The 288,358-nt window shown below is 36.8% G+C and overlaps 9 protein-coding genes and 1 long non-coding RNA gene across 29 annotated transcripts in view; 6 read left to right on the top strand and 4 right to left on the bottom strand.

Moving 5' to 3' along the window:
• Nucleotides 1–15,415, top strand: part of ZNF292 (zinc finger protein 292) — an 84,865-nt gene extending 69,450 nt beyond the window's left edge. For all 5 annotated transcript variants that reach the window (XM_081037495.1, XM_081037496.1, XM_081037497.1 and 2 more), the window contains one exon: nt 1–15,415. This exon is cut by the window's left edge and continues 3,173 nt beyond it. In XM_081037495.1, the coding sequence (XP_080893621.1) occupies nt 1–3,979 (3,979 nt within the window). In that variant the 3' untranslated portion in view covers nt 3,980–15,415.
• Nucleotides 15,416–18,929: 3,514 nt separating this feature from the next.
• Nucleotides 18,930–23,222, bottom strand: GJB7 (gap junction protein beta 7; the record flags this gene model as incomplete). The annotated part of the gene is made up of 1 exon (XM_081037566.1): nt 18,930–23,222. One exon carries the CDS (start codon nt 23,220–23,222, stop codon nt 22,416–22,418), a length of 807 nt encoding a protein of 268 aa, XP_080893692.1. The 3' UTR covers nt 18,930–22,415.
• An 11,918-nt stretch (nt 23,223–35,140) lies between these two features.
• SMIM8 (small integral membrane protein 8) lies at nt 35,141–43,402 on the top strand. Of its 2 annotated transcripts, none has more exons than XM_081044501.1 (3): nt 35,141–35,222; nt 41,128–41,285; nt 42,127–43,402. In XM_081044501.1, exons 2-3 carry the CDS (start codon nt 41,151–41,153, stop codon nt 42,283–42,285), a joined length of 294 nt encoding a protein of 97 aa, XP_080900627.1. In that variant the 5' UTR covers nt 35,141–35,222; nt 41,128–41,150; the 3' UTR covers nt 42,286–43,402. The 2 variants fall into 2 exon arrangements, with proteins under 2 accessions (XP_080900627.1, XP_080900628.1); XM_081044502.1 differs by having other exon boundaries at nt 35,158–35,256.
• A 1,963-nt stretch (nt 43,403–45,365) lies between these two features.
• Nucleotides 45,366–61,186, top strand: LOC308495970 (uncharacterized protein C6orf163 homolog; the record flags this gene model as incomplete). The annotated part of the gene is made up of 5 exons (XM_081044500.1): nt 45,366–45,513; nt 48,932–49,026; nt 50,433–50,540; nt 52,578–52,780; nt 58,932–61,186. 5 exons carry the CDS (start codon nt 45,366–45,368, stop codon nt 59,362–59,364), a joined length of 987 nt encoding a protein of 328 aa, XP_080900626.1. The 3' UTR covers nt 59,365–61,186.
• A 29,343-nt stretch (nt 61,187–90,529) lies between these two features.
• Nucleotides 90,530–119,861, top strand: CFAP206 (cilia and flagella associated protein 206). The gene is made up of 13 exons (XM_081044292.1): nt 90,530–90,804; nt 92,012–92,120; nt 92,786–92,869; nt 94,598–94,688; nt 96,060–96,248; nt 97,050–97,208; nt 98,343–98,551; nt 105,197–105,316; nt 106,498–106,696; nt 108,301–108,441; nt 111,273–111,466; nt 116,056–116,196; nt 119,089–119,861. The coding sequence occupies exons 2-13, from the start codon at nt 92,013–92,015 to the stop codon at nt 119,317–119,319; spliced, it is 1,866 nt and encodes a 621-aa protein (XP_080900418.1). The 5' UTR covers nt 90,530–90,804; nt 92,012; the 3' UTR covers nt 119,320–119,861.
• LOC308495830 lies at nt 111,241–125,275 on the bottom strand. Its single transcript, XR_013993064.1, has 3 exons — nt 125,034–125,275; nt 113,931–114,060; nt 111,241–113,455 (listed from the first exon to the last, which is right to left on the bottom strand). It is a non-coding gene; the product is annotated as an uncharacterized lncRNA (long non-coding RNA).
• SLC35A1 (solute carrier family 35 member A1) lies at nt 125,179–151,483 on the top strand. Of its 3 annotated transcripts, none has more exons than XM_081044295.1 (9): nt 125,393–125,427; nt 129,441–129,618; nt 138,687–138,785; nt 140,281–140,440; nt 140,622–140,774; nt 145,512–145,578; nt 147,606–147,782; nt 148,230–148,364; nt 150,424–151,483. In XM_081044295.1, the coding sequence occupies exons 4-9, from the start codon at nt 140,351–140,353 to the stop codon at nt 150,549–150,551; spliced, it is 750 nt and encodes a 249-aa protein (XP_080900421.1). In that variant the 5' UTR covers nt 125,393–125,427; nt 129,441–129,618; nt 138,687–138,785; nt 140,281–140,350; the 3' UTR covers nt 150,552–151,483. The 3 variants fall into 3 exon arrangements, with proteins under 3 accessions (XP_080900419.1, XP_080900421.1, XP_080900420.1); XM_081044294.1 differs by lacking the exon at nt 138,687–138,785 and adding an exon at nt 132,917–133,042 and having other exon boundaries at nt 125,395–125,427; XM_081044293.1 differs by lacking the exon at nt 138,687–138,785 and having other exon boundaries at nt 125,179–125,427.
• An 817-nt stretch (nt 151,484–152,300) lies between these two features.
• Nucleotides 152,301–209,019, bottom strand: RARS2 (arginyl-tRNA synthetase 2, mitochondrial). Of its 6 annotated transcripts, XM_081044286.1 has the most exons (21): nt 208,938–209,019; nt 189,785–189,826; nt 188,739–188,812; nt 184,492–184,594; nt 182,993–183,076; nt 176,799–176,896; nt 173,405–173,460; nt 170,896–170,979; nt 168,077–168,153; nt 163,869–164,027; nt 162,749–162,855; nt 161,476–161,571; nt 159,916–159,976; nt 158,663–158,739; nt 158,045–158,169; nt 157,395–157,462; nt 157,203–157,312; nt 155,783–155,878; nt 154,769–154,843; nt 153,318–153,381; nt 152,301–152,847 (listed from the first exon to the last, which is right to left on the bottom strand). In XM_081044286.1, the coding sequence occupies exons 1-21, from the start codon at nt 208,971–208,973 to the stop codon at nt 152,761–152,763; spliced, it is 1,779 nt and encodes a 592-aa protein (XP_080900412.1). In that variant the 5' UTR covers nt 208,974–209,019; the 3' UTR covers nt 152,301–152,760. The 6 variants fall into 6 exon arrangements, with proteins under 6 accessions (XP_080900412.1, XP_080900413.1, XP_080900415.1 ...); XM_081044287.1 differs by lacking the exon at nt 189,785–189,826; XM_081044289.1 differs by lacking the exon at nt 189,785–189,826 and having other exon boundaries at nt 157,203–157,255.
• Nucleotides 209,020–209,098: 79 nt separating this feature from the next.
• ORC3 (origin recognition complex subunit 3) lies at nt 209,099–257,266 on the top strand. Of its 8 annotated transcripts, none has more exons than XM_081044907.1 (20): nt 209,099–209,181; nt 210,907–210,961; nt 215,159–215,256; nt 216,710–216,854; nt 219,129–219,233; nt 220,199–220,350; nt 221,665–221,798; nt 223,429–223,588; nt 224,698–224,811; nt 228,404–228,537; nt 229,039–229,102; nt 234,432–234,548; nt 235,385–235,464; nt 246,795–246,925; nt 249,554–249,633; nt 250,586–250,686; nt 254,298–254,439; nt 255,047–255,163; nt 256,071–256,150; nt 256,671–257,266. In XM_081044907.1, exons 1-20 carry the CDS (start codon nt 209,158–209,160, stop codon nt 256,774–256,776), a joined length of 2,139 nt encoding a protein of 712 aa, XP_080901033.1. In that variant the 5' UTR covers nt 209,099–209,157; the 3' UTR covers nt 256,777–257,266. The 8 variants fall into 8 exon arrangements, with proteins under 8 accessions (XP_080901033.1, XP_080901036.1, XP_080901037.1 ...); XM_081044910.1 differs by having other exon boundaries at nt 209,107–209,181; nt 246,852–246,925; nt 256,671–257,044; XM_081044908.1 differs by having other exon boundaries at nt 209,144–209,707.
• Nucleotides 257,267–259,892: 2,626 nt separating this feature from the next.
• Nucleotides 259,893–280,114, bottom strand: AKIRIN2 (akirin 2). Its single transcript, XM_081044915.1, has 5 exons — nt 279,289–280,114; nt 264,318–264,461; nt 261,976–262,125; nt 260,910–260,981; nt 259,893–260,673 (listed from the first exon to the last, which is right to left on the bottom strand). The coding sequence occupies exons 1-5, from the start codon at nt 279,521–279,523 to the stop codon at nt 260,663–260,665; spliced, it is 612 nt and encodes a 203-aa protein (XP_080901041.1). The 5' UTR covers nt 279,524–280,114; the 3' UTR covers nt 259,893–260,662.
• Between the last annotated feature and the right edge of the window lie 8,244 nt (nt 280,115–288,358).

Raw genomic sequence — 288,358 nt, 5'->3', positions numbered from 1 at the left:
ATCTTATTGTAAACCACTGGATGGAGCAGAAATTGCTCAAGAGCTTCTGCAGAGTAATGGACAGCCTTCTCTTCTTGCCAGCATGATTCTTTCCACAAATGCAGTCAATTTACAGCAGCCACAACAGTCTACCTTCAATCCAGAAGCATGTTTTAAAGACCCATCATTCCTGCAACTTCTTGCTGCTGAAAATCGCTCATCACCGTTTTTACCAAATACATTTCCTCGAACTGGTGTGACTAACTATAATACAGGTGTTAGTCAAGAAGGCAGTGAAATTATTAAACAGGCTTTGGAAACTGCTGGCATTCCCAGTACATTTGAGGGTGCCGAAATGCTTTCTCACGTTCCAACAGGTTGTGTCTCAGATGCAGCACCAGTAAATGAAACAGTGATACCAAATCCTACAGTGCCACCCTTGTTGCAGACTGTGTGTCACCCAAACCCCCTGCTGACAAACCAGAATCGAACACCAAATTCCAAAACTTCCTCCATTGAGGAATGCAGCAGTTTGCCTGTTTTTCCAACAAATGACTTACTACTGAAGACTGTTGAAAATAGTCTGTGCTCTAGTTCGTTCCCTAATTCTGGTGGGCCATCACAGAATTTTACTAGTAATAGTTCGCGTGTTTCAGTTATAAGTGGTCCTCAAAACACAAGGTCCAGTCACTTAAATAAAAAGGGAAACAGTGCTTCTAAGAGAAGAAAGAAAGTTGCTCCTCCATTAATTGCACCTAATGCTTCCCAAAACTTGGTAACAAATGACTTAACAGCAATGGGACTTATATCAAAGAGTATTGAGATACCAACTACTAACCTTCATTCAAACGTAATTCCAAATTGTGAACCTCAGGGTTTGGTGGAAAATGTAACACAGAAATTAAATAAGGTTGACAATCAGTTATTTATGACTGATGTGAAAGAAAACTTCAAAACCAATCTTGAGTCCCATACAGTGTTAACTCCTTTAACATTAAAAACTGAAAATGGTGATTCCCAAATGATGGCTTTGAATTCATGCACAACTTCAATAAATTCTGATTTGCAGATTTCTGAAGACAATGTTATGCAAAACTTTGAAAAGACTCTTGAAATTATTAAAAGTGCTATGAATTCTCAAATACTCGATGTAAAAAGTGGATCTCAGGGTGCTGGTGAAACATCACAAGATGCTCAAATAAACTATAACATTCAGCTTCCTTCAGTAAACACTGTACAAAATAACAAATTACCTGATTCTTCTCAGTTTTCCTCTTTCATAGGTATCATGCCAACAAAAAGTAACATTCCTCATTGTGAAGTATTACATAAGGAGGATCAAGTACAGGAAATTTTAGAAGGCTTACAGAAATTAAAATTAGAAAATGACCTATCCACTCCAGTATCCCAGTGTGTACTAATAAATACATCAGTGACACTGACTCCCACTCCTGTTAAATCAATTCCAAACGTTACAGTTGTTCAGCCAGTTTCTGAAATGATAAATAATATCCAGTTTAGTGACAAAGTTAATAAACCCTTTGTGTGTCAAAACCAAGGCTGTAACTACAGTGCTATGACAAAGGATGCACTATTTAAGCACTATGGTAAAATTCATCAGTACACTCCAGAGATGATTCTTGAAATTAAGAAGAATCAGTTAAAATTTGCTCCATTTAAATGTGTAGTACCTACATGTACAAAAACATTTACAAGAAATTCTAATCTCCGGGCACACTGTCAGTTGGTACATCATTTTACAACAGAAGAGATGGTAAAGTTAAAAATAAAAAGGCCTTATGGAAGAAAATCTCAGAGTGAAAATTTGTCAGCCCCACGAATTACGCAAGTAAAAAGACAGCTAGCTGTGACAGAGGAAAATAAAAGGGAATTCCAGTCTGCTTTAGAATTGGGAACGATAAAGGAAAATGTCCTCAGTAATATATCAATGGTTCCAGAAAAACAACTTATAGAAAAAAAAAGTCCTGAAAAAACAGAAAGTTCTGCACAAGTGATTACAGTTACTTCAGAACAATGTAATACAAATTCTCTAACAAACATACAAACAAAAGGACGGAAAATTAGGAAACATAAAAAAGAAAAGGAGGAGAAAAAACGCAAGAAGCCAGTTTCTCAATCCCCTGAGTTTCCAACAAGATATAGTCCCTACAGGCCTTATCGATGTGTTCATCAGGGTTGCTTTGCCGCCTTTACGATACAGCAAAACTTAATTCTGCATTACCAGGCTGTACACAAATCAGATCTACCTGCATTTTCTGCAGAGGTTGAAGAGGAAAGCGAAGCTGTTAAAGAAAGTGAAGAAATTGAAACTAAACAAACTGTGAAAGAATTTCGATGTCAGGTGAGTGACTGTTCTCGAATTTTCCAAGCAATTACTGGCCTAATACAACACTACATGAAACTTCATGAAATGACTCCTGAGGAAATTGAAAGCATGACTGCTTCTGTGGATGTTGGGAAATTTCCATGTGACCAGTTAGAGTGTAAATCTTCATTTACCACATATTTGAACTATGTTGTTCATCTTGAGGCAGATCATGGAATTGGGATAAGGGGAAGTAAAACTGAAGAAGATGGCATATACAAGTGTGACTGTGAAGGCTGTGACCGTATGTATGCAACTCGGTCGAATCTCCTCCGACACATTTTTAATAAGCATAATGACAAACATAAAGCTCATTTGATTCGGCCAAGAAGATTAACACCTGGTCAGGAAAATATATCAAGCAAAGCGAACCAAGAAAAGACAAAGCCTAAACATCGGGGGTCGAAACACAGATCTGTAAAGGAAGGAACCAAAATGCCTAAGACCAAACGAAAGAAAAAAAATAATTTAGAAAATAAGAATGCAAAGATTGTACAGATTGAAGAAAATAAGCCTTATTCTCTGAAACGTGGAAAGCATGTATATTCTATAAAGGCTAGAAATGATGCCTTATCTGAGTGTACAAGCAGATTTGTAACCCAGTATCCATGTATGATAAAGGGATGTACATCAGTTGTTACAAGTGAAAGCAATATAATTAGACATTATAAATGCCATAAATTATCTAAGGCATTTACATCACAACACCGCAATCTTCTTATTGTCTTTAAACGATGTTGTAACTCACAATTAAAGGAAACTTCTCAGCAAGAAGTTAAGAGTGATGTGAAAGAATCTGACACATGTGTATCAGAGAGCAATGATGACTCAAGAACAGCTACAGTTCCACAAAAGGAAGTTGAAAAAAATGAAAAAGATGAAATGGATGAGCTAACAGAATTATTTATTACCAAATTAATAAATGAAGACAACACAAGTGTGGAGACCCAACCTCATACCTCATCAAATGTAAGTAATGATTTTCAGGAAAATAACCCCTGCCAGCCAGAAAAACAAAAAGCAAATAATTTGAAGAGAGTTAATAAAGAAAAAAATGTCTCCCAAAATAAAAAGAGGAAAGTTGAAAAAGCTGAACCAGCATCAGCAGCTGAGTTAAGTAGTATGCATAAAGAAGAAGAAACTGCTGTTGCAATTCAAACCACTGAGGAGCATCCTGCGTCTTTTGACTGGAGCTCATTTAAACCAATGGGATTTGAAGTATCATTTCTGAAGTTTCTTGAGGAGTCTGCAGTGAAGCAGAAGAAAAATACTGACAAAGACCATCCAAATAGTGGAAATAAAAAAGGATCCCATTCAAATTCAAGAAAAAATATCGACAAGACTGCCGTGACTAGTGGAAATCATATATGTTCTTGTAAAGAAAGTGAAACCTTTGTACAGTTTGCCAATCCATCACAGCTTCAGTGCAGTGATAATGTAAAAATTGTTTTAGACAAGACTCTGAAAGATTGCACTGAGCTTGTCTTGAAGCAACTTCAGGAAATGAAACCTACCGTCAGTCTGAAAAAACTTGAAGTACCTTCAAATGATCCAGATGTGTCTGTCATGAAAGAAATCAGTACGGGTAAAGCCACAGGGAGAGGGCAGTACTGATAACTAATGTACTATAAATACATCATTGATAATTTTATTTTAAATAGGACGCCATCAAGCATGCTAGAATTGTGAAACTTTTTCATTATTTTTTGTTGTTGACATGAATTAACTTGGCCAAAAAAAGGAAAAAAAAAAATCCATGACATTTGTCATGTAAAACTTTTTTTTTATCCCTATGGGACTTCGAAGAACAGTATCAAAACTTCAGTTATTGTAAATAGATGAGCTAAACCTTAAATTTCTATCAACCGATTGCCCTTTTCATGAACTAAAATGAATTATCTGTGTGATTGATATGTTTCACCAGGTCACTGCTCATGTATAACAGTACTCTTTGTTTGTAGATACCTTTTTGTATATATTTATTATTGTAAATCATTTGCTGCCACCAGCAGTAAGTCTAAACTATTAAATGACACATTTATATTTGGAATTTTAATTTTTAACTAAGTGATCAAGTTTTTAAAACTTTTATTGTTTTAAATTAAGAATTTTTTGAACTAAAACTAGAAACTGCCACAGTTCATTGATTTTTTACATCCAGCATTTATTTACAAGATGATCTCAAAATTACTTTTCACAAAGTAGGCATGTTATATTAACACCTTGCTCTGCTTTGTAAATTTACCATCCAGGATTTTTGGGTGGTATTTATGTGAAATTAAAGCAGATTCTTTAGCAGTTTCCTGTAGCTACAGTTTTCCCCCCAGTACTTCTAATTGGATATAGTTAGTATGATTCCATGAAATATAATGGAAATGTGAATAAAGAATTTACTACATCAAAGATTTTAAACATTTGGTATTTAAAAAAAGATTCTTTGTGAATGTGATAGAAACTAGTAGTGTGGAGCAGTGTAAATATTTGAGGTGGTGATTTGTGAAGTAGCCCAGTATTGCCTTAAATAAAATCACATTTCATTTCTTGTTTTATACATGTGATCTTATAAAGGTTTTTTTTTTTTTTTCCCATTTTCTGAGATTTATAGATTGGTGTATAGCTTTAAACTGTATAAACTTTTGTGGAAGAAATTTTTTTAAACATTTTTATAAATCTTAAAATTGGTATCATCAAAGTGAGCCCATCTTGTGTTTATAAAATGCAAGAGTCCTTAACATTTATAATTACATAGATGAAACACTTTCTATAAGGAAGTTGGATGTGTTGATTTTACTGTTTATAGATGTTAGATTGTACAGATTTGTCTGTATTTTCCCACCATATCTAATGATACTTTTTTCATTAGAGTGGTCTTCCAGAGCAGTATTAGTTGTTATAATTGATTATTTTGGTTATTCAGTATATAGTTAGCTCTTATAGTTTAGCTTTATTCACCATATTTATACTGTGGGTTCACAGCCAGAGATAGAGGTTATTTCAGGAGAGTTTATGACCTTCATTTTAAGTCTAAAATCAGTACTGGAAACAAAAGAAAACATCCTTTCACATTGACTTTTGTTTCTATTTGCCATAAATAGTAGCATTGATTTTTGACTTTGTGTTTGTTCTAAACCAGTTGCATTCACAATATTATTGGCCTGACATATTGATGATATTGAGATATGAAAATGTGTATATTCCCTGTGCAACACCAGATTTGCAGGAAAAATGAAGCACTTAACATTAACTGAAATTGCTGGTACTCTGAATAAATAAGCATGGTCAAGGAGTGAATTATTTTCTTTTGGAAAATATTTTTTTTTAGTTTTATGATTAAAGTATTACAGTTTTATTTTTAGGGTCTCATGGGTTGTATTGAATAGTTGGTTTTACCTCCTTAAGGTTTATTGCCAATATACATAAACTTGACACATTAAAATCCCTACCCTTTGGTAAGTCCACTGTTATTTATTAAAATAAAAGTTTGTATGGGTGATTAATACATGTTTTTTTCCTAAGTTAACAATAACTGAATAATTTTAATATTAAATTTTTGTTAACAATTTGTTTCCATACAGTTTTCTTAGAAGTTGACTTAGCTCTTAAAGGTAGGTAGTTGGCAAAACTACCCTACATAGTACAGTAGCAAGTAGGTTTATATCTGATGAATTTAGTGATGCGCCCCACTATTAAGTGAAAGTGCCAGTGTTTTGGGCCTTTTCTTTTGCTCATAAAGAAAATTGACCACTAGACGTTTCTGTAATTGTTACACATGTCAGAGGAAAGAGTTTGCCAACATCGAGTTAAATTTTTTATATTCCAGGTTCTGTATGCTAAAAGTTATCATGGAAGAGTTGGGTTTTTAGCATGAAACAGAAAAAAATTTTATGGTATAAAATAAATATGAATTTATAGAATAGCATGTTGGTAAAATTTGATATGCAATGCAATGGCCTAAGTATTAAAAAGTAATCATAAAATATATATTTTCATGGTATACTTTTCCTCAGTCTGTTGTCTTGAGATATTTTCTTCCTACAGCCTAAATTTGCCTGAAGTTTCATCATTAAAAAATTGATATTTTTTTCTAAAGCCAAAGAATTTGAATCTCACAGATCAGAAACGTTATTTATTCAAAATATATCATTGTTTTAAGGAAATATAACAGTTTGGGAAATTTTCAGCAATGTTAAATTCAGCATAATCAAATTATTTTAAAGCGCTAGACAGATATCTTTAACAAGGCAAATTTTGATGATTAGGTATAAAGTAGTTGCTTTAGATTGGTGCAAAAGTAATTGTGGTTTAAAAGGTTAAAAATAATTGCAAAAACCGCAGTTTTGCACCAATCTAATATTAAGATAAAAGTACATAAATACTACAGCTAGAGACATCAAAGAAGGAATGTTCTTATTTTTCAGGGAAAAAGAGATTGGTAGTTATGAAAGTCTTTGTTAAGTGGTTACAGAATGCATTTAAGTTGAACAATTTGATCAGGTACCAGTTTTAGAAAGCTAATTGGCACTATAGAGAGAATAAGTTGAGTAGGTTGGAGAATAAAACCAGGGATACTTAAAATAGTCCAGACAAAAATTGATGGGATTCATAAGAAAAAAATGGAGTTGAGAAAGAGGCTAAATGGATATGAGAGATGTTAAAAAATAGAGCAGTAAGGTAGCCTTTTTCAAAATGTTTATTGTAGTGAGACACCAAAGGGTTGGAAGGCGAGGTCTGTGTCCAAGTTCTTTTAATGTTACTATTTAGGTATGTACCACTGAATTAGCGTCCTAAGGAACAAACTTTGGGAAACTGATGTAAAATGGCATTTTTTCAGCCAGGACTGATAATCAGCGGGTGTGCACCAATGCAGCTGCATCAGCAGTTTACAAATGGTGATTATACTGATTGGTCAGTTTATCCATTCTAATTGATTGACCGTATTAGATATCATCCGGCATTCAAATATTTATTGAATGTCAACTAAGTGCCCTTTGATTAAATCTAGTCTCCTTACTCAAAGTCCCTGCCAATTTCTCCAAATACTCATACCTACTTCCTATCTTCCTGTTTCTGTCTCTTTGGATACATACTAAGCTTCTTCTCCCACTGCAAGGCCTTTACACATATTGTCTCCTCTGTCTGGAATGCTTATTACTGTATTTGTATGGCTGACTGCTTATACATCACTTCTCAGCTTAAATGTCACTTCATCAGAGAGATACCCAGATCACTCTATAATGTCACACTTTCATTCTCTGTAACTTTAATTTTTATATTTTTTATCTATGCCTCTTAACACTACCAGTCAGTGAACAAAATGATAGTATCTTTTATTTCCCAATGACTTTGCTCATTCGAAGTGTCTCTCATTTCAGTGATCTGCTTCCCATAAATGGGAGCTCTGTACTTGCTGTAATCAAAACATCTATTACTTTTAAGTCTTGGATTCAAGATTCCCCTTCTCCCGCCACAAACTTCTTCCAGCTCACCTTGAGCTCTCTACTAAAAAGTACATTATCATAACTAATCCGTTAATCCTACTCGATTCATCAGCTCACTCCTATCCTCAGCTTGTTTGGCTTAAGACACACCTTTGCAGATACCCTGAGACCAAGCCATTCTGTGTCATGATCTAGAAAAATCTTCTGAAACTTCTGTCTACTCTTGAGCAGTTGAACGGGAGAAGATTTTTACACCAGGCAGGTTTATCTAAAACTGCCTGGCAGTATTTCCGTAGTTTTATTGTAATTTGCTTCCACAAGTTTAAGTGATTTGTATACTTTTTTGCTCAGTTTTCCCATTCTTCTCATCTGATGATATTTTAATCACATTTTGCTGAGGAAAATACAAAAATTTGACAGGAACTTTCTCAACTGTTTCGCCAAATTTTCAAATCCATCTATATCTACACTGTCTTAAACTTAATAAAATCCTATCCCTCCTCAAGCAGTCTAGATTCTATGCCCCCTCACCTCAAAAACTTTACTTTTGTTTCATCAGCCTTTTTCTAGATCCTTTCCAACAGTTTATAGATAAGCTCTAGTAGCTACTATTCTTGAAAGAAGTGGGCGGGACCCTTTATTTTTTTGGTCCCCATTATAGGTAATCTGAGTTGCCTACTCAAACACCCCATTTCTTCCCTTCTGGTTTACTACCACTTTATATGTCCTTTCAACTCTCCTGAAATTGCTCTTTTCAGGATCACCAGTCTCTTTCATGCTGCCATATCTGTTGGTTCTTTTTTCTGCCCTCCTTCACTGCCCCGGGAGCGTTCAATAGGGTTGATGACTTCCTCTTTGAAATGTTCTGTTTTCTTGACATTTTCTCTTGGTTTTCTCCTTACCCTTCTGGCTGCTCCATCACTTACTCCAATCCTATTTCCTCTCCCTGTACCTGACATTTGGCTCATTGTGTACATCTCGGCAATCTCTTTGGATGATTTGGTCTGTTCTTTGGAGTTTAGTATTACCAATGTATCTGTCACCCAGATTTATATCTCAAAGACCGAACTTTTCATGGTTTGGCCTTGTTTGTATTCAGCTGCCTATCTCAGTCAAGCATATCACATCTAAATCATTATTTCGTTCCCCACTCCACCTTCAGTCTTTTCCTCTCAATATTCTTTATCTGGACAAGTGAAGTAACTAAGTTTCTCAAGCTAGGTCCTTAACGTCATCATAGTAACCCATGCTGTTTCCCTATGTTTGGTCACAATTACAGTTATTTCTACCTCCTAAGTAGAAAGGAGCCCTTTCACTTCATATCACCATTACGTCTTTCCTAGGCCACTGTAAATTCTCCTTAGGGCTTTATTCCAGAATATTCCCCACCAGGCAGCTAGGTTAATTTTTTTTTCCAGTAGTATTTTTGGGGCTGGGAGGTGGGGCAGGAGGACTCATGCATTATTTTCACACTGCCCTTTGAAGAATTTCTTTTTTTACTATGATTCCTGCCTCTCGAAGCACATTCTATTACTCTCTTTTCTCCACCCATGTTCTAGCCACATTGGTTTCTTTTGATTTCCTCAAAATGACCAAGCTCTTTCACATTTCAGTGCCCTTGCAGTAGCTGTTCTGCTTGGAACGCTATTTTCTACCGTGTTTGAACTTATTCTTCAGTTGTTAGGCTGCTATCCCCACAACTGATTACTCGGTTACAGCACTCAATTGACTCGATAGTGTTCATCACAAGTTGTAATTATTTTTTTTTCTGCTTTGTCTTTACCCACCCCAATCTCTGAACCAAAGGCTGCATAAGGGCAGAATGCTTTCTGGTTAGGTGACCTCCCACTCTATACCAAGTGCCTAGTCCAGCAACTGGAACATAGTATCAGCAGTAAAACTTCATTGAGTTCTTAAATGGGAGTTGAAGTGAACATGATTCTGACGTGTGAGAATGGGCACTCAGAGTCTGCACCATCACTGTGTTTTATAATCATCTGTAATCGGGTGAGAATATGATACTGTGTAGTCTGGTGAGGGAACACACAAATACTTCGCTGAAGAGAGAGATGTCAGCGGAGGGAAGGCAGAAACTGGACTAAGGTAAGCTCTGATAGGAATACCTTTTGAGAAAATGGTTAAAAACTGGTAAAGATGGAGTTTCAAGTGAACAAGGAAAGAAGCAAAGGTCTATACCGTCTTAGACCTACTTGTATTGGACTTGATCCTAAGCAGTGGGTTCATTTGGGTTGTAAGCAAAAGAATGAGTTTCTTAACGTGCAGTTTTAAAAGTTCACTGTGGTAAGGAGGCATTCTAGTGAGAAATTCAATCAAGATCAGTTAAGAAGGCTGTTCAGGTCATCCAGGCAAGAGTGGATACCATCTTGGTGTAGAGTGGTGATGGCTGACAGTAAAGTGGACAGACTTGTGAGATCTATAGTATTTGGCAAGACTTGATCATTATGGATTATGGGAAAAGAGGAAAAGGGTAAAAGTTGAGAAAGTTTCCAGGGTTTTGGTTTAAATAACTGGTTGAAGAAATACCATTTATTCAGGTAGGTGAAGTTAGGAGAGGAGCAGTTTTGTGAGTGGATGGTTGTCTAGGGAAAGAGTGTGTAGAAAACGGCCCCGAGCTTACCTGAGTAACTCAACATTTAAAACTAGAAGAGAAATAGGAAAAGGTTATGAGACTAGTAGGACAGAAATATTTTAAGGAGGTATGTTCGGTTCTGTCACATTCTGCTGAGGTAAGAAGGATTGTAAAGTAAGAAAGTGATCAGTGACCCCTGCAATTGCTTAATTTGAGGAAGCCAGTTTTAGGAATGTAGAAAACAAGTGTAAACACCTATTGGAACATTTGGTTGTGACAGAGAAGATAGGATGGTAGCTGGAAGGTGTCATAACCAGTTTTTAAAATTTACAAATAGAGCATATTCAAGTTTCAATGAGAAGAATTTGGTAGAGAGTGATTAAGATGAGAGAAATAGCATATATACAGCATTCTAAAGTTTCTGGCTTGGGTAATTTTGATTGGCGATACTGTTTACCAAGATCATGCAGAAGGAATAGGGTTAAAGGAAAGATGAATGTTGAGTTTGAGGTTCTTGTAGGTCATTAAGGCAGAGAGGTGCAGTGATCAGTCCTTGTTAGGGGTGTGAAACTACAGTTCTGGAATTGAAACCCCTGGAAGATAAGCATTTTGTCTTCTGTCTCCTGAGCGTTTAGCCCAGAATCCGAGATACAGTAAGTATTTAATACATTTTGCTGGAATTGAAAGAAGAAGCAAGCACGTAGGAAAAGATTGCAGGGAGAGAACCCTGAGGAACACCAAAGTGTTTAGTGGGCAGAAGAAAAGAAATTAGCAAAGAAGAAGGAAGGTTTAGGTGAGAAGCAGGAAAGGAGGTAAGGGTAGGGAGCGTTATGGAAGCCAGCGGAGAAAATGTTGAAAGATAGATGGTCATACCAAATCTATTGGGAGATCAAGTTACAGTAAGAATAAAGCCAGCTACTAGAATTAACTGTTGCTGGCCATTGATCTTCAGAGAAGTTTTAGTGGGTGCTAAATAATAAATGTTTATTGTCCAGTTATGTTCTGTTGAATGGTGAATGAGCTAACTAAGAAATCAAAGGCAATGGATTAAGTATCTTGTTCTAAAGAAACGGAAATTGGTCAGTACCTGACTTTATTTGAAGGCTCTTAAGATGAGTCTTGAATATTTGTGGATTCTGGGGAGGTACCCTTAAGGAGCTTGAAGTTGAAGTAGAGGAGTAAATAGAACCTGGTCCCAAGAACATGAGTGGGTGGAAGTATTAGCATTACAAAATAGGACATTTCTACCACTAACAAGTCTGTTAATTAGAAATGTTGAGCCCCTTGTGATGAAAAAAGGAAACAACATTCCTGCCCATCAGGATATCAAAGTGTAAATGGTGAAGGCTTGAGATGAATGGGAGAAGGAGCTAAGTGGGACATATACAAGAATTATTGATCAGCATTCAAGGCTCAGCTGAGCTTAGAACAATCTTGTGGCACTGCATGATTGTGTGATACCTATTTCCAGTAGTGTTCCTCGGCCTGAATGGAGGAGGAAGAGAGGAGGTTACATGGTCCTGGTATGGGTAATACATCAATGAATTGAATCTGGTTAGGGTTAGGAAACAAAGTCAAGAAGACAAGGGAGAGGTCAAGGGACTGGAGGTCTTAATGGTGTCAAAGGGAGGGCATAAGGGAAATATGGCCAAGAAATTAGAATGAAGACTAGGGCATTGAATTGAAGATTTTAGGAGTAATGTAGCTTGCAGTATTTGGAAATGGCCATTAAGGTAGATTACTTAATGAGGATGTAAATAAAGGCTGGAGTTGAGAAATTTAAAGAGCTTTTGGTCTAATTTATTGGCTAGTACACAGAAGTTGCATGTAGTACAAAGTGATTTAAAAAGACGAGTCAAGTGCTGAATTTCTATTATAAATTAAGAGGTTTGGCGGGGAGATTTCCAGTCTATGTGATGTATGTGAGGAGTATGGGAAAGTATCTTGGGAGTATCTGCTTGCTCCCACTCTTGGGAGATACAGGTCCAGTTAAGATAAAATTGCAGAATATAAATTTGTGAAGCAGCAAAGAACAACAGTTCTAGAGGAAACCCTTGTAAGTAGCACAATGAACAGGATTGGGAGGTTAACGCAGGGAAAGTCAGGGAGAGGAATTAGAATAGTAAGAATGCTAAATATAGATAGTAGAGGGCATCTTTAGTGGCCAAGAGGAAAGGTAAGCTTTGAATAATCCTTCAAGACCAAGGCTACAGTCTAACAGGAATCTGCTGTATCCAGCTTTCCCTGACCTAGGTCCCAACTATCTAATACTGCTATCTAATGATAGCAGTATTTATTGGCAGCTGCTATGTGGCAGGCACTGTGGTAAGACCTTTTCTTGTATCCCCATTTATTCTTAAACCAACTCATAAGAGTTTGCTGCTCTCATCCTCATTTTAGGATGAGGAAAGGCAAGGTGTCTTGCCTAAGGGTTACACAGCATGTGGCAGTGCTGAGAGTTAAAACCGCGCAAACCGACTCTAGAGCTTGTACATGCCTGATTTGGAGAACTTAGGCAGCCAAATGAGGTCTTGAGGGCTCAATGTCTAGCTAAAATGGTGCTTTACAAATTGTTTTGGTAGCTGAAGATAATTCTCTCCAGGTGATTAGGAAACTATTAGGAGATAATCTGTAAATGATTCTTTCAAGACCCATATTTATTTTATATATATTTTTTGTTTACAGTTTAATATTAATTACAAAGGAAAAAATGGAACTTCTGGAGCCATGAAGGAAATGACTGTTGATGAAGGTAGGGGAACACAGAACAAAGGGCTCACTACTAGAGGTCTTCACTGCAGCTGTGTACTCTTAGACCAAAGAAGCGAAGAGAAAAGGGAATGAGAAGCGATTGTGAAGAGGTTGGATGGATTCTGACTAGCTCTCGACGCATTCTAGTCAGTGTATTGGGAGCCCTGTGATTGAAACCTGTAGTCAGAGGTTTCTTTGCTGCCACTTTAGTTACCAGGTTCTGTGTTCCCCAAATAGCTATAGGCATGGCAAAACATGTTCACTATGAAGCTGCATTTCCACAGGCTTTAGCGCTACCAAACCTGGATCCCAAAGTGCACCTGTCTCCCAGGGCAGGTTGGAGAAGAAGGGGGTATTGGTGATCATAGCCCTCCTGTGCGAAGTCATCCTTTTGCTGTGAGGTGTTCAAGAAGTCCCTGGGCTTTTGAGGACACAGGTGGGTTCAGACTATTCAGGAGCAGATCGCACCAGGAAATTCTTCATTGAAAACAGGTACCTAGGAATCATCCTCACAAGAGGGGGTGCCACCCCTTTTGCCAAGCCAAAGTAGCCCCTTTCATACGGAGGCTTCGAGATGTCAGCCGACACCTAAGGATGGGAAGGGGGTTGGAATATACCAAGAATCAATCTCTTACGTATTTCCAGTGCACTTCTGCAATCAGTATAATCCAAATGTTCAAACAACTAAGTCATTTTGGTAGTCCTATTTGCTACCTCTAACCCTAAAACTACTTCGTTAGATAAACTCATCACATTTACTTATTTGAAAATTTCAAAACCATCCTTAATTTACTCAGTCTGCTTACGGCTACTTAAAACTGTAGCACTACAAAGTTTTCTCTCCGGTATATATGCCCTCAAGGGAAATTTTATAATCCCGTGATGGTAGTAGAGTGTTCTTCTAACCTTATTTATGCAGCTTAATTCTCAACCCCTACCCCATGAGAAGAAGAGGAAAATTAACCCCATTTTATAGATGAGTACTGACAGGTAAATGTAATGATTTGCAACAGCAAAACAAAACAGGTCTGAACCCTGGTTCAAAATGCTTTCTCTACTGTCCTGCTGGTTGAAGATACTGCCACTTGAAAGAAGGATGAAGGTGGAGAATGTCAGGATTATACGGGGAAACTGCAAATATGGGAAGCAGTGAGATATACTTATTTCAATAAATAAGGTAAAGTACTGTTACATGTCATGGCGTACATGTTACATTGATGTCTTAAAAAAAAATTTTTTTTAATCTACCTGTTAACCAGTATAAAACAAAAAACTGAAGCAATTCTAGTTGCAACAAAATCGATCCCATACCAGCTCCCTAGCCAAAGTAGATGAGCCTGAAGTACAAAAGGCAACAGCTGCTCTGCCAGAAGTGAAACATTCGGAATATTCAATGTGATAATGGCCTGGGCCTTTCCAACACAAAATCATATTTGGTTGTGTGTAATCATTGGCCTTTCAGCTGTATCCCCCCACTGCACCCTCCCATATCACTGACAGTGAGAGAAATCTGAGTTTTTATTTTAAAACTACGTTGGAACCCAGTATTCCTATGGCCCCAGGGCCTGGCTATGTTTTTGGGGTTTTTTTTCGTTTCTCTTTTTCACCAACTAAGCTATAATGTGTAGGTAGCTTTCCTCTGAAGTACAACACAAGTGAAGGGCAGAGGTGACCCAGCAGAACCTTCAATTCTGATAGGTTGAATTGGGAACTCCGTGGAGCAGCAATTACAAAGTGCTCAGCTCAGAGGTCCCAGAAGGGAGGCTGGGGAAGCCCAAAACTGAAGTCTGGCTCTAGGAAGAACAATGTATAATATTTCGTAAGTAATCACATGCCAGACACTGCTCTGGGCTCCTCATATGTCAACTCATTCAATCAAAACCACAGAAAGGAAATAGTTGGCATTGGAGTTTATTGTCACAGAGGTTTATTCATGTGTTTGACTCATCTACTCCAAGAAGTCCATGTGTTCTTAGAGTCAGGTTTGAAGGAAATTTTTATAGTCGTCAAAATACCATATGTGTGTATATGTATACCTTCAGCAGAGAGAGCAGACATTGTTCTAAATTTTATAATCTTGTCACGGTCGGAAGAAAGATCATGTCACCATTTAGATTTGATAAAAATCTTCATTTAAATCCTGTTATTACCTTGCTTTCCCATCTTTATTAGAGTCCGTGTTCATATCAGCTTCACCAAAAAAGTTGCATACACTCCTTTTCAGCAAACCTATGCATGTTCTGTATTCAATAAATATTCAGATTTTTTTGAGTACTTGTCTCTCAGAACATATTTTTTTAATTAGATGATTCACTTTACTTGTAGCTGCCAGCATCTGTCTTTCTGACTTAGGGTTTATCAGCCTTTGCTGGAAGTTGGTCTGGGAGTGAAATTGGAGGTGTGATTAACTTACATGCTGCATATAAAAGAAGTTTAAAAGTGGATATGTGTGTATAGAGTTCGTCGATTTCATAGGCCTTATATGGAGCTCAGATATTGAGCTGCATAGGAGTAAGAGGCCACAAGATGGCAAGCTAACACTGGAAATGTGTGTGTATAACTAAGGTCTGGAAATTGAACGAAAAATTACCTTTCTATTTTTTATAGCGGATGGGGGCTAAAATGTGGTGGTCACTTATATTTTTGTATACTTATGGTAAGCTAGCTTGCCAGGTATTGAAGTACAGTTTTAAAAATTGGGAGAGGACATGGTAGGATGACTAGGCCACTCTTTATCATGGAAACGGGCTAGAGCCACTTTATATGGATTATACATATTTTTAACTTTCCCCAAAGCACCAGTCCAAAAATCTTGTTTTAACAAGAAAATAGTCACACTGCTGCCTCTACACGCAAAGGAGACTTGCAAATGTGCTTGTTTTAGCTGGGCACATTGCCACCCCCAACAAAATCAGTTGTCTAATACTTAGTTGTCTAATACATTTTAAAAAATATAACTAGGTGTCACACAATTGGTCATTACAGGAATACTAATATTCCAGAAATCTTTGAAACAATTTTGTACAGGAAATTTCTGGAAGACTAGATTTGGAGTTTTTAAAAAAAACTCCAAATTCTTGCTCTGTCATGTAACATTAGGCGAGTCACTTCATCATTCAGAATTGTAGTCTTCTCATTTGTAAGTATTTTTAAGATTTCTTCCAATTCCAGAATACTATGATTTTTTTTAGTTTATTCAACATAGTTATGCTATAAAGTTCATGAATACATTAATTGTTGCTGAGCAACTACTGTGGATTAAGCCCTGAAGGTATGACAATGAAGGAGGTGTCTCTTGTCTTCATTCAAGATGCTCATAATTTAGAGGGGGAGACAAATGTATAAGCAAACAATGTAGTGATAAGTGGTATAATAAAGTGCATATTGTTATAATATCTAACATTTTTATAATAACCTCTGTGTGCCAGTGCTTTGCATGGGTCATCTCATTTAATCTCTTTAACAACCCTAGGAGATGGGTATTGTTTATCCCCATTTTACATAAAAAATTTGGTCTCTGGTAGAAATATTTGAGCCAAGCCTTGAAATGAAATTAGAATTTCTCAAGGTGGAGAAAAGAAGAATGACATCTTTTTTTCAAAAATACAGCAAGATACAAAATAAGTATTTTACATATCACTTTAATATCATGATTTTAAAGAAGATAAATCTTGTTGTTCTTTGCTATTGTACATGAAATTTGTTTTTTAAAGGTGGTTCTCTATTAATCCGATGTTTCTGTGGTATCAAGTTTATATAGTAATATAGCCAATACAAACTCTCATTTTGCCATTACCCAATATATGTTCTAGATATGAAAACCATAGGATCTTGAAGAGTTAAAAGGAAATTTGGAGGTCATCTAGCTATACCCCCTATAATCCAAGAATATATTTTTTTAAGATTTTATTGGGGAAAGGGAACAGGAATTTTTTGGGGAACAGTGTATACTTCCAGGACTTTTTTCCAAGTTAAGTTGTTGTCGTTTCAGTGTTAGTTGTGGAGAGTGCCGTTCAGCTCCAGGTCCAGTTGCCATTGCTAGTTGCAGGGGGCACAGCCCACCACCCCTTGCAGGACTCGAGGAGTTGAACCCGCAACCTTGTGGTTGAGAGCCCACTGGCCCATGTGGAAATCGAACCGGCAGCCTTCGGAGTTAGGAGCACGGAGCTCTAACCGCCTGAGCCACCGGGCCGGCCCTCCAGGAATATTCTTGGTTATCTCTTTCAGTGTTAGTGAATCTCACTACTTTATCAGGTGATCGTTTCACCAATGAGGCAGTTCTGATTAATAGAACATTTCTATATTAGGTAAAAATCTTTATCTCTTTGATTCTTTAGCCATTGGTCCTGCTTCTAAAACCTTGGAAAATGAAATGAGCTATTTGTCTTTCAAGTGTTGGGAAAACCATTCCCTGTATTCTGCATGCAAACGTCCACTAACACAGGATTAAATGAACTCTTTTTTTAACAGTCTCATACTGTTCATGTTAAGGTGATGGACAGCTGAAAGTCCAAGGACTTTATGTCATGAACTAATATCAATCCTGGTTTCATGTTAAGATTTTAAATTTTGATGCAGAATGATTACTTGTTCCGTTTCTCCTGACTGAACAAAATTCTACTGAGTTTTTAAATCCAGTTTGGTTTCTGCCATTCAACATACTGGTCATTTCTTTTGTCTTTAGTATTCTGTCTTCCAAATCACTAATATGAATGTAGTCAGGACTTGGTTTTGGCTACAAGTAAAAGAGACTGACAAGGAGATGACTTCCATCAGGTAAGAGTTAAGTTGTCTGTCACGTAATGACAAAAACAAAAGCACAGGGGATAGGTGGGTCAGCGCTGACAGAGCAATTTCATAATAGCATCAGTGCCCAGGATCTCTCTGCTCCTTCATCCATCAGGTCTTGCTTCCATTCTCAAAGTCACCTCGTGGTAGAAAGGTTTTCACTGCAGCTCGAGCTATGATGTGTCAGGCAGAAAGGAGTGAGGGAGCAAAAAGATGCACACAAGCTAGGTCAGCCCCACTTTTTAACTCCCTGAAAACATCAATCAGTCTGGTGGTTTTGGATACAAAGGTAATTTTGCATGTTACTTCTAAGTGCAACGGAGACTAGGAAGTGAGCTTTTTTAGCTGGCCACATTGCCATCCCCAACAAAATCAGAATTCTATTAGGAGAGAGGAGTAAATATAGGATTTAAAAAAAGACAGAAGAAGCAAGCGGAACGCAAGATTTTTTCCAAGAAAGATTGAGCTTCTAAATACAAGGAGCTAAGCTGTGGCGATACAAGGATGTGCAGCGACAAGTAAGACAAGATCTTTGACCTTGGCCACTGTCATAGTTTTTATTTTATTTTTTTTCTGTCATAGTTTTTAATGTCATCATCAAATTAATGTCACTAGAAGCAATCTTCTCTTAAGACTGGTTTCTCAGGTTTGCTAATCTTTCACAGAAAGTCAAATCTCAAGTTACTGCACTTTTTTTCCTTCGAGATAAATGCTTTATAAATAAAAGCACTTGGTAACCTAGTGATTAATATTCCTTTAGTAATGGGATTAGTGATAATGAATTTAATGACATTTTTATAGCAAAAGTGGAAATTATATTGTTTAATATTTGTCTCCTCTGACCCCACTATACTGCACAGAGTTTAACAATTTTTTTTTTAAGGCTAGGAATCCGGAGTCCACTTCTTCAATTTCCCATTCTGTACAGACAAGTAGGTTCATCCCCAATTCTATACCGTAGCCATTCTGTCTATCTCTACTCTGAGAGGCGGCATTAATGTCTGAAAAAAAATTTTAAGATAAAAAATTTAACAAGTTACATATTACTTTTCTCTGAACAACATTTTCCTTTTCCATTTTAACAGAAAATTAAATCTCCATAGCTGGGAAAGAATCTGATACTTCACCTTTAATTACATGGGAATGTTGACCAATTTGGGTAACATCCAGAACTCATTTCACTTTGCTTTACAGAATGTATGGGTACATTATCGTATTTTAAAAGATAATTTTCATCTTAGATTAGGAACATTGTTTAGTAGACACTCTGACATAGTGAAAACATGATAGGTTTGTGGGAAAATCTCAGAACTTTCCACATTGCCAATGTCTTTTAACAACTGGAGGAAGATTTGCTTTGTGAGGAAAGACCTGATTTCCTATAAAAGAGCTTCTGGTTGGTCTCAATCAGAATACCTCCCTTGGGCTTTCGTCATAAAAATTCAGTTGAAGGCTGACATTTGCTTCCATGTGCTCTACCACTGCTGCTTTCCTCAACATTTTTTTATGGAGTTGTGAAATGCTCTCTCTTTTGTGCTCTATACAGTACTAAATATACAAACAGAATGAAATGTAAACTAGGAATAAGTTGGCTTCACTATTTAAGGAAAGTGTTACATGCATGTGATGGGATGTGAGGTAGAAAAGGGAGAGGAGACATTATGGGCTTTTTAATTGCTTTATTTTCTTTAAAATCATAAGAGCAAAAGTAACGTGAAACAGTGAACAGATTTATAAGGAAAAAGTTCACCTCTCCCTCATACTGTGACCAGAGTTGAGATCCTTCCACATCTTTCCCAAAATTTGCACAAACATTATGTGCACACATGTAAAAGTTAGGGTGCTTGATGCCTAAAAAAGGAAAAGTTCAGTACTACAAGACCTTTTTACTATTATACAAGAAAGAAACTTACGGACTTTTTCCTACCTCTTTTTTCTATCATACAGGAAACAAACTTAGGGACATAGTTTCATTAGGACTCTCAGTTGGAAGACACAAAACCCTGATTTAAACCAGCTGAAGCAAGAAAGGAATTTATCTTTCATGTAACTGAACTGCAGAAAGGGTTGGGGTGGAGCCAGTGTCGGACAGCAGGACTGAAAAATTCAAACATTCTTAGGTCTTTGCATTTTCCCCTTCCCCTCTCATCTTTGAAGTCTGTCTGTCTGAAGGAAACTGTCTTTATTTCTTTGGGAAGCTGGAACCATAGATAGTTGCAGCCCTGGGTGTTCTCTCTCGCACAAGCACTTGAAGAACATTTTCCTCCAACTCCAGTTAGAGGAAACCCTGTGGCCATGGGCCAAGAGTAACCAGAAAGTTTTCTGGGACAAGTGCTAGGGAGCCAAAACAAGTGCAAATCAGGAATGGCGTGAATGAAATTAGGAAGACATCTATTTAGTGATCAGGGAAGTCTAATGTGACAAAGTAGTTTAAAAAAAGACTTATGGTCGAGTAACTCCACTTTTGCTAGATGTATGTCCATGAAAAAAGCTGACTGCCTTTTTGGGTCTGACTTTCTTCATGTCTAAGGTGACTGTCTGCTTTCTGAGCACCAGAAGTTTATAGGGAGGTCAAGTGAGGTGATGCTATAAATACAGGATACAGGAATCAGATACTCCACCTCATTTTCATTTCTGTGCTCCTTAACGAAAGTGGAAATTTTCTTGAGATACAGCTTACATATTATGCCTCTGAAGGTACATCCCAATGTCTGGCTTCCATTAATCATTGCTCAATAATAATTTCCTGATAAGAGAAACAGAATAAAGATGGCAAAATTGAACTACAGGTTTCTCTCAGTCAAATACTTTGGGTCTTCACTGACACAAAGACAGCCTCCAGAATGTCTTACAGGAAACACAGTTTGTAAATTAAACTTAAAGGGGAAAATATTCCCCTTCTACTTAAACAACTTCGTGCACAGCCCTCGCTTCAATTACCTGTCAGTCTCCTCTCTCCACAAAGTGGAAAAGCAAGGAATGTCCATATCCAACCAACCATTACTTGAGCAGAGCTTGTCCTAACTGACATGAAGAGGCTCGGCTCCCCAGAAACATTTTGGTAGCAAACTCATCTTCAGACTGAAAAATGTCCTTGTCTCCATTCCAGTTCTGTGCCTTAAAAACCCTGTTTTCTAGATTTCATGCCATGATCAGGGCTTCAGAAATCTTAAACCTCATTAACCTCCTATCATTGTCAAAAAAAAATTATTCCTTTAAGTCCTTTAATGGTTACCTGCATTTGTGAAGTCTAGATGTTTTCATGTCAAATGGTACAGAGTACATGGATGTAAGCTCGTGAGTTCAGCAGTGATCTGTGGTATAAACTGAAGGAAGGGGAAAACCACATCGTCTACCTTCCTGTCTTGTCTAGGACACAGACTTTCAGACAGATTTGTGACCACTATTGGTGACATGGTCTGTAGACCACATAATGGCGCACATAACCTTCATTATGCATGAATTGTAATAAGACATTTTATGCTAAGGAGGGCAGGCCATGGAACACATGACATAATGGGTTTTAGTTACATTTTTAATATACTGTTTATTTACAAATTACCAGTGGAGGAGAATGATTTCTGAGCTATCTTTACTAAACAGGGTTGCAAATTCTCTTCTAAAATTGTCAGAACAAGTTTATTTCACAGAATATCATACTCAGTGCAGCCGAGTAAAGATATCAATGACAGCCAAATACCACCGCAAAACCATTTTTATTCTGGAGAAATGCAAATGTTAGAATATTAAATCTAAAGAAAATATAGAATACCTGTGATGTTTTTTCTTTTAAAAAAGGAAAGTAACAGCATAGTACACAATTACCTAGTCTAGAGGGAGGGGAGATGTACTAGTAAATTGTAGGCAAACTGTGACAAGATACATTGTGAATTTCTGATTATAAAAAAGTCCAATAATATGGAAATGTATAAAGTACTTCAAAGTTCCGTGGTTAAAGAGAAGTGTTAAGTAATTGTCAAGTGCACATATTCTTTCTCTAGGTCCTTCCCCCTCCCTGTCAATGTGCTGCTTTCCATGGACCTGCCTTCCGTCGTGACTCTGGAGGGATGCTTTTTCAGACGTGTGTTAGCTCAGGCTTATGTGGGCTATTCCCCAGTGATATTTAGTTGGGCTGAGTGAGTGGAGTCTTGGGTGCTTCTTTAGAAAGATTACCAGTGCCTGGATTGCAGCTTGGAGGCCATCATATTTGTCAGGAGTGTCACTTTATATTTCCCACTTGACAGATCTAAGCACTTACAAAAATGGTGTTGGATTCCTTCAGACTAATTTGCAATGAACTATTCAAACACAATTCCTGCGCCCACATGAACCCTGCAACAACACAGTGAGGCCTCTGACTTGTGGGCACAACTGAGCACATCCTGGAAAACGGTTAAATTCTTCCCCAATTACATGAAGGCTAACACCCTTTGTTTTCCAACCCAGCCTCGGTCTTGCTTAGGAGGGGTGCAGGTTGCTTTGTTTAACCCTCGTGTGTGTCACATAGCAGCTTCGTTTCACCTCGCTGGGGTTTGCTGGTGGCCGAGCCTGAAGGGCAATGCTGGAGACGTGCGGGGGCTGCGCGCGCACCACATTCAGCATGTCTGAGGTTGTGGCACTCACACACTGAGGACGTGGCTCTGGTAGAATATTTTTGGAGACAGCACTTAACAAAGCATTTGAGAACCAAAAAGCTCAGTTCAATGAAATTCAACACAATGCACAGGCATGAGGTGGTCACCACGAAGAGTATGAAGATGGTTTTCTCAGTGGGTTTGGAAATGAAACAGTCTACAGTGTTGGGACAAGGCTTCAAATCACACTTCATAAGGTGGGGAACACTAAAGCCACCATACAGCTTGTAAAATAAGACCAGGAAGCCAATTTCAAAACCGGTTTTAACAATGAGGCTGATAAGGTAAGTATACCACAGGCCCCCATCCATCGTACCTAGGTTGACATAGAGTTTCTTTCTGTGCCTTTTCTCTCTGTCCTCACGATAGGCCACATGAAGGACCACCAGAAGTGAAGGTGTGGAGACCATGATCAGTTGTAAGGCCCAAAGTCTAACCTGGGAGATGGGAAAGAAGTAGTCAAAACACACATTTTCACAACCCGGTTGTCTAATGTTGCACTCAAACTCTTTCTGCTCATCTTTCCACACATGCTCTGCTGCCACCACGTAGACCAGCAAACGGAAGATGAACACAACAGCTAGCCATATCCTCCCAATCCCAGTTGAGTATTTGTTTACTCCACTCAGGAGGTCTCTGAGGAACATCCAGCTCATGGCTTAGGCTCAAAAGAAGGCAAGATTCTGCAAAAGAAAACAATTTCATCATAATTCATTTCTTTCCATTCCTTTGATCATTTATTTCTACTGTCTTGATTATGGGTTTATGGAAGATAAACTCAAATTTCTGCATTGTTACAACTCTGGATGTTGAGGGGTCCCTAAGAATCCCATTGACTACGCTTACTTTCGTACAAGGACATGAGACAACTGGTCCACAGATGATGTTGATCCTATGCCCAGTTTAGAAGGTTGGTCATCCCCCACACATTTCACCATTTTCAAACAAATCCTTCTAGGTTATTGCTTCTCTCTAAGGATGGATGGGTTCTGTTGCTGATCTGGAAAGAATTAGTTATGAGTCCCAATGTGACCTTGGTACCTTGAGATATCCCTCACATGCCAGCTTGAAGTTGTAATCTCTAATTTATCAATGTCCCTCCCCAATATTCCCTGCACCTTATGTTCTGTATCCCATAATAGCAGCTGAGCTTCCCTGCATTTTAATAGTAAAAAATGAGGTTCTACAATACGAATTTCCACAAACTCATGCTCCTTCATCCCTTCAAGCTCCATCCATGCCCAGGTGACCTTTTTTACCAAGTTTGGAGGGAGAGGTTGGTCTCTTGCCTCCAGATTCCAGCTCTACATCTCATTCTTGATCTGCCTATTTCCCCTACCCTTTGATTTCCTTACCTAGTTGAATGTCATCACCAACATGTAAGCACTCAAGTCAGAAATCTCATATTCATCCTAGACTCCTCTCTTACGCCCCTTTTTTAATTGCATACCAAGTTCTGATTCCTCCTAAATGTCTCTCAAATGTATCTTCACATCACAACTGAAATCTCTCTCACTTGTATAAGCCCTCCCACTGCTTCCTATTTTCAGTTTCATCTCTTTCCTTACCCTCCTCTATGCTGCTTAATTCTCTTGCACCTCTCTCCATCTCTTTTGCTGTGTTTCCTATAAAAGCTGATAGGAAGCAACGTTAATCTTCTTTTCAATTTCAGTGACATTGTCTTTCTGGTGCTCTCTGCTGCCATCTTGTTTATTATTGAACTCTGGTCTGGACCCTGGTTTTTGTTTGGTGGGCCTATAATATGCTCCGCACTCTGTTCAGTGCTTTTGATTTGGTCTCTCACAACCACACCTAGAAAGTGGTGTTTTGTTTGTTTATAATGGCAGTTCTTTTTTTTTCTTCAGATAAGAAAGCAGAATCTGAAAGATGATGCCACTTTCCCAGAGACATAAAGTAACATGCAGAGCAGGGTTCAATTCCAATTTCCATTACTCTAAAACAGTTTCTCAGCAGTGGCAGCATTGACATTTTGGGCTGGATAATTCTGTGTTGCAGCATCTGTCCTATGCATTGTAGGGTATTTAGCAGCATTCCTGGCCTTTACCAGCTAGATGCTTTGCACCACCTCCCACCCGCATTTGTGACAACCAAAAATGTCTCCAGATATTTCCAAATGTAGCATAGAGAAATAAGGCAAAACCTCTCCAGTTGAAAATCATTGCTCTTAACTCTCTGCTATAAGCAGAAGATGTGGGCCGGCGCTCCAGGTCTGCCATTAAAATACTTCATGATTCCTCAGGTGAAAACCTGGCCATTTCAGATCCTGTTTCCTATTACAAAAATTAATTCTCACTTTCTTCATAGACTTAGCGAAACCAGGAAGTTTAGAAAATTGGGATATTGTTATAACAACACAGCTGTTGGAGTACCTCACATTATCTCTCACAGAGGGAACAATAAGCAGCAAGCCCACGTGCTAGAGCCCTGCGGAGATGTATGAACGTTAAAAGGTGTTTTCAGGGAAAACAAAGATACATGCACACACAGTATCTATTCAGCAGAGAATAAATATTTCAATGGCCTTGGTTTCAGGACAAACAAAATTGTATTAAATAGAAAGGATTCTCAAATCTACCTGAAAGGTTAATGTCTCCATGAATTATTAAAACAAAGCCCCAAAGATTAAAAAGGAAAAAAAAAGGTATTATGTTTCCCCATGACATGTGTCATTGGGTATTTGTCCATGTTACTCAAGAGGATATTTGTGTAATGTTCCAAAACATTTGAAATATTCTCTCGGGCATTTTAGAGAAGGGAGGAAGGTAAGAATGGACACAGACTGTTTTGCTAACAGGAAAGAGCCAAGAAAGGGACTGGTGTTTGAATAAAATCAGAAGATTAATGTCATCAAATGTGTCAGGATTATGAATTTCATTTGATAAATGTCCATCCTATTTTGAAATTTCCTGCTGATAGACAGTGGTTTTTCTCAGGAGGGAGGGGTGTTCTAATGTTGGTTCCCTTTTAACAGAGGTGGCTTAGCCTAGTGGATAAGAGCCTGGGCCCAGTGTTGGACTCCTTGGGTTCAATCAAGTCCAAGTTTGTCTGTGATGATAATAGTCCTACCTCCTGAGGTTCAAAACAGAGTGACACATGGTGGCTACTCAATAAGTATTATTTTCTTATTTTGTCATTAAAAACCATTTCTTGATTTCAAAGTGAAGTCTTTCCAGTTGCAAGTTAGGTATATTTTTTTCTCTAGCTCTGTTCCTGTGAAGGTAGAAAATAGGAATCTCCATGTAATAGCCTTTTAAGCATTTGAAAACTGACATTATTAGCTCAAGAGTTTTATCTCAATAATCAGATTGTCTCTTATTTTTAATAAGGGTCTTTATCCATTTTCTTAAATCATCAAGGATTACTCCCAATTTTTAAAGAGTTTCCACTTACCAATTTGTCTATGGTTTTCTCCTTTCTCTTAAAAGTAGCAGTTAACTGCACAGGAATTCAATTTGAAAAATGCAGTTAAACATTTTCAGAAAGTAAATACTCAATATTCTTAATATCAGGAATAATTTTTGAAAGTTGTAAATATCCCTCTCCAAAAAAATATTTGATCTAAATTAAAAGTGGGGATAAGGAAAAGGTGCTGGGACAACCAGATTTTCACATGCAAAAGAATAAAGTTGGATCCCTACCTGACACCATTTTTAAAAATTAAAATGGATCAATGACCTAAATATAAGAGCTACAACCATAAAACTCTTAGATGAACACATAGGGGTAAATCTTCATGACCTTGGATTTGGTCATGTATTCTTAGATATGACACCAAAAGCATAAGCAATAAAATAAAAAAATAGATAAATTGGACTTCATCAAAATTAAAAACTTTTGTTCATTAAAGAACATTATCAAGAAAGTATAAAAGACAATCTACAAAATAAAAAATTTGTAAGTCATATATCTGGTAAGGGCTTAATAGCCAGAATATACGTTTTAAAAATCCTAAAACTCAACAACAAAAGACAGTTTTTAAAAATGGGCAAAACAAACATTTCGCCAAAGAAGGTGTACAAGTGGCCAATCCACACATAAAAGGATCATAACATCATTAGTCATTAGGGAAATGCAAATCAAAACAATGAAATATCACTTCACACTAGGATGAGTATAATTTTTTTTTAAGTAAAATAAATATGGGCAAGGATGTGGAGAAATTGGAACCCTTGCACAAAGCTGGTGGGAATGTAAAGTGGTGCAGCCACTGTAGAAAACAGTTTGGCAGTTCCTCAAAAAGCTAAACATAAAATTACCATATGACCCAGCAATTCCCCTTCTTGATATATATACCCCCCAAAAGTTGAAAAGAGGGATTCGAAGAAATATTTGTATGCCAATGTTCATTACAGTATTATTCTCAATCGCCAACAGGTGAAAAGAACTCAAGTTACATCAACAGATGAATGAGTAAGGAATGAAGTTCTGATACATGGTACAGCGAGAATGAACCTTGAAGACATGGTAAGTGAAATAAGTCAGACACAAATGGATAAATATTGTGTGCTTCCATTTATATGAAGTATCTAGCAAATTCATAGAGATAGAAAGTAGATTAGACATTACCAGGGACTGGAAGGAAGGAAAAATGGGGAGTTATTGCTTAATGGTTAGAGTTTCTGTTTGGGGTTGAAAAAGTTTTGGAACTAGATAGTGGTGATGTTGGCACAATATTGATAATGTAATTAATGCTACTGAATTGTACACTTAAAAATGATTAAAATGGCAAGTTTCATGTTATATATATATATATTTTACAACAATAAAATTTTTCCAAAAAAATGTGGGTGGAAGGAAGCCTATTTCGAATATAAGGGAACGATACTGACTCGAATAACCTGAACATTTAAGGAGAACTGTTTATATAGGGAATAAAAATAGGGACAAAAGGAAGAATAATAAGATATTAATAATGCTTATCAATGAAAAAATTCTTAAGATTTTATTTGTTCATGATTTTCTGTGTTGCCCATATTTTTTACAATAAAAACTTACAAAATTAGATCCGAAGGAAGTAAACCTAATTAAAAAATAAAGCACTAACAAATCAGACCTATCACTGTTACATGTGTGTATGTTTTTGTAACAGTTGGACAAAGCTGTTTATAGAATAAATGTTTACAAATCAAGCCTATCAATATATATGTGGAGGGTTACCATGTAGGAAAATCACGTGAATGCTTTTCAGTCTTTCTTGCCTCTACATACATGTCAGTGATTCCCCAAATTATATATTTGTAGTCCACATCTCTCATCTCTGAGCTCCAGCTGCCTCCTTGTTGTCTCTACTAGAATATCATCTCATAAACTTAAAATGTCCAAAAGTGAATTCTTGCTATTGTTTATTCCACTCTCTGCCTCCCCTCCACCCCACAGAAAACACTGTTCTTTTCAGTAAATCACACCACTATTCCACCCAAGTGTTGAAGCCAGGAACATGGACGTTGTTTTTCTCTTCTCTGCACAAAACCCCATATCCAGTCTACAAGTCCAAAGTTTCTAACTTTGAACTGTACCCTAAAACTTTTCATTCTTTTCATCTATACTGCCACCACCCTAATCCAAGCGATCATTGTCTCCTGCCCGGTACACCGTCATAGCTTCTTATCTGTCTTCCCTTTTCTCATTCTTGGCCTCCTCCAACCCATTCTCCATTCTGTAACCACATTAACATTTAAAAATGGAGGTAATATTGTCTCACTTCTCTGCTTAAACCCTAACATTGCTTCCCATCGCATTTAGGGCCAAATACTTACCTGGACGACAAAGCCCTGCATAGTGGTGCCTTTGCCTGTCTGTCCAGCATCATCTTACACATCTCCAAGGCACACTAAATTCCAGGCATGCACGTCTCCTTTTGCTTCCTCCATCAGACACCACATTGATTTTGTTCCTCCCACCTTTGATGCCCTTGTCCCCTTCACCTGAGTCAGAAGGCTTTCCCTGACTCCACCAAACTAAGTTTGGTGTTCCTTGGAATTCTTGATTCTCCTGGCCTCTTTTCCTTCATGCCACTTACAACTTATAATCACATATTATTTATATCGTCAATATCTGTATAGACTGTGTGTCCTATGAGAGAAGGGACTGGGGTTGCCAGATTGAGCAAATAAAAATGTAGGATATCCAGTTAAATTTGAATTTCAGACAAACAGTGGATCATTTTCTAGTATAAGTGTGCCGTCCAATATTTGGGATTACTTATACTAAAAAAAGTATTTATTGTTTGTCTGAAATTAAAATTAAACTGGATAATTGTATATATTTTGTCTGGCAACCTAAGCAGGTACCTTGATTTTCCTCTGTTACACACCCAGTGCCTAAATAACAGTGCAAAATTCTGTGATGAATGGGAACACAGCCTCTCTAATCTCAGAAACTTCTCCAGAAACACTTGGGAACCTCAATCATTCTTCTCTTTGGACCCAGCCTCTCTTTCTTTCTCTGAATTAAGTGTCACTCCATTCTCCATTAAGTTCAGCATTCCTATTTTGAAGTCCCTGCTTCCTCTAACTCCTGGCTGGACCTGTGATACAAACCATCCTGCTTCATCTCTGCAAGAAATGCACATAGAAGATGTCCCCAACATCTTGTCTACCAATATTCACCAACACCCACTGTGGTCAGATGGTTCATCCTCCCCTGCCTCCCTATGTCTCCCGTCTCAGGCAGCCCACATCGTTACCATCCCTAAGCACTTGCTTGCGCCGCTCCTCCTTACTCTCTGCCCTGCCTCCTCCTCATAGCTTTCCAAACTGTGATTTTTCTCTCTTCAGATTCTGTAGCCCTAAGCCTTAGCACATATTAGCGCGTAAGATGATACAGCATCTTAATTAGTCATATAGATTGTTTCTCCCCAATGAACCTTATATGTTGCTTGGAGTCAAAGACCATGTTTTCTATTTGTTTTGTATCTGCCAAAGGGCTTAGCATAAAGTAGCTATGTAGCAAATATTTATTAGCTACATTGAGCTAAAAAAAAAAAGCAAAGCTGAATCTCAGGAGAAATATTCGGTCTCAAACTTTTTTGCTCTTTGCTATAGAATAAATCACTCATACAGTCTTCAAGGGCCTTAACTCTTCTCACTGACCACACTAAGAAAATTCAGCTAAAAGATGAGAAATTAATTTTCATATCTCTTTGCAGTCATATCTCATGTAAATAGTGATAGGAAACACCCATTCACTTCTATTTACTCAAATAATTCAAATATTGAACTTATTGCAACAGTACTTTTCATTATTGGCATCAATGTTGATTCAACTATTTAATAATTTTATTAAAAATCCCAAATGGATTTGGCAAACTACACAGCCTTCAGGCCAAATTCAGTCCACTACCTGTTTTGTAAATAAAGTGTTTTTTGGGAAAAACAGCCATGCCTCTTTGTTTCTTATTGTCTACTCCTGCTTTCTTGTTAAAAAAGCAGAGTTAAGCAGTTGCAACAGAACGGGTACAGCCCGCAAAGCCAAAATATTTACTATCTGGCCTTTTGCAGAAAACGTTTGCTGATCTCTGATATTTACATAATATTTAAAATTGTATTGGAACCACGTTGCAGAACTTTAACTGGTCTAATGAGAAATAACACATGACAGATTTGTGCTCAAAAGAAAGCCAAAGGAAGCTATGTTGAGAGTGCAGCACGAATGAAGCCTGCGGGTGGTTTGAGTGGAGAGAGGTGCTGGCAGAACAAGCCACCTGCTGACCCACAGTGGGACAGGCAGGACCAGGGTCTAAGAACCTGGCCTTCTGCAGTCTGTGCCTTATTCTCTTAATGAGTAGTGGTTTGATTTCAGCAAAACAACATCTTTGTCCACTAAATTTTAATTACTGTTACTGGTTTTGTGACATTTGATTTGTCTTTTGTAAATATAGTTGCGTAAGAACTATAAATCTAAGGATTAGCCTGTAGGTGTAAAACAATTTTAGGTCTAATTTTAGGTTTTATGTGTGTAAATAAAAGTATGCTAAAAAAGTAATTTGTCAACACTGAGGGTCCACACAGGCTGTCACATGTACAGATACATCACTCGCCTGGTATTTTAACTTCTTGTATGAATAAAGGCATTGCCATTTTGAGAAGATCCCCTCTTAGGGACAATGAAAAGGTTGTCCTTAGGCCACACAGAAAGGGCCCCGGAAGGTCCTGGGCTGTTCCTCTGTGTCCCCAGTGTCCCACTCATTCACATCAGCCCACACTCTGTGTTCAGGCCAGACTTTCTGACTTGGCCACAGCCTCCAAAAGTCCTCTCAATAGCATATTCCAAATGGGCAACATTACTTAGAGGCAGCTTATCCATAAAGGGCATCTGTGATGCGATACAAAACTGAAGAGTACTATGTGTGGGCTTATAATAATCAGGGTTACTTCTTTCACCGAAACATTTTGGAAAGAAGTAATGACTACCCAATTACAAGAAGTGCTATTTTCCCATTAAATAAACAGATCTTATCATAAGAGAAATAAGCTTAACTTACCTCTTGACACAGATGTTGAGATTAAGAAGAGATCCAGGTGGTTGCTCGTTCCATTAGAAAAATCATGAGTTGATTATATTGTTTCCCGGAGAGGGAACTAATTCTTTACACTCAGGGAAATGGAGTCTAGTGGTTTCCAAGGTAGTATAAGCCAAACAGGTGTAACCTGATCATTTGTTTTGGCTCATAACTTAGATGAAAATTCTTGTGTGTCTGCTGTTTACAATATACGTTATAAGAGAACTGAAACTGGGAAAACAAATTCAAAGCCACTCACGTACACGCAGTTCATTGAACAGCCCTTTTTATAAAACCTTGTCATCTACACAAAGAAGCCAGAACAATGAGAGTGTTTCATCTCTTTAAATGACTTTCCAAGGTTATTAATCAAAGCTTATCTATAAAAAAACAACAGTCCAAAGAACAATTTAAGTCGGTTTTGATTAGCTTATTTTAACTTCACTATGTCCTATGCTTAGAAACCCAGAAAGTAAAAAGGCATAGTAAAAATCACTTTCCCAAACCTAAGAAACATTGATAAGAGACATTTTCTCTGTAAATAACGGGGAGAGAGGGAATGTGTCGTTTTTATGAAGCCACGTCTAGGTGTGAGTTTGGCTAAAATTAAAGAAGCATAGAAATGAAGAATGAAATCCTGTCTCTCTTGGAATATAAATAGCTTAGAAACAGATTTTTACATTTGGAAATCATATTAGATGTCATGAAATTTAATGCCTTCCTTTTAAAGATAAGGAAACAGAACCACAGAGAGCAGCCTGCCTCAGGTCTCAGAGCCAGTATAGAAAGTGTAGAAAAGAACTGGGGCTAAACCCGTCTCACAGCTCCTTCCTTGGCACTGTGATAGCCACCTCTGAAGACCACGTGAACTTCAGTGCAGGTTCTCTCATACTTCTCTTAATATTCGTGACCTTTAAAATTCTTCCATGTATTCATATATTCAGCCCAAAACTCAAAGAAGAATGCCGTTTATTTTGAAAAATGTCAATTTACATTATTAGTTATATTACTGAATGAACCTTCTCCATATCCAGTAAAGCAAACCTTGTTTGGTTTGGTTTTTAGAGAGATCCCAGGATCCCAGAATGATGACCCAGTTTCCAAACGGTTACTCTCCTGATAAAATCCCAAAGCCTTGTCTCTGGAGTTGATCAACCCTTCGACATTCCACTCCTTTGTTTATAATTAGCACTTAGCAAATTTTACGCATGGTCTTAAAACATTACCTGTTTATACTGACACCGTCTGCAGGGACAGTGGGACTGAGCTAGCTTGTTGTTAAGGTGACCCTCAGGGTGGCCTTCCTAAATCCCCGAGGGTCCCAGCTTTCCTCTAATGTTGGCAAGAACCCAAACAAAGGCAGCATTCAATGACCCAGTGTGGCAGAGGCATGCTTTTCTAGACAAAAGTCCAAGTCCTCCGGGATCTTGCAGCACCTTGCTGCTAGGGGAGAGAGAAATTGCCAGGGGCGGGGTGGTCAGGAGAGGCTCTGTAGAAAAGGTGGGATATGGTTTGGATGTTTGCGGACGAGAGGCAGCAGCATGGGTGTGTTCTGGACAAAGTGCCTCTGCTCAACCCTACACTTTCTCAATTACATGTATGACTCTGTGCTTTTGACAAAGATATAATTATTCCACTTCCATTTTGTTGTTTGGAATAAACAAAGACTGCAAAAAGACTACTACTGTATTGTAGAGATAACATCTTTAAGTCAGAAAGCTAGGGGTGGCAACAGAGCAGACCAAGTCAGTATAAGCCAGAGCCTCCAAACGTCCAGTGTGTCCCCCTGGATAAACTGCACAAGGCTGGGGGGTGCAGGGAGACCTGTCTTGGCGATCACTCTGGTAAGAGAGACCACAGAGTGGTGACGAATGCAGACGCCATACGAGGACATGACTAAGGTTGTACGGGCTAACATCGTAGCTGGCTGTGGTGATGGAAGTATTAGCATTGCTATGTGCTGGGAGCCATTGCCCCACACCACTGTGCTCTGAAGTTCGCCTTTATAGTTTCACAGCATGATGTCTCTGCCAAGAGAGGTCAGGTGTCTTTTCTGCTCAGCTGAGACACAGCTGGAGCACTGGGTTTTGTTCTGGCCTCAGTAGGACCTTTGACAAACAAATATAGGTCTAGAAGGCAGTGATCACGGTGGAAAGGGTGTCTCTGAACATATATAAAGAAGAATTGGAGCAACTGGGAGTGTTTGGTCTGGTGAGGCAAGGTCCAAGGAGGGAGTTATCAGAATTTGGTGTCAATTCTATTTCAAGATTTTTTTTTTCTCAAACAGTAGAGATCCAATAGACTCTGAATTCAGACAGGCCAGAGTTAGAATCCTGAACCTATTTCTTACTTAACTTTGTGGCCTTGCTCAAGATGCTCAAGTCCCCTATAGCCTCCATTTTCTTGTTTGTGAAATGGGAAAGGCACTCCTTACTTCAGTGTTTTTATAATGTTCTTAAATGAAATACTAACTTCTCAATAAATGGTAGTTGTCACTGTCTTTGTCTATTAAAAGCAACACTGACCATGAGTGGTGAGATTTGAAGTAAAAAAAAAAAAATGACACCTGAAATGAGAGATACATGCATAGGCTTGAAAAACAAACAAAAAATTGTCTTTTGTGCTGGGCAGCAAAGCCCATATGAGAAGCACTTACCTCCACATCTCAGAACAATTGCTTTTCAATATAATTGGTGAACATAAGGTGCCTGCATGAAGAAGGAAGTACCTGTCTCCTAACAGCAATTCTCGGTTACACCAGGAACCTGTAGGAGATTTCTACCATCTAGAATAATTCCAAAAACACAATCAATATTACTTAATAATGACTGACGTTTGTAATATCGAGTACTTCTGAGGTTTCGCGTTTTGGTAAGAACATGTTGAAGGACTCTGTGCCGTAACGTGCTGCTGCTTATTCTGGTGCCATGGGTGATGCATCCCTCTTCCGACTAATACAGGGAAGGACTGAGGGAAAACGCTCCCTGGGTACAAAATATCCGAAGGGTGCAGGAAAGGTCACATTTTAACACCATTTCTATACCTACCATGAGTTTTCAACATTTTTCAAATGAAAATATAAGCATTGTGTCCTTGATTTTAATCACTTTTTAAAATTAAATTTATTGAGGTAACATTGGTCAATGACATTATATACATTTCGGGTGTACAACATTATAATTCTATTTGGGTACCACTGCGTGCTCACCACCCAAAGTCTAACTTCCTTTTGTTACCATGTGTTTGACTTCCTTCACCCAATTGCCTTTAACCTTTAACCACTGTTTGAATCGCCCTTTCTGGACCCAGTGGTGTGACGGAGCCCTACAGAGTCTTAGCTCCTGGCCCCATCCAGATGCCACATCTCCTCCCAGGTCATTGAAATAAATGTAAAACAAATTACTATAACTTTTAGAAGAGAACATAGGAGAAACTCTTCACAAACTAGGGATAGGCAAAGATTCTTAGAAATGATACCAAAAGCACAAGCCAAAAAAATTTAAAACAAAAAACACGGATAATTTGGACTTCATCAAAATTCAACACTTTCGCTTTGCAAAGGCCCTGTCTTTTTGATAGATGGCTCTTCTATGTAGGTGTGGGAGGTGATATCTCGTGCACTTTGATATGCATTTCCCAGATGATTAGTGACGTGGAACACCTCATGTCACAAACAGCTTTTTCATTAAAGTCTAACTTATTCTGTCAGAAGATTGCCTACTAATACCAGATAATTTTAAAAAATGAAAACTCAAATATTAAGTTAATTTGGCTTGAGAGAACAACTTTTAAATTCAAAATCCATTTGCCAAAGGTTTACATAAATCCATGCCAAGATCTGGGCACCAGCTACTGTAACTATTTTGTTTGTTCTAATATAACGTGTATGCCAGCAAACCAACAGCAGGGCAACCCCCTCCCCCGCCACCCCCAGCCCAGCCACCCCGGGGCAGCACCGGGGCCTGAGAGGTCCTGGATGGAACGGCGTCCCATCAACCCCCGCCTCCCTGCGTCTCAGCCTCCGGGCTGTAGAGGCCGCTGCGGCGCAGACAGACGGTGAGCCCGGCCGCTCTCGCCCGCAGGCGGAGACGAGGCGGAGCGTCGCCGGCGCGGCGAGTAGGCGACCCCGCGGCAGGTGAGCGGCGGACGGTGCCGGGGAGCGGGGGCAGGTTGGTGGTCCCATCGCGCGCCCGTCCCTGGTCTCAGCGGGCCTGGCCGCCCCGCGGGCCTCACTCCCAGGGGCGTGGGACTTGGCGACATTGTGTGGAGCACCCCGCGTCCTCGCCACGTCGGGGGCGCCCTGAGCCCCGTCCCGGAGATCTGACCCCACAGCGCTCCTCGTCCGCCCCGCGAGGACGCTCCAGGAGCCCCGACTCTGGTCGGGGCCCCCATTCAAGGACACCTCCACCCTAGGAGCCCTCCTGGTCCTGACAGCGTGTTGGTGTCACTAAACTCTCCTATGTAGGGAAATTGTTTTCACCTGTGGCGCCGCTTTTTTCTTTGTCTTTTTTTGTGACTTAAGAATCAAGGGTTGCCCCTGCAGCTCAACGGCTGGGACGCGATAGGATGCAGTTTCCTTTTCTAGAGGCTCCGAACGCGTCTGAGTACTTGCCAGCGGTGGTTGTCGCTACCACAGTACGGGGAGGGGACGGGACCCGAATAACGCCTGACTGCCCTCCGATTGTCCGCCACAGCCATCGTGAAAGCCTGTCTCCTTTTTTCAGGGACCGTCAATTCAAGAGATGGAAAGACACCTTTTTAGAAGTGTGTTGTTTTACATGAAAAACAATACAGAATCCATGGTTTAAACTTTAAGTGATGACAATGTTTGTTTATTAAATCTTGTGATAACTTGTCAATGCAGAGTCACCGGTTTAGGAGTAAGGTGGGAGTGAAGTGGTGGAATAGGAGGGGCTAGGTATCCAGAGACCTGGGTCATCGCTCTCTCCCTTTGGCAAAGACACAGTCTCTTTGGGTCGAGGTTTCTCTTTGTTTAGAAAGGGGATTGGACTAGATGGTGAGGATGACAGTAGCTACCGTTTATTGAGCATCTATTATATCCTTTAAAAAATGTTATCTCATTTAATGCACGTAGTAATTCTATGCAATAGATATTGCCCCTTTTATAACAGTGGAAACAGGCCCAGAGAGGTCATTTACTCAAAGACATACAGTTTATAATTACCAAAGTTGGAATTTGATGATGTGCTAGATTCCCTCAAGACAGAAAGGCCCCTAATTCTATCCCAAACTTGTTTTAAAATTATTTTTAAGGTGTTCTGCCCCAGACTTAAAGTTATTTTCTTCAATATTAAGATACTGTAGTATGTGAAACTAAAAAAGTGTATTTATATCTTACTAAAATATTTTGTCCGTGTTTTAATTCCCTAAAGTCTTTTAAAAGAAAGGTTTTGATTATTGCTAAGGTTCCTTCTCACTAACTTTCTGTGATTCTGATAATTTTGATTTATCGTCTATTGAGATGCTGATTTCAAAAGTAAATATCTGAAGATTAAATTTTTCCCCAAAGTAACTCATATTCTTTATATCTTGGTCTGATTTTCATGTACAGTGTAAGATGGATAGTCATGCCAATTTTAGGCCAGTGAATCGTTTAATGTTAGTTGCCAAATATATCTGGATCATTCCGCTAAGCAAAAATTTTAGTAAAGGGGGGAAAACCATTCACAAATGACCGGTCCTGGTATTATCTCTGACCATCTTGGACAACCTTGCAACCTGTGCATTATCAGTTCCAAGGAGGTACCATTCTCACTCATACTTTGAGGCATGTGACTCTCAGAGTTGTGCAGAGGTAGTCCTTTCTCTGTGCTACCTCCTTTTCCCATCGCATAGTTCCTTCACAAAAGGATGGGCAGAGGAAAACAGTAAACCACTTTCTACTAGTGAGGGACATGTGAAGCACTGTGTTTCCCCGAAAATAAGACCTAACTGGAAAATAAGCCCTAGCATGATTTTTCAAGATGACATCCCCTGAACATAAGCCCTAATGTGTCTTTTGGAGCAAAACGTAATATAAGGCCCCGTCTTATTTGGGGGGAAACACAGTAAATGCAGCTTAGTTTAGATCTTTTTTTATAGGTAGGCATGACAAATTCTATTTAAAAAAGATTACAAACAGCAGTTTATTTTCATAAGTTGACAAGGGAACAGAAATGGGTGATGGAAATATCACTTGGCCTCAGTAGTCTGTATTTTGTATTGAAAGTATAGAAGGTTAAAATTGATTAGTTCGATAGATGGTATAAATAAGCTCATGCAATTTTGGGAGTAATGTTAAAATCTTCAGTGACTGGCTCACAAAAGGAGCAGCAGCAATAAAACAGCTGTCTTATACCACATCTAATAACAGAATGGTATATAATGGAAAATGTTACTTTATACTTTTCCAAAATATCACAAGCAATGAAAATTGTGGTATATTAAATCTTTTAAAATATAGTGTAATAGGTAATCCCTTAATTTGTAAAATGTCCTTTCAGTAAACATTTGCAGTGGTTTCCAGCCCAAGTATTCTTTAATTGTCATTTGTAGTAAAGAGTTGAACCTATACAGTGCATTATTAAGGTGAATGTGGGTGTCTGGGGGTTGCAATATAATAACTACTACCTTGATTGCTTATTTCCTTGATTCATTACAAAGGAAATGTAGATTTTACTAAGGAAAAGAGGAGACCAAATACTTCTACAATTAAAATTAAGCCATTACAATTCATGTTAAACACTCTTAATACATGGTTTTTACAGAAATTTCATTAAAATTGAGTTTCATAACATTCAACATGACTACATCCCTTTAGGATGTTAAAATAGTGAAATTTCTGTTAGCTGTAACTAGTCTCGTTATATATATGTATATAGTTTGTATATACACACACATACATAATCATATGTATGTATATACATATATGTATAATTTTGGACTTCAAGTGAGGCTTGAGGCAGTCAGTTAATCCTCAGTTCTTGACACACTGTCATCAACACATAATGTACATGGTAACCGTGGTCAGAGGACCCTTCTGTGCTCTATAATATGTGCTGTATACACCCACCTTCCCCATTACTTTGTTTTTCTTCCCAATAAACAATTTTAAATTATATTCTACCAGGTAGCTTTATTTTAATTACATGCAGCTGTTTCTCAATAATTAAAGGAAAATGCTGTTATTGGTTTCTGGTGTGCATGAATTTTACCTTTGCATATTTGCTTTTTTGGCCTGCCTTGTATTTTATCTAATGGTCCAGTTTCGATTAGTGGTATACTCTGAGGCTGTTATTCAGTCCTAACAACATGCCTATTGTGTTAACTATTTCCTGCTTCACATTTTTGTTTTTATAGGCATGGCCTATTTGCAGAGTGTAATACTACTTCCACTTTAATGATTGCTTTTTTCTGAATTTTGTCTTTCCCCACATTATAGTCAAACACGTTATTAGCATAAGGAGAAAAAAATCACTGGCAACCAGCCTAAGCCATCTGGTGTCCAACATTTGTTACTTAAATTCTAAATACATTCACACATGCCATTTATCCTACTCTCGTGGCTAAGAGGGAAAGATGAAATGCCAGCAGTTTTCATAAAAGAAAATGAAGACAATAGAAGCAGTGGGTTGTTGCCACAAAAAAGGAGAAATAAAGAAATTTAGGTAGCATCGGTCTCCCTACATTGTTGACATTTTTGAAAGATTGAGCCAAAATTGACATGGAAGTTAAAGGGACTCTGGGATTAAAGCAGAAGTGAATGTAAAATCTGTTTTATAGCTTTTTTTGCATGGTATTAAGAAGTTTGTGCTAGAAATGGGCACGGAGTAAGTGGAAAGCATTGGATTTTTTGCCAACCTTGGGCCTGATGAGTTTAAAGCAGGTGTGTTCTGGCTGAACAAATTTCAGACATGTCATGGAATTTTTTATAAGTTGTATATAATGAAAAACACACATCCTGTTCCAATAGAGAAAATTAGTAACTTGCATGCAGAAGAAATTTTTTAAAAAATGCTAGTTACAGCTTGAATAACAGTTTTAAATTCTGATGAAGTGTTTTACGAGTTGTTGCCTCATGTACTTCGCGCCCTAGGTGGATTTCGCAAAGGAGATAAACAGAGATTGATGATTGCTCTATTTTGATGTAATGCATCCTGGATGGAAAAGATGAGACCACTTGGCATTGGCAAGTTCAGGGCTTCAGAAATGATCATTTACTCCCCTGTGATTACCACACCCATACACATGCCCAAAGGATGAGAGATTTATTTAATAGATGGCTGAGAAAGTTTGGCAAGAGAATGAAGGGAGCAAAATGCAATATCCTCTTGCTGATAGACATTTGCTCTGCCCACAACACTCTCCTGTCCTTGGGTTATGCACATATTGACTTTCCCGTTGAACTACACAGCCACTCTGCAGCCACCCAATTAGGGTGTAATCTGCACAGTAAAGCTCACTGCGGAAACAACTCTCTAAATTTAGATAATGAAGGAAAAACGGAGAAAATAGAGGGAAGCAAGCCATTGGCATGATTGCTGAGATCTGGGGGTCTGTAGAGCCGTCCATAGTAATGAAATGTTGGCAGAAAACAGCGTGATTCCTGTGGAATACATTGAGGTCCACGGGTGTTGGAACTAGTCTGCTACCTAATTGCTCCTGTCACTGGTCTCCAAACCAGTTTGCCTTTGATGACTTTTGGCTACAGAGACAATTTATTTAATAAGTTCCCGAGATTTGGAAATCCTAAACTTGCTGCCGGAGTGCTAATTTACGTCAGTGGGACCGGAAAGTGATGACGATGACGAGGACAATGACAGTCATAGCATCCGAGGGGAACAAGGGTTGTGGCAGCCAACAGTGACCAACTCAGAAGTCGTCGCAAGTATACAAAGTGTGGAGAATCCTTCCCCTTCAAGCAGATGTTCCTGGTGAGGTGTTTACCCAATTAAGTGGTATAAATTAATATTTAGTGACCACTGCAACAAAGACTGTTTTGAAAACACTGAACTCATTGTCTCCATAACAGATGAAGTTGCAATATCGCTTATAAAAAAGTATATAAAATGAAAGACAATGCTTGTATAAACAAAGACTCAATAATTGTTTAAATGTGAATGTTTGACTCTTAAAACATTTCCTGCATGGTAGGATTGTAGAATTATGCCCTGCCCGCCAATTTTTGTTTTTATTGTGACTAATTTCAGCCTTTCTTTGGAAGATTTCTTTCCCTACCACCTCCCTTCCAACACCTTCCCCCACCCCTCCACCCCCAGTATTAGGTGGCAGGAATGATAACAGTAAGCTTTTGCCTGATAGTACTTAGAATAGAAAAATATTCACAAAATGTAATTATTCGGGCTGGGAGAAATGGAAGCCAAAAGACACACTTAGATTTAATAGGATAGATTTAGAGTAAGAGGAAAAAGGATGTTCAGATTAAGAAGATAGGAGAGCAGTTCTGAGAGTCACCCATAGGCAAAGGGGGAGTGAAGACCACTAGTACCCTCACTGCTTGGTTACCAGTTTTTGGGGCCTGTGGAGACATGGGAGGAGCATGAAGGGAAAGTGGGACAGGGTGAAGCTGTAGGAGAAACAACAAAGGAATGCTAGTACTTCTCTCAGATTGGTGTCCTGAAAGGGCGGTAGGAAGGTGAGAAAGAGAAAATGGAAGGAAATAGAGAAGGGTGTGGATAACCCACTGGCCACTCCTAGCCTAGCACCCGCTGCATATAAGACACAATGTGACTGATAACAAACAATTCTCCAGGCATCTGTAAAAGTAGGAAAACAACTTAGGCCCACCACACTGATTTGTTCTAAGAAACGAAAAACAAAATAACCATTTTGCCAAACAAAAAGCACCATTTACAAAGTATGTCTTATACAAAATAATAAAATAATTGACAATCACTTTTGGTATATATCTGCACTGGAATTCAGAAAAAAATTGAGTATAGAATGTTTTTTAAAAGACCACTATCAAAAAAAAAACACAACCATTACAAAGGACAAAAATGTTTCTTATTTTATTTTAGGTAATAAATCATCATTAGTCAAGATGTCTTCAGCCCCTGAGCCTCCAGCCTTTAAAAAGGAACCACCCAAAGAGAAAGACTTTGGAAACCCAGGGCTCAGGGGAGTCCGCACGACAACCTTGTTTCGAGCTGTCAATCCAGAGCTCTTCATTAAACCTGTAAGAAATACACCCAGGATAAGAGTTTATGTATAATTTAACTAGGCTGTCAGAAATAGAAAGTTTTATTTTCCTGTGACATTTGATTTTATCATGGAAATTTTATGTTGACTATTAAAAATGTCTGAATAAATGCAGATGGAAGGAAAATCTTAAATGCTGTTTCACCAAATATACATATAAAATGAATTATTTTTGAGGGCATTTGAGAATCTTCATGGAAAATAGTTATACTTTCATGGGTCAACTTCTCAAGTTCCTATTTAAAATTTTAAGTTGTATTAATTTGAAGGAAATTTTTATTGTTTGATCAGGTACTGTTAAGTAAGTTAGATCTTCCATTCAAACAAACATGAAAATATAGTCATTGTTATCAATTACAGTCCCAGCCCTTATTAATTCTAGCAGGTATGATGACAGAAGCAGAGAATGCAAGTTGAAACTTGTATTGCAACTCTGCACTCACATTGACCTAAGAAAAGCCCATTTGATGAGTGTGAACATGTAGAAAGGAGGGCCTGAGTTACGGTAATAAACATTTCTGTGGAATTGTGAACATCTTTCCTATATTTAAAAACTTTTAAAATTCTGAGATGTCTAGGCCATAGACAAAAGTAAAACTGGAGAGGAAAAGCAAGAGTCTTCTATGACCTCTAAATTATCGGGAGTTGAGTTAATTGAATATAGAACTGGGTAGATTATTACAATTAAAAGTATTACTGTAAGAATGCTAGTGTAGTAATAAAGACTTGGTTTGTCAAGAGAAAAGTGCAAAAGATACTTGGGTCTTCTCAAATTATTAGTCTTAATGAAGATTTGTGATTTTTTTTTTCTTTGACAGAACAAACCTGTAATGGCTTTCGGATTGATAACCCTTTCACTTTGCGTGGCTTATATTGGTTATCTACATGCAACACAAGAGAATAAAAAGGACCTCTACGAAGCTATTGATAGTGAGGGACACAGTTACATGAGGAGGAAGACATCTAAATGGGATTAATAGTGCTGGTTACTATGGCTGGAGCTATATTAAGACTCTGAAATTGCCGAATTATAGACTATAAATGTACACCATGTTTCTTGTTTTAGAATATGGTAATGAGAAAAGAAGATAGCAGTTGCAACCATACCAGTATAGTAAATTTTGTCCTTTCAGTGCTGCAGCCATTATCTCATTCTTTTTCTATAAAAAGCTTCTTAATATATTTCTTAAGTCCTCTTACAAAAGTACCTTGAAAATGGAAATCATTTTTGTTAATTATTAAGTTCCATATAATGAAAGTACCCAATGCTGTTAAATTTGCACAGTGTTTTTAATACTTTAAGGTGAATTGTTCGTTTGCAACTGTTGTGAGGGTTAATTTTGTTTGCTATTTGCAAAAGCAGTATTTATTTTCTACCTGGTATAAAACCTATATTTGTGAAGACAAAGAAATAATTGTAAATTATTGTAAAGGCGGCAGTCAACATTAAAGACAAATAATGTTAAGAGTGACAGATGGTTCATATATTTTAGTTTTCCATTTCGTCTAATTTTGGACCAGAATTTTATTTTAATTGAAAAGATACTCCGATTTAGCCACTAAAACAAAGATTAAATGAGAGAATAACCCGAAGTAACTGCAGTTTTTCTTTAAAAAAAAAAAAGTTATACTAAGGTATGATGTTTTCATTTGACCAACTGTTAACTATTTCATTTTTTGTGAATAAAGGTTACAATGATATGATAAACATAAGACCAAATGTTCTAATAGTTATTTAAAAACTAGAACTCAATCAATATATAGGAAGGTCTCCTTACTGTTTTGGGTTTACCTTATATAATTTAACTCTTTCTGACAGTGGTTCTGGATTTGTTTCATATCTGGGTATTTAACCCATTTGAATCATTGTAATTGGGGCTCATTAAATCTTATCTCTCCAATTTGTTACACTTATTATTACCAAGTAATAATAACTGCATAGGCAGTTTATCATCATAATGTTGTTTTTAATTTCCAGTACTTTATTGTGGTTTTGCAAGATACATGCAAATGCATTTATGTCTGATTTGTAGATATTAAAGAGCTTAGCTAATTGAGTTACCTACATGCACCAAAATTAAATCTTTACTACTGAGCCCTAAATATTTTTTTGCTATGCCTCTCTACATAGTATACTTCCTTTAGTTTAAAATATACTTAGGTGGTATAAAATGCCTCTTAATTTAAAGTATTATCTTTTACTTTAGGTTTCCCGGTAGATTTTGATTGTTAAAGAACTAGAATTCTTCTATTTTCAGCTTACACATTTAGTATCACGTGGTCATCATTTAGAATTCTAGTATTCAACAAAGTAAGTTGCTACTTGGAGGGGGAGATGTCTATCCAGAGATTGTCGCCCACAGGAGGGCAGCAGGAAGTGTGCAGTGCATCCTTAGACCAAGTGACTGCTCCCTGAGTGAGCCAGGGTAGCAGCAGATTTAGTGAGGGGCAGGCTGTGAAACACAGCGGGAGGGAAGACTCACATTGAATTTTAGGAACAAGTACCGAACTATGCTGCTTCTTACAGGATGGTCACACGTTATAGAAAGCACAGCCCTTGTGTGTGGAGAATGTCCAAGACTGCCTGCCTGGCTGTGTGTTGCTGTTTTCATTCATTCTCTAAGGGAAAATGCCACTTTACAAAGTCAGTTGTGTCTAATAAGGGCATGGTCAGGGCAAGACATTGCAGTGTGGGTTCAAGTCATTAAAGGAAGGTCTTTTAATGCAGGAATCTGGCCCATGACGGGCAAAACTCAGTAATCATGGATTAGGCTGTTGATAAGTGGCAAGTGAGCTTTTCCCCCAGGGAATTCATCTGTTCTGATAGAAGAGCTATTTGCCCAGAGGAGCAAGCTGTTCAATTGATAATTGGTTTGCAGGAAGCAAGCAGTGAAATTATTTGTTGGTTTATAGTTTTATCTTTCATAGGGTGACCAGTCTGTCCCAGTTTGTCAAGTACCAGGGGCGTTCTTGGGATACAGCACTTTCCATCTTAAATCAAGGACAACAAATTATATGATTTTAAAAACCAGGCTTAGTAATGTTGAGTGCTGACTTAGAGTAGTTTTTCGTTTAAAATATTGTGACATTTCCCAGTTTAATAGCCAAACCACATTTATAGATAACCTGGAAAAAAAACTCCCTCCTTTGTTGGTCTAAAAGAAATCAATTCCGTAAAGAAACCATTTAAAAGAAAGTGTGGTGGGCTGAATAATGTTCCCCATTCCCGACCTCACCTCTGAAGATGTTCTGATCCTAATTCTTGGAGCCTGTGAATCTGTTACCTTACATGGCGAAAAGAACTTCGCAAATGTGATTAAGCTGAGGGTTTTCAGATGGGGAAATTATCCTTTATTATCTGGATGGGCCTGATATAATCACAAAGGTCTTTCTGAGAGACACAGAAGAGCAGAGGAAGAAGCTATGTCACCAGGCAAGTCTGTGGAGTAAAGGCTGTATGATGCAAGGTCATGGGCAAGGGACATGGGTGGCCTAATAGAAGTTGGAAAAGGCAAGGAAACAGATTCTCCCCTCAAGCCTCCAGAGGGAACCAGCCCTGCTGACACCTTAATTTTAGCCCCAGAAGACTCATTTTGGACTTCTGAGCTCCAGAACCGCAAGAGAATAAATTTGTGTTGTTTTTTACCCACTAACTGTGTGATAAGTTGTTACAGCGCAGTAGGAAACTAATACAGAAAGTATATGGGAAATGAACTGGCTGGGCCTTACTCCCTTTTATTTCTAGTTGCTTTTATGAGCAAAGCTTCTCTTACCTAGCAACAGTTGCTAAGTAAGTTAACAACTTAATGCTAGCTTCTAGGAGGGAGCAACTGCTTAAATCTTCCCAAATCCAGTGCTCATGCCTTACATGGCAGAGGCTTTCAGTAACATTCTTTCATATTAGGCACACAATCATGCTGAAGCATTTAATCTTTACCAGCCTCTAGCATTGTCCTCTCTTCCAGCTTTCTTAAAGTTCTAGCTTTTAAAAAAACTGCTTTTAATGATCTTAAAGGTATTTTAACTGTACGTAGTAAAAGACATCTTAAATTTAATTATGATCAAAAATCCGAATTACACAAACTTTGTTTGCTGTGCTGTTTGTAATAAAATAATTCCACCAGCCCCTTTAGGGGAAACCTTCAAACGGATCCATGAATACAAGCCATTTAAGACACGCTTTTACACTCACAAAGATATACTGGGTAAGTGACTTGACTGTTTTCCTTTTTTCGAATGTTTCATAGTGTGTCATTCTTCCTGTTACATAGGCTTTTTTCAGCTTTCCTGATCAAAAAGTTGCTTGTCTTACAGGGGTGTGTTTGTCGTGAGAAGAACATAGGTTGAAATCCAGTTTCTCCACTTACCAGTTATGTGCTGTAACTGGATACTAAGCCTCTCAGTCTGTTACTTTATATGTAAATGAGGATGTTAATACCTATTTTGCAGGTTTGTTATGAGGCTTTGAAGAAATACTTGAGCTTGTTATAAAGCCTGGCACATAATAGTAAATGGGAGTTCTTTTTATCCTTGCTCACACTCGTGCACCTTCCATACACATAGGAGAGAAAGTATCTCTAATTAACACCTTAATAAATGGGGGAAAAGAAACTGTAACCCTTGTTGGTAGACATAAAAATAGATATATATAGATAAACAGAATATTTTCTATCTAGACTTATAATCAAAATCTAGTTGTCCTCATCAGAGTTTTCAGTCTTGACTTTGAAGCTTAGAAGAATTTTCCTAAGGACTCTCAAAATACTTCTATGATCTGCTCTTCCTTTAACATGGTAAACTAGTGGTGATTTAATTTCACTCCTGATCTTTGAAAATATAAAAGCTAGAGAATGGATGGTATTTTGAAAAAACTAAAATTTAGGGGGAGATCAAATTGGAATCATCCTCTAAAAATATCAGTATCAGAACTGATTTTAACTTTTAGAAAATGTTTAATATGATTTATCAATTATAGTCTCTAAAGTGATTTGACTTTTTGCACCCAGGATAGTGGGTATCTATCCTTAGGTAAACTTTCATTGATTGACTCCTTATACCTCTTAGTATACCTGCATACAAAGATTAAGCAGATAAAATTAAATCTAACTAGTTAGAAATTAATCTTTTATATTAATTTCAGTGGCCTATATTTGTCATTGATTATTTTAAGTCAAGAGGCAGAATTCTCTGTTCTTTAGAAGTAAATTAAAAGGCATGTTGAAATATCTGTATAAATGCTTATGAGTATTACATAAGGCAATTCAGTAGTTCTCAAACCTCGCAGTGTGCTACAGAACTTTAAAATAACTTGTGTTTACTACTAATATCCAAACAGAGACTCACTGAATTTAATAGTAATCCAACACAGACCCAATAAATCAAAACCTTCAGAATCAGGCCTTTGCATGTGTTTTTATTTATTTTTTTTTTGTATTTTTACATATTGTAATAGCTTTTTATTTAGAAATAGTTTGACTCACAAGTTTAAAACTAGAACAGAGAATCCCCATGTGCCGCCCCCCAATCCAGCTTCTCTTATTGATACCTTACATAACAATAGGACATTGTCAAAACCAGGAAATTGGTATTGAACCAATGCTATTAACTCAGGTACAGACCTTGTATGCACTTTTTTTTCTTGGTCTATAGTTTCGTGAAATTCATGTAACTGTCGCCACAATCAGGACATAGAACTGTTCCATCACCCCAGAGAAACTGCCTTGTGTTACTTCTTAACATCCCCTAATCCAAACACCTGGCAACTGCACATCTGTTCTCCCTATAATTTCATCGCATTGAGAATGTTCTACAAATGGAGTCATACACTATGTAATTCTTTGAAATTGGCTTTCTCCCCCCCACTCAGCATAATGCCCTTGAGATCCATCCAAATTCTTTGTATTAATAGTTTCTTTTTTATCATGTGCGTTTTCTAAAAGCTATGCAAAAATCCTGTTGTACAATCAGGGTTGAGAATAACTAATATAAAGTATGGGATTTAAGCATAAAAAAGAGTAATAGCAGCCCACACTTGCATCACGTTTTTCTGAAATTCAGCACATTGATGGTCCATGCTTAGTCACGTTTCTTCCCAGACCTTTCATAATGATATCTACAGAACCCTGAGCCTGTGCAGTGTATGTCCGTTTCTACTATAGTATTCACTGCCCTTTGTTTTTACACTCACTAATAATCTAGTAGCAAAGACTTAAATCAATGCCACCAAACGTGTTTTCAGTTGCAGGTGCAAGAAACACAACTCAGACTAGAGAAATCCAGGGGGGATGTGGCACCTGGGCTTTCAGTCCATCCATTCTTGCTCTCTTAGTGAGTTGGCCTAACTGTTTACTACTGCAGCCAGGCCTTATTCCAGCAGCTGGGAAAGGAGTACACGTGCTCCCAAATATCTCAAAACCTCTGTTAACTTCAGCTTAGAAACCTCAGAGAAAAAAAAGCTGTGTTCTCCTTACCTCCTTATATAAATAAGATCCTAGAGAAGACCCTGTTTGGCCAGGCTTGAGCACACGCCTAAACCTGGGTCAATTATCGTGGCCTGTAGGATTGGGGATAATACATAATTGCCAAGCAGATAGGTAGGCTGCTGTGATTGGCCGCCCTAGCAGAACAATCTGAAGTGAAAGGAAAGTTTTTAAGAGAAATGGGTCCTGTTACCAGAAGGAGAGAAGAGTTGTTGGGCAGACAAACGTGTCCACACTAAGCTAAGCACCACGAGAAATACACTGCAGTATAAGATGTGCTTTGTAATTTCAGGAAGCTGATCGTCAAGACCTAATCACATGAGGAGTTAATAATGCAACAAATTTTAGATGTGAGAAATGAATGGAACAAATAATAAGTACTATAAGAGTTTGGATTAGAGAGAAAGATCACTGTGTGATTTCAGCCCTCAAAGGGCTCGTCATCCCCATGCGGGTCATGGGCCACCTCTGACAATGCACTCTGGTAGGAGAAGATGGAGAAAACCCTGTGCCCAGCTCAGTGAGCTCAGGGCTTGGCTCACGTCTAACCCTGTTCCTAGCTATCTGGTATTATGGGGTCCCTTACCCTCTTTAGGCTTTTATTTTCTTTTTGGAGTAAGGAGGGTATTATTATGGGAATATCATTATTTGGAAATTAAATGAGGTCACTGATGGACAAGTACTAAACTAGTGTCCCTTAACACATTCCACAACGAAGCAGCTAAACCCATGAAGACTGCACACTAAAGAGAGGCACGTAATGTATTCAAGAAGGCATTCTGCTACCACTTTGTGGGTGGAGATAATACTAGTACCCAGATAGGAGCTGTGAGAGCGAAGCTCAATAATGTGCCAATATCTTGAGTATTCCCTCACCGTTCTACTTCGGAAGGACAAAATGTGCTCTTTTCTGCCACTTCCCTTCCCCAGGGACCCACCATGTGGACTGGCTGTGACGAAGGGAACTGACTCCATCCAGGCCTAATAGCGCTGTGTGTTCCCTCCTAATCAGTTAGGAAGAAACTTACCCCTTTCATTGGTATCTTTAAAGAGAAGATTGACATCTCCTAACTAACTCATAGTGAACAGGGAAGCCAAGAAACAGTCTGTGGATACTTGTTATTGTTTCTCTTCAAATATACAGATATTGGGGCAGATCTTCTGAATAAAGAAGAGCAATTTCAAGAGGCCGTACTCAAGGAACATATTGCAAAAGCAGAAGCTAACGTGTGGGCTCAGGTAAAAGAATTTGGAAATCGGTCTAAATGCATCTTTACAGTTCTTTCAGGTTTTGGATGTATTCGAAGCAATATAGTCAGGCAGAACGGACCTTGAATCCTGGCTGCCTGTGGACCTTGGGCAAGTTCTTCAGCTCTGTAGTCTTGGCTTCTTCTAATGTAAAAGAGGAACAACAATACCCACTCTGTAAGATGATCAAGGGAGTTCATTGAAATAGTGTGTCTGGCATACAGTAGGTACGTAGTGAGAGGCAGACATCATCAGGAGTCTCCTTCCTTCTAAATTGCCTGTGTGTGGATGACTCCTGTTCTCTTTATTCTTGTTGGAACTTAAAAAAAAAAAAAGACATCTTTGTTGATAATTGTTTATTATTGCGTAACATCTAATATGTAGATATTAGATATCTACATATATCTATGTATAACACCTCTTAGTGCCTGTTTTTTCCAAATATTTCATTACGGCTGCTCTCCTTTTTACCCGTCTCCGTGCTGCCCTTCTCTCTAAAGGCCTTGATACCTGTCCTAATGACTGAGGGTCACAGGGGCCATTAGAATGTGTTGTGCTCACAATCAGATCCCAGACACTTAACTGAAGCAAAATCTCAATCCTCCAGCCCCCACTTCTTCCAGTCGTCGGCAAAATGACATAAATGACTTCCTAAAGAGAATTAATTCTCCTTGAGATCAAAACAAGCCACAGTGCTTAGAATGTTATTTCTCCATTTCTTTATAAAAATAGACGTCATAACAAAGAATGTTGGAATTGTCCAGTATTAGTGCCAGCAAAAGCTTGGTGTGAAAGTACTTTGAAAGTCCAAAATGCTCCAGTGCTATGGGTAATATACATATACAATATATTATATATATATATATTTCAGATCAATTGTGAATCATTAATTGTACACCATAATACAAGGGAATGCTTTAGAGAGTAACCTACAATTTGAATATAAATAATCTAATATTCTGGGATTCTCATCAAAATAATAAACTGTTTCTGAAGACCCGATGGGGGGGGCAGGAACGGGGGGGGGGGGCCCTGGGGTGATCCTCAGCCTCCCTTATCAGTAATTTCTAGCTTTGTGCATCTTTCCACTTCTCTGTATTTCCACACTTTCTTTTATGGGCACACATTACTTTGATAGTCGGTCAAGCAAGAAATAAAGTGACAAAGAAAAAGACAGCCTGACATCCTGCAGTAAAGCTCTCCTGAACAATTTCTAAAACAGCGGTGTTAGCCACGGGTTGGCGTGTGTTAGGGCCTCTGGCTGAGACCACCAATTTGCTCAAGGAGGTTTGAGATGGGGATGGAGCAAGTAGTGAGAAGCCCTGTAGTGTTTGCTGACTTTCAGTAAACATGAAAACCTGATACATTAATAAATAAATGGACTCTTTCTTTCAAAGGCTGATGAACGCCAAAAACACGCTGTGGAGAAAGCACTTGAAGAAGCAAATGACATGCACAAAATTAAAATTCAGATCCTGGAAGAAGAACATCAGAAACATTTACAGGTTTTTATAGTAGCTTGTTTATTGCTTTTATTAAAAAAGTTCTTAAGTTTGTAAAAAGCTCCAGGGAATAAGAAGAAAAACAGCAACATGTAAAATCTAGATGGGTGTGTCTGGAGTTTGGTTGGGAGGTTCAGGGTTGTCGCAGAGGAGTGGTTGAGCACTATGGCAGCAATGATGGCAGCAGTGCTGAATGGGCGCAGGAGAATCCCATGGCCTCCGACGCAATGAACCCACGCCTTCATTAGGCGTCAAAGCCCGAAGCAGCCACTCCTGCCTGCCTGACCCACCACGTCTCTTGCCACTTGCTCTCTTTCCTCCTCTGACTGCCCTTTGGCTTCTCGAACCTGAATGTACCATGTGCCTTCCCACCTCGGTGTCTGTCAGAATGTTCGTCCTGCACTTCATCAGAGTTAGCTCATCCATTATTACTGTAGAGAAGCGTTACCTGACCAGCTCTGCCACCCATACACTGTCCTTGACATCCCGTCCTCTTTTACAGCGGTCACCACCCATCACTGTTGGAGTTAAATAGACGGTGTGATCACTTGTTGGCTGTCTGATCCCCACGTGACGGCAGCCTCCGTAAGGGCATGCCTGTCACCTTACCACTCTGGCCCCCCTGCCCAGCACAAGCCCTGACTTAGTAAGTGCTCCCGTAGGGCTTACACGAGGGAAGTGGGCTGTTCTCTCTTCTCCTGGGCCCTCTGACTGCATCCTTTTCCCTAAATTTGCATTGCTGCAGTGCCAAGAGGGTCCCCTGAGCCATTCTCCAGTATTTCCTGTAAGACCAGGGCTTATGCAATGAGGGAGGATCTCTTTCTAACCTGTAACCTGTTTAAGCCCAGGACTCTAGGTAATTAGGAAATGTTCCAAGCAGAGGCCCAGGGACTCATGATTTAGTTCCGTACCTCAGCGACAAAGTCCACTCAAGGGAAAACGATGCAGAACGATTTGTCCATGTGGTCACAGGAGGGACAGGACAGGACACAGTATAGATGTGATAATTCATGGGAAGAGGCTGGAGGGAAGTGGCAGAGGTTGGCCCCAGGTTTAATAAGAACATAACTAACAAACAATATGGGACAATGGGCCCGTTTATTCGTTGTTTCGACCATATATCAGCTTTGTACTAGATGAGATTAAATGGACTGCCTTGTGCTCAGAACACTTGCTGGCAGGAGAGGGAGTTCGGCTCCATAGTTCCTAAAGGATACTGGGACCCTCCCCATTCAGTTCCAGGGACCAGAGTCCCTGAGAGGATGGCTGCGGTGGCCCACAGCCATCCCCCATTTCAGTTCAAAGCGTAACGAGCATTTATAGCCTGTGTAGGCAGGACTGCTGTTCAGCTGGCAGGTGCCAGATACACATTTTGAAGGTCACTCCTGGCATTAGGTTGTGAAGATGCCAAGATAACTCAGATGTGATGCCTGTTTCGAGGAGCTCATCTAGTCTTTCTTTAATTTGGTTGTATCCCACAGAGCCTTCGGGTAGAGCTGATGCACTGAACACTAAAACAGAAGTCCTAAGAAAATTTGAAAGGAAAAGTTAGAGAGAGGTTGACCTTTCTAAAATATTTGTCTAAGATTGGGGAATTTACATTTATACTGCTGTCTCAGGGACATTTTAAATATAATGAAGGAGTGGTTTGTCTAAGATGGAAGCGAGGGGTTATTTCAACCAACCTAGACATCAGTGCTGCTTCTCACGGGGATCCACGACCCACCCTGCCTTAGAATCTACTCACCTGGGAACCTAACATGCAGATTCAACTATTTTCCCTTTCTGCATATTTCCTTCCAAAATCATGTAAGTATTTATGGTGTATTGTGTGCATGTCTCTTGTTTCACTTAGCATCATATAAATGGAAGTTTTCTATATACCCACAATTTTTTTTTTAAACAATCAGTGTTCTAAGTACACATTCAGTGTTCAAAAGTACTCATTTCATTAGTTTGGTGAACTAATTTCTATAACCGCTTAGTGTGCCTTTTAAAATAAAGCTGTATCATCTAAACTTAGTTTTACTGTTGCTTAAGGAAATGGCAGCTAAAACCAAGCTTGAGGTTCATCTAAACATGGAAGATGAACTGAAGAGAGAAAACTTGGCTGCAGAACAACGCATGGTCCATAGAATCCAAAGGATCGTGATAGAGTGCCACAAGGAGAAGATCCAGGCCGTGGAAAAAGCCAGGGCTGAAGAGAGACGCATAGCCCAGGAAGCAATCCAGGCCCAGAGAAGGTATTCCAGAGAACACATTTTCAAATCAGTATCTTCCTCTGTCAAAATCAACTTGGAGAAAGGGATAAGGTTGAGGCACATAGATGGATATTTCCCGGTTTTTGTGTTTTTACATTTCTGTTATAGAATATATCAAACATAGAGAACAATATATAATATATTGTAGTGTGTGTGTATGGTTAAAGAAAAATAATAACATGAATACTCAAGAACCCACCACCCATCTAACGGGATTGAAGCTCCCATGTATTCTTCCTCAATCACGTTTCCTTCCTCTCTTCCCTCTCAAGAGATAATTACTATCCCCTGTATTGTTTTTCATTCTGTATCTCCTGTTTTAAGAGGGTAAAGAGAGGAATCAAGAAATATTTTTCCACAACACATAAAAGTCAATATTCACATTTTTTAGTCTATATCAGATACCACTGTGGATGTGTTAGTTTTTGGTCTTTTTCTTATCACACAAGTAAGACATGCTATAAATGGAATTGACATTATGAAAATATATAGAGCAAAAGTTGCTAAGTCCTGACCCACTGCTTTCCTACCCCCTCCCTGTCTCTCAGAGACAATCATTTTAAATAATGGGGTCTGTATCCTGTGCCCTATTGATATATTTGTAGCCTTATATATGTGCACAATCACAAATAATTGTTACATAAACCATATATACATATGAATACCAAAGTACCCATTTTTGTGTATGTAATGAACACTTGATGGAAATGGTTAATTTTAACAAGACAGCAGTCAGGAGCCCTAGTGATGATCAGGACCCAGGGAAAACCACAGTTTCCACATGTTAAGTGAGCTAGCTACCCAAGATCATGTAACTGTAGCAGCAGAACAAGACTAAAACCTCTATATTTGATCTCTTGGTCTAGGACTTATCTCTTTTGCTTAGCTCCTTGACTTAACAAACAAATCTATTTGTATATAATTATCAGGTAAAATCTTTCTCATTAGAACTGTTTAGAATAGGGCCACAGGTAAAATCCTTTGGCCCTAAAGAGTTGTCAGATTCTTATTTTGCAGATAAATAAGAATGAGGGCTGTAGCTGTGGTGATTGGTACCTCCCTTCTTGCATAGGTGATAAATCATGTTGATATAGAAGAGGAAGGTGAAAGGAAATTGTTACATGGAAACAATTTCCATGTAAGTTAGAGAAGGTGGTAACTCAGAAATGAGTGTGATCCAGTGCAGTGGAATGTGGTGTCCTCTTCTTCCTGCCCCTCTCCACCCTCCTGCAAGAGTTCTGTCTGCCCTGTAGGAGCCTCTGGGGCCCACTGCTCATACACTTGCAGCTGCTGCTCTTTTCCTCACTCCATTGCTTTTGCTCCTCTTCCAGCCCTTTCTCTGTGAGGTTTGAATGAATGATTTTCAATGGCCACCTTTAATTGAATCAGTTGACTGGAATTAGGGAACTGCCATGCCTGTTGTTTAACTATATCCAACTAGAATGTCCATTTTGTTCACTGATGTGTTCCACATGCCTGGAACAGAGCTTGGCACCTGATAGGCATTCTTTAAATATTTGTTAAGCAACGGTTCAGGGCTGTTCCAGTCAGCTGAGCCCACTCTGCTGCACACCAGTTCTTACTTCTGAACGTTGCTGGATCCCAATGTTCTTTAGCGCATTTGCAGAAAATAATATATAGAGAAGGACCACTTTTTAGAATTCCACTGTAGACCTTTTATTTGGCTGTAAACTTTCTCTCAAGACTTAAGGATTCAGAACTCTTACATATTATGACAAATTTGTTAAATGCGCAGAAAACTTTTTTGTGGATTGACGCGATTAGATTCTAAACAGATTATCTAGGAGACACTGCACTCTTTCAGAAGTAAAAAAAAAAGAAAAAAGAAAAATCTTTGCTTGGAAAGGTTCTAAGTGTTTTCTGGTCCAAGGCAAAGGCGTGATTGAAGTGTCTGCTCAGGAATCTTTATGGTCCTGATTAATTCCTAACAAAAGCCACCTTTATTCAACCCCAGCATATGCGAGGCCTTTTATATGTGTCACTGATTCCTCAGATCCCTTCCGGGGCATTCTATCATCCTCCATATCCTCAGGTGAAGACCTTGAGTCTTAGAGACCAAGCAACCTACCAAAGGTCATATGGAGAGGAGGTGACAGGGCCCCGTGTGAATCCTGGTCCCTATGAGGCCAAAGCTTGTGACCGTCCATTACGCTATCCCGCTCACTTCACCAGAGCTTGTAAAGTGCCTTCTGTGAATGTGGTCCTGAGCCTTGGCACAAAGAAATAAGGGTATTTCCTCAACATTAAGCACGGCTGCCCCATAAAAGCAGGGCTAGATGGACTGGTATGAAGAACACATAGGTGCTGGAAGTGTTCAAGGTCCTGGAAAGATCAAGCAAAGAGACAGTGTGGGCTGTGGGGTGAGGTAGGTTTCTTAAAGGGAGTCAATCTTGGGTTGGGCCTTAGAGAGAAAGGAGGAGGTCCCATTTGTGAAAGGCTGAAAAGAGTGAGAACAGAATGAGCAAACACACAGAGGGGGAAGGTGGGTGGTATAATTAGGCAGAGCCAAGGGAAGGTTGCGAGTATTAATAACCCTGAGAAACAAATGTGCTGCCAACGGTTGGCCTCTGGAGGTGCCCCCCACCAACCTGTATAATGCCTGCAGGCCCAGCTTGGGGGTGTCACTGATTATCCTGCCAGACCAGGAGTCAATAGGTTACCTGGGTCTCAGGTAGAAAATCAGAATGTGTTTTCCTGATAAACACATGGTTGTAACTGATTAAAATAGTACTAACAGTCCTTTAGTTCAAATGAAAATGGATGAATAGCTGACTGTGGGCTCAATAGCCAAACGGTCTATATTCAGCGTTGCTCTAAACACTTAATGTACAAATGAATTTTGGAAACAAATCCCTTCATAATTTAAGAACCACCTATGGATAAATGAAGTGTAGGTTCTTACTGTCTTAAGATCCAGGATTGTAACTGATGGACATAGAAAGGAGGTTGAAAAGGGTGCTCTTAGCATACATGAGAAAACCGAAAAGTTCATTTAATAGGTAGAAGGGAAGGAACAGCATTGATATTTTTCTTTAAACCTGTGAGCACTATATCTTACACATTTCAACAGCCTCCTTAAAATAGTGAGAAAGAGAGTTAAGAGAGGCCCTAAAGGGAGCAAAGGACAAAGCAATTCTAGTATAGTTTTTCCATGCTTTGTTCCTCTACCCCCCAGAGCTTAGTGAGGTTGGATTATTATGTATTAGATATTTTTGTTTAGTAATCTATTTTTATTCTCTGACAATCCATTTTATAAAATATCAGACTGAACCCTATAGATGTATGTACAGACTAAAATTATTTTGAAAATAGTCCAATTTATGTCCAGCCCTGCTCTTAAACATGGTATGTATTTCAAAATTCCAAGATTATAGCTAGTTTAGCTTTTTAAAATTTGGTGCTATTTGGCACAAAAAAAATGTATTGGGGGGAAGTACATCTGTATCACTCATTTATTCATTCACACATCTGGTTGCCTGTTTTATACACACTGGGCACCATGCCAAGCAGGGGAGACACTGAGATGAAGGGGCACTCCAGGCTATCTGCCACCACACTCTTCATGCTCTGCCCACCACCCTTCTGGCTTCAATTCCACAGCTCTAAAGAAATCATCGGAATAAAAGTCAGAGATGCCCTGACCTTAAACCAAAAGAAGCAAATCCCAAAGGGTCAAAAATTCAGGCTTTAAGGCAGGCTGGAAAGGACATTTCCAAAAAAATACCAGATCCTTTTAGCAAGAACAGATTTTGATAGTAAAGAGTTTAAAGGGGCTATATGATATAGGGTGGGAGCTGGAGTCATCTAAGATGCACTTTATTTGAGCAGTTTTACTGCGATCACCTCTGCTGGAGTCTTCTAGTTGGCCCCATAGTTGAACACCTCCTCTGTGTGGGCCACGAGACACCCAGGCCAACCTGGCAGCCAGCTCACGCCTGCTTGTGACAGAGCCGTGGTTCTGGAGAAGGAACTCAACTTCCTCCTTGGGGATTTGGGGCTGGCTCAAGGAAGCGTCCTTCCAGTTCCTTCTATCTAAGCCCCAGGGGCCCTGGGCATCACCTCCACAATCTTATCATCACCCTGAAGGTTTTATAAAACAACAGACTAAATCCTAAGGATGTGTGTAGATGTTCACACCCAACTCTGTCCATGACATCACTTCTGTTAATGCCTCCTCCATTCTCCTGTGACCCGAGCTGAGAATCGGGAAGTTGGTTTTGATTTCTCTTCTTTCTGCCTCTGCTATCTCCTAGCAGTCACAAGTTCTGGCGCTATGACTTTGTAATATTTGTTGGATTTATCCCTTTCTCTCACTCTTCCTATTTCTTTCTCTTTCATTGTTATTTCAGACCCTAATCATTGCACACCCAGGATATTACAGAATAGTATAAATTGGTCTCTCTGCTTTACCCCACTAAGATTCAGTTTACCCAATATCACCAGAAAAACAATTCTAAAACATTATTTTTGTTGTATTACCCTCCTGATAAAAAATTTATAGTGACCTCTTTCAGGATTGAAGCAGGTAATGGTTAAGGGTAAGAACTGTCCCACTCTCTCAAATGTGTGACACTGAACAATAACTAAATCTCTCTAAGCTTCAATCTCTTCACCTGTTACATGGGAATAATAAGAGGTAATAAATAAAAATTGTACCTGCTTCAATGGGCTATTGTTAAAATTAAATGAGATGTAATGCATGTAAAATGCTTAGCACAGTCCCTGGGACACAATAAATGTTACTCCTTGTTGTTAATAATGGGTCTAGTCTCATTGGTGGAAAAAGGAAGGAGAGAAAAAGCAGAGCAGCTAGAGAAGCTAAGGCCAAATGGTGTTTACCTCAAGAATGGGGAAGGCTATCAGGTTTGAAAGTCAAGTTGAAAGAGTGGAGACAATGAGAGAGTTGCATCTTGGAGGAATTTAGAAGAAAGGCCAGGTGGTAAGTCTGGGAAAGACTATTAGACGAGGAGGCAAGGACGTGGGGGAGGGGGGAGGTTATTAACAACCATAAATATTTGAATCTAGCATTTTTAAATTCTCAGATCTTTAAAGGTTCTGTCTGTCTAGGTCAATCAGAGACATCCATCAGAAGTGTGTCATACTAAGAGCTATTGCCCTGGCCTCAGACTGCCTGGGTTGGAGCACTCATTTGGCCACTGTCACTAATTAAGTGAAATTGGGCAAATTACTTGACCTCTCAGAGCCTGTTTCCTGATCAGTAAAGTAAACATAATAATAGACCCACCTCATAGGGTTGATTTGAAGAATCATTGAGTTAATATATGCATGGATACTCATCAACCTACCTGGCATATGGTGATAATTCAATACAGTTGGCCACTATAAATTATATATAATTACATACATTATAACCAGAGATGTGTGAACTCATTCAGCAGCGGTTCTCTGTGGTCCCAGGACCCCTGAGAGTCCCTGAGACCATTTCAGGGGGTCATGAGTTCCAAGCTATTTTCTTAATACTACTAAGATGTTGTTTGCCCTTTTTACTCTCATTATCGCAGGAGTATATAGTGGCTTTTTCTAGGGTTTTATGATGTGTGACATCACAACAGATTGAAACAATATGAAAATCCAGTTTTTTCCTAATTAAGCCAGACAGTAAAGAGTTGTGCAAAAGATAAAAAATTATGCCACTTTTCTTACCAAAAGTTGTTACGAAAAGTATATTTTTCATAAAAGTTGTCACATTAACATTTAATGGACTTATTGACACTTTACACATTAACATTTAATGGACTTATTGATACGAATATTGATATGAATGTATAAACTATTTCTTCATCTTTACCACACTGCGTTCATATTTTTCCGGCCAAGATGGACTCAGGTTCCTAAAGTCACTGTCAGACACTGGACTAGTGGCCTCTCCCTAGTCCACAGCAGGGACGTAGATGGGTGACCCTGATCTGAAAAACAGTTTTTGATTGTTAATGACTAATGCAATCGGAAAGCTCACATCTATCAGCCTGTCTCAGCCTGGTGGCTCATCTAAACAATACAATAAATTCTCGTACATCTGGGTGAAAGATAAAATCTTTTTGGATCTAGTGACTAATCCATTTAACTTATAAACCCATATTATCTTTTGTAGCAAGGCCATAGAGGAACTTGTGAGTGCTGGCATGACATTTATTAAGGACCAGAAGAAGAGTGTGAGCCAAATGGTAAAGAAAAAAGAACATGAAATGAACAGCTACTATTGCATGGCTGAGAGACAGAAGCAGGAAGCAGTTCAGGAAGTCCTTCAAGAAGCAGAGAAAACTCATCAGGTCACTCTGGGGAATGTGAGGGATAAACTAGCCAACACTCAGGGGGAGCTGCTGTCCGCAGAGAAACAACTGGGAAATATGACAAATTGGAAAGATTTCCTGGAGGAAGAATTACAAGAAACGAGAGTGGCATTTCAAAAATACATCAACTATACGTTTCCTAAGCTTTCGCCAGGACATGCAGATTTCATTCTGCCAGAAAGAAAGAAAGTACCTTCCCATCTCATTATTCAGGAGAACCTAAACGACTCTTGATCAGAAGAGTCTTTAGCTGAAATTTCACTACAAAAGACGCTGTTTGAAAGACTAAATAAATTCACTCAAAAACCATTTATTGGTTATGTGCATGGTACTATTGGGCTGTGTGCTTTTTGATGGGAAACTGAAATATTCAAAAGCACATTCCAGGCTACAGTGAGTTCTAAGTCTAACTCAGGAGACGTAGTGAGAGGATCAAAACTAATTAGGAGGGGAAAAAAAAACTGATTAGGAGGGAAAAACGTTTCTTGGAAGAAGTCTAAACGAACTTCTGTGTTTGGTTTTATTCATGTTTACATTGGACCTATAACTATGTTAGTATTTGTTGTAGTTGAAAACAAGTAAAGGGACATGTTTTTAGATTGTTCCCATTGTGGAGAGGTGTGCTGACTTCCAGTACAGAGATTATTATTTTATGAACTGCAATAGGACTATAGGAAGAAAAGCAATTTCCCTCAAATTCAATTTAAATTCTGGAAACCCATATAAAATAATTCAGACAGGACTCACTTATATTTGCCAGTTGTGAAAGAAAAATATGTCTTTAGAAAGAAAAGCAATTTCCCTCAAATTCAATTTAAATTCTGGAAACCCATATAAAATAATTCAGACAGGACTCACTTATATTTGCCAGTTGTGAAAGAAAAATATGTCTTTAGAGGACAGGCTCCCTGCCTCAGGGATGGGGAGTCCTCTTGTGTTTGTCCCCAAGCCCAAACATGCTTTGAACTCATCTCCTTTGCATCAAAATGCAGAAAACTGTTAAGTACCACAGTGGTCAGGACCAACATGTGTTATCATCCACTACATTAAAATGGAGGAAAACCCAAGCCAGAAAGACATCTCCCAACATCTATCCACACTAATGTAGCATCCTTAAATTATTCATCACCAGTCTATATTGGTGGCTTTAAAACTAATAACTTGGAAAGCAGTTTCCAGTAAATTAAAAAGGGCTATTCTCAAGAAAGACTTAGGTGAATTTGTTTCCATTGACCAGTCTGGGATTTTTTAATGGGAAAAGCAGCAATTTGTTTCCAGTTGCATAATGGACTACACTCTCCTCCATCTTTAGCTCTCCTCCACGTAGCGCAGGACGACTGCTGTCCATACGAACCGAGTGCCCAGGGGCTTGGGCATAATAACATTCATACTACTTTTACACTACTTTTTCTTGTCCATTCTTCTCACAACAATCTATGAGATAGGCAGGGTGGTTGTTATCCCATGTTTACAGATGATAAAATAAAAATGACTCCATACTAAGGTATTTACATGTGTAAAACACATGAAAAGCAGAATACTTAGTCCTCACAACTTTTGAAAGTAATTATTATTGTCCCCAATTTATAGGGAGAGAAGCCAAGGCTCAGGGATGTTTAATAACTTTTCCCCAGGGCACACAGCTGGTGACAGAGCCAGTGTTCAAAATACTACAAGGCCCAGGCAGACAGACGCACGAGAGACCTAAGGTTTTTCGGAAATGAATACATAATAGCAGCGGCCAACCATGGGGAGTGCTAGCATGTGCCAGGAAGGTGTACAAAGGGGACTCTATTCGTTTTCACAGCCATCTGTGAAATTAAACAGGCACAGACAGCTTACTTTCTCAAAGTCATACAGCCCATAAGGGGCAGAGCCGGTTTCAAATCCAGAGAGTGAGTCTTCAGCCTATATACTTCGTCATTATTTTTTTCAGCCTGATCATGAAGGTCTTGGTGGCTGGTTTGTTGACTCTGCAAGTGATGAGGGCTGGAAGAATGTGCTCTGTCCTCTATGTCATGCACTGTTTTTGTCCCTTCTAGAAATAAAAGGAAGTTGTACCTAGGATCGTGGTGTCTGAGTTACTGGAGTCATCCATCAGACTAATCTGAGCACATACCACAGGGGAACAGAAGGAACTGTCTTCTGAAGGGGTCACTTCCTGGCCACGGTTAAGCGTGTTTCCTGTGGCATCAGTGACACGCTTAGTAACATGAAAAGAAAGCAGGCAACTTATTTTTGGTTTGGAAAAAGGGAGCTAGCTTCTCAGTTTTCAGCCAGATTGGAAGAAATTACATGATCCATATTTTCAGTATTTTCTTTGTTCATACTTCAGCCTTGGCTCCCACCTCCATCACAACCAACAGTGACCGTCCTCAGGGTTTTAAAGGTAGTTTGGATGCTTCTGAGAAGGGCAGAGTTAGAGCTCTTATTACTGTCCTGATCCCATCTTGACCCCCCAGAAGGCTTGCTGCCCACCAGAATACTCTCTCACCCACTCCCCCAGAGTGTTAATCACCCCTCATGTCAAAGTGCTGACCACAGTGGACCCTATGAAGACAGATTGACCTGATCCCAGACCCCCATTTGCCTCTCACTTTGTAGCCTGGAGTCAGCACTCGCCATGCAGGGTCTTTCTTTTGGTTCTACTGTTCTCACCCAGCTTTCTCTCTCCCAAGGCCAAATTGAAGAAACATCAGCTTTGTTCTTACCCAAATTCTTCACCTTGATCAGTGCAACCCACATTCTTTCTAGCTTGAACGTCTCCCCGATAATATACCCTGAGGATTAAAGTGAATGCATAATTTGCCCTAAGGAGCAGAAAAAGCTAATAGACTAAAAATGAGACCTCATTAGTCTTTCCAGTATCCCATACTATGGGACCTCAGCAATATCTTGTTTCTTTGGCCCTGATCAGGATGACCCTGATGGATAAAAATGAAACAGCGGAAAATACAGCAATGACCTTTTATTGAGCATCTGTGACATATCAGATACTGGACTGGGTTCCATACTGAACCTTGTCATATTGAAATCTCACAACAACCCTGTAAGTGACCTACAATTACCCTGATTTTGAAAATGAGGAAACAGACGCAGAGAAATAAAATCACTTGCTGAAGATCACACATGTTTGAGAGAAGCCCATGCGTTTTCCACAACTACAGCCCATCAGCCTAATTTAGTCCCTCTACAAACACTGAGTAGCTGTCAAGGATGCACTGCTTCCAAAATATATTGAAATTATAGCAGGGCAGTTCTGAGTTATTGTGAAGATTCCTAACTCTTCCAGTGGTCATGGGCTGGGAGCTAAGCGTGAGGGGAACAGAACCAGATAACCTTCTCTGAAGGTGCCTGAAGAGCTCTCCGATTGCCAAGCCCAGGGATGAATTGAAGGAGGGGCATACCTTGTAGCTCTTTCCCACCATTCTAAAGAAAGACAGGGTCCCCCTCAGGGTTCTGGAAAACCTTAGTTGCCTGTAGCTCAAAAGCGAGAATTCCAAAGACAAGTGAAAATTCGAAAGTGAGGTATGTTTCTGAAATCTCAATGGGATCCTTATTCCACGGTTTTCTCTGGAAACTTGATTGAGACTAAATCAGGCTAATTTCAAAAAGAAAGATTCCCTGAGTGAACCAAATTTTAGCATAAAATTAGCATAGACTTGAAAATATTTAATTCTGGTCCCGTTTACTTTGAGTACAATATCGAGAGGCCATTATAGACCTTAGATAGTAAACTCCATATATAAATTATTATTATTGTAAGCATTTTGGAGATGTACTTTAAAGAGAACTCAAAGAATGTGTTTTTCTTAGTTGTGTTAGATGCTACCTGTACCGTAGGAGTGCATGTAGTTCCCATGATTTCTGATAGATATTTAGAAAGCTATGTTAATTCCTGGAGGCCATCTGGGAAATTAATCTGAAGGCCCTAAGAGATTACTGCAGCTTAATTTTCTGTAAATCATTCCACCAAGAAAGGAACCTTGTTTTTAGAGAAAATAAACCTGTGCACTGGGAAATAGATGCATAATATCATTAAGAGAGATCAAGAAGGACCCTCACCCCGCTCCCCGCCCTACTTCCCACCCACCATCCTAGTTATAAAGCACAGGGTTAGGCTACTCAGCAATCCTTGGATCTTTATTATACAGAAGTCACTCTGATGTTTTCTTTCTCTAACTTTGATTCCTTTTGACCTATTTAAAGCTGTGCATTTTAGCTTTGGGGGGCCTTATTTACGAGGTTTGACAATTAAGTTCACAAACTCATCCTAGAAAAAGTGCTACACACCTCATTGCTGAATATCACTACGGTCACCTTCGAAGTATTCCCCTTGGGAAGCTATGCACTGACTCTAGGGCCTTGTCCACCCTTCAAAGCAATTTTGGAACTCTTTTTCTGCAATGACCATCAGAGCTGTCATCGTATTACCCTTGATGTCCTGAATGTCATCAAAATGTCTTCCTTTCAATATTTCCTTTATCTGCGGGTAAAGAAAGAAGTCATTGGGGGCCAGATCAGGTGAGTAGGGAGGGTGTTCCAATACAGTTATTTGTTTGCTGGCTAAAAACTCCCTCACAGACAGTGCCGTGTGAGCTGGTGCATTGTCGTGATGCAAGAGCCATGAATTGTTGGCGAAAAGTTCAGGTCGTTTTCATCTAACTTTTTCACGCAGCCTTTTCAGCACTTCCAAATAGTAAACTTGGTTAACTGTTTGTCCAGTTGGTACAAATTCATAATGAATAATCCCTCTGATATCAAAGAAAGTTAGCAACATCATCATAACAAAGTTCATGAATTGAATTGTCAGACCTTGTACATCAAGAAGCAAACTAGTGTATTTCAGGTGCTGTGGTAGATGCTCAGGTTCTTGGCACATGAACTAGATGGTTGTCCTTACTCTTACAGAAGTCAGCTAAGTGGATAGAAAGTCCAAGTGTTATAATACTGTCGAGGGCAGGAGAAGTAGTAATAATGGACTCACAGCTCCCATTTCCTAATTCACGTTACGCTGTATTGGCAAGCATTAATATTTACCATCAGTTGCCTCCTAGCCTCACTGATATTATTGCTTAGTGCTAAGTCTTGTCCATATTAGTGAAGGAAAGGCTTGATTTATATTGTGTTTTCAGCAAAATGGATTCTACAATTTCAAGGATAAATTGTCCTAATCCTCACATGGTTTTATTCTTCTCAAGGTTGTCAGATGGCCAAGAGTAGATAGTTGTTTTTCCTGTTGGTTCGGGCCAACAAACTCCTGCCTGACAAAATTCCACTTCTGGGTTCTTTGGAATACAAGGAGAATTCCAGCCTCCTTGGGAAAGGCCTCAGGAAGATATAAAGTGCAATGCTACAACTGCAGTCGTCCATTCTAGGGAACTGAAGAGGGTCATGGTCATACTCTCTGGTTACACAGATACACTCAGTAGACTTTGGCCAGGGAGCCAAACAATAATGGAAGAGCTGTAAGAATAAACCCCACTGTTTTATTGCTGAGGAATTTATGCGAGCTGCCCAGGGAGAATGCCACTCTCAAAAGGGTTTGTTCAAGATATGTTAAATAAGACTTAAATTAATAGACATACTTCATGGATCAGAAGACTCGATATTGTTAAAATGTTCATTCTCCCCAAACCAATCTATAGATTCAACATATCCCAATCAAATTTTTATTATTTGAACAAATAGACAAGCTATTTCTAATTTTTTTATGGAAATTCAAAGGAACTGGAAAGCTAAAACAATTGAAAAAGAACAAAGTTGGATAATACCTTATTTCAATACTTACTAATCAGTTAAAGTAATTGAATGTATTGGGGTGAAGATAGCCATATGGATCACAGAAGAGAATAAAGAGTCTCGACATTGACCCACATATGTAAGGCCAATTAATTTTTTACAAAGGTGCCAAGGTAATTCAATAAAAAAATATAGTCTTTATAGGAAGTCATGTTGGAAAAGTATCAATGCAAAAAATGAACCATGATCTTCATTTCATGTCATATATAAAAGAACTATAACTATGAGCACTTTAGAAAAAAATATAGAAAAATATAGATTTCTTCAACAGGATAAAAAAGCATGAATAATAACAGAAAATTTTATAAATTAAACATCATCAAAATTTAAAAAAATTTCTCTCCAAAAGACTATTACAAAAATGAAAAGGCACACCACAAACTAAGAGAAAATATTTCAAAAAATATATCTGATTAAGGACATTAGTGCAGAATACACAAAGAACATTCACAGTTCAATAAGACAAACAACGCTCTCTTCCAAAAAAAAACTTTGAACCCTTCAACGAAGATATACAAATGGCAATTAAGTACATGAAAAGCTATTTAAAATTAGGAATGGGGAAATGCAAATTAAAACCTCAATGAGATCTCAACACACACACACACACAAGCACGCACACACTAGAATGCCTAAAATTTAAATAGTGACAGTACCAAATGCTGATAAGGATCTAGAGTAATTAGAGCACACACACTGCTGGGGAAAAAACAAAATGGATAACTCACTTAAAAAAGGTTTTTGGCAGTTTTTTAATAAAGAAACCATCAACAAAACAAAGAGGCAACCAACCAAATGAGAGAAGATATTTGCAAACAACACCTCTGATAAGGGACTAATATCCAAAATATATAAAGAACTCATACAACTCAACAGCAAAAAAACAAACAATCCAGTTAAAATTGGGCAGAGGGCCTGAACAGACACTTCTCCCAAGAAGACATGCAAATGGGAAACAGATATATGAGAAAATGCTCAACTTCACCAGCTATTAGGGAAATACAAATCAAAACCACAATGAGATACCATCTCATACCTGTTAGAATGACTATTAACAAGACAACTAACAACAAGTTTTGGAGAGATTGTGGAGAAAAAGGAACCCTCATACATTGCTTGTGGGAATGTAAATTGGTTCAGCCACTATGGAAAACAGTACAGAGATTCCTTAAAAAATTAAGAATAGAATTACCATATGACCCAGCAATCCCTCTGTGGGGTATCTGCCCCCAAAATCTGAAAACATTTATCCATAAAGATATATGTACCCCTGTGTTCTTTGCAACATTATTCACAGTGGTCAAGACATGGAACCAACCGAACTGTCCTTCCATAGATGATTATATAAAGCAGATGTGGTACATGTATACAATGGAATATTACTCAGCTGTAAGAAAAGATGAAATACTGCCATCTGTGAAAACATGGATGAATCTTGAAAATATCATGCGAAGCACAATAAGTCAGATGGAAAAAGTCAAGAACCATATCATTTCACTCATATGTAGGATATAAAACTGAAAGCAACAAACAAACAAGACAAAAACTCATAGACACAGACAACAGTATAGTGGTTACTAGAGGGAAAGGAGGGAGGGGATAGGTAGGAAAGGGCAAAGGGGGTCAAAAATATGGTGGCAGAAGGAGAGTTGACTTTCAGTGTGAACCCACAATGCAATATACAGATGATATATTACAGAATTGTACACTTGATACCTATATAATTTTATTAACCAATGTCACCCCATAAATAAATAATTAAATTAAGATAAATATACACTTCTCATGTGACTATGTGACTCAGAAGTCGTATTCCTACTACTTACTAAGGGAAATTAAAACACATATCATACAAGGACTTGTATTCAAATGCTCATAGCAGCTTTATGTGTAATTGCTCCAAACTGAAAATAATGTCCATCAATTAGTGAATAAGTCAACAAATTGTGGCATGCCCATGAAATGAAATATTATTCAACAACAGAAAGTAATGCCTTACTGATACATGCAACAACATAATGAATCTCAAATACATCATGATACATTTAAAAATTCATCCTCAAAAGACTACTACTGTATGACTCAATTTATATGAAATTTTAGAAGAGGTAAAAGTCTCACGCCAGAAAGGAGATCAGTGGTTATGAAGAGCCAGGGAGCCCGGGGGTAAAAGGAGACATGGGGGGATGATGGAAATGTTCTATATTATAATTTTTATAATTATTACACATACTACACTTTTACACCAAATACATTTTTTTCAAGATGCATCTAATTGTGCACAAAATTAGTGAATTTAATTATTTATATTAGACTTCTATAAAACTGATTTTTAAAAAATCATTTATAATTACTCAATGTAGGAAGAAACCCTACAGATGCTCCCATTCTAGCTTCTCACTTGCACGTGGTAGCAGCGTAGTGGTCTGGGGTCTGGCTTCCTACTAGGTGTGAATCCTGGTCTACCTGCAGGTAACTAACTGGCTGGCTTTAGACAAATTGCTCATTAAGCCTCAGGTTTTTTCATCTACAAATAGAGATAATAATTGTACCTGGAACATGGGGTCTTGGTGAAGATTCAATAGAATGCTTAGATTAAGCATTCTGAGCTTAATTTACTTTCGCACCTGAGACAAAGTACTCCCAATGTTAGTTATTATTTTTCATCCCTACAAAGAGTGTGAGACCACAAGACATACATGGTTCTGCATTTCTCATGCAGATCCTACAGCCATTTATTCTAAAATTTAGAATGTACCGATTTCATATTTTATTCATTCAGTCTTTTTACGTGTTTATATTTATTTATTTATATTTACATCTGTGTGTGTGAATTATGGTTTATCTACTGCTTGTAGATTTTTAAATAGATTTAGTAAATCGTGGGTAGAACTTGTTTTTTAATTTTAGCTTTTAAAAATTTAATCTTATGAAATGCCTGTTGACATTATGTAAAAATTCTTTTACTCAGTTTCCTTTTTCTCCTGTACCCTGTGGAGTGTGTTTATTGACTACAGATGTTAAGCACTTCACTAAGCAATGGAAAGCTGCAAGATGGACTATGTATTTCACCTGAGTGGTTGCGTAGAAACCAGTTGTGTGCGTGAATCTTTAACTCATACGGAAAGTATGTTACAAATTGGAAGAGCAGAATCCCAACATATAGTTTGAATTAGAATGATGGCAAGATTGTTTCAGGATTATAAGACTTCCGTCTAAAAGAAATTAATAAAAGTCGTATTATGGTAAGTCTCCTATAATGATGATTTTGAACAAACCACTTTAAATTATGCCGTAGCATGAACTGATAAGAAACAAAGTGAATAGAGTGACATCAGGATTGCTGAGGCTCAGAGCCGGAACAACAGCCCAGGCAATCACGGAGAAGAAGAAACTATGCTTGCCCATGCAACCAGAAGTCCAGAAAGAATTATTAGCTCAGAGACAAAACAGGAAAAGGCTGTTTTTTAGTGATTTCAGTATGCTACAGGCAGTAGCTAAGAGTGGAGCTGGAGACTACGAATGTAATAGGAACCCACAGAAATACCCCATGGTTACTGCGGTGGTGGTTGTCGGTCTTGGTCTTGGCATTATTAGCGAGGTAATGGGCAAGCTGATTCTAAATTCCAGGTGGAAAAATAAGCAGCAGGAATATTTAGGGAAATTCTGCCAATCAGTGCAGTAATGGGCACTAGCCTTTTTTCACTATATGCCTTTAGAAACTGAAACAGGAGTTTTGGGGCATAAACAACAGCACAGAATAGAATTTCAGAATAAAATGTAAAGATAAACAGGGAAAGCTTAGGGATGCTTTCCCAAACTGTGGAATATTCTATTTTGAACCTCCTTAATGTCACTTATTAATTTAGCATATGGCAAAGATGGCATTTTGAAGTAGTGAAAAAGGGATGACTTATTCAATTAATAGTTTGGGGCAAGTGGGTAGTCATGGAGGACAGAAATCATTGAATCCTGTCTCACAGTACTTCAAAATATACTCCAGGTGGATTAAAGGTTTAAAAATAAAAATGAAACTGCAAAAGTATTAGAAGCCATTGGAGAATGTTTAAATAAATTCAGATTGAGGAAGGCCTTTTATGTGTGACACAAAACCCAGAAGAAAAGGTATTAATAAAAATGATGAATTCAACTTCATAATTTTTTTTTTATTCTGCTAGGCTGGAAATCATAAGCAAGGCCAAAAGACAAACCACAAACCAGAGAAAAATATTTGCATTTCCTATCACAGACAAAGGGGTAATTTCTCTACTATATAAAGAACTTCTAGGAATCGGTCCTATATAAAAATAGATAAAAAATATAACTAGGAAAAGAATCAAACATCATTTAAAGTTATGAAAAATGTTCCAATCACTCAAAATAAGAGGCATGCAAATTAAATTACATTGAGAATTCATTTTGTACCTATCAGACTAGCAAAGATAATAAAATTATAAAACATAATAAAATTATATTATAAAAACAAATGACTAGAAACAATCTAAATAGAACTGATTATATAAATTATGATACATCTTTCCAATGATGTAATTCCAATGAAATAATAAGCTTCTATTAAAAATGAGGGGAAAAATGTATGTGCTGATAAAATATTTCCACGCTTTCCAAGATACATCTGTTGAATGAATTAATATACTGTTAAGTGAAAAGTCAAGGTGTAAATAATATGCATAGTACAACCTATTTATTCATTCACATACTCAGCAAATACCTTTAAGCACCTGCTAAAAGTGTCCGCCATCACTCTAGACACAGGTTGGGCCTTTTAAGGTGAGATTTCAAAAGACTTGAAGCCAAGAGTATCTGAGAGAGAGAGTTCCGGGCGAGGGAATTACAATAAAGGCCCTAAGGCAGGAACACATCTGCTGAGTGCTGGGAACATCAGAGAGGCTGCAAAGAGTGAGCTGGAAAGGCTAGCAGGAAGGGGTAAGGAAGACAATGGGATCAATGAAGGGCCTTGTAAAGATGGACTTTGATTCTGAGGGAACAGGGAACCATTGTAGGGTTTGGAGGCACGGAGTGGCGTTTTGTGACTTAAAATTGAAAGGGATACCTCTAATGCTCTGTGGAGAATAGTCCGTGGGAGACAAGGGTGGAAGCAGAGAAAGCACTGGGAGGCCATGGCTGGCAGTGATCCACATGACAGTCTGGTGGCTGTGACTGGGTGACAGCAGAGAAGGTGGTGGGGCCATAATCAGGTTCTGGAAACATCTTCAAAGTACTCAACAGGCGTTCCTGACAGACTGGACGTGGAGTGTGGAAGAGAGGAGTCAAGGATGTGTGAGCAACCTGGAGAATGGGTTGCTGTGGACAGGGGGAGGCTGCTTGTGGAGCTTGTGGGAATGGGAAGGTCAAGAATTCTTTGAACATGTTGAATTTCAAACATGTATTAGACATCCAAATGGCTGTCTAACCAATGTCGTCTGTAGCTGGTATTTAGAGCCATGAGTATAAATATGTTACTATTTATATAAACAAAGAGAATATATATATATGTACATATTTATATATAAATATGTATAAAGTACCTTTTTCCAGACATATACACAAAAACTAGTCATTTTTAGTTGCCTCTTTTGGAGAGAACTGAACGGCTGGGGATCAAGTGTTGGGCATTCGTTTTCATTGTATATCAGGTTAAATCTTTTAATTTTGAACCACATGAACATATTACATTTTTAAATTGATATGTTTTAAAAATAATAGAAAAAACCCTGCAAGCCACATTGTAAAATTGCTACTTAACTGTGACTGAAAGGTTGTTTTAATTGCTAAAATTTTGTTAAATGCCAAGAAAAAGATAAATTATTATAGTCTCACTGATTCCAAAGACATTAGTTGAACCTCAACCTTCTATAGGATACCGAAAACTTTTAAAAATTAACAAGATGTGATATCTTCTTCAACACAATAATGTGTTAAATTTGAGTGTAAATCTAACTCTGTTTTCCAGAACTAATTCGTAGCAAAAGTTGCATAATCCTTACTAGGATTAGCAAGCAGCTGATTTTATACAGCACAGCGGCTGGGAGTTTTGAGCACAACAGGGTCAGTAGGTAGGTATCGTATGACTATGACCCTCAGAAAAGAGTCAAAGTTGTTTCAGGAATCAAAACTAAATTAAATAGCTAAAGTTGAAAGTTATTTATGTGTACAAAGGGAAAACAGTACTTGATTTACCTCTTAATTATTGCTCAACACTTTTTGGGTTTTGTGTGTTGTTTTGTTTTTTAATATAGAAAAGTACAGAGAATAATATAAGAAACACCTATACGCCCACTACCCAGAATTAACCCAGGTCAACATTTGGTCACTGTCTTCATCAGCTCAAGGTGCTATAACAAATTGCCACAGACTGGTTGTTTTAAACAACAAACATTGCTTTCTCACGGTTCTGGAGGCAGGGAAGTCCAAGATCAAGGCACCAGATGATTCAATGTCTGGTGAGAGGCTGCTTCCTGGCTTGTAGATAGCTAGTAGACTTCTTACTAGATCATCACGTGGTGGAGAGCAGAGAGAATAAGCAAATCTCACGTTTCTTCTTTTAAGAGCACTAATCCCATTCATGAGGCTCCATCCTTATGACCTAATTACATCCCAAAGACCCCACCTCCTAAGACTATCACATTAGGGATTAGGATTTAAACATATGAATTTGGGGGGGGCGTTTAGTCCATAGCATTGTCAAGTTTGATTTATATATTTTAATAACATAAAACATTACAGATAAAATTGGGTCTTATTCATTCTCCTTTCAGTCCCATTCCCTTTCGGCTTTAGAGATAACCACTCCCCTAAAGTAAGAGTACATCCTTTCAGCCCCTGTTACACTACACATTTATGTTTATAAATAAGATATAAAGTTTAAATAGATGCTATTATTTTGTATACATTTTTCTGCAGCTTGCCTATTTTTCATCGACCATTAAATTTGTGAGATCTATGTTGATACATGTCACTTTTATTATCTAGAGAGAAGTGAAATCATAATAATTTTTATTTACTTGTTTTTCCTAAGGAAACCATATAGAATGGGAATTGGATTATTTGCTACACACTCTAAAACACTGAGGTCATATTCCCAAACTGTCTGTCAAGTTGCCCCAGCGCACTGTAGCAAACTCTCGAGTGAAGCAGGATAGTTTTAAATTTCCAGGGAAACACAGTGACATTTATCAGAGACCATACAGCTACTACTATCAAGTTGTTTAGACCTGTTAGGTACTTGTTTTGGCCTAGGTACTTCTTTTGACCTAAGAATGCCGTGAAAGTTATTGATACACTAAAGTTGCCAAGAACTGAGAAAATTTGAGAATCTCTGCATTAAGAATAAGAATCCTATTTACCTGTGTCCTCGTCAGTCTCCACTACCTGGTGTGCAACTACAGCAATTACAGGCAGAGTGCCTCAGAGAAACTGACCAGCCTTGTCAACCTACAGCGACGTCACTGATAAAAACAGTAAGTGATGATATGGAGCACCTAGAAGGAATAGTTGAGGGCTTTAAATCTCTGGTAGTCTGCCTACAATGAGTTTCTAAATTGCCTCAAATATATAGTTTTCACCAAAAAATGCCCTTCAGACTATGATAAAATGTAAATGCGCCCTTAGCGTTTACTTGTGCCAGGGGCAGGGCAAGAGTTGAGAGGGGTCAGGGAGGGCTATGGGTACTGAAAGGCTACAACTGAAGAGGAGAAGAAGGCCCTCAGGCATGGTTTTAATGAATAACAAATCAGCCAGCTTTTGCTCCCAAGCTGTATTTTATCTAGGATTCATCCTCTTCCTAGAGACCAGGAACTCAGCTTGAGGAATGTTATTGAATACTTACCTCTGTTTCATGTCAGAGGCTAGCATCAGGGGCCCTGTCTTAGGGATGCTTACATTAGTGTGTAGATGTCGCTAGGGCTGCTATTAGGGACACCGGGGTTTTCAGCAGAGGGAAAGGATGCTTGAGGAGACAGCAAAGGTGACGATGCCATTCTCCTCCATCATGGACATGTCTGCACAGGTTTCCCTCCATAATCCCAGGGCAGAGGCCACCAGCTTAACTTCGTTGGTCTCTATTTTATATCATCTCAGCTTAGTATTTCTTGCACCATAATATTTATTTCTATTTGAACATAAAGAGTCCTAGAAGAGCATAAAAGGATTGTCATTTTAGCAAAGGTCTTAAGGATAGGTTATATAAATCTTTGAAAGGAAATATGAGAAAGTTTGGGTTTGGGGGAAAATTGCTGAATTTGAAAAGGAAAAAAACACAGTAGCTTTGAAAGGAAATGGCTTTTGAATTTAACAAAAGTAATTTCTTATGTTGCCAAGAAATCTGAGCCAAAATATACTGCTTTTTCTTCCTGAGTAAGTGATATCTGTCTCTTAAAGGACCATCTGTGTCCATTGTGATGTTGCCTTGGCAGAAACTTGAAGACATGAGTGGATCAGATGTCTGGAATCTTAATAAAGCACCAATTACATTTTAAAATAAACGATTATATAACTTACTTCTACTTTCTTTGCAGAGAGGGGCACTTCCAAAAAGTATCATCAACCATATTATTTTTCAATTATAAATGGATTCAAATGTAATTTATTCCAGGATGTTAATGTCACATTGTGTGACCCATTGCAGAGAAACAAATAATTTGGAGTATTCTGAATTACTGGAATTTGAAAGTAAAGCCAGCCTGGAGGTCATGTAATAGTTTTGCAAAACCTAAAGCCATCTTTTTTTTTTTTTTAATTAATTTTATTGAGGTGACAATTGTTAGTAAATTTACATAGATTTCAGGTGTACAATTCTGTATTACATCGTCTATAAATCCCATTGTGTGTTCACCACCCAGAGTCAGTTCTCCTTCCATCACCATATATTTGATCCCCTTTACCCACACCCACCTCCCACCCCCTTACCCTCTGGTAACCACTAAATTATTGTCTGTGTCTATGAGTTTTTGTTTCTCATTTGTTTGTCTTGTTCTTTTTGGTTTATATACCACATATCAGTGAAATCATAGGGTTCTCTGCTTTTTCTGTCTGACTTATTTCACTTAGCATTATTCTCTCGAGATCCATCCATGTTGTCACAAATGCTCCTATATCATCTTTCCTTAACGCCGAATAGTATTCCATTGTGTATATGTACCACAACTTCTTTATCCATTCATCTATCGAAGGAAATTTTGGTTGTTTCCATGTCTTGGCCACCGTAAACAAAGCTGCAATGAACATTGGAGTACACGTGTATCTATAGAGAAATGCTTTTATATTTTTGGGGTAGATACCCAGGAGAGCGATTGCTGGGTCATATGGTAATTCTATTCGTAATTTCTTGAGGAACCTCCACACTGCCTTCCATAGCGGCTGCACCAGTCTGCATTCCCACCAACAGTGTATGAGAGTTCCTTTTTCTCCACAGCCTCTCCAACACTTGTTACTATTTGTTTTGTTGATGAAAGCCATTCTGACTGGGGTGAGGTGATATCTCATTGTGGTTTTCATTTGCATTTCTCTGATGATTAGCGATGTTGAGCATTTTTTCATATGTCTATTTGCCATTTGTATATCCTCTTTGGAGAAATGTCTCTTCAGGTCCTCTGTCCATTTTTTTTTTTTTTTTTTGTTTAATTAATTTTATTGGGGTGACAATTGTTAGTAAATTTACATAGATTTCAGGTGTACAATTCTGTATTACATCGTCTATAAATCCCATTGTGTGTTCACCACCCAGAGTCAGTTCTCCTTCCATCACCATATATTTGATCCCCTTTACCCTCATCACCCACCCCCCACCCCCTTACCCTCTGGTAACCACTAAATTATTGTCTGTGTCTATGAGTTTTTGTTTATCATTTGTTTGTCTTGTTCTTTTTGGTTTATATACCACATATCAGTGAAATCATAGGGTTCTCTGCTTTTTCTGTCTGACTTGTTTCACTTAGCATTATTCTCTCGAGATCCATCCATGTTGTCACAAATGTTCCTATATCATCTTTCCTTAACGCCGAATAGTATTCCATTGTGTATATGTACCACAACTTCTTTATCCATTCATCTATCGAAGGACATTTTGGTTGTTTCCATGTCTTGGCCACCGTAAACAAAGCTGCAATGAACATTGGCGTACACGTGTCTCTATAGAGAAATGCTTTTATATTTTTGGGGTAGATACCCAGGAGAGCGATTGCTGGGTCATATGGTAATTCTATTCGTAATTTCTTGAGGAACCTCCACACTGCCTTCCATAGCGGCTGCACCAGTCTGCATTCCCACCAACAGTGTATGAGAGTTCCTTTTTCTCCACAGCCTCTCCAACACTTGTTACTATTTGTTTTGTTGATGAAAGCCATTCTGACTGGGGTGAGGTGATATCTCATTGTGGTTTTCATTTGCATTTCTCTGATGATTAGCGATGTTGAGCATTTTTTCATATGTCTATTTGCCATTTGTATATCCTCTTTGGAGAAATGTCTCTTCAGGTCCTCTGTCCATTTTTCAATTGGGTTGTTTGTCTTTTTGTTGTTGAGTTTCATGAGTTCCTTGTATATTTTGGATATTAGCCCCTTATCAGAGGAACTGTTTGCGAAAATCTTCTCCCATTCAGTTGGTTGCCTCATTATTTTGTCAATAGTTTCTTTTGCTGTGCAGAAGCTTTTCAGTTTCATATAATCCCATTCGTTTATTTTAGTTTTTACTTCCATTGCCTTTGGAGTCAAATTCATAAAATGCTCTTTGAACCCAAGGTCCATAAGTTTAGTACCTATGTTTTCTTCAATGCAGTTTATTGTGTCAGGTCTTATGCTTAAGTCTTTGATCCATTTTGAATTAATTTTGATACATGGTGACAGATAGCAGTCCAGTTTCATTCTTTTGCACGTAGCTATCCAATTCTGCCAGCACCATTTATTGAAGAGGCTGTCTTTCCTCCATTGTATGTTTTTAGCTTCTTTGTCAAAAATTATCTGTCCATATTTATGTGGTTTTATTTCTGGGTTCTCAATTCTATTCCATTGGTCTATGTGTCTGTTTTTCCGCCAATACCATGCTGTTTTGATTATTGTAGCCCTGTAGTACAAGGAAAAATCAGGGAGTGTGATACCTCCAGTATTGTTCTTTTTTTTTAATATTGCTTTGGCTATTCGGGGTCTTTTGTGGTTCCAAACAAATCTGATGATTTTTTGTTCTATTTCTTTAAAAAATGCCATTGGGATTTTAATGGGGATTGCATTAAATCTGTATATGGCTTTGGGTAATATGGCCATTTTAACTATGTTGATTCTTCCAATCCATGAGCACGGAATGTCTTTCCATTTCTTTGTGTCTTCTTCAATTTCTTTCAAAAATGTCTTATAGTTTTCAGCATATAAATCCTTCACATCCTTGGTTAAGTTTATTCCTAGGTATTTTATTCTTTAAAGCCATCTTAAAGGTCAGTGTCAGATTCAGTCTTGTTTGCCTTGTCCTCATGTGATTACTGTGCCTATGGCAGATATTTCCCAATTTTCCCAGAATTATGATTTTAGGCAGGGAAACACCGCACAGTGGCATATCGATCATCATGTCGTAAATGCTAAATTAAACCTGGTACTAAATAAGGAAAGTGATTTGACTCCTAAATGGAACAAAAATATAAATGAAAACATTTTAAAATTGATTTTACTTCTTCAGATCTTGAATAGGGAATTTAGGCTGGACACGGTAGGCTTGGTCATGGAAAGCCTATGGTTTGCAGTCACTGTGCTAGGTTCATGGGGACTAGAGAGATATATCAGACAGCGGAGGGAGATACCGGATTCCTAAACAATAATAGAAACCCAATGCTAAACCTGGGGATACCCTAACGGAAGCAGTAAGAAAGCGGTGTGGGAGTTCAGAGAAATGTAATGGCTGGTTTTGATCCGGGCCTTGAAGGACCAGTCCAATCCTATCGGCAGATTTGGTAACAAGAAGGTAGTGTAATTTCAACAGAGAGAACTTTATATGAGAAAAGGTACAGTCAGAAAAATTTAATTTAGTATGGTACATAAAGGGGGATTGTAAGAAATAAGGCTGTTAAGAGAAGTCAGAGTTAATCATGGAGGCCCTCCAACACCATGCTGGAGAATTAGGAGTTTATTTGCTAGGCAATAATATGATCAGGAGCATTTTCAAAATGAATCAGAGAAATGTGTCTTCAGGAAAATCAGAAACTTAAGAACTAAGTCAACCTAGTAATGCTCCAAATTCAGGATGCAGGGAGCTCTTTTCAGTCAGAAGACAGTTGCCTATTCAGAAAAATGAAATAGGGTGACAGCTTTTGCTTTCATTATCCATTTTTGTAATTTGGAATACTGTTTTTTTTTGAGAGGACCTAAGGATTAACAAAATGACGCTTGCGAAAGAGCTTTGTGAACAATAAAGTCCTATTTATTTAATTTTTTATTCTCAAGTAACATAGAACAACAACTTACATGAATGGAAGAATGATATCACATTAAAGACATGGACTAGAAGTGTTTTATCCATATAAAAACTGATAATAAATAACATCAGTAGGGACAAAGCGAGACAGAAGACATGCGATGGAGTGGGGAAAGGGAGAAGGAAGAAGGAAACAAGGGACGATAAGAGGAGAAAGGATGATGGAGAAAGGAAGGTAGGTTGAGGGGGGCAGAAGGGGTCAATAAGAGAGACCCACGGGGGGTAAAGCTTAGGTATTCAGCTAGCAGGAAGCTTCAGAAGATTGCCTCATTTGTTCACTTCCCTCTGCTGACAACTTTCTTCTTCCATTACTGGCACTGTCTGCAAAGTTTTGAGCTGGGTACTTCTTGCTCCTCTCCAAATCGAGGAATAAAGAGAACCTAAGGGTTATATTTAGGTCATGGTTCACAAGACAAGACTCTCAATGGCCTATGAATAAATAACCATCTTAGGAATTTCCTACTTTTGCAAAATGCTTATTTACAGATATGTAATCTACTGCAAAGACATTTCACTTTTCAAAGTGCCTTCATGTCTATTACCTCCTTTGGTTATCAATCTGCCTTCTCTTCACCTTCCTTTCTCCTCTGGTCATTCCTGTTTCCTTCTTTCATCTCCCTTTGATCTTCTACTTATGTAGGACAAGCATTCTTATTCTCATTTTACAGATCAGATGAGGGAAAATGGTTGTAGGCTCTTCCTGAGTAAGTGATATCCATCTCCCAAAAGACCATCTATGGCCATTATGATGTCACCTTGGTAGAAACTTGAGGACGTGAGTGGATCAGATGTCTGTAACTGTGGAAACTATCTTAAGTCATGATAAAGCACCAATAATATTTTTAAATCAATGATTATATAACCGATTCATGTTTTTTCTTTGGGAGGAGTACAGTTTATTGTGAAAAAAATACTAGGCTGAATCAAAAGATCTGAGTTTTAATAGTAATAATGATATTAGCTAATAATATAGCTAATAATTATAACAATTATAGCTAATAATTTGGCAAGTATATATGCCAGACCCTGCTCTAAACCCCTTACATGTATTATTTCCTTTCACCCCCACAGCTGGATAAAGTCAACACTGTTTTCTGATCAGTAATGTAACTAAGGTTTAGAGAGAGTAAGTAATTTGGCCAAAGGTTTTAGTTTAGACTCTGTATCATTCAAATTATTTACAACCCCTTTGGGTCTCTTATTTCTTCATCTGTAAAATAAGGCCACTAAGATGATTTGAAAAAGAATGAAGATACAGTTTATGCATCCAAGTAAGAGAGTCTGTTATATTATGTCAGGGGTTTCTACACTTTTTCTGGAAGGGACCAGATGCGATATTTTCGGCTTGGTAGGCCATATCGTCTCTCAAAACTATTCTATCATTGTAAAGCAAAAGCAGTCTCCGACAGTACGTACATGAATGAGCATGGCCGTGTTTCTAGTCAAACTTTATGATGGACACTGACATGTGAATTTCATATAATTTTCACATGTCACAAAACTATTTTTGTCCTTTGTTTTTGTTTCAATGATTTAAAATATAAAAATCATTCTTAGCTTGCAAGCCGTACAAAAACAGGCCAGGGGATGGTTTTGGCCTACAGTCTGTAATTTGATGACCCTTGCTGTATGTGAAGATGTCGTAGATACATATCTATGTCTACAGATTATTTCAGAAAACACTTGCATCTATAAAATAGACATGATTGATACATTATTTCTAAATGATCAGGAAGGAAATACTTTTCAAGTAGATGAAGCTGGTTCATCTATTTTCACCAATACCTACTGACCTTGCAGTGCCTTGTACTTTTAGTGTGTACCATGTTAGAACAACTTGCTGGTACACGTAAGAATCTGTCTATCTGGGGACTGGATGGGGTGGATTCAGCAGAGGCAAAGACCAAATTTATCCCAAAGGGAAACTTCAGGAAAGAAACTTCTAGGTAAAGCATTGTTGCCAGATTCAGAAATAGTTGGATTTTAAATAGTTTCTTTTAAAAAGAAAGAGAACAACACCAGTCATTTAGTAATATTAATGATGAACTTTTTGAGCATCAACAATTACGGGGCCAGTTCTCCTTGAGATAGTCTCCTGGTAGCAGGGGACAAGCAGGTTTGGAGGTGGCATCAAGTAGAAGTGATCACGAGTGTCCTCGATGATGTCTCCACATGCAGTCTTCTCGGTGATCTCCCCATCATTAGCACCTTACATTTCAGTCTCTGGAAACAAAGATGCACGTCACTGCCACATAGGTTCTGCTTGTAGGCCCATGTACACATGCATATGGTATCGTCAGGATGTGCTCCTAGCTGCAGTCCATTCATCTCGTTGGCCTTTCTAATCTCTCAGGTATGGTGAGATAAGAATTCCTTTCATCTCTTGATACCCCAACCAAAAGAGTTGTTTGTGGCCACCTACTACTGTACATGTACTGTACATGTACCTTATGTAGCCGTTAGACTTATTTTGTTGTCCTGTTGGAGCGTAAGAGCAGGTCTCATTCCCGGAGGGAGTGGCTATAGGGGAGGCAACTCCAATGGCCATCACCATCATCTGTGGTGGAGGCAGACGCTCATTAAGAAACAGAATTCTGAATTGTGTCTCATCCCATGCAATTCCTTGTGTTGATGTCCCACCCCCTCCTCCACCCAGCCCTCTACGGGCCTGGTTTTTAAGGGGAAAGGGGCCAGGCTAGTGCTCTGGTGTGGGAAAAAGAATGGAACCTTTGCTGGAAGGAGGGTCAAGAGTCTCCATTTTGTTCCAGGTTTGGAGAGCTGGCCACATCTTGTAGCCAGACTGTGGGGCTCTTTGTTTTGCTCTTTATTTGTTTGATTACCTTGGACTTTGACAAATTCTGACTTAAATATTCCAGCCTTGCTTCAGGATCACTGTGTTTTCAAAGGTGTTAAAAGGGGAGCTCAGGGCTGGCAGCAGTAACTAGTGGAGTCCCCCAAGAGACTATGCAATGCTGAGGACATTCTCCTCCTTGCATCCCTACAAGATTAGGAGTTGGTGTTCTGTGGGGAAAGCCGTCTTCCTCACTATATATTTCCCCAAGATTTCTATATCGCTTTGAAGATAAGCATTCTTATGCAGTAAGTGTGAGACGATAGCATGTAGGTTAGGCATAGGCTGGAGTCTGTGTGACTTGAAGCAACTTACTTCATCTTTCTGTACTTTAATCTCCTCATTGATAAAATATGTATAATAGTAACTCTCTGAAATGACTTTTTAAAGGGATTAAATAAGTTACTATATTAAAATACTTAGCACAGTGCCAGGCTCGTAGTTATCTTCTCAGGACAGGTTCCCTGTTATGATTATAGTATCTTGCCAGACTATCAGCCTAATTAATGGGAAACAGCTCTCTTCCCTGGGTCTTCTGACTTCATGGAATGTTAGTAAACTACATTCATAGGGAAACTACTAATATCAGCCCCTAAAATCCCAGCGCTAGTCTAGGCACTGTGAAAACTTCAAAAGAATTTACAACATAGTTCTTGTCTTCTGGGTACTTGCAAACAAGTAAGAAAGGCAGATGCAGGGGTTTAATCATGGCTCCACTGCTTATTAACCTTGGTGATTTTGGCAAGTTTTATTTAACCTCTTTAGGCCTCAGTTTCCTCTTTTGCAAAGTGGAGATTATAATAGTAATTACCTCACAGGGCAAACATGAGAACTAAAGAAGTTAATGATTTAAGTCTACCATTTTATTATTTGTTTTCTCTATTTCTTATTCCTCTCTTCCTCCTTTCCTCAATTTTAGGGATTCTTTGAACTTTTTTATTTTTACATTTTAATTTATCTTTTGTGTTTTTCTCTATTAATTTGTATAGTTTTTGTTTGGTTGGTTTTAATGGTTGTACAAGGAATTAAAATAAATATACTGAATTTTCTAAAAAAAAAAAAAAAAAGTAAAGTCCTTACAAAAGCGCTGGCACATGGTCAATGCTAGCTCTTCGTATACATCCCCAGGAAGCGTGCATGCATCATTAAATGCCAACAGGAGTGGTGGTCCAAGCTGGGAGGCCAGTATGAGCTGGAGTAGTGACAGAGTCTTCATGAAGGGGTAAGACGAGCTGAGGTTGCAGGTTGGGTAGGTTTGGGATAGGCAAAGTAAGTCCAGGAAAGAATAGAATTACCAAAAACATTACGAAGGAAATTGGCAGGAACATTTGTTATTACAGACTGCCTGTTAATCCCAGCATGCCTGAACCCTCTTTGAGAATTGTAGTGTGCAATAAACAGCTATAAGTACTTAATGAATATTTCCTGACTTGCAAAAGAGACAGGGTATTGTGAGTTACTTCTCCCTAAAACTGATTTTATGTCAGCTTCTTGAATTCTACAAAATTCTTGGTCTAGATTATTGGTGCTTAGCTCATGCAGTTATGTAGTTGGAAAAAAAAAAAGCAAAATTTGTAGCTGTAGGATTATATTTTGACAGCAGGTGGCTCCCTGACACATAAGAAAGAAAAGTGGCACTGTTGTCTACATAGGAATCGTTTAAGACATTTGATTAGTTGTGACATATTGTATGTCACTGAGGCTGAATTTGGAAACAATTCCTTGCATTGATCTTTGTATGAAAGATTATGTTAATGCAGGAGAAGGGAATTTCTTCCTTCTTAGGAGCTATGCTTGCCTTTAGGATAACAATCAGATTATTGTTCTTTCTGGGAATGAAAGTCCGACACTTGGCAGTACATGTTCCCACTACTTCTCTCACAGTGATTGCTATTCAGCTTTAACACTACTTCACTCACATATGCTGTAGACATCACAAATTCCAACTTCTAACCATTCCAACATTAGAGTACAATTTTAGTAACAGCACTTATGGCCCACCAGGAACCTTTCCTTTCACCATTTCTCGAGGTTTAGACTCCACAGACCTCAGCTTCATCTCACTCAGTATAAGAAGTAATAAGACTAGTCTCTCTAGCTCTTGGTGGAAAACCAAGTGGACTCCCTGAAATCCACGGTTGGTAAACTCAGCTCCATCCTGCTCAGCGTGGCCCGTTGTCCCATACCATTTCTTCACTTAACTTGAGCTGTGCTGGAGCCCTCCATTGTGGATTACTGCTGGAGAAAGTTCACAAATGGAGCTAATTAAATTTAAATAGCCTCATGTGGCTGTAGACTACCATATTGGACATATAAGTCTGGCGATATAAAGGCCAGATCAGGGAAGAACTTACATTTCATTTGAGGGGGACTGAATTTTCTCCTGTAGGTAGTAAGAAGTCTTCAAGGGACTGTACTTAGGGAATTATATGATCAGTGTTGCATCTGGGCATGGGCAGAATGGAAGCAGATAAAACATTTTACAGATTCTGATAACAGGCCTCAGTCAGAGCATAGTAATTAGGGAAGGGAATGGCTATGAGACTTGCAAAGAAGGTAAACTGCGCAGGCTTAGTGACATCCTTAGTATGAAGGGTGAGGGACAGAGAGAGGCAAGATTACCTGAAGCAGGATTGGGACTGCTTAAATCATTGGGCCCACTACTAAATCAATGACAATTCATTCCAATAAAGAATGCAGAGGGTGGGAGAGGTTTGGAGGGAAGATTAGTGTTAGAGATAACGAGCTTGAAGTGGAGTGAGAAATTCAGGTCATATATTACTATCTTTCTACTTACAGTGCCTCCCTGTTAGAGGGACAACTGAATTGAAATAACCTAATGGAATCTTTGGCCTTAATTCGATCATAAGAAAACCATTGAAAATGCTAAAAGTGGAATGGAGCTCTTTTATGATTTCAGCAAAACTGGAATAAAATCAGAAAAATTGCTCTTCAGAAAAAGGAAAACTTATGGACTATAGAGCAAGGTGGGTTCCTTGATAATTGAGAAAGTATTCTTCCTTTAACAAGGGTTTAGACTGTACCAAATGAAAGTTTGTCCTTGGGAACCTTGCCATAATGTCCCCCGCAGTGGGAAGAAGTCACGAAGATGGAATTCATTCTGGAGCCCAATCTCCACCCCCCATGCCCACCTGCTCTCCTAAGAAGCCTTGTAAGCCTAGGGGTCTCTTAGCTCAGCACCTACCTTCTGAAGCCCAGGCACCATTGGAAACGGCCCAACTCTAGTTTGAGGCATGGAGGGAAGGAAAGAAGAGAGAAATCTCTCTTCCTGAGGATGCCTAAAGGGGTGCGTGGGAGTAGGTAGGAGAGCCAAAGGTATAATTAGAGAAAGATCTTCTGAAGACCTGTCATTTAAATGCCTCCTCCTTTCCCTCCAAAATTAGCTTTCTAAAACCACCCTAACCTTTCAGGAAAAACATGAAAAACATCTAAAATTTCTCCTTTTTTCATTCACCCACGTCTATGCTCACCTCCCTAAACCAAATAGTCTGGCATGACTATCATATCCCAGGCTCTATTCATAAGTGCTGGGGATTCCACAAATTACATTCCCTGCTTTCAAGAAGCTTATGGTCTATTGGGGGGATAGACAAGAAAAGAGACTTCCCTAGAGTACTGAGAGCTCTGCCAGATGTAAATACGATGGGGAGCAGGAATGGGAGTGACTGCTGAATGAGTAAGGGGCTTCCCTTTGGGATGGTGAAAATGTTTTGGAATCAGAGAGAGGTGGAGGTTTAGGACCCTAAACCCAATATTGACATGTCAGAGAGAATTTCACAGGAGATAATGGCTTTTAAAAAAATGGAGGAATTAACCAGGTAAAGAGGGAAAAGCAACATTCAGATAGAGGGACTAACCTAGTATATGCAAAGGCTTGGAGTAATTCAACACATGGAAAGAGTGTGGCCTGGGAGGAGGCTAAACATAGTTGTGAGAGCTGAAGTTGGATGGGTGAGCTGAGATCGGACCACAAAGGGCCTTATGCCATGCCCATGAGTTGGGACTGTACCCCAAGGCCACTGAGAAGCCATCACAAGGTTTTAAACAGGGGAATGACACGATCAGATTTACATTTTTGAAGTTTCAGTTTAGTATAGGCAAAGATTTGGCAGGATACAAGACTGGAGGCAGGGAGATCAATTAGTTGGCTGCTGCAGTAGTAATCCAGGCAAGAAAAGGTAGTTGCTTTAATTAATTCCCAAGAAGTGGGGATGGAGAGAATTGAATTAATTCAAGAGACATTAACGAATACTTCGAATACTTCGTTGTTAGTTAAGGATTGGGAGGATGGCTGTGGGAGTGGGTGGGTAAGAAACAGGGAGTCACCTTTTTAAAAAGCTACACCGTAACATTTCTTCATATACAAAATACATAAGTAGGCCATTTCAGTGTTTATCCTGGAGGACTCCCAAGATATTTCTGATATGCTGTCCCTCCCTCTGCAGAGGTAAGAATCACTGTCACAGATGCTATAATAGCAAATGTTTTTTATGCTTTACATTATGTTTTTCTGATTAGGACTATGTGTTTGAAATTGTACCTGGTTTGAGGGAAAAATAATTTTTAGGAAGAACCACTTTGCCTCCACATTTTTTTTTTTAGAGGTTTGGAAATTATAATAGAATTCACTGATATAGTTTTTTTTTTCATTTCGTATTCTTATAATTTTGAGTTCTTTTATAATACATGAAAGAGCAGGACTCCATGCTTAGGTATTTTCAGTAAATGTTTCAATTTCTTCCCTAATTTAGGTTGTGAAAATCTGATCCTAAGGTCTTTTGTTTCTCTATACTGATTCATGTGGTGGAGAAAGAGATGGAAAACAAAGAATTGATGCTTCTGTTCATCAGTCACCTTACCTTTAAAGATAGATGACAATCTAAAGAAAAGTAGATTTTTAAGGGTTAGACAAATAACCTTATGAAGCTATGCTATTTTTGTGTAAGAAAACTCAACCATCTGCTTTAGCCTGTCTTTTCATATCTGTGCCCATGAAACTAATCTCTCAAATGGAATCTCTTTAAGGAAGATGATTAAGAAATGATCTTGTGATCTTGACTGAAAGGATGTGGGAAATTAGACTTAAAATAGTTCATGTTTATTCTCAGAGAAACTGGAATAAGGGCGACTTGCATTGTCTTGCTTGTCCACAGTTTCTTTCTCACTTCACCCTGAAAATTCAGCGTTCCTCTTCATTATTAAGGATTTTTGTAGAGAAGGAAAGTTAAACTGGAAAAAGATTGTCAACTAATTCTAAGGCTCTATGACATCTATAGTGTGGAAATTGATATGTACTGCTCATATTACATACATAGAATAACACAATGACTGTGTTAAAAGAAAAAAAAGCTAACTGTTGTATAACATATAGAAAACAAGAATGAGATAGGCTGAAAAGCACAAGATCTGTATTTTTTTTTACTTTTGAGAATTTTTTGAAAACCAGAATGCAGCTCTATTTAATGATCTGTAGCCAAAAAGCATAACTAAAAGTAGAGAAGTTCTGCATTATTGTGCCTTTTATTTACTTTTTATTACGAAGTATAACATATACAGAAAAGGTTAATGTAACATATGCACCATTGAATAAATAATTGTAAAGTGAACATTTGTATAACCACTGTACAGGCACATTAGAGATTTTGAATCAAGAGTCCACTAATATTTGCTTGAGCTTCAGGGAATCTGTGAATCTGAAATTGTATGCAAAATTAGGGACTTTATGCATTTTTCTGGGGGGAAAAACCTAGAACTTTCTCAGATGCTTAAAAGAGTTTTCTTCAAATTTTAAATACCAATTACAGCAATAAGACTAAGATGGCTCTGTGACTGAGCTGTGTAGTCTTAGGCTGGTCTCTGATGCTGTCTGAATCTTGAATCTGTAGAATAAAATGACAATAGTTCCCTCTCTTGTGAGGCTGTTATAAGGAAGAGCCATTTGTTATTATTGGTGTAATAACTGTAAACTCTACTCTTCCAGATGTTAATTATATATCTCTAATGGAAACTTTCTTAGTAAGGTTGTTATAATATCTAAAGAACTGCTAAATCGCTTTCCTGGATCAAAGCTGGTTTAAAAGCCCCAGTCTATCATAACAACTGGTCTGACAACACCCTAATTCCAGACTAAGCCAACCTGCTCTTCTCACCTGCTCCTGAGCTATACTGAACAATTTCTAACGAAAGTCACTTAGCTTGGCAGATTGTTTTTACTTTATATTCATGATTGTAACAGTCAGGTGAGCATTCATACTTGTCAGTTATGAACTGAAAATTTCTATTAAGCATACTTTTCTGCTCTCCTAGAAGACTACTTCCTATTATTTTCTCTCCAAGATTACCCACAGTTCTACTCCTGAGCATGATGAAATAGCAAGGACTGGACTTAACTGCCTGCCACAAACAACTAGAAAAGTGGACAAAATATAGTATAAAACAACTATTTCCAGAAATTGGGAAAATAGCACAGGACTGAAATAAAGGTCAATGACAGAAAAGGCTGATTGCTCCAATTTTCTGCCTGGAGGCAATTTCCAGGTAACAGGAAAGTAAACCCAAATAGAGTTCAGAGACCTAGCCTAGTTGAGGAGACAGAGATTACCATTCCCAGAGGCTGAGGGAGCTGGAATTTGAAGGGCAGTGTTTTGGAAAGCAGAGAGCAATGCAGAAAAAGATTCCCATAAATCTGAGTCTTCGCTAAGTACTTGGCTGTGCATGCGTAGACTGAAATTACACACAAACCAGCAAAGAACCAGCAGGGAGTTATATGCTAAACAATTCCCAGAACTCACAGAGATGGGCAGACACTTGAGCTCTGACCAGCCAGAATGGCTTCCACTGGTTTTCCAGTGAAAAGCTCTGAGCAATCATTAGTTAGTGTAGGGCCAAATTATCCCTGGAGTGAAGACTACTCTAGACTCATCTTAGTAAAGTTTAAAAACAGCCCTCAATGGAATAATTTAAGTGCCTGAAAAAAACCCAAAATTCAACACTCATTAAAGGGAGACAAAGAATTTATTCACTCAACAAGAATAACATTCACACTGCCCAACATTCAACAAAAAATTGTAAACATGTTAAAATGCTCAACTCATTTGTTCTTAAGACATCAGGGAATAGAAACATATGTACCCCCCCCCCCTTTAGAAATGTGATAGTCCCTGACATCTTTAAGTCGCTTAGTCATAGAAATTAAGTCTACAACATTCTTGAAGATAATCCTTTAGCTTTTAGATGAAAACATTCAATAAAATGGTGCTTATGTCCTCTAGTATGACTTCTATCACAATTGGTCAGCTCTATTTATTTATTTTATGTTAAGTTTAACCCATTACTGTATGTAGATTTATAATCTGGTGTTCTGAAGCAATATAAAGTTTGCTTTCTAACAAAACTGAGAATAATTCTCTCATGCTGCCTTTTCTCAAGGTCAGCATACCCAATTCCTTCCCCGCCTTTTTTTTTTTCTGACGAGGTTGTTCTAATCATTCTCTGGAGATACTTTAGTTTCTACATGTTTCTTTTTAAATTTCTGCCATGTTACAACAAGGAAAATTAGTTCTACAAAGACTGGAAGTTCAATTAAGTCATGTGAATATGAAATATATTTTCATACTTGATTTTGTCAATAATAGTAATAAAGGTAATAATAATATACAAAATTTATCAATCCCTGTAACTATGCCAGACAGTACGCTAAGTGCTTTATAAGTATTACCTCATTTTATTCTTATAACTCTATTAGATGCTTTTATCTCTTTTACAAATGAGAAATTTGGACCATTGAAAGGTTTACAGATGAACTAGAACCATAATAATAGTGTATAATAAGCTACCCCAAAACTCAGTGGTTTAAACAATGTTCATTTATTACCACACATCTAGAGGTTGTCTGGAGGTAGGCTGATGGAGGTCAGGCCCAGTTGGACAGCTCTGCATCTCACTAAAAAATTGGTTCAGGCAATTCTGCTCTATTTGACTTTCATTCTTCTCCCGGGACCAAAGACCTAGTCAGGTGTGTACTTCTCATGCCAATGACACATCCTCAAGAGGGGAAGCACAAATGTGGTGGGGTCTCTTAACACCTTAGCTCTGAACTTGGCATAATGTCACTTCCACATATCCCATTGGCCAAAGCAAGTTATATAGATAAATTCAAAGTCAAAGGATGAGGAAGGATACTCAACATAAGTCCATGGCAAGGGAATGTATGCAAGGGAAGAATTAGGGCCAATAATTCAGTGTAGCACAAAAGGCTAAATAATATTTCCAAAGTCATACCTATTGTAATTAGCAGTTAGGGATTGAATTTGGCTGAATGTAGCAGAAAACCTAAATAATAATGGCTTAATAAGATAGAGATTTATTTTCTCTGATGTTAGGGGAAATTCGGAAGTAACCAGTCAAGAAGACTGATATGGTTGCTCTGTGATATCATCAGGAACTGAGGCTCCTTTTTAGATATTTGTTCTCCCATCCTTATCTTCATGTTCACAATAAGGCTGCTGGGACTTCGGGCAGTACATTTTTATTTTAAGTACACAGAAAAGGGAAGGAGATATAAAATGAAAGGGATCTTTTTCTGACACCCCATCCAGTGATTCCACTTACATCTCATTGGTTGGTACCATGTCATAGGCCATCCCTAGCTGAAAGAGGAGTTGAGATACCTTTTCTTTTTCTTTTTCCCCCAGCAGATAATTTTGTCATTCACAACATAATCAGGATTAGTGAGGAAGAAGAGAATTAATTTTAGGTATGAAATTAGTATCAGACACACCCAGGAAGTATTTGTGCCAGGATTTGCCCATTAGTTAAAATTATACTTAACAGGATGGCATTACTCTTACCATCTTAAAAATATTTGATATTCTAATTTATAAGTAATATACACCCATGAAAGAATTTTGCTAGATATTTTAAAGCATAAATAAGAAAACAGCCATGAACTCATTGCCCAGATATAACCATTGTTAAAATTTTGCTATATCACTTTCTTTTTGGTTATTTGGTCTTGTATATTTACATTTTCCAAATTGGGCTCATTCTCTACGTGTAGCTAGCCCTCTCTCTCCATTATTTTTTCTTTATTTTGTTTTATAGATAAGACAGTATATACTCATTATAGAAAATACCAGAAAAGCATAAAAATTCATAACTTAACCACAGTCAAATATGTAATAAACAAATAAACAAAATAAATAACTTACCCTTACTTAGATCCCAACACTACAAATGATATTGATAAATTGACTTATGCACTTTTAATATATATGTGTGTATATGAATATGGTTGAGGTCATACTGTCTATAAAATTTGCATTTGGCTTTTTAAAAATACAAGACAAAAATTTAAGATTTTTGTTCACATTATTTGTAATGCCTGCCTAATATCTCAGTTTAATCAACATTCTTTATATATCAGGTGTGTAGAATTCTAATGTTTTACTATTACATATCTTGCTACTCTAAAAATCTATTTTTGCACAAGCTTCATCCACATTCCAGGAAAATTTTCTAGAAGGGGAAAATAAATAAAATCATTTTATACTATGACTTGCGTATTTTTGTGTAAATTTATTTTCTAGTAATCTGGGAATATCCTGAAGCAAAGTATATTCAGTATATTTTTTGCAATTTGAGAAAAGTTACTGGCAGTGGCCTGTTTAAAAATAAAACTTTGTTTGATGCTCTGCTTCTAATATCAGTTTAATCCTATTATATACTTTCATGTCAGTCGCGGGCCTAACGAACATTAATGCTAAAGTACAAAACCTCAATATGCCAACACCTGACTAGTATGTGTCATTATCATGTGCTCCTTGAGTCTTCTCTTCTGGCATCTTGGACCATCCAGTTACGGACTTCCTTTGACAACAGCACATAAAATTAAACTGCGGTCCTTTTCACTTTTGTTTTTAAATACTAGACACTTTCATATGAACTCCATTTCTCAACGATACAACCTCTCCGAACTGGCTCCTGCCTCTCCAAGACCCTCCTTTTTTCAAACGCCTATAGGTTCCCACGCTAGCAAGCTAATACTCTTGTTTAAGAAATCTTGTGTTTGTCACTCTTAACCTTGAGGTGTAGTGAACCTGTTCTTCTCTGCCTGGGGGTTAGGCCTTTGTGTTTTTGTTTGGTTTTTAAAGTTCTTCCCGCGCATCCTTCGGGGAGAAACTCACAAGGTTGGCCCCGCCCACACCGTGGCCCCACCCCCTTCGGTCTCTAGCGTTCGATCTCTATGGTTACGCGTCCGCCGCGGACATCGCCCAGCTGCCCGGAAGGCCGGAGCAAAGACCCCGGAGTAGGTCGGAGAAACACAACTCTTCTTCTCCATTCCGGCCAATGTCAGCCCATCCGGGGCTCCACGCCCTTGAACCGGAGGTGCACCCCACGAAAAGTCGAGCGTGGGGCGCTCCGGTCTAGCCTGGTCGAGTCTTAACTGTCAGTCAGGACTCCTCCCGCCGCGCGGCCGCCGAGCCGGAACACGTGTCACTTGGGTTTGGAGGCGCCCATCTTCGCAGGTCAGACCTCTAGTTCGCCTTCCTGACACTGCTCCGCGGCGCTCGCACCCCCTCGGGCCAGAATTCCGGAGATTTAGTGCTTCAGAGAGTGGGGAAGGGAAGGTGCTGAGGGGCGTCCGTAACCACCCGGTGCGAGGAGCCGGACAGCGCTTGCGCACGCGCGCACAAAGGCACGGACATGCGCACAAACGCGCGGCCAACAGTACTTGTCACAAGCTGCTATTTTAAGAACTGTCTTTATGCCGTGTAGTATTTTAACCACTAAATATAAAACTCAGTCCTCGCAACGACTCAGAGAAGGGAGTAGTAATCGTATCTGTGTTTTCAGATGAGGAAACCGCCTCACAGAGAAGCGAAGCACAGGCCCAAGGTCGCAGCTAGAAAATGGTGGGGTCACAATGGGTGCCAGGCAGTCTGGTTCCGATGGACAAAATGGCAAGTGCTTACCTTGCCTGAACCCTGGTAATGCTGAGAGTTAGCGTTATCTACCTGGAATTGCCTTTGTTGTTCTCTACACGCTACGTTCCCCTGTGCTCAGCTACTGAGACTCAGGAAAATCAGGCAACTCCATAAGCATTACAACCTGTCACCTTATCTTGGTTTATAGTTAAATGGAATTAATAACCAGGAGTTCGTGGTGTTTTTTTTCCATGACGCATAACTCTCATAATATGTTTTTGTTTTTGTTATGTTTTTAATGAAGAGCCCAAACTCCAACTTGGATATGCAGGAAAGAGCATTTAGATGATCTGAGCAAGAATTCTTTTCCAAGACTCGTATAATAGGAAAGGTCATTTAGTAAATGTGGAATAGCATTTCCTCTTTCAAGCTGTTCTCTGCCACCTATGCAGATGGGGTCGGGTTTCTTGTTAATTCTATTACCACACCCCGCCCCATCCCGGTTAGCCTTTTTTTTTAATTAAACAAAATATCATGATTTAATGTACTTTTGGTAATCGCCATTATTTAAATAAAGAGGAAATGTTTCAATCATTTGTAGTCCCACTTGCTGTCTCTACATCAATAAAGTCCTTAATATTGATAAATATAAAACTAACCAATGAAAACCTGAGGGGCCTCAATGCTAAGTACTAAAGTTAGTAAATGATATTACGACTTTACAAATGAAATAGTGGAGAAATCTAAAGAAGAAAAAATAATATGTAAATACAGTTTGAAAAAAACAATCATTGTTTTATTTTGTTAGAATGCCTCCCACTCAGGCAGAAAGTGTTATAAAGAATATCATTCGAGAAATAGGACAAGAATGTGCAGCCCATGGACAAATTGTTTCTGAAACTCTGGTTGCTTTTATGGTAAGAATGAATATTTTTGTGAATTACTGCTTTATTAAAATATGTTAAGCGGTGCCCATTTTCCTCTTAAAATTCTTTAATGCTTTCATAAATGTTATTCAGTTGAAAACATTGATATCTTTGGACCAGTTAGCAAAAAAAATATTTTTAAAAAGTCTATAAAGCATGTCAGTTCTAGATTTATAGAGGGTGATTTACAAGATCTTGATGAGTTTTAGAAACATCAGTAATGTCCTGTATTGGAGTTTTTACATCTATTTTAACATCTATGTTAAAATAGATGTTTTACATCTATTTTTACAACTATGTTAAACATCTGTTTTGTTTACTGTTGTAAAAATTACTCATTGCCTTGGTATCTCGATTTTGGCTTTTGATTTAACAATACACAATAATATTAAAATAGTTTACCAATCTAAAATCTAGCCATTGCTTTCAACATATTTTTCCATATAATTTTTCTAGCACATATTCAAATTTGATGTTTACTGCTTCCTTTCTTCAACCTCTAATGAAGGTGCTGATGAGCTGGGTAATAAGAAAGTCAGCTGAATCGTCAACCCCTGAGTAATCAAGAGACAGTTACTTAAAAAATGAAAACATATTAAACTAATTTCATAATAATATGAAATAAAATTATTTAATGGACTCTTTCCTACTCTCAGGTGAAAGCTGTTGTACTGGATCCAAGTAATGGCTTTAACATGGATAGAACCCTTGTAAAAAGTGATGTGCAGAAACTTGTTAAGGTGATTATCCAACAATTCTCAAATTTTGAAACACTTATTTGCAATTCTAAATACAGCATGTGTGTTAGCCATTATTCCCTTCAGCTCCATGAAACAAAAACCCACCAAATGGTGGTGCAAACAAATAAGGGATTGATTTTTTTCTCATAAAACAAAGTCCAGAGGTACATAGGCTGTTTCCCCTGTCTTCCTGGGTTGCATATGGATTTCATCCTATGGTAGCATGATAGCATTTCACCTTGAGGCAGGTATGGGGAGGGAGATCAGCTGGGTCTCTCACTTTCTATCCCTCCCATCTGCTTACGTTTAGTGACCAGAATGATATTGCAAGTGAGCCTGGGACATTGATTTTTTTTTCTTCTTTTTTTAATTGAACACACTTTTGCCCTAATCCAAAATGGGGCTTTGCTAGTAAGGAAGAAGGGGTGTGATACTGGCTGGTAGCAGTGTTGGCCACAGTATTTTAGAGACATCTTGTTATTAAACTAATGTTACATTGTGAACATTTTTAACTGACTTGTCATATACTCTAAAGTTACATAGTACTACATTAAAATTCATATAATTATTGCTTCAGGGTAATTTCTACTTTTCAATTCTAAAGGAAAAATTGAAGCCGAAGTAAAATAATTCATAGTTAGAAATCAAGTAGATGTGCCTGAAAACCAGTTTGAAGAACTAGAGAAGGCAGGGCAGGAACTTTAGACATCATTAATTTTTTCATATGCTTTAAGTTTGACTCATGGGATTAAGGTGCTTAAATATTTGTTTTCTAAATATTCCTAAATATATATCCTAAAAATTCAACATTATTTTTATTTCTCCCTAGCTTAATGATTTTAATTCCCTCCTTTACACAAAAGACATGAAGCAAGTTTCCCCAAACTTGTAAATGGTTATTTTCTGGGCTCAAATAAATGGTAGAGAAAATTTTTACCATCCCCATCTTCTGTCATAGTCAACAATTCGCATGGCGAAGCACAGGTCTATTTGCAGATGCTAGAGGGGTCAGAAAGAGCTCTGGAAGCCTGAGCTGGGGAATATGTTAGGATGACTGTGCCATAGAGACTCTAGGATTCTCCAGGGCAGCCTAGAGCTGGGTCTCTGTGCTGATTTTAAATGTGGTATGAAACCCCTTTTTAGCAGTAGGGGAAATGACTGTCAGTCAGCAATTTTATTGGAAAGCCATGGAAGAGAATCAACGAGGAATAGAAAAGCAGCTTTTCTCCTTTTCAGGGGTCGAGAAGAGTTTTTCTTTTTTCCTCTAATTTAACAAGGTTGGGACAACAAGATCAATCTACTTTTAATATGACAGGAATACTAACTATCATTGTATATCATCATTCAAATGACAAAGTTTGTTTCATTTTTTTATCAATTAAAAATCACGTGGATGAACTAATCTTTGTACAGTCTGTCTTTAGCACGGTACTTCTCCACCTGGAAGGATCCAGGCGCACAGGTTCCATAAGACGAAGTGTCTAGTTCTCACTCTTGAATTCTCCCCTCCATCTTCCCAGGAAGGCAGGGTTGGTGTTGAGGAAGTGGGGTGAGGGTATATAAAAATATAAAACCTAAGGGGTGAGACAGGGAGGAGTGGGGTTGAGGGGTGGAGAGGAGAGGAGAGAAGAAAACTTCAGGTTGATCATCTAATCTAAAGGGGCAGAGCAAACTTCTGATCATTTTGGAACCTATAACTAGAAACATTCATGGGGTATTCTTTTCCAGCTTTGTGTGAGTCGGCTATTGGAGAGTAAAAATCCATCCTTGGACACCATTAAGATGCAAGTCTACTTTGATATGAATTATACAAGTCGAGGTAACGTCTATCTACCTATTTTGATACACATTTTAAAAAGATTCATGTTGTACTTAAGGTTGCAAAGGTTTCATTTGATTGACAATGAACAATTTCAGTTTTTGGTCTATCTTTTGAAATTTTTTCCAATTTTAAAGAATATAATAATGTTGGAAAGGCTAAATGAGAAAAACACCAATTCTAATTATGCCCATAATAATTATGTTTCCAAGTCTATTGTGTTTTAACTGTCATACCTCTAATACATAATAATTAGAAATTGAAACCACCAGTCCATTGAAGTTAACATTTTTTAATTTGCTGATTTTTTTTTGGTTCTTGTTTATATTATTAACTAATAAAGCTTACATAGATTATGTAACTACCCAAAAGTGGAATGAATAATGGTAAATTTAAGAACATATTTACTTATGTAAATAGTTTTTTGCATACATCAGAGAAAAACTGGAAGACAAGAGAAAAAGGAAAATGAGTTCCTCTACATACTACATTGCCTCCACCCTGCTGTAATGTAACCATTGTTAACCATTTGGTAATTTTCATTGTCTGTTTTACCTTGTATGTATTGAACTTTCAGTTATGCTACATATATAAAATTATGTATCTTGCTTTTTCGCTTAATAATAATGAAATTTTAAAGCAGAACTAATCATGGAATTGATGACATTATAATTTAGATTTTTTTTTTTGATTGAAAAATGTTCTGCTGTTTTTGTGGTAAGATTATAGGTATGAACTGTGCATGCTTGGTATGTTAATTATCATAATAGTAAAATGAGGTGTTTTGTTGAGTTAATTGCAAGCATTATACTGCGGGTAAATTGCGGGTTCCACCACAATTAAGCCTAGATTTCATTGAAAGAAGAGAGAGGGATACAATTCTTGATGAAACATCATATTATCAGTAATGCTATTCAGAGGAAATTTATCTAAAACTAAAATAGAAATACACATAATTGAACAGGAATATTTTCACTACATTTATGTGTATATTATATGTTCTTACATATAGCATACATATGTTGTACATATATTTATATGAGTACTGTACATGTTTATAATATATTATGATTGTATGCTTTCTGTTTAATTGGGAGGTTTTAGCCCTCTGATATTAGTGTTTGGATTGTCTATTTAAAGTCTTATGTGGTTTGACAAATATGGCATTTAAATTGCTATAATAAATCTTTCCCACTAAATATTTGTCTTGAGTTTACCTGCTGGCCACTGTTAATTATGACATCTTAAGAAAATACTTGGTTTCATGCAGTAGAATTGCAATACCCAAGCCATTTTTTCTTCTGGTTCTACTTTCTTGTGTGATAATTCTAAGTATCAAACATATGGAACATCGTCTTTTGTCAATTTTAGAGGAATTTCTTGAAGAACATCACCGGGTCCTGGAGTCTAGATTAGGCTCTGTTCTCAGAGAAATTACAGACAACAGAGCATGTGCTCGAGAAGAATTAGAAAGCCTCTACCGAAAGGTTGTCAGCTATATGTTACTGCGATCTGGGCTTGGATCCCCTACAGATATCAAGATTGTCAGAGAGGCAACAGGTAAAAAGGACACACAATTTCCATTCCATAAGTGAAAATATATGAGCATTGTATCTTACAAAATGTGTTACATTACAAGTCTTGAAGATTGAAGTTTCCTTTTCTGAACTGAAAAAAAAATCATTTTGTGCTGAAAAATAGAATCAGCACAAATAAGAAGTTAAAACTTACCCTGACTCCTTTTACAATGTGTATCAACTCTAAAACTCACGTAGGACCTCTGGAAAGTGAATATTGTTATATTTCTTAGAGCTGTACATATCCAGGGGCATATTACACCTCATTAGAGAAACACTGGCAGTATGATTAAGGGTACCAGGCTGATTGGGTAATTGGAATGAACGGAAAGGGAGGTTTTGTATTGATGAAAGAATTGAGTCTCACCTGAAGCGGATGATGGAAAAGGACAGTTTTAACCTCAGGAAATACTTGCCTACTTTCGTACTCTAAGACAAGAAATAGGCAAGACCTCTAACCTTCCTATGGCTTTCTTCCATAATAATTTTAAAGCATCATTTTTTTTCCTACTCAGAGTAATTAGAAACCTTGTTTTAATTCCCATTGCCAAAAATTATGGGTGGAGGCTTAATTACTAAAAATAGACACAAGGCGATGGCATTATTTCAGTAGCCCAGCTTTGATATGATAAATTGTGCTGTGTATTCTGTAATCAGGTATCAGAAACTTAAAGTCATATAAGTAAAAGACAGACCTTTTAACTTTTTGCTGAAAGAAACATGTGATTTAAGTTCTGATATTTTTATTCTATCATTTTGTTGTCCTTTTTGTGATTTGGTTTAGCTGCCCTACAGAGTGTTTTTCCTCAGGCTGAGCTTGGGACATTTCTAACTCTTTCTAAGAAGGACAAAGAACGCCAGCTGAAAGATCTCTCCATGCTTGTTACTGGAATTCGTTTATTTAACCGAGACTGTGGAAAGGGAGGAGAAGGCATTGATGACTGTAGGTATTTCATTAGGTTAATTCTGTAAGTTATGCAGGTTTAAAATTTAACTTGCACAGTGAGGAAAATAATACCCAGCACACTACTAGCATTCTTAGATTTAAGATTTCAGTTTTGACTGTACCTTAGTTACAACTATAATGTATAGTAATTTTCATTTTGCTGGGGCAAGACTTTAAATTTTATGTGAAAGGAATGAGGGAGCCTTCCCAGAAGCCAGCCCCTGCCCCATTCATTGAGCTTCCTATATTTTCCTCCAAATAATGGAAAGGGAGTAAAACTCAGTGATCTAAAAAATAAAAAATTACCCTGAAAAGAAAAGAGTTGCTGATGTAATTAATGCAATGAAAAGGTCCAAGAGGAGCTATCTGCTAATCTGTAAATTCTGGAGCATTTACTATGCTGTAATGGACTTAATACGTTCATTATCTGTAAGTTTGGAAGTACTCATGAAATATTTAATCAAGGACCTATGAGTAGAAGTAACTTCCTTATGAATTTGGTGAACATATAGGCCCACTGATAAGGGCTTAGTGTCTTTTATGAGATCGCAGATATAGTACAGTAGGGTAACTTACTGCATTTTAAGAACTGTTCTAAAAGTTCAAATTCCCATTCTTCATAATGTTCACTGTCTTGCTAGACTATTCTGTTATTTTTTCACTATCCTGATGAGTTTCTCAAGTTGCCCCCTTCTCTTCTTCCCCTTCTCCTTCTCTTTCCCCTTCCCTTTTCTCTTCCTCTTTCCCTTCCCTTCCCCCCTTCTCCTTCTTACAAATAGAAAAGAAGATTAAACAGAAGGAGAAATAGAGTGGCTTTTCCAGAGGCTCCTGGTTAATAGCACATAATACCAAAGACTATCAATTCTTTAGGTACTTTTGGTGGCAAAAGCTGATATGCTCTACTTTTTCATTATCATTCTGGCAATACCTTTGGTTTAGACCGTATTTTTCCTTTTTTTTTTTTTTTTGGATTCTTTTCTCATGGTGTGGGACCCATGAAATATATACCTCATTATTATTAAAATTTGGTTGAGAAAAAGAACTAAATGCTCAAACATGTTCACTTTCTGGGCTTTTTCTTAATTCTTTGTAGCTTTTTTCATGTCTCTCTTCATATGCCTTTAAAAACAGTGCCAGCTATTCTACAAGAAGCAATCCCAGCCACCACTCAGCATATTGACTCCCAGCTTCAGATTGCCCAGGACTTGGCATACAGCTACACGGCCATCCTTGAGAAAGTAACAAAGAACCCACTCATGAGTAAGGAACTGCAGCCATATATGTTAAAAGAAACACTATATAACGTGCGACAGTATGAGATCTTCCTTCAGATCATTTTGGTAAGTTAATGTCTTAAGATCTGGCCTTTTGCATAGAATGCAACCTCTTTAGATATTATGGTGCTGAAACAAAAGGTAGAACCAGGTCATTGGTAAAGGAGGCAACCTTAATAACGGTTTGGTTTATGTCGCATCTATTGGACCAGGAGCTAAAATAGAAATGGTTTGGTTTATGTCGCATCTGTTGGACCAGGAGCTAAAATAGAAATGGGGTCGTTGGATTTTGACTTTAATGGAAATATATTGGTAGGAATTGATTTTATACGTGTTGATTCTCTTTGGTACACGGTAATATGATTGTTAGTATGCTGCAGTTAAGCAGTACTATGTGTGTGCATGTATGTAAGTAGCACTACAGTAATAATTTACGCTCAGAGCAAGTGTCTAATATATTGTTTGGCAGGTAGTTGACACTCAAATCATTTATATATAATTATGTGTTAATATTGTAAAAATTGGTAGACAAGATTGTTATTTCTGATGATTTTAGATCTTAGGATCAAGCCAAGCAATATCTCCAAAGAGTTAGAAAATATGGTAAAGTGGTGATTTTGAACTTTTTAAAAGTAGCAGAGACCTTTCTTTCAGACAGAAACTTACTCAGAATCCTGAAAATATAAAACAGGTATTTAGATGAAAGGATTGGAGGGCCTTTTCACCAAGAATATCCCCATTCCCGTTCCCCTCCCCCCTTCCCTCTGCCCCCCCCCCCATCACCCCAGGGTCCCAGAGCGCACAGTTAGCAGTGTCATGACAGCAAGCTAGATTCCCACCAGTCACTGTTTTTGTCTTTTGGGTGTTTTCAGCTTTATTGAGGTATAATTGGCAAAATTGTAAGATACTCAAAATGTACCATGTGGTGATTTTACATATGCATACACTGTGACAGGATTCCCCCCATCCGGTTAATTACCACATCCCACCCACTGGTCACTGTTTACCTTCACAGCTCCTACTTTCCAGTAACCGCTAGGCGGAGAGTCAGTGAGACCACCTTTTGTACCAGTGAACACTAATATCTTGAGGGATAGAACAGGATGTGTTCTGGTCCTTTCTTCTTTTTTCCTGGTATGCTAATGACTTGATACTACTTTTTGATGCACTTCATCTGTCTTCTTTCTTTACTGCCACTGTAGATAATAGAAAGTTAAATATCCAGATGACATGACTTCATTGCCACAAACTAGGAGTGGTCCTCACAACTGACCTACCATCTAATTGCCTTCAGAATGGAGGATTCTAAATCAACTGTTCAAAACCAAATCATCCTTTAGGGTAGATGTTCTCCTAACATTGACTTGTGTAACTAATCACATACTAAAAGGATTTTAAAAGCAATTTATCTTGAAGATACGGGTCCACAGGAGTAGACTTCACGTTTCCTTTCATCATTGACATTTAGAAGGGATATCATAAGAAGTACTTTGGCAAACTGTCACACCTGCTGTAAGGATATTGTAGAGAATGTTGTTCATTATACAGTATCTTCTCACAGCTTTCAATCATGAATGATATTATCAACTAGCTTCCAGTCTTACATTCTCATTGGGGTTCTCACCCTCAGAACTAGAGGAACAATGTATAAATGATGAGTATAGGTTCTGCAATCAGACTGCATGGACTCTAATCCTGACTGTCCCACTTACTAAATCTGTGTTCTTGAGGAAGCTGCTTAACTTCTCTGTGCCTTGGTTTCCACATCTGTAAAATGGGGTTACTAGTAGTCTCCAATAAGGTAGAACAGTGTCTGGCCCCGAGTAAGAGCTTAATAAGTTGATGATGATGATGGCAGTGCCGCTGATGATGGTCATCAGTACCCTCGTCATTATCGTTAGGCCTTTAGCAGAATAGCTCTGATTTCATTTCAGGTAGCAGCACAAGCTGAACAGCTCTTATTTTTCTAGACAATATTTGCTGCTCATATTATTGAGAAAGTTAATTTTCTGACCTTAACACTTCATGACTATTTCGTACTAACATCCGTGAGGGTGAAGATGAGCTCTCCTAACCTCTGACTCTGTGCTGCTTAATCAGTGTTTCTTTTTGTTGTTTTGTTTCTTAACTATCCAATCTTCCCCCATCAATCTGCCTTAGTTACAGTTAAGGTTGCTTATTACAGAATGGATGTTTAATGGGTTTAATCAGTATTATCTCTAGGTTATAAAATATATGAATTTATGTTTAGCTGAGACTTTTGCCTATCTATGAAACCTATGAATATTCTTTCTTTAAAAGACACCTTATTTGAATAGATATTAATATAATTTTTGAAGTATTGATTTTGATTTAAGAAAATTTTCTTTTGCCGAAGCAACATTCAGTTTATGTAAAAATCCAGTTATAGCTTGGATAAAATAGTGAGTTATTTTCTTTTCTTTTGATTAGGACTTTATTAGCTGCAGTGAACAAATTCAAATATTCTGGAAGAAAAAAGGGAGGGCGATCATAGTCTTGTTGACACACTCGTAGTGAAGAGAACAGAATTTTATCCTCTGTGGGCTTTTAAAGTGAGTGCAAGGCAATAACCAAGGAGAGAAAGGCACTTACTGTATTGTGCAAGTAAAAGTTGCATTTCACACAGAACATTTCTTAGAATGTATAAGATAAGACTTTTGTAGATTTCCTCCTCCCATGCTGTGTTTGCAGGGCCTAATCACAGAATACACAACGCAGGACTTCATTTTTCCTGATAATGCAAGAAAAAAATCAGTTTGGTGGAATTTGTGCTCATGTATGAGGAACTTATAAATTAACAAGGGGGGATGGGAGAGGCATGCTGAGATCACATGCTTTCTTCTAGCATTTTTTTGTCTGTATTATGAAAAATAATTTTTTAAGAGAAAGTATTCTTAGAGGACTAATGGTATTAGGTTTTTGTTTGTTTTCATTTTTTTTCCCGACAGTCTCATTAGATTTAAGTGTTAGGATGCTGTCAAGTTCATGGTGGCAGACGCAAGTGTTTCAAAATGAGAATTTTATCACTGGCAACAAAATATATTGTTTTTCTGAAGTGACAGACTCATTTCAATCACTTTCAAGAAAATATCTGCCAAACAGATAAGGCTTAAAAATCAGTTTCTTCTTTTAAGTGAAAATGATGTTCTACTGAGTGGGGGAGGCTAGTTCAGCTCATAATTCAATCATGTAAGTGTTTTCCTCAAGAGAACTATACATTTTAATGTGCCGTAGAAGTGTTTTATATGTACTTTCCATTTCATCACTCTGATTATTAAAAAGCTGTGTCCTTAAGGATCAGGATTTAATAAAATTAATACTTTTGTTGTATCATCAAAGATATTCTTAAGTGAAACAGGCTTTTTAAAAATTCAGACATACTTGACATATAATATCATAGTAGTTTCAGCTGTATAGCATGATTCGATATTTGTATATGTTGCAAAATGATCACCACAGCAAGTCTAGTCAATATCCTTTTACCACACATAGTTACAATTTTTCTCTTGTGATGAAAACTTTAAAGATCTACTCTCAGCAACTTTCGAATATACAATACAGTATTGTTAGCTATAGTCACCACGCTGTTACATTACATCCCCAGGACTTATTTATCTTATAACCGGAAGTGTGTACCCTTTACCCTGTTCACCCATTTCTCCCAGCCTCCAACCCCCATCTGTGGAAACTACCAATCATTTCTCAGTATCTCTGAGCTCCTTTTTGCGGGGTTGGCGGGTGGCAGAGTTCTACCTGTAAGTGAAGTCATACAATATTTGTTTTTCTCTGTCTGACTTATTTCACTTAGCATAATGCCCTCCATGCATAAAGGTCCATCCATGTATAAAGGTCCATCCATGTTATCACAAATGGCAGGATTTCCTTCCTTTTTATGGCTAAATAATTTTCCACTGTATATGTGTATATACTTGTAGCACATTTTCCACTGTATATGTGTACATACTTGTAGCACATTTTCTTTACCCATTCATCCATCAATGGACACTCAAGTTGCTCCCATGTCTTGGCTATTGTCAATAATGCTGTAGTGAACATGGGGGCACATATATCTTTTCTAGTTAGTGTTTTCATTTTCTTTGGATAAATACCCAGAAATGGAATTGCTGGATCACATGGTAGTTCCATTTTTAATTTTTTGAGGAACCTCCATTTTGTTTTCCATAGTGGCTGCACCAATTTATAGCCCCATAAATAATGCACAAGGGTTCCCTTTTCTCCACATTCTCAACACTAACTCTTGTCTTTCAGATAATAGCCATTCTAACACTTCTAACAGGTATGAGTGAGATCTCATTGTGGTTTTGAATTTCATTTTCTTGATGATTAGTGATGTGGAGCACTTTTTCATGTACCTGTTGGCCATCTGTATGTCTTCTTTGGAAAAGTGTCTATTCAGATCCCCTGCTCATTTTTTAATCGGATTGTTTGTTTTTTTTTGCTATTAATTTATATGAGTTCTTTATGTATTTTGGATAATAACCCTTATCAGATATACAATTTACAAATATTTTCTCCCTTTGGTAGGTTGCCTTTTCATTTTGTTGTTGATTTTCTTTGCTGTGCAGAAGCTTGTTAGTTTGATGTAGTCCCACTTGTTTATTTTTGCTTTTGTTGTCTTTGCTTTTGGTGTCAAAGCCAAAAAACAATCATTGCTAACACCAACGTCAAGGAGCTTACTACTTACATTTTCTTAAAGTTTTATGGTTTCAAGTGTATGTTCAAATATTTAATCAATTTTGAATTGATTTTTATATATGACATAAGATAGTAAAGTTGCATTCTTTTGCACATGGCTGTCCAGTTTTCCCAACATCATTTGTTGAAGAGACTGCCCTTTCCCCATTATATATTCTTGCCTCCTTTGTTGTAAATTAACCAACCATATATACATGGGTTTATTACTGGGTTCTGTATTTTGTTCCATTGATCTATGTGTCTGTTTTTATGCCATTACTTGGCTGTTTTGATTATTATAGCTTTGTAATATAGTTTGAAATCAGGAAGCATGATACCTCTACCTGTGTTCTGTCTCAAGATTGCTTTTTTGGGGTCTTTTGTGGTTCCATACAAATTTTGGGATTATTTGTTCTACGTTTATGAAAAATGCCATTGGAATTTTGATAGAGATGGCCTTGAACCTGTGGATTGCTTTGGGAAGTATGGGCATTTTCACATATTAATTCTTTCAATTCATAAGCACAGAATATCTTTCCAGTTATTTGTGAGGAATAACTTTACAACTACAACCTCAATATGGTTGTGAACAAGTTCTTTTTGTAAAATGTAACAGAGTGATTGTTTTAGGACATTATCAGGAAAAATCAAGAAGTTCTGCCTACCTACTTGGTGAATAGCACACAGTAAGAATAAATGTTAGCAATTATTTCAGATTCAGCATTTAGTGAATCGACTAAATGGTCTGTGAATGGACTCTACAAATATAGCTTGGTAGAGAAGGTCTAAAGTATTTTCAATTCTAGGTGTTAAGAAATATTATGTATTGACTGTAACTTTACTTTGGAGGACATATGCAGATTTGTTTGTGTTTCTTGTTGCTGTTGCACAAATCTAAAAAGACTTTAAGGACTGCATTTTCATATTTGATTCCTAAAACAAAACAAACATGGGGGTAAAATACGTTGTGGGTAGACAAGAAACCCATTAGATAGGCTACTAATATTATACAAGAGAATGAGGAGGGGAGATGCTTAAAGAGTAATATGGGTAAAATTTTAAAAAAGGATGCATGTTACATTTGTGAATAGAAAATTTCCTTAGTTAAAATACAATAATAATATTTGATATTGCTTATGAAGTAATTATTCTTGTTATTTAAAAATAGTCTAGTAAAGCATATAGTTAGGCTTACAGATATCTGAATACACAAATGCACTTTTTCTCTTGAGTAAATGTCACTCTTTTACACTGTACTGGTAAACCCATACCAGGACTATTTCTGATCCCCTCTTAGTCAGTGCAGTAAAATGGGTATACAAGCTGGGCTCTGGGCTCAGATGGTCTGGCCATCTGATTCTATCCCTGATTGGCATACATCCTTGAGCAATTCACTTACCTTTCTATACCTTGGTTTTCTTATTTGTACTTACCCCTCTTTGTTCTTATACGTATTTAATATGGTGCTTAGCACATAGTAAATGTTATCAATTATTTCAGATTCAGCATTTAACACCTTATTTTCAGATTACGACTGTATCAGAAATATATTGTTTTTCTTTCAATACTGTGATATTTAAGATTTTCTACATTCTTGAATGTAATTTTTAAAAATCTTGGTATCAAAATAATTTTCAGAGGAACACCTCATTAATTTTATCATTGATGAATGGGAAAATAACAGCTATGCAAAGCTGTGTCATAGAATCCACTTCTCAGGAATGCAATTACACTGAATATCAAAGAATAATTGTGTACATTTGAGAAAAGGTATAGCCATTGTATTTCAAAAGACTCTTTCATCCAACAATTATTTCTGGAGCACTATTCATATGTCAGCACTGTTCTTGGTGTTAGGGATACGACAGAGAAGAGAACCCCTGCTCTCAATGAGCTTACCTTCAAAAGATATGGGGAACAGGTAGGGATTAAAACACATCTGATTTTTGTAGTGAAATTATAAAAATATTGATGCAAATTATGTTGTCTTCATAGTCAGATATAATTACTTGTGCTCAAGAAGTGGAAATGATGATAAAGCAGTTAGGAGCCCAACTGGAACAACTGAAAATGACTGTAAAATCAAAGACAGCTGTCCCAACATCACAAGTCTTTGTAAGTATTTGTCATCAACTTTGACCAAGTATATTCATGAAATACTTTTGAGTCCTATAAAATTGAATCAGAGTAGTTATAATTATATTTAATTACTAAAAATGTAATATTAGTTTTATACAAGTTGATAGTTTTTTTCATGGTGATTTTGTAGTCATAGCATAGAGAGGATTCCCTTGGTAGGCATTTGCTACTAAAGGAAATGCAGGTACACACACACACACACACACACACACACATCATATTATTACTATTGGCTGTGGCAACGGAAATAATCCATAGTACAGTGTTGAAAATGTGTTCACAGTAGCTGTTAGAAATTGCCTTTGGCAGACAGGTGAGATAACTTGTGAGTTTCCTGAGAAGACAGATAATAATCCCTATGACTAATAGGCCTGTACTTATGCTGACTTTTCTGATTATCTACACCATCTTATGGGCAAATCTGATAGCCCCAAGGAGGTATAAAATGCATATACTGTATTTTATAGAAACTTTTGAGGCTCTGATAATTTTCTGTAATTGTTCCTAGTATTTGGTTTGAAAAACCAAGAACCCAAAGACTAAGTTGTTTCACTTGAAGTAGGGCCTGATTATTTTTTATCTCACTGACCTAAAATCTTTAACTTGCAGCTCATAAGACCTGCCCCAGGCTATCTTGCTAGACTTTCCATGTTCCTTTGAATCATGTTTGAGCCAGATAGGTCTATAATGAGTCATATTTAGCTCTTTTTAAAAAAGAAGATATTTTCCCTTTTGAAGAAGACTGACCTTTTGAAGTGAAGCACCCATAAATCCTTCTGCTTTCAGGCATGTCAGGAAAAAGAGGGAAGTTTTATTTTCTCCAAAGTATTCCTTTACTTCTAGTTGGAGCCACAAGGTCAATTTTGGTGGTGTCTGCTGTTTGGAAATAGAGTCAGCTGATCAAATGCATTTTTTTTCTTTTGAGTAAATTAGCTTTATAACAATCATACCAAAATAAAACGCTTTGAAATAAAATACAAATTTATTTTCTCCTAATTTATGAGTCAAATTTCTATCTAGTTTCTATTGTCTAACTTCATGAGACTTTTATGTGTCTTAGAAAATAATTTCTTTACAAATAGTATTTCTTTTCAAGATTACAGTGATTTATAATTTTATTAAAGTTATATTGTGAACATTTTTTTTTTCTTCCTCAGCCCATCTTTATTGCTCTTTCCAGTCTGTGGACTAGCTTTCAGGATGAAACTGTTTTGGTTAGTGTCCTCAGTAATTTAACTGCTCACCTTCAGCAATTTTTGGGCGCTCATGAACTACTGTTTCCTGAAAAAGTAATGCAAGATCTTCTTAATGAAGTGACTGTGAAAACTGATATGTATAGAATGAAAGAACACATGGGTAATAGAAATCATCCATTATTTCTTCTTCCTCTTAAAATTACTTCTAGAATAAAGTCACTTTTTGATTTAAAAATTTCATATTATATCTGTTTGATAAAGTATTAAACATCTTTCTTGATTCTAAGATAATGTTCATTATTGAAAATGTGGAAAACAAAAAATATAAACTGAATATCTTACTGTCCAGCAATATATTACTGTCCAGCAATTACCATTCCTAATGTTATGGTTAACAATGATTTTCTGTGCTTACGTGTTTCTGCTGTAGTCTTAGTGATTTTTATTATTGACTTGTAGTAGAAATGGATATTAATCCTTGCTACATTTGTTATAAATAAAGCTCAATTTCTTTGGACCTCCGTTTCAACCTCAGATTCAGGTTGAAATTTATAAATCAATAAATTTTATCCTTGTAAAATTAATTGAGCTTATTTTAGACCCTTTAAGAGATGCATTGATTCTTGAAAGGCTGTCTTTATCAATAAACTTTTTTTTTTTTTTTTTTTTTTTTTTTACTGTTTTGATTTATCTTAAAGACAATTTAAAATTAATGAGAAATGCCAAACTAGAGCCTGGAATTTGAGTTGTTGCCTAAGTTGTTGCCTAAAAAGAAAGTTTTTTTAGAAAACGAAATTAGATGATTTACTCTCTAAATTTACTTTTCTAATTATATTTTTTTAAAATGAAAAATAAAAATGTAGCAGCAGATTCCATTCTTAATCAATTAGAATACATAAAATCTGAAAACGAAATCCAAGCAAGTCAAATGCATGCTTCAAGTTAAAGTTTTTCCTATTGAGTACACTTTATTAAAACAACAAATCTAGCAAATTACTAAATCAAATTGAAAAGTTAAAGTCACTTCAGCACTTCAGTAAATAATAAACTCAACCATATTGGTAAGACAGTTTACTTGCAACTTAGATTTAGACATGTTTCCCACCATACATCAAAACTTTGTATTTACTAGAAAACTATTTATCAAGATACTGTCCCAGTGAATTGGGAGACCCAATGTTCTTCTGAAAGAACTTAATTTACACTTGTCACATGTCATAACTGTTCAAGACTTTCAAGCATATCAGGAAAAAAGAGGGAAGGTTTCTTTTCTCCAATGTATGCATTTACTTTTAGTTGTAGCCACCAGGTCATTTGTGGTGTCTGCTGTTTGGATATTGAGCCACACAGAAGTGTAGTAGGATTGTGTAAGCTAAAAATCTCGGAGATCAATGTTTTATATATGCATGTGTTTATTTATGTGAAAAAATTTAGTCAATTTACTTATCAAATGTAAGTAGGTAAGCAAACCAACACCAGGAAGAATTTTTTAAAGTATAGAGAACAAAAACTGTATACCTTGTTATCAAAATTAAGTTACTAAGAGATATTCCTTCCCTTTCTGCTCAGAACATTCTCAACTGTTTCAAGAAGCAATAGTCCTCTTAAAAGCATTTTGCCACCTAGTATAAAAAACTACACTATCTTGAATGAAGTTGATCTATGTCTATTTTAGTCACATCACAGCTAGTCTCTTCTCATTTCCTTGGGTTGTTTATTCTTCTCATAGAATAAAGTTTTTCTTGTCCTCCTCTTTCATTTTAGAAGATAGAGTGCATCCGGTGGATTTCAGAAAACAAGAATGGCTTTTCCCAGAAACAACAGCAAATTTTGATAAACTGTTAATTCAATATCGGGGATTTTGTGCTTACACGTTTGCTACAACAGATGGTCTTCTCCTTCCAGGTATATCATTGGAAATAATATGTTCCTCCTCCCCCAATCTTTCTGTAAATGAAGTGCTGTCATTGTCACTTACTTATTTACTTTTTAAACCTGTATGGGATCTGACGGTCAACTAGAAAAGGAGCTACAAAGGTGACGCAGACAAAGTTTTCGTCTTTGAAGTACTCACAGTATAATCTGGTAGACTGACATCAACAGGAAATTATCACACAAGTGGTCAGTGATGGAATGTGTATATAATGAAATATGGATCTTACAGTATCAGAAATCGGGGGCTGATTCACATGCCCATTGAAGGAGTCTAGAAATGTTACATGACAGTACTAAAATGTATCATCTTTCAAAGTAATTACCATAAAGAGCATCACTAATTTGACTGATATGTTTATTTAAAAATATTTTTTGTCCCTTTGTGGTTCTATTTCACTAACCTAGATCAGGATTTCTGTATTAGGCAGATAACATTAAGGAGATGCCAATTTCTTATCAAGTAAAATTTCTCTTGATATTACTAGAGCTTCTCCAAAACAAATAGTAAATAAGAAATTTGTGACAACATGGATGGATCTTGAGATTATCATGCTAAGCAAAATATTTCAGACACAGAAAGTTGAGCACTATGTGATTTCACTTTTATGTGAAAGCAACAACCAACCAACCAAACATCATAGACACAGACAACAGTTTAGTGGTTACCAGAGGGTAAGGGGGAGAGGGGTGGTCAAATACATGGTGATAGAAGGAGAACTGACTCTGGGTAGTGAGCACACAATGCAATATGTAGATGATGTATTACAGAATTGTGTACTTGAAACCACATAATTTTACTAACCAATGTCGCCCCAATAAATTTAATACAAATTTTAGAAAAAGAAAGAAATTGAGATGAAATAAGTTATTTATCCAAAAAGTCCTGTTTGAATTGGGAATAAAAAGAAGTTGGCTTAGGGCTAGAATGAAAACAGTTTGACACGATTGTTTCTTATTTACCTTACACCATCAATCTCCTCTTGCTTTTCTTCTTGCTTTTCTGTATTTCTTTAGTCGTTATTTCACTGTTGAGTATTACTTTTTTCATTACAAATCATTATTGGGATTGTGTATATACATACAAATGAACTCATTTTTTATGGTATTGGATTTTTCATAATGGGAGTAACAAAAGGTTTATTTTACCATGAGGAACCGAGAAAATAGTATTCTGACGCCCCTGTAAGGGTCATTGATAGTGGGGAGAAAACAAACAAGAGCCATGAAGAAGTAAAAAGCAATGGAATGTAGATGGTTTCTTTCTTCCACTTCCCTTCCTTTCTTCCCTTCCTCCCTCCCTCCCTCTCTCTTCTCCTTCCCTCCGTCTGTCCCTCCCTCCCTCCTTTCTTCACAAATAAGAATGGAAGGGAGTCTTGAGAGACAGAGAATCATGGATGTGTGGTGATGACAGGGGTAACATGATGTGGCTGAAAAAGCTATGGGCTAGGATTTGGGAAAGCCCAGTTTCTAGACCCAATTGTAGCATTAGTGAACCTTCAGCAAATTTCATGCCTTCTGTGGACCTCAGTTTTCATGTCAGGAACAGGAGAAGGGCCAACTAGAAGGTCTGTTTGGTCCGTTCCATCTTCCACCTACTCTGATTCTAAGAACTAGGGAGAAATAGAAAAAAATAAGGGCTTGTGGGCCTTGGGTTTCAGAATCCTCTCTGAGTAAGCCAGTTCTGACTACTTTATTTCTATTTACTACATTATTTTTACTTACTACATTCTTTTCTGGGCAGCAGCAACCTGCACCACCTCACAGGAATCATGTAGTACTTCCCTCCTTCCATTCAGGACTGCAGACCACATGGCTTAAATCCTAAGGTGATACTGTGGCTTCCTAGTCATGATTCTTTTCAGATGACTTCACAGACTATTGCTTACCCCTCTTTACTTGTTCACTATTCCAGCCCCACTGGCCTTCTAGCTATTATTGAACATTTCAAACCCATTTTCACCTCAGAGCCTTTGTATTTCCTGTTTCCTCTACTTGGAAAGCTCTGTCCCCTAGATAGCTACATATCTTACTCTTCATTTTATTCAGCCTTCCTTGATCACCCAATTTACAACATTCACTTCATCCTTCTTCTCTTTACTATGAGTTTAACCTGCTTTATTTATTTAGTTTTCTGTAGTACTGATCACCCTCTTGCCTATGGTATATGTGTTGATTTGTGAGAGCAGGGACTTTGTTTTCTTCTGTATCCTCAGCCCCAAGAACAGGGTCAATTCATATTTGTTGAATAAATGAAAGAACAAATAAGTAAGACTGTATTACTGTTTTCTATATAATTCCCATACACTATGTAGATATTTAATAATCCATTATTTTCCAGTATCTTTCCACAGTGGGAAATACTTTCTGACATGCAAATTGACATTTTGGAAGAGATGTCCCATTTTTGTAGTTCTTACAGAATTATTTTTAAAACAATGCTTATATAGTAGTTAGTTTAGTTTAAGGAGATTTGGAAAACTTGCCAGATGACTAAATGGCTTCTCATAACAGATTTTTAAACATCTTATATCTGGTTAGTGAAATATTTTTATGTGAAATCATGCTTTAAATATATAAATATATAAAATATATAAAAGTAGTTAATTTAATATGAATTTCACATAAAATATAATTTAACAAAATGTATAATTTAACATTGCTAATTGTAACATTTTAGCAAAATAAAAACATAAGTGATAAGTTAAAAATGGAGTATATAAGAAATGGTTCTATGGATATATTACAAACAAAGAAATCACTGAATATTTATAACACATTCAATTCCTTTTTTTAATTTTCAGGAAATCCAGCAATCGGAATTTTGAAACATAAAGAAAAGTATTACACTTTCAGTACCAGAAGTGCTGCATGTTCATTTGCAGAAAACCCTGAAATTTACATTGATTTAATTAGAGAAAAGGCCAAAAAAAATGCAGAATTAATTCAGCTACTGGAACTTCATCAACATTTTGAAACACTCATTCCGTATTCTCAGGTAAGGAAGGTGTTTTAAGAATTTATGACATTTAAAAGTATATTTAATTAAAAAGTTATATTTTGTTGTACATGGTTCCCAAGTCCATGCAGAGATAGGGTCAGATGAGGACCTTTCCAGATTATCTGAAAGGGATTCACATCTGCAGATGGAAACTAAAGAAATCCACAGAGAATGGTGGAAATGATAAGGAGTCAAATTGATGAATTCGACGGGGAAAACATGAAAGAGAAAGACTACATTTAGAGAAATAATTGAAACTACCGTATCTTCCTACCTAAAATTGAAGGAATTCAGCACAGATAACATAGGTGATAACATAAAGTTGTAAAATAATTTAACATGTTTAAATCGCAAGTCTGAAAGGCCACAAAATGCATCTGAAGGTGTGTTTCTTTGTATGTCGATGCCTATTCATCAATTCATTCAATAGCTACTTACTGTGTGCCAGGCACTGTTCGTGGCAGAGGGGATTTAGCAGTGAACAAAACAGATGTAGATCCCTACCTGCTCACATTCTCCTGCTCATTTTCTTCCTCTTGCTCTCTCATTTTTATTGTTCACATTTTACTCTGTCTTCTCTCTCTCTCTCTCTCTCTCTCTCTCTCTCTCTCTCTCTCACACACACACACACACACACACACACACACACATACACACACACACATTCAGTTCCTTTATTTTAAGTTCACTAAAATGAAAAAAAAAAACAACTTGAAATACATAGTTTAAAATGTTGTTTGTTACTTTTATCAACGTTTGACTATGAAACAGATGGGTTTGGGTACCACTAACCAGGTCAGCAGGGACCCAAGCAGTAACTGGTAAGTAAGGACAAAGTGGTTGGGGAGTGGGACAGCTGTGGCAGAGAACCCTGGACAGTTCAGTTGGTACTCTTGTTCTGACAAAGTGCTACCAGCCTACTGATGTGACACTCCTTTTGGATGAGGCAATTCTCCAGAGTGCTCTAGGTTCCTTCTGTTGTGGAGAGAGAGTGGTATATTTAGTATCCTGTATGTGGCCAAATGGTAAGCCTATAATTTTTGGCTCAACTGAGAGGTTACTCTCAAAATTTTGGATCAATTTAACTCCAGTCTGTGAGGCTTGTCGCTTACCCATAATCCTGGTAGCACTTGCTGTTACCTGGGTTTATAATTTTTGCCAATGTGATGAATTTAAAATGGTATCTCATATTGTTTAATTGTACTTTTTCTGATAGCGAAGTTCAGCATATCTTCTTAGATCTATAACTCAGATTTCCCATTCCATACGACTATTCATAACTTTTGCCAGTTTTTTCTTTTCTATACTGTTCTTTCTGTCTTTAACTTGTTGCTTGGCAGGAATTCCTTGTCTACTGTAAGTACTAATTCTTTATCAGTTATAATTTTCCAAATGTCTTTGCCCAGTCTGCCATCTCTTAGCTTTGTCGGTTGAGTCCTTCATTGAAGACACACCTTTAATTTTAATGTAGTCATAGCTACTAATTTTTCTCTTTAAACATTGTGATTTTTGAAGTCTTGTTTTAGAAATCCTTCATTGTCTTAGGTTATCCATTTACGTTTTCTTCTGTTTTAATTTATTATTCACATTTAGGTATGTTATCCATTTAGAGATGAAGAATTCTAATTTTATTTTTCTTCATGCTGTGAGCCAGCTTTCCTAACATCATTTAATGTATACTAATAATGTATAGTTTTCCCACTAAATATGATGCCACTTCCATTGTACTAACAATTTGCATACCAAATGGGTTAGTTTCTAGGTTCTTGATTCTGTTCCATTGGCCTATTTTTCTATCTCTGTGCTGAGACCATACTGTTTTAATTACTATTGCTCTATAATATATTTTATTATCTGATAGGTCAAACCCTTCCCTTTGCCTTTTATTTTTTCAAAATTGTCTTAGACATGCATGAATCTTCATATGTCCATGTAAATTTCTTAATGAATTTTTCAACTTTCCTTCAAAATCTTCTTGGATTTTACCTGAAATTACATTAAAATAGTAAAATAATTAGTGGGGGAATTTGTGTGTTTATTAGATTAGGTTGTCCCATCCATAAAAAGTACGATTTGCTTAGTTTTATTTTTAAACATCAATAGTTTCACTAATTATGCCTTAATAAAACTCAATGGTTTATATTTTTATTTTATACTCTACTTACTTCTAAAACATAAGTGAGATCATTTTTTTGAAAAAAGCACTTATATATCAATTTTGATAAAATAAAACAAAAAGGCTAAAAAGAAAACACTACATTCGGGAAATATGTCTCACTCATTTTAAATAAATAATTTTAACTTTTAACTGTGTAATACAGAGGGTGCCAAAAAAAAGTATACACATTTTAAGAAAAGAAAACTGTATTAAAATTGTAATACTCCATATATACCAATAACAAAAGATGAATACAAGTCACGTTTGACTTCTGCAATTACAAGAGGTGCTCAAAGTGCTTACCATCAGCGTCCAGGCACTTCTGATTACGGCGAACTACTACTTGAGCAATGTTGACCAAAGTGTCCACTTGTATACATATTTTTGGCACCGCTGGTATTTATATAAACCAAAGGGTATGTAAAATGCATCACTGTATAAAAACAATGGAAAACAAACACCTGTGTGTCCATCACTTATAACAAATTTCTCAGAGCCACCTATGTATGCCTATGTACGCCTTTCCAATCTCATTCTTTTCTCTTCTGCTCAGTAACTACTTTCTGAATTTGGTGTTATTCATTCCTTGTTTTTTTAATTTTGGCCATTTATGTATGTATTCCTAAACAATATATCTGTGAAATGACTTGTCTTTTGTCCAGTTTTCTATTGGTTTTATGTCATTTTTTAGTGATTTGTAGGAGATGCTTTTTTTTAAATATATTTTTAATACTAATTCTTTATTAGATATATGTTGTGCAGATATGTTCTCCCAGTGTATTGCTTATCTTTTCATTCTCTTTGTGGTGCCTTTTGATAAACAAAGTTTGTGGTGTCTTTTGATAAACAAAGTTTTTCATTTTATTGTGTAATTTATCTTTGGCATTAGGTGGCATTAAGAGCACTGCCCTCTAACAGCCTGAGCCACTGGGCCGGCCCTTTCTTTTTTCTTCATGTCTTGAACTTTTATGTCTTGTTTAAGAAAACCTCACATATCGTTTAGATCACAAAAATATTCTTCTAAATTGATTTTTAAAGATATAAATTTGCCTTTCCCACTAGAGTCTTTAATCACTTGGATTTGATTTTTGTGTCTGGTGGGAGGTGAAGATCCAATTTTAATTTTCTTTCCATTTGAATAGCAAATTGTCCCAGATTAAATGTTCAATATGCTCTCCTTTCCCCATTGTGTCTTATATACACAGGCTTATTTTTTAGGCTTTCTATTCTGTTCAATTATTCAATTGTTCAAAAATTTCTGTGCCTATATGTTTTTATAGCTTTATAGCAAATCTTAATATATGGTAGAGTAAGTTCTCCCACTCTTTTTTTCTCTAAAGACTCTTGGGTATACTTGATTCTTGATTTTTCATATAAATTTGATAATTACACTGTCAAATTCTATAGAAAACCTTTAAAGAGTTATGAATTTGCATGTCTGTAGACAAGAAATTTTTGGTCTTGCTATCATTTATTTATAATTTACAGAGTTGTAAGATAGCTCAAAGACAATGAAAGTCTAGAATCAGAAAACCAGAAAGGTGTGCTGTATGTAGACAATGCATTGTTTTCCATTAAAGAACAATTTTCCCCCTACATAACTGGTCTTGTTTTTCCTTCCTGTCCCCTTCCTTCCTTCCTCCCTCCCTCCTTCCCTCCCTCCCTCCCTCCCTCCCTTCCTTCCTATTTAATCCTCAGCTGTTCTTCAGTAACCTTCAGTACCCACTGAAGTGGGTTTTCTCTCTCCATATTTCAATGCTATAATACTTCTTATTATTTACTTGTCATTTACTTGTATAATGTTGTTAATTATCTTTTCAGCATGTTTTTTTTGGTCTACCTAATTGTATCATAAGATCATTTTGAAGGTAAAAATTATATCTTATGTTAAATTACTGAATTACTGAATACTTAATATTTGAATAGTGAGCTTCTGGGTATCCCAGAAGAAAACCAACATACTCATTAAAAAAAAAAAATAACAAAAAAACTTCTTGGATAATAATCTGGCTATGTATGCCTCGTTTGAGTTTAAGGTGTATTGTAAAGATGTTCTGATACTTTAAACACACATGATTTATACCCAATATTTAATAGCTATGCTAAACTTCTATCCATTTCCAACAAGGTATTCGCTTAGGCTACCAATTGTGAACGTTGGAGAGATAATGAGTGATGTTAGCTTCTCCCCTTCTGAAATCTGCCTCCTACATTAAATTGACAAAATCAGGCACAAAGCCACGATGCCCAGGAAAACAAATTGCATTTAGCTTACTAATTATGAGCTTATTTTCTCTGCTGGTATTACAAGTATATCCCATGTTTAAGAATTCTTGTTTTTCTAATCTTTTGTCAGTTTTAGCTAAATAGTTATGTGTAAATAATGCTTGTTTTTTTTACAAATAATTACAAAATTCCATTTCTTTAGGTGAAAGATGTTGACAAACATATAAAACCAATTACAAAGAATGAAACTAGCACACAGACGGATACACACATATTGCCACCAACAATTGTGACATCATATGAGTGGAATGAATGGGAATTAAGAAGAAAAGCTATAAAATTGGTTTGTAACAATATTTTCTAAAATTACTTATAGGTTGGGAAATTTTAATATGTTGTTACTCATAGAGTTGATAAGTTAAACTATTTTTATAAAATAGTAGTTGTACAGAGTTCTTTGCTAACATAAAAATAAGCATAATTTATATTTGCCAACTTTACATTGTAAGATTGTCTTCCAATTTTAAGCATATATTGAAATTCAGCAGCATGAAACAACTCTCAAATTATACCAGCCAGAAACTAGAACAATGATAGTTGCTATCTCTGATCTCTATCTCTATCTCTATATCTCATCCCTCTAGTAATCTATATAATAGTTTTAATTTATTGTGCTAGTCTATGAGGTGCTAGTATTTAAAGCACTCCCAACTTCCTCTAATCATTTGAAGTATACCCTTCTCTTTTTGGGACTTTTGCTGAGGAACAGAATGTTACATCTGTTAAGTATATCACAGATATTGTCCCGTTATAGTCAACATGTCCTTTCCAGACTCCGGGCTCTCTAGTTCTTCTGATTCTCGGTCATCTTAATCTCAGTAGGTGCCTACCTTTAAAGTCTGTCTTTGAAACTCATCCCTATTCACTCAATGGAATTCCATCCACCTACCATATTTATAGTCTCTTGTCATTTTAAATAATTATTTATAGTATTAAGGAAACAAACACTTTTTATAACTGTAGCTTTTTCTTAGTGTATTTTACTTATCTCTTTAATTGAAATAAGGTGTGGAAATAAATGAAGACTACCCGAATGAGAACAGAGGCTATTTATTCAGGGCTTGCTATAGTTAAGGGAGTCAGCCACCATCGCTTCCCTTTGGCAGAGACTCTAGGGCAGGGAGAGGAGTGGGAAAACTGTATATGAAAACAGGGAGAGTTTCAGGTATTCTCTGATTGGAGGTAGTTGACATGGGAAACTGGAGGCAGGCATCTTACGTGATTGGTTTGGTGAGCATATTTGGCTCTCTCTGTTGGTCCTGAGTTAGAGGGCGGGCTGGCACCTAGATAAGGAAGCTGGCCAAGTCCTGACTGTTCTGGGCATGACTGCTACAGCTACAGAGGTTGTGGTTTGGCTTCCTGGACTGGCTGCTGCAGACTGTGGGTCAGAGTTCTATTGTCACATAAGCTCTTTAGCCTTTGTTTGTATATTCAGTTTCTCACAGGCTTTTCACTCACCACATCATTTCCCTCGCCACCCTCTCTGGTGGCAGCTTTTCACAAAGTGCCTTGATTTCCTGGAATGAGGACGGTTCAGCTTCCTGGTATACCTTCCAGATCACTGTTCCATTAGCATTCCTATCAATTTTCCTCCTGCAGTCCTTGAAGCTCCCATCTTCCCACACTCTTTTCTATTATCTGCTAAACTCACTTGAACTCATCAGACATATACTGGCTAACACATATATTCCACTACCTACTTCTTCAGGAGCTAAGTCTGTCAAGTAGCATTGATACACTAAAAATATTTAAGTACCTCTTGCTAAGAGGTACTTAAGAGAAGGTTATAAGAGAAGTAAAATGAAAATTATACTCAATTGACTTAGGTGACATATTAAGTTGGTTTTGAGATGGAAATAGGTGGCGGAGAAGGGGGCAGTGATAGTTGGATAGGAGAGTAAGAGGTGACAGCACAGGTCTGGACTAGAAATGTTAAGAGAATGGGGTGTTCACTGGGGCTGAATTCCATTCTGACTGACGCCTCTCTTCTCATTTCTCAACCTCCACTTCATTCTGATTCCCGTCTTAGACCTACTTATCCCCTAGAATTGCATGATGTTGAATGCCAACTCCCCAAGTATCACCAATAGACAAAACTGAATATATTAGCTTAAAGCTGTGAGGGAAATCACCACCTCAGCAGTGTCTCAGAGGAGGAACAGCAAGGTCAGAATGTATTGAGAATTTAAAGTTTGGTTGAAGGCAGGTCTTTCAATGCCAGGGGTAGGTCAGGGGATAGGATGGGGGCTTGAATTGGATTGGGTAAAGATCATGAAAAAACAGTCCAGCGTTGATGGGAATAGCAAGGTAATTTTTGAGACAAGGGATGTAAAGACTCCCAGGGCTTAATCTATGTGTTAATGCTTACTACTGAAAAAGTGATGCATTTTTCAGGATGTTCTGTAATCAACAGTCAAGTTATTTGCTTTCACAAGAGCCTCTTGGAATAATAAAATTATGCTAACGAAGACAGTAGAATAGTAACATTATATTAATGTAGAAAATAAGCTGTGTAATCTAATTCCCCTAATTCCAACTCTCTCTTTCTTAATTCATATGCTCTGATGCCTTCTGAGTTTTTTCCCCTGGACGTCACCATAACCTCAGTAGCTCCTATTCTTCGTATAAGCTACTCCTTGCTTTTCAGCCTGAGTAATCTGTTTAACTTCATGTTTCCTAGTAATCCATAAAAGCAGCAAACAAAATGTAGAATAATGAAAAATATATTCTGAAAACATCAGAGTTTTTTATATTAAAAGTCTTGGGTAAAGCCAATTTAAATAAGACAATGGAAATCTTAAATTTTTGTCTTCATAAAAATAAACCAAGAATGATGGAAAAATCGAAGTTGTCCAAATCTGAAAGTATAGTAATGAAGGAATTAGATTACATTAACAAATAATTGAACTCATTGTAAATTTGAACCTGTATGTTATTTCTTTGGCTCAATTTTCATTATTTATTTTCCGACTTCTTGGCAAAAGATATTTATTTTCTGTTACACACTAGATTTTTCTAATATTCTAATGTTTTGTAGAAAAATGCAATGTTGCATAACTAATTTCTTTGTGGCTTGGGAAAAAAATAGGTACTATGAACTGGTACCTGGTAATATTTTATATTATTTGTTCTTTAGAGAAATGTTAATTTTCCTATGTATTCTCTTTCTACTTAGGCCAATTTGCGTCAAAAGATTACTCACTCGGTACAAACTGATCTTAGTCACATGAGAAGAGAAAATTGTTCGCAGGTGTACCCTTCAAAGGACGCTAGCACGCAATCTATGAGGGAAGGCAGCACTGGCGTGCCCAGGCCCCAGATTTATATAGCTGGTCTCCGAGGGGGCCAGACTAAAACCACCTATGGCATCAGGGTGAATTTAACAAGAGCTGTTGATGAAACCTAATTAGAGGCCATGTTTTCAAAGTAGGTATCTCCAAATTATGAATAAATGGTTAAAAGCATCCATGAAATGTAGCTAATTTTGTGGTACTGTCACATTCATTGGTTGTGTGAATTTTTTTGGATTCTCATATTCACTGTCAAACTGCTACAAGAAACTAAAATTTGTTTTCTGTGACACATTGTTCATTCTATTAAAATTGAAAAGTTAAACTCTGTCCATTCATCTTTTATTTGTTAGAAAAAGTTTGGCAGCATTAAGACTGAAATTATGATGCCACTTAGATATTAATGTAAGATTATTATGACTGGGATAGTTTATTTCTAAAACCATATTTAGTGTTAAATATTAAAAATGTAAAACCTAGACAATAGTTTCAGCTTCATTAGCTATTAATACATGTCACCATAGATTAAATTGATAATACAGCAATCCCCCTTAGCCGTGGTTTTGCTTTCCACCCTTTCAGTGACCCGCAGTCAACTGTGGTCCAAAAATATTGAATGGACAATTCCAGAAATAAACAATTCATACGTTTTGAATTGCATGCCATTCTGAGTAGCATGATGAAATCTTATGCCATCTTGCTCTATCATGCCCAGGACGTGAATCATCATCCCTTTGTTCAGTGTATTTACATTGTACGTATAATCCAATAAGATATTTTGAGAGAGAGACCACATTCACATAACTTTTATTATAGTACAGAGGGTGCCAAAAAGATGTATACATATTTTAAGAAAAAAAACTATTAAAATTGTAATACTCAACATATACTAATAACAAAAGATGAATACAGGTCACGTTTGACTTCTGCAATTACAAGAGGTGCTCAAAGTCGTTACCATCTGTGTCCAGACACTTCTGATTACGGCGAACTACTGCTTGGGCAACGTTGACCAAAGTGTCCACTTGTATACAGTTTTTGGCACCCCCGGTGTATATGCCACATCTTCTTTATCCATCATCTATGGATGGACATCTAGGTTGCTTCCATATCTTGGTTATTACTAGTAATGCTTCAGTGAACATGGGGGTACATGTATCTTTTCAAATTAGTTTTTGTTTTCTTTGGATAAATACCCAGAAGTAGAATTGCTGGATCATATAGCAGCTCTATTTTTAAGTTTTTAAGGAATTTCCATACTGTTTTCCATAGTGGCTGCACTAATTTACAATCCCACCAACAATATATAAGGATTCCCTTTTCTCCACATTCTCACCAGCACTTGTTATTTATTTATTGATGATAGCCATTCTGACAGATTTGAGGTGATATCTCACTGTGCTTTTAATTTGCATTTCTCTGATGATAAATGAAGTTGAGCATCTTTTCATATGTCTGTAGGCTATCTGTATGTCTTTTTGATAGAAATGTCTATTCAGGTCTTCTGCACATTTTTTAAAAGTTGGATTTAATTATTCTTGGTGTTAAGTTGTATGAGTTTTTTAAAAATATATTTTGGATATTAACCTTTATCAGATGTATTATTTGTGACTATCTTCTCCCATTCAGTAAGTTGTCTTTTCATTTTGTTGATGGTTTCTTTCTCTGTACAAAAACTTTTTAGTTTGATGTAGTCCCATTTGTTTATTTTTCTTTTGTTTCATTTGCTTGAGGAGATATATCCAATATTTATACTCTTATTATAGCACTTAAATAGGTATAGATGTGTTTGTCTGTATTCTCCCTGTTAGATTGCAATTTTCTTGAGATTTGAAACTGAGTTTTAGTCATTTTTACACCTCTGGCATTTGTATAGATTTTTGTTGGATGAATGAATGAAAGGGACAAACTGGAAGCAGGGTTTGGTTGTTTGGTTGAATGATTATTTTAATAGGCAAGGTGGGAATTGACAAGAAGTTCAGTAGCAAAATAGTTATTGGAAAGGAAGAGAGAGGAAACAGAGAGGAAAAGGGAGAATATTTTTTGGGAGGTAGTGGGAAATAAAGTTAGATAAGTAGGGTTGGCATAGCTTTTGGAGGACTTTGAAAGCCAGGAAGAGAAATATGTTGCCTTCCTGTAGTAGGACATTAGAAAAACAACACAGATTCTTGAAGATTGATTGTGGCAGAGCAGTTCTGGAGTTAGGGGTATGGCTAGGAAGCTGTTGCAAGAACTAGGGCATGTGATAATGATGATGTGAAGGATGAGATTTAATGAGTGTGATATAACATGTCAGGAAAGGGTAGGAAAAAATCAAAGTATGACCTCAGGGTTTCCTCCCTAGGACACCAAGGATAATTGGGAAGAAGAACTGGATAATCAAAAAAGGTAACACATTCAGACTAGAAAATTTAAGTTTAAGGGATGACAAAAATAGTTAAGATGGAGTTGACTGGAATTTGAGCTGGAAAAAGATAATTTGGAAGGTCAACCCCAAAGAAATAGGGATGGAATGAGGAGAAAGAGACAAATAAGGAAAAGAAGCAGTCAGGAGAGTGAAAAAAGACATAAAGGAATCTCTGTGGTCATGCTAGGTTTACTATTTACCAGCTGTGTTACTTAATATCTCTTAGCTGCAGTTTCTTCATCAGAAAAATTGGGATAACAGTGGTTCCCAGCTAATTGGGTTGTCAAGGAGACTGAAAGAGTTAACAAGTGTAGAGCACGGACATGGTAAGGGCTTTGTCACTGACAAGAGGGGACAGAGACTCTCCATTGCCTTATTCTCTGGCACTCCTAACCACGTTGTTCTCACTTTCTAGTTTCTAGCTCAGTCAGTAGAATAATTCTTGGCACAGTATCGCTTTCAGTAAATGTCTGATGACTAAACAAAAAAAGGATGAGAAATGAGAAAAGGTCAGTGGAGCAGGCAACTGTCGAGCTCTTGTCTGATAGAATTGGCTTGAGTGGAAATAAGATTGTAGCAAGTTAAGCAGAAAATGGTAGAAATAAGTACAGATTAGACATATCAGTGACTGGCAGGAAAAGAAAAACAAGATATGGTAACTAAAAAAGGAAGCAGAAGCAAGGGAGAGTTAAGCTCAAATAAGAAATGTTTAGATAATCACGATTATTACTCATGTTTAACTCCTAGTGCAGACATGGAATTTTACGTTGTCTCCTTGTATTTTATTATTCTCTCAATTGTAAAATGCAACAGTTCTTCTGGCTTGTCTTTAGCAATATTATACCACAGGAAAGGATTATTCTAAAATAACAACCACCTAGAAAATGGATTTTGGATGTTTTTCTCAATAGCAGGATGAAAGTAATATGTTTAAACTGTCATGGAAACAATTATGTTGAGATATCTGCTTTTGTCTACATGTTCTTGATGGTTATAGTTTACTGTATTTTAAATCTTAGCACTTTAATAATCTATTATAGAGCTAACATATTTGAATTTAACCACAATCTCCTTCAGCCTTTGCTATTTGCTTACTGCACAGCCTGTCTAAGTTCATACTTTTACTTTATTACCAATGGGTATGGTACCGGGTGTCCTTTTATATTACCATAAGACAATTCACTTAGACTAGGGTAGCTCTTATGTCTTAGCAGAGATGGAATAAGCAGGGTATCAAGGAAAACACTGCAGCATGATAGTGACAATCTGGAATATCATTAGGGTCTCAAATGGCAGTAGAAATAGCTGTGTGAGGCACTGTAAGCTTAGTGCATTATGCGGCAAATTACCTGGTGGTTCACACGTTGAAGACTGATGATGCTTCTTGCACTAACCACGGTTGTACAGAAAGCTAGGCATACATAAAAGAAACACATGAAGCCAATATTTTCTCCTCTAAGACTTTGGATAATTCAGAATAGGAAAGGAAAAATTAGTTCAAACTAAGAATGTAAATATTTGCTTGGCTGGGATAACAAACAGAAAAGCCAGCTGCAAAGTTAACAGGAAATACTATTACTACCAAGAATATGCTGTAAAGTGTTAATAACAACCCCTTCTTTTGAGTGTCTCCTTTCTAACTCACTGAAAAATGATGTTCTCTATAATCATACACTATTAGGAACCTCGCTGTTGAAATTATATCAGGAAGAATATCAGGAAGCACTGATCTTGCTTGGAGGATTTAAAGCACTTTGACACAAAAAAGCAGCCTCACTTTCTAACCTTGGTGCAAAGCCTTCATTTAAGGGGCTCCTGAATACAACAGTCCATATATGTAGTAATTTTGTAGTTTCCAAGAAACAAGATCCCGAGACTATTCTGCAGTCCAGATCTGATGTTGACCTCATACATACAGCCCTGCGCTGAATTTCTCAAAATACTACTTCTTTTCGTCCACTCTTCCTCTGGATCCAATAACTCTTATCTTTTCCTTCGTTCTCTGAAACATCCCGCAGTTCCTCTTGCATGCAGTTTCCCTCACTGGAATGGATCAATAATCCTGACTCTATCTGACTATATAGGTGTTGTCCCTGTTGGTCTCGGGCAGATCAGGTTAGGACAGAAGGCATCAAAATGTAGTTGAGGTTCATGGCCAATGAATAGAAAGTCTCTGTGGACAATGAACATTTATAACAAAAGTAGGAACCAGCAGCATGATATGTTAATTGAACCAGAAATGCCATAAGAAATGGCCTGGCAGCATTTTACCCACCACTCTAACTGTGATCTGTGTGTGGAATACTATTCTCCACCAGAAAGGAACCATAGTTCTTTGCAGTGTAGTGGATTGCAGGATCTAGGACACTGGAACCTCTTGTCACCAGAAATAAAAAGTGCTTCAAAAATCTTGTGCAGACTTAAAGAAAGGAGCAGGCTTACAGGGCCATATTGGGGTACTTTGAGCGTCAAAGGAGAATAATTATAGTCAATTAAACTAAATTGAGACTATAATGATACTGCAAAATGGAAAGAGAGAAACTGTACAAAGCAGTATTTGTAAAAGAAGAAAAGAAATGTACGATAGAATTATTTTTAAAATTAATTTCAAGTATACATGAGTTTTTTTGTTTAAGTGTATGTACAAGAACATACACAGTAGGGAATTGAGTAATTCCACAAGTGGGAACTGTACCAATAACAGGAAGCGGTGATTAGTACGCATAAAACCAGGTGGAAGGTCCAGCATTGTTCCAAAATGAGAGTCAACTGTGGTTTCCAGAGAGCCTCTCCTAATATTAATGTGATGCTAATAAGGCATGCAAAACTTTCCAATGATGTTAACAGACCAGATAAATCTGTATGTATATCTAATGATAAGACAATGGGATATAGCATTAACCACTGAACCCTCTAAAAAGCTATTTTGGGGAAAGATCATTCTACAGAAGGTATAGGGTGCTGGCATCTCAAAATCTTGTACCCCTGTTTCTGTGAGGGCTCAGGTGCCTTTATAGTATTTTAAACCAATCCACGTATCTTGAAAGCCATTCATTTTGCCAATGAACTATTTCTAACATTGTTAAATGCTAATTAACATTTTCTAGTGAAAGTGGAGATTATAGCAGTAGAAGTAAATGCCTGTTGACACGTCTAATATTTTTGAAGCCCTTTTGTTATGCAAAGATTATGTAGTTAGAATGTCTGGCTAGGCAAATATAATCGATGTTAATCATGACAATACGGACAGAGGCACAGGCACAAGTATATAATTATACTAAGTTTAAATAAGAGGTAACAATGGAAGGGAATAATCGAGCTGGAAGTTACGACGTTACCCAAAGTGGTTTCTGTTACTTTACAACTTCTACAATAGCTTTTACAGGAAAGAATCACTAAGTCTAACCCCAATTCCTTACTTGCCTGTAAATCACATTGGTGAAGACTACGATTCCCAGGAGGCAACGCTCCGCTCCGCTCCCTGACTCCGCTTCCTTCGCCGGCCGGGAGTTGTAGCTTACCGAACGATGCCTTCAAAATAGAGTTTTACGCACTTGTTAGCAAGGACTCGGCCGTCAAGGCCTCTCCTCCATTTGGTTCGTTCCATTTTCGGGCTTAGCTCGGATTCCCGAGTCTAATCTTAGTGTTTGGCTGGTCCGGAGACCGGCTGTTGGTGGGCGGGCAAGGCGCTCTAGGCTGGGCGGTTTCACCTCTATGACCATAGGAGGCGGTGCCCCGTGTCCAACGCTGGGAGCGCGGAGGGGGCGGGCGTCATTTTCCGCGCGGGGTTGTGGGGGAACCATGGCTGCCGCCAGAGGTGAGACTCGGGGCCGTGGGGACAGGGGCGCCCGCGGTGGGTGGTGGCGGGCGAATGTCAGCGCTTTCCCGCACCTGTTGGCAGCTGAGCACCCTCGGCGCTCGTCGTGCGCCGGAGCCAGGCTGGGGCGTCGGGCATCAGGAGTTGGTGTTGAGCCGCTCCCGGCTGAGTCCGCACCGGCGCTTGTCAGGGCAGCGCGGAGCAGCCAGCCTGCCCCTGCGGCTGCCTTCCCCGCGGCGGACTCTGCGCGGGGCGGTTCGGCGGCTTCAGACCGCGCCTTCCTCGACGAGCTGGTCGTGGGTACGAACCGAATTCAGACCGGACCGGGAGAGGGGCCGGGTGCAGGTCCAGGCTGCAGCCTCACCCCCCGGCGGGACGCAGACTGTTGTCCGACCCGGCCGGGGTCACCGCGGCTGCGGTCTCTTCTGCGCCTCCTGCCCTACGATAGATGCTCAGAGGCGTACGGGCGTGCTCCGGGTGCAGAGCCTGAGAAGCGTCTGGGGACAGCAGTCGTTAACAGAGTTCCTCCCACGGAGAACGTTCCGTGTGGTTAGAGGGAACATTTTGATACTTTGGGTGGAAGGGCAGATACTCCCTCTTCGCAGGGATGGCACGATAGAGTAGCCCTGTTTGATGACTAATTGCCATTTCATGAGGGTGAGTCTGATGAACTCCGCAGCCCTTTTGTGGTGCTGAGTGGGGAAAGTAAGTTAGGACGAGAGGCTGAATTTCTGGAAGATGGAACAGTAGCCAGTAGGAGAGGCTGGGCGACACCCTATTCTTTCTTCCCCCTTTCCCTTATGGAGCACTTGGCTTCACCTCTCAATAAATGTTGAGCAAATATTTAAAGAATATCTTTTGCATGGGTGCCAAATTATTTTCCTGGTTGGAGAGTCTGCATTTATCATTTAAGCCCTGCCCAGGGGCATTGCCTGTAATATCCTAGGCTTCTCTTACGCATTCTCTCATTTCAAATAAGTCCAACTTTAAGGGCTTTTTTTTTTTTTTTTTGGTAGCAACACAGAAGTAAAGGAAAAAAACAGAGTTGTTTTGATAACTAACAGAATCGGGACAGCAAAATAAATGATGAGCGAAATTTACACATTGAAAGAATTAAGTCATAATCTGAAATAGTTGTAACAATGTATGGGCTTAGGCTGTTGCTAATACATATTTGTTGTGCCTTAGTCATATTAGAACTCTTATATGCCCATTAGAAATGTATACTCTTAACAAAAATGCAGTTACCATAGCTTCCTGGTATTCACAAAGGATTTATCTGGAACTTACTGAATTTCCAAGTTTTCAGGTATTATAAATATCGTCTCCTCCAAAATATAGTAAAATATAGCTGAAACAAAATAAATAACTTCAGACTATAAATTTCTTTTGGGGGGCATTTTCCACACAGAAACAAATAATGAGTGGGAGTTAATGGGAACTTTGTGACAGCAGAAGTTAAGGTGCAGAGTTAAGGTGCCCGTGTGCCACCTCAACAATGCATTTGAGTTATGGGCTAGCTTTATAGGTACTGGCCTTGGGCACCATGTGAAGCAAAATTTGCAGTGAATACATGATACGGATTTTTGATAATACACTGAGAAAATTGAGATTTTTAATAGTTGAAATTTCATACTGGAGGATTTGTGAATGGAATGAACAATTTTGATCTAATGTTAAGCTGAATTTAGAGAAAATAATGCTTAAAATCATTAAGCATTTTTAAAGGTTTTTAAAATAGTATTTCACACTATTCACACCAAAAGAAATTTATAGTCTGAAGTTATTTTGTTTCAGTCATATTTTACTATATTTTAGAGGGGACAATATTTGTTTTTTTAAATAGTGTTTTACAGATATCTAAACTTACTTGATTGCTCTTCCATTTAGATCAGCAGCTATTTTCAGTAATATAAAATCCTATATAATCACTGCAAGTAGATATGCTTTCAAAGTTGATGACAATAATGATTATAAGCAAGACTATATTTATAGGCTATACATATTTGGTTTAGTGTTTAAACATTCACTATTGTTTTGGGGATCAGGAACCTATTTAATAGTTAAAACAGTTTTTAGTTTAGCAGTCCCGACTCTCTTATTTATGAAAGTGCCAAGAATCTAGGACATGGGTTGGCAATTTTTTTCTGTGAAGGGCTGGATGTCATTTTACCATTGAAGGGCAAAAAGGTAGCCAAAAACAATTTGGAATCAAGAGAGCATGGTTGTGTTCCAATAATGAATTATTCATAGACACTGAAATTTGAATTTCATATAATTTTTATGTGTCACAAAAGGTTATTTAAAAAGTATTTTTTCCAACTGTTTAAAAATGTAAAACTATTTTGAGCTTGTAGGCTGTGTAAAAATGAGAGATGAGATGTAGTTTGCTTACCCCTGATCTAGAAGATGGGAAGTGCTTTCTCCTTTATTGAGTAATAAATGGTTATTGCTGTTACCTTTTGAAGTCATACATGTTTTTCCTTATGTAGGAAAGTTTCAGAACAAAGGAAGTATTGTAGTGATCTTCACTTCCTTGTACATAAACATTGCTTTTTGGCTCCTCAGATATTTTGGAAAGAAAGTTTAGGCATATATAAGCTCTGTTTCTTCTGTTCTACCATATTACTTTTTAGTCAAGACCTGATGTAATTAAAAAACTTGCCTACAATTTACAGATAATTCTTAATTCTCCCTGGAACATACTTACATTGAAGAACCTGTAACCTTGTAAGTTCCTGCCTTACATACCTAAAGATATTTTGTTTGAAACTCCTGTTTTATTTCCCTGTGAAAGTCATCTTTGAATTGTGGTTAGGCTCCCAAAGCTGTGAACAAAAGTGTATTTGGTGCATATTATAGTTACAGTCGCAGCCCAGTCACCCTGTGTCCCTCTGAGTCTTAACCTGGATTGTCAAAGTATGGCCCAGTGGCCAAATCTAGCCTGTCACTTGTTCGTGTATGGCCCATGAGCTAAGCGTGGGTTTTACAGATGAACATTGCAATTAATTTGATGGAACACTAACTCTGAAGACCAACGAAGTAAAATATTACCCCCCAAAATAATTCCATTGTTCTCAGTAGTAGACTTATATTGTAAAGCATTGTACTTAATTATATTTTTTTGTCCAAAAATTTGTTTTCTATATTGTTACCTAAGTACCTACTGATATTCTTGATTTTGCTGTATGGCCTGTAAAGCCTAAAATATTTACTGTTTGCCCTTTACAGAAAAATTTTGCTGATCCTTGTGTAACCTGAGCCTGAGGATCTGAAACATTAAGGATGAGCGGTGGGAGATGGGTAAAGAAAGTAGAAATAGTTTGAGCTTTGGGTGATGACAGTAACAGAGCAGGGTTTGGAGTGAGGAAGTTTGAGGGAGACCTGGTACCCCAGTACCTGCGGTTTTATTGAAACTGCCCTGATGCCTGAGGGATGGCTGCTGCTCATATATTTGCAAGCAGTTCTTCATTGAATGTTTACAACTGTATGCGTGTCTTGCATTTCAAGTTTTATAGTTTTGTTCTTAATACCCTTTTTTGTGTTATGAAAAGATTTTCTGTATTATAAAGTTTTGCATTAAGCTCCACTTTTATCACTCAATTATTCCTTTTCTTTCTGCTTTCTTTAAATTTAGAATATACATTGATGTAATTGTTTTCATCTTTTATGCTTTGCTTTCATAAGTTTGAGTTATAAAGATACATAAAATATGTAATTTCTAACATCCAAAACTAGAGTCAGTATGCCACATTATCTGGTAATTGAGGCATTTTCCAGGAACAAAATGAATGCCTAACCAGTTGATACTCAAAGTCAGCTGTGTATTGTGTACACGTTTGTTTATGTTCATGTCATTAGAAAGTATTGCTTTGAAAAAGAATTTAAATATCATGGGTTTTAAAAAGTATTTTGTACTTGAAGTTGAAAAGCATTTTGAGGTATAATGTTGATTAACTTTTATATGCATTGATATTGTCTACTAAATAATATCTTTTGCACATATTTTCCAGAAAATGTCAGTTTAATATTCAAGTTATATTGCTTGACAGTGATGACCCTGGTGGCTGCAGCTTATACCATAGCTTTAAGATACACAAGGACATCAGATAAAGAACTCTACTTTTCAACCACAGCCGTGTGTATCACAGAAGTTATAAAGTTATTGCTAAGTGTGGGAATTTTAGCTAAGTGAGTATACTTTTTAGTATGTTAATTTATTTTTCCACTTAAGGTATTGTCTTTATTAGAAAATTCAAGCTACATATTTATATGTTTGATTGCTCTAGAGCGTGTTTCTCAATTCAGGGTGCTTTTGCCCCCCCGGAGATATTTTTGGTTGTCCCAACTTGGGGGATGCTACTGGCATCTGGTGGGTAGGGACCCAGGATGCTGCTAAACATCCTACACTGCAGAGGACAGCCCCCCACGACAATTATCCAGACCCAAATTTCTTCACTGAGTGTGAAGAACCTGCTCTAAAGCAGGGTTGGCAAACTGTGGCCAGTGGACCAGATTCAGTTTGCTACTTGTTTTTGTTGCAACAGAAACTGTATGGCTCACAAAGCCTAAACCATTTACCATTTGGCCCTTACAGAAAAAATTTGCTGATATCTGCTTTAAAGGAATATAATGATGATAATAGTTAACATCTCTTAAATGTTTTCTGTGTTAAGTGCTAGGCATTGTGCTATGTGCTGTTCGTTAATTATCTCATTTAATCTTTATTCATTCTTAAGGTAAGTGCTATAATTACCCCTATTTTACCTGTACAGCCCCTGAGATTCCTCAGTGTTACACTGTTAATATGTGGTAGCACTGGGCTTTGAATCTGCAACATCATATGAGAATGTTTTAGCTAAGGGTGCAGTGTAAGAGAGGGTCAAGAATAAGGCTGTGGAGTGAGACAGACCTAACTTTAATCCTAGACTCACGGGGATTATGACTTTTACATACATTTCTTAACCTCTCTAAGCTTTAGTTTCATAATTTTTTAATGGGAGAAAATAATATAGGGTTGTTAGAATTAAATAAAATCCTGTAGGAAGTTACTTAGGGAAAGATTTCTGAGACGAGGACCCGTCTGGATCATGTGGGCGGGTGAGACTTCATACAGGTTTCAGATGTGAGCTGGTCAAAGTGGGGAACCACTGAGTTACCGCATGTGTGTAGGCTTTTAGGTAGAAACAGATGACATTTATAGAAACAGATTACATTTAAACACTTTTAAATTTCATTTAACAAATATTTATTAAGTGATTTCTATGTGACAGGTTTATAGGAGGTGCTGAATATACAGCTATGAATGAAGTAGATATGGTTTCTGTTTGCTTGGAACTTAGGTTTAGTGGAAGAGACAGAAAATAAACCAGTAAACACAAACACATGATGTGGGGGGAAAATATTGTAAAAATGACTTGAGGAGGGAGAAAAGAACAGAAAAATAACTCGAGACCAGAAGATGGAAAGCTTTAATACATTTGGTTAAAATTTATCTTGTAGGCAGAAATACTGTGGTAGCCAACTTGTTCTCTTGGTGAAATCTAAGACCTTTCAGTTTCGTATTTAACAAGATTTATTTTTATGGATATTTGGTTTTCATAAGGGGTTTTTTCATTCTGGATAATGTCAGATAAATGAGAGGCCTTATTGTACTTTTAAAAGATGGTGTTCCAAAGGCAAAAGTCTCGGATGTTTAAAACTCCAGAACACCTTCCATATGACAACTTAAGAGTTAATAAGTTAATCAAATCTTAAGGTCTAACTTATTTTAAGACAAATTAGGGTTGTTGGAAAATGAGGGATAGGGGAACACATTTCTTCTCCTTATTCCCTAACTTCCATAGGGAGAAAAAAAGTGTGACTCAGGATTGAAACAGGATTGTCAAGCATGAAATCACCTATTTTAAATTGTAAGATCAAATCGTGGTTCAGTTGTTTTGTGAACTGCTAAGAATTTTTAAAAAACAGTGTGCAAAAGAGCATTGAGTACTTTGGTGTAACTTAGCAGTTCGGCTAGTCTTTTGCCAACCTACCTGTATAAATTTTTTTGTTCTATTTTGATGTTTTTCCACCTTTGCATTATTTGGTGTATAGTATTTCTTATTCATCAGTTGTTCAATGTTTGTAAATGTAGTCAATTGTAGTTTGTTTTGTGGAAACTTTTTTCAAATCATATCAAAATAAAAGCACAAAAATTTCTAAACATTCACTAGACAAGTCAAATAATGGTGTTGAAATAACAACAGAGTGGAAAAGCAATTACTGTACCTCATCAACCGCATCCTCATCATCAATAATTAGTTTCTGTGTCTGTCACCAGCATAATGTAAAAACTCACAGAAGAGGCTCTTCTATGAATATGTACCTCCAAAGTACACAAAAACCAGGGACAATCAGGAAAAAGTGAAGAAATATAACATAGAGTTTTGGTAGTTGGCATTTCACATTATGTGGCTAACAGGAATTTGCCATAAAGAAGAATCATTTAAAACATTGAAAATACAGGGAGTTTCTAAGTGGAAAAAGCACTGGAAAAAAGGTTATGGAACATGTAATACATTTGAAAATACTGGATTTTATAGTGAGTATGATTTTTATGGAGAAATATGTTGGCAAATTATGTACTTATTCAAAACACATTGGTACAAACTGAATACCTGTTATTCATAACAAAAAAAATATTTTATTTCTTAGAACAAATAGTTTACTTTTAAGAGGGTGTCTGAAAATGTTAATTTCTTGGAATGATAAAAGTGAAAGATAGAGAAGGATTATTTCAACCTATGAAGTCACAGATTGATAGCTATACGATGAAATGGAAGAACATTGTAATTGCTTCTTCAGCTTCTTCAGCAATATGTGATGACATAATTGATTTAATGAAAGTAAAGCACAGCTATCATTTTGGGAAAGATACCCAGTGAAAACGTTGAAAGTTGGTTCTAGATCTTGAGAGGACAGTTGGCTTATAATAATTCACCTGAAGCAGTTTGAAATAGGGAAAAGATGAGTGAAATACATGGCCAGACTATGACGGAGCCAACAAGAGTGACTTGAACAGTTAAGAGTCGCAGCAAATGAAATAGTCTAGAACTTTACGTGCATCTTTTCTATTTGGTGATGTGAAGTTTGCCAGCAAAGTAAGATTTTCCAGATATTCTCCAAGCTGTCATTTCTTTGTACACATATTAAAACTGGTAATTTTACAAAGTAAGTGGATCAAGGGCAAATAGGATATTATATAGTTTGTCAAAAAACACAGGTTGGATGTCAGTGCTTTATTTGCTGTGATGGAGAAACTTCTAAATGTCAGAAAATATTTATGAGTTGAAAATGTCATGAGTTGATTTGTTATACACAGAGGAAACTAGAATTGATTTCATATTTTTGAATTTATATGTGTTTGAAAATTCTTTACTGCATAATGTTAAACTAATTCTATAAAGCTAAAAACATGAGATTTGCGTTTTTTTCTTTATTTTCATAGTAGAAGCAATACTTTTATCATCTGAGAGAGGATGACAATTCAGGATATTGTGGGAGAATGAAAGAATTATATTAGAAATAACTAAAGGTTTAGAGCTTGAAGAACCATCTCTTCAGAGAAAAAAAAGTAAGAAAAACTTAGATCTTGATGATTAACATAATGCATTTCCCCATATTCCTAGGAAAATAAAGTTAATGTAAAAATTAGATAACATTACTAAATTTTAGTTTGAAATTTTTGGAGAATGACGGAAAAAGGAAAAAAGCGAACTATTTAAATAGAAAAACTATTAAAGATAGTAAAAGCTGCTTCTTTCTACTCTTTGCCTTATGATAATTACTTTATAGAGTTGATACAAATATTATTCCAGAACTTTTAATTTTATCTGAATTATGCAGAGCTTAACATCATTATAGATCACCCAATTCAGCAGTTTGTTTATTTAGTATGGTCTCTATGGTAATGCTCTTTGCTCAGTAATATGTTTAACCTTGGCTAATTGTTAAAGTAAGTACACATCATTTTATACTATGTGGAAATAGGGGCAGAGACGCTGGAAATTTTTTCAAATTCTTAGTGTCTTGCTTATAATTAATGTTTGCTTACAGAGAAACATATCACTGCCACATGCAGATAATCTGTGTTTCCCTCCCTCTAAACATTTTTAGCATATACTCATGTGATGTCTATTTCAGTATATTGTTAAAAAGATATAATGGGATAGGTTCGTTCGTTCGTTCATTCATTCATTCACTCATTCATTCATTCATCAAGCAAGCCCCAGTTATGTGCTCAACAGTGTTCCAGATGTAAGAAATATAGTTACAGACTAAATAGGAATGGTTCTGTCCTCATGGAATTTATAGTCTAGTGGAGAACCAGATATTAAGCAAATAAATAATAAATTGGTGGTTTTAAGGATAGGTAGAGGATTCTGTAAATAAGTACAGTAGAGGGCCTCCATTTGGATCGGAGTCCCTAAGCCCCTGATTTAAACCATTCAGTGATTTCCTAATGCACTTGAGATAAATTCAAACTCCTCCTCAGGCCCACAAGGCCCACAGGATTCCTCTTGATACCCTGCTGAACTCTCCTCCTTCATCTTGGGACCTCTCCCCTCACAACCCTCAGACACACTAATTGGTGGTGGTTCTGTAAAAATCCAGGACGTTTCTGCCTTAGGGACTTCAAACACACTCTTCGCCTTGTGCTCTGCTCTTCTTGCCTAACTTCTATTCAATCTTCAGGTCTAGCTTTAAATACAACTTCCTCAGAGAGAAAGCCCTCCAATCCAAATGGAGGCGCTCTACTGTACTTATTTACAGCATTGGCAGTGATAGGATAGGATTAGAAGACAAGGTCCTTGAGTTCTAATTTTTAAATTACAAATCTTTCAGAACAATGGAATGATTAAGCAATTTTTTGATTAGCTAGGACAAAAATAAGCACTTAGTAGCACTGTTAGCTCAGTGAAATTTTGTAATTTATATTTTCTCTTATTTAAAATTTTTATTTCCAAATGTTAATATTTTACCATATCGTATTCCATCAATGTATGTATTTGTATGTGTGTGTGTATAATGTTTTCCTGAACTGTTTGAGAGTAAGTTTTATATAAGATGCCCCTTTGTCCCTAAATTCTTTAGTGCATATCTCCTAAAAACAGGACATTCTCATATATAATCACAAAATGTCAACATTGAAACATCAGTATTGGTATATTACTATTATCTAATTCACAGACCTTAGATAACTTTGTCAATTGCCTACTAATGTCCTTTAATAGTAAAATAATCACACTTTACATCTATTTGTCATAGCTGTAGCTTCCTTTAATTTGGAAAGTTCCTCCTTTTTTTCATGTCTTTAATATTGTTGCAGAGCATAGTTCATTTATTTTGTATGATGTCCCCCAATTTATGTTTATGGACTATCATAGAAATGATGTCTCTTAGTGTAGCATATCATGAGATACATATTATCTATTTGCCCCATTACTGCTGATTTAACTTTGATTTCTTGATTAAGGTAGTGCCTGCTAGGTTTCTCCATATAAAGTTACCAATTTTCTCTTGTAATTAATGAGTATCTTGTGGAGAGACACTTTAAGACTAGGTAAATGTCCTGTTTCTCATCACACTTTCACTCACTGGTTTTATTGTCCATTGATGTTTCCAAATGGTAATTTCCTAATTCCATCTTTCCTTATACATTTATTAGTTGGCATTCTACTCTAAGAAGCCCTCCCCCAGCATAGATTCATAGATTATTTTCTTGTAAGGGCCTGAGTCCATTATCATTCTTTATTTTGATGCTCCAGTTGCCCCAGATTTAGACAGTGGTGTCGTCTTCAGACTTCCTCCTGCTTCTTTTTCTTTTTGTCTTTCTTTCTGTACATACTGGGGATACCAAAAAAATGTATATACATTTTAAGATACCATCTTTTTAAGATGATATATGTGTATACATTTTTTTTGGCACCCTCTGTGTATGTTTTCATCAATCTTTGAGCAGTTTCTTTTTAGCAGAGGAAGATGTTCAAGGCTTATCTTGTGCTTTTCCTGCCCCAACCCCAAAATTATACATTTCTTCAGGAAGCTTTGTTCTTCTTTCAATCAGAATGGTATTTAGAAACCAGAATCTAGACACTAGGTGTGCCCATTGCTACTGGGGTGCCATTGCTTCTAGGCCCTTTCAGCAGACAGCTCTAGGAAATATATGTATGTGTATGTACAGAGGATGCCAAAAAACAAATGTATACACATTTTAAGAAAGGAAAAAACTATTAAAATTGTAATAATATATACCGATAACAAAAGATGAATACAAGTCATGTTTGATTTCTGCAATTCCAAGAGGTGCTCAAAGTGGTTACCGTCAGTGTCCACACTTCTGATTATAGAGAACTACTGCTTGAGCAACACTGACCAAAGTGTCCACTTGTATGCGTTTTTTTGGCACCCCTGGTATAGACACCTATCTATTTCTGTAGTTATGTATGTCTCTTTGTAACTCTGAGTTACATATATTTTGATACCTATAATTCTGATCCAGCACCACAGAGTTGATTATAACCTTCCCCTTTTCTGTATTTGTTTCCTTCTTCAGTGGTGATAAGTCTGGCTCCCATTATCCTCAAGATATAATACATAGTGGATTTAGAATTTCTAGCATACAGCTGTGAAAAAGCAAACCTATTAACTATAAAGTCCAGTATTTATTAGGTTTTCTTTCTTTTTTACTTTTAGAGCATATAGTAAAAAGACTATGTTTTAGAATACTTGGTTTAATTTTCTGTTTCAGTGTAGTTTTGTAATATAAAAAACTGACAGGTTTTTTGGTTTGTTTATAATTTGGGTTTTCCTATGCTTGTTGATTTTTACTTGTAATTTTTAGTAATTTTTGGAGTGCAAAATTATACACATTTTAATCAAGTTAGAACTGCAAGAAAAAAGGGAGTGTGGGGAAGAATTAATGGATGGCTACTTTGTGTCATATACGCATATACTAGTCTATAGATGGGCATTTGGCTTGTTTCTAGTCTTTTGCTACTGGAAAACAAAGATGTAATCATTATCTTTTTACATACGCTGTTTTGTACATGTATGATTACATCAGATCACTTTTAAATTGAGAAGGAAATTACTAAGTCCTGTTTTGGGGGAGAGAGCAGATTAGTATGTTGTATATGTGGATAAACTCTATGTGAATAAATTGATTTTTTAAATCTTTGAAGTGTAAGTTAACCAATTTCTAAGTTATCATCTGACTGAAACATAAAACAGTACAATATTTAAAATATTTTGTCTTTTCATAAAACTAATTACTACTATAATTCACAGGAAAATTGCTGGTTACCAATATGCTTTACTAAACCCATCACAGCTATTAAAACTGACTGGGTTAATTTAAATCTGTCATTTGTGGTATGAAGAAAAGGAAGTGAAAATTTTCACATTGTCTTAGAACAAAGTCAACTTTTTATTGTTTGCTATCCACCATAGTTTATAAAGGCTAAATAAACCTAGCAGGTTGTGTATATGTACATATACTTTGGGTGTGTTCAGTAATAAACCAAGTGTATCTTAAATCTTTGAACTACTTATCCATATACTCCTGGAGAAAATTATTTAACTATTTCATAGTATTATCTAGAATAATTAATGTATCTATCAAATACTTAATGTTACAGATTATCCAGCCCTATTCTATTTCTCCTGCTGGGTTTACATTTTGATTGCCTCTTTGTATCCATGCTATCTATAATGAGTGTATGGTCAGGGGAAGGAAGGGAAGTCATATACTGCGTAGGATGGGGTTTTTGGTCCTCAAAGGACCTCATTACTCATTTTTATACCTAGCCCCCCAAGTCTTTTATGTGAGTTAACTGTACTTAACTTTGCAGATGATAAGAAATTTGTACACAAAAAAAACAAAGAAATTTGTACAGAAGATTTAAATTTCTTAAGCTCACGAGTAACTTTTGCTATGTTCCATTTTGCACAGTGCCTTGGTAACCTAGCCAAGGGTTTTATGCCTTCTAGTAGTTCTCATCAGATCAGACACTGGAAGAATGAGGCCTACTTTTGACCAAACATAGGTCAGAAAGAATTGGTTTCAGCCATTTGATAGGAAATTTGGGGGGGTGAGGCAGCCTCCGAATCTCTCTGCAATCAACATGGAGCTTCAGAATTTCTTCAGGTAACAAAAGGTTGCACGTAGATTCTATTTCAGTGATAAAAATCAAGCAAATTGTTCAAATAGGAAACTTAATGGGAAATACTATATTTATAAAAATAAGTATGCTTTTTGATTATACATGGTCTCTTATCTAGCAATGTCATTTGTGGAATTAAATTTAATAAATTGTTTTTAACAAATGCTTCTCATTAAAATAGTTGGGATTTGATTTCCAAGAAAATAAGAGGGTAGGAAAATGGAAGGATAAAAAAATGACCTTTGGTTTTTATGTTACTTTTTATAGTATATGCAAAGCTGTGGTATATTTACATTGATCATTTATTTTTGTCTTTTTCATAGTAATAGAAAAGGCTAGATGATTACTAGTGTTACCTGGAAGGTATATTAGTGTTATTTTTTTTTTAACTTAAAAAAAAAAGTTAAAGTAAAGCTAAATACAAGCTTTCTGAGCTGTATATGTAATACATATATTAGTGTAAGCAGGATTTAATGTGATTAATACTGAAATAATTTATTTCCTTTAAAACTTTCTGTGTACTAAGATTCGTACATATTCTTCTTTATTATACTTCCTAAATCTCTTTATTCTACTTTCCGATGTTTTTTTTTATTCTTGAGTTTTTGTTTTCTTTTACAAGTTCTTTCAGCATCCTCTGCTATGTTTTGTAACTTATTTCAAAATATTTTATTTATTATATAATATTGCTATAATTCAGCTTCTCTAATATCTGCATTAGTGAAGGAATCAGGTAAAGATACTAAGGCCTTCTGGCAGTGAAGTAGTATCGTGTTTCCCTGAAAATAAGACCTAACCGGAAAATAAGACCTAGCATGATTTTTCAGCATGACATCCCATGAACATAAGCCCTAATGTGTCTTTTGTAGCAAGAATTAATATAAGACCCAGTCTTATTTTCGGGGAAACATGGTAGCTCCTAAGCATCCAACAAAAAAGGAAATAGAAGAGCCAAAGACCTGAAGGTTAGTCCCTTCAGGGAACACACTGTACTCTACGGGTTTGTCACAGTGAAGGAAATGAGTAATCAGATTGGCTGGTGATGTCTCATAGGCCCTTCTTTTTACGTGAAAGCTGGAAAGTGTGGGAGAAGAGATAAGGAGAGAAGTAACAGAAGAAAGGGGATTACAGAAACCTTGATTTTTGTTGCAGGTATGGTGGTTATTAGCAGTAGCAATTAGATCTTTAAGGAGCCCATATTCTATCAGGTCAAAGAGTGCTAGTGATAAAGAGACCAACTCTGTTCTCTTGTTAGCCAAAAATTCATTTGATACCATTGAAGGCTTAGAGTATTTCTAATGGGTGAAAGTAAGGCAGCATTGCACATAGCAGTGGATTAAGAAAAGGATAAAAGAGTGATCTTTTTGGTAATCTTTCCCTCTTCTGGATAGAGTTTGTAGTCTCCCACCAGGCCCTGTGCATTACTTTTTAGCATATAGATTTACCATTGCAGTATGGAGCAGGTTGAATTTGGCAGTAGAGGAAGATCTGTAACTGAGAGGGATACTTTTTTTTTCTGTGGCCTAGGCCCAACTTCCTTTCTTATGTATGCATTTTCTTGGGGGCTGGAGTGTTCTACAGTGGATAAGCAGAGGTAGTCAGTTCAACATTATGGACTTTCTTCTCCCCGTCAACATTTGTGATTATTTTTTATGAAAAAATTCAATTTTGATTGATTGTTGATTCTAATGTGTTAACCAAAAATACAGAGGCTCATTGTGACTATTGTGAACTTAGAGTTGAAACAGATCTGTCTCCCCAACAAAGTATTATGGTTCTTTTAAGGATATTGTGAGTTGCAGTTAGGAGCCTTTTGATAAAGCACTTTTTTGGTATTGATGCTTATTATAAAACATTGTTTTATTTTTGTTTTAGGGAAATAAATATGTAAGCTGATTTACAATGGGCGAAATGTGAGCCAGATTACTAGTTCCTCCTGAGGAAAAATAAGAATAGTTAAGAGCATGCATAATCAGTATTCAGTCAAGTAGTAAACATTATAGATATTGTTTACTTTTGTTGGTATTCATACACTTAGATTTTCTGCAAAATTACAGATACGTACTTGAGTTTTATGAGACTATAGTAGAGATTTAATGTCTACTATACTTTATAAGCACTGAACTAATTTACAAATGATATTGACCTAAATCCCTCAATTCCTGTCCTTAGTAACTTCCATAGCTACCAAAACCTTTTTCTTTTGTTTGCAATTTAAATCTATTGTAATTAAAAACACTTTTTTAAATGGATATGCAACCTGATTAATGAAAAAAACAATCAGGGAAAACTTGATGTAATGACAGTTAAAGTGTCAGGGATTCAATTAATTTTTTATAGGTAATATCAGCAACTCTGGTTTCCCTATTATCTCATTATTTAATATACTCAAAAACTCCTGGAGCTTTGACCAGAGGTTGATGACAGTAAACTTAATTACTGTCATATGTTCCCAAATAGAACTTGTAAGTGTTTTTTTTATGCAGTTGTTAAATTTATTTTAATCTAAAATTAGTTGAAAATTATAAAAACAAAATAAGTTTGCTAAATTAATATAGCTAGCCTATGTGTGAAGGAATCTTATCAAAAGGATGCTCTTTAATTTTCTTCCCTAACTCCTTCTCATTTCCCTCTTTTGTTTTCAAAGAGAAACTGGTAGTCTGGGTAGATTCAAGACATCTTTAAAAGAAAATGTCTTGGGGAGCCCCAAAGAACTGATGAAGTTAAGTGTGCCATCTTTAGTATATGCTATTCAGAACAACATGGCTTTCCTAGCTCTTAGCAATCTGGATGCAGCAGTGTATCAGGTAAGTGGAGTAAATAATGAAAAGCTCAGAATCTTGAAAATGTTTTTATGGTGAAATTATTTTTATAAACCCTTTATCACATTATCAAATATTTTTCTCGATAATGCCATTAATGACACCAGAAATATTTTTGTCAGAGACCATGTTAACTGAGTTAATTAATTCATTGTTGTGTTTCTAGGTAACCTACCAATTGAAGATTCCCTGTACTGCTTTATGTACTGTTTTAATGTTAAACCGGACACTTAGCAAGTTACAGTGGATTTCAGTTTTTATGCTGTGTGGTGGAGTCACACTTGTCCAGTGGAAACCAGCCCAAGCTACAAAAGTCATGGTAAGAAGCAAAATGCTTACTGTAACTAAAATAGGAAATGTCCTTCTGTCTTAAACACGTCAGTCACATTCATAAATGTAGCATGAATGTATTTCTTTGATTGAAAATAATCTTTGCCCTATAGATAGGCTTTTCCCCCCTTATTATTAAGGATAACGTAACCCACTGTCATTTTTTTTTTTAGATTTTTTTATTGGGGAAGGGGAACAGGACTTTATTGGGGAACAGTGTTGTCTTCCTTTTTAGAAGGGAATATGCATAAAATGTTAGAGATGGAACGTGCCTTAAATTAATGTCATCCACCCCCTTCATTTTATGGATGACAAAAATTGAAGTCCAAAGAAGTGAAGTAACTTGTCCAAAGATACACAATTAATAGCTAACCCGTGACTAAAATTGTGCCATTTACTACACTGTGTACATTCAGAATCTCTAGGCCTCTTTTAGACATTTTCTCTGAAACACTGGGCAAGATTTTCTCCCATCTAATTTTCATCTCCCCCAACTCACAGTTTTTTATCCTTTTGCACTTCCTTCCATTGTGGTAGCGATTACAGGGGAATAGTGTTTTTACTGATAATTGATAACTAAAATAGGGCAAAAAGTGTCCTTTACTTATAACTTAGGAGTTAAATGTTAAGGTACATACCTGATTTTTAAAAATGTTACAAGCTTTAATCATTTATTTTCCTAAAGAGCAGTAGGAAGTGGGACTCTAGAGAATGACTTTCTGAAAGTCATGTTTCCTTCTACAATTGAAGACTCTTCTTCAATTTGTAAAAAAACAAAGTTCTCTTAGGAGTATAAGGGCTGCTGGGGATATCAGGAAAGCTTCTGAAAATAAGAATTTAGTTCTTTTTTAGGTATTTTCTTTCTAGCCTGGTAGAGATATTTTTCCCCCTAGAAAATGAATTTCAGATTAACATGTATTGTCTTCACATGAGGTTTAAGCATGCTCATATTCTTGGTGACATTTCAAAACACTGATTAAATATGCACTGCACATTTAATTCAGTTGTAGACCTGCAGAGAAATAATTTGTTGGGAAGGCAAATATATAATTAAAAGTTAAATGTGAACTTTAACACCTCACACCATTAGAAAAGATGTTAGGTCCACCTCACGTATGTAATGTATGTGAAAAGTTTAGTAAGCTAAACTTTTGGATCCCTCTAGAAAGTTCTTTCACATTTTAAACAGACTGCAGCTTCCTGTAACTGCCTCTCATTCTTTGTTTTTGTCCGAGTAACTCAAATTGCTAACTCCTATATATCCTGAATTTTTGTGCAGTGTCACATCCCCACCGTCCAAGTTTTTTCTTCCCCATTGAGACAACCCTGTCAATTTCTTTCTATGATATAGTTTCTAGAAACTTCCTGATCCTTGCCTCTTGCCCCAATGCTTCCTTTTATTTCTCTCCTGGATGCATTCATCTGTTACTGTCCTCAGTATGTCCTCAAACCCTTTAGATGTTGACTGAGCAGTGTGAGGTGTAATTTGCTCATTACCTCCTTTATTCTGCATGCTAGAGACTTGTTAAATCAGCATGAGGTTATATTAGTTGGTGTTTTTTTTTTTTTTTTTGGAGGGGAGAATATCCATTCTGTAACTGATTATACAAAAACACATGTAGCTGTTTCACACAAATACAGTTTATCTCAAATGTGTCTTGTCACTGGGCTTTTTCTAAACCAAATGCAGGATGTATTTGTATTTATTAAGCTTGTTAGCTTTGGGTCATTGTTCAGGCCCTCGAGGTCCTCCAGTTCATATCCATTATTAGCTTTTTCTTTGAGTATTATGCTTCCTACAGATTGGACAAATACATCTTGTGGGTTGTCACCTGAAACTTTAGACAGGACAGGACCAGACTTTTCTTTAGCTGGACTTTTATCTTGTTTAGTAAGCATTTGTTACCTTTCACACTTTTTGTGGGTGAGGAATTTGAGGGTGCCTTAGCTAGGTAGTTCTGGCTTGAGGTATCTTAAAGGTTGCAGTCAAGATACTGGTCAGGGCTGTTGTAAACTGAAGGCTTGCCTGGGCCTAGAGGATGTTCGGAAGGTGGCTCATTCAAGGCAAGCTGGCATTGGTTGTTGGTCTAGCTTGATTTTGCTGTATGAGCCTTCACTCAGCTGTGAATAGAATTATACTGTTATCACTAAATTTCTGCCTCGTTCACAAAAATATTATGCAAGTCTGTCAGATTTCTTGCTAAACATTATCTCTATGGAATTTCCCTCATCACTTATACTAGGAATCCTTTTAGTAAGGAAATTTGGTATGTCTCACTCTTACGTAAGCCATACTATTTTCAAGTGATGACCATTAAACCTCTAAGTTCTTTAAGTCATCAGTTGTAGCATTTTGCTAATAATCTATAATAACAGTAATAGCTACAATCGCTTATACAGCACTAAATACCAGTAATATTCCAAGTGCTTTATGTATATTAACTCACTTAAGCCTTCAACAGCCACATGAGGCTGGTATTATTTTTATTTCCATTTTTAGATGAGGAAACTGATAGGCAAAGGTGGTGGGTAGTGTGTCCAGTCACGTTGCTTGAATCTAGGCAGCGTGGCTCCAGAGTCTATGCTCTTGATAAGTGTACTGGGCTGCCTTCCAAGTCCCAAGCAGCCGTCTATAATTTCTGCAGCTTTTCTTTCCCTCTGCCTTTTTGAAAATGAGGACAATATTTGCCCAATTCAAATTTTCTGGCACAGCTTCCATTTCCCATTATCTCTCAAACTATTATTATTATAACTATTATTCATAGTTATCAGTATCTTGATTTGCTACTGTTCTTAGTCAAGATACTTCTGAATTTATTATATTTAGTTAAGTATTCTCATAATAGCAAACCAGATGTCTTGGACTTTGGTTTTCTTTTAAATATATTTATTATTCATTTTAAAAATATTCAGAGAAAATGGAAAATAGATTTGGGTAGGTCTTTTTTCTTGCCTTCTAACATTACGTTATCTAGCCCAAGAAACATACTCTTTTCTTCCTGAGCTAAACATACTTTTAAAAGCCTTCTTTAATGTTTTAAAGTATTTTTGCAAGCCTCTGCATATTTTTAATTTGATACTAAAACTCCTGGTTGGATTCCCTTTGGTTATGTGTACTGCAGTTCTTTTGTACGTTCCTATGAAATCAGAATTCACTGAAGATGCTCTTGATTAGTAACACTGATTTCTTTATATATTGTTTTTGTACTCTTCACCAGAATCTCATTCTTCAGAACCTCTTATTCCTCTGGAACCATCTTCTTATTAGCTATGGAGTTGTAATTCGAATTTTTTTTTTGAATTTTGATTTATTCAAGACTGGAGTCCATGTCACTCTAACTGTGCCATGCTTGGATGTTACTCATGCTAAAGTGACATAGTGGCTGTTTTCTCAAGTTTCCATCACTTCCACTTCATCATCCAGAAGTTTTTTATCAGTCACAATTAAATCCAGAGAAGCAGTGTCTGGCATCGTTTTTCCTAACTGTAGAGAGATTAAACTGGCAGAAAAGCAAGCCAAGAACTTATCAGATACCAGTTTTAGTAGGTTGAGCTCCTAGCAGTTGTTGGGATAGGTGAAATTTCACACCATTATATTTTCCTCATCTCTGTGCCAGTCTTGTCGTTTGTATTAGGAAAGCATCCGTGTTTATCGAGTGTAGTCTACAGCAGTGGATCTAACCTTAGTGTACATCAGAATCAACTGGGAGGTTTCACAGGTTATTGGGTCCTGTCCCCATAGTTTATGGTTCAGTAGGTCTGGGTGGGGCCTGTCCATGTTCTTTTCTGACAAGCTCCCATGGGACACTGCTGCTGTTGGTCCAGGGGCCATACTTTGAGAACGACTGGTCCATGATATCTTCTATTTCTCTTTTTATCTTCATGCAAACATTTTAGACCAAGCTTTCTTTTTTCAGGTACTTTACATGAAGTAATACTCTCCTTATTTATTTTGAACAAGGTATGTGCTTGTGCTATTATAGTCATGCCTCTCAACTCTTTAGTTTCAGTATTACTACTGAGAGTGCATTTGTCTCTGAGGAAAGACTGAGGAAAGCTCCTGAGGGTTATAGGGAAGAAAGAGGAAATAAGTTGCCACAATAGGTTGGAGCCCATGTGCGTGCGTGTCAGCACGGTATTGTGGTTGCATGTACCTACCTGTCAGTGGCTCCCAGCCATACACTAAACACCAGGTAAAACCAGAGCTGTGCTTCATCTTCATCTTTATTCATTTAACATGCAAAACACAGGATATGTGGCACTAGCAAGGATGCTGTTAGTACTTCATACAAATTCAATAAAGTAGAAAATCTTAAAAGGCATTACTTCATCCTGTAGGTGACACAGAATATATAAAACCAGTTAAAACCGTTACCATTGCTGTGATCAATGCTATATGGGCTTGAGGTGGGGTGGTGACTGAAGTTCAAATTCAGAGGTAGGCTGACTATGCAAAATTCTATGCCAGGGTGCCCGTCGCCATTAGGAAATGGGAACGTGTTATATTAAACATTTACTATGGCTGCGATTTGAGGGACACATTTTTAATGTTAGTGCTTTGGTTAATCTCCAGATAGCCTTTTGTCTTATTCAATAGACTAGCTGTGTCTGATATGGCACATACTTTCGATAGAAATGTTAATACAGGCTTTTGTATTCTATTGATTGTCTTGGATGAATTCTGTTTATTAGTTACTAAAAATAACTTAAAACATTACTATTGCAGGTGGAACAGAATCCATTGTTAGGGTTTGGCGCTATAGCTATTGCTGTATTGTGCTCAGGATTTGCAGGTAAATCACAAAAGCATGATTTTATTCTGTTGTCAAAAAGAACTTTAAATAGAGATGTAATTTATCTTGTTTTATTATAACAATTTTATTCACATTTACCTTCTTGCTTATAGTTTTGTGTCAGCTGTTTTTCTAGTAAATGTAGTGTTTATTTAACTCAGGTCAGACCCCAGTCCTTATCCATACTCGCAGTTATGTAGGAATATACTTGTCACCCTTGACCATTCTTAGTCCAGCCAAGAACCCAAAAGTACAGAAAAAAAACCTCTGAAAATGGAGGAAGTTAGCCACAGAAAGTTCTAGTACCTCTTTCCATTTTCCTGGAACTGTCACTATCCTCAGGCTAGATTCTGCTGCTTTAGGGTGTTAAATCACCAGCTCAGAATCTGTTTTTCCCTCGTAACTTCCAGTTCTTCCTCTGCTTCAACAGATTAAGAAGCGTGGAGTAGGGAGAAAAAAGGGCTGGGTGGAGAATACCTCAGCAAACTTAATATATAAAAGTAACAGCCAAAAAGGGAGGGTCAAGAACCAAAATCTGTAACATCAAATAAATAAGGAAGTTTAGAATCATGTGTCTTGGGACAAGCAGTCCTCCACTCAATCAAGAGGCAATGTATGAATATTAAGTGTAACAGAAGAAATGAAATGTGTTTTAGAAATAGTTCCAACAGAAAAAACAAAGTTCTTTTTTGTAAAGAATATAATCGTTATAGTATATTATTGTATATATATAAAGAGTATATTAATTATATGTCTTTATTATTTATCTTGTGTTATTTCAAGAGTTAGGACTATTTTTATTTTTGACTAAGAAGGTAGACTGGATGTGGAAAGAAATACTGCTTGTAAAAAGATGTTTGATAAGGGGAAAATCTAAATTTGGGAATATACTTAATGATAGCACCGTGCTAAACTTTTATTCTTAGGAACCAGCAAATTAGAAACAAAATTGAATTACCCCAAAAATAATATACTATTTGATTTTTAGCACTATTTTGAACAGTTTAATGTTTGTGTCCAATATTCTATTTAGTTCAACTTCTCAATACACCATCAAGGAAATGGTGGATGGTTTAATATCCTTCTGTGCTTGGAGTAACTGAGCACTCAGAAGTTACGTGGTTTTCCCAGATAGGAAATTCAAAACTAGAAACAGGAATAATCATTACATACTTATTCCCATTCTCTGGCTCTTTCCAACATGTTTGTCAAAAACCATCTTGTTTTTCATTAGAGTTTTTAGTGGATTAGTACTTTAGTGGAAGTTTCGAAGTCTCTAATTAACATAGTGTTTATAATTAAAATCTTTAATGTCCTTGTTAAACATATTCATTTTAATTATAAAACTTACAGCAGTGATAGGCAATTTTTTTGGGGGGAGCGGGGGGGATTCATGTGTTCTTTTGGAGTATCCGAAAAAAGCTATGGACCCTCAACTCCAGAAAAATGCACATGCACACAAAATGTATTTCTTTACTTAGGGAGTTCTTGGTCCTCCTGACATTGTGGAACCTGCTTTAAAGGAAAATGGCTCCATTCAGCAAGTTTTATTTTGGTTATTTCTTACTTTTGAAAAAAATCCCAAGTGGTGATTATATAGGTTATTTTGCAAAGTTGGGAGTATTCATTACTAGATAGATATTATAGGGGTATGATTAAGATAATTAACTCTAATAGTATAATTTTCCAGCTGACCAAAGCATATCTTTTATGGGTATTAACAGAGAGATTTTGTCATGTGTCTTACTGCTATAATAAAGGCAGAAACTGTTCATAATTTAAGAGTGTTTTTAAATGTGGGTTAGAAAGTTCCCTCTTGTTATTAATTCTATGTGCTCTATAATGCAAATTGGTAATGTTCAGTATGCCATGTATCACAACCAACATAATAAATGTGCATTTAATGTAACATGTGTTTGTACCCCGAATCATTATATTGTATCTCCAGGTTATTGTTCTAAGTGAAAGACATTTTAAATTAATTTCTAATATCTTTATTTCATATCTGCATGTCTAATTTTTTTCAGGAGTGTACTTTGAAAAAGTTTTAAAGAGTTCAGACACTTCCCTTTGGGTGAGAAACATTCAAATGTATCTATCAGGGATTGTTGTGACATTAGTTGGCGTCTACTTGTCAGATGGAGCTGAAATTAAAGAAAAAGGATTTTTCTATGGTTACACATATTATGTCTGGTTTGTCATCTGTAAGTATCCAGGAATTAAAGGTTCTGGGTAGACTTTTTTAAGAAAAGTTAGATGTCCATTTTAAGCATTTGTGGCATTTTGAAATTGTTCCTTTGATACTGTGAACACCAGTTTGAAAATGTAATTTTGGTTTTATTGACTTACTTTTGTGGCATAGCTGTCTCAAAGCAATTTTGCCTTCACAATCAAGAGTATCTAATGTGTTAGCAGTAAATGTGTACAATTTAGCAGTCAACCACATAGCCCTTTGGGCATCTGAAAAACAATGTTTTATGGGAACTACTACTCAATTTTAGTATAAACTCTCTCAGATGGCTGCTTCTAAGGAAAATAGTATTTTCCCAGGTAAATTACGGTGGCATCGCTGGGGATGAAAAGTGCCTCACCATCATAGAGTGTTTCATTTATTTGAGTGTTAAGATTTTCTTTCTTTCTGTAACCACAAGTTCTTGCAAGTGTTGGCGGCCTCTACACCTCTGTTGTGGTCAAGTATACAGACAACATCATGAAAGGCTTTTCTGCAGCTGCTGCCATTGTTCTTTCTACCATTGCTTCAGTGATGCTCTTTGGATTACAGATAAGTATGTTTTAGTTTGTACTTTTACGTTAACATGGAAAAGCTTCTTACTTCCTTGATTCATCTTTTATTAACTGTGGCGTTGGTCATAGTGTTTACAGAAATCCCTAGTTTTGTCTGTAAGTGCAGCAGTTCAGTTGTGTGTCATGTGGGTCAGCAGTATTTAGGTTGTTTAAATGGTCCAAGAGCTTAAGCTGAGAGGTGCTCTTCTGTGCGTTAAGAGAGGCGGCTGCTAAGTTACTAGAAAGAGCTTTTTTTTCTTTTTGCAGTCAAGGCCTCCCTGTTCCCCAGGTGTTAAGGCAACTTAAGTGCTTCAGGGTGAATACAGTATGATAATGTACACGAGGAAATAAATACAAGGACTTTAGGAAATGATTACTTTCAGCAGTAGAATTAGAATAAAGTAGGCTTTTTATTTGGGGGAAATAACAGAAAAGTTCTTTCATTTCCCCCTTAGTTTGTACCTTCCTGTTTTGGACTTGGGTTCAAACTGGTTTTGAAGTCACAATTCAAACATAAGTTTTCTTTTATAAAGATCTTTGTTTCATTTAGTAAATAATTAATACACAATTCATTACTGTAGAGGGCATTCTGGCATTGCCACTATACTAGTCCTTTTAATATAATTCTCCCTGACTCATATCCAGCATTAAATTGGCTTCTGAATTATTTAAACAGTAATGTTAACTTTTCATGGTGCTTTTATGCTGTAATAACCCTTTTATTTACTGATCAATTGTTCCATATATTAACGCATGAGGAAAATTTGTCAAATATCTATAGTGAGTAAAAATAACAGACCTGGCCTATGTTTATATTTCATTTTAAAATTGACTCATTAGAAATGCAAATGGAGGAATACCAACCCTGTAGAAATCTTAAAACATTTTATAGTATGGTTCAGATCTTGCCTGTACCATTTATTAGCTGTGCAACCTTGGGGAAGTTACTAACCTGTCTCAGTTTCTTCATCTGTAAAATGGGAATGGTAATACCACCTATCTCCTAGGGTCATTTCAGATAAAGTGTTTAGCACAGTGCCTGGTACCTAGTAAGTATTCTGGATAAGGCCAACCGCTTACCATTTCAGTATCAAGTATTTATAATCCTCCTTTAGATATTTTTCTTGTCTGATTTGGGTGAACTTTTAATTCTAGTTCTGATCCAATCCATCTTTATGCTCAACAAATCCTTAAGACTTTGCTCCTAAGGAACATTTGAGAATAGTGTAAAATTCTTTTGTTCTGTCTTACTGATGGTCAAGGAAATGAATTAGCAATCTTCCAGTTAACTATTTACTCTTTTCCCCTTTTTTGAAGGCAAAGCTAGTCTTTCCTGGTTAGAGGTGAACTAAAAATCATAGCTTGATGTCATTCCTCTGCATGCCATTTTTAAAGCTATTAAGACTAGGCCATTGTACTCTATATAGAATATGGTTCAGTTTTGAATAGAATATACAGTTTTGACATAAGTACTTATTTATAAAATGACTGGTCATTTGGACAAGTTGTAATTCAGTTTTTGTCCTTATTTTCAGGATTAAGATAAAAAAGACAAGGCTAGCAGAAAATGGAATTTTACTTAGTAAATCACCAGCTCTTCTATTTAGATATCATCAGTGGTTTGAACCATTGGTCACCTAACTCTAAATTTTGCTCAACTACTTTTGCTCTAAATTTTCACAGGTTACTAGTATCATGGAAAGCCACATTCCGCTGCTTTTTCTTTTAATCAGCATATAGGGAAGTTAGTATGTTCTTTGTCAGTGGTCCAGGACACTGGACTTAAAAAAGTATATAGCCAGTGATTGTCATTCCCTTGATTTTACCTTTTTATTTCTGGCTAGAATTGATGATTTTTCTAAACCTTACCATCATAAAAATTGAACACACAGATTTACTTATTTTTCGTATTACATTTCATTTTAAAATTGGCCTTGTCAGAAATGCAAATAGAAGAATGGTATAAATCTCCAAGTGAAAGTTTTCAAATTTTTAAAATTGATCAGTTGCTTAGTTTTAAGGACACAAATACAGATTACGCTTATTTTGTTTTCTTTTCAGCACTCACCTTTGCCCTGGGTACTCTTCTTGTATGTGTTTCTATATATTTCTATGGATTGCCCAGACAAGACACTACATCCATCCAACAAGGAGAAACAGCTTTAAAAGAGAGACCCAGTGGTGTGTGATTTCAGCCTCAAAAGAGATTTCTACTAAGATTAAACCATTTGCATTAACTAGAGCCTTAAGTAAAACCAGAAGGTAGCTTAAACAAACAAAACCAACAAATTAACTGTGTGGCATAAGAATTAAGAGGAAAGCTACCTGAATGAATTGCTATAAAGATTTAATGTGACCTGTTTGGGGTCAACCCATTTTGTTTTAGAATGAAGGAACTTTATTACTGTATATATAATGTATATAAAAAGCTTGGAGATGATATGGTGTTAAAAAATCCCGTGAGGCTATAATATTCAAATAATGAGGTTTGGGACAATGTTAAAGGTTAAAGTGCCAAAGCCATTTCTGTACTAACTGTTCTCTTGTTCAGGTACCAGGGGAGAAGGACAATCCTCCTTGTTCTCCAAATCATGTACAACATTTTGTCCCAGCAGCAGTAAAGACCTAGCTCTCTTCTTACAAAAGAGAGGCAAAAACAAAACAGGCTAGTCAGAAACAAACTGAATGTGTGTGTAACTTCTCAAACTGAATCTATTTCATAACTCAGACAATGAGTTCTGGGTGGTGACTGAGTACTCCTTTAAGTGCTGTATTTGTGCCATTCATTGTCTAGATTCATATTTCTTTGCTGTTAGACGATATACTTTTCTTCAAAAAATATTTCTAATGTCACTTTTGTACTTTTTTTATAAGGTATGTTTAACTGTGGGGCTCTCAATTTGTGAAATAAATTTTTAAAAAAACATTTCTATAATGTTAATGGGGAAATTCAGCAATAAACTTTATATGAAATCTATTAGATCACTTTTTGTATTGTCGATGTGACTATTAAGATAATGTAAAAAACAAACAAAAACCCCCAAACATTACATTTTTAATTTTCTCTATGTTGGAATTATATCAGTTAGGGTATTTTGGTTGCAAATAGGTCCAGCTATACTTAAGCAAAAAAAAGAAAGAAAAATTTAAAAAGAGATTATAACAAGGACTGCAATCAAGGCTGTAGGTCTGTTGGTTGTGGGGATTAATGAACAGTCTTTTCGGGGATCTGCTTTTGGAAAGACTTGGTTCTAACCATCAATGTCCTGTCATTTCACTCAAGATTCTAATATTGAGGAGGCTACCGTAGATCTGGGAAGAGGAATGTTTCTCCAAAAAAGTGGAAAAGGATATTGGACATGAAAACATGCCCCAATTGTACACTTTTATTCTATGGCTGGTCTGCGCTAAGGAAATCTTAATGATACTGTAAGTAGAAAGCATTCTGGAAGCTAACTCACTTGAAATTGAGACTGCATGGATGAGTTTCTTTTTAGGACTAAGAAGGTATACCATATTAATATAAAACTATGTTTATTCAACTAGAGAAGCTTTGGTTCCTGCTAATTTGCTTCTCTATTCATAAAAATAGATTGTCATTAGTATTTAGAAGACTTCTAGTAGCAACATTTAAAATAAATTATAGCAGACCCAGATGGAACTGCTGGCAGAGGAGGACAGCTGTACTGATAGCACTTCACATCCTACTCACGTTACCCGAACAAGTCACACAAAATATACTTTACCAATATGCAGACACATGAAGGAAATGGTTTAAGAAACTCCATTTCAAATTGTGGTTTAACTAGTTTTACAAAAAGATCCTAATACGATACCTATACAAGTAATTCCTTGTTATTCAAATGTACTCAGTTTCCAAGTTCACCCAGTAAGAGTTACCTGTATATATCAATGAAGAGAGACGCACAAGCTCTTTTCTCAGGGAGTAACTGTCAGCTGTCTTGGCAAAACGGCTTAAATTGGTCTCCCTAAATTTATTCAGAATTAGCCATCATTACAAGAAAATTGAGATTTTTTTTTTTCTCTCGTCGATTTTATTTGATGAAAACATTAGATAATCTCAGTTATAAAATAGTTTCTGGAAGGACACTGTAAGAAACCTCAAACTAGAGTTTAAACTCTAATCCTTATTCCCATTAGACCACAATGAATCTTAAAAGATTAAACTTAGCTTTACAAAAGTCCGTTTAGTACTTATTGACTCTGAGGAAACTCAGATGCTTTTTTTTTAAGGATAAAGATTTAATAAGTTGATAAATCACGTAGACAATAAAATAATAGATTCTGACACAATAATAGTTTAAATTCTAAACAGCAAGGCGTAAGACTAGATAACTAGAATTTGTTTAGCATTTAAAAAGCCATTTAAATGAGAAATTACATCCTACATACAGGTGTTATCCCAAGAAGTTTCATTCCATTGGCTAGGACAGAACGGACAGCTCTGAAAAGATGAAGTCTGGCCTACAAAATAAAGAATTCGATTCAGTAACAGGCTAACTACAAAGTGAATAAGAAGAATGTTTTTAAGAGTAATTCTAACTTTCTCCTAAATTAAAGTAGGAACAATATCTCAAAGTGCCCTAGGGTTTAAATTGTAGGCAAGGGAAGACAAATTCCCAGTATCCCTTATAGTAAGAGTGGTTGGTACGCAAGGGTTGGGGAGTGGGAGTGGGAGTGACGGTATCATTATCTAGTACACTTTAGATAAGGGAAACTCATCACTCTAACACTTGATGTAGAAAATGTGCTTCACAGTTTAGAAACTATTGTAAACCCTGACGGTTACAACCCAATTCTAATTATGACCCTAGATTATAAGTACATTGCCGTAGTTAAGCGACAGAATGCTATTTTAGAAACATCTACAAGACTTAGTAATATTAGTCTGAGGATGCTAGAAATTAACACAGGAAACACTCAACATAACATACCCCGGCCACTTCAGGAGGGCTGTCTTTTATGTGCAGTGTTTTGTGTGCCACAGCTGCAAGATGACTGAAACGGGAAGAGAGAAATTGCAATCAGGACCTGCAGTAATTTTCTGTTGTAACATATAAGGTTGATACCTAATCTTACTCCCTCAACTTAAATATAAATAAATAAATAAATAAAAGCCTTGACCCATTAAAGGATGTATCCAGAGTTGAAAAGTTAAGACTAGAATTCACTGCTTTTCTATAACAGGCAAAGTAAAACACACTAAACTCAAGCTTTAGATTTTGGTCCTGGTTCTATTAATACCAGGTGACAAGTTCTTAAAATTTTAATTTTTTATTGTTGATCTTTTAAGTATAGGAGATTGCTTTCTAAGAATGAGTTTTTCCTCCTTTAGGTTTCCTTTAAGATGAAAGGCATAACATGGCCTGGACTCTCCCCTGTGTGTGGTGAGGAGGCGGGGGAGGGCTAGTCATCAGTCCACTGCACACACTGGCCACTGTTCTTTAAAGCATCTTTTCTATTTAGGCACGGCAGCAAGTAAAACAATGTGTCAGAGAAATGATGCTTATGATATTTGTTTCAATGACTAAATGACATTTAATAAGACTTTCTGGCTTCTTCATCCCTATCCAAGTGGAACTTAAAGGGAAAAAAATCTTAATTAAACCTGGGGAAGACAGGGTAAAAAGCTGATTCAAGAAAACAGTCCCAATTAACCTCTGATTTCAGTAAATTTAAGTAAAAGCAAGTATTTCCTTTCTTAAATAGCTTTATGGGAAGAACAGCTGTTGTTACAGAAGAGTCAACTTCTATTCAAAGTTTCTAGAACAGCTAGCATGAAATTTCTATCCAAGTGTCACTGACTCACCTTCCAATTCATTCTCTACCCTCTAACTGATGAATTTTTCTGTTCCTGTACTTGAAACCTTTTTATGGACCCTCTCTACCCCCGGCCTGAAAATAAGATGAAATGCCTTAGTACACAGCAAAAAGGTGTGTATATGCTTCATTTCTTACCCCTCCCAGAACTGTGCTTGTGGTTCCTTTGGTGTATTATGTTCTGGCTCAGCTCTGGGCTTTTTCCTCCTGTGTCCTTGCTTATGGTTAATATCTACCCCTTTCCTCTGAGAAGCCCTCTTTGATTGCTTGAGGCTGGGCTGAGTACCCTAAACTTGTCTCTTATGCCCACTCTATCCTAACACCCACTGTTCGGTAACCACCTAAGATGAGGCTGTTGCTTCCTACTCACTTGCCTGTAGTGACTGTACCTTGTGGCACTGAATGAACGAACATCAATTGCTAATTTGCAAAGATGAAGCAAAAATTCCTGTAACTTAAAGCCCATAATTTTTTTTAGGCCGAGGGCTTTGTTTATAGGAGAACTTTAAAGAAAGGTCCTTTGTCAGGTCTTCTAACACCTAAAAATAGCCCAATGATAAAGTACCTTAGAGTGAGAAGGTAACTGACAATGTGCCTGGGCTGAAGGTCCTGAGATGATCTAAAAAGCACCTCGTCGAACCTAGAAGAAAGACGACAGGAGCATTCGGCAGGGGAAGACTCTACACCTATCGCACCAAGCTAAGACGGTGAGACCAGGACCTAGGGTGTAAGATTGGCGCGGTATCATTCAGGGTAGAAGTTATCTGAAAAAAGACCTTGTGTACATTTGAAGGTAAAGGCACGTTTTTCATTCTTACAAATTCCTTGATGGCCGGTGCTTTCTAAATCATCTTCGTATCCCTTAAGCTTAGCCCAGAGCAAGGACTCAAATCATGGCTGTTAAACTGAATGTAAAAAGCCTCTTAACCATGTTTAGGAACATAATTTAGAAGCTAGCAAACCCCTCAATGCCAAGAAAACCAGGTTGGCTTATTTTTCCTCACAAAGTAGCCAAATGTGAGTAAACTAACTCCTTCTGACTCCAGGAACAAACCCCTGACCACGTGTGGCAATCAGAGAAAACTGCCTGGTTAACCACTCACATCCCTTCCAGCGATGGCTCTCTCCTGACAGGCTTGTGACAAGGCTTGTGACAGCTCCAACGAGTGCTCTTTTGCCCAGTGTGCGGCCACCAGACAGATGTATATTTGAGACTGAAGTGAAACTGGAGGCAAATGAAGGGACTTAGGGTCTCAGGGAAGTTGCACAAACAGGGATTTTCCTTCACTTGTCACAGGGTGAGAAGATCTTTTTAAAAACTAAACAGTTAAGCTTTTACCAGGCTTCATATTCTCATACCACAACCTAGAGGACGTTAGGCACCTGGGCTACTTCAGGGGTGGTAATATTTCTAAAACCTAACGCCTGACCATGAGCGTGGCCTCTGTGCACTTGTGGTCAGACGTTTAGGAAATGCTGTCTAGAAGCAGGAGGCAGGACTAACTACTGGCCTATGTCAGCAAGCCAGCAGTCATTTCACTGAGTGGAGTGGAAGCCGACTAACACCACAAAACCATACCTGAGAAGATGCTGGAGAATTGAAACAGACTGTGGCTCTTGTAAACAAGCAGTGTTGAAGTCATTTAGATAACCACATCCAAAAGTCTCTTCCAAACTATCAAAAGTTTAAAAAGAACAAAGGATCAAACAAGTCATTCAAGGACACATAATTGCAAGTGATGAACCCCATCTCACAATCCACAGTCATGCTCACCTCAATATACAGTCATGCCCCAGAACGCCAGTCAGCCGTGGACGACATATTGGACAGTGGGCCCATAAGATTATGATGGAGCTGAAAAATTCCTATCACCTAGTGACGTCCTAGCCGACCTAACGCAGCACAACACATTACAAATACCATGTGTTATAGTTGCCTACAGCATCCAGTACAGTAACATGCTGTACAGATTTGTAGCCTAGGAGCTGTAGGAAAACAATCTGTCACCCCCAAATTTGAATGAAATAATTCTACTTGGCATAAGAATTATTTAGGCTGGTTAATTTTAAGAGACAGCAGACACCGAAGAAGCTCTGAAAACCAAGTAGAAGTTACCCTTTGTAAAAGACATTTACATTTGTAAGGGTATCTCCATGCTGTATCAGGAAGATGGGGATCACTTTACTTCTAGAAACTCTCATCAATGCAAAAGCCCAAGACTGAAATCTGTATAACAGCCTTACCATTCTTTACTGTGCTTTTCCTCGTCACCTCCCATAACTGACTCTCCACCCCCAACATCTTTTGTTTTCAGCTGAAGATGGTATTTAAGGGGGTAGCTATAGCCACTTTGGCAAATAACTCGTTTTTCCTGGGTCTCTCCCATGTATACAGGAAGGTATTCATGTTACTTAAACTTCTGATTTTCTCCTGCTAATCTGTCTTTTATTACAGGGATATCTCAGCCAAAATCCCAGAAGGATAGAGAGAAAATTATTTGTACTCCCCTACAGAGCAGCAGCCTGTCCATCTAGCTCAGGAGTGTCATGGGCCGTACCATCTCGGTGTGTGTAAGTGCACGCTAAGGTGTTCGTGCAATGACGAAGTCATGTAACGGTGCATTTCTCAGAATATATCCCTGTCATTCAGTGGCACATGACTACAGTCCTAGACTTTGAAGCTAACATTGTTTGACTTGATGCCTCAATTTTTCTTAAATCAGTTTCTTCATCTGAAAATGGAGTATATTCTTTAGCAGGGTTATTCTGAGTACTAAAGTACACAAGAGCATTTCTTACATAGGTGCTCAATAAATAAATATTTTAAAAACCCCACAGAAACCGAACATAACGGTCCAGTGTACTTTAACTAGTTTTGAATATGAGATGTCTGAGAAGCCCAGAGACCAGGGCCTCTGGTTTTAGGACCACACCAGCCAAGCCCTGACGCCCCCGCCCAAGGGCAGCGTGCCCAGTGTTCGCCTACGGCCTCCTCTCACCTGTGGAGGCGCGCGTGCGTGTACTGCAGGAAGACGCCTGTGTCCCCACGACTCTGCAAAACACGATCCCAGCTGAACTGATAGTCAGACAAGAGTAAACCTCTGAAGTCCTAAAATGACAGTAAACCTTCAGTCCTGGGATTTGTTCTAGTACCAAACAAAAGGGTCGCAGAGGAAGCAGTCGTGACAGACCTGAATAATGAGTGCTGCGAGCCCGACCCTCTCTGCAGTCTCCTGTGGGTTCTCCAGCTCTTTGGTAGCTGAAACAGACAAAGGCAGTAACCTGCATGAAGCTACAGATCTAATCAGGGGTTTAAGGGGAGACAGAATCTGCTGAAAATGGATGCTGGCAGTATCAAGAACAAACAGGTTCACTGTGGGCAATTTACTTTCCTAATTTGGGCTAATTGAGCTTTGACAATGACAACTCCCCTGCCTTCATTAAAAGGGAAAATACACAAATTTATTTTTCTTGTAAATATTCTTTGTAAGACAATAGATATAGCTGGTACTTATTTTTTCCAAGGCTGAAGGTTAAACAAATCCAGAGGACTTGTGAATTGTTTCCAGTTATGTAACATAGGACCTTCACTTAACCACTCCAACAGTGGAATGACAACCTGAAGCTGTCCATGAATAGAGGCCCAGGGTAATAGCAACTCAGATTATTGAACTGAACAACATCCGAGTAGCAAGTCTAAACATTCTGGCACCTCTAATTAATGCAAGCTATTTTTGACAAGGTTAGTGAAAGTTCAATGGAGGGAATAAATAACATGCAAAAAAGTCCAGCAATATATAAAAATAGCACGTGAGTTATAACAACAACAAAGTGACCTCACTCTTAACGGAAGCCATGTTCTGTAGCATCCTTAATCGAATCTCATTTAAGACATCTTCCAGAAAAGTAACATCTCCTCTTCGAGTCTTCATCCCTTGCACTACTCCAAAGGGCACGTGCTGGCACCTGAAGCGAAGAGGGCATTTAGTTAACCGAAAACTAAAAATGATCTGGTGATCAAAATATAGAGTAACACTTTTAGAGAGCAGTCTGAACTTCAACTTTCCTAGAGGGATTTTAAAAAATTAATAAGTTGAAATATGATGTGATTTGTAAGCCACAAAATATGTTAAACTCTCAGCTTCATTTTCTAGAGATAATCACTAGCATGTGATTAAATTCCTAGTTGCCTTTAAGAAAAAAAGGAGACAGAGGCTAAGAATTTTGAACATTAAGCCACTGCAAGCAGATGTCTAATAACAACACATTTATCAAATGTTTATAAGCTAGAAATTAATATAGCCAGGGCATAAGTGAACACAAAAACAAATCTGCTTTTGCACGCATTTTGAAACGAAGTTTCAATGAGCATCTTGAGAAACCTGTTACACTTTCGGACTTGGCTGACCTAACAATTAATGATCCGGAGGCAGGCAATGAAGAACCACGTAGACAGTACCTTTCTGCCCAGTCATATCCCATGATCTGCAGCATCTGGAACACTTGCTGAAAATGCTTTTTTTGCCCTTTATCTGTCTTGAGAAAAATGTATTTAAAATAAAGGAACAGTGGTAAATTAATCCACAAAAATAGGTTGGACATGAATCAAAGTAAAATATTTGAGTTCTGACAGACTAGAGTCATTGTCAATTGATGTTTTAAGTAAATACACAAAGAGGATGCCAGTAGTAGAATGTTTAAGCTGAGTGCACTAGAAGAAGGAAATAAGAGCTGCTACACTCCACTGTCAGGAGGAAATTTGAACTTGAATGTTCTGAGCATTCTATTTAAATTCCTTCTCTCTCAGCTGTTATGACCTTCATCTCCTAGAAGGCTAAAGGTAAGCTTTAAGAAGATACTTAAGGGCACCTTTTTTTCTTAAGGGGAAATGAGGCTGCACATGGAAAGGAAGGTAAGAAGAGACTGGGCAATAAAAGGAACAAAATATGGATACAACAGTTTGGGTGGATCTCAAGGGCATTCATTATGCTGAGTGAAAAATGCCAATCTCAGAAGGTTACCTTCTGTGAGTCCATTTACACAACACTTGCAGTGACAAAAACTAGTAATGGAGAACAGAACAGTGGTTGCCAGGGGTTAGGGTTGGGGAAAAGGTACTATTAAGTGGTTGCCATGAGGGCATTTTATAATGGAACAGCTCTGTTTTCTGAATGCAGTGATGGTTATGTGAATCTACATATGTGATAAAATTTCATACACAGACACACCCACACACACCAATACATGTAAAAATTGGCAAAATTAACTAAGGTCTCTTCCAATGTCGGTTTCCTGGTATTGACGAAGTACTATGGTTATGTAAGATACTATCTTTGGGGAAGGCTGGGTGAAGGTTATATGGAAACTACTATTTAAAACTTCGAGTCTTAAAATATGTAAAACAGAAAATTATTTTTTTAAAGTGCATTATAGTGATCTGTACATATTCATTTCACATAACCATTTTCCTGATTTGAGTAATTTTGTTTTTATTATGAAACAATCTGAATTCTTTCATTTTTAAGGGTTTTTCTTTCTTTCTTTTTTTTTTTTTAACATAGTGGCTGCTACCTTAAATACACTTAGTATTGAATTCTTTTTATAGCTTGACAAAATTATTTTTCCATAGTTCAACATGGCATCTAATTTCTATCTTTGCAGTTTTCATGAGCTAGGGATCATAACCTTTTGTTCTTTATTGTGATTACTTACCACGTAAATCATTGTATCAAAATTATACTTGTCCATTCGATCTATAGCAGCTGCAAGATCTCTGAAAAAACGGCCATAAATTAAGAGTTAGTGAGCAGGTGTGGGTAATAATCTGTTATCTATTTAATAGTAATGAGGCTTTTCTAATTAAGAATGCCTATTATCCCATAGCTTGGGGTATACTATGCTTATATAATCCCAATGTCATATTTTGATAACAAAGTGAAAATAACAAAAATAGCTTTGGGGAAAGCAATAATAATAAAAGTGCTGTGAAAAGATTTTTAAAAACATAAGAGCTCTGGGACAAGTAGTAATAACTAAAATAGCTCTAGGCAAAGTAGGTAAACATTTTAGGACTTGTTAATTTCCAAACAAAAAAAAAAACCTACTGGAAAGAATCACCTAATGGGCACTTATGTGCAATACATTCTTTTAAAGAACATACTTAAAACATAGGTGATATAGTAGCTAAATAAGTATCTTCTAGCTATAAGCGACATGGCCTATTTTCCCTTGGTCTATTTTCCCATAATCAGAATGAGGACTGACACTTCTGTGTACGTAAGATGGTCTTTAAAGAGTGAGAACACCACTGAGCCAATATGGCCACCTTCTAGTATACATTTCCTGCAACGTGCAATTGAAAATATGGTGAAATAGTTGATTATGAGGTATCAGTTTTACAGTTTATAGAAAAATGTACTCAGCTGTGAAAATCCTATGATGTTTAACTGTATATAGTTTTCAGTCACTTTTCTGATGATACTAAATCTTTTCGGGAACTATAACTGTCAACAAACAGAAACCCAATAAACATATTTGGAGTGATGACAACAAGAGATTTAGAAATTAGCATTTGGTAATAGTTTTGAGGATAAAATGATTGTTTTAGTGTTAATCCTAGAACAAAGAACATGAAGTCGCATGAGGTCTGACAATTAAGTTTGCGAGCTTGTTGCAATGACGTTGCTAACCCTTTTTGATATTAGAAGGATTATTCTTTATAAATTTGATCATTAGAGGGATTATTCTTTATGAATTTGTATCAACTGGACAAACAGTTAACCAAGTTTACTATTTGGAAGTGCTTGAGTGAAAAAGTAAGACGACCTGAACTTTTCGCCAACAATTCATGGCTCTTGCATCACGACAACGCACCAGCTCACAGGGCACTGTCTGGGAGGGAGTTTTTAGCCAGTAAACAAATAACTGTATTGGAACACCCTCCCTACTCACCTGACCTGGCCTCCGATGACTTCTTTCTTTACCCAAAAATAAAGGAAATATTGAAAGGAAGACATTTTGATGACATTCAGGACACCAAGGGTAATAGGATGACAGCTCTGATGGCCATTCTAAAAAGAGTTCCAGAATTGCTTTGAAGGGTGGACCAGGCACTGGCTTCAGTGCATAGCTTCCCAAGGGGAGTATTTTGAAGATGACCATAGTGATATTCAGCAGTGAGGTATGTAGCACTTTTTCTAGGATGAGTTCGCGAACTTAATTGTCCGACCTCATATACACATTGTAATGTTGACCTTCACATTAGACACAAACCTGGTAGCATAGAGAGAAGTCCCATCACTTCGCATTACAGTACAAATTGAGGAGGGGTCACCATTCCCAGAAAGATCCACTACAGCTGTTCCTTTTCTAGAAATGCAAAAAGGTAACCCTGAAGCAACATAAGAAATTAAGACCTTTAAAAGTGTAATATCTATAACATTATCTTTGGCAAACCAGAAGCTATTTTTATTACTTAAGTAGCAATAAATAGTGTAACCAACAGTGAAGAAAAACAAAATGGAATCTGACCATGAATCTATTAAGAGTGGGCATGATGTAATTAATATTTGGTTATCCTATCCTTTTTAAAATCTGTAAATATGGTAAGATACTTAGATGTCTTTACCATAGCCAGTTGAAAAAATGAGATTTCAACTGCACTTTAACATGAAGTATCTTCTTCTAATGCAAGCTATTATGAAATTCAATATTGGGCTAATTTTTAACATGCTAGAAAATACCCTTGAGTAATAAAACCATGGAATCTGTTGTCTTTCCTGCCTGATCAAAAATTAGAATTTGTATATGGCAATCTAAAAATGTACCATAAGGACATGACTGAGGATGTTCTGAAACACATTCTCTGTCTTCCGTATAAGGATGACAAGAGAAGTTGCTCTTTGGCACTATGGAGAGTGTCTAAGCAACTCGTTTGCCTGGGCATTATAGATGCCTGGGCTCCTATAACTGGTGTTTCTGGTGGTTTGGCTGACAGGCAGCTGAAAGCTAAATTAGAAATCTACCTTAAGCAAGGACACAAAACCACCATGTGCTATATGGTGTACTAATATTATCCCTGACTTCAAATTGTTTTCTCTGCCCTTGCTTCCTGATTTCCTCATTTTACTCTTTCAAAAGCTGGTCGGTCGTAGTGTACCTCTTTTCATAAGCTGCCTTACATCCTGTTTTGAACAGGATGGAATTTTTTTTAAAAAGGCAGGGCTGAATGAGAAGATGTGAGTTCCATTTCCATTTCCCAGTTACACCATTATTAGCTGGTGTGGCCTCAGGGCAGGTCACTTGTACTTTCTGTGCTTCAGTTTGCTCATGTGTAAAGAGCAGATAACATCCTTTCTCCCAAACTGACCAGAACTTTATGGCAGCAAAAGACAGCATGTGGGAAAGTACTTTGGACAGCAAAAAGCACTATAAAAAAATGTCAGAAGGTTGCACAGCACATTCTGCTGTCCTTCCTGAGAGAATATATCAATACCAATTTCATAGAACAGCAAGACTTTACTAAAGAATAGTAACCTGATCATACATTGTTTTCTGCAGGAGTCCTTTACTGTCCAGCAACTTTAAGACTTCTTGAGATTTTTCACGATAAAATGATTCTCCTGAGTATTCATCAAAGTGTACTCCTAGACGCTAAAAGGGTTCAGAAACAAAAGAATGTTACTTACATGCCCTATTAGTTTCCCCTGAGACAGTATAGGACGTTGTACAGTCTGTCACACAGATGGGGAAAATAAGAATTAGATCAAGTCACTCCTCTGCTCTAACCTCCTAACGACTCCCTCCACACCAGCCAAGTCCTCACAATAGTGCTACGCTGTCCAATATGGTACTTGCTACGCACATGGGGCTTTTCAAATTCAACAAAACTGAAAATTTAGTTTCTCAACCATACTACTCACATTTCAAGTGCTCAACAGTCACCCATGGCCAGTGGCTATGCTATTGGACAGCACAGATACAGAACATTTCCATCAGAGCAGGAAGCCAGATTGGAGAGCCCTGGAAAATGTCCTATAGCATACCCCAGCCTACAACCCCTTCAACCTTCTCTCCACTCTTCTTCATCTTGCTTACTTGCTCCAGCCACGTAGGTGTCTTTATTAAAACTCGCCTCATTCCACCCACAGACAGCACACCTGATCTCTTCCTCCCTGCTTCAGTTTTCTTCATAGCATCACCACCATCTAACAGACTATACGTTCTTGTTTGATTTACACTGTCTTTGTTTAATTGGCTCTGTCTCCATGCCAGAAGGTGAAGTCCATGAGAAAACTTATTTATCATATTCACTGTTATATTTTTCTCACGCCCTTAAGTGTTTATTAAATGAACAAATGTATAGCCATTACACATAGGCCTAAGGAAGTAAAATAATTAAAAATGGTTAAGGAAAAGTGAAGGTACGCTACAAGAGAGAAAAGCCAGAGTGAGATGAAGTATCAGAATGTTACCTGATATTCAGTCTGTGAAGTTCACAGGCTTCCAGATTATTCATAGCTCTAACTTTCACCCCAAGAACATCTGAGTCCTAATTTTCAACTCAGTGCCAAATCTATTCTTAAAACGTGAGCTTCAGAAGGAACTTGACTGGCCAGCAGTACCAGTCAAGAACCCCACAGGAGAGCAAGAGAGTGGACGGGTACCTTGTAAATCCGAATGTACTCTTCTATGCTTAAATCCCGAAACTTCTGCCACAGTGCAAGTGCTTGCACATCACCCAGTTCCAATCGCTGGAAGAACTCATGTGCCGATTTGGCTACACTCTTATCATCTGCTGCTTCTTTATTAACTTGTACATAAACCTAAAAGCACAACAGTACGTTAAACAAACAATATTATTAGCCAGTTATCTTCAATAAGGAAAAGAAGAAAACAAAAGATAATCCTGAGAATTCTCATTTAAAGGTTACCCAAGTGCCCTCATCATAGACTGTGTGTAACCTTTTTTCTTTTTGTTTTGCCATGGGCCATTAGTAAACCATACGGACCCCTTCTCCAAATGCTTCTAAATGCATAAAGTACATAGGATTACAAAGGAAATAATTACATTGAAATACAGTTATCCAAATATTATTTTAAAATTTGTGATACAGTAATGAAGGAAAATGCTAAATTTCTAATAGAGGTTAGTGAAAATAATGTGTAATTTTTTCTTCTTATCCAAGTTTACAGTCCCTTACGTTAAAAAAAGCCTGGCTTCGACTAGACTAGCATGTCTTTTTTTTTTTTTTTAAGTCATTATTATTGTTGCAACTTCTCTGAGCAATGGTTGAAGAGAGTAGGATGGTCCAATTTGGTAAAGAAAACGCCAAAGGATGATTTAGCAGTTGTTTTTTAATGAAAGATTTTTTTTAACTGTGCTCTAAATCTGTGAAAGACCAGTAAAACACGTGATCTAGGAAGATCCTGTGGATAGTTAGCTTAATTACACTCCAATTGGGACTCCTGAGAACTGTGTAGAGCACTCACTTTAAAGCGTTTTTGCACCACCTGTCTTGGCTGGTTTAATTCTGCACCCACTCAAGGACAGGAGTGGAGTTGGGTAGCTCATTAAGGGCTCTTCCAGTTCTAGGATTCCGTGTTCACAAGAGTTGTTCATCATTTTCCAATCTCCAAAATGCAAAGTTAATCATTTTCCAGTCTCTAAAATTATAGCTCAAATAGTATTGAAGTTGGGCATATGGACTATAAAGATTTGACTTATAAATTGTAACTCACTTCCAGAGTGAAACATGAATGATAATTTTACTATCCTCATATTTTTTCCAGGAAGCTATTAAAGTAGCATGAAAGTAATAAAAATTGGCAAGTAAACTAACAAAAAGTGCAAGGCCTCTAAACTTGTACGGTACTGTCATCAAAATGTTGTGGAAGCAAGATTTGGGTAGAAAAAGTGATTTTATTGCTGGAGAATACACTGAACAAGTGGAATGTGGTTTGTACCCACTAGATACTACCAACAAAAGGGACAGGGCATTAAACATCTGTCTCAAGGTGTTGAAGGTATATGAAAATGCCTCACTTTTCATAGATGGCTTGTGTTAATTACTGGAATGGCAGAATTAAATGAATACATACTCCTAAATAAAGGTAAGAACTACCTAATATTTATTTTTCCTCTTTAAAGCATGTTGTGCAGAAAAGAGTTAATATAGTAGGCCTGAGACTGGTATTCTTAAAATGTTCGGTTCACAAGGTTAGCCATTGGCTGCCATCTGGGAACTTGGATTTGGGGAATGTTGCCACCAACCAAGCTGAGTGGCTCACTGTACCGACACAGTTTGTGCAAACAATATGGTTTATGCTCAACACTTGCTTTCCTCCTGGGAGTTCAGAATTTTTGTACATGCTAAGCAGAGGGTTTCTACGTGATCCTCAAATAGAAACCTTGGGCACAGAGCATCTAAGGAACTTTCCTGGTCAGACAACATCTCATGTACTGTCACAATTTGTTGCAGGAGGAATTAAGTGCATTCTGTGTGGCCCTACTAGGAAGAAAGGACTCTGGGAAGTTGGGGCCTGGTTTCCTCCAGGCTTCACCTCATGTGCCTTTTCCCTTTGTGGAGTTAATTTTGCATCCTTTCCTTGTAATAAATAATGGCTCTGAGTACAACTATATGCTGAGTCCTGTGAGTCCTAGCGAATCACCGAACGTGGGTGTGGTCTTGGGAGACCTGACACACATTATCATAAAAAATGAATTTCCGTGTGGTCCTATGAGTAAGTCCAGCGTAAGTCAGGTAGAAAACAGAGAAAGATGATTTTGGTTAGGTGTAGGAAAACTGAGGGAGTAACTGTAAAACAGCAAATTGAAAACTTCTGACTTTTGAATGACCTATCCATTGACAACTGCTTAATACAGGCATAACCTCAGAGATACTGTGGTTCAGTTCCTGGCCACTGCAATAAAGTATTACAAATAAACTGAGTCAATCTTTTTGCTGATGGAGGGTCTTGCCTTCCATTTGTAAAAAAATGCAACTGTGAAGCACAATAAAATGAAGCACAATAAAATGAGGTATGCCTATGAAGCCCAACTTACAGGAGTAAAGATATGCTATGTATTATTTGTGATTCAAAACCTCTCTCTCTCTCTCTCTCACATGCACACAACTTATAAGCAAACATACACAAAATATCGTTATTTCCAGTAAAGATTTTAGTTCTTTTAAATCTAGGACTCTAAACTCAGTCAAACATTTAAAAACCGAATATGCATTCAAACTACTGATAAGAATAGTTTTAGAAAACAACCAGAATCTTTTCCCTTTCTTAAAATTTAAAATAGAAATAATTGAAACAAAACAAAACATAAAAACTCTTTCTACTACTTGAAGAATCTTGGCATTTCAGCAATTTGTAGTTATAAACCAAACATTACCGAAAATCAACTAACACTATTAAAATAGAACAATAAAAGAGCACTAATCAGCACTTAACAATCTGCCTGTAAATGCACAATATAAAACTGTAATTATTAACGTTTATCACTGCTTTAGAAAAGAAATGCTTTTGCCTAGGTTTTTAATTCTAAAATATTTAAAATATTATAAGCAACAAAGATTTACTGTTCAAGATTAAATAAAAACTTTTGCAGCAGGTGGAAGAAAGGTAAGAACAGTAACTCTCATGTGAAGCTGTAATAAACTCTAATAAATTCTTTAAAATGTTCTCTCAATGACAAAAGGTCTCCAAGCGGCATTTATATTTTCTGCACCATGGGTTGTCTCTGTGGACCTGAATCTGATGAAAGGTTCACTAAGCTTGCGGTAAAAAATACTTGCCATTATTCAGTTTTAAAAAATAAGACAGTAAAAATTCCAGACACTAAGGTTGGCATGCTTTAGTTATAGACAACCACAAAGAATTATTAATTTTTAAACTCTTGCCTATCAATAAAACTCTAAATGGGAAAGAGAGGAAAAGTCTTTTGGTTAATATTATAAATCAAAAGTAGGCACTTAAAGTGCAATGTAGGCATGGACTCAGGAGGAAATTATAAACCTTTAAAAGTCTTTAAGAATTAGAATGTATTTTTGTGAAATGTAACTACAAAATCAGCTGCGGGGGAAAAACCATTTAACAAAAAGAAAAATGATGAAATGCTCTTTGTGACTCTGGCTCGAGAAGTGAGGCATTACTTGGCATGCACTCTTCCTCACACACAGGCATACCATCTTCAGTTTGATCCCCACCTCTGTCCCCAACATGGCTGAAACTGTATCTGTAATTCTTCTTGTGAGGCCCAGGTACAGCACAGATTAACTACTGGGACAGTGAAAAGGGTAGACATCCCTGGAGGTTAACTGGACAGGAAGAGTTTTATTAATGAACTCCCGGAAGGACTGAGGACAGAGAAACAAAGAACTAATGAAGTAGGATAGAAAGGAGTTCACATTAGGCAAAAGCCAGGAAAAGAAGCTGAAAGATAGAAATGAAAAAGCACATACAAATTCAGAGCGAACAAGAGGAAAAAGTATATACGCATGTTTTTCAAGTCTAAATGAATTTTAGTTTTACCATGAAGAAAGCTGCAGTACACAGCAACTGACAAATATTGAGAAATTTCTCTCTGCGTTGAATTGTTATCCTATGTGTTTATTCTAAAATGATTCTATACATGAAGATAAACCATCCCGAATCAACTAAAATAATAATAAAAGAACACTGGATTTGAAAATTAAAAGAACTCCCCAATAAAATAAAAGCAACACCTTCAATTATTTTGGTTTCTTGTTTTAAGGAACATTTTTTAAAACCTTTGGGATTAAAAATGTGTTACCAAGCTGCACAGTACTCTGAAAAACAAAAAAGTTGAAGCATTTTCTAATATTGTTTCTTGCCAACTTACTTCAAAGAGATGCTGTAAAGGATTGGACTGGAGTTTTTCCTCATAGCCAAACAGTTGGAAGCCAGTTCCCAGAAGACCTACCACAATAATCCATAAATGAAAAAATGATAAAATGGAACAGTAGAGAACAGTCATGGAGGGAACAGGTATAGTTCTATAAAAAGATCAATGTCCACAATTATGTATCCTGAGAATATTGCAAAACATACGCTATCACCTTCCGCTACCCCATAAATTGACACAAGTCAAATTTAATATATTGAATCACAAATTCAATACAACTGAAATAGATCCATCACTGAATTTAATCTCACAGAAACCAACAAACAACTATGAGCTCATCAAAGGCAGGGTCTAGGACTAATTTATCTTTGTACCAACAGTCCCCCACACCTCCTTAGCAGACATAATAAAATAAGCATTTGTTGAGCAGCTACTCTGGGGAAAACATCATGCTGCTCCAGGCACTGGACACTCAGAATCTGTGAGAACAAACTGATGGCAAGTGGTTTCAAAACTTTCTTTTTAAACTTGTAGATCTTAAAACAAAACAAAGGTAGTTATTAGCTGGGTGCTACAATATTAGTTCTTAAACAACTGAATTAAAACAATAAAAGATAAAACTCTAAACATCCCCGATTACTTCTCCCACTCAAGGTCACCAGGCAACGAATTCTTTTATCTGGCCATATATTTGTCTCTTATTTGTCAATGATATTATTTTAGTCTCTGATGATAAGTTCAGCATTCAGAGATAGTGTTAATTTGAACCTTTTAAAAAAAATAGTAATTGAGGTTTATAAACTAGCGATGAAAATTCCTAGTATGGACTGTGACTATTTGTACTCTTAAGATATTTTGCTAAAAGATGATCACAGTTTCAGTTTGAAAGGACATCTATAGCCTGGGTCCAAAAGCAATAAAAGGTAGTTTATTTAAAAAAAAAACAAACCAATGTGTTTCTATATATCAATTACCGAGCTTCAGCTCTGAAGGAGCTATTGCGATTGGGCCTGGCTGGTGTACATTTTTCTGTGCAGGCTCAGCAGAAAGTGGGATGCTATTGCACACATGCACATACAATACTCGGGAGCTTAGACAGGCTCTAGAAGGATAACTGAAAAATGTACCAGCTCTATTCACTTGCAAGCAAAAGCAAATGTGATTGTGATTCAGGGTCTTGGGAGCAGAGTGAGGAAAGATGCCCAGAGTGTTCTAAAAAACAGAAATAGAAAAAGTAAAGGCCAATTCCATTTAACATTCCACCTAGTATTTTCCAAAAACTAATCTCTGCTTAGGAACTGTCAGCCAGCTTTCAATAGGGGATAGCTCAAACAAAATTAAAACTCTTCAGCAATGACGGTTATAATGGAAATGTTGACAGATCATTAACCACTGTAGTCCTTTAGAGAAAGACAGCTGTAATAAAATCCTGCAGCTAAAATTTCATGAATACCATAATCACATATTTGCTAATGCCTGTGAAATGCCTAAATCGGTCAAACTAATATAGAGCTGACGCTACCTATTAAATCTGACTGCTGAGCCTAGAGCCTAAACCTCTGGCTGCCAGATGTTGTGGGCTGCAGGTGACTTTTAAAATGCAGGGTGTTTTCTGATTCCTCACTGTGAACAGTGAGGGTTTAAACAGGATTTTAATTAACTGAAAGGATAATATTCATAAGAGAAGGTCATGCTAAAGGTCTTTTAAAAGCTCTGATTTCATTTCACTACATAAGAAACACATTATTGGTGAACTTCAGCACTGTCAGTGTACACTGAACTTTATAGAAGCTTTCAACTACTACCTAGCCTTTCGTTTGGATTAGTATTGTAAAATACTTCCTAGGACAGTCATTCATCATTTTGAGTACTTCTTATGTGCCAAGCCCTATGGATACAAAAATAATTCAGACACAGTTCACGCCTTCAAGGAACATACCATCTAGCAGGGAGAGAAGCACACAAGGAAGAATACAGTTAGAAGCCTATTTGAGTAGAGCTGGGTATAGGAACTTGGTGATGTGAGAAGCTGGGCAAGGGTGTGTCTGTATGTCAGAGTGCTTTACAGAAGTAACACTAGGGCTGGATCTTAAAACACATGTAGTAGGCCAGATATTTTTAAAAGTTTGTATTTTACATGCTACCAATCCTTCACTGCCTTAGCGTCTTCATTTATCCTGCCCTTCCACACCTTGATTATTGGTATGTATGAACTCGGAGTGGTTCTGACTAAACTCATGACATTAGAAATAATTTGTGGCACTTATCTGCCTAGGTCTCATTCCTCTCTTTGATTTCTGACCACCCTACCCCACCCGCCACTGTACAGTTTAAAGGGGAGTCAAAGTATCCCACTTTATTTTTCCTCTAAGCCACTAGCCCAGGGTATAACAACAGATCAGCCTTCATGTAGGATGCCCAGGGAGGCTGGACTTCCTTTGTTTTAAAAATGGCGGGGCTGTGGTCGAGAGGGGTGTGTACAGCTGTACTTACTTTCCCCCTGTATACTCACTTCTACATTTAACTCACAAATGTAAGCTACTTTTCTTTAATAAAACCACAAAAGCCCGTATTTATCAGGTGTTGCCCTGAATGTGTATAGTTTCCTCCACCAAATTTACGTGTGGTGAGAATTACTCTAATAAAAAGAATACAAGGTTTATGCAAAAAAAACAACACAACAAAACATTAGGGAAAAAAGAGGCATTACTTTATCTAATGGGATTCTGTCTATATTCTGTCCAGACGATCAAGTGACATAATATTAAAACATATTAAATTTAACAGTGAAATGAAAAATAAAATCTCAAACTTACCAAACTGCATGCCCCAATCTCCAAGGTAATTTATTCTGGTTACTTGATGTCCTAAAGCTTCTTTGAGATTTGCTATGAAATTTCCTAGTAACCAATAAAATATACAATTTCTCATTTTTGTTATCCATTTTGGCATAAGAACCATGTGCTTCTCTATTATCAAAGTATAATATAGAAAATTCTTTTGGCAAAATTTACCAACTTAAGTTTTTGTTTTTTATACTAAAATATTCATTATTATGTTTTCATCTATGCTATAGAAAGGAAGTAAGAAATTATTTTGGGGGCAGTTATTCCAAAGAATCTCATAATTTTCACAAGAACAGAATTGTCATTAACATTAATGGGAGGTGGGAACACATGTTAAAGTAATTGCTACTCCAAGTTAATACCAAGGACAGAAAATAACAGAATCTCACTAATTACCAAGAAATAATTTGGCTGTGCCCTAAAGAATCTGAGCTATACTGTTTTGTTTTGTTTTGTTTTTTCTAAAAAGCTCACTTTACCTTCTTTCAAGTACTGAAATCCATCTTCTCATGCCTGCTCCCTAACAGCACACAGCAGTCCAAAGCTTTCACCTCCCTGAACTGCTGATACTGGTTTCATATTCAACATCTATTCCATTCTTCTAGTGTGCCCTCAACATACTATAGAGTCTGGAAACCTAAAAATTACATTTGCCAAACTCTCTTGCAGTTAGGGGTCCAGAGGTCATTTAGGTTTGGGCAATCAGATACACTTTGCATGAGATTTCAAAGGTGGAAAGGAAGGTGGAAGGGGAGCTACTTTTTTTTTTCTGACAAGCACAGCTGTGGAGGCTTTGTGTATATGCATGTGGCATTACTAATTGAGGTCCTAGTGTGCCATCATGTGACCGACCTGCAAGGTGATTGAAAAATCGGGTACGAGGCTGCCTCTTTTGCCAGTATGAATTCTAGAAAGAATGGCAGGACTCGTGGCAGTTTCCTGGGCAGCATGGTTCTAGAGCAGTGCTGAAGTGATTGCAGAAAAGATAGAATTCTGCTCCCTTGATGACCAAGCTCTATGGTACAGTTTTAAGAGTCATTTTTGTCAGCTTAATCCACAGCTTCTCAGCACTCCCACAACTTCGTAAGTGCTTCAATGTCCTACAGTGAATCTCTTCCTGCTTTTACGAGTAGATCTAGTTTTCTGCAAATAATATGCATATATGACTTAAATACTGCAGCTAATTCTCTTCCAGCTTCTCTACTTCTAGACTTTCCCACTCTATATAATCCCAGCAACAGGAACCACCTTCTTCAGATGATACTCAGACTATTCCTATTTTTCCTTAGCACCTTATTATCTTACAAATCCAACTAAGAGATAGAATCAGCATTGGAACTGACTGTTTACTTTCCAATCCTAGCTATGATACTTACTAGCTATGTGACTTTGGAAAAGTTACTTTTGGTATCCGAGTTTCCTCATCCACAGACCAGACTTAGCAGTACTTACTACTAAACAGGGCTGTTGTAAAATTAATTGAGCTAACACATGAAAATACTTAACATGGTTAAGTAAATTCTCAATAAATATTTTTTCTTCCTGGTCCAAATATTTATCTTATTAACCATTAAACAATTTTGTCATGTTCTACCCATCACTTACTGCTACACTTTTGACTTACTCATGTAGCTTTTATGATACAGTATATTTCTTATATATTTTTCAAGTCTTGTCATTTCCTCTCTTAAAATGTTGCTTGAGAACTTTGTAACAATGAGAGCTGACTCCAGTTTAATAATAATCTATGGTACCAAGTGTTGATTTCTCCAATTCTTAGAAGTATTCAAGTACGGATTAAAGGGCTTTCTCTTAAGCATGCAATAGACAGATTTCTATATCGGAAGATAGATTAGATGAGATAAACTTCAAAGTCCCTCCCAATTCTAATATTATACAATTCTAATTGCAGTTTTTAAATTGGGCTGTATTATATGTTTTAAATACATGGAAATTGTTAAGTATATACACTGAAGCATTATAGCTATCAAGTACCATAGTAATCTATTAGAACAGTGTTTCAATTTCCAGTCTTGAATATTCCAATTAGCACTCACATGACATGAGTTTTTTTTAAATTGCGATATAATTGATATATAACAGTGTTTCTTTTTTAAAACAAAATATATGGACAAAATATTGGGGGGATTACTATCATCCCAACATAACTATTTTCATTTTTGCATCTTTTAGGTCTTCTCCATATGCATACATAGTTTTAAAATGTTAAAAACATGTTAAACATATCAGTTAAAACCGGTTTCTGAGTTAATCTTTTGGTTTTGAAACAAATTTCTTTTTTTCTACTTCTAAACCAATTTTTCCCATTTCGTGTAATATTTAATTAGTATCAAAGTTCATATAAATGTAAACTTTTTTGTTTTTTGCCCTGTTGTTATTTAACCATTAAACCATTAGACTGCATTATCAAACACTGCCCCCAAAGCATGTTTAGTATTTTCTGTGAAACAGCACTTACCTATGATGGTAGAACGTAAATGTCCAACATGAAATTTTTTGGCAACATTAGGTGAACTGCAAATAATTGGAAACGTTATATTTCTGTTCTAAGAACAAAAGTTCTAAAATGCACTAGGTCATACCTCCACAGTTTAACACAATTAGGGGACTAAGGTTTTTGGTAATTTAAGGCAAAAATATGTTAAAAATTAGAAATTTAGAGAAGATAAATTATAACTCAAAGAATCATCCTTAGTGAAACTGATTCTGTGATTCATGAAGCAGTACCATACACAGAAGTGGCACACTTAGTGAAATCACGATGGATAAACAGATGAAGAAATTCAAAGATACTGTTTTGACACAAGCAACTTTTATTATAAGGAATTAAGTTTAGTGCACCAGTTCGCAAACCCTTTATCCTTTTAAAAATTATTGAGGACCCCAAAGGAATTTTGTTTTTATATGTAGTATCTATCAATACTGTATCAGAAATTAAAATTGAAAAATATAAAAATATTCATGCATAAAATTTCCCAGAATACTCAGAAATCTGATCACCACTCTAAATTCTCAATCAACACCCTTATCACCCTCTGTGTGCTTGAGAAGTTGTAATCAATAATTCAACAATAGCAAAGGCTTCTATAGCACTCAATATCTGAGTTACAGTTTCATGCACTTTACATGCATTAACTCCTTTAATACTCATAACAGGTGTGAGGTAAGGTACTCTCACTTCTTATTTCACAAATGAGGGAACTGAGACAACAAAGGAAAGAGATAAAGCAAACGTTCAGTATCTTGATGACTGTTGAATCTGGGTGATGAGCATATGGGACTTACACTGTTTTCTGTTTTGTATGTGTTTGAAAATTTCATGTATTTTACAATATTAAAAATATAAATTAACCAGAAAAATATATAAAACACTGGTTTTATCAAAATGGACAGTGAAGGACTGTGATTCCTAAGAGAATGAGCGCAAACAAGGACTGCCTTAATAGCAAATTGGTGAGCTAAAGCAGAAAAATGTATAGCATGAAATGTTTATATGAGCAAAGCATGAAATGTTTATATGAGCAAAGTTTCAAATCAATAAAGTTCCCCTTTAAGAAACTAGAAAAGGAAGACCAAAACCGAGAATATCGATAAAAGCAAAAACTCAATAAAACAGAAATAAAAGAGAGAGAAAATGTTCTATACCATTAATTGCAGTGGTTGTTACATTATCTATATGCCTTTGCCAAAACTTATCAAATTATATGTTGAAATATGTATTGTATTGTATGTTATTATACTTCAATAAAGCAGATTTAAAAAATTGACAGAATACTGTGAAACAAAAATTACAAACCAGCCCTGGACATTCTGATATTAAAGGAAGATACATTGTTTAGTGAAAAAAGCAAGGAGTAGAACAATGCCTAATGTGTGATCTATTCATAAAGCCCAGAATATCTCTAGGTGAGTAAATAAGACCTAGTATTGGTGAATGCCTGTAAGGAGAGAACAGGGAAACTGGGATGGGGAGTAGACTTCCTTTTCACTGAATAGCCTTTTGTAATCTTTTATTTTTTTAAACGAGGTATTTATATTATCTGGTTTAAGTTTTCACAGAGTTTTTGTAATTTTTCTCTAGGAATATAAGAACTGAATCTATCTAGGTCTTCAGCTTTGACAAAATGTTGCTTAAAATCATCAATTTGCCATTCTCTGGCACCATATTCCTACTGAAAAGGGAATACAATGAAATGGAAAACACAAATTCAACTCCTCTGGCAACTAAAACAGCCACAGTAAATGAGTTACAATTTGGACATCTTACTGGGACTTGTAAAAAATTACTTCATGTAATTTCCTCAATTTGTAAGAAGAGACAAATATGATTGCTGTTATTTTCCACATAAGAAAAGAGATCAGGGAAAAAGCTGTTCCATTGAGATAACCGAATTAGTTACTAACAGTCAGAGCTGGTACCCTGATCTTTTGATGCTCAAATTGGTTTTGTGAGGAGAACACTTCACATTGGGAACAGCAGGAGGTGGGAGACTCCATAGGAGTATTAAAACAGTTTACTTAGGAATCAGTCCTTATCATAAACAGATACCTTTACCGAATCTTAGGTGACCTGCTTTTTCTAAGAACACAAATGAATGTCAGAGAGTACAAATGTGGAATCCACAAAACCCTCTCACCGCTGTTATCCAGGTGCTAATCATAACTAAGTTGAATTGTTATCATCGTAAATTATAATGAGTTAGGAAACCTGAAATTGTATTTATCGTATCAATTTTTAAACATCCTCCACAGAAATATAGACTTAAGAAAACAAAAGATTCTAGCAACTTCTATCTTTCTAAGTGGGAAAACAGTTCATTAAGACTCTTCTTCAGCTTCTAGGAAGGCAAATTTAGTATCTGATAATTTTCATAAGCCGTCAACCTGTAACCTATACTCTGAAAGTGTTTCCTTTCCTTCTTTGGCTACTTAAAAACAGTTCAAATATTAGACGGTTGTATTGATAGCATATCAGAAAGTTATAATGAAGACTATTTAGAGGCAGATTAAAACTTCAAACTATTTTCTGGTAATTTTTTAAATTATATATTACAAATACTACAAGGCTTTGTTTTCTTGTAATCAAATTACTTAAAAATTCTTAATATGGCAGTAACCATTACCTCTGCTTTAAGATTTTAGTAATATTAAAATAATTCCTAATATTTCTAGCAGTTATGGTGTTTCCCCGTAAATGAGACCTAGCCAGACAATCAGCTCTAATGCGTCTTTTGGAGCAAAATTATGTGAGACCTGGTCCTATATTACACTATATAAGACAGTCTTATATCCTAGTAAAATAAGACCGGGTCTTAATATTAATTATTGCTCCAAAAGAAGCATTAGAGCTGACTGTCCGGCTAGGTCCCATTTTTGGGGAAACATGGTATCTAATCTGTGTATAAAATGTATGTCCTTATTTTTATTTGTCTTGCTTGACAGTTTTTCTGTAAAGTACATTTTTACTAAGTTCACATGTGAATAATTTTTAAAAACTACAGTATAAGGTACAAATGTAGTATATTTAATAAACTGTCAACCAAAGCAAAAAAAAAAAAATAAGTCTAGTAAAATGAAGAACTCCTTTTTCTAAAAAAGCAAAAAAGTAACTGTTAAATACTTAATTCTGAAAGAAAAAGAGCCCATAATAATCACTAGACATTATTTTGCTTGGAGTCCAACATTTTTTATTCAGGGTTTCATGATCAATTCACTGTGAATTTAAGACAATATAATCTCACTGGTTTTCAATTTTTCCACGTGTAATTTCATGAGACCTCAGATGATAACAGCAATGCACTCACCTGACCAGCCAGCTGACTGACCGACACATAAGATGAGTAGGCACTCACCTGAATTCAACCACGATCTTCTTCTGGGAAAGACCAGAGAAAAGCTCACTTTTTAATCCATATTTTGAGCCATCTTTGATTACTTGTTGTAGCACTGTCTGAAAAGTAAAGGCTGGGATTTAATGATAGGAAAAAAACCCTGCCATTTTCTTATTTACTTTGTCATTGAGAACTAAGTGTTGTTGATTTTGCTCCCTCTGACTGATGGAACTGAGAATTTCCCAGCACTGGCAGTAGCATCACTGCCCATCGCTGACGCTAGTCAGAGCAGCAATAACACGAGGGAATGTCTGCAGGAGCTCTGTTCCCCTTTATACGTCATGTCCAGGAACCAATGATGTAGATATTTTACAGGTGAAGAAACTGAAGTTTAGAGAGTTAAGTAACTGCCTAAGTCCCACAGAAAATACTAACAATAAAACCAGAAGCTACATCGAATGTTTACTGACTGCAGACTATGTGTGAGGCAATATTCTAAGCATTTTCTATGTATTAGCTCATTTAACCCTCGCAATAACCCAAAGAGGTAAGTATCAGTTTTACAAATGAGGAAACAGAAGCACAGACTGGTGAAGTAACCTTCCTAAGGCCATACGTCTATTAAGTCAGACAGCAAAAATTTATCTACTCCATAGCTATGTGTTAACTACTGCATGCTGCTGCTACTTTTGCAATACTAATGATCACAAGTACTGGCAGGAAACAAAAAACTGTAATTCAAATGCCTATTGGCTAGGTAAGTAAAAAAACAAGCAACTCTCACAGAAACTGCCAAAACATATTCCAGGTTAATTTTCAGTTATTAACACAGAACTACTGTATAGTTCACAAAATTCGTACTTTATTATTAATTTTTTTACTAATGGTGATGATTTATTTATTTATTTATTTATTTATTTATTTATTTATTTATTTATGGGTTAGGGTTTTGAATTTATTGTGGTAGACTTTTATTTACTCTAATATTGATTTTGCTTCTCAAACTGGATTTTGAGTCCTAAATATGTAGTTTCTAATGTGAAGAATTTCACTACCATAAGAATTGGTTCAGATGGTCACTGAATAGCAAAGGCAGAGAAGGAAGCAAGAAGTTATGGAGCAATACTGTTAAGAAGCATCTACAGAGTGTTAGGTTTGAGTCTAGATGCTTTTCTGTTATCTTTAAGCCTCACAGTCTTAGAGGTGGGCAACACCTCCCACTGAATAGCTGCAAAAACCAAGGTTCAGAAACAGCACGTATCTGCCCAAGGACACCGAGAAAATAATATTCTGCTCACACAGCACAGGAGGACACAGAGAGAAAGGATTAATAAATACAGAGACAATAAAGAGAACAGTGCCTGCCACACCTTAGGGGACTATTAAGTGTTAATTACTTCAAGGATGTGAGCTACAAGAAGATTGCCAATGGAGAGGTAAACAGTGAGAAGAAATTCATACTCAGATTATTCTAAAGTTAAGGTCTACCCATCTTTTTCACTTTCCATGCCTTTTTATGTAATGGATGGTAGGCTCCACAGACAGTTATAGCAATAAATTAGAATTCTCTTCAACAAATGACTCTCAGTTTGTTGATTTCTCTGGTACAAACACAAAAGCAACTTTAATAAAGGACTCTCTTATATGCCTCCACTTCCAAACCTTTCATTAATTTGACACACCTGCTACCTGGAGCTTTTTTCTCTACTATTTCACTCAGAGTGCTTTCCAAATCAAAATTCTAAATGCCAAACCTAATGTTTAAATTTTGTTTAATATATTACTTTTTATGAATATCCTTTTTGTAAAATAAAAAAATTAAACAATTAAGGCTAAAGAGTCCCTTTTGATCATCTGCCCTAACTCTGGTCCCTTCCTACTTTCCCCAAGAGTAACCACTTTTCTTCACACATCATCTTAGCTGATGACTACTCTTTTCCTTGCAATTACCCTCCCTTCTTGATTGCAATGACACCACTCTCTTCTTAAGATTTCAATTACTACCTACCTAACAAAATCTCTCCAGTGACACTGACGGATATGCCCAACTCAGGACTGGACGTCTCTCTCAAGCACTTCAAATGGAATATACTTCTCTTCCTTCTGCATTCTCCATTTCCATGAACTTTATCCCCAGCTAACCACGTCAGAAACTTAGAGTTCCTAAGATTTACCCTTTTCCCTCCATAATCTCTATAAGCTATCATCTATTAATCACCAAGCCCTGAACATGCTAACTCCTAAATATCATTACAGTTATACGCTCTGCCCTGGTTTAGACCCTCTTCATCTGTCAGATACACCACTACAAAACAACAACCACAACAAAACAATAACACCTATCTTCTTATATGATATATATATTTAATCAAGTCTATGTCCCTTCAAGGATTCTCTACCCCTCAACGATTTTAGCAATTAGTGATTTAATTTTTACTTTACAGGCATTATCACCTTTACATTTTTTTGATTTTGAGAAAGTTGATTTGTTAAAAGACACACAATACCCATAAAATAAAATAAAAATCACAAATGAAGACTGTTAGTTATTTTTTTGCAATGAATATATAGTTGGCTCTTGAACAAGGCATGGGTTAGGGGTGGCAATGGCCACACAGTTGAAAATCCACATATAACTTTCGACTCCCCCAAAACTTAACTACCAGTAGCCTACTATTAACTGGAAGCCTTACTGATAACATAAACAGCCAATAAACAGCCAATTAACATATTTTGTATATGTATCATATACTGCATTCTTAAAATAAAGTAAGCTAGAGAAAAAAAGTGTTAAGAGACACATAAGAGAAAATACATTTACAGTAGTTACTGAAAAAAAAAAATCCAAGTATAATTGGACCCATGCAGTTCAAGGGTTTTGTTCAAGGGTCAACTATATAAATAATGCAATAAATTTCATCTGGTCCAAGCTGTTCTCTCTGCCTGGAATGCCTGGCCTTATATCTCCTAGGTATATTCTTCTTTTTCATCCCAAATTCAAGGTTATCTCCTTTTGCCTCAAGACAGACTTACGTGTACCTTTCTTTACACTGGATTGAATTTTTATACATGCCTTCATTATATTAGTCATCACATTATCGTACCCATCACACATTACACTGATATGCTTTTCTTTTCGATCATGAGCTCCTTGAGGGTAGGATCTATGCCACTTTATCTTCAGATTTCAGTAATATAATCCCTGGCAAATAATAAGCAGGAGGTTTATTAAATTAGTGGGCACACGGGAGAAAGTTGTTAATTATAGAATGTCAGTGAGCTAGTCAAGTTCCCTGATATTCCAACAGATGAATAAGACTAGAGGCCCATTTATTCATCAATACGTATGTCTAACTATAAGATGTACTCGGTAATATAAATATAGGTCCATAAAGAGTTAACAATCAGAAATTAAATCTTTCAAAGGTTTTTGAAATACTTTAGCAAATTAATGAATATTCCAACTGGCTGGTACTTTTTGTTTGTCTATCACCATCACGTTTTCTGTGGAAGATTTTTGTTATTTTATCTAACTCTTTGTTGGATGGTATTTCTCTACAGCCCTCAACAGGACTTCTAACTAAGCAAACTACTCAATCCTTTGGTCAATAGTTGAAAAGTGTTTAATTATTCTTTCTTTCCATGTGTTTAGCCAACTGGCACTGCACATGACTTGAATGTATCCAGTACCTACTGGCATAAACTTAGTGAAATAATGAGCACAATTATGGCAATTTAAATTAGTACCTCCTTTTCTCTTTTCTTATGTTTTGGTAGAGCATGCAAAGTTTAACTTGGCAAACAAAAAATGCATTTATACATGTGAAATAAAAATGATGTTATCCCCTGTATATTTCTAAGGCACACCTAAAAAACAGGATTTTGTTTGCCTTTTTCCTATTTATTTAAACTCATATTTTCTTTCCCTAAACTGAATTAACTATTACTTGAATTTACAGTTTCTCTTGAAAATCATCTGTATACTACTGACAGGTGCAATTTTGGTACCAAAGTGATAGTTCTTCACAATATATGAATTGGTCACATCTAGCTTTGAAAAATGTATTATCTAGTCCAGAGACTTGGCAGCGTCTACTGACTTTAATTTCCCATTTTAGCCTCCTACCCTTGAGGAGGATTTATCTGAAGACATTTTAAGCCACTATTAGTGATCCAAACTTAAGCTAACATTTAATCATTCCTGATGCTGTTGGTGCTAATTCAACTGGAATGCATGAAGAGAGAATGTTTTATGCAAGGTTAAGTTTGCACATGTGTAAGCAATGATAAATTCGTAAGTTTCTGCTTGAAGAGTAAGTTTTGAACATAGATCACTGGCTACATGTCAATCTTGGTAATTTTACAATGTAAAAATAAAAAGTTTTATAATGGTCCTAAGAAGGGTTGAATTTTTCTTGATATGATCTGAAAAATTAGACATGCAAATGCCATCGTTTCAGGCCTAAAAATAATGGAGCCAGATGTAGAAGAAATTAAGACTTTGAGCAAAAAAGATTTATAATTTAAAAATTGCAACTTATAACACAAGAACATTCAATGCCTCTCTTTCAGAATATCAGTGTTCGCTGCTCTAGGATATATCTTTACTTTGACACTGAGCAGGGCTACTGTGAGCAATTTGTTCCTTTAACAAAATTCATACTAAGATCCTGATCCTCAAGGCCACAATGAAGACAGGATTTCCATGTGACAAAGAGTAGCTGGACCTCAATAGCTCTTGTCCCTATGTTATCAATTGAGAAGGATTTGGGAATATTTTTAATAAGCAAGCAAGTAGTCATCCTTAAAGTGGAGAAAATCTCAGTTTGTTAATTTTAATAAAGCATGAAAATTCATGGCCAATGAAATTTTAAATTATTAAGTAAATATATGCCTTACCTTGAAATAAAAACCACATCTCTTTCACCTAAGCTGGCTGTAAAGGCAAACTCCATCTACCATAGCACATTTCCACATCTCAGGGAAAATTTAAAAAGTACAATATTGCTGCCTGTCAAGTGGCTTAAAGTTTGGTGGGCATTTTGGGTGAGCTGCATTTCCACTTCCACAAAAACTGAGACAGCAACTGGAAGAAAGAGTCACTTACTTAAAAATAGTAAATTAAACTCAGTGGTTTGCTAAATTGGCATGGAAGGTTATCAAGAGCCCAGCAAGTTGTAGACACTTTTTCACAAGCTTGAAACAAATTTCCTTCTTATCTTTCTGACTGATTTTGGTTAACTAATTTACCTTTAAGTAAGAGTGAAAAAAAGAAAAAAGAAGAAAGTTTAAAGATCTAAAGATGTACATAAAATACTATTTCTCCTTCAGTTAGAAACTATATTATTAGAAATTTTGGTTTTATAGTTATTTTCAATTCAAGATTGCAGCATTTACTAAGCTTGACCAATTCAATACTGGCATGTATTTCTTTTTAAAAAAAATAATAGACCAAAACATGCATTATGAGAAATTTTCAAGTTCAATTGAGATGAAAACTCTTAACAAAAGATCTCAAACCACTGCCTATTCAGGATTAAGTGTCCTCCATGGTCTCACTCACGTGAGACCCAATTCCTCTATGTGATTTCCCCAATCCCTCCAGGCCATCCTTTTTCCATCTTTGATCTTTCTTATGCTTGTTGTACTGATCATTTTTTTTTGTTGTTTTAATATTTATTGTTTTATTAAAGGAAGAAGTTGTCTTATGGTTTCTTGCATAAATCTTACGCTTTCAACAGATTATAGACTACCCGAGAGCAGGAACCAGCAGTCAGTACCTTTCTTGTATTCAATACAGAGTCCATTAATTCATTCAACAATAGTTATCTCACTCCTACTGCATGCCAGGCACTGTGGTAGGAACTGGGGATCCAACAGTGAGGAAAAACAGAAGCTGTAAGTACTAATGGAAATTAGAGTTTAAAGGGCAATATGCATTAATCAAATAAAATGTAAAATAGGAACTAAAGTAAAGGAAAAATACATAGTGCAATGAGAGCATATAAATGAAGGTCAGAAAGGCACTGCCCAGGAAATATCAAGATTTGAAGAATAAGCTGGAGTTAACTGGGGTGCCACTCCAGGCAGAGGTATTGGAATGTGCAAAGGTTTTGAGGCAAGAAGAGGCACAATAAATGTAAGAACTGGAGGGAAACCACTGTAGCTAAAGCAGAGAGTGAAGATGCAAGAGCTGAGACATAACCCATTCTTACCTTTGTTAAGAGTTCTCTGTTTATTTTGAAATTTACAGTTCCTTGACCAGTGCTGATTTCACTCACTACTGTATCACATTTTAGCTGAAAAGATAACAAATCAAGTAAAATAGGTTATGTTATAAAATGGCCTACTGAGAGTTGTAGTTCTAATATTATCAAATTTTCAACTGTGCAAAGGCAGCAGGTGTATCAACTCTGTCATTATTTCTGGACCTGGGCCTTAGCCAGTCCCTTCAATTCTATCATTCCATTTGGGTAAACAAATTTTCTTCTTTTTCTGACTAGAATGCTATTCTGTATTCCTATCATTTTCTCACCCAAATTCTCCATCTAACATGGAAGAAAGAAAGCATCACTTTACCCCCACTCTACGCACCCTGAGCTGCACAACTTCTTTTTACTTCACCCACCTTTTAAAAGAGCCACAGAACATGACAGTCTGCCAGGGCCTATGTTAAAGCACTTGAGCCAACATATAAAATGTAAATAATTTAAATATGTTGACTTCAGTGAATATGCCTTAAAATTTTAACCAACTAGATGTTCAAATCACCTGACATACCCATGGAACTTGAAGAGCCACTAGTTTTTATTTTGAGACTAAATATTGTAATTAGGATGATTCTACTCCTGGTGTACTTACTGATAAATTGTACACCTGAAATCTATGTAAATTTACTAACAATTGTCACCCCAATAAATTTAATTAAAAAAAAAAAGAATAAAAAAAAAATCTGGGGTGTTTTATTTTGATCAAAGAAATATTTACTAAGCTACCAAAGCTCCTTGATCATACTCATTCTTTAAACATTTTTTTCTATGATAGTGATTTTCGTTGTTCCAATTCTTCAGTGTGTCCAGACACCTCTTCTGTGTCATATGCAATAACCTTATTTAAAAAACAAAACAAAAAAACCCCAAAAACCTTGTCTACCACCTGCCTTTTCTGATGGAATTACACTAACAATTTAAATTTGTTCATTCTCTATAGTCCTCTGAATTCCTCTGTTAGATACCAAAGCCATCAGAGACATCAAAGAGGTTGATTAAATCATCTAACCACTTCTACTCTGCAATCATGATTCTATTTACTTCTAATCATTTCTCCTCAAATTTTAATGCTCATCTTTTCAGAAACTCATTTTCAAAAGTACAATCCACTGTTCTAATTTATCAAGCTTCTTCTCCTAAATTCAGAAGTCCATCCAGCTTCAATCTGTAAATTTAATGAACACTTCAGTCCTTCTGTAAGTAGTTAATCAAAAAATTGAACAATGTTAGCTCAAGAGGGATGCTTTATAACTAATTTGAAAAAAATCATCCTAATCTTATAGTACATAGCTAAAACGAATTTAAATTGTATTTTCCAAGGTGCCGTGAACAAAGAAACACTATTAAATTCATTATTATGGTTGAGATAGCCTGCAAAGTATTTTTTTTTCTTTAAAATAATGAGTTTATTACAGTGTCAAAAAAAGATAATAATGTTAAGATACCTTCTCTGCTAGTCTCATGGCTTGAACTTGAATATCTGGTCTTGAATGGTCATTGCTGTTCTCTAATAAAGAATCCACAGAAAGCTGAAAATCTGCTACTTCTCTAAAGACAGACATTGAAATAGGAAAAAGCTGCTGTTACTCTGAAAACGTTACTGGTGTAACAAAAAGACTAATCACTATGAGTTCTCCACATTGACACAATTTTATCAGAAGGTGTTATGCTTTCAATATACAAAGCAGTTAGAAATATCATCACCTTGCATTTATTTAGAACTTTACCTTTTATCATCTTACAAAATTCTTCCTCTCTCATTACCTAATTGTAAGTTTACATCTCTGTCAGCTAGAGCAGCCACTTTGGAAAACATTAAGATTTGACATGTTAGAAAGTGAGCACATGATTGTTCATTATGTTATTCTCTATACATTTTTCTGTAGGTATGAAGTAGTTCAAAACGTTAAAAAATTTTTAATTGATATACAATCATCTACATAATTACCCACACTGAACCTCTCCTAATATTTAATAAGGAACCAGACAGAGGATGAGACCCTATGGGCTTAGTAAGTGGGTTGAGTAAGTACGTCTGTCTAGCCCACTGTGACTGACACAAAAGGATGTATTTTAGAGGGGTCCAAGTGACTGTTCTTATCACTCTTGAAATTTAGAGACATAACTAAAAAATCCTGTGTGACTTTTGTTTAACAACACATTAAAGAATTTAGTCAACAATGACCATTAAAAATTTTCCTGCGCTTTCATCCATTATCCAGCAACCTAGTATGGATTACACTTACAAACCTAAACTCATCTACTGACGTTTGAGCTGTAACTACAGACCCAAGTTCATCTATCAATCACTGTCTATGTGATCTTGGGCACGTTGCTTAAACAGCCCTTGTACCTTAGGAAAAGAGTGATAATAATGGTACCTATTTCACAGTGTTGTTGAGAAATGAAGTCCTGGTTAAATAATACTAATTCTAGTTCTGATGTTAAATAAAAATGTTAAAGTGTACCAGTACTAAGGCCTGGAGAATTATTCTGTCTGTAGTTCTTCATGTACTGACTTGGTTGGCAAACTGTACTCTGTTTTTCTCTAAGACTATTCTCTAACAATTATGTGATAATCTAATTTTCTACAGATTAACTTTAATTGTGGAAACTCATATAAGGTTTGAATGCATTTTTATTTTTATTTATTCTTATCAAAGGACTAATAGCTTAGTCAAGTATTTGTGGCAATAATGTGGGAAACTGAAGAAATTTAACAAAATGAGAATAACAGAATTATCACAAACAGATTTTTAAAATAAAAAACAAATTAAAATAAGATCCTTAACAGTATTAATTGAAATTATACAGATTTGAATATACCAAAGATTAAACTATGATTTTTGACATATAACTAGGACACTTTGTAACAGGTTTAATATGACCATATACCTATAGGATGGCTCTCAAAACATCTAGGAAATACAAAGAGGTCACATGATTTTCTATAGAGTTTTTAAAAATTATGAAGAGTATGAGGCACCTTTAATTTTATTCTAGATGTGAATAATAAACTAGTTCAATTGAATTTAAAAATTTTATTATTGATAGAAATCACAAATATGTAATTAGTTCAGTGGTAGGAGGACAAATTGAAAAAAAATCACCCTTTTGGTCTATTAATAGTGATTTACAATAAAGTAGGAATATTTAAAACATGAATTCTGAAATTACGTGAAGGGTTATTTGCCAGTAAGAAAGACCAAAAGGGAAGCAAATGATTTAGGGTGATGGGGGATCAACCAGACTTGACCTACTTTCCAATTTTCACTTTTGGGAACTTTAAATTATATACTCACAAGGAACTTTGGCTTTGTCTATTTAAAGAGGTAATTCTTGAATGTGAATTACGTAAAAAGTCAGAACTGAAAACATTCTAAATGTTCATCAACAGGGGAGCATGACAGCATTACTTAGCCATTGTTAAAAGTGATATTTGCAAAAAAAAGAATGATGTCAAGGGAAAAGGGTTCAAAAATCATATATACAGTAGTTTTATAGTTATGTTTCTTTAAAGGCTGCAAGACATATTCAAAGTGAAAATGTAAAAATACACCAACTTGCTAATGTCAGTTGTCTCACTTTAGTAAAACTAAAGGGAATTTTTTTTTCTCTTCTTATTCTTCTGTATTTTCTTGAATTTCCTTAAGATTATATTTTGCTTTTGTGATAGAAAAACAAACCAATTTAAGGGCACTGGACTTATCAGGGGATCACTTCATAGACTGTGGAGATGCCTGACCAATGTGCTGTACAACTGAAACTGAGGTAGAATATTGTATGTCAACTATAAGTAAGTGTGTGTATGTGTGCGTGTTTGTGTGTGTGTATTCATGGGAGGCAGATTATAGAATAAGGAAGATAGTCAATGGTATTGTAACAGTTATATAAGATGTCAGAGAGGTAGTACTAGCTTGGGGGTTGGATTATCACTTTATGAGGGGTGTAAATGTCTAACTATTACGTTGCTTTGTTCTCCTGAAATTAATACAAAAAGAAAAACCTTAAGAGCCATAACATCTACACTATGAAAAGCAGTCGTTGTCAAAATAATCCATTATGAAGGCGGGTGGTAGGGGTACAGATGAAACAAAACTGGCTGTGTGCTAATGCTAGTCAGTGATGGGCATAGAGAGGTCATTAAACTCTTCCCTCTACCTTAATACTGTTTACATTTTTAAAAAGTTTAAAAAGCAATAGCTACTTTCCCACTATTTCTGAGGACTTGTTTTTGTGGTGTTAGAGTGAAATCCCTAGACTCAGTACTCCTGGTTTGTAACAAAATTATTAATCCTCTCTACTATGATTAGTATGAAACAGGAATTCCACCACAGTTGAAAATATAATTGAGTTAGAAGATCTGAGCAAATGATTCATATCATATTAAACAGACTACATTAACAAAAATAATATTTCGTAATTACTTCATAATTTCTTGCCACTTAACAGCATTTTAGAACAAAGTTAGAAATATAGGACAGTTAGGCTTGGTTTCAGTACTATAAAGGACACCTGGGTTTATTATAGCAAAGCACTAGAGACTCCCTTTGTTTTAAATAAGTTTAATATATAGAATTTTAGACTTGTAGCCTAGAAAAATTTTGAGGTCCTCCCCAATATTTATTTTCTATAAACCAAAGTCTTAGTATTTCAGATTGTTAACGTGGAGCTGCCCAAAGGAGCTCCAGGAAGGAGGAAATCTTATTCAAAAGATGGGCCAAGACAGTTTCATGGCCTTTGAAAAATGAAATAAAAACAGAGATTTTCTCATTGTTATGCAGAAGATCACTTACAGATTTGTGAAATAGGTAACTGATTTCGAACATTACATCAATGCACATGTAATTATGAGGTCCCCTTGGTCAGTGGGTGCCCTATTCTTGGAACACAATAGAGAGGAATTCGCAACAGGCCATTTTAAAGATGTTCTCTTTTACAAGGTCATATGTAGTTTTCTTCCTTTTCCACTTATCTCTTTGTCCTATTCTGAGATAATCTTTATCTTAAAGTCCTGACAAAGTTAAAGGGACAAAACATAAGGACATAATGGTACTGATGATTATATCTTTACATCTTTCTAAAGCTTAGGGCTTAAATGCCTACTCTGTAGCTAATTGCTTGTCATTATTAATTGAGTGAGAGGGTCTTTTATCCAAACATTGAAGTTTTCTAGCCAAATGGTTAACAAGTATCATTTAGAATGACCAAACTCACAAAGAGATAAATATTTCCCTGCATGCAAGAAAGCAACTATGGGTTGTATGTAGTCCTAACCGACAGTGCTCTAGCACTAGAAGTCTTCAAATAGAAATAAACAAAAAACCAAAAAATAAACCACAAAAAACCTAGCAAATATTGTACAATGGTATTCAGGCATCAGATAGGTGTATAATCTAAGAGTCTTCAAAAACCCTGAGATCCTAACCACAATCTTAGTTCTTTTATTTGCTGTTATAAAATTACATTTGAACCTCAATCCTAATTCTTCTTAAAGAGTGCCATAATTGTAGTTATTAGCATAAATAAGTATTAAAACAACATGAGCATACAAATATAATCTGCCATGTCAGAGTATGTAAAATACAGATTTTAATTATATTATTTATGTCAATGGGAATAACAATTTTTTTTTTGGTATGTTGACAAAATCAGTAACGTTTTAGATTGTTACAAACATATTATACTTAACTCTTTTCTCGAAATTGGAATTGCAGATATTGACTTGATCAAGTTTTCTGGTGGAAGATCCAGTACTCTGGAAAGCTAAAAATAAAGAAAAAAAAACAGCAAGATTGTTGATATATTTGTTCCAGATTCAATGGACTACTACTCAGCATAAAAGAAATACTGAGGCACTTAACGTAAAATGAGCGTCAAATGCACCATGCTAAGTGACAAAAGTGAGACTCGACAGGTGATACAATGTATGATTCAATTTTTGACATTCTGGAAAACCCAAAACTGTAAGGATGAAGCCTTAGATCAGTGGTTGCCATGGATTGAGGGTGAGTTTGACCATAAGTAACAAACAGAACGGTTTGCAAAACAAACAAACAAACAAACAAAAAAACAACAAAAAAGAATTTTATATTTGTAAATTTAAAAATTAAATTTCTTTTTACAGAGAGGGGATGAATCACTGAGGAACCAAAAATAATTCATTTTTATTCATTCACAAAGTATTTAGTGAGTGCCTATTCTGTGCCTGGTACAGTTCTAAAAGTCGGGGATATAGCAATAAATACGAGAGACAAAAATCTCATGGCACTTAAAAATAAACAAACAAGTAAAACAAGTAATGGCAGAAAACTCTGATCCCCAGGCCCTATCAAAGATTTACTCACCAGAACAGCAGGGTGGAAGCATTTGTATTTTTTAAAATTTCCTTGAATGATTGTAATTAATGCATAGCCATAGCTAATCAATTTTTTATTGAACAATTCTTACATGACAGGCATATCTTACATGCTTTAATTTTTCCTTAAAATAATTCCATGACTTTCACATTATTATAGACTTCATTTCATGAATGATGGAACTAAAATACAGAGAATTTATGCAACTTGTTTAAGTGGAAAAGCTGGGATGTGAACACAAGCTACCTAAAACCAGAACCTACACTCAACCCGTACGTCATATATACATCCTTTCAATGAGAAACGCATAAAAACAAAACAATAAAATAGCAGTACAGCTATAATTAATTTAAAATTGCCTTCATCTTTCTTCCCCTACCTTCTCAATCCTTATGAAGCCTCTGCAACGAACAAACCACAGCTGCCGAGGGATAAGGAAAAGGGAGAAATGGAGCAAATAGGAAAAGTAAAGAATGTAAGAAGAAATCTTCAGAGGTGTTTGTAATTATTTAGGAGAGTAGTAAAACTAAAACCACTGTCTCCTAACTAGTAATATTTACTCTCATATTGTAAAACAAAATCATTTGTTGAATTTCACAATCTTTTTTTAAAAAAAGTCAAAACTTACTGACCTGGAACTGTCATTTATCTTTAAATATGTTCTGCTTTGATGTAGTATATGTTGATTTTTAAATATAAATCTCACAGAACAGTCTATGTTTAAATTCTAGCCTTTAGGAATGGCATTACTATATCTCCCACAAAAAGGTTATTTCTTTAGGATATTTTCCCAGAAGTGTATAAATATTGCAAAGCATTTATAGAACAAAGGCTATAACAGTTCATGTTTATACTACATATTGTTCCTGCAATATAGACGCACCAGTAATAAAGGTTCTATTATAATTTCTCCAAGGAAATAAAAAGGATTCAAATTCCAGTTCCACTTTTACTAGCTATGAGTCCTTGGGAAAGTCATTTTACCTGAATTAGCTTAAGTTTTCACATCTGACAAATGGGGATAATAAATCTAGTAAATAATAAACTAGAGCTCTTGTGAGGATTAAGAAAAACGTGTCATACAATAAGGATGTAATAAATATTATTTCCTTTTTCCTTTAAAAGGTTTTATTTTGAACATAACATCTCCTCAACTTACCCATAACCACTAAGATTTTCTGCCTATCTTAAATGTAACTAAACTTTGCTGAAAAAAAAAAAAAAAGTGATGTAGGTAAATTTTAAACCATTTCAGCAGACAAATTAAGTTGTGGATTTAGGTCATAAAAATCTTCACATTCAAATGAACAACACACAAAATTTATTTCCAATATAAACTAAAAACTATTTTTTAAATATTTATTTCCCTTATTATGACATATCATTTGCTCCAAAAAGTTTCTGAGGGGGCTTAAAAACATAAAAATAAAATGGAAATATAAAATTATACCAGAAAACCCAAGCTAAAGGTAATTATTATGTTTCTTGGAAGCCAAGGTACAAAGGGGATATAACTACACAGCATGTTTTACCCCATAATAAATCCAGCAAGTCAGCAGGAACAAACTTTTCCCAAAAGTAAATTCTAAGACCAAGTTATATTCACATGCAGATTACCAACACCAAAAATAGAAACTATTTTTAATAGAAGTCTTACAAAGGCACAGAAACATTCTTATATGATGTAAATTTAAAAACCAAAATTGGGGGAAAGGAGGAACACGGAGTTACTGTTTAATGGGGACAGTTTCAGTTTTGCAAGACGAAAAGCGTTCTGGAGATAGTTGTTGGTGATGGTTGCATAACAATGTGAATGTACTTAATGCCACTGGACTGTACATTTAAAAATGGTTAAGACGGTAAATTTTATATTATGTGTCTTTTCCCACAATTAAAAACAGGCACAAGAGCCCAAGGGCGCAAATCCCCCTCTGAGGAGTCAGCCCATAGCAGCTCATACACTGGTGTAGCCAATCCTCACATTCAGTCAGCTGGGGAGTCATCCCACCCACTGACACGCCCAAAACAATCAAGGCTCAACTACAACAGGAGAGCACCCACAGCACACTCAAGGGACACTCCTAGAACACAGGAGAGTAGGCAGACTGCACTATTGGATCACACAGGGCACATACTACATAAGGCCACCCAACAAAGACTAAGTGACCTAGAAGATCCACCTAACACATAGAAGCAAACACACAGAGGTAACCAGAATGAGGAAACAAAGAAACATGTCCCCAATAAAAAATAAACAGGAGAAACCTCCAGAAATAGTACTAAATGAAATAGAGGCAACCAACCTACAGAGTGTAAAACACTGGTTATAAAAATGCTTAAGGAACTTATTGAGAGTTTCAGCAAAGAGATAGTAAGCATAAAGAAGGGCATAGAAACCATGAAAAAAAGAACCAGTCAGAAATAAAGACTACAATAACTGAAATGAAGAATACACTGGAAGGAACCAACAGATTAGATGAAGAAGAGGACTGAATCAGCAATTTAGAAGACAAGGTAGCAGAAAACAACCAATCAGAACAACAAAAAGAGAATTAAAAAAAGAAAAAAGAATATAGTTTAAGGGACCTATGGCACAACATCAAGTGTAACATTTGCATCATAGGGGTACCAGAAGGAGAAGAGAGGGAGCAAGGGAGTGAGAACCTCTTTGAAGACATAATGACTGAAAACTTCCCTAAATTAGAGAAGGAAATAGACATACAAGCCAGGAAATACAGAGAGCCTCAAACAAGATGAACCCAAACAGGCCCACACCAAGACACATGAAAATTAGAATGGCAAAGGTTAAAGACAAAGAGAGAATCCTAAAAGCAGCAAGAGAAAGACAACTAGTTACTTACAAGGGAGCTCCCAAAAGACTATCAGCGGATTTCTCAACAGAAATTTTGCAAGGCAGAAGGAAATGGCAGAAAATATTCAAAGGGAAGAAAAACAAGGCCCTACAATCAAGACTACTCCACCCAGCAAGGCTATCATTTAAAATTAAAGGAGAGATAAAGAACTATCCAGACAAGAAAAAGCTACAGGAATTAACTACCACCAAGCCAGTATTATCAGAAATGTTAAAGGGAATTCTTTAAGCAGAAGAGAAAACAAACAACAAAGACCAAATATATGAATAATAAAATGACAATAACTATGTACCTATCAATAATCACTTTATATGCAAATGTATTAAATGTTTCAATCAAAATACAGAGTAGCTGAATGGATAAGAAAACAAGACCCATACATATGTTGTCTACAAGAGATCCATCTCAGACTTTAAGACACACATAGACTGAAAGCAAAGGGATGGAAAAACATATTTCAAGAAAATGGAAATGAGAAAAAAATCTGGAGTAGCAATATTTATATCAGACAAAATAGACTTTAAAACAAGGACTATAATAAGAGAGAAAGAAGGACATTACATAATAATAAAGGGATCAATCCAACAAGAGTACATATCCCTAGTAAACATCTGTGCACCCAACAGAGGAGCACCTAAGTATATAGAATATTGACTGACATAAAAGCCGAGATCAACAGTAACACGATCATAGTAGGGGAATTTAACACCCCACTGACACCAATGGACAGATCTTCCTGACAGAAAATCAAAATCGACACAGAAACAGCGGCCTTAAATGACACACTAGACCAGATGGATTTAATTGATATTTTTAGAGCATTTCACCCCAAAGCAGAATATATATTCTTTTCAAGTACAGATGGAACATTTTCCAAGTTGGACTACATGTTAGGCACAAAACAGTCTCAATAAACTTAAGACTGAAATCATATCAAGTTTCTCCTCTGACCACAATGATATGAAATTAGAAATCAATTACAAGAAAAAAACAAGAAAACAGACACATGGAGGCTAAATAATATGCTACTAAATGATGAATGGGTCAACAAAGAGATCAAGGAAACATCAAAGGATACCTTGAGACAAACAAAAATGAAAATACCACAACCGACTACTATGGGACACAGCGATAGCAATCCTAAGGAAAATTCAAAGCATGCAGGCCTACCTAAAGAAACAAAAAAAAATCTCAAGTCAACAGTCTATCTTTACACCTAAGGGAACTGGATAAAGAACAGGAAACAAAGCCCAAAGTGAGTATAAAGAAGGAAATAATAAAGATCAGAGTGGAAATAAAATGAAATAGAGACTAAAAAAACAATATAAAAGTTCAATGGAACCAAGAGCTGGTTTTCTGAAAAGATAAACAAAATTGACAAAACTTTAATGACACTCATCAAGAAAAAAAGAGAGAGGACCCAAATCAGAAATGAAAGAGAAGTGACAAGGACACCTCAGAAATACAAAAATTTTAAGAAAATACTACAAGCAACTATATGCCAACAAATTTGACAATTTGGAAGAAATGGATAAATTTCTCAAAGCATACTATCTTCCAAGGCTGAATGAAGAAGAGAAAATCTGAACAGACCAATTACTACTAATGAAATAAAATCAGTAATCAACAGGCTCCCAACAAACAAAACTCCTGTACCAGATGGCTTCATAGGTGAATTTTACCAAACATTCAAAGAACAATTAACATCTCTTCTCCTCAAACTATTCCAAAAGACCAAGAGGAAAGAAGGATCCCAGGCTCATTTTATGAGGCCACCAATACCGATTCCAAAACCAGACAAAGACATTACAAAAAAAACACAAAATTACAGGCTGATATCCCTAATGAACATAAATGCAAAAATTCTCAACAAAATATTAGCAAACTGAATTCAGCAATACATTGAAAAGATCATACACCATGATCAAGTGGGATTAATTCCTGGTATGCAAGGTTGGTTCAATATCCGCAAATCAATTAATGTGATACATCACATAAACAAAATGAAAAATAAAAATCATATGGTCCTATCAATAGATGCAGCAAAAAGCATTTGAGAAAATCCAGCATCCATTTATGATAAAACACTCAGCAAAGTGGGGATAGAGGAAACATATTTCAACATAATAAAGCCCATACATGACAAACCCACAGCTAATATCACACTCAATGGGGAAAAGCTAAAAGCATTTTTTTGAAGATCAGGAACAAGACAAGGATGCCCACTTTCACCACTTTTTATTCAACAGAATACTGGAAGACCTAGCCACAGCAATCAGAGAAGGAATAAAAGGTATCCAAACAGTAAAGGAAGAAGTAAAACTGTCATTATTTGAAGATGACATGATACTATAGAGAAACCCAAAGATTCCACCAAAAAAGCTACTAGAACTGATAAGTGAATTTAGTAAAGTAGTAAGATAAAATTAATATTGAGAAATTGGTTACATTTTTATATACCAAAAACAATCAGAAAGAAATTAAGAAAACAATCCCATTTACAATTAAAAAAATAAAATACCTACAAGTAAATTTCACCAAGTAAAAATCCTCAGAAAACTCTAAGACATCGTTGAAGAGAAATTAAAGAAGACACAAATAAATGGAAACATATACCATGACCGTGGATAGGAAGAATATAAAATGTCCATATTACCCAAAGCAATCTATAGATTCAATGCAATCCCTATAAAATTACCAATGGCTTTTTTCACAGACCTAGAACAAATAATACTAATATTTACGTGGAACCATAAAAGACCCTGAAAAATAGCCACAGCAATCTTGAGATAGAAGAACAAAGCTGGAGGTATCATGCTACCTGACATCAAATTATACTACAGGGCCATAGGAATCAAAATCGCACAGTACTGACATACTAGGTTGGACAATTAGGTTCACAAACTCATCCTAGAAAAGTGCTACATACCTCATTGCTGAATATCACTATGGTCAACTTTGAAGTACTCCCCTTGGGAAGCTACACACCAATGCCAGTGCCTGGTCCACCCTTCAAAACAATTTTGGAACTCTTTTTCTGGAATGGCCATCAGAGCTGTCATCCTTGATATCCTGAATGTCATCAAAATGTCTTCCTTTCAATATTTCCTTTATCTTTGGGTAAAGAAATAAGTCATTGGGGGCCAGATCAGGTGAGTAGGAAGGGTGTTCCAATAGTTATTTGTTTGCTGGCTAAAAACTCCCTCCCAGACAGTGCCTTGTGAGCTGGTACATTGTCGTGATGCAAGAGCCATGAATTGTTGGTGAAAAGTTCAGGTCGTCTAACTTTCATGCAGCCTTTTCAGCACTTCCAAATAGTAAACTTGGTTAACTATTTGTCCAGTTGGTACAAATTCATAATGAATAATCCCTCTGATATCAAAAGGTTAGCAACATCATTGCAGCAAGTTCGCAAATTTAATTGTCAGACCCTGTAAATGCACTTTTCTTTATACCCATGTTATGTAATCAGAGATCATGATCTTGTTAAAGCGAATAATTTAGCAATGATATTATATGGGACTAGATCCATCCACTAGAGAATTTGCAGACTTTATTTCACATGCTCAAGTTGTTCTTTTTTCAGTTTGAATTAGTTGCCAAATAATATATGGAAATTAAAAAATAACACTGGATTGTATGCACCTGTATCTGTAGTATCAGTCTTTGGAAAATTTAAAATCAGAACTCAACAATCTGGTGTTACTGTTTTATTTCTGAAACGAAGATTTTTGATATTATTTCTAAACCTGAAATAATATCAAAATAATTGATATTGGGTGGAAGGGGAAAAAAATGGCGGCATGAGGTGAGCCTCTGTAGTGCTCCCATGGAATTTACAACGAACCGGACAACAATAACTCCACAAAGGACTCCTTGCACAGCAGACAGGCAAGACGAAGAGGCCGACTACTGAATTCACCTCCAGGTGGGTGAATCGAGCGAGCGGGGTAGGATGGGGAGGAGGGAGAGGAGAAGTGCGGAGACGGAGCCGCGCGGGCGCAGGACGCAGACCTAGCTCAGTGCTCCGAGCTCGCTGCTCCCGGAACTACCGCAGCTGCGGGAAAGGGAAGGACTCGGACTGCTAGGACTCCGCTTACGGCCCACAGGGCTGAGGGGGCAGCATATAGCACAGCTGAACCCAACATTCACGGCAGAGACCTCAGAGCAAAGTCTGAGGGAAGAGGGCTGAAATCGGTGGTTTAAGCCCTCACTGCCGAGCGGAGAACGGAAGCCCTTGGCACGGAGACTAGCCGCCCCCTCCCTACCCTCCCAGAGCTCGCCCCGCCCCCACCTGCCCGGTGCTAGAAGCGATAAAGTAGCAGTGTCGGATCAAAGGACAGAATATTTGCTGCTCTGAACACTGTGGACCACAGACACAGATTCACAGCTCTAGTTCCAGCAAAGGGGAGGGAGCTGTGGAAGCAGGACTGGCTGTGGTGGTGGTCGCCACCATTGCTCTGGGCCACCTCTCACAACTCACCCCGCCCCTGGCCCCACCTATCTGGGCGGATCCCTGCAAAAGTAAACAGAACTGCTGAAACATAGGGGCTCTGAATCTGGTGCAGAAAGAGCTTTAGAACTTCAAAAGCTCTTTGCATACCTATCAACCTGTTGCAGAAGCCACTCCTGTAGATGTCTAGGAAGAGAAATAGTAAATCAGTGATTGCCATGAATAACCAAGGCAACAAGATAACTCACAAAGAAAGTGAGAAGTCTCCAGAAAAGGAAATTAGAGATATGGAAATATGAGATTTAAATGACAGAGAATTCAACATTGTAATTCTGAAAAAACTGAACGAGATGCAAGAAAACACAGAAAGGCAGTTTAATGAACTCAGAAAAACAATCAAAGAACACCATGAGCATTTTACAAAAGAGATTGATATTTAGAAAAAGAACCAAAGAGAATTTCTGGAGATTAAGAACTCAATAGAAGAAATTAACAATAAAATATCCAGCTTAGGTAGCAGAGTTGACCAGATGGAGGAAAGAATCAGTGACATCGAAGATAGGAACCTGGAATTTACACAGATGGAATTAGAAAGAGACTTGAGACTTAAAAGAAATGAAAGAACTCTACAAGAACTCTCTGATTACATCAGAAAGAGCAATATAAGAATAATGGGCATACCAGAAGGAGAAGAAAGAGAAGGGCACAGAGAATATATTCAAACAGATCGTTGATGAGAACTTCCCAAACTTGTGGAAAGAACTGGATCCTCGAATCCAAGAAGCAAATACAACACCTAATTACCAAAATCCCAACAGGCCTTCACCAAGGCACATTGTATTGAAGCTGTCTAAAATCAATGACAAAGAAAGAATCCTCAAGGCAGCCAGGGAAAAGAAGACGGTAACTTACAAAGGAAAGCCCATTAGATCATCATCAGATTTTTCAGCAGAAACTCTACAAGCTAGGAAGGAATGGAACCAATTATTCAAACTATTGAAAGAGAGAAATTATGAGCCAAGAATAATATATCCAGCAAAGATCTCCTTTAGATATGAAGGAGGAATAAAGACCTTTCCAGACATCCAGAAGCTGAGGGAATTTTCTAATACACGACCTGCACTACAAGAAATACTAAAGGAGGCTATTAGACCATCATCAACAGGGACAACTTGTGGCAACCAAAACATAAAAAGGGGGATAGTAAAGGCCTGAACTGGAATATGGGAATAGAGAAAGTAAGCGTGCTGAATAAACTGGAATACTCTACATATCAAACTTTCTTTTACATAAACTTAAGGGTAACCACTCAAAAAGCATCCAGAACTGAAATATATACTGTAATAAAAGAAGAAACAGAGGGAAACATCATAGAATACCACCACACAGAAATAATAGAAAACAACAAAAAGGCAAAGAAACAATGGAGACACAGCCTTACCAGAAAACTAAAGATAGAATGACAGGAAATCTTCACATATCAATAATCACCCTAAATGTACATGGACTGAACTCACCAATAAAGAGACACCGAGTAGCAGATTGGATCAAAAAACTAAACCCAACCATATGCTGTCTACAAGAGACACATCTCAGCTACAGGGACAAGCATAGACTCAAAGTGAAAGGGTGGAAATTGACACTCCAAGCAAGTGGTACCCAGAGAAAATCAGGTGTAGCCATAATGATAGCAGATGAAACAGACTTCAGGGTGAAAAAGATAACGAGACAAAGATGGACATTTCATAATTCATAATGGTAAAGGGGACTATACAACAAGAAGACATAACAGTCATCAATATTTATGCCCCCAATCAGAGAGCACCGAAATATACCAAGCAACTACTAACAGAACTAAAGGCAGAAATTGACCAAAACACAATTATACTAGGGGACATAAATACATCACTGACAGCTATGGATAGATCATCCAAACAGAAGATAAATAACGAAATAGCAGCCCTAAATGACACATTAGATGAAATGGACATAATTGACATATATAGAGCACTTCATCCTAAAACTGAATCAGACTATACATTCTTTTCGAGTGTACATGGAACTTTCTCACGGATAGACCATATATTGGGACATGAAATCAGCCTCAGCAAATTTAAGAAGATTGAAATCATACCAAGCATATTCTCTGATCACAAGGCTTTGAAATTGGATATCAACTGCAAAAAGAAAGCAGGAAAAAACACAAATACATGGAGATTAAACAACATACTTTTAAAGAACGACTGGGTCAAAGAAGAAATTAGAGGAGAGCTCAAAAGATACATAGAAACAAATGACAATGAAAATACATCCTACCAAAATTTTTGGGATGCAGTGGAAGCAGTTTTAAGAGGGAAATTTATATCACTACAGGCCTATCTCAAGAAACAAGAAAAGTCCCAAATAAATAACCTCATGTTACACCTTAGAGCTAGAAAAAGAAGAACAAGCGAAACCTAAGGTCAGCAGAAGAAAGGAGATAACAAAAATCAGAGCAGGACTAAATGAAATAGAGAGCAAAAAGACAATAGAAAAAATTAAATGTGACAAAGAGCTGGTTCTTTGAAAAGATTAACAAAATTGACAAACCCTTGGCTAGACTCACTAAGATAAAAAGAGAGAAGACACTAATTAACAAAATCAGAAATGAAAAAGGGGATGTTATCACGGACACCACAGAAATACAAAGGATTATCCAAGAATACTATGAAGGACTATATGCCACCAAATGCAATAAACAAGAAGAAATGGACAAGTTCTTAGAAACATATAGCCTTCCAAGGCTGAACCATGAAGAACTGGAAAATCTAAACAGGCCGATCACCAGTAACGAAATTGAATCAGTCATCAAATACCTTCCCAAAATAAAAAGTCCTGGACCAGATGGCTTCACTAGTGAATTCTACCAAACCTTCAAAGAGGATCTAATACCAACCCTGCTCAAACTCTTCCAAAAAACTGAAGAAGAGTCAGTACTCCCTAACTCATTTTATGAGGCCAACATTACCCTGATACCAAAACCTGGTAAGGACAACACAAAAAAAGAAAACTACAGACCAGTATCTCTGATGAATACCGATGCTAAAATCCTGAACAAAATTCTAGCAAATCGAATACAACAATGTATTAACAAGATTATTCATCACGACCAAGTGGGGTTCATCCCCGGGGCACAAGGATGGTTCAACATCCGCAAATCCATCAATATGATACATCACATAAACAAAATAAAGGACAAAAATCATATGATTCTATCAATTGATGCAGAAAAAGCATTTGATAAGATACAACATCCATTTATGATTAAAACACTTAATAAAATTGGTATAGAAGGAAAATATCTCAACATAATAAAGGCCATATACGACAAGCCCTCAGCTAATCTCATAACTAATGGTGAAAAGCTGAAGCCCTTTGCTCTACGTTCAGGAACACGACAAGGTTGTCCCCTATCACCTCTGCTTTTCAACATAGTGTTGGAAGTCCTTGCCAGAGCCATCAGGCAAGAGAAAGAAATAAAAGGCATCCAAATTGGCAATGAAGAAGTTAAATCGTCACTCTTTGCAGATGACATGATGCTATATATAGAAAACCCTAAAGACTCCACCAAAAAGCTATTAGAAACAATCAATGAATACAGTAAAGTTGCTGGCTACAAAATCAACGTACAAAAGTCCATTGCTTTCCTATATTCCAGCAATGAAATCTCAGAAAAAGAAATAGAAAAAACAATTCCTTTTGCAATTGCAGCAAAATACCTAGGAATAAACTTAACCAAGGATGTGAAGGATTTATATGCTGAAAACTGTAAGACGTTTTTGAAAGAAATTGAAGAAGACACAAAGAAACGGAAAGACATTCCATACTCATGGATTGGAAGAATCAACATAGTTAAAATGGCCGTATTACCCAAAGCCATATGCGGATTTAATGCAATCCCCATCAACATCCCAACGGCATTTTTTACAGAAATAGAACAAAAAATCATCAGATTTGTTTGGAACCACAAAAGACCCCGAACAGCCAAAGCAATATTAAAAAAAAAGAACAATACTGAAGGTATCACACTCCCTGATTTTTGCTTGTACTATAGGGCTACAATAATCAAAACAGTTTGGTATTGGTGGAAAAACAGACACATAGCCCAATGGAATAGAATTGAGAACCCAGAAATAAAACCACATAAATATGGACAGATAATTTTTGACAAAGAAGCTAAAAACATACAATGGAGGAAAGACAGCCTCTTCAATAAATGGTGCTGGCAGAATTGGATAGGTACGTGCAAAAGAATGAAATTGGACTGCTATCTGTCACCATGTACCAAAATTAATTCAAAATGGATCAAAGACTTAAGCATAAGACCTGACACAATAAACTGCATCAAAGAAAACATAGGTACTAAACTTATGGACCTTGGGTTCAAAGAGCATTTTATGAATTTGACTCCAAAGGCAATGGAAGTAAAAACTAAAATAAACGAATGGGATTATATGAAACTGAAAGGCTTCTGCACAGCAAAAGAAACTATTGACAAAATAATGAGGCAACCAACTGAATGGGAGAAGATTTTTGCAAACAGTGCCTCTGAAAAGGGCCTAATATCCAAAATATACAAGGAACTCATGAAACTCAACAACAAAAAAACAAACTACCCAACTGAAAAATGGACAGAGGACCTGAAGAGACATTTCTCCAAAGAGGATATACAAATGGCAAATAAACATATGAAAAAATGCTCAACATCGCTAATCATCAGAGAAATGCAAATGAAAACCTCAATGAGATATCACCTCACCCCAGTCAGAATGGCTTTCATCAACAAGACAAATAGTAACAAGTGTTGGAGAGGCTGTGGAGAAAGGGGAACCCTCATACAATATTGGTGGGAATGCAGACTGGTGCAGCCACTATGGAAGGCAGTGTGGAGGTTCCTCAAAAAATTACAAATAGAATTACCATATGACCCAGGAATCCCTCTCCTGGGTATCTACCCAAAGAATTTGAAAGCATTTCTCTGTAGAGAGAAATGTACTCCAATGTTCATTGCAGCTTTGTTTACGGTGGCCAAGACATGGAAACAACCAAAATGTCCTTCGATAGATGAATGGATATAGAAGTTGTGGTATATATACGCAATGGAATACTATTCGGCGTTAAGGAAAGATGATATAGGAGCATTTGTGACAACTTGGATGGATCTTGAGAGTATAAATGCTAAGTGAAATAAGTCAGACAGAAAAAGCAGAAAACCCTATGATTTCACTGATATGTGGTATATAAACCAAAAATAACAAAAGAAGAAGACAAACAAATGAGAAAGAAAAACTCATAGACACAGACAATAATTAGTGGTTACCAGAGGGTAAGGGGGTGGGTGGTGGGTGACGAGGGTAAGGGGGATCAAATATGTGGTGATGGAAGGAGAACTGACCCTGGGTGGTGAACACACAATGGGATTTATAGATGATGTAATACAGAATTGTACACCTGAAATCCATGTAAATTTGCTAACAATTGTCACCCCAATAAATTTAATAATAAAAATAAAAAATTGATATTATTTTGATATTTCTAAACATGCTAATTTTCTAATGATTTAACCCCCTTGTGATACATCTAGGATTATTTTATCTAAGAAGTCATAATTTGTTAACAAAACAAAAAAAGAAACAAAAGTAAATTTAGAAAAAAGTAAAGAACCATGGGCCCTTCTTGAAAAATCTATTTATAAAGAAATACAGCCTATTAAGCCATGCATCAGGAAAAGGATTGGTGGGAAGCATCTTATCCAATATAAAATGAATAGGCGACAAGTAGTATAGATATAATAGTTAATTAATAAACTATAAGTGTTACAAAATTTGAGTGAAAAGGCTACTCAAACAAATTCGGAAAGGTAGAGCAAAGTTATATCAAACAGGAGTGTTAATGTCCCCCTCTCTGTGGCATGGGTTGATACTGTCTAAATTGGAAACATCAAGATTTTAAAGAAACACACCAAACTGTAATGTTTTTCACAATCTCTTTTCTTAGTTGTAGAGGACTCATTTAGCAAATACTTCAATAATTCTTTGAATTGTACTTTGGTTTCTTTTTCTTTCATTAAATTCAAGCAAAATTGTTTAATACATTTTATTTAAAATACATTTCAGTTATGGGTACATGGGGAATCACAACCCTATTATACTTTAGGCAGTTGGACATTTTCCATCATAAAACTTATAAAAAAGGAACGGAACCTAAAATAAAAACTCATTACAATACACCCCAACTTTTATTAAAAAAAACATTATCTATCCAGTCTTCCTATCTCCCTCTCTTCTTTTTTTGTCTGTATATCTGCAAAGAAATATATCTAAAAAGAAGGTCAGTCTATAATGATGATGATTATTTGCAGGGAAGTTTTCAAAATTCTTTGCACCTTTTTGTATCACTTAATTCTTAACAATTAACAGGAATTATTTTTGAATAAATTAGAAATGTTTTTATAAAATCACAACTTTATAAAAGTACAGTTAAGGAATTCCTATTGAAAATTAACCATTGTTCAGATATGCAGCTTTTTGCTCACCTACCTTCATGTGGTGTCAGAGCATTCACCAAGCATAATGGATAACAAATAGGTCCCCCAAGTCAGAAAGCCTCTGGGATGGCAGTGATGTGCAAAAGGGGGTTCCAAAATACTCCGTCCTCAGAATTCTAATTTAACGCAGTATGTATTGAGTGTATACAATGTACCAAACAAAACCCTCAGTACTACATATTTATTAATTCATTAAATCCTAATGAGGTAGTTAAATTTTCCAGATTTTACAGATGAGGCACAGAGATCTTACATACTTATCAGAGGAGAAGCTGGTTTTAAACCCACACATCTTCCACGGTTAACGTTCTTAATCACTATACCTGTGAATCCCACACTTTGCTGCTCATTGAAAAGACCTGGGGATCTTTACAAAACTCTGATGCTTGGCTCCCACATGCAACTATTCTGATTTAATTAGCACAGGGTGTGACCTGGGCAACTGGATGTTAAAAAGTTCTCTGGTTGATTCTAATGTGCAGTGAAGTGTGGGGACCACCGCACTACACCTTTCTGCCTCCTGGCCGTCCTCAGTAAGTGGTTAGCAAGCCTGGATGAACATCAGAATCACTTGATGATTTTTAAAACGTCAAAGCCCCTACCCCACCCCAGGCCAATGCACATGGGCTTAGCACCTTTTTAATGCTTCTCAGGTATTTCCAGTCTGCAGCCAAGGCTTGGGAACCACAAAGCTTAGGGAGACATCAGCTGCCCTTTAGGTTAACAATCAGCGTTCACCTTAGTGTTTTTAATTAAAGGAGTATCTTTCAAATGGGTGGGGCACCAAAAAAAGAAGAAAAAAAGTTAAGAATCACTGTCAAGTGGTCAAATGCAAGAGAGCATAGTAAAAATTCACCTATGTTCTTATAGGTTCAGTTATTCTACAAAGAATGACTTTCTTCAACTGTCTCCGACATTGAATTTAGTGCATTTTCTAATGAGAAAGTGGCCTATCGGCTTCCCTAGCTACAAGATTTTTTCTTTTTTCCCCTTTAGGTAAAGGTGTTTCTACTGGCATTAGGCTTCATCCAAGACAGGTATAATGTATAATATAATAATGGCTAATATGTATTGAGAGCTTACAATGTACCAGGTACAATTCTAAGCCTTAGATTTGGCAACCTAAGGTCAGAAATTCTAATATAATAGAATAATCTTTAGTTCCCACAATACCCAGTATGAGAAAGCACGTTAATTAAGCAGCTTGTGGGCAGCATCCAACCATTCCTTTCCCAGGCACACACAATTCCTATCCCTAGTAGCCGGGTACTGAACACAAAGATAAAAATATCCTATCAGTTTGGCTCCACACAGGTTCTAAATTCAGTTAGGAGCTTAAATTAAAGATCAAAGTCTCTGGTAATCACATAAGAACCCTAATTTTGCTAACGAAAAAGAGATTCTTATGCTTTAGCAATGCCATGCCAGGTGTCATGCGGGGCCTCAGCTTCTGCTCATCAGACAAGAACGCAAGACACAGTAAGACCAAAAAGGAACACCCATGGAGCCGGAGACAGGGGCGTCATACCACTATATTCTCGCTGGCGGCTGGGTTGGACACAGGAAGCAGGAGCCACACGATCCGCAGCCTGCTGTCTGCTTCTCTGCCAACCAACCACCCTGCCAACGTAGCCAAGGCAATTATATCAGTGGCTAATGGCTAACTGGTTACGGCTGATGGCCAACTAGTCACAGCTGATGGCCATCTACTACCTGAGCCAGTACCTTCCACGTGAGGCTGAGAGCCAGCCGGGAAACTACTCTCTGGGGCTCTGTCCCCATAATCACTCTTCCAGATTTCAAACTGTCAATTACGCTTGGTTATTTCTCACTTCTGACTCTGTAACATAACCAGGTCCGGTGTATATGTTTGCTACCAAGACCCGATGCACAAGCATTCCCACATTTGCTGAGCCTTTCTTCAGGTGCTGGACTGGATTTGCTCAAAGATTCAAACAGGCAGCGAACAAGGTAACAACTGAAACTTCAGGGGCCAGAAGAAAACATTCCAAACGATTACCAATTATCTATAATGAAAGAAATTCAGCATGGCTCTTGTCGTGGTTTTAAGCAGAACTGAACACTGGTGGGCCTGTGAGAGTGGGTTAGAAGCGAAGTACACAGCTAGATAGTTCAGTCACTCCTGTCATTCACTTGAATGTGGATAAATATCTCCCCAACATAAATATTTCAGTTTAGGACTAGACGACAATTGGTCAACAAGTTCAATTGCTCCTTGAGGCCACACCTGAAACTGACAATAAAACTCATCAGTAGTCAAGGCCTGTCTTCTATTCACTGTTAGCAAAGTTTCTCTATCAAGTTATGTAGATATAAAGTAATGGGAAAGAGAGCTTCAGGTCATTTAAAATGTAAACAATTACATGACAACAAAATGCAGCTTGTGATCCTATACTGGAAAAATATTGAAAAACAACAAAACTGGAACAAACTATAAATTAGATAAAAGCATGTCAATGTTATGTAAATCTAACTATAGTGTGGTTATGTAAGACACTGGGAATGGAAAAATAGAAAATTATAGTGTGGCTAGAACCAACAGAAAGAAGGGGTAGAGTGGTATGAGTTGAGGTTGGGAAGAAAGATGTTAAGTAGTGGGAGAATTTGTGTAATATAGTTATAAGTGATATGATTTGATTGACATTTTCAAAGTCACTTCTCTTGCTACAAGGAGAATGGAGGGAGAGCAAGAATGGAAACAGAAAGATCCATTAGAAGGCTGGTATAAGCAGTTGATGTAGGTGCTACTGGTAGCTTGGTTTGGGGTGGCGGAAAGGAAGGGCAGTAGCGATGGAAAAGAGTGGATGGATTCAAGATATTATTTTTGAAGATAGAATCAACAGGACCTGCTAAAGTGGGTCATCAGAGGCATACTCTAAATTTCAGTCATGTCCAAATGTTGTGGTTCCACGAACATAACCATGCTCTCCCATGTGTCTGTGTCTATGCACATGCTCTTCTGGGAGTATCCTAACCCTCCCCAAGCTCTCACCCTACTCACTTGGTACACTCCTAAATATTGTCCTTTCAGGATTGAGCCCCAACATTACCTTTTCCACAAAGCCTTTCCTGACACTTAGAAATTCTCTTCTCTATATTCCCTTAGCACTTCACATATGCTTCTACCATAGTAGTTACAGACTGCAATGCAATTATTTGTTTATGTATGTTTCCCAAGTTAGGCTGGAGACATGCCAAGGCAGAAATTACATTCTATTCACTTTCAATTTAGGACTCGTGATAATGCTTAGAAAACTGTAGACTCATTAATCAAAATTTGTTGAACACATGTGCCATTTCATGTAATACATTCATTCCTTCATTCCTGAACTAGCAAAAGCTCATTTGTAAATGTAGATATTGCACATATTTTTATTTATGCTCATTTCAGATCAACCCTCAATGACTCCATATTTGGAGAAATATATATTTACTTAATTTATGTTGTCATACAAACTTATTAGATTCTGTTTAACGATCAGATTGTTCTCCTTACCCTCACAAACTATAAACAGCGTAATGTATAAGAAGGAGGTGATTTTGAGGTTAGATCTCTGTTCATAAACCAACTTCAATTTACTGACCAAGTGGCCTTGGGTACGTTATTTACTCTCTCTGGATCTCAATTTGCTCAACTGTATAACATTAATATGTCCCAAATGTGAATGTAAAGTAACTAGCCAAATATACACTCAATATACATTAGTCCCTGGTTCTCCAACTTGCCTTTTTTACACAAAAGCATACAGCCTTTGCAAAACTAAACACAAAATGTTTCTAGCCATGGCACTGGCACTTTCTTTACCTAAGGGCTAACAATGGAAACCATCTTACCTCCCCCACCTCCCTCCCCAACACAACACAACGTGTGACACTGAGGTCCACAACTACCTACCCTGGACATAGTTCACTGTCTATATTAACACGACTTTATTATTTCTTTGTCTTCATTAACATAACTTTACTATTCTAGGAGACTCCTGCCCAGACAAATATCTTGATTATTCATTACAGGAACTACCTGAAACATCTATCAGTTCTTCAATAGAAAGCATCAATAGTTTATGCCTAAGATTCCTTGCACTCCTCACCTTGCTCTTTCCATCAATCTAAAAACTGTTAAGTATCCAATCCTAACCAAGTCATCTCCTCCAATCCCCTGCCCTCACCCTGTCATGGAAAGACCACCTTTAAACCATACTTCAAATCCTCAATAAAATCTTATCTTGCCTTCTCAGTGGGAGACACTACCAAAATTCTGTTGAGGTGGTGTTCTCCCTTACTCCAGTAGCCAGAAACTCAGCTTTGTCTTATCAAAAGGTCTGATGGTGATATTTGGGAAGCTGACATTAGTTAGGATAGTACATCTACCATATAAGCATAAAGACAGGCAGAGGGATTTCCCCACAAAAGTCCAGAAATACTCTAAAACTGAACTAAGGGAAATTACATACCAAGCAAAATATGTCCACTAATTATGTCCATTAGTAAAAAGGAAATGAGTTTGTTAAGACCACAATAAAGTTTCACCGCAAAATTCCAGAGGTGGCTGATGCATTTTAAAAATTATTTTTGATGTAATCTGATGTTACAGTGTTTTTACTCCTTTCCTCATTACAGAGCTGTTCAAAGATGCCTCTGAATCAAAAAAGCAGGGTCTCATGTTATCTTTGGAGTTACCAAAAGTAATGGTAGGGCAGGCAGAAAAAGTGACCATAAGAGAAATGACCAGTTTTTAAATTAGATCTTGTAAAATGAAAATTCAGATCCACTGTCAATAAGTGTAAAGAACACTGGAGAGTAAAGAAATAAAATGGAGTAACTCTACTCAAGCTGCTAAAATCAAGTAGGTTGAGGTATGAGGAAACAATTCTATTATTGCTTTAATTAGTCTGGGAACTTAACAATTTTCAACTTTCCAGTCCTGCATCAGTGCCTAGATATACACCAAAACTCTATAGATAACCCTCTGATTCCTTTATGAAGGAAAAGAATGTTCAGTATCAAGACCACCTGACAACCACTATCACCTAGAGGATTATCATCTGACCAATCCAGAGGCTAAGAACTCAGGGATAATTCTTTTTATGTGCTTTTTACTATATACTTTTTACTATAAGAACCCTCAGCGTTTCCTTCTTCTTCAGAACACTCTGGTTATTGTTTAATTGTATTTTCGGTTTACGAACCCTAAGATCCTGGAATAAATCTTTATCATGTATTTTTAGCCAAAGCCTCCGGATTTCACTAAGTCAACACTAAATTCTATAGGGTCTGCCGGTAATCGTGGCCCAGTGGCTTTCCACCCAGGTAAAGCATACGAAGCTGTAGGGTGGGAAAGAGTGAGGGAAGCAACATGTGCTTTTTAAAGTTAACTTTTCACTCTGAGAAACTGATTTGGGCCGCAGGCCGGACCCTACACCGGCTTTGCTTTTTAGCAGCTGCAGCATCTCCAAAGGGGGAGGAGGCGGCAGAAATAAACAAGGCTTCCTCAGAACCCGCCCTCTCGCTGACTTAAGAACCGGCTCGCGGCGGGGAAATGGCTTTGGGGTGCAGATCTCCGCAGGAACCCTCCTTTTGCCAGTTCCCAGGTTGGTACCTGACAGGCGATGGACCTGCGGAAGCCGCTCGCCATGTCGGGCTCCAAGAAGCGTGTCCCAGCCTCCTCTGCAGCCCCGCCTCCGCGCACCGGAAGCCCGCCCCCGGAGGGTGATGACAGCCAATCAAGAAGCCCAGTGGACCGCCACTAACCTCTGCCCTGTGCCGCGAGGGAGCGCGGGAAATCCCGAGCATCTGGAATCCCGCGGGCCGTGGGGACCATGGCCACCTCCTCGGTGTCCAAGGTACGTGGGGGCGGACGTAGTAGGACTCCGCCGCCGCCTCATTCCCTTTGGAAGAAGAGATGAAGCAGAAGTTACGCAGGCCTCGGTGTACCGACCCCAGGGCCGAGATGAGGCGTCTTTGCTCCAGGTCCAGTCGAGGCTAACTTTGCTTGGGGAGCGAAGACGTGCACCTGCCTTAGCGTTGTGGCTAGGAAGATTTTTAAGTTCTGGTTTGTGGAGATCGGATGCTCCGAGGATGTACCCAGTGTCCCTTCCTTTTTCCTTATAAATATTTATTGTGCGCCAAGCCCGCCGTTAGGAACTAGGTGACAGTGTTAAACAAATAGACTGCGTTTTGCACTCAAGAAAAAAACGAAAAACCCACAGATAAACTGACCATAAATTGGGATAAATCTTAGCAACAAAGAAAGTCCGAAGTGAGAGAACAGAAAAGCGGCTAGAACCTAATCTAGATTGCCGGGGGTCAGCGAAGGCCTTTGGAGAAAGTGACGTTTTAGCTGAGACCTGGGAAATGAGTACAAGTCAGGTAAAATAGTGGGGGGCTGGGAGTCGGTGCCAGCATAGAGAATGACATGTTCTGTGGCCCAGAAGATAGAGATAAAGTGATATACCGGGTGTCTGCCAAACAAAATGTATACACAAGACTTGTATTCATCATTTGTTATCCGTACATATTGAATATTACAATTTTAGTACAGTTTTTTCCCTTTCTTAAAATGTGTGCACGTTTTTTTAGCACCCTCTATTTGCACTGCTGTTTTTAGAACTATCCTGAAATCATTTTTTCTAAGTATGTTTCTTTCATTTTCCATAGAAATGACAGTCTTAAGAAGCTGTCCATCATGCATCACTTTAGGATTGTTAGAATAAACATAGGACGGGTGGCTTGAGGGCTTTGTATCACTAGTCAAATAATAACATGAAAACTAAATGTAGGTAGGAAATTACCAGGGAAATTATTTGGCAAGCAGTCATTCATTCTGTACCCTGATTGCCTAATATGTAGATGTTAACACTCCTAAACATTGGGGAAATGATTCTGAACTAAATGCAGAATGTGCCCTGAAGATGCTTACAAACTACTTGGGGAGACAGATCCTAAATAACTGTGATATTCAGTGAAAGAGATTTAAAACAATGCAAAATAAAGATACTCAAGTACTATGAGTTCTTCAGAGAAGGAGTAATTCTGACTGGAGAATTGGGGAAGGTTTCCTAGAGCAGGCGGGTTTGAGTAGAACTGTAATGGATAAGTGAATAAGAGTTATCAGATGAAGAAAGGTGACATGATAGCCAAAATGATCTATTTCCCATCACAGTTGAAGTTACTTGGAGTTTAATTAAATAATAAATACTCTTGAGAGAGCATCACCATTTTTTATCTTCTTGATACTTCTTGTGTAGTATTAATGTTCTCTAAGTTTTATACAAATGGAATATTTCTGAGTTTAAATTTCATCAGTTTTTATTTTCTTTGCTTCTTAGATAAGGTCACAAAGAGCAAAAACAAAGATGAACATCCTGTGGGAAGGAGGAGAAAGAAATGGACAGTCCTCATATAGAAGAGTTTTCGTTCTATAATTTAGATAGAAAAGAGATGATTTCTTAGCATTAGGTATTTCTTAAAGAAATACCATTTTAAAAAATCTGCTTATCAATAAAATACTTGGTTAATAGATTTATCTGCTCCTTGGCTACTTTGATTTTATTCTTTCTTTTTTATAGGGTTGCTTTGTGTTTAAGCCAAACTTCAAGAAAAGAAAGACCTCTGTGCCAATAGGTAAGATGTCTTAATATCAGATTTCTTAGTTTTCCTCTCTAAATCTTGAATTAGTAATTGAATTGAGTAATTCTCTTGGGTAAGCTTGGCTTACTTACTATGTTGATGTAGCAGTTATGTTCCAAGGTATAGGTCAAATGGGTAAGTGTACATCCCAGGGTTCTAATCTAAAAGGGAATACAAATATCTTCAAAAGGCAAACTGGGAAATAAATTTCCTTCAAAACATATGTCATCATTCTTTAAAAGAGATTGTCTTAAAAATCTCAGTTGCTTCCTGAGGTGAGATAGAAGGAATCGACTACAAAAGGGCAGAAGGGACTTTTTCTTGGAGTGAGGGAAATGTTCCCTAGATTGAGGGGTGATTACATGAGTGTATACTTTTGTTAGGACATATCATCTGGTAAAATGGGCACATTTTATTATTTACCAGTTATACCTCAATAAAATTAAATTATAAAACAAGATACTGTCTTCACTTTGTTCATTCAGGGTATTGTTTAGTGAGCAAGTTAAAAAGACTTCAAACAAATCACGATATTACTGTCAGTCAGAAAGTGTTAATTGCACTGGTTCTCAATTGTGGCTACAGATTAGAATCACCTGGGGAACTTAAAAAAAATTATTTTCCTGATATAAACATAGATTCACATACAGTTGCAAGAAAGAGGGCCGAGAATTCACCTGTACACCTAGTTATCTCCAGTGTAACATTTCTCACAACTATAGTACAACATCACAACCAGGAAACTAACATTGGTACAATCTATTGATCTTATTCAGATTTCAACTTGGTGAACTTTTTAAAGATACCAATGCCCACACCCCAACCCAGACTAATTGAATCAGAATCGCTGGGAGCGGCACCCAGGTGTTGGTATTTTTTTTTAAAGCTCTTCACAGGCTGATTGAGTATTTCTACTCAATATTCAGCACTGTGAAGATTAATTCTGATGGAAAAATTATGATGTGGAATTAAACATACTCATGTACTAGTTTTAGAGAGAAAAACTGAACTATACAGTTGTTTAACTAAGGAATAAGTTACTTGAATATCTAATAGAGTTTTTCTAAATCATCACATACTGGCCTTAAGGTATTATTAATCTTTCAGTTTGAGACCAGCTAGATAAGAGACCTGTGTTTAAGAGCAAATAGTAAAATAATGGTCCATATTGAGGGGAGCAGAGGGTAGGAGGTATGACTTGTGATAACAGTCTAGTTTCTCATTAACAAGAAAAGAAATAGTGACCCCAGGCTTCACACCCTTACAGGTTTAGTCTCAAAGAAACCTAAGGTTTTGCGTATTCCTTGTTCTCCTCACCCTGAAAATGAAAAGTGACAGTGATGGAATTGGAAATAGTGAACAATGAAAAGCTACAGTATGAGTGATTTTATTTTAAGTGATTGACTTACAAACATAATTTTTGTTGTTGTTGGAGATTGCTAAACTTAACTAGAAATAGTTCATTTTTAGTAAAAAGTCAAGACCTGTGACCCCATTAACCATGAAGTATACATAGCATGAAATGGTATCTGATACCAGCAATGTCATTGTAACTAATAAAATTGCTCATATTTATTGGGTGTTATTATGTGCCAGACTATTCTAGCACTTTATGTATTAATTTGTTTAATCCCCTCAGCAAACTATGAGGAATATATTATCTCCATTATAATATATGAGTATACTTAGACATATAAAAAACTTTCTCAGTGATAGTGCTAGTAAGTGGCAGAGCTGGGATTTGAACCCAAACTGTCTGATTCTAGAGTTCGTAGTCTAATCATTGCTTAGTACCTCTCAATACAAGGCAAATTTTTGCCTTAGAAGTTTTTGTGTTGAATTTAACTATATTAAGATTTGTTTAGTTTTTAGTATTAGTAATCCTGATATGTATAATTTGTATAATTTGGATTTTGTTTTGAAGTACATTTTTGTTTTTTCATTGTGCTAATCTAAGACCAGCAGATACTGTTACACATGTGAATATCTTAGAGGAATCGACCCTGATTTTAAGACAGATGGAGCAGGAATGAGGAAAATATCTGGATTTTAGCACTTGCCTTCACTGGCATCAATTCTTGAAACAGGATTGCCTGAAGAAGTAGGATGTGCTCTGCGTTGTGCTGCCACCTGTCCCCTGACTCGGAGACACTTGGGTGTATACTTAAGACTGGTAACTCTCCCTCCTCAGCATTCTGGAAAGAGGGTTGGGAAGGGAGGGAGGGAGGGAGAGAGGGAGAGACACAGGGAGACAGAATGAGAATAAGAATGAGAGGGAGGGTAGCAGGGAGACAGGCTGGCAGTGGCACTGGCACTATGGGAGCTGTCTCACTGTGAGTAGGAGCAGGAGGGAACCTGGCAGCGGGGGAGAGCTTAGTGCTTTAGCTTCTCTTAGTGCTTATTTATTTTTTACTTACTTGATCGATAAATAAATGAGAGAAGTTATGGTAACAGGTTCAAGTGTCCTACTCCTGCTTTTGTTTTCCAATGTCTAACAGTTTTGTTTTTTTATATATTTTGATGCAGCATCATTCAGCACATAAATCATGTCTTGAGTTGCCACTTTAACATTTTATGTGATTTTACTCATTTTCAAAGTAAAATGACTATTCTGTTTAAGGCTACCTTGTTATTCTGCTTTGTCTCTTAGTGCTTTGTCTCTTAGTAATAGTGTATCTCCTTTTTTCGTTTACATTTTATACTCTAACTTTGTCTATCATTTTACCATATGATAAGTTCAGCATATTCTAAGCCTTTTGATAAAAGTTAAAAATCAATGTTTGCCAAAAACTCTGAGTTTTTGCGAATCTTATGATTCGCAAGAAAGTTTCTTAACGTGAAAGACAATTCTATTCCAAACTATCAGTTAACATTAAAACTTGGTGGTAGAATACTAGTGAAGTCAGGAACAAAATGTGTACTTTCACAATTATTATTTAATATCATGAAAGTTTGGCTGTTACAAGCAAATACCTAGAAGTAAACAACAAGAAATATGAAGGAAAGTAGAAAACTATAAGGAATGTAAAATATTTGATTAAAGGAAGAGATCTGTGATGTTTTTGGATGTGAATTTTTAACATATTAAAAATGTCATTTCTTCCCAAATCGATCTACAGATTTTATTTTATCCAAGCAAAATACCAGTGTAATTATTTTTGAGAGATGACAAACATTAATGTAAAAGAATGGCTCAGATTTTTTTGAAAAAGAATGACAATGTTTGGTGGTGGTGGGAGGAAGACCTGCATCTATTCAATATTAGAATGTGCTACAAAGCAACAATAATAAAATAGTTCAGGACTGATAAGGGAATAGAGGTGGATTCAGTAGAACAACTAAAATGTTCAAAAAGAGTTCCAAGTGTATATATAAGTATTTAGATAATAAGGACATCTCCAATCAGTGGAGAAGTTACAGATTATTCAATAAATGAGTGTCTTTCAAACTGAAGGTTATATATGACTCAAGTGTGAGTCATGAAATCAACTTAGTGGGTCATGAGAGTTTCAAAAAACAATAGAAAACATTTGCTGTCATAGATACGGATAAGTATTGTTTTGTGAGACGGTTGTTCATTTCTGTTGTAGGTACGTGTGTTGGACTATGATGTAAAACGCGTTCCTTAATGTGGGTCATGGTTGAAAAAGTTTGAAAACCATTGCAATAAATGGTATTTTGATAAATGGCTAACCATTTGGAGGAAAACATTCTAAAAGTACATAAAATAATACAGACAGACTAAAAGGCTCGGCTAACCTATGTCAATCGAACAAATGAACAAGAATAGTAGTAGAATCATTTAATAAAAGAGAGCTCAACGCACATATTTCAAGCAAAGTATACAAGGCCTTAGGATAAGAGGAAATAATGAAAATATATTAATAATAAATGTATGTACCTTAAATAAAAACTGTTGGAAATTCAAAAGTAAATGATAGAAATATAATCTAAAAAGTAAAATGATATTTTTAATCTTACAGATACAGTTAATACAGTAAGAATATAAGATACATAAATAAGTCAAATAATATAAAGGATATTGAATGTTACCTGTCCTCAAATATATGTATATATATTTTGATACGTATAAAAAAATTCAACCTCATCATTTACTGTGTGACTTTGTACAGAGATTTTCTAACTTTTATTATGTAAAAAAGAAACTGACATTTCTTTCTGTGTTTTCAGATGAGTATTTTAATAAAGGGAAAAATGAGTCTGACGACAGTAAGCTTCGATTTGAAACGTATCAGTTGGTATGGCAGCAGATGAAATCTGAAACTGAGGTGAATACTTTTTGTAATAACATCTCTATAAATCATGTTTGTTGCCTCCCATCTTGCTTTCCACCAGTTTACAAGAGTATTGATGAAATATTGGTAATGTTGGTTAAGGATAATCTGTATGTACTGAAAAAAACCCTCATGTTCCAAATATTAAGCATAACTTCAGGTGCTGGAACATATGTTTATAATGATAGCTATTAAGGCAAGGGGTTCTTTACATATCCTCACACCACTGAAATGGTGGTACTCTTTAAATTATCCATTTGGTTACACAAGTAAGAAATCTAGCTATTTCTAAACTATTTCTAAACTACTCCACTCCTTCATCTTCATATCCAGTTACCATGTTCTTTATATTCCAGCCCTGAAAAATGTCTTCACTATAGCAAATTTGTGGCTCTAGGGCCAACATCTTGAGTGGACTTGTTTTGTTTGAGCAACAGTGGTGTTTTGTTTTGTTTTGTTTTGTTTTTTAATGCCTTTGGGAGGGTTATTCTTTTCAAGTTGATTACTGCTTCCAAGCATTCCTGATTGCTGTACCCCTAGTGACTTTGCTCATTCATGTTCCATCAGACTCTTGAAGGTATTTGAGTTTGTGGTTTCCTCTTTATTTTTTAACCTGGATTGTCTTATTCTCCTCCTAACTGATGTCTCTGCCTCTGATGTAAGCCCTTCAGGTCCGTCACTAGTCCCTGTGGCACCACTGGGCCGAATTAGAAAAGTCCTCCGTTTGGGCAGGCTACAGGGGTTTTCCAGCCCCGCGGCCAGTACAGCCTCTCTGCTCCCCTCAATTCTGGCCTTCACAGTGCTGTCAGATTAACTCGTTTTAGCTCCGATTTAATCATGTCTCTACTGCAGATCCCTTCAGTGGTTCTCCCCACAGGATAAAATCAAAACCCTTTAACATCAAATATATATTTTCTTGGTTTAGCCCCAGTCTCATTCCCTACCACTTCTCATGTTCTGTATGCTTAGCTCCATCTGTGGTTCCCCAGAAGTTTGCTACTTGCCTCCTCCATTCCCCATTCGTTCTGACTTTCTTTTACTTACCATCACCTATTCTTAATGCTTTTGATTCCTCAGCTGAAATTAGATGGTCCTTAACCTTTTTTTCCTGTATTATCATAGCACTCTATACAGTGTATTTTAATTGGTAAGTGTTCTTACTCTTTTTCTTTACTTTTTTAGGGTAGAGACTGTCTTTTATTTGCAAGGTGGTTAGTCAGTGTTTATTGAATGAATAAATGAGATTCCATAATGAGGGAATCCAAAGCACTAATCACTGGAGAGTTAAGGGAAAAAAATTATTTCATCATGATTATATTTCATTATGATTGTAATTTCACATATAATCTTTGGAATTGAATTCATGACAATTTTCTTTCCCAAATTTGGAAAGACACATCAGACTACTACTACTAATAATCCATAAAGTTTTGTGTGTTCTGTATAGCGACTGCAGGAGGAATTAAATAAAAACCTGTTTGACAGTCTAATTGAATTTCTGCAAAAGTCTCATTCTGGAGTCCAGAAGAATTCACGAGACTGGGGCTATCAAATAAAACTCAGAGAAATTCCAACTGCTGCTCTTGTTCTAGGTATGTCCGTGTGTATTTGTTTGTTTCTTTTTAATTGGTGGTTTCGTTTTTGAGAATAGTGGGGAATAACCTGTTCTGATAAACCTGTTCTGTCTCTTTCATTTACAGAATTTAACCAATTATAGTTTGTTCGGCATACTTTCAAAACCGATAAAAGTTCCTTACACTGAGCATGCATCTGTAAATTTAAAGAAATTGAGCTAGGGTTAGCTAGTATCTTCCTCAACGTTTTGTCTGAAAAGTGAAGGGAAAATATATTTGTGTTATTTTTTCCTTAGTTATTTTATGAAAATATATGAGATTTGAATTTGGTAATAAGGAAACTACCAGTATGTTAGTAGATTTGATGTTTATACTTTTTTATCATGTCTTCAGTGCAATTACTGTATGACCTTAATTTAATTTCCCTGTCTTTAGTTTTTCAATCTTGGATTGTTTCATAATATTGTATTAATATTAATTGCTTAGAAGGCAGTTTGGATGAATTATATATAAATTGCTTTCAGACTGCAGGTTGTAAATTTCTTAGGTACTTAAATATCCATCGTTAATATCCCATTTTAATGAAACATCTGGATTGCAGGATAATGGAAAGTTTTCTTTGGAATATTAGCAAATTTTCTTCATTCCTTTTGAAAAGAAAGTTGAATTTATTTGGATTCCTAATTTTTCATTGTACTTCTAATTTGATATTTATTCAGAATTTGTTATACTAGTAGGCACTGAAATAAGAAATTAATTCTTGTGCATAATGCTGCCTAATACTGTTCATTACCTACCTGATATTCAGGGCAATACTTCTCAAACTTTAATGTAACTAAAATAACCTTCAGGGGATCTTAGTAAATGCAAATGTTCTGTTAGTAGGTCTGAAGAAGGACCTGAAACTCTAAATTTCTACCAGGCCTCTAGATGATGCCCATTTTGCTCATCCCAGGACCATTCTGAGTAATAAGACTCCACGGGATGATTGTTGTAATACTGTGGACCAACTTTTCAGTGCAGTCTGCCACTGAATTAAAAAACCCCTTCAATTTATGGATGAGAAGCTGAGGCCCAATGATAGCTGGCTTGTATTGTTAGGTGCTTTCTTTCTCTATTGCCATGTTGTAGCAGTTGGAGATGGATGGGAGAAATACAATCAAGAGGGATGGCCTGATAGATTGTTGTGAGACCACTGTTTAAATCCCTTCTCTGCCTACTGCCAAAAGGAGAAAGGAAGCTAATGGAAATCATATGTTTCCAAGTCACTGGTCTGAGAACAATTTTCCAGTTAAAGACATTGTTGATTATCTCCTTTCCAATAGAGAAGCCCATTGTCTTAAGGAACATAGTGTTAAATAGCTTATAAAGTCAGTCAGAAAAGATAAGCCAGTGTTTTACTAACCTCCTAAATTTGTTCAGATGTTGTGTCACAATCATAGACCATAACGCATGCTAACAATACCATTTTGATAACTTGAAAGTCTGTACTCAAAAATACTTAAGCACAGTTGCACATTTTCTAAAAGTTGTATGTCTGTTTATTTATTTATGTGTATATATATATATATGTCCATTTAAAAATAGCCCACCAATATTTTATTTGTTGGCTCTCCTAGAAAAAACAAGTGTTGCTTATGGATGGCCTGGATGATTCTGAATTCTTTCTTTGTCTTCCAAGAAGTTGAAGTTTTACAGTAGCAAGTCTCATGTAGTTTCACAATGTCTACCGCTGTCACCTGCCTAAGTCACTTTTTAAAAATTATAGATTGTGATGGTAGGGAAGTTAATAGAAATTTTTCCAAAGTAGTAAGGAAATTTCCACACAACTCCGATAACTGCATGGAGAGCACAAAAACTAAAACTACTTTACCTATAATAATATATGTACTATGATCATAAAAGTATCAGTGATTGAATTCTCCTCGGTTGTTAGGTCAGGGTCACAGAAAGGCTGGAATCCTTCGCCCTTATTTTTGAATAATTATTTTAAAGAGCTTTTTATGGATGTGACAAAGGAATGAGATTATTCCTAAGATATTTTCAAGGGTCGACTACACATCCCCAGTAAATATTTTTTTTAAGGAGAAATTGTGCAAAATATCTTTCCTAACAATTAAGTGTAGTGTGTGCCTCTAGATATCTATTGTTAATAGAGATATGTTCATTTATACAGTATGTTTTCTTAGTTTCTGTTAATCATGTTGTAAAAATATTTTTACGTGGCCTGTTAAATAGCTTTTGTTATTAATAATAAAAATGATGGTGCAATATTGATGTATAATCCCACAGGAGTGAATGTAACAGATCATGATTTAACATTCAGAAGTCTAACAGAAGCCCTTAAGAATAATGTTACTCCATATGTAGTTTCATTGCAAGCTAGAGAGTGTCCAGGTAAAGTATAAATGCTTTCATAGCTTTGATGTGATGTTACAAATCTCTTCAGTCCTCTATCTCTTTCTTTCAGGCTTGCTTTATCTTTTTATTTGTGGAAAGAGCATGGCACTACATTTTTGGCAGGGTGAAGTTTAATGCCTCCCAGAGTAATTTTCACTATTGCAGGATTCTGCCACTTTTTGCTTTTTTATTTTGGTCCCATCCCTGCCATATCAGCTACCCTGCCAATGATAGTCTAGGCATTTTAAGTTTAGGACAGGGAACTGAGAATTGAGGAATGGGGAGTTCTTATTTAGCCCAAGAGAGAATAGACTACATAGGCTCATGTGTACAGCCTAATTATCTTACTGTCCCACTTTGAAAGGCCACCATGGTAAAAATAGTCCATTATCAGAGCTAACCTTGGGTATCAGAAGCCATTAAATCATAAAGGATGTGAACACTAGTAGAGTAAAATTAGATTTGGACTGATATAAGGGCTTTATGTGTTTATATTACTTTCATGTTCCTAAACTGATTGAAATTAAGTAAAAGCCTTAGGAAATCTTTTAACATGACTTTAAGGAAGATTTCTAATCAGTAAAATAACTTACGTAAGTAACAGTTTTTGATCTTTTTTAGGGGCTTTACAAACCTCTTGCTGTCTAGAAGTAATTTATTAGGATAATATTATCCTAATAAAATTAATAGTTTTCATGTTTATACATTTGCTTAGGTAATACTTCTGTTTAGACCATAAACATAAACTTTGGCCTCGTTAGTCTGAATTAATGAAATTTAAATTTAAATATCAAGGAGAGGATACTAATGAACATTAATTGTTAATATGTTAAGTGTTATGTTAGTTAAGTATAGAAAAACACATTCTACCCAAATAATGTAATGTACTGATCAAGAAGTTTCAGTTGTTGTAGGTTTGTTTTAACGGGACATAATAAGCTTTCTTACCTATCATTCTGTAGACGTGAAACATTTTTTACAAAAGGTGGTCTCACAGTTAATGGACTGCTGTATAGATGTGGAATCCAAAGAGGAGGAAAATGTTCAGATCACCCAGAAAATGACACATTGTTCAATGGATTCTCTTTCCAGTTGGTATATGAATGTCACACAGGTAAATATAAACTGACAGTTTTCTCCCAGGAAATTGGCATATGATTGAAGAGACTTAGAATTATATTAAGCATAGTACTGGTTTGTTCTGATAGGGGTATGCTTATACAGCACTAGCTGTTAATTTAATAGTAGCTACTTGTTTTTCCTAGGGCTACTAGAGTTTAAAAAGTGTTCTCTTATCAGTATGCAGCCCACTTCCTGTTAAATGTTTAGGCTCTTGCAAGGTCATTTTGTTTGTGGGAGAATGTCATCTAGTGACAAAAACAGCATCTGGAATTGGTTTTGCTGCAGACTCCATCTCTGACAATGACTATATATTATCTCTGGTTCCTCGATATTTGCTTTGGTACAGTAGAACCAGGCTGCCAGTACCCATTTTCACCTTAGTCCAATTAGAACTAAATCTAGATCTATATCTATGTCTATATATAGCCATATATAGATATACATATCTATATATCTAATTTGTTCTATTTAGACTATTTGGGGAACACTCTTTAAGTAAAGTATATTTAACAAACAGATAAATAAAAATAAGTTCCATTCTACCACGTTAGTCTCTGGTGAAAATAAGTAACGTAGGTGATTCATGAGTAACTGCACCATAAAACCATAGCCTTAGTTTATAATGCTGTATAACCATGTAGTATATGAAAAAATACTATACTATGTGCTGACATTTTCTGAAGAATGTATTTACTGAAGTCATTGTAAGTAAAGTTTCATTCTGCTTTATATAGGTATTAAACTGGGTTTAATGCTTACTATAATATCTTAATTTGATCCAGAATTTTAGATATTGTAGATATCAAACACTACATGCAATTTTTGTCAGAGATCTTTAAAATATTGGGATTGGACCAGGTTATATTTAAGATCCTTTTCAACTTGAAATTTATCAGCACAACAGCAATTAGTGTTATCAATTATGCTTTTTAATTAAAAATATTAGTTCTCAACTTAAAGCAAAGCAAAATATGACATTCTACTAACGGAAAAATCAATTTTATAGAGAATGTTCTCTTGTCCCCATGCTTTCCCTGTCATTGTCTCAATAGCAGAAAATATAAACATGTCATATGAGTTATAGATTTTCCTGAACCTTTTTCTTTTTGGTTATTATTCCCATGTCAGACACAGAAAGATTTCTGCTAATAACTGTTAGGATGAGTTTCTATTTACTGTGTGGGAAAAATAAATGAAATAATGTTATTGTGAAATGTAAAGGGAGATATATCTATATGTGACATTATGGCCTTCTTTGGGTGGTAAGGCTTACTTTTAACTCCTTTTTTCCACCATGGCTTAAAAGAAGATGGACCTAAAAATGCCAGGGAAAAAGAGGACTTCTTCTAGCCAATGGCAATCTCCTCCTGTTGTGCTTATCTTAAAGGATATGGAAAGTTTCACCACAAAAGTACTCCAAGACTTCATAATTATCAGCAGGTAGATGGTGTATCACCTGGCTTTTGTGCAAAATTCTTTTTATTAAGAAAACATACAATGTTTAACTTAAAAAACAATTTTTTTTTCAGAGAAAATGAATGGCAATTTAATTTCATTTTAATACCATCTGGATGGAAACCAAGATGATTTCAAATTCCTTATAATTGAATGCTCAAAGACCTCCTATCAGATTTTCATTTGCTTTTTGACCAAAGAATGAGAATTAAAAGACAAAAGTTAGCCCATTTTTATTTAGCATGATAAGGCAATTTAAAATATAGTTTCTCTTCCCAAGGTTGTCTGTCTCTTATTTGCCCATTAAATGGATAAACTCCTACAAGTTGAGATATTTTTGTCCGGTGTTATTTTCTGACACCTATCCACCCTTAGAAGTTCTAAGTTACATATAGTTTTACTGAGCAAGAATATTTTCTGAATAATATTATCTTATGTAATATTTCTAGAGGGAATCTACTTCCATGATCTCATTGGATCTTCAAGGCAATCCTATGAGATTCAGAATTGAAGTAACTAACACTATTTTAAAATCCAATGACATGCATTTCCTATGGTACATTTTTTAAGACACAACTTATTTTGTTGTTTTCTGTGTTACCTTGCTTAATAGTTATGGCTACGTTTGCCTTAAAGCTATATTGTGTAATAATTTACTAATACACTTACAGTTATTTCAATAATGTCTTTCCCCCCCATTGAAACTAAGCTTTCTATTTTAAGACTTTTCTTAATTCTAACACTGCACTGCTTAACATTGCCGGGAAAATGCATAGTACAGGATAGTGATAGAAACACTACTTTTTTGGAGATCAGACTTGTAACTACTTTTACCATCAAAATTAAGGAAGAACTTATAACAGTAACAGAGTCCAGGCACTTGACTCCTACTGTCATAGAATTGAATACAGCTAGAATACTGAAAAGCAATAATAGGAGGGAATAAGCAAAATTGTCAGCCATAGTTCTCAGAGTACTGTTTTACATTTCTCTTCCTACTGGTAATGCTGAGAATCAATCGTGTCTAATAAGTTTGCGTTAAGAATGCAAGGATGTAACATATTTTAATGTCCTTAAAAACTGTCTTATGTATACGTAAGAAAAGTTTTTTAATTCTTAGCTATTATGGCTGGATGACAGAATGTCTGTTAGAAATGTCCATAAATAGAATAAGTTACCTTGAAAATCAGTGAACTTCATGTCACTGAACTCTTAAAGCATTGGCTGCATATTTAACTGTGAGGAAGAATGTAACTAGGACTCAAACTTTGGGTGAGAGCTTAAATTGAATGGTATCTGAAACCTCTTCTAATACTTGAGATTGTATAACCTTAGAGGGAGGCAGTTGATCTCTCTGGACCTTCGTATTCTTACTTATACAATTAGAGGAACCATTAATAGATTGATTTCAGAGCTGAAATGTCTGGGATATAACTATTTCTATGTCACTTTGCCAGAGCAAAGTGAGTGACCTAGAAAATTTTAGTATTTAGAAGATACTCCTTAGCATTGTCTGATAAAATAGGCATTAAAATAAAGGTTATCTTATTTTGAAATATGTATTGAAATATATTTGCTAAGAAATCCCACTTTTGTATTTTCCTTTGAAAACTAGTCAACATCTACATGAATTTCCACTAATACTTATTTTTGGAATTGCCACATCTCCTATTATCATCCATCGGTTGCTTCCTCATGCAGTATCATCTCTATTGTGTATAGAACTATTCCAGTCTTTGTCTTGCAAGGAGCACCTGACTACGGTACTTGATAAGGTAAAAAGAAAAAAAAAATTACCAGTGATAGTAAGATGAAAAGAAAACTGCTAAGAATAGATTATAAATATAAATGTTAATAATAATTTTCTGCATCTCTCAGAGTATGATATTGAACATATTCTTTCACATATTTTAATATTTTTATGTAGTCATTTTTATAGTAGTATAGTATTGCCTCTGCAGATAAAATACAAGATTTATGAAAAGAATGATATTTATCAATCAGTTATTATTCAATGGAAAATTGTAGGTTTTTAAAATAAATTTTTATAGAATTTAGTGACTTCCTGGTAACAGTAAGTATTTTGACTCTTACATTTTGTATTAAACAATTAGAAATTTTTAGTAGACTCTTTCCTGTCGTGTCGCTCTTGATTGAAAATAAATACTACCATTTTCCCAAGCCTTAGCTCTGTATTTCTACCCATATAGAAATACAGTTCTTTAGTATTGACCTTCCACAAATTGTTGCTAGACTCAACTCCTTTATGGTGTGCTTTATGTTGCTATATTATTTAAAGTTACTTGGTTGTGGCCAAATTCAGTTGGCCTTCTATAACAATGCTTCTGTTTAAAAAGCTTAGTATGACTTCATGTTTAGATGTACAGTCTTTACTACAGGCCATTGAAAATTAGCTGAGTAATACAGATTCAGCTATTTTATAGTTTTTAAGTAGACATCAGTTAATTTTGGGTTTCTCATTTAACAGTACATAATGTATTACTCTTCATTAATGTGCATCAGTAGGGATGAAAAAGAAATCCTATCAGATAACAAGAATTGCCAAAGCCTGCAGCTTCTTCAGTGGCTTCTGATGGGAGAAAAGGAGTTATGTATTTGATAGGCAGAATTTTTTAAATTAGGAATCGAAGGGAGGATGATGGATGTCTTTGATTCTGAAGATATAGTATGAATACCTTCTTTTTGTTATTGTTGTATTAATTAATTTAAAATTTTGGTTGATATTTGACCTAAAAAACCTAGCTACTTAGAGCTTTCATAGTTACTGTGTTATACTGTCATTCTTTGCCTCATTATTAATACTTGATGTTTATGAATAGTAAAGACTAACAAGGAGTGTGTCCTACCCATTTTTATCTTTCAGCTACTTCTTACAACTCAGTTTCCCTTTAAACTAAGTGAAAAAGTATTACAGATTCTGATCAACATCTTTCTGTATCATGATTTCTCAATTCAGAACTTTATAAAAGGACTTCAGGTAAGAAAACACTAATGGGTTTAAAAATTCACAAGCTGATTCTAAATAATTTGCATATTATTTCAAACTGACTATTTAGTGTGATACTTAAGACATTTTAAATGACAAAATCTAGAATAAGTAAATTCAAGCTATATTATTCTAGGTTCTACCATTGCTTGGTTACCTTGTAGCAAGAATGTAGAAAATATATTAATTAGATATCAAAATGAAAAAAGACCCCCATTCCAGTGCTTCTTAACTGTTTTGTTGGGGGTGGAGGGAATAAAGGACCTTTTTTAAAAGAATCTGGTGAAAGCTTATGGACTGTCTATCTAGGAAATGTTATACATAAAGAGTCACCAAACTGTTTCTGTAAAGGAGCAGATACTAAATACTTTTGGCTTTGCATGTACATGTGGTCTCTGTTGCATATTCTTCTTTTTCTTATTTTTAAAAAATAACCCTTTAAAGATGTAAAAAACATTACTATGCCATACAAAAATAGGCTGAGGGCCATAGTTTGCTGTTCCCTGAACACGTGTGTGTGTGTGTGTGTTCATATTTATTCTCATATGAATGCATTGGGAGTGCATTTTCCACTAAGGTTTCATGAATTACCAGAAAAAAATTCATGAATTTAGCTTTATAACATATGCCCTAAACTAAAAAAGGACCCCATTCTTCAGTTGTTTAGAACTGAATATTATTTCCTTCTCTTGGCAACTACCTAAAACACCTTCGCAAAGTGTAGTCCTTGTAAACACATGCCAAGTGTCAAGTTGATTAAAACCTATATATTAGTAACCTTCAGTACAGAAGTGCAGTATGATAATACCTTATATTTATGTAGTGCCTGGAAGATTATAAATACTCATATATTCTGATTCCACATAAAACACTGTAGTGATCTGTTATGGCTAATATGTGTCCTTTTGTTTTTAATTTAGATGTTTAACAAAAAGTATGTTAAAGCAAGAAAATATTATTTAGCAATAATTTACACATATTTAGCAATATGTGAGATTAAATAACATTAAGGTATAACAATTTCTAATTTACTTCTCATTCATTTCATTTATTCATTTATTTACTCATAAGTATTAATATTTATCAAGAGCCTGCTATAAGCCAAGCACTGTGCTGAGCCCTGCAGAAACAGAGCACAAAGAAATCTCTGCCTTCAAATTGTTCACTGTTTAATGAAGGAAGCAGAAGAGTAAACCTGCATTTACCATTCTGAGTAGTCAGTGGTATGAAAGAAACATGCATGGAGATTCTATAGGAGAACAGAAGTGTATCCTGAGGAAGAAGAGCTAGCCGGGTCAGAATTGGAAGAGCATTCCAGGCAAAGGCAACAATAGAGGGAGAGAGATCTGTCAGAGGGATATCGCAGTAGTCTAGACAAGATGTGACAAGGGCTAAACTAAGGTAGGATAGTGGGACTAGAGAGGAGGAAACAAGTTTGAGGATAAGATAGAATCAACAGAACCTGATGACTAAGTGGCTAATAGGATGTGTAAGAGAGGAGCATAAGCGACAGACACACGGGTTCTAGCTTGGCAGATGTATTGGAGGTTGGTACCATTTATTAAGTGTACATGTTAATATAAATGAGAGTCAGTTTGTTAGGAAAGGATGACTTTCTTTTTGAATATGGTTAATTTAGGCTATGTTGGACATAAAGATTTGGCACTCAGGAGAAAGATCTGGACTAGAAATAAGATTTATCATTAAAAGTTGGTGGTTGAAGTAATATAATGAGGATGAGGCATGAAGCAGATGAATGAGGAAAGGACTAAGGGCAGAATCCTAACCAAAGTGACACAAGAGTGAGCAATAGAAAAGGAGACAAAACAAAAAGGAAAACCAATAGAAAGTAGAGTATCAATGAAGTCAAGAGAAGAAAAAGTTGCAGGAAATAGAGACTGTAATCTCAAATACCACTGAAAAAGTGAATGAAGAAAATGGCATTAAACATTAACCAAGTTACTTAATCTTTCTGGGCCTCAGTTTTCTCATATGTAAAATAAGGGGCATCAGATTAGATGATTTTATAGGTTTCTGAAAATTTTCTAAGCACCTCCTTTGTGCTAGGCACTACTAAGTATTTACTTTGTTTCATTAATGTGTATTATCCTCGGTTTTGCACATGAAAAAGCATGCTTAGGTTAAGTAGGTTGGCTAAGGTCACATAGCTAATAAGTGGCAGAATCTTTAGACCCCATTTGTCCAATTTTCCTAAGTATAAGTGGGAAATTTGTGTAAGTCCTGATTGCTGATGAGGTAGAGAGAATAGGGCATATAATCATTCTGTGTATGTTGAAGTCCTTCCCTCATTAGGTAGTAGATCAGTTAACCAACTTGTTAATTGACCCAGACATTGAGAACAACTTGGACAAAATAGTTAAGTGATACTGGGTTCTTATCCCATCTATTACTCTGCCATAACTTATGTGACTTGCTCCCATTCCTCCCCTCCAGCAAGGCCTTTACCATATTTGATTTTCACTTTTCTTATGTTTAAAAGTGTGTTAGCATTGGAGTAAGTATTATCAAATGATTGTCATTGGAAAATATAAGTAAGAAGCAAGATTATGTCAATATGTGCAAAAATAATTTAGCACTTGGCATGAACAGTTGTTTTCTATTTTCTACTTGCTTCTAAGTTAGGGTGGTGCTTTGCCCTACAGCTTTATACTTTCTCCAGAATGGGCTATTTTGGACTTCAACCTAGGTATCTGGTCCTTAGCTCTGTAGGCTCAGAAATTCATTATCAGTTTACCCAGGAAGAATCAAGCTCAAATATCTTAAGAGTGATATATAAAGTAGCATGTAAATATTAATTTGTGATGGAGAATGCTATTTTCGGTGATGGAAATATGTTTTGTCTGCTATCTAGGGAACTGTCTCTCCAGTATCAAGGTATCTAGCAAAACCAAGCTGGTCATGAGAAGGTTGCTTAGAGCAGAGATTTTAGCATTTGGAGAGTCTTATGAGATACCTTACCAGTTATGGTAGAATCTGGAAAATCATTCTGTTTGTCCTGTGGGGACCACTGCCTTCTAGTTACTAGAATACTTATTCGATCAGATACTGTACCATGTTTTCCTCTGTGAAATAAAACTGCATTTAAAAAGATACATTTTCTTTAGCTATTCCTCATTTTTCATTATTCTTTTTTATCAGTGGGCAAAGCTTCTACCATTATAGCATTTTCGTTTGTTTAGCAGATGAGTTTTCACATTGACTCTTTTCTTATGAGTTTTGGGCCACCAGTTAGACTCTAAGGTCACACCCCAGTCCTTTCCCCTTCACATTTACTATTATTGTGAGTTGTTCTGTAGATAGCTAATCTATCCATTTATATTAGTTTCTTTTAGTTTATAGTTCAGAGATGATTGTTTTCTGATCTTGTCTACAAAATTAGAGCCCTAAAACATTAAATATATATAGCCATTTATGCATTGTTTGTAGTGTTACTGCAACATTGCTAAATGTATCGGTGCCATAAATACTTCTGATATTAAAACAAAAAAAATTGAGCAGACCTACAGCGGAAGAATTACTGCCAAAATGTAACAAATATATGTAATCTTCGCATTTCTTTCAGCTTTCTCTGTTAGAGCATTTCTGTTCCCAGCCCCTCAGTGTTCTGTGCTGTGATCTCCCAGAAGCCAAGAGAAGAATAAATTTTTTATCAGATAATCAATGTGAAAACATCCGACGTCTTCCATCATTTAGGAGGTAAAAAAAAAGAAGTACATGTTTAACATTATTATAATAGAGTTTGGGGCAAAAGAAGGGATTTTATATCCAGTTGTTTTTGAAGTGGGGAAAAGAAAAATAACCTTTTAATTTTTTTTTGGAGCAAATTAAAACCCTTCTGTTTTTAATTGTGGGATTTCTTTGTTGGATTTGAAAATTTGGCATAAAGAAAAATTTTTACAAAGGGATATAATTTGCAGATTCTCCAGAGTTATTTTTTATAAATAGCATTTTCTGTTTCTGGAGTTTCTGGCCTTTGTTTATGATTAGACCCCTACACTATGAAGTGCAGCTGATTTAAGGAGTTAAAAATTACCATTAAACCATGACTGTCATCTTGAATTTATTTTTGAGAAAGAATGAATGTGACCACCAGTTGAGGCAGTTCTTTTCCCCCATATGCTATTCAACTATGTTTAATTGTTTATGTTTAGAATGTTTAATTTTCTCTTTTTGTGTATGGGATGGTAAACATTTTAGGTACGTGGAAAAGCAAGCTGCAGAAAAGCAAGTTGCGCTATTGACCAATGAGAGATTTTTGAAGGTAGGAATGTGGGTGTGTTTGTTTCAGGTTAATTCCTTTTCTTCTTCATGAAAAATAATATGCACATACCATTTATGGAGTTAATATTATAAACCATATCTGTACATCCTAAAATGCTTTGCAGAATGAAGTAGTAGGTCTTGATAATCATATAGGAGTGTTACTATTAAGGATGACACAAAACCTCACCTAAGAGATAAGATTTTTCTTATTGGGAAAAAATATTAACTAGGACACTAGGTTTCTTCTGTAGTCTATTTTGAAAACAGTTTTTAGATCTCAGTTTTCTTTCCACATAGCAGTTTTAGAATCTGCAGGCAATCTCATTTTAATGATCTTTTAAAGGCTGTCATAAATAAAAGCACATAGAAGCTATGCAGCTTAGGGACACACCGCTAAGTGGGTATTGATTTGATATGAAAAAAATGTCATTATATATTAATAATATAACGCCAGGAAAGAAGTAACGAACTTAGAATATGTACACTGTTCTGCTATCTTGTTTTGTTTTGCACTTAATCTTAGAAATCATATCAGTACTAAAGAGTGGAATAGTATTAAACAAATGTACCTTCATTTTATTTAACAAGTCCTTTACTGATGGACAATTAGAAACCCATAATGTCACACTTATTTTCATACTTTTCATGCGTTTTTTAGGAAAAAGTTGTTAGAAAATTGTAAAAAAGTTAAGATGGCGTTGAAGTTAAGCCCTGGTTCTATGTGTGAGTTTTGCTGATATGTACTATTTTCAAATTTTGAATAAATGAATGTTAGTTCCTAGAGGGCATTTATTCTGTATAGTTCTAAATACTAATTTACCTCCTTTTTGTTTTAATTGAGGTATAATTGACATAGAGCATTACAGTGAAGAATGGCTTTTATTCAACATTGTTTGTAATGGAGAATCCACACTGGGCTATAATATAAAATCACTTCTAGATTGGATTTAATGATCATTGTAATAATCTCTGTAACCTTTTCAGAGCAGTGTGGGAAGTCCTGAAACCCTAATGCAGGTTATTTTGATAAAAGGAAATTTAAGAACCACTGGAAAATGGATGGGTGCATGTTTACTGAGTCTTTTAAGATTAGATAGATTAGCTGTCTGCTAAGTGAGCTAGTTGCCAAGTGCATTTCCTGCTATAACTTTCTGTCAAGAGTGTATTTTCAGAAGCCAGGAATAGATTTTTTTAAAGAGTACTCTTAACCATTGAGATGACAAAGGGAAAGAATGGCTAGGCTGATCTGTTATAAAAATAGCCTGACATTTATCTTTGCTTTTCAGTAACTGTTTGTGTATTTTCTATGCATTTATTTATACTGTATTTGTCTTTGTTGTCTTATTATTTGTGCCATATTCATATTCAACGAACAATGTTCGTTGTGCATGCAGAGTGGCATGTTTTGTCATTTAGAGGCATATTTTCTTGAGACTTTGCATAGTGAGAATATGAGAGCGCAGAAAGATTTGTACCCTTACCCTGAAAAAGTTACCTGCAGGCTACCTGCTGAATTCAAAGAACAGAAGATGTCTATGAAAAAAAGTTAATCAATGTGTCTGTTGATTTTTCTAGTTTAGAGTGAAAGCGTCTTTCACTATTTTATTACTGTGTTGTGGTTGGAGACAGCTGATTCTAAAGGATGTATTTCACATTGACTGACAACCCACAGCCTAATATAAATGTGGTTTTTTTAGGTCCATAGTGTTTTTATAAAAATCTGAGGCAACATTTACAAATTGAGAAAATTTACATTACAAATTCAAACTTTTTTCCTCTTTTGAAAAATTAGTAAATTTGGCCCACATTCAGCAAGACAAGCAGTTGCTCTTATTTAAAAGAGTGACCAAGTATTGGCCTTCGTTCTTTTCTTTTTTTTAAAATTTATTTATTTTTATTTTTTATTTTAATTTTAATTTATTAGTTTCAGGTGTACAAGACAAGGTAATACTTAGACGTTCATCATTTATATCCCTCACACTGTGAACCCCCCTCCCCCCATCCACTATCCCTCCGACCTCACACCGAGCCATCACATTATACATATAAAATTATAGTTGGCATTCATTAATGTTTAGCTTCTGGTGTACAGTGCCATGATCAGGCATCCACAGTATCCCTGAGGTGGTCTTAATGCACGTCCTCATTCAACAAATCCGCTCTGAGTGCCTTCGTTGTGTGCAAGGTATTAATCGAGGTTCTGAAAACGGAAGAGTGAACAAAGACAAAACACCTGCCTTCAAGAAGCTTACGTGCTATCAAGTTAAATATGTAAATTAGCTATGTTAGTGATCGTTGCTAAGGCGAAAACAATGAAGGAGAAAAAGGGAGTATGAAGTTCGTTGTGCATGCAGAATGGGATTGAAAATTTAAATAAGGGCCTCACGAGAAAGTAAATTTTGACTAATGACTTAAAGGAAGTTATAAAGCTTGCCATGCAGGAATCTGGAGGAAAATTCCAAGCAGAGCAACAGCAAGTGGAAGAGCTGAGGTTGGAGCATGTCTGGGCAGTTTGAGGAAGAGTGAGGAGGTTGTTACGTATTTGTTCTGTTTTTCTTACAGCAGAGAAATATTTCCGTTCCTGTACCTGTATCAAAGATCAGTAAAGACCAAAAGGTAGTCAAAAGAAAGTGTACCTGTTTGGGAAGTAATGACTTCCTAGGCAAAGTGTATTTCTGTTGAAAGGAATCACTCTTACCATAATTATGAATTAAAACAGTGGCAGCTATGACTAGTATACAGAAAAGATGCCAGAGGAAATATTTCATGACCAGAAAACAGGATTACTATTTCAACAGGCTTTGTTTTTGCATGTTTATAGTGTGATGCTGCTGTAATTTGTTAAGTGGGAAATTTTCTCATATATCAAAACCTTTTACAAGTTTGAGTTTATAAAAAAAGTGTTCATAAAGTGCATTAGGAATTATTGGCGTGGATAGGTAAAGGCATTTGCAGATGTGTATCTCGGTAAGACAAAGAACTTAGAGAACAGATTACATGAAAAAAAACTGAAGTTAATCATTTGTGATGTTTTCTGCTGCAGCTGATAACAGATGTAACAGTGGAATCTTATGTGGAGATTAGGTTCTAAAGTCAGCACATAAGACAAAGATCTGGTATGGTCAAAATGACTCTTGAAAATCTCTTTGAAAGGTGACAGATCTTCTCTCATTAAGTCCAACATAGCCAGTTTTATTTGCAGTGTTGGAACCAAAACTCATTTCAAAACTCAGTTGAGCATCAGATGAAATAGTCTGTCGTGCTATATGAACAAAACAAAACATTTTTTATATGCTAGAATTCCACTCAGCCCAGGGATGTAATCACACAGTTAAGAAGTATAAGGGCCCAAGACAACTGGGAAAAAAGCGTGTTCATCTCTCTCATCTCACACTCTAGGGCAGGGTTCGTTGAGTGTGCAGCATTGCCCATCATGTGTAAAGAGTTGATTTTCTCTCTTCATCCAAGTAAATTGAACATGTCATTCAGTTGTACTGTGTCACTCAGTTATATATACATATAGTTACTTCACAGAGCAAAAGTAATAGGTAATGCAATTATCATGATGTATGATTATTGTTCAGTAATAGATTCCTTTTTCTCCAGAATATTCCCCCATATAAAAGATATTTAAGCTCACATCAAGGCAAACAATTACTGACTGTATGCAATCTCTATTATAGTTTACAGTAAACAGAATTAAAAGTGTGCACTTTCAGTGGTGACAAAAGTACCGTTTGTACTGATAATACTTGTGTAGTGTTGATAGGAGACCTAGATTTTTGAAATTACTACTTAAATACTGGGAGGAAAACCATTTTGATATTAAAAGCTTTTGTTTCATTTGCCCTGGGCTTTCAGATAATGACCATAGGTTGCTGACCAAGGAATTGATTTCTAAGTGAGTTAGAGTTTAGGATAATATACCAGATTTCTTGCTTTATGTAGATTAGATTTACTTGAATTTATTGATACCTGAGGTATTCTTTTCTATTAAAAATAATGGCTATCTGGAAAATATTACTGAAAAACAAAGCAACCCAGTAGTTAAAAGTCTTTTATTTGACTTCTTAGAGGAGAAAAAAATTTGCAGACTGTGTGTTTAGACTGAGTCCGAGGTGTTTCCAGATTTGGGCCTGAGACACTGCAGCCCAAAGAACACAGCAGGCAGCTGAGTGGGAGACATAGGTTTATGGAGGCTTACAGACCAGGGAGAGTCTCTGGTGGCGGCCGGCCAGAGGGTAGTGATCTGCCCAGGCAGAGAAGCAGCAAGGTTAGATAGGCACAGCAAAACCAAGATCATTCCACGGGAGAAATCCTCTGGCAGGCCCTGCAGGCCGCTCTCAGGTACACAGCGTCCCAAGAAGCCAGGAGACCTTGACTGCCGCCAGCTGATCTGCCTGTGGGCCAGGTCCCTACACCATACCACAGATCATAATCCTCTTAAGAAAACATTACCGAAGTAAGCAGTTATGAAAGTATTTGAGACCTGAAAAATGTTTGCTAGGATGCAGTGTTTCAAAATGACTTATAAACTATTTCAGAAGGTTCTAGAAAACAATGCTCCTTCCCTGCAAACTCCCGCCCTAGCCAAAAAACCGTTTGAAACGATTTGTGAGATTAGTCAAACCATAGGTTTCTTAAAGACATTATCTCCTATATCATACCTACTGGATTCTAAATTATAAAGCTTGTTGACTTCGGATTTCTCTTTTTCACTATTTTTTTCTTAATTGGTAAAGTGAATAAAACCAGTACATACTGGAGATTATCAACAAAAGGCAGAATCTCCTGTGTTGTTTCTTCTACAGTGTTTCTTTCTTCCCTTTCAAACGCAACTCTAGCAGTACTTTTAATAAAACATACATCACAAGTGGAACCCCAGCAACTGTTAATTACGTTGGTACTGGGCTCTCTGGTCATCTCCTCACCCTCCTGATGCCAGTGAGGTAGAGTAATGGGCCTGCTTCACTGTGGCACACACCAGATGGCTAGTGCAGGCAGGCATCCAACAAGGTGCTCTTTTGCACACTTGTATTTTGGGGAACCAAGTTATTGTAGAAATGTTGTAGGTAAGAGGAAATTAACTTACAGTATTAATTTTGGTGTGTGTAAAATACCACTAGACTGGATACTAAATCAGAAATATCTAGCCTTTATCCTTGGATTTTGTGTGCATCATAAATTTTCAGAATTAAGGAGGTTAATTTGTAATTTTGAATCATCTCATCATTTTCCAGAAATTATATTTCATATCCATGAAATAGATTTTATTATATTATATTTTTTTAAATTACTGACTTACGTGTGTATTTGTGATTTTTTAGGAGGAAACACAGTCATTACTAGAAAACCTGCATGTTTACCACACAAATTACTTCCTGGTTTTGAGATGTCTTCATCAGTTCACCTCTTCTCTTCCCAAGTGCCCATTGGGTCGACAGGTAACTAAACTTCCTCATTTAGAATCTATGAAGTCAGAATATTCGTAGTTTCTTGCTTTGACTTCAGTAGCATTCAGGCATCAGAATTTGAAATGGATCCAAATCTTGCAGTGAGTGCACAGTTTAAATTCATTCCAGCTGTACACATTACTGGTAATTTTTTATTCCATGGCCACAAATAGAAACAACCACATGAATCCAGTGGTGTTACTTCCCCTATAATGTATTTGTGCTAAAGCGTTTTAACTTTATTTAATAACTTTTCATCACTTAAACAGAGAGCTAATCCTCCGTTTTTCCACTGAAATGGAAAAAATCTGTTTGAGGATGCTTAATGGTGAACTTTGCATTGCAACAGGAACTAAAACGGAAGCAGTACTTCTACTCCTTGCAAAATTGTGCTCTGCTGGCCTTTGTGTCATACCATAAACCTATGAGCCATCTGTAGACTGGATGCTAATGGAAGAACTCTGTATCCCTAAATCTTTGCTTCCTTTACTCAAAGGTTTAGAGAATACGTAAATGACTTGTTTATAAGATAATTTCTGCCATTAAACCTTTTTAATAATCACATTATCATTTCTATCATTTTCTTATTGCAAAGTGACCAGTGATAACAGCCAGTCTCCATATAGTCTCATTTTGCTTTTACATAAATGGTGTTCTCATAAAGCCTGATCCATGTGATATATGCCAAGTCTGTTGTCATCTAAAGAAAATGGTTGTTTTTAATAACATTAATTTTATGTCTTGAACATTTATGATTTTGCACACTAGTAGTGTGCAAACTTGGTCCATTGCTTCTGGTTCCTTACAAGTGTGCTGCTCACTTACAGATCAGAGAGCTGTACTGCACATGTTTAGAAAAGAACATATGGGAATCAGAGGAGTATGCATCGGCCTTGCAGCTGCTAAGGTAGTTTGGTTTTTTTCTTCTTAGTCTGCTCTAAGCCTGCCAATAAGTAACACCTTCCTCCGTACCTCTGCCTGCCAAGGAGTTTCATAAGTAGCCTGTTGTATCTAATATTTATATCTATCTTGAATTTGTGTTCGTAGCTTATGGTGTTTTTAATGTAACAACCATCCATTTCTTTTCTGCTTTTACCTTGGTTTTGAACTTGCGATTTTTAAAGTAAAACAGATGTTTGTTTAGTGAAATATTAACACTACACAAGGAGAACGTAAGTATGAATAATTTCAGTCTAGCCAGCTTGATGTCATGGCATGGAAAGGAGTCACGGAAAGCAAGCTCAGCATGGCCCTAACTAGCGGGGTGGAGGAACAGCGTCACAGGTGAAGTGCGTCCTGTGAAGGAGGTTGCTGCTGACCTTGAGTAGCAACCTCAGGTGGGCGGTGGCTCTGATGCCTTCCCCCACCTGAGCTGGCCCTGACCACAGTAAGATTGGATCTTTCATAAATTATCTAATTTATATGAATATATAAGATACCTTAGAGTTATTATCGGACATCAAAGATCAGTTATGCCTGACAAATGTACCTTTAAAAGTTATAATCATTTGTCTTTCTTGGCTTTAATTCTTATATGTGTGGTGGCTTTCTGGTTTTCCATTACTTGGACAGTAAAAAAAGGGAAATGAAATGTGAGTTAAGTTTCTGCACATAGTCTTATCATTTTCCTCAATGGATATAAATGCTTATATGAAAATATCATAAAGAACTCTGAGAACTGAATACTTATTAAGTCTTGGTTTCCTCTGGGCTCACAAGAAAAGAACAGATGGGCACAGTAGGAGGAAAATTCACACTGAAAGCACTTTAAGTCCAGAGACTTAATAATACAGATGTTAGTGATCTAGCAGGTGCAGCTTAAGATAGGAAACTAATTTTATGCTATCTGGAAAAATAACTCCCCAGGGAAATTAGATTGCCACTGAAAAACTATGTTTTATTTCATTTTGAGTGCTAATGAAGGATTTCTGTGTATTTATATACTTCAACTGGACTGTTTCTGAAACGTCTTTTGCTTTCTGCTCAAGTTAACATACCTATCTCAAACACTCAGTGGGTTATTCTTGCTGGGTTTCCTCTTTAACCTTTGTGGTTAGTGATTAGCTTCCTTCTCCTGTTGGGTATTCCCAAATTCACATATTCCTTTATCAGGGAGGGACTTGTTCTTTTCCTTCTGCATCTTCCTGGCACTGATAATCTTGGGGTACAAGTCAAGAGTGAAAAATGCCAATTCCAAATAAACCCTTGGCGCCACCCTCCACCGCAATAGAAGCGGAACGCCAGGCCCACGTGTATGTGCCTGCTCTCTACTCACCACCTCCCCGCGAGGCAGGCTCCTGGCGGCGCCCTGAATGCTCTCGGATCTATGTCTTTAAAATCCAGAAGTTGCTAATGCTGTTACACCAGAGCAGTATAAGTGAAGTAAATACTCTCCAGTCCTTTTCTTCTTCCTTTCTCTTATATACATCAACTTTGGAAAGGTCAAACCCTGAATTTACAGAATAGAAGGAGCAATAAATATCCGATGAGATTCTAGAGTCCATTGGCTTTAACCAAAGAAATAGAGATGCCTGAATCTCCAGCAGAGATTGAAACCGAGAAGCACTAGACCAAGAATCTAATAGTTTTGCCTTCAATGAAGTTTTCTTCCTCAAAGCTCCAGAAGTACATCATTCTTCTATGTGACATGTTCAATATTACATAATGAAAGATTTTATATAGTATCTTCAGTATCCAAAAGTACCTAAAAGAAGAGACTACAGATTTAACAGAATAATAAAAATAAAGATCTTATTGATGCATAAAAAAATGACAATTCCACACTAGGGTAAGGAAACACAAGCAATGGTAATAATGGTGACAGTAGTAACCACCATATATGAGGGCTGGCAGTGTGCCAGGCGCTGCCTTAGGAGCTTTCAGTACATTTTCTAGTCTAGTAGTCAAGTACACCTTTGGGCAGATACCATTAGCCACACTTTACAGTTGACGAAACTGAAGCACAGATAGTGTTTAAGTGATTTGCCTGAGCTGTGAGCTGTTGATGGAACTAGGATTCTAATCCAGGCCTGACTTCAAAGCTGTTGCACCTTCCACTATTCTTTGCTAAGATCTAAAATATGGATTTAGGGATCTCAGTCAAGCGGAAGCAGTCAATAGAAAGCAAAGTTTCAGTCATTTTGCTAAGCTGAGATCAGAAACAGGAATATAAAAACCACTAAGGATCAAATGTAGCAGCTACAAGGACAGGTAAGAGTGGGCTACAAGAGAATAGGAATTTGGGAACCTTCAGACTGGATTTCTTTTCCCCTTTGTAAAGATTAGAGGTAGACGAAAAGTCAGGGACACTTGTCAGCTTAGACATTCTCAGTAGGAATCATTTGAATTTAGGAAACCAGACATTCTCATTATCTGTCTTCAAACAATTCAAGTCATGAGAGAAAATAATAAAATGATCACTGAATGTTATTTAGAAAGAAAAACTAAGGTACTATTAGAAACGTAGTTTAGTAACATTTCCAATTTTAATTATTTTTCTTAAGTACCTCAAAGGCATTTCTTTTGAAACATCTCTTTGATTGTTTAAGTAACCATAGATCTACTTGGTGAAATAGTTTGTGGCCATTACAAAGTACTTAATTCCTAATATTTGTATGGAATCACAAAAGCCCCCAAATAGTAAAAACAATCTGAAAGAGAAGAATACAGGTGGAAACATTATGCTTCCTGATTTCATACTATATTACAAAGCAATAGTAATTAAAACAATATGGTATTGTGATAAAAACAGACACAGATGAATGGAACAGAGAGCCTAGAAATAAACCCACACATAGTTGGGCAATTAATGACAAAAAGAACCAAGAATATACAATGAGGAAAGAACAGTCTCTTCAATAAATTGTGTTGGGAAAACTCGACAGCTGCATGCAAAACAATCACACTGAGCCCCTATCTTACATCATATACAAAAATCAACTCAAAGTTGATTAAAGACTTGAACGTAGACTTGAAACCATAAAACATGAAGAAAACATAAGCAGTAATCTTGACGTTGGCCTTGGCAATGACCAAAAATAAAGGCAACGAAAGCAAAAATAAACAAGTGGGATTGCATCAAACTAAAAATGTTTCTGCACAGAAAAGAAAACCATCAACAAAATGAAAAGACTACTTAAAGAGGGAAAAAATATTTGTAAATCATATATTTGATGAGGGGTTAATATCCAAAATATATAAAGAATACATAAAACTCAATAGAAAAAAAATCTGATTAAAAAATGGGCAGAGGATCTGAATAGACATTTTTCCATAGAGGACATACAGCTGGCCAACAGGTACTTGAAAAGGTGCTCAACATCAGTAATCAACAGGGAAACGCAAATCAAACTCACTATGAGATATCATCTCACATTTTTAGTGTGGCTATTATCAAAAAAAAACAGAAAAAACAACTGTTGATGAGGATGTAGAGAAAAGGAAACCCTCATGCATTGTTGGTAGGAATATAAATTGGTGCAGCCACTATAGAAAACAGTGTGGAGATTTCTCAAAAAATTAAAAATAGAACTACCATATAACCTAGCAATTCCACTTCTAGGTATTTATCTGAGGGAAATGAAAACACTAACTCTAAAAGGTATCTGTACCCCTCATGTTCATTGCAGCGTTAATTATAACAGCAAAGGCGTGGAAACAAGTGTCCATCAGTGGATGAATAGATAAAGTGTGTGTGTATATATAAATATTATATATATGTAATTATTATTATTTAGCCATGAAAAGAAGGAAATCCTGCCATAACACCAAATTCGTAGATAAAGAGAACAGATAGGTGGTTCCCAGAGGCTAGGGTGGGGTGGTGGCAAAATTGGTGAAGGTGGTCATAAGATACAGATTTTTCAGTTATAAAATAAAGAAGCCCTGGAATATAATGTATAGCATGGTAACTATAGTTAATACTGTGTTGTATATTTGGAAGTTGCTAAGAGAGTAGATATTAAAAGTTCTCATCACAAGAAAAATAATTGTAACATGCATGGTGACACATGTTAACTAGACTTAATGTGATGATCATTTTGCAAATATACAAATATCAAATTATGTTGTACACCTGAAATTAATACAATATTATGTGTCAGTTATATCCCAATTTTTTAAAAAGTATTTACAAGGAATTTGTCATAATTTGCTAAAATGTTTGTTACATATTTATGAGTGGAGAAGTCTTATAGGATTTTATATCACAGTTATTTTAAAAATGTATTCAACAGACATTGATGTGCATTTGGGGAGCATGCGGGTATACCTTTATAATGTGTCCTAATTTGACGTGAGTACACTGGTTCTGCATGTGTTCTGTAACTTCCTCTTTTGAGTCAGTTCTTAGAGCATGAAGACCACAACCCTATACAGAATATGAATTGGTTAATTTTTCACTCAACCAAATATATAAGGATATATCTAAGTTAAAACACCACTTGGGAATAGGAAGTGGTAAAACTGATGCTAACTGAGCAGTGAGCTCGGTGAGTCATTGGCTTTTCCTCGTCAGCTATGAAAGACCTTAAGAGGAAAAATTTACCTTTCTATTGAGGGAATCTCTAAACAGCCATCTAGAAATCAAACACTAGATCAAGAAGTTTTCAGACTTTTGAAATTCTAAAAGCCTTGCTTCAATAATGAAGTTTTAAGGGTTGATCTAAATCAGAGTCCTCAACTTATCAGAACGTGATGGGTCAGCTGGACCTACAGAGTACTGCACCCTCACGTCTGTGCAGTGGATTGCTGTGGCAGTGATTCTCGGATTGGGGATAATAAACAGTGTGCCCCCTTTCTTAGGGGAATGTATTTTGTTCCCTCTATCCCATCAGTTAGAATTACCCATCCAGAGTTAGCACATTTTCTTCCAAATAAGAAAACCAAAGTCAGAGACATTGAATGACTTTCCTGCAGTTGGCAGAGATGAAATTTAAATCTGAACCTTCAAAGTTCAGAACATTTTTCAGCCCTATTCCAATTATTTGAGAGGTGGTATAAAAGGAAATTTATATGGGTTGTGGCCAATAGTCCATGTTCAGAGCATACTCAAATTTTAAAAATGAGCCAGCAAAGTAAGCTTCTGTAGGCGCAACCCCCTCCCCCAGTCCTGACGCTAGTCATTTTGGCACAGGCTGCAGCCATAAATGAAAGGAGCCACAGTGTCTAGTATGCTGATCCCAAGTGTAACTTTATGAGCTTGCTACAGAAACAGATTTGTAAATTGAAGTTGATTGATAGCTGAAGGCATTTACTTTATACTGAGAGAAATTATTCTAATTTCTGAGTAAGGCTTTTGAGTTAAACAGTAATATATTAGCAGGTCAGCTCAGCTTTCATTGAGTTGAAAAAACATGACCCAAGTAATATTAACATTTGATCATTTTAGTTTACTTCAAAGACACTGAAGATTTGGAATCTAAATGACACAGCTCCACAGTCTGAGATGCCTCTTCAATAGCGCTAATCTAACTTTTGATAATCTAGATTTATCCATGCAGAATCTTTGAGACTACACCATTAAAATATTATTTCTTTCTTTTAGAACAGGAATTGCCAGTCCTGAATTTACATCCCATCAGGTACCTCCACAATTATCTGTTGGCTTGTGGAGAAATCAGGCAAACAGCAGAATTGTTGCAGCTCATTTTAAAGCAAAGGATGTTGAGAGTCCTGCTTTTAGAGTAATGGTTTTCAGGCTTCAGTGTGCCTAGGAATCAGCTAAGGCGTATTCAAGGTGTACCTCTCTGCCCTCTCTCCAAAGACTCTGAATCTGACTCTTGGGAACCTCAGTGTGATGGTCAGCAGGATTCAGCATTTAACAAGCAGGCACTCCACCACGTTTGGAGGGATGGTCTAGGAACCACACTTTGAGGAAAACTGTTCTAGAAAATAAAGAGGAATAAGAAAAGGGTACAAAAAAAATTGAGGAAGAAATGAAGCCATCCAAGTAAAAGAGAAGTCTTCGTTGTAGAGAGAAGCTGAATGACTTTAGGCAGTTGATCTCAAATTGATCTAGTCCAAAACTGGACTAAGGTATTGCAGCATTAATAGTGAGCAGTGCTTTATTTGATCTCCATAAACCAAAAAAAAAAAAAAAAAATTCTGAATTTGTAGTTTTAGGTTTTCTTTATTAAACAGTTAGTGCCCCCACTACCACTTTTCTGCTAGTAAAATGCAAAAGTAGCTAAGAAATACTAATTTTAAGAACAGCTATAACTACTTAAACTAAGTTTGACAATAGTTTTTTCCCCTGTGAACTCATGGTTTTATAATGCATCAATAACATGTATCTATTTTCTCTTACTAAAGTGGTTTCTAACCATGTGATAGAATTAACTTTATTCATTTTGACATTCAAAAAAGAGCATGGTGTTCCACAGAGGGCACCATGATTTCCAGGGACTCCTCAACGTGAACCAATTTGAGAATTGACAAACTGTCCTTCACTAAAGCCTGACATCATGAAATTCTTTATCAGTGCATGGCCATTGCTTGGGTCATCCATTCAAAAAATGTTTTTCTGTGCGTGATCGGTGGAGCCACTGATCTGATGGCAGAGACAGCCCTGAGTCTTATCTACACTGAATTTTGGCCAAGTGAGAGATTAAAGTGGACAAGTGGACAGGCAATTACAATACAGAGGAGTAAGTGCTGCAATAGGTGAACTCTTGGGTGCTAAGGAACTGAGACTAAACAGTTATCTTCCATTTTTAGGTCAAGCGGTTTCTTGGAAGGAGTGGTATCTAAGATGAAATATCAAGCCTTAGGGGGGGAATTACGCATGTTTTTGGTTTCTCTTTCACTTGTTATGATGATAAATGATAGCTTTGTCGTATAGTTTTTGAAGAAGACAGTCTCTGTGAATGTTTTCTTTGTAAGCTTTTTTTGTTTTCTTCTAGTCTTCACTGATACACTTGCAGGTTTGAGTTTTTGAATATTTTTTTGAAGCTGTATTGTAATGATGATGTCTGTGGAGAGCTTGAGAACTCATTATTCAGGAGATCTTTGCATTAGCCATGGACTGACCAGTTTCTCCTTAGGGCCTGTTCTCAATCAGACGTGTATATAATCAGTACTTAACCAGAAATGACTGGCTTTCTGCACTACGAAGCAGAACACCCCATTGCCCTGCAGGGTGATTGCTTTTAATGATTGCTAAATGATTCTCTTTCTGTCTTAGTCAAAGAAACATTTCTTATGACAACCTATAAAGTTTTAACACATTCAGTATCATAAGCCTTTTTCGGACCATGTACCTGGTAGTGATATAATCACTTAATCAAGTTCCTTAAAGATAAATAGCTCTTTTTCCGCATTAATGTGACCTATCTTAGATGTGTTTTTCCTTTCTCTTCAAAGTACTGTAGTGTGTGGCTTTCAGACTTTTTAATTCAGATATTTTCTTTTCAATTTTACTCTTTCTTTTAAAACAACATACTAGGTGAAATCGACAAAAATTCGAAAGTATTGTCACACTATCTTCAGTTCCTCTCCTCTCATTCTCTCTCTAACTGATTTGGGTTTTGCACATTATCAAAACCACTTTGATCAAGGTCACCAGTGACCTCCATGTTCCTAAATCTAATGGTCAGTTCTCTGTGTGGCATTAGTTAAGGTATTATCAGCATTGAGCACAGTTCATCACTCCTCAATGACTTCCAAGGCCCAGCGTCTCTCGCTTTGTATCCTAACCTCACTGCATGCTCCTTCCTTCTCAGTGTTCTTTGGTAGTTTCTCTTCTCCATGGCATTCTGACATGACAGTGCCCCGGATGTAATCCAAAGTCCACACTTTTCTCCTGCGTGCCAGACTGTTAATGCCATCTACCTGTTTAACATCTCCACTTGGATATCTGATACATGTCAGATTTAACATCTTCAAAACTGAATGTCTGATCTTCCCCCCTGAAACCTAGAATCTTCCTGCTGTCTTTCCATCCTTCTGATTGTTCAAAGCTGAAAACCTGGGTTCTGCCTTCAAAATTATGTCCAGAATCAAATCTCTCCTTGCCACCTTTCCTCACTGGCACCACCATTGCCCCGGTCACCATCATCTCTCACCCGAATTGCTGCAATAGCCTCCTAACTGGTTTCCTTCCTTCCACACATGCTCCCCTATAGGGTTTTCTCAAGATAGCAGTCAGAATCATCCTTTTCATATATGTCAGATAATGTCACTCATTTGCTCAAAACTTCCCTTTTCACTCAGAGTAAAAGCCACAGTTTATACGATGACCCTACATAATCCAGCCTTTCTCTGAATTTATCTCCTGCTTGGTCTCTCTCTTTTCCACTTCAGTCACCTTGGCCTCCTTACTCTTTTTGAATATGCCAGACATACACCTACTATGGGATCTTTGCATATTTTATTCTCTTTGCCAGGAAAAGCTCTTCTATATATTGTATAGCTAACTCTCATACCTCCTTCACTTGTTTCGTCAAATGTCATCAGGGAGGCTCAATAACCATTTTAAAATTGAAAGTTACCCACAAACCCCCACCCCCTGCACTCTCCCCCCATACTCTGCTCAATATTTTTTCATAATATTAATTTTAACATGTATAGAAATGTGAGATAGTATTTGTCTCTGTGCCCCACTCTATCCCTGCCCCTTTTAGAATGTGAGTTTCATGAGGATGGATTTTTGATTCATTTGAGGTGTACCCCGAATGCCCAGAACAGTGCCTGGTATGCAGTAGGTATTCATTAAATTTTTATTGAATGAATGGTTTTATGACTTACTAATGGTTTCAAACCCATTTTGAAAACCCACTTTGAGAAATGCTAGTCTAGTGGCTAGACTCAATCCTTAATTTTTTATTTGGGATGATACATACTCGTATAACAAACTTTACAGTATAAATTTTTCATTTTTTAGTTGTTTTCAGTTGTGTTTAATTTTGGTTTGTTCAAAGTGTTGATGTCACTCTAATAGTAATCTAAATGAAAACATAACATTCCTCTTCTGATATTATCCCTTGTGTTATATAATTTTTAAAGCCAGTCATCTACTGTTAGCAATTTGTACTTCCAGATATTTTTCCACGCATAAACATATTAAATAATACTCATACAGTGTTTCAGAACTTGTATTTTTAGGATTTGGTTTTTTTGGTTGTTTTTTTCATGGTAGTTACTTGTTTTGCACCTAATGTTCTACCATGGACACTGTATCTTGAAATGCAGTATAGCATGGTCAGAAAGAGCATAGAGCTGAAGGCAGACTGGGTTCAAATCCCAGCTTTCCCAGTTACCAGACCTTAGACAAGTTACAGAAGTTTTCTGTGCCTCTATTTCCTCATCTCTTAACATGGGAATAATAATAGTACCTACATCATACAACGTTGTGTCGGTAAAATGATGCCTGGTTCATGTGTGTACATATAAAATGTTTGTTGTCATCACTAGGATTACTTCATTATTTATCACTGCTATGTAATATCCCATGTTTTGAAAGTAACATTTAATCAGTCTCTAATTTGATACCCATTTAGCTTGTTTTTAATTCTTCACTGTTACAAATAGCAATTACCTAGGGTTGAAAGTATTTGCACATTTGTATAATTATTTTCAGAAAATAAAATACATAAGTATAGATTTTCGGAGTCTAAAATATAAACACTATTGTACACAGGTACACTTGTACCAACAGTGTATCAGTATTTGTTTCCCCACACTCTTACTGGTACTGGACATTATCAGGCTTGAATATCTTTTCCTTGTTTTCTTCTAGTATTTTAGGATTGATGAAATAGTTCTTTCCCCTACTTCTACACCATACTCACATTTTTATTCTATCTGAAATATATTGAGGTAATGATCTATTTTTTTCAAATGAATTATTTTCAGTACCTCGCATCTTTTCACCATTGATTTGAAATGCTACTTTTGTGTCATGTACCAAATTCCTATGTATACCTTGATCTCTTTCTGGACTCTTACTCTCTTTCACTGTCCTGTGTATTCCTATACAACTACCATCTGATTTTAATCACTGTAGCTTATACCTTTGATATATTAATAGCCCCACTACACACACGGAAGCATGCACACATTGTTCTTCTTTTTCAGTAACAATTATTTGTCCAGATAAAATTTAGAATAATTTTCCTGAATTTTAAAAAGATAGTCACTGGAATTTTGTTTCAAAGTGTTAAAAGTAGAGATTAATTTGGAATGAATTTGTATCTTTACAATACTGAAGGTTAGACCTTAAAATGTCTGTTTACTCAGGGCTTTCATTTTTTTAATATGGCATACACTTGTTATAACGTATATTGCTGTGTATTCTATGGTTTTTGTTGCCAAATTTGTTGTTCTTTTTTCCGTTACAAAGTTTAATATATTTGTTATATATACATGGAAGGGATTAACGTGTGTACACACACAAAAATACATACACCTATTTGTCTTATATCCATATACCCTTTTATACTCTTTAATACTTTTGCAGTTCTCTAAGATTTTTGACTCTTACAGTCACATCATATGCAAATAATAAATTTCATCTAATGTTTGTACCACTTGCTGCTTTTTTCTTAACTTGTCATGGTGACTGGACTCTTGAGTGATGTTGAATTACTGATGCTAGCAGGCTTCTTTGTTGAGTCTGTGTATGTATATACAATTCAATTAAAATGTTAATGACTTTATTGGTTGTATCACATTATTATCTCTAATCAGACTTACTTAAAGGCTTGTTTTGTATTAAACCTAAGAGTACTTGGGAAAATGTAAGATTTTTTTCCTACTCTGGAAACAATACTGTGTTTCCCTGAAAATAAGACCTAGCCGGACCATCAGCTCTAATGTGTTTTTTGGAGCAAAAATTAATATAAGACCCGGTTTTATTTTAATATAATATAGGACTGGGTCTTATATAAAACCGGGTATAATATAATATAATATAATGAATATAATAAATATAATACTGGGTCTTATATAATATAACGTAATATAATATAATGTAATGTAATATAATACCAGGTCTTACATAATATATAAGACTGGGTTTTATATATAAAGTAAGACCGGATCTTATATTAATTTTTGCTCCAAAAGACACATTAAAGCTGATTGTTCAGCTAGGTCTTACTTTCAGGAAAACATGATAGTTACTAATAAAGAATTTATATCATCTTGTTTGTTCTGACCAGAATCATTTACTATGTAGATAATTTTTTAACTATATTAATTTTGCTGTTATATTACATCTCCTGTCTGATTCTGTTCTAGGATGTTGGCAAAGGATGAACTGATGACCATACTTCAGAAATGTCTCAATGTTTTTAGGTCTTCTGAAAAGCAGCTTGGCAACACAGCAAAGAGAATAGAGGAGTTCCTGGCCCAGTTTCAGAGCCTTGATGGTGAGAATATAGTATCTTGCCAATTCTACAGGCTATGACAGCCATTTAACTAAAATAACATGGAAAATCCCACGTTGTGATGTATTGAGAGATGAAAGGATAAAGTAGTTCATAGTATCAGTATAACAAGCCTCAGAATATCACATCTTGACAGTCACAAACAGGCCAAATGGTTCTCTTCTAGATTTGGTTTAAACGATGAAAAGCATCAAATGGGCCTAGGAAAAAGAAAATTCTCTTGATGGACAGTTTGGAGCACTTACCTTATAAAACAAAAAAAAAAATTTCAAAAAGATTGGAGAGAGTAACGGCATCATAATTAAGGACTCCTTTTAGATGTTTTTTTCTTGAGCATTTCATCAAGTTCTTTGTAGATTTCAAAAACACTGCATAAATCGTCTGTAACCCTGAAAAATTAATACTTGTGAACTGCTTTCACAGCAGTGAGGCTCATTGGTATGCTGATTACCAAACTGTGCCTAAGGTTTGCTTTAATCAGATTTGCAAAACCTTGACTCTTTCAGTGTAAATGAACTGAGGCACTCCTCAGTGCTGAATGGTTGCAGATCCCTTTATCTTCATAACCCTCACATGATGATTTATGTTTGCTTAATGCTGGGGGTGCCTGATTGTGTACAGGTAGCCGTCCTCTGTTCTCCGTACCCCAGCACTTTATTCTCATGGGGCACCACAGATACCGATCATTAACTTTAATGGGCTCTTCTCGTGCCCTGTTTCTAGCACCAAAGTATGCTACTCTTTTGGTAAAACAAAGTAAGTGTGCATCCTTTATTTTTCCCTATTTAGGGAAATTTTTAATGGATTTGGGGAAAAGAGGCAGCTTGAATAATGCATAAGGCACATAGGTGGACTAGACATGGCATGGTGAAACTATTTTACTTGGAATGCCCCTATCAGGCCTTTCTATGTTTGACAAGTGTTCTTTTGTCTTGAAAAGCCTATGGATTTAGGAAACTGCTTTTGCTGATATCTTTCCATATCTCTCCCTAGCTGCAATGCTGGGCACCTGATGAGTGCTTAGTCAATGGAAGGCGAAAGAGAAAGCTTGTCTGACTAGAGTGGCATGAGCAGGCCGAATGAGGAAGTACTCCCCCACGTTGTGTGTATGCATTGTTCTTTTGCAGTATAGCATGAGTTCAACTACTTTTCAGAAGGGCTGGAAATTGTTAATCAGAGGGGTCATTGAGTCCAGCTATCACATACAGAAACTAAAGCCCAAGCAGAGAAAGGACTTGCTCAGGATCACCAGCTCATTGTTTTTTCCTCACATACTCACAGTTTAAATTACCCTCAATTGTGGTCACTGGGACAGTGAGGGGCCACCCTTAAGGACATAAATAGGGGAAAAGACTTAGAAGACTATAAGGTAAATTAGGCAAATTTCAATCTTTTACAAAATTGGACCCAGGGATTTTTGTAAAATGAATGCAGATATAATTTTAATTATAGCTCATGTAACATAAGCTAATGAACAAATTCTGTGATGTGCTAATACCAAATAAAGCAATACAGCTTAATAGAAAGGTTAGAGGTTAAGATTAATAGTGTAAAGAACAAAGAATTTTACAAATTGAAGCAAAACCAGTGTCTTGAAGAAATGTCTGTATTTCTCTATTTTCAAAAGTGACACATTGCTAGTAATAAAGTGAAATTAAAACCCCTTATGTTAGACAAGTAGGAATACTTGACTATACATTATCCCTGGTTCCTTAAATTATTATATATTATAGTCTGGGTTTAAAATTACGTTTGGAGGGTTAAGTAGGTGAGAGTGTCGTATCAGATTTATTTTTAAGTCTCTGCTACATATTAAGAAATAGGACAAAGAATTTATTAAATATTTTAACCTCAAATTATATCTTTCTGGATCTAAGAATTAGCCACAGCAACAAAGAAATGTATTCTCTGAGAACAGTGCAGTTTGTCCAGCTGCATCCTGTCTGAGATTAGGTCAGACGACCATGTGAGTGAGGGGCTAACCTGCCCTGCGCCAGAGGAGGGCATTGGGGCCTCGTGCTCCTCAGAAGCACAACTACACCTTTTACCAGATACAGTTTTCTGTTCCCTCTGCTGAGGAGCCCTGGTGCACTTGGTGTTTTAGTAGATGATTTCCAATCTTTCACGCACTCCACTCTTCATTACTCACATAGCATTTTGTCAAAACTAGTGCATTGGATGCATTGGAAGGTTGAGACCGTACTCCCCAGGGTGTAGGTGTGTGTTGTTTACAGTCTTGGCATAATCAAAGGAATACAATTTAAATTCATTTTTTTAAAAGCTGTTTATAACAGCACGAAGATCTGGAGCTTTTTGCTGTCTGTGTGGTGGGGATTGGGGCGCGGTGTTATTTGTACTTTTTTGTTTTTATTGTGGTCACCGTTTTAAAATTCAGTAGCTGTTTTTTTTAAGACCTCTGCAGCATAACTTATGTAGTATTTGTTGACATTCAGTTTCTGGAAGAAATCATTTATCTAATGGACCCTTGATCCCTTGCCACATTGAAAAAAAAATAGATGAAACTTTATTTCCCTTGGAATAATAAAAATGTTGGTTCTCTTGACTTGAATGGATTTACCCTAGTTGCTGTATATTGGTTTTCTATTAAAGCACAAGCTAAAGAGGAAGAAGATACTTCCGGGTCACAGTCAAAGGGGCTGCAGAAGACAGACCTCTATCATCTTCAGAAGGTCAGGTCACTTTCTTTTCTTTCCATCTGCATCCTGTGACACTCCCTATTTTTGGTGTGTGCTCTAGATTAGCTCTGCCTGGATGTTTTTATTTTCCTTTTTAAAACACAACCAGGAAGAAAGCAGACTTTATAACTCACTTATAAATTGAACGTCCTGTTTATCCCACTGCCATCTTCATTCTCCATGTACTCAGTCTGGAATTGACTAGTGAACATGGGTGGAAACTGTTCTGTAGTCTCAGAGAGACAAAGAAAATTAATTAGCAATAAAGGCAAATGGGAACGTGGTTGCAAAAACGAATCTGATTATTTATCTGATGCATTTGTTTTTCTGTTTGATCAAACTGAAACATGCAAAAAAGCCTAACTCTATTAAGTTTAGATACTTTTCTTGATTTTTACAATGCATATTAAGCACAGAGCAGAAATTGAGCCACAGTATACCCACTATAATCTTTTTCAGATAGTTCTAACTTAAGAATCTTGGTTGTCAAAGAACCTTTTTTGTATAGCGTGATATCAGGTTATGATAAATGTAGAGTAAAATTTCAATCTAAGCAAAACAAAACACATGGAACCTATTCTGTTAGTATGGCAAAAAGGCAAGGTTTTTTTTCTGTTGTTGTTGTTCTTGTAAGTCCTCTCCTGAAATGAAGTATGTAACGGGTTGTGAAGAATGAGCACTCTGCCATATAACTTAGTAATGCACTGCCCTTTTCCTCTTTCCCTGAAAATTCACTTGATATATATTTGAAGCAAAACACCTAGGAGGAGAGAGTCTTTCCAGACTTTAAAAATAAAAACTAAAAACAATCCATTTTAATCCGGTTCTTTCTTTGCACATTCTCTTATGGAAAGGGTTATCAGCTGCTTCTGCCTCAGCAAGAGTACCCTCTTGAAGGGTTTCCTTTCTCAGAATCACCAGAAAAAGTATGTGCTTTCATCCACAGGCCTTATTGGAAATGAAGGAGTTAAGAAGAACAAGTAAGAAGCCAACCAAATTTGAAGTACTTAGAGAAAAAGTTGTGAACTTCATTGACAGTCTGGTGAGGTGAGTCTGTTGTTAAGAGCTAGAAATCAGGCTATTTTCCCAAATAACACTGGTGTGATAGCTGTCCATAGCCAAGCCAGGACACTTTCTCCTGAATTCGGCTTATGCTTTTCAGGTCCCTCCTTCCAGCTAGGAATTGGAATTTTGATTCTTTTTCCATTCTTATGAAGATGTCTGGTCAAATGACTGAGTTCATTCTTTTACTGCCAGTTCAAGAACACAGGTTTACATTTGATGAGTTCATTAGGCTGGGACAGGGAGGAGTGGTGGAGGAAACAAAGTGTTTGCCCTGCACTTTATCCTTTATCTTTCCTAGGAGTGTGCTGGACCTGGGCCAAGCCCCGGAAACAGAGCAGACTAGCCACAATGTCCTCTCTTATCCTGATTAAAGGACTTCTAATTCTAAACTACATATACCAGTACAACCATATCAGTACTAAATTCATGTTGAGAAATGTACTCATAGTATATTTATAAGTCCAGCAGTCCTGCCTGTATTTTAAGATGATTCCTTTTGGGGAAACCCAAGTCATTCGTGGATTTCCCAAAAGCTAGCTTTATGTAGTTGTGTAAGACTACCCACTTAAGCTGCCTTTTAGGCAATTCGGACATGATATATAAAAACATGAGGAGTGTGAAAAAGAAAATGTAAAAAGTTAAAAAGTAGGGAAAACTTATCTTTGCTTATTGTTTTTTAATGGCAGTTCAAGCTCAGCAGCAGGGTAGGCACTGAATAGAATCAAGTACTGAAAAATAGCAGCTCAGTTATTGAAGACTAAGAGTGGTTTTCTGATAAATTACCTGACCTTCTTGAAAATGAAAAGTTCCATTTTCTAGGACAGTGTGGGGGCAGAGTTATTGTTCCTCGTCAGTGGGGAGAAATTACTAATGTCATGAAAGCGGTCCAAATGATCAACCAAGAATGAAAAAGAAGATTCAAGTGAGAGAAATGTGTCATATAAAAGTGAGGCAATGCAATATTGCTGACCTACTAAGCAGAAATGATCTTTTGGAATTCAGTTAACCTTGCCCTACCGGCTTTCCTGTTTTTATGGTTTCTAGCCCTAAGTTCCTGACTCTTCCTTTTTATCAAGTTGCTAAAGATGATTTTTCAGTGTAATTTAGCATAAAATGTTGGGTTCCTTTCAGAGTTCCCACAAATCCCAAACTCTAGGACCAGACAACCATTCCCCTTTTGTGATCTTTGACCTAATATGTCTGACTTTGTACCTTTCTTAGTAGTTACTGAAATAAAGCTGCATGACTGAAATGTGTTGTGGTGAAATTACATTTTTCATATTAGGATTTACTCTCTTTACCAAGATTGACTATCCCACGAGGGAAGAGGTTATGATTTGTAGCATATTAGAGCTGAAAGGGACCTGAGGAGTCACGTGGCAGCAAAAGCCCAGAGAGGCTCTGACTTGTCGAAAGTCTCTGTATGCTGACATCTGTCAGAAGGCCCTCCCCATTTCTCCACACTGTCCCCAAGGACCGCAGCACAGATGTTTGAACAGAGCTTGGAGTTCTGGAGAAAAGATGTCCTTTAAAGAGAAACGGAAGCAGTAGACTCCAGGAGGCAGGGTTCCCAGTCTACCATGATCTGCTCTTGCTGAAACCACTGAGAGCTGAGACTAAGTTACCGTTTTCACCGAAACACAAGCTTCAACTTGGTAGGCTTTGTTGGTACTGAGGGATTCTACAAATTCCCTTAAAACCATCTCTCTTTGGCTTGTGAACTCTGATCTGAATCCAAAATGAGCCTCCTGCATTGCTCTTGTGCCAGACACATTGCTTGTTTCTCTCACAGCAAATAAGTTGCAGAATGTATTTATCAATCTCCAAGTTTGTAGTTGGACAGAAATTCTAATGTATGATTACTTTGTCACTGTTGTTGTTCAACTAATGCAGCCCAGTGGAAACAAAATATAGGCAAATATTTTGCCTCTGATGGGGATTCTTTGATGATATCCAAAAAGGCCTTTTGCCTTGGGAATTAATTGAATTTCTAAAAATTAAAGATGTTGAATTTAAAAAGGAGAGAAGTACAAATATGAGATAGTTTTTTCTGAAATTGACTATCTGGTTGCCTTGTTAGATTTCCAATCCTTATTACATAGCAGGGACTTCAACAGGGTCTTTAATTATTGGGGAGAAACCGCCTGAGGTTGGTGTGGGAAGAATTTATGGTCAGAAGTTACAGATGGGAGCCAGCCAGCCAGGGAGGCAGTGAGCATCACAGAAACCCTGAGGCTACAGCTAAACTAACTTAATGTTGAGTAAGATGTTGGCAGTACTTGAGGTATAGAATGCGAATCCTCAGGGCCAAGTCAAAACTGTACAGTCTTTGCAAATGATTGTATTCGGATTGACTCTGGAGGAGCAACCTCTAGAAGTGGAATGAGCAGGAGGCCAGGAACTCCTGAGACAGGGAGGAGAGATGCGTGCGGCTAATATCCTCTTCACCTTCTCTCTTCCTCCAAGCCACCGACCACACGGGGGGAGCAGATGTACAGGGATTTTCTAGGCAGTGGTACCCTCTCCAGAAGGAGCAAGCCAGGACAGGACACCAGAAAGAAGTGGGTAACTTCCCTGGGGAGTGGGGGTAGGACTCGGCTGAGGTAAATGCTGTGCTCTGCCTGCACTGGTGGCAAAAAGGAGCTGATACAAATCTGTCATGTGGCCAAACTACTTGAAGCCAAGGACTGGACTAAGCCCCAGGAATCTTTAGGAAGGCATGTGAGTTAACTGCTTTAATCGAGTTAGTGACTTATTACTCCATCTTTGGGCTGTGTGTGCCAAAGCTTTCCCCGTCCAATGTGCTTCCCTCCAGGCCACTGAAGACCGATGTCACCGTCAAGGTAGAAACCAGCTAATGGGCTCATTATACATTCAGTGAACTTTTTAATGCTTTATTTTTTAAGTTCAGATTTCATTAAAATTGGTTTGTCATGTAGCTCATATATGAGAGGAATCCCAAGTCACAGTAGTTTTAATAATTGAAATTTTAATAAACAACTTGCTTGTTTTTTAATACTCTGAAACTAAAATTTAGCCTTTTCTGCCTTCCAAAGTAAAAAGTAATTCTAACATATAAAAAACTTTCCAGGTATCATTTCTATGAGACATTAAGACATTGTCTGTGATCCAGGAAGAATTTCCTAAACTCTGAATTCCAGACCTGAGGTTTGTGTTTAACACCGCCAAGAGTGAAACATTTGCTATGGGAAGGAATGTGGATATCTCAGTTTTCTAAACAATTTACATTTAGAAAGTATTCATTAATACTTTAAGAAATTCTACCTTAAAGATTTTGAGCAAAAATGTAATTCATGTACATTTGTTCCTAACAGTTTAAATTAGAACTGAAATATAGTGTCTTGTACTCCAGAGTCTGGAAGTTTCTTAAAACATCATATGGAAGAGGTACAATTCCCAGTGAACCTGCACTGGATTTGATATTTGGGTTTTGTTTCATGTTTGTTTTCGGTTGTTGTTGAATTTGGTCTTTAAGTAAATTGCTCAGTCTTCCACAGAGGACTGCCAAAAATATCATATTGAGATTACACCTGTGCTTATCTCAAAGCTGCTCCCTGACTTGGCTGTTTCAGAGAACACCTCCAGCCTCCAGAGACGCAGCCTCTATACGAGGCGCTGTACTGCAGCGCTGCCCACACCCTCCGCGAGCATCTGAACGCTGCTCCCCGCATGGCTCTCCACACCGCGCTGAACAATCCGTATTATTATCTCAAGGTAGGTAGCAGTCTTTTGGAGTATATATTATAGTCTCTGTGTGAGAGAGATTTTGTTTCTTAAAAACCATGGATTTCATCTAAGTTGGAAAACACTGACGGTTTTTGTAGGGGTTAGGATCTGCAGTTTTGACAAGTCTTTCTTTGAGAGAGAACTTACAGCCTTGATAATGGGGTGTTGGTATTTATTAACACAGATAGTGATTGTTAGGATTCAGATAATTTTAAGTGCTGGAAATGGCATTTTATTGAAGTCCAAAGAATTTCATAAACTTTTTATGGAAACCAGAAATGCATTCCGGTCTCAGAAGTTAATGTTATGATTAAAATGAAAAAAAGAAATTAATAATTTGATTAAAATGAGAACTATGCTTGTCTTCTGATTCTGGGAGTATTCCAGTGACTAGGCGCTAGGGCGATTGTGACCAAGACCTGATCCTAAACAAGCACTAGCTAACTGTTGGCGAGTAAATGCAACTCCCTAAGTAAAGGAAACCAGACTCCAGGTACTGGCTTACTAAGTTTAGGTTAGGGGGTTTATTAACGTCCGGTTTTGTTCCTCATCATTTTCCTCAAAGGTAGTCATCTTAGTTTACTGTTATTTTTAGAATGAAGCACTGAAAAGTGAAGAAGGCTGCATTCCCAATGTCGCCCCTGACATCTGCATAGCATATAAATTGCATCTAGAGTGCAGCCGGCTCATCAACCTTGTGGACTGGTCAGAGGTAGGTTGGGGGAAGAGAGCAAGCTGTGTATTTGTCTACCATCCATGACAACTTTCCTGCCATGTCTTTATACTTTTGGTACTTTAGAACTCATGTTTATTTCAAGTCCAATCTTTTGTTTGGAAAACACAAATCACCTCATACTTCATGTCCTCCTGAAAAGCAGCGAAACTGCTCCACGACCCCACTCCCAGTCCTTGCATTCCAACCCCACATGCCTCAACCCAGCCAGTGCTGTGTTCCGGCCGGGTCAGAACAAGTACGGATCTACCCCCGTTAACAGTAAGCAAAAGCTACCAGGGTAGGTCAGTTCTGTTATTCTACACAATAAAAAAGTGTATTAACTAGCATTTCCCTTACTGCATAAAAACATTGGAAAAACTGCACAATAGATTTAGCAATCCGGAAGTACAAAGAACACTTGGCAAGGCACTGGACAACTGTTACTCTTTAGGATTAGTAAGTCTTCTTTCCCTCACAATATAACAAAGTTAACTCTGTTGAACAAGGCCCTTTTGACAGATGTTTTGTCATCATTTAAAAATATTCATAATTGACTGCTTCCAAGAAAAACAGGCATTTTCCTGGGGTAATGGAGGTTGGGGAGTATAGGATAGAGCATCCTTTACTGTTCAGCTCTGACTGGTTTAGTTTTCTGAGCACATTTCTTAATTCTCTGAAAATAAGGCTATTCCGAAACCATGCTGTTACCAGTTAATGTGTACTTGATTTAAAGTGATCATCAGTGTAGTTTTGAGAATCTGAAATTTGGTGTTAATTTTTTAAAATGTGCCAGTTAGCAGCAGCAGCAGTTCTTGACCTGGGTTCATACAGAGCCATCAAGTGCAATTAGAGATGTCTGGCAATGGTGGAGATTTTTGTTTTCTTCTGTCTTGTCTCTCAAAAGGCTTTTGCAACAGTTGTGACAGCTGCTGAACAAATGGATGCAAATTCTATACCCTCAGAAGAAAGAAATGAAATTATCCAGTATCCTTCAAAAACCATTTCTACAATGTCTAAGTATACAGAATGTTTATAATTTCCCCACATCTAATTTAGATTTATAGAGCATGCACCAACCAACTTTATTACTTGTTAATATTAACCATACCATCCCAGAATAATTCCTTTCTAAATATTTATTCTGAATTTAATCTAAAATATTTGGTCTAAAACTTGTACCAAAGACATTACAGAATTCACGAAAAATATCAAAAACTGTCATTACTGAATTCTCTATTTCTGTAAGGTTATTTATTAATGCAGTTTTAGAATTGGGGGAGGGCAATTTTCATACTACGAAAAATTAGAATTAGATGAGCGTTAAGCACTTTTCTATTTGTGCCTTATTAACAGTGAATTCTAATTATATTTGTTTTCCAGTAAGGGGTATAGTTTAGAGTATATTTGACCTGTATTTCAGTTTACCACGTAATGTTTCAATGTTGAGATTTGAACCCCTTTTTGTCAAAATACAACATGGCCAATTTCCTTAGCTAGCCTCCAGTGCTCGGTTTATTAGAGCTGTTTCTGAACTAGAACTTTTAGGATTTATAAAACCTACCAAACAGAAGACTGACCATGTGGCAAGGCTAACGTGGGGAGGCTGCTAGAAAGCTGGCTCACACTTAGCTTAAGAGACCGTCGTACTTTCGTATCACTAGAGGAAGACTTTTGGAGAGGAAGAAATTCGTAATCCCTTTGTGATGTTTAACCAGAAAGTAGACTGCTAACCCCAAACAGGAATGTATCAAAACATCTTTGGAGTAATTTACAGTGCAACAAATAACATGCTTAACGTTGTAACTAAAACTTCACATTACCACTGTAATTTTCATATCACTAATAAATTTGTTCCGGAACATAGTGTGTAAATGTCTCATCCAGGAGTATGGATTATTTGCATTTGATTTAATAGTACTCATTTCTTCTCCAAATAACATTTTGGGGGAAATCTGATATGGACTGGATGTTAAATTAGGGAAGTATTGTTTTAAGTAGAATAATGGTACCTAAGATATAACCATCTCATTTTTAGGAGATGCAGCTTGTATACGTTCCTTGAAACACTTAAATATATATTCATAAAGCAAGTAGGTAACTAAGTAGATCATTGGACTGTTCTTTCAACTTTTGTTTTAAAGATTTCCTGATTAAAAAGTTAGTGTAAAAAAGTTGGGGGAGATTGGAAGTTTAGAAAATTCTGAGTTTGCTCTAAAGGTTATTATAGAGCAGAAAACCAGGGTAATGGAGCCTACCGTGTTTCCCCGAAAATAAGACCTAGCTGGACAATCAGCTGTAATGCTTCTTTTGGAGCGAAAATTAATACAAGACCTGGTCTTATTTTTCTCCAAAAGATGCATTGGAGCTGATTGTGCAGCTAGGTCTTATTTTTGGGGAAACACGGTAGAGGGAGATTAAAGGACAAAAGATTTTTAATAGCATGTTTATTATGCTTATGGGAATGAACTAGTGGAAAGAAAATGGTTGCAGGAGAGAGGACTACTGGAACTGTCTTTGAATGAGACGAGGATTTGGATCTAATTCTCCTTACTGAGGGCAAACGTAGGGACAGAATTGCTGGTGCCATGTCTTTAGTAGTGGGACAGGCTATTGGGTCCTTAGCAAATATTCACTTATTAACACCAATTACTGTGTAATTTTGAAGGGAGTAAGAGAACCCAGTGACAATCACTTCCAACCCTAGCTCCTTGGATCACCTAAGGAGCTTATTAAACAGATTCCAACAGTCTTCCCTTCCCCCATCTTCTAAAGCAGTCTCGGGGGTAGAACCTGGGATCTTTCCTAAAAGTTCTCCAGTTAATACGCAATAAATGTGTCATTTGGAAACTGTTTTCTATAGGGATTAAGTTCTTGCCACTGGCCAAAGATGGCTTTGATATTTTAAACCTCCAATACATTTTTCTGAGATTGCCTATGCTTATTTTTTCTCAAAAATACAAAGAATTACACCTGGCAATGTGCCCTAGTTAATCAGGTGTTTACTGAACACATCACAGTAACCGTAGGGCTACACCATATCAGCACTTGTCTTTTAATAAAAGAAGGACAACTGTTTATTAAAAGCAATTCTAGGAATCTTTGGAAATTCAGAATCCCTAGGCAGCTAATACAGTCTTCCTTACTGAGGTCAAGGGTGGTTGGTATTTGGACTAGAGTCATCACCTATTGAGGATGTCTAATTATAATTAAATCCAAGAAGTTACCCACATTCTTTTTTTCTGGAATTACCTCACACACTACTTAAAATCAGTGAGTAGCCCATAGCGAGGACTTTTTGGTAAGGTGGTAAGAAATATGGTTGTGGAGGAAATTCTTGATCAAAGTTGAACCTAGAATTAAAACTATATTACAGGCATACCTGGTTTTATTGTGCTTTGCTTTATTGCACTTCCCAGATCCTGCGTTTTCACCAACATCGAGGCAAGACCCTCTGTCAGCAGCAAAATGAGAACTCACGAAGGCCCAGATTAGCATTTTTTTAGCAATACAGTATTTTAAAATTACATGTACATTATTTTAGACAGTACTATTGTACACTAAATATACTACACTATAGTGTAAATGTAACTTTTATATGCACTGGGAAATCAAACAATTTATGTGACTCACTTTTATTGTGATGCTTTATTGCAGTAGTCTGGAACGGAACCCACAATGTCTCCCCAAGGTACATCTGTGCCTGTGGCTCCATTCAGAATGGTTTCCCTGTTAGTGTACCTTGTATAAAAACCAGTTCTTTTATAAATTTAAATGTGAATATTCACACAAGCTCACTTAGAAGAATGTTCATTATTAAACCATTACTGGGAGTTCAGAAGGGATAAAATGTACTTACATTCCCTCTACTCCCACTCCTTCATACCTCAACTTACTACTTGTATTCTCCTAAAAATGCTGTCCCTATACCAGTAGTTCTCAGCTGAGGACTGTTTCCTCCCATTTGGCAATATCTGGAGGTACATTTAGTTGTCACAAATGGGGGGGAGGTGCTACTAGCACCTAGTGGTAGAGGCCAGAGATGCTGCTGAGCCTCCCACACTGCACAGGACAGCTCTACAGCCAGGAAAATCTGGCTCAAATTGTCAACAGTGTTGAGGTTGAAAATCTGTATTAGTCCATTAAAACCAGGTAGAATTATCCACCTTATTTATGGCCACCCTGTGTTATACCAGTGTTTTTCAAACACTTAACTGGGTACATGAATTATTTGAGGAGTTTATGAAAGCCCTATACCTCTTTTTGGCCTTGTTTTAAACAAAGAATTGAGATATAATCACCAAAGTTAAGAAGGAAAAATCATTTTTCTTTCTTCCACAAATTAGGCCAATATATCCCAGTATATTTATGATTGGTTTAATTAGTGGAAATATAATACTAGAACTCAACAAAAGAATTCACTGAAGCATTTGTGCTCACTTCCTTATAGGAAAGCTATGTTTGAAAAGCATGTATTGAAAGAGTTAAATGTGCTTTCATGTATCTATCATCCTTAAAAAAAAAACTTGGATTATACTGATATTTGAGGTAAAAATTCCACAGCTGTTAAAATTGATCAGTTCCATTACATTGTATTATGCAGTCAAAAGAGAAGCAATTTGGAATCAGACTCAGGTTTTGAAAATAGCACTTCCTTAGATTTGGTAAATGAAAAGACTGATTTTTAAACCTTATTAGAAAATTAACTTCATTGATTACTAGAAAATGCTCACATTTAAAACACTGGCTTTATTCAAATACTACCCATCTGTATATTAAAAAACAAGCAGGTTAGAAGTAAATGTTTTATTCTTCCAACTAAATTCCAGTACTACAAGGGCAGTAAAACAATGATACACAGGGGGGAAAATGCAGCAATAAACATTTGTTAAAAAGACTGATAGAATAAATAAAAACGAGAGAGAGAGAGAGAGAGAGAGAGAGAGAGAGAGAGAGAGAGAGAGAGAGAGAGAAATCATATAAACCCATTCTGAAACCCCAAGAAGTCCTGGAATACAGAAATGCCCTCCTCCACTATTTCACAGGAAGCACTGTAGGCTATTTGCTTGATAATGTCCTGGGATTACATTCTAAATTATTAATAACTGGTTACATCTTGGTTGTAGTGCACAATTAAAATCACACTAACTTCATCTGAAGTGTCATTCTACAGTTTTATTTACACAACCAGTGAAGGGCATGTTCTTAGAATACCAGCTTTAATCCTTTTCAAACATATTAATATAAGAAGCCAAATTGTAATGATACAGCAAATGAGGCCACTGGTATTAATACAGGTAGCAAAAGTCCACATCCAGGTTGTACTGACATCAGGGAAATTTCCAAAACCAGCTGCTGCCTAAGAGTGGTTGCCACTGACAAAAGCTTGAAATAACCTGTATTCACAGGGGGGTGTTGGCATTGCTGCATGTCATTATTGGGACCTCTTGCAACAATTCAACAAGGAACAAGGCAGCCCACAAATGCAGAAAATGTGATTCATGAGACATCTAAAGGGGGAGAAAAGGAAAATTAATGCAAAGTCCAGTTCAAAATTCAAACACATACCAGATCTTTATCCCTAATACTGCCCTAGGTATTTAAGTAACCAAAAATAAGCCTTAGTAAACTTTGCTGCCTATTTCCTCGTTTTAATTTTCTTCTTGGGTATGAAGATAATTATGTATTATAGTAAATGTCTTCTTAAAAGATTGTCTTGTTTTCAGTTCATATATGCAATACTTACAACTAGCAGGCTGTTCTCCATATCGTCGCATTATTTGATCATGTGTAAACTTCACAAATGCATCATATTGTTCTAGAAATAAAAGGTACATGTCAATTACATGACTTGCAAAATGCCCTCTCTAATAAAATAGAGCCAGATAAGCTCTGAAAAATACAATATGTATAGTGAAACAATTCTAAGCTGGCACTTATCACACATAAAACATCAACAATAATAGTATAAAAAATGGAAACCAACATTTTAGTCCAAATCACACCACCTTATAAGCTGCATGGGGATTATTTCTTAACCTATTGAAAATAAAAGGCTTGGGGGAAAAAAGGTATCTTTCTACTCTGAAAGTTTATTATAAGTGGTCTATGAACGGCAATTTATTGCAATGAGAGGAAATAAGACACCAAAAGCTAAAAAAGTGACACACCCAAAAACATAACACCTAAAACATAATCAGATGCCACAGAAGATGTTATATAACTAAACAAATTCTCTTGCTTATATTAGCACTTTGATTTAACTCTTAAGAATCAAACAACTTATACAATATTGATATCCAGTAAAATCTGTGCCATAAAAATCTGTAGGGGAATTCTGATTAAGCTGCCATACATAATAAATTTACTGCAATTAAGTTACCACATTTTACTAAATTTTTTTTTTGAAATAAGACTTGATACTCTAAAGTGATACACACAGTGCCAGTTAAGTTATTTAAAGTTTCTAGACTTATGGCAAAGTTATGAAACACAAAATCCAAATATCCAACCAAACTGAGGGCAACAGTCAAAGTCAAGTTTTTAGCACAGGAACATAAGAAGAAAAATCTAGTTCACTAATAATACTGCTGCTGATCTACATGGCTAACAAATACTGTCTTGAGGTCACTAAAGAGGGCCATGAGTGAGCTACATAAATGTTCATTTCCTTTCGTGAACTGAAATTCTCTGGTTCTTGGAAAAAAATACCGTACCAGTGTACAGAAAGTAATTTAAATGACATGAAGTATGCGTGGGAAATAAGGCATTTCTTACAGTGAGTTTCTGGGGGACTAGAGATAATCTCATACCTGCAAGTTTTGTGTTCAGTATTTCTTCATACTCTTCTCGAACTTTCTCTTCACGTTCTTTCAACAAACGTTCACAGATCATCCCAACCTGCCGTAGGGTGAATAAGGGCTGCTCTTTTTTTAATGGTGAGGATGTTTCAGAGGAAGTCCCTGTGTAACATGAACAGCAACAAGAAGCACCTGATTTAGAGCTATCGTAACAAGTGTCTTCTGACACAGGAGGTCTCATTTGGATCTTTTGCTTGTGACTGGAAAAATATAGCAAGATGTATACAATCAAATATAAAGGAAAAAGTCTGAAAGGGAGTGGAAAAAACTACAAAATACAAACAAACTTAAAGTTTTTGTTCTTTTATTAGGGATACTAGTCAGGAGACCACTTTGCAAAGATAAATACTGAGAATATATCCCATAATACTCAGTATTCTGTGGTTCAGAGTCCTTCAGAGTCCGGAGATTAATCTAACAGCCACTTGGCATTATCAGATGATACTAAATATAAAAGATTTCTTCAGAATGCATTCTTCTTAAAGTACTACTTAAGGCAATCAATTTCCCAAAAACATTCTTCCTTTCTTGAAACACCTGAAATTAATCTTTTTGAGAACTCGGGATTAGGACAGCCATCCGTTATGACAGCCACTGCTGCACACATTTGATGCACGTACGAGTACATGGATTTGCTAGCAACTGTTTGTCCTGCTTTGTGTATCTGTCTCAGGTGTAGCCCTAATTAGTCTTTCACCTGCTCTCTAGAACCTGCGTGGCTGGGACCGGTTAACTATGCTTGTTAGAGCTGTGATTATCACAAGAAGAGAGTATACCAGAGCTTTATTACCAGCCAAAGTAGCCCATAACTACTACTAAGGCTATCTTTATTTACTTTCAAATTCCCAGCTTCCCTGAGGCTACCAGTTAATTGATCTCCTAAGAAATAAACTGACTAATGGATAATAATCTTCATTTCCTGCTGATATAGTGTAGTCTACCTTTACCTCCCCTTACCACATTTCACCCACTTACTGTATGTTGCCGTGTATAATATGTACTTTTTTGCCTAAATTTGTGAGGGAAAAATAAGGATGCACAATGTATGCGGGTAGTACTAATTCCGTATCTATATAAATGTTTTTAATTCTTTTATTTATGCTTATGAGTTAAAGTATAACTCCAGAATCAGTAACAGTATCTGTATGCAAAATAATACCCTAGAATATGATCATCGGTTTTGTTGAACTTATGACTATCTGTAATTACAAAGAAGAGTTCTTGGCCTTCTACAATGCGTAAATATTGTAAATTTGTTACAGGTACATAAAATTTCTTGTACCTTGTATCTGTTCTTGTGTTTTGTAATTTGTTATATAAAATTTCTTGTACCACAATATGTTAAAAAATAAATGGTAAAATTCCTTTATAATGCAAAAAAGTACCTAAATGTAAACAAATAAAAATTTGAATTAAAAGAGAAAATGAAAAGATTTCTTTTCTGAAAGTTTGGGCCAGAAAAGTGGGTGCCCATTATACATAGGAGCGCATTATACACGGCGAACACGGGGTACCTGGCCTTCCAAACTGGCAGGACTACCACAGAATTCAGTTTTGAACAAGTTCATGTTTCCTAATCTAACTTTATTTCACTGTTTTATAGCCTTTGAATGTTTGTTTGTTTTTGTTTTAATTTTCATTCTGACAAGTTTTCCTATCCCTGTGGGGAACTACTGTCACAAAACAGTTTTGCTGAGAACTTTACTAAAGGTAAGAGCACTTCTGATGGCTCTTTTTCAGCAAGAAACTTTACTTCCCCTTCATTTCAAATAGCCCTCACTTTCCTGCCCGTTTTTTAAAAGTGTATTTGCAAACTATTCCCTCCCACAAAAGGTAGGTAAAAACAACATACTCTCAAAGAATCCATTTTTAGGAATCCTAACAGGACAAGTGCATGAGGGTATATGCACAGGGACACTTTTGTAAATAGTGTGAATCTAATGTTTAAATAATTATTGGAAATCCATAAAATAGCATGGTATTCAGCTATGGCAAGGTACATGTATAACTAACAGACAAGACACAGTATACTGTTACTTTTTGTTTTAATGGAGGCTGCACATCATAGCACTTAAGGAAAGTCCACTTAGGGGATTTTATATACACGTGGTTGTCTTTGGGTAGTGAGAATCCAGACAGCGATTACTTATTTTGTTTCATATTTTTAAGAGATCATGCATTATTTGTATAAGTGTTAAAAAAAAAAATCAAGCGGAGAAATAGGAGCTTGACTGACTAAAGGATTACCTGTTCCCATACTAAATAACATTTCCTTTCACTTGGCTTATTATTACCTGGTGAAGCTGGTCCACTGAGGAGAAATGCATGTGGCTGTGCGTCAGAAGTACAACATGGATCCGTCTGTTGGAAACTAGCTTCTAAATGTCTTCTCTTCTGCATGCGTTTATACTCTTGTTTTATGTTGTACAGAATTTGTTCTAAGAAAAAAGTTAAAATTTGTCAAGATAAAAACTTTCAAGTTTAAACATTTAAAAAAGGTGGGGTTTCCAACAATTATTTAGTAGAACCAATCTACTGAAAATACTCTCTTCAAATAATATCCAGAATGATGTTCTGGGAGGGATAAATTTCACCATTAATAGGGGGCATTCATTTAGAAACAGCACATACACACCACCTGAGATTCAGCTATTCCACAATACCATTCTTTTTGAGCACTGATTAGGAAAAAAATAAGTTTTTTCACCCCATGTAAAGATAAGGGCAGTCTATGAACTAAAACATACAACTTACTCAGGTTCTTAACAGTCACAGACTCAAAGGTCATTTATTCACCACACATAGAACTATTGAACTAACAGGCTTTTCCTAGATCATAAACATTAGGTTGGTGCAAAAGTTACTGCGGTTTTTGCAATTGTTAACCTTTTAAACCACAATTACTTTTGCACCAACTTAATAATTAGAAGTGGGGAGGGCTATGTATATACAAGCACATGCCAGTGAAAAGTGACTGCAGGTCAACAAAATGACAGAATAGATGGGAACTAAAAAAATTATACATTAAATGGTCATAACCATTAATATTAAGATAAACAGAACCTATGAATATTACAGCATTAACAGTAAAGTTTTGTTCGGAATCTTGGGGGTATAAACCCATGTAAAGTGGTTGCTACATTACAGGCACTCTGGAAGAACCACTACACTACAGATCCATTATCTTCAACCACAATCATGGAATCGGGTGAAATTATTATCCAGCATATCCTTTAGGCCAGTGTGATTCAGTTTAGAAAGATTTCTAATTCAACAGTCACCATTTAGCTTCTCCAGGAAATCCCTCCCTGAGGTTCCTTGTAACAGTGATGAGATGCTACAGGAACTTACACCCTTGTTTACACCAATTAGCCTATGGTGAGACTGGTTTCATTGTACATCATTTTGTGTAATGTTGTAGAACCTATCAGTGACGTGAAGTGAGGACTGACTGTACATCCTAAGAAGTTAACAATCCCAATCCAAAGTTAATTTAACAAAAATTTAAAGTTATGGTGGCAACAGGCAATAAAATCATTCATAAATATAATGGAGTGTAATTTTAACAATTCTGCAACGATGCATTAATTTAAAAATGAATTAAACACTCAATTGAAGGTTAAAGATTTATGTGAGAACAATGCTTTTTTAAAAATTAATACTGGTGGTTTTCTTAGGTATATATTTATTTCTCATGTCTCTTTTCTCACTTTATGTTGTTTCCCTAGCAAGAAGAACTTTAGCGCTTTGGAGACACAGACTCTAAGGGGACATCATCAATCAGTCCCTTAAACATTCTGACTTATGCTATTTCATTATTTTAACTGGAAGAAAAAGGGGAAGAAAAATGGCAAAAGATACACCCATTTATGATTCCATTTATGTAAATATTATGTGTAAACAAGCCTGTTTACATATACATGAGTGTGCATCTTAAGCACAAAAATCACACATTGGAATGATTAACTTTCAGGTTGGTTTTGTGAGGGATGCTTTTGCTATTGTTAATATTTTCAGAATATTAACACATTTGTTTAAAGTTATTTTCAGGGCCGGCCCGGTGGCTGAGGCGGTTAGAGCTCCATGCTCCTAACTCCGAAGGCTGCAGGTTCGATTCCCGCAAGGGATGGTGGGCTGCGCCCCCTGCAACTAGCAACTGGACCTGGAGCTGAGCTGCGCCCTCCACAACTAAGATAGAAAGGACAACTTGACTTGGAAAAAAGTCCTGGAAGTATACACTGTTTCCCAATAAAGTCGGGTTCCCCTTCCCCAATAAAATCTTAAAAGAAAAAGTTATTTGCAGTCTCTTTCTATTGATTTGAAATAGTTTGTAATTTAGAAACGAAGTTACTGGTGTGAAATAAAATGGCTTTCTATTGAACAGTTAAGCTCGATAGAAATAGGTTTCCTAAGACTCACAGAGGTGTCCAATAAAACTAGTGCAACATCCCATACCAACCAGGACAAGCTCACATATTCTTGTTTTTTAATAAAAGAACTCTTTCAGTAGCAATATTCTAAAAGGTTTCAAAGTACTGATGGTTCGATCTTTGACAGACAGCAAGCTTCATTCATCACTTTCTGCTCCAAGCTACCATCACCCTGATCATTCAAAGCATCCTAAAGTTTATTCACAACCAGAAAGTTCAAATGTACTAGCAGAGTAAGCTGACTGTAGCATCTTTTGTATGACTTGATTCTTTGATCACCACACAGCTGTTCTCCGGTTCTTTTAGTTTTCCTTTTGCTTCACAAAATTAACCAAAGCACAACTAAGATGTACCAAAAGAATAGTTGTAACAAATTTAATGTGTTCTTTTAATAGTCGCAAAAAATACCTACCTTACCATTATGATTAAATTTTTAAAAATTTAGCTTTATAAACCATACAGTAAGAGGCATCACAACAAGCTAAGGAACTGTAAGATGTAATTTACAAATGAATCCACCAATTTAAATGTATACTTCGATGAGTTCTGACAAGTGTGTACATAGTCTTGGAACCACCACAGCCATAAAAAAGAACTTTATTACCCTAAAAAGTTCTCTCATGCTCCTATTCACCACTGCCACCACTACTCATCTATTGTCACTCTAGTTTTGCCTCTTATAAAATTTCATACAAATGGAATCATAAAGAGTGTAGACTTTTGTGTCTGATTTCTTTCACTCAGCAAAATGCTTGAGATTCATACATGATATTATTGCATGAATCAGTCATTCATTTTTATTAGTGAGTATTCCATTATGTGTGTAATACCCATGAACTTATCCATTCTCCTTTAATGGACTGTTTACAATTTGGGACTATTATGAATGTTCAAGTACAAGTCTATGGGTGACCAAATTTTCAATTTTCTTGGGTAAATACCTATGAGTACAACTGGACAGCCTGATAATATGGTAAAAGCATGGCTTTACTCTAAATTGCCCAACCACTTTCCAGAGTAATTATACCACTTTGCATTCCCACCAGCAACGAATGTTCCAGCTGCACATCTTTTGCCAACAGCTCAGTTAGAGCTGAAGAATTTCGCATGCTATTGCCTGCACTGCTTTTTACATCGAATATGATGCAACCATGTCATCTAAGCCTCACTGTGCCCTCAAATGCTCTAATACACGATCAACACTGTCATGCAGTGACTGGTCCAACTCAACTTGACCAAGATCTCAGCAGCACAAGTAGCAAACAGCTAACTGGAAGCCTCAGCTCAATTTATCTCAGTGCAGAGGTATAAGCAGGTTTGAAGCTGTAACTCAAGGAATTTCCCAAGATTCAATTCAATACCATAACTCACATTTTAAGCTCAACCTAGGTACTTGCCTGACTTAAGCTGTTTCGATACCAGCTAAAGGCCTTCCATCCATCTATAAAGTTAGTCTTAAAATACTTAAATCAAGCCATCTCTTATCAAACTAGCAAGTGACATTTTATTCCCAGTATATGGAACATCTGACATTGTGTTACCTACACAAGTTATGGTCCATTAAAGAAAAAGTCAAAGCTTCATTTATTTGATCAGTTGCACATTTCAGTTTTAGTCATGCAGCCTTCATACTTACAAAGCACAGACCCAATTTTGCAGCAAAATATGTGGTTATCTTCATGATAATCTACACCACAAATGGTTGTATATCCCTTTCCAAAATCCTAAAAACTACATCACTTTTACCACAGACTTTTCCACTGTACTATGCTAAGTGACAATCATTACTAGCAAGATCTATGACTAATGGCATTTTCATTCCCAAACCTAGTAAATGCCATTGAGATTGTGAATAAAACTATTCTCCTTTAACAGGTAGGGAGATTACCAACGAGCCAGCACTTACTCCTTTGGGATATTAAAAAAACAAAACAACCAAAAATCTAGGTAAATGTGAAAAGAAAAGGCCTGGCTTGACACAATATTAAGCCTACTTCCAAACTGTTTTCTTAGTTGCCAGTGATTACTTAGAAAGCCTGGATACAGTAAGATCAACAATATAAACAGGAGAAAGCAGCTGATAGGATAAAAACATAACTGAGTTGATGAAGGTAAGAAAAACAGCATTAAGATGGGACCGAGAGCAAAAGGAGGAATATAGATTTAGAAGAAACTAAAAATATGTTTAAAGAGAACCACAAAATTGGGAGAGGCGAGGCACTAAGTATCTTTTTTTCTGGAGTCCATAAAATGTCTAAAAATCTGTGCTTTGTGACACTAAACTTTTGGCCCAGACCTTTATAGACTTACTGTTTTCCTACTGATGTCATTAGTAGGCCAAACATCAAGTTTCATTAATAGTTTTAAGTTTAGATGTAGTATAAGACCCCTTTTTTCCACCTTATATGCTAAGTTTTCTATGGCATATCATTTTGAAAAAACAAAATGAAAGTTCATTTCAACAGATAAACAATGGAGTTAAAATAAATCTTCAAAGTCTGTCAGTTCTAGGCAGGAACACAAATGAAATGGAAAACCTGTACACAAGTAGAGAAAACCTGCAGTAGCCATTAAGACCTAAAACTAACAAAATTTTCCAAGTAAGACCAAATCTAGAGCTCTGAACTACATACGTGACATTTCCAGGGCTACTTTATAAATTAAAATACACAATTAAAAGTTGCTATGGAGACCAATCTCTGTAAATCGACTATTTTCCCATAATCATCTGTTCAGAAACTAACAGTTCTTATGTTCTCCTTGACGGAACCTTAAGGACAATGTTGCTATCTAGACATGAGCTATCTAAGTAAAAAGAATGTGCTTTAACATTATTGCTATGTACAAGGGACCTGAAACCAAACTAACATGACTGTGAACTTGTATCTAGTTTTACCTTCTACTTGAATTAACATGAATCCTACTAAGCATAATATAGCTGGGCACAATTATATAAACATTAGGGTATTATCTATAGTACTTCAAAAGCAACTGAATTTAGATTCTAAATTTACATTATATAGTATTTTACTGTTTAAGAAGCATTCATTTATCTCCTACAAGAAGCAGAAACACTATAATCACTATAGGTGAAATTCTATTATTTCACTGGTACTATAACAGCCAATGACTATTAGGTTGGTGCAAAAGTAATTGCGGTTTAAAATAATTGCAAAAACTGCAATTACTTTTGCACCAACCTAATATTTGAAATAAATGACTCAATTTGTTAAAATCCTGCAGGTCTAAGTATAAATTTTACAAATTAGCTGCACCATGGGAGTCACTAATACAGAGTCCAATAATACTCAATCAGCAGGTGTCTCTTCCCTGACATCCAAGAAGTTTCATACCTCTATTTTATATTACACTAGATTCTAAAGAGATATGTTAACACCGTTCATTTTGCTCTTTAGCTTTATACTATCTGCAAGTATCTCCTCAAATTGCTTACAAGCCAGGAAAATACAGAATAGTAAGAACCAAAAAAGCAATCAATGGGGAAGAAGAAGGGGGAAACTAAACCACCTAAAACATGCATGTTACAGAAGACATTTGGTGCCAAGGTAAGGTTTGTAAGGACAGAGAGCAGACTGCCTGAGAAGGACTCTAGGGCATTTCAATCAAGCTGAAGAACAAGCCTGTTTTCTATAGCAACTTATTTATTAGGATACACAAAACATATACCACCCCCACCCCCACCCCATACTGATGATTCCCAGGCTAACAACATGTTTGCCTTGAACACTCTCTTTTTAAAAACAAGTGTGAATTTGTGGCCAACATTTAAAAGTTGCGTGATTTTACATTAAAAATAAGGTTTTTTTGGCTGTTGGGGGTGGGGACTGAATATGGTAAAATTAGCTAAGAGTGGCTGCTACCTTTTGGGCCTAAGTTCTCAAGTGCTTTTAAACTTCAAATTCACATGTCAATCACCTGGGGACTTTTTTTTTTTTTTAATGAAGACAGAGTCTGGCGCCTCAGACTGCATTTTTAATAAGTTTCCAGGTGACAGTAGCAAGGTTGGAATTCATTGGTTCCCAACTAATTTACTTCACACATTTATATTATTTGCCCGGAACTATGGGCATTTAAATTTCTATGCCCTGCTTAAAACAGTAACTCCTCTACTATGGCAATTAAAAAAGAAGTGCTTGGTTTATTTATTATTGGACATACCAGGAAATGGAGGGGAGGAGAAGCAGTAACAACAGAGATTATTACAAGTACAAAAATATTAGTTCATTTTCCCACGCTCACTTGCATGGCTGTAGTTCTGTGGCAGACATACTCTCCTCCCTAGCAGGAGTCTAGTCTGTAAATCAATTTAAATTTGACCTACCTCAGGAGACTCATTACGTGAATTAACATGTATATATTCATTTTTCCTAACACCAAACTCGTATTATGTAATTATTATTATTTCTGCTTTAAAAAACCAATTAAGACTACCATTCACACCAGAAGGCACTGATTGGGAGCCCACAGACATCTTTTGTTTATCCCATACATTTTGTAAATTAGTTGTGAATATTTAAAAGTCAACAGATTTCACAAAAATTCTGATTACTGTGTTGGAGGGAGGGCTACTGGGAAGCTCTGACAATAAAAGGTCCAAATTCCCCATGTCCCGAAACTGAGAGGAGTGGTCTAAAGATATAAATTGAATCATCTGTGAGGGGTACCATGCATGTGATTGCTCAGGGAGCTATTTAGCTAGACAGGAGTTGAACCTAGAACTAAGGAACGCTTATGTTTGATAGTCAGATGAAGACAGAAAGCAGCCAGTGAATGAATTGTTCTTACAGAAGGGGGAAAATAGTATTTCAAAAAAAAAGGAAGTGGGTTCTCAGTGTGCTTTAAGAAAGGTGAACAAGATGAGGATTCACTCACTGTGTGCTATGGAAGTCACTGGTGACTAGACAAGTGGCACATAAATACAACAGTAAGCGTGAGTTGAGAACCCAAGAAATGGAAGCAAATAGACTATGTGAAAGCTCTTTGAATTTGGTTTTGAAGTGGAGGAATGTGGAGGTCTGCTGAAGGAAAATGAGGATGTTTTACTTACTTCATAATGCAAGGCTTGACAATATTTAAAACTAAAAGCAAGGGTCTGGCTGAGAGAGTAAAACAGTCAAAAGGATAATGTTCCTTTGGAGAGAAGTGGGATCCTTCCCTTCCTGTGTGAAGTGCTTTAATTACCTCATTTAATCTTCAATACTATTAATGTAAGTGAAACAAGTAGGCACAAATGTTGGCAGTGTTTGGTGCTGGGAAAAATTAAAAAGCTGCCATTTGATGGCTTCTGTTTTTTCTGAGTAGAGGCAAGGTTATTCACTGAAATGACAGGATTGCTAGACAGCGTAAAAAGTCACATTTGAGGTGGCCCTATTGTGACCGTCTTTAGTACTCAGGGAAGGAAAGCTCAATCATCACAACCCTAGGAGGGCGATACTATCACCATGTGCATAATTTTACAGAGGAGGAAAATGAAGCTCTGTTTCAATGTCTTCTGAAAGGTCACACAGCTGGATTATGACAAAACCAACCCTGATCTCAGGGCCTAAACTCTTAACATCTACTCCCCTCTCACGTACTGTATTATAGTACTACACACACCTAGCCAGTATTCCACAGGTACCTCAAGTTACAATAAAGCACAACGAGGAAAGCCAATTTTTAAAAAAAGGATGCCAGTTAGAACAGGTGGATTAGTACCATGTTATTGATACTTCATACTCCGTAACTTCAAACTATGACTGTTAAGAAGGTAAAAACCAAATCGGAGGATAATTCTCATCTACCTACAAACCTGAAACTGTTATCACTGGCTGTAACAGAATAATTAAAAGAAATCTTCTTGTTACATTCAGATGTTTACATAAGGGATGCTTCAAGCATCTCTAAAATGCCCCCACATAGGACAGGCATCTGTATCTAACCAGAATGTTTTATTGGTGTTTTGAAAGTAAGGAAGTATTCTAAACTGGTAGATCGGCCTTGCCATACAGGACTGATTACAATGTCAGCCTCTGATAATGTACTATTTTCACGTTGGGCCATGGATGGATTGTTACTGGGTTCCCCTGCTCTGTCATAGCAACCTAAAACCTCCTATGCTTTAAACTAATTATACTACTTAGAAAAGTTTTTCTTCCAGAGAATTACATTTTAGTATTAGGAACAAGGCAATCTTCTATAAAAATTAAAAGGCAAACAGTAAAAGGGACAGTAAAGTTTAAAAAATTGGCTTTCTGCAATCTTTCAAATTCCACTCTGTATTCTATTCTTCAATTGCTAGATCATTGCTACAATACTTATTAAAAAAAAAAAGAGAGAGAAACAAAAAAAAGGAAATCAACTCTCCCAGGTTCCTCCCTGCCATCTTTCTCCTTAGTTTGATTTTTAGAGGGAGTTTTCTAAGAATTAACATTAATGAAAATGAATTATAACTAAAGTTAGAATACACATCACAGACTGAGACAATTTCAGAAACAGCCAATAAACAAAGTTCAACACTCACCTAAAAAGAATCTTTTTCTTGAAGGTTTCAAAAATAGTAAATGTGTAATTTAATCAGTAACCCAATCTCAATATTTAAGCTGCCAAAGGTGAAAATAATGATAATGTGGATAAATGTCCACATGGAATTAAAATACGTATATTAATAAAGCATAAAGATTATAATATTTTTATTCAAGTTTAGCTAGCTAATAAAAGTATTAGCAGTGGCGACTCTATCAGTCTCTACAGAGACTTTCTGTCTTTGCCTAACCAGCACAGTATCTGGAACTCAAATGAGGTTCATAAAAGCTAAAGTGACTTCTAGAGTACGTATTTAGATTTTTTAATAATGTTGAGAAAAACTAGGTACTTGCATAGACCTAGAAATGAAAAATTAAGTCAAATCCAAAAATTGTATTAATAGAAAGATTACAATTTTAATAAAATCAAAACGTTGCAAAGCACTAGTACATTTCAGGATGATCTATGACACTTGTGACAGACAAAAACTTAGGACTTACAGTTTTTAAAAAAAGGAGGAAGAAATAAAGTTATACTCCAAGACAAACTACAAGTATATTATGAGCTGTTTTTCTAGTACTTGAATGTTAAAAACGATTATCCCCCCCCCCAAAAAAAAAACCTGTCATCGCAAGAAAGACTACCCAATCTGGCACACTGCAAAATTCTGATCAAAAGGCCCAAAATAAATATCAAAGCTAACGATTCTGACATGTAGTAGAATTTTACTTTACCTTTAAGGATTATCTCCCTGCTCAATATAGCTGCAACATCTTATCACATGAGAAATTTGCTATAAATTAAAATAATTCAATTCTTTTAGAAATAAAAGATCAGAACTTTATAATATAAAATACTGTCTCCTAAAAGTCTTTAAAAATGTGTTTCTTCAAATGAACAAATCTCTGAAAAGGGTAAAAGCTATTATGGTAAATGGGGCTATTTCAAATTTTATAATGCACATAATCCATATTTACCATCATTGCCCAGAAAGATCAAGGAATAGTGAGACGTATACTTCAAGTGCCTTACGAAAAGCATTGTTCAAAGCCTTAAACTAATTGCTGTATTTATTAACACTACCCATTTGTCTGAGTCACAATTAAAAAAACCATACATTGGGCCGGCCTGGTGGCTCAGGTGGTTAGAGCTCCGTGCTCCTAACTCCTAAGGCTGCCGGTTCGATTCCCACATGGGCCAGTGGGCTCTCAACCACAAGGTTGCGGGTTCAACTCCTCGAGTCCCGCAAGGGATGGTGGGCAGCGACCCCTGCAACTAAAGATTGAACGTGGCACCTTGAGCTGAGCTGCCACTGAGCTCCCAGATGGCTCAGTTGGTTGGAACCCGTCCTCTCAACCACAAGGTTGCCGGTTCGACTCCCACAAGGGATGGTGGGCTGCACCCCCTGCAACTAGCAACGGGAACTAGACCTGGAGCTGAGCTGCGCCCTCCACAACTAGGACTGAAAGGACAACAACTTGATTTGGAAAAAAGTCCTGGAAGTACACACTGTTCCCCAATAAAGTCCTGTTCCCCTTCCCCAATAAAAATCTTAAAAAAACAAAAAAAAACAAAACCATACATTGTCGCAAAAATTGGCACAGATGAGAGGGGTAGAATTGAAATTACGTTTTTTCAAAAACTGCAGCATCTCTAAGAACCTTGGGAAATGCCAAGGCTTAACTAATTCACAAATACAATAAACATTTTAAAATTTTATTTGTGATAAGGCATTATAACTAAAAGAGAAGGTATGGCAGATAATAACAACTTTGGAGTTATTTTCAAAGTATACAAAGATTCATATGACCCACCCACCTCCTCAAAATCCATGGGGGCATTCCTGTTAACAATCTATTTGCTACAAGACTGCAGCTGATGGATCACATTGCTCAGGTGTGTTTAGAAGTTGAGAAATACTGCTAAGCTGAGTTCTAGACTCTCTACACTCAGCAATAATACTAAAGATAAATCTTTCAAACTAAATTCATTTGTGAAGAACTCTTCTGCAGATGCCAGACTGGTTCATATAAGCTTGAACAAGTATTTCACCTACCTACTTTTTTGAAAGTAGGTAGTCTTCTCAAAAACAAGAAATTAACCATAGTTTCAAGTATTCATAAAGATCATATTGTGAGTCAACAGTATGAGTACAAACACCAAGACTGCAGGGACCAGAAGAAGTTGGTTAATTTAGTCATAGGTGCTTGAAAAGACCCACCCCCAACACCATTATCTAGGTTCACAATCCAACTATCCAAGAGGTCCAAACTTAACCCATGCTATTATTCTGAAAGTTATCAAATTTCTTTTGAAATAGGAAAAACATGGAAAACTAGACCCTTCCACTGAATTTCTTGTCTCATCCTTTAAAAAAAGCATTGCTATCACTGTCTTCCTGGGTCTATTTAAATAAACTCTTAGGAAAGACCTACCTCAGTAACACATAGTATATTCTCTTTCCTATAAAGCCATTAAAGGACTGAAGACACCTGTTATTCTCCTTTACATCTCATATTGTCTCTGTGGCAACAATGGTAGCAAGTAGCATCTATAACCCAAAGAAGGGCTAACTTCTCTCTGATCTAGACATGTTTACCCGATGTGTTTCTGTGCTCAAGTCAGGCTTTCTTTTTCTACTTTCAAAACAAAAGAGCTCAATAATGAATACAACTGGATTCTGCTTTTAATGGCCATAAACCTACAGGATTCTTAAATGCACAATTCATAGAACCATAAAATAACTGAAGCTACATACATAGCGCTAAATAAAATATCAGGTTTAAAATCCCAAGTACAAAGACCATTAAAAAACAGTTTATTTGCCAAATCCACCGGGAAACTAGAAGCAACTTAACAGCTGTCTAAATAACCACAAAATATTAAGAACACTTCTGGCTCAATATAAATGACATCTGAAGTGAAATGCTGCCTTCTCCAACAGAATCTCATTTGTTTGCCTAGAACCATTTATACTTCATTTAAGCCAGCTGCTGTCTCTGTTTGCAGGCATGCATCAATGTCTATTGAACAATCTAAGTTCCTGTAAACCCTTTCCCGTTCACAAACTGCAATTTCCATTTTCAATGGCATGTTTCCAGCAAATACAATGAGTTCCTACAATGGAATTTAACTCTTCATCCAAAACCCAATTCCTACCGTGGCACTGGTAATAAGACACAAACAAAAGTGCCTACCAAATTCAAACAGGAAGACATTCACAGAAGTGGATCCACATTCACCATTCATTCGTTCATTCACTCACTCACTCATTACACAATTATGAAAAACACGTTGGATTTAACTATCTCTTGTAATGTTGCGTGGTATTTTGGTTTTATTAAAATAATTTTGTTTTTCAGAACGTCATGATGATCTTTTGGCTAATGGTAATATTCTGAGATGTTTCCAAAACAAATGGAGGATAGAAACCTTTGAATCTTTTTAACTATCCTACCAGAATGAGTGCTGACACAGCTGCTAGGCATTCATTTCCCCAACCACAGTCAATGCTTCCCCTCCCCCAACACACATACTCCTCCACTCATCATTCACTTTTTCTTTTCCACATCTATGCGTACTATAAACTGCTGACACCCCAGACCAGGCATAAGCAAACTTTTTCTGTAAAAGACCAGACAGTAAATATTTGAGCTTCGGGAAAATACAGTTTCTATCATAACTACTCAACTCTGTTGTTGTAACCTGCAATAGACAACACCTAAAAAAAAAGAAAAAGAATGGGCATGGCTGTGTCCCAACAAAACTTTATCTGCCAACGCGTTCCTTTTTCCTGGTAAGAAGTTGCAACAGCTTGAAAAATATTGATTCAAATAATAGGCATCAAGTCAAACTTTGGAATCACCTTCCTAGGATGACTAAAATAAACCAGAGTTTAAAACAGATGCCCACGTTCCTGAAACTACTAGTAAAGCCACAACATGGCTTCATCTACACATCAGAAGACACTATATAAGTATCCAGAGAACAATGACAAAATAATAAATTATCTACATGCTCTGAAAAACATTTCGCTTCAGGACTCTAGTTCTAAATTGTTTAAATTACATTTGAACTCACAGAAATGAAAGGAAAACAGTTTCCGCGGTAACAATCTCAATTTGGTAAGTCACTTTCCATTTACAACCTAGATACTTATTTCAGCTGAAGGGTACAAAGGTATTCACTTTTGAAAAGTTTAAGAATCACCACTGTTAAAACATAAATCTAAAAATTAGGTAACTGGAAAAATTATTCCCAAGTTTGGTGACATGGAAACTGGGAAGCTCATTGATCACCTGCACAACACTGCGGCTCCCGGTGTGACGTTATAACAAAACCATACAGGAGCACGCCCAAGTGGCCATGCAAGCACAATGCCAACTTACATGAAAAATGTCATTCAAAATTAGTTTAAAAAGGAAATTTTAAAAACTTTTAAAACAATTCAAAACTTTTAACCATTTTAGCTTCTTTTCAAGCCAACTTTTTATATTAATATTCAAATTCGTTGTAATAGCTAAGTAACTTTTAACAAATTCAATAAAAATCAGTAACAGTGATTTTAAAAGTTCGGGATACATCAAACTTCCCAGAAGAGATGTCAAAAACTCCTTGAAGAACAGACACAGCAATAATTTGAAAAATGTGAATGTGAATTAGTAGGCTTCAACAATCATTTTACTACCCACTTAACTGAAATTTGAGATAATGTAAAGCCATATGCATTAGCCAATGCTACAAATATATCAATGAAATGACAAATTTGCAAAGGATTACAATTCTTTCTGAGTAAGTTCACTTTAAAGTGAGGACAAACATTATAACCCCTGACAGGTTTATCATATATGCTCAAATCTATTTTAGCATTGAGATACACTTTAACTCCTAAACCTAACACTGTATTAATTCACAGGGTAGACTGAAATTTATTGCTGGTTAGCTGGAGCTATTTTTAAGTGTCCTAATTAGTTAAGTACAGATTCCATGGTATCATTTCAATTTTCAATGATACCATTTTACTAAAACGACAAACTCGCTACAACTTTATAACAGTATACCCCTTAAGTTAGATCAAATATTTAATAGAAAAGAAAGGTAGCCCCATATATTTGGGGAAGGACATTTAAAAATTTGACCTGAAAAAGACACAAAAGTAAACTAAGTCAACTCCAAATGGAAGTTACAGAGTGGTATATATTGCCCAGATGGTTTTTTTTTTTTGAAGCTAACGATAACAAAATATCTACATCAAGCTATGAAAAGGCTTTGTCTACCGGTCATATTATTACCAAAGGCTCACACACAAAGGAAACAGGTCTATCCTACCAGCCCACAAAAGCCTATCAGAGGGCTGTGCCAGGGGCCCACAAGGATTTTCAGGGTATATACGCTGGGCACACACACACACACACAGTACAAAGCAGCCAAAAGGCATTTCCCCAGTCACTTTTAGAAAATGTTTCATGAGGAAAAGCAAAAATAGTCTGAAGTCCCTTGCAATCTTGGGTTAATTTCTTTATTATTCTCAAGGCCTAGGCTTTCTCCCAATACTTTGTTGGGTAGGAAGAAAGCATTTCCAACTAAAAGTAACTGCTCAACCCCAATTTTCAACAGAATTTGCTTTTCGTTAAAAGTTCAAGTTTCTCAAGGTCCAGACGTATCACTGTGATCACATTACAGAACTCGGGAAGAGCATTTTCTTTGTTGTTGACCCTGCTAGGGAAACAGGTCTTGACTCAGCCAAAGTGGCGTTCTTGTGGGTGATTAATGACAGGCCTAGATCGCGCCCCAGTGACATCCATCCACACCCCCCACCTCCTTCTGCACTAAAATCGGCCATGTCTGAACTGGAGGAGGGGCCGCCGCCTCGCCGCAACCACCCACTCCCAGAGCTAATAGCTGCCGCCCATCGATTCGAGACAGACACCGATATTCGAGTGAAACGTGACCCTTCTCTCGCCTAAATGCATGAACAATATCGCCTTCCCCGATCACTTCCGCTGGGGCTCTCCAGACCACGGAAACACTCCATCCCAGCCCCTCGGCCCAAAGAAAGGGACCATCCTCCCCGCACAGTACCGGGCAAGGCACAGCCCCCACGACAAGGCACGGCCCCCACCCAGCCCACCCCCGACCCCCGACCCCCGCCTCCTTCCCATCAAGACATTTCTATTGTGTCTCCGAGGCTGGAGGAGCTACTGCGCTAACGACGAGGACCAGTCCGGCCCCCCCACCGCAGCGGCCGCCGCCGGCGCCCCGCAACCCCCGTTCTGTCGCCCACCCCCGCGGGCGCGGGGCACAGTCCCACCTGTGGTGAGGCGGGAGGAAACGTCGCCGAAGGGGGACGGCTCCATTCGGAGATACTTCTGCGGCGAGGCGGCGGCAGCCGAGAAGGAGGCGGCGGTGGCCGCGGCCGCGGACGACGGGGAGCAGGCGGCCGAGGTGGGCGCCGACAATGGCGCACAGCGTCTCCGCTTTGGGGACGCCGGGCTCAGCAGCGGATCGAAATCCAGAGTCCTTTTCAGAGTGGCTCCGCACGCCATGGCCGGGGCGGCTGAGGTGCCGGGCTCGGGTGGAGTCGGGAGGGGTGACGGGAGGGGAGGGCGAGGGAAGACGGGACTCGAGGAGCGCCTCACCGACGGGCTCAAGAGCAGAAAGGCGCCTGCAGGGGCGCCGGTGGGGAGAGGACAGCCGCCGCCGCCGCCGCCGCGGCAGGGGCAGTGGCCCGGGCCGGTACGGGCGAGAGCGGGAGGGGCGGTGTCAGCAGCTCACGCCAGCCGCATCGGGGGGGCTCTTCCGCCTCCTCGGGCGCGGATCCCCCCGGGAGAGGCTCCGGCCGCCCCCGCCGTCCGTTCGAGCTCTGCGCCGTGCCCGAGGCGCTCCTGCGCTGAGACCGGCACCCTTCGCAAGTCGAGACCAGCCCCGGGAGGTGTGAGGCTGGAATGCGACTCCCAAAACACTCGAGTAGGGTCCGAAGCTTGAGAGCGCCGGTCGATGAGGAAAGATTGCAAGGCGGCGGCGACGTCAGGAGCCCTAGCGAACACGTCCGGCCACTTCCCCCTCCACCGTACGACTCTTCCACCCGCCGCCGGCCCCAATATGGCGTCAATAACAACGCCGCCGATTCAAATCCTGCGGCGTCAGGGCGCGTGCGCTTAGCAGTGGCCAACCCCCCAAGCGTGCATTCTGGGAGTTGTAGGTTTTCACTGCCGGGAGGAATCCGCGTGAAAAGCGGTTAGGGAGGAGTCACGGAAACTACGACTCCCGTCATTCAAGTCATGCGATTCCGAGTTCCGGGTTGGAATTTAAATCCCCCTACACGGGTTGAGTTTAAAAGGAACTAAGCAAAAGAGGGAAAAAGAGCAGGCTGTAAGAGAGTGGTAGAGAGGAAGGCGAGCGAACCGGTCGGGTGGGGAAAGCGGGCTTAAAAGACCTTTAAAATTGAGGACATAGTTCTCCTGATTATCACTCCCACAGTGATTTAACAACCGGGAAATAGGAAACTAAGTCAAGCTCACCGTGCAAGATAGATTAATTTCCGTAAAACGAGTGCCAAAAACAAAACCTGTCACATCGTGGGGCTAGGAAATAAGATTATAGAACCTATTTAAAACAAGAGAGAACAACAGTATCAGATTGCAGGATCCTTGATTGAATTCGATGCTTTTGCCCTTCCCACGTAGCTGCTTGCGTCTAGTTCGTAATTCTGCAAAGCAGCTTTACCGTGTAAATGAATAGAATTTGAACGACGTACAGAACCAAATTGTTTTGCTTTGGATAAAAACGAGTGATATCAGAAATTGTATTATTTCTGTTGAATATTGGTGTATACGTTGTGAACAATAAAAATTACATCAACAGACATAATGAAATGAATCTAGGGAGTAGATGTTAGATCCATTTTGTAAGCAGAGAACATTTTTTCCTAAAAATTGTGCTTTTAATCAGGTACCTAAAATAAGAATCAAATATAGAATTAATAAAAAAGTGATTTATGTAATAAACTGTCACCAGTCCTTTGCCTGTGGTAGCTATCACCAGTCCAATACAAAACTAGTTATGTAAAATCCATTTTATCAAATAGCATCATTATCAAATGACCTTAGATACCAAATACTGACTTTCCATGCTTATTTGTTCCTGTCATTTATTCGGTAACTAAAAGATTTTTTTAAATGATTTTGTCTATTATCCTTTACACAATTTTTAGAGAGTAGTTCAACATATTTATTCGTTTTATAGAATTGTTCAAAACCTCAAAGATCATCACAATGCTTGTGTCAATGCAATGATCACAATGCTTGTGTCAATAACTAAGCTGTACTAATTTTAAGATACTATACTGTTTAGAAAACATCTTTTGAAAAACCAGTATTTAATGGAACAGCAGCTTAACTAAGACACTTAATAGGTAAAATTTTACTAAATTCTAAACACTCCATGAAATCTACAATAAGGTGAAATTAGCAGAATATATATATTTTTATGTAAATGAGTAGGAAGGATAGGTTAACACATGGAAAAGAAGTAGTAAAACATTTATGTTCTTGGTAAATATTTTCTGAAATTGAGATTTGACTTTAAATTATAGAACTTACATCAAAAGGGAGTGTTAGGAGTTGAATTGTGTTTCTTCAAATTCATATGTTGAAGTCCTAACCCTATGTATCTCAGAATGTGGCCATATTTGGAAATAGAGTCATTTCAGATGTAATTAATAAGATAAGGTATTACTGAAAATCCAATATGACTGGTATACTTCTAAAATGGGGAAATTTTAACACAGACAGAACACCAGGTGAATATGAAGGCAGAAATCTAAGGTGATAAGTCTACAAGACAAGGAAAACCAAAGATTGGCAGCAAACCACTAGAAATTAGGAGAGAGGCATGGAACAGATTCTCCCTCATAGTCCACAGGAAGAACCAACCCTGCTGATACCTTGATCTCAGAGTTCTAGTCTCCAGAACTCTGATAAACAATAAATTTGTTGTTTAAGCCATCCAGTTTATGGTACTTTGTTACGGCAGCCCTAGAAAACGAATACGGGGGTTGTGGTTAGCATATGAGTTAGACTGAATGGTTTGAAAATTAGGAAAGAGTTGTATATAAAGGTGGTAGTGGGTATCTGGTAAACTTGACATTTTAGTAATAATAGTTGCCCATTTGATCACCACTGCACAGCATATCTGCATAAGGCTCTCTGTTGTGATTGAACAGTGAACAGCACTGGGACAGCCTCCCCTTGTACCAGTGACTAAGGAGTGTGTTCAGAAACAGAGGGAAGCAAGGGGAATCCATCTTCATTCTCCTGTGTCTTTGCTCAGGATCTCTGCTCCACACTTTTTGCCTGACTACTTACCCTTTAAAACTCAACCCAGGCATTAACTTCTATAGGAAGCCTTCCCCCAACACTTCAAGGCTGAATTTGCTTTATAGATTCAGAGAAAGAGATACCTATCTCCATATCTTCATCATTACCCTCACCACATCGTAATATAATTCTCTGTTCACGAATCTGCCTCTCCCACTACTGTTAGGCTCACTTCAACAAATACCCATTGAGTATTTCTTCAACATTTTTAATCATTTCTATCCTCCCAGTAACCCATATTATTCTTGTCCCTTAAGATAGGTATCTACTAAAATATTATAGCAACCCCTTTAGAGTAGAAGAAAGATGAAGAAAAAAAAAAACCTAAGAAAATATTTCTTAGATCAAAATAAAAAATAAAAATAATACTTGCAAGCCCATAAATCTTAACATAGTTTAGAATTAAGTTTTTATTTTGTTGATCAAGAGGAAAAGAAAAGCATATTTAACACATAAGTTGAGTCAGATGACATGAATCTAAATATACAGTACAGCTAGCTAATGGATCCAGTGACCTACACAGACCACAATTACTCTTGTTGTTACTAAAAGGCCTATAACAAATTTTACAGGCTTGAAATATGTAGAATAGTTTGTGACAATCTAGGAAGTATTTTCTGATTTATACAATCTCTGAAGACTACAAAAAATCAAACTATTATATCAAGATGCTGGGCTTTGCTTGGTCCTAGACTTTTCTAACACCTCTGAAAATACCCCCTAGGATCTGATTCAGATGAGTCATTCTTTGACTAAAGCCAGAAAAGTAGACATAGCTGGATGACACAAAATCTCATCATCCTGAGCCTGAAAATCCTCTTCATACTATAAATCATTTTCGAACAGTTGTTCTGATGTCAAATAAAGATAAATGCAAATATGTAAGTTATGGAGAGATGTTTGCTGACTGCATGCTAACTTTGAGTAACCGTGGACTCAGCATTAGGAACAGCAGTTCTAATTCAGGAGTTGCATCAAATCTATATTCAGAACAAGCATTGCCTTAAGGCAGAAAGAAATTGTTTAATCACTGTGTAAATGAGTGCGGAGGACTACACATTGCAATTCCTTCTACATAAGATTTTGCAGGCTGGCTGGAACCTCTGGTAAGCACCATCTTTGGGATACATACTATTTTCCATTGTAGATATGATGCTGGCTAAGTTTACTGTGGTTTTATTATTTTAGATGTGGTAATTATTTTGAGTTGATTAGCTAAATCACAGAGCAATCAAAACTATATATTTGTGAGTGATTTCAAGAGGTCACCTAGTCTAGCCCCCAGACTCACAGCATGATTACCATGATACTCAAGCCAAATCAGTATATATCTGACTTCCTAAAGATTTTCATGAACAGCATCCAAAAGCCTGTTGTAAAAATGCAACTGCAAATTCTCTTATATCTAGCTTTAACCTTTTCTCCATCAGAGGATGATTTCTAGTTGTACAGGCATACCTCAGAAATAATTGAGTTCATTCAGACCACCAAAATAAAGCAAGCATCACAATAAAGCGAATCGTAAACTTTTGTTAGTGGAGGGTCTTGCCTTCCCTTTGTAAAAAACACACCTGTGAAGAACAATAAAGCAAAGCACAATAAAGCAAGGTATGCCTGTATAGTGCGCTATAAAGAGCAATGCACTCCAGGAAATAAGCCATGATTCATTTATCACGTGGGACCTGGAAAGAAACCACAAGATGGAGTTTTTATGAATCGCTTATTTTAAAATTTGCATACTTTTTTCAAGTTATACACCCTCGAGTACCTGTGTCCTTACTCTGAAACTATTTACTCTTACTTTACAGAAAAGTCAACCATGTTTGGGAATCTTATTTCCCAGCCCAAACCAATTAGAACAATCAAGTAGTAGAAGGAGATGGAGAAGGGAATTGAAGATGTTATACACTGACTACAAGCAATACAATCAGTGGATAGCAAAGAGATTAAAAAATACAAAATTCAAAAAGCATAACAGCCTTGAGCCACTGAAGTATCAAGACTATCAGGCCGACTGCATCTCAGGCGCCGCTGTATTATCAAAGCATCATATATTAATGGTAGAGTTGCCAGATTTCACAAATGAAAATATGACCCCTAGTAAATTTTGAATTTTAGATAAACAAGGAATAATTTGTTAGTACAAGTATGTACCAAATATTGTGTCTATGTTTATCTGAAATCCGAATATAGGGGTCCTGTATTTTATCTGGCAACCCTAAATAAGATGGTGACCCCAAGTCATCAGTAAAGCACAACCTGTGTTTAGTATGCAATCAAGAACTGTGTTACCAATATATTAGAAAATGTTCCATCTATAGTATTTAAGAAAATTAAAACTTTCAGTTGTCTGAAAAGTTAATTTATCCGAAATGCTTTGAGCTATATATGTTCTAGTCACTGCAGAGTGCCAGATATAAACACTTAAACACTGAATGAACAGTGAAATGCTTCACACACCCTTCCCCAATGGTAAGGACATCTCAAGTCCCTGCAGATTGTTCCTAGCCCCTCCTGGTTATTTAGTTTTAGAATTCCTTCACACCTTCTACTGCAGGTGTCAGTTCTGTTGTCCAGCTTGAATCCAAGCCTGACTTAGAGGTGGTGTCTCTGTCCATGCTGGACTCCCATTCCCACTTGCGCCTCTTGTCCTGGCCTTCCATGATGCTACAGTGAACATTCTCTTAGAAGGCTTTTTGAGAGAATGAGATGAAGAGTCAGTCAGGTGTGTGGAGTGAAGGAAATGAAGAAACAGGCCCAGTTCTTAACACCAGGAACAGATTTGCCAACCTTACCCACTGACAACAAGTGTGAACCTGGGCCCAATTATTGGTCACTTGCAGCTCTGGGGCCTGTATTAAGGCTAGGGATTCATTGGGTGCCCAAGAAACTGCTATATTTCACCTGGAACTCATGTCGCACAGTTGTTCTTTGTGGACTGATGAGCCCAAGAAATTCGTCTCCATCTTAAAGGAGAAAGTCTGCACTCTTAATAGGCTTTGCTTCTGAGCAGTGGGACATGGAGTACGTCTGTGGGAACATGATGAACAGGACACAATTCCCACCCTCATTAATATCTGAAGATTCTTATATGATTGTCTGAAGATTCTTTCACAAAAATCCCATTTATCATAATTATTTGAAAAATAAAAATATAATTTTCTGGAAAAAAACAAGTTATCTCAATTATCATCAATCTGAAAACTGAAAACCAGTATATCTCCAAACAGTGCTTAGCACATAGTTAACCACTAATAAGAGATGGCTATTACTGTCATGCTAAGACAAACTCCAAAATCTCACCAGGCCTGAAGTAGTGGAAGAATTTCAAGGGTAACTTCTTGTTTATTAAACTGCTCAGAGACCAATCACAGCTGCTGGGGGCCAGTTTCTGAGCCAATCTCCATTCCCTGGTACTCGAAGGGAACTCAGACAAAATCTAGCTTCCCAATCAGTGTAGTTGGGTTACAAGGTGCGCCTCACTTTTATCCCACTTAGATGAGTTAGAGCCTAGTTTGGCACTATTTGGGAGGAAACCAAAGTATTATTTATAGAGATCCTACTTAGATGAGTTAGAGCCTAGTTTGGCACTATTTGGGAGGAAACCAAAGTATTATTTATAGAGATCCTACATGGTGCTTTCTGAGTTTACCCTAATAAAAATTCAAGGTAGTGGTGTTAATCCCATTTTACTGTGGAACCTGTGGCTCATGCCTAAGGTCAGACAGTCTTAAATGGGTCAGAGTTAGGACTATTACCCAAATTTGTAAGATCCTGAAGGTGTGTTCGGTGTTCTTACATTCTGCACTGGTGACTTGGGCAGCAAAGAAACCTGGAAAGAGAGAAATAGATTAATTTACATTTTAAAAAACATTGTAATGGTAATAAGAGTAGCAAGTGGTTAATAAAAAAAAAAAATTAAGGACAGTGTCAGCATATATTCTAGAAGACACAAAAGAATGTATCCTATGACTGCTTTACTGTTTTGTTTCTGCCTGGAACCTGATACTTGAGTACCAAGCTTTAAAAGATGATTGATTGTTGCAGTATCACCTTTCTGTTCGAAGGCAATTGTGAGTTCCCAGGGAGTATTGTGCAATCACAAGTGGTCCACATGACTTACTTTCCTTTCCGAAAAAGGTCTTTCATTATGTCTCCAAAATAGCTAGGTACAGAGCACTAAAAATCATTCCTAAATCATATTAACCACCTTTTTTTATGTCGTTTGCTAACAACCAGCTAAATCGAAGTTCAGAATTTTTTTTCCTCTCTTGGTTACTTGCTACTCAAAATGTTGCCTATGGACCAGAAAACTTGGCATCGCCTGAGAGCACACGTGGAGCAATTGAATCAAAATCTGCATTTTAACAAGATTCTACTCCCCTGCCCCTACCCCTCTATCCTCCCCCACTGGTGATTTACATGCACATTAAATTTAAGAAGCTCTTCTCCAGTTCACTTAGGCTCTCCCTGGCCGGTGTGCAAATAACGCTATGCCATGGTCTTCAAGTGTGTGCCAGGCCCTTTGTGAGGCCACAGTGACACCAAAATAACTAAAATATGGCCTCTGTAATAGAAAATAGAATAAAAGTAAGGGGTTTAGGCACTCTAAAAATGTTTACCTGGTTCAGTGAGAATTCCTGTATCTAAATTTCTTTCTGCTCTGCAAAAGAGTGGAGTTCAGAATGGCTTTCAGTGGAGGCAACACACCTGAATTTGTGTTTGCTTTTCAAGAGATTGTAACCGAGGAAAGTAGTAAGAATAAAAGGAAAGATGCACACATCTTCTATACTACTAAACCATTCCTTCTTTCCCTAGTACCTATTCCTCCATAGCACTCCAACAGAGATGTGAGACAGCTAAGATTCTTAGAATCCGCTTATTTAACAAATGTTTATTGAGTGATTTCTACATGCCCATCTCTGCGCTAGGTACTCCAGTTATAGATAAAAACCTCATGGTTCTGGCTTTCATGGAGCTCATAGGTGTGTGTGAACAATTACTAGCCAAGACTATGCGTATGATCAGAAGACCATAGTTCACAGTTTGAGAGGAAAGGAGAAATTGTGCCCCAGTTTTCTTATCCCTGTAAACTTTATCACATTGTGTTGATGGCCTGGGTTTTCCTCTCAAGAATTTCTTTAGCTCCTGAGATACAAGTGTGTATGAATAAGAGATGACTGCTTTTCTTAAAAGTGGAAATGGTCTTGATAAGGAACTGAAGCATCATCATCCGCCATCCAACAATATTTCTTCTAAAATTATGTACTTCATCATTCTGGCACTGTACTTCATATATCACTGTTCAAAGTGTGGTCTGTGGGTTTGTTCCCAGCCACAATCAGATAAGTATAAACATCTACAATGATGGTTTAGAAACTTTTATAGTAATTTGACATTATCATAAAATGTAAGAGTATCACCAGAGGACCAGTCTCATTGAACAGGATGCTATAAATGAAATGTTTGTGTCCCTCCAAAATTCGTATTTTGAAACCTAATCTTCTTTGCAATGGTTTATGGAGGTGGAGTCTTTGGGAGGTGATTAGATCATCAGGGTGAAGCCCTCATGAATGGGATTAGTGACCTTATACAAGAGACCACAGATAGCTCCCTTCCATCATGTGAGGACACCGAGAGAAGATGCTATCTATGAACCAGAAACAAGACCTCTATCAGTGCTTTGATCTTGGACTTCTCAGCCTCCGGCTCTGTGAGAAATAAATGGTTATTGTTTTTAAGCCACCCAGCTTATGGTATCTTGTTATAGCAACCTGAACAAGCTAAGACACAGTTTGGGTGTTGAACTGGAATGGGTGAATCACATGTGATAATTTTTTTTTTGAAGATTTTTATTGGGGAAGGGAAACAGGACTTTATTGGGAAACAGTGTGTACTTCCAGGACGTTTTTCCAAGTCAAGTTGTTGTCCTTTCAATCTTAGTTGTGGAAGGTGCTGTTCAGCTTCAAGTTGTTGTCCTTTCAGTCTTAGTTGTGGAGGGCA

This window comes from Rhinolophus hipposideros (genome assembly GCF_964194185.1).
Source record: "Rhinolophus hipposideros genome assembly, chromosome: 3".
Taxonomy (NCBI): domain Eukaryota; kingdom Metazoa; phylum Chordata; class Mammalia; order Chiroptera; family Rhinolophidae; genus Rhinolophus; species Rhinolophus hipposideros.
This window is presented reverse-complemented; position numbering and strand designations above follow the sequence as displayed.

What these genes read in the sequence shown, in the direction of transcription:
- SMIM8 (XM_081044501.1), top strand. Translation starts at nt 41,151, where the DNA reads ATGTCTTCAGCCCCTGAGCCTCCAGCCTTTAAAAAGGAACCACCCAAA. An exon ending in CAGAGCTCTTCATTAAACCT is followed by an intron (nt 41,286 to 42,126) that starts GTAAGAAATACA and finishes TTTCTTTGACAG; the next exon opens with AACAAACCTGTAATGGCTTT.
- CFAP206 (XM_081044292.1), top strand. Translation starts at nt 92,013, where the DNA reads ATGCCTCCCACTCAGGCAGAAAGTGTTATAAAGAATATCATTCGAGAA. An exon ending in AAACTCTGGTTGCTTTTATG is followed by an intron (nt 92,121 to 92,785) that starts GTAAGAATGAAT and finishes TCCTACTCTCAG; the next exon opens with GTGAAAGCTGTTGTACTGGA. An exon ending in TAGAATGAAAGAACACATGG is followed by an intron (nt 106,697 to 108,300) that starts GTAATAGAAATC and finishes CTTTCATTTTAG; the next exon opens with AAGATAGAGTGCATCCGGTG.
- SLC35A1 (XM_081044293.1), top strand. Translation starts at nt 125,325, where the DNA reads ATGACCATAGGAGGCGGTGCCCCGTGTCCAACGCTGGGAGCGCGGAGG. An exon ending in CCCAAGCTACAAAAGTCATG is followed by an intron (nt 140,775 to 145,511) that starts GTAAGAAGCAAA and finishes TTACTATTGCAG; the next exon opens with GTGGAACAGAATCCATTGTT. An exon ending in ATTGTGCTCAGGATTTGCAG is followed by an intron (nt 145,579 to 147,605) that starts GTAAATCACAAA and finishes AATTTTTTTCAG; the next exon opens with GAGTGTACTTTGAAAAAGTT.
- RARS2 (XM_081044286.1), bottom strand. Translation starts at nt 208,973, where the DNA reads ATGGCGAGCGGCTTCCGCAGGTCCATCGCCTGTCAG. An exon ending in GGACTCCTGCAGAAAACAAT is followed by an intron (nt 161,572 to 162,748) that starts GTATGATCAGGT and finishes TTGCATTTCTAG; the next exon opens with AAAAGGAACAGCTGTAGTGG. An exon ending in TTGATACAATGATTTACGTG is followed by an intron (nt 158,740 to 159,915) that starts GTAAGTAATCAC and finishes ATTTTTCTCAAG; the next exon opens with ACAGATAAAGGGCAAAAAAA.
- ORC3 (XM_081044907.1), top strand. Translation starts at nt 209,158, where the DNA reads ATGGCCACCTCCTCGGTGTCCAAG. An exon ending in ACTTTATAAAAGGACTTCAG is followed by an intron (nt 224,812 to 228,403) that starts GTAAGAAAACAC and finishes CATTTCTTTCAG; the next exon opens with CTTTCTCTGTTAGAGCATTT. An exon ending in ACCTCTATCATCTTCAGAAG is followed by an intron (nt 249,634 to 250,585) that starts GTCAGGTCACTT and finishes TTTCATCCACAG; the next exon opens with GCCTTATTGGAAATGAAGGA.
- AKIRIN2 (XM_081044915.1), bottom strand. Translation starts at nt 279,523, where the DNA reads ATGGCGTGCGGAGCCACTCTGAAAAGGACTCTGGATTTCGATCCGCTG. An exon ending in TTCCTCCCGCCTCACCACAG is followed by an intron (nt 264,462 to 279,288) that starts GTGGGACTGTGC and finishes CTTTTTTCTTAG; the next exon opens with AACAAATTCTGTACAACATA. An exon ending in ACTGAACACAAAACTTGCAG is followed by an intron (nt 260,982 to 261,975) that starts GTATGAGATTAT and finishes TTTTATTTCTAG; the next exon opens with AACAATATGATGCATTTGTG.